Here is a 273321-nt window from a genome sequence, read left to right as displayed (position 1 = left end):
TTTGTAACGTGCTGTCCTAGCATTTGATCATTGCGCATTATAAAAAAGACAAACATTCGCTGAATAAATGTTAGCTAATACAAACATATTTATAGAAAACAGTTGACAATGAAAATTAAGTAGAAGTTAGTCCGACATATAACAAGGGGTTGTGTTAGCTACACTGTCCGTCATTTAACGAATCTTAAAAACATGGATGGATAATTCAAAATGCTTTCTGACAGAAAAATAACACAAGCGAGAACAAAGTTTAGGCTACTGTCCTCGCTTGAGAATTCAGTCACTGAGACGGCGGGAGTGGAAGGAAGGAGATCGAGCGGGATTTTGTGTTGCTGTTGATTTGCAGTCTTTTTTTATTGATAAGTCGTATGCATTTGTCAATCATCCCCTCTTGCTATTTGGGGAAATGAACCCAGCACTATGATTGGTCAAACTTTTTTCCTTTGCTTGATTAGAGTACTACGCGTGGACAGAGCCAGTTTTTTGCGTAGTTTAAAATGAAAAATCGTACCAGCGTACTTTGAGGTCAAAATGCGTACCCGCTATGCAAAATGCGTACATGTTTGCAGGTCTGTGGTTCAAACAAATAGGGCTGTGAAACTCAAGCTCCTCTTCTCTTATATCGAAATCCTCCGACATTTCTCTGTAAAATTTCTCGTTTTAGACTTCTAATTCATAGGTTCACAGATTCTGTTTTGTTTTGCTCTATTCTCTGTGCTTCCACATTCGTCAGTGCGTCATGTTTCAGGTCAGAGTTCGCTCTTTCGCTGTAAACCGATGCATACGGCCATCTGCCGGAAGCTAATTATTTTAGTTTTTAAAGTTTTAAATATGAATATTTTTCTTCTACAAATGCATCGCTTCATCTCAGAAGGCCTTTTTTAACCCCTCGGAGCTATGTGGTTATCTTTTATGATGGATGGATATGTTTTTTTTGGACTTCAAAATCCTCTATTCACTGCCATTACAAAGCTTAGAAGAGCCAGGAAATTATATATTATAACTGATTGTATTCGTCTGAAAGGAGATAGTCATTTAAACCTAGGATGGCTTGAGGGTGAGTAAATCATGGGGTAATTTTCATTTTTGGGTGAACTATCCCTTTAACTCAGTCTGCTTACAATCACATCATTCTCCATAAGGCACAGTTGATTGGTTCCTGCTGTATCAGTAGCCAATGAGCTCGATGCTCAACCTTCAAATACTTAGTCAGCATTTGCTGTAGCAGGGGCAGCACACTTTCAGAAACCCTCCACCTTCCCCAGCTCCACCTGTATAGATCTGCTATTGGTAATTCATGTGTGCTATATTGTACAGCAGCAGCATGTCTTACTTGCTCACAACAGTGTGTTGTAGGCCTATATGTATTGGCAGTTAGGCTGGGTGCCAGCCCGAACCCCGCCCACAACATTTTTTGGACGGGAAGTTCGGTCTGGACTCGATCCATTGTGGAGTAATTATGCTCGGCTCCCAGAAGGCCGAGCCAATCAAATTGCCAGGGCGGGCTTTAATCGATGATGGACAGGCTATCTGCGGTTACGTAACCACCCACGTCATCAAAGAGAGCTTGGGGAGTTTGATTGACAAGCGATCTAACCAATCAGAACGCCGCATCCGCCATTTTGTCCAACAAAGCAGTCAGGAGTTAGAAGATTTACATCGGTGTAGTTAAACTTGAAAAATTGTGCATATTGACGTCTTTCCGCGTTTGAAACAACATTCATTCTCATGTCCATTCATGTTTATTTGATGCTATAAATGGACTAGTAGGAAGAGATGATCGGTTCACGAGCCTCTTGAGCTGAGGCGCTACAGCAATCTGTCACGATCATGGTCACAACACATTAAAGAGCCACAAAACGGTTTTTATTGTTTGAATTTTTTTAATAACTACACGGTTTGAAAGCTGGGACTTTGTTTAATATCATAAGTAACCTGCTCTGTCTCGTCTGTCGATGTGTTGTCAGTTTCTTCTTTGCTCCGCGATGTATTTTCCACTCTGTGTGGTGTGATAGCGCCACGGCTTGTCGGACAAAGCAACAGTAACTAAGGGGGACGAGTCTTTGCAAAAGGTCAATTAGTTTACAACAATGATGGCTGTTGTTGAAGAACTGAGATTTGTAGATTCCGCCATCGCGTCCGTTATAGAAGATATCGACAGCGCATTAATTTTAAAAGAGGAACAGAGGACCGCGATCAAGGCATTTGTCGATGGGAAAGATGTCTTTGCCGTCCTTCCTACAGGATTCGGCAAAAGTTTGATTTATCAGCTGGCCCCGATGGTCGCTAAGAAGAGTTCTGTTGACAACTATGGGTCGCTCAACATACGTCACTTACTCTGTAGCTCTGATTGGTTGTAGGTCTATCCAATTGAGGTCTTTCCTGGATCGGTTGAAATACGCCCCCATAATCAAAGCCCAATGGAGCAGTATCAGACTCATATTCTGACTAGAATTGAGTATAACCACGTCAGGCTAATTGGCAGTAGCAAGTCCTGTACAGCAGCAGTGTAGCAGATCTTTTCTTCCATTGGTATCACATATCAACACTGTCATATCACTTACCATGCCAAACACTCTGAGAGTCATCATGACAGAAATTACGATATTTTTAATAAACCATGAGAGATTTCTGTCTCTCTATTGAAAATTTGTTCACCCAAAACATTCATAAAAAGATTGTAAAATAAATCCACATGAATCAAGCATTTTAATCCAGGTCTTTTGAAGAAACTGTATAGTCTTCCAAACAGAAGCTCATAAAAAAATATCATCATTCGTGTTCTGAAGATGAACAAGAGGATTTGGAACGACATGATGGTGAGTAAATGATGACAATTTTCATTTTAAGGTGTTGGTAGGCACTGTAACTGGCTGCTAGAGTGTTGTGACTGTTGCTATAATGTAACCAAAAGTCAAAAGTGCCCACTCACGTGTTTACCATGATATTCCGGTACCAAGATACAGTTGGGTCATATTGCTGTGTGGTTTCTAGGTTGCTCTAGGTGGTTGCTAGGGTGTTATGGCTAGTTTTGTAGGTGGTTGCTTAAAATAGTCCACCCCAAGTCTCTATGTTATAATGAAATCCAGAAAATATGAAAAGTATGAGGAATATTAATAAGCTTTACATCAAAGCACCACAAACTATTAATTTATTTATAGAAATAGAAAGTATTGATTGACACTTTTGCCATGAATTCCAATAACAAAATGTGACTCGTACAATCCCAGAGTGAACTCAATTTAGGATATTAAAGTGTTAGTTCACCCAAAAATTAAAAAATCATTTGCTCACCCTCATGTCATTCCTAAAACTGTATGACTTTCTTTCTTCTGCTGAACACAAAAGAAGATATTTTGAAAAAATGTCAAATGTTTTTCAAATGTTCAAATATAAAGTCAAAAGATTTTTAAAACAATATTTAAAACAAACTTCTTTATTGAAACTACCCCTTTAACCTTCAACGATTTGTCAGAGATATTCCAAATAAGGTTAAAATGTTTTCATACACCAGCCTCATTCAAGATCTATGATGTGTGTTCATAGCTGTGTCAAAGAGCAGTGAACTGAATAAAATAGTGCTTATCTGACTAATCTCCACAAATACGACAGCTATGGAGAGCAGCTCTCCTTGACACTGAATCAAACCCCAGAAATGTATGCAGCAATATAGGCAAATGTGCTGTTTTCCATAGGCAGCAGTCATTTGTAAATGCCAGTGCATCCATGGACTAATAAGGCGTGATATAATGCAGAGAGAGTGGATGTATTGTGGTGATGAATGTCCTCATGCCTGTTTGTGTCTGTATTCCTGTAATTAGCTGCCCTTGTCCAAGTGTCATTGCTATGAGGTCATTTAGGTACTCTTATAGCTGGTCTTGTTTAGTATAGCTATGCTGTTTTGTCTGTCAAAGTAAAATAAATCATATTTGTTTTCATTTTCATTTATTAACACTTAATTTACATTACGAAAGAATTAAAATGCTTCTATTACCATGTACCAAGTAAATGTTTAAAGGATTAGTTCACTTTCAAATAAAATTTTCCTGATATTTTACTCACCCCCATGTCATCCAAGATGTCCATGTCCTTCTTTCTTCAGTCGAAAAGAAATTAAGGTTTTTGATGAAAACATTCCAGGATTATTCTCCTTATAGTGGACTTCAATGGCCTCCAGGCAGTTGAAGGTCAAAATTACAGTTTCAGTGCAGCTTCAAAGGGCTTTAAACAATACCAGATGAGGAATAAGGGTCTTATCTAGCGAAACGATCGGTCATTTTCTTTATATAAACAAATGATTGCCTTCCAAGTGGTTTTGCCAAAACTGCACATTCGTATTCTTCAAAAAGCTTGCGCTGTATGTCCTACACCTTCCCTATTCTACTTACGGAAAAAATGGAACTGGCACTGCGTTCGTTCCGTAAGTTGAATAGTTTTCATCAAAAACCTTAATTACTTTCCAACTGAAGAAAGAAGAACATCTTGGATGATATGGGGGTGAGTAAATTATCAGGAAATTTTTATTTGAAAGTGAACTAATCCTTTAATATTTGATGTTTAAGAGACTGGTATGCAGAATAAAATTTTAGACTAGTGAATTTTTGCTGTGGGCAAAGCTACTCGACAACAAATTCTGATTTACAAGGAACAGATGATGGCTTTAATGGAGATTTTGAGCTCTTATCATCTGGCCATTGTGGCAACACCAGCTGCCCACCAGACAAGCTAAACACCAGCTTGGTCAAGATCGGAGAGCAGCTTAAACCAGCTAAAACCAACCAACAAGCTTAGCTATGCACTTCCCTTTTGAGGGAACACAACATTGCGTCAGTTGTTGACACTATTGGAACACCTCGAAACATAAGCCGTTGTCTGAAGCGTGTGTGAAATCACAGCAATGCTACGGCAGTCATATGACGCCACTGTTGCGCCAGGATGACTATAAAAAGGCACCTGCAATATACGTCATCAGTTTATTTATCTTCAGGAAGCCGCATGTCTGTGTACTGTGAATGAAAGGCTATTGTTTGTCATACGTTTCTCAGTGTGATTGATATATGTTATGGCATCAAAAAAAGAAGATGTGTGCTGTCATTTACCCATTGTTTTACTGGGAATGATTTGCACAATTTTCTGGCCATTTGTTTAGGAGTGAAGCTTGCTCGGTCAGCTCATGAGGGAACTGGCTGCCCTCACTGTGAAGCTCCACTTGTGCCTGGCTCTTTTTATAGGGGATGGAAGCCAGGCATCTGTGCCTTGTGGTTCAGGTCCCGTGGCTGCTGAGGCAGTGCAGCGGCTTCAATCATGGGGATTGCAGGTGGAGCTAGCAGAGGAATTAGAGAAAGGTATTAACTTTCTCTCAGGTTGGACTCAGAAGCCCTCTTTGCCACTGCCAAACAGTATACACTAGTTAAGAGGTTTTTTTGCAGCAGCAAGGGTTCAGTCTAGGGCCTTGGGTTCAGGATCCTTCAGTACCCGCGACCCCTTCTGTCTACTCCGAGGGGGAGTTGGTTGGGGATCAAAGCAGTGCACACATAGGAAGCCTAAGAGGGATCATAGAGAAATCATCACAGCTGTAGGTCTGAGGATCTGAAACCACAGTCTTCTCTGGCTCTAGAGAGTTATCCTGCTGAGGCCTCCAATCCCCAGAGCTCCACTCAGATAGCAGTATTGAGTTGTCAGGCTCTTTTGTGAGCCTCCTTGGTAAGCAGTCCTTAGCATAGAATATAGTTAAGCTTCCTCTCACTTTAGAAAGTCGTCTTGCAGAGTCTTCTTAGAGCTTGGTTGGTTCTGCTACGCCAGATCGTATGGCTCTCTGTGAGCCTCCTGGCGAAACCACCTTTAGGGAAGCATTGCTAGGTTTCCTCTCCATTTAGAGAATCATCATGACTGTCATGACATCTGAGGCCTCCACTTTTAGAACTCCATACAGATAGTTGACCTAAGTTGTTGGCTTTTTCTGAGCCTCCTTGGTTAATTTTCTTTGAGGGGGTTGCATTGCTAGGCGTCCTCTTGTTCTAAAGAATCATCCTTCTGAGGTCTCCACTCCCTAGTGTTCGACTAACACTTAATTGTATTAAGTTGCCAGGTTCTTTTTTGAGCCTCCTTGGTAAGCAGTCCTTAACACGGAACATAGTTAGGCCTCCTCTCGGTTAGAGAGTGATCCTGCTGTGGCCTCTGTTCTTAGAGTTCCATTCAAATACTATATCAGGTCATTGACTCTCTGCAAGCCTCCTTAATGATATTTTCTTTTTAGAGTGTTGCTAGGTCTCCTCTCATTTTGAGAGTGGTTTTCCTGAGACCTCCTCTCATCAGGCATATAGTCTCCCCTGAAGTGACAGGCAGAATATTCCTTATCCTTGGCCATATTCCCTTGAAGGTATTCAGAAGAATACCAGGCCCTGAGCTCTGCCGGTGGGGTATGTAGCCAGGGTTTCTGGCCCTAGGGAATAGAGTCACGACAGCCACTGGTGCATACCCTCCGGGACAATTGTGACTCCGGACCTGGCTCGATGGAGTCAATGCCACACTTCGGGTATGCCTGTCCACACCCCCTGCAGACAAAATAAGTTGTTGACGTGTATTACAGGTGCCTTTTTATACTCTGGTCGCACTGGTAGGCTTGAACCACTTTTCATCATAGGCTTGTTGCCAGTCAATGTTATTGTCGTGTTTAGACACATGCTTCAGGCACCAGTCACACTGGAGGTGTTCCCAATAAGCGTCCTATTATGCAGTGTCTAATTCCCAGGGAAACATTTTATGCAGTTTTTGAAAAGAAAATTGTTTAAAGGTCCCGTTTTTCGTGTTTTTTTGAAGCTTTGATTTTGTTTATAGTGAGCAATATAACATGTATTCATGTTTCGCATGTAAAAAAAACAGTATTTTTCACATAATTTACTTATCTGTATACCGCTGTTTCCACTGTCATAAAAACGGGCTGATGACTTCCTTGTTCTATGAAGTCCCTCCTTCAGAAATACGTAACGAGTTCTGATTGTGCCAGTGGTTCCTGTGTTGTGATTCGACAGCAGCTTAGCGCTCCTTGCCCGGAAAGGTCACGCCTCTTACCATAACGTGTGCTGCACACTATGGCTGCACATAGTTTTACATGTGGATTATTGTGGTGTTGTGCCGAATGAACACAAAAGACAATAATTCCCGAGAGACTGAACTCTTTAATCCCCACATGCAGCGACAGAAAATGTACCTTCGTTAGCACTCACTCAGAAGAGTACCTCATACGGAAAACAGCCATATACATAAACATAGTCCCCTCTTGTGGCCATTATGTGCACTGCAGTCCAACATTAACTATTGCAGTAAGGATACCACAATTATAATTTTCGGGAACCGAGTTAAACATAAATTGTAACCATTGATCTTTAAGTATAGCGTCCCTGGGAAGGCCAAACAAAGGTGATTGGACAGCGGGATGAAAATAACAGCGCTTCGACGACATGGCGACAAACACACTCTACAAACGCAACTCTTGTGTATTCCAAGAGTTAGTCAAAAAACTGTTTTAGTGACGTCATTAAAGAAGGAAGTAGAGGGATGTAGTCTTTAAAGTCTTGAGTTTTAAAATTTTACAGATTTTATTTATACTCTAACAACAACATTACACACTAACTATACTTTGAAACATCCATTGAATTAAGTTTATTTTCATACCTCATTGGCAAGTTGGCCAGTTTGAATATTTTCGGAATAATTTTACTTTACTGGAAAACAAAGCAGAAACTGATTAAAGGATGATAACTATAACATTTTAATAATAATTCTAATTCTGTGAGAATAGGGAAATCCACATTACAGCTTTTCAACATAAGATTTGAGTGTGAACAGGTCACAATCCTGAACCGACTCACACGTGCAAAAGATAAAGAAAACACAGAGGTTACCGAAGTCAAGTTTACACATTCATTTATAAGGTGATATGTCGGGGAAGCCAGAGAATTTGTGCATAGGCAATAAGGTGGATGCAGACAATGTTGAGGAGAAAGTTGTTCTCGTGTTTTCTCCAAGTTTTGCTTGTATAGAGCTGTCACCGTAATACTTATGAGTACTAATGACTACTGACTAACGTCGATGCTGTCTTCCATGTTCACTGTGACCAAAGAACTACCAGTATGTAAAATGTTTGGAGTGACTTCCATTAGTGCAGAATTGTGATGAATGTTGAACTAGAGTGACATAAAAGAATTCTGATATGACTGTTCAGACTGAGGTCACATTGCAAAACATCTGACCTGTTTCTAATTTGATACCACATATACAGTAGAAGTGGCCCAAATCAGAATTGAAATGTCGCATACAAAAAAAAAATTTTAATTTGAACCACTTTTTCCTGTAGTCTGAAACTAGCCAAAGCTTCATAACATTAAGGTTGATCCACTGTAGTCACATGAACTGTTTTAAATATGTCTTCAGTAGCTTTCTGGGCATTGAAAGTGTTAATTGTCTTGCTGGTAATGTAGGCCTCACTGAGCCATCAGATTTCATCAAAAATATCTTAATTTGTATTCCGAAGATGAACGAAGGTCTTACGGGTGTGGAACAACATGAGGGTGAGTAATTACTAATGACAGAATTTTCATTTTCGGGTGAACTAACCCTTTAAGAGACGCCTCAATGCATCATGTGAAAGGGCTTTAAGAGTTCTTGTATGCATTCATATGTGAGCGCTGTGGACAGCAAAACTCTTCTCTCCTGCTTTATCCACACACATCAGCGTCATAATCACCTCAGGTCAGCGCCTCTCCAACACAGGCCACATTAGCATCACAAAACACCAAACAGTCGCAGCACAGGAGGTGACATGATGTTGGGAGGGGGCAAATTGCACCAGGGCATATCTGTCAATGAAATGATGATGTTTGAGTGCTTCTTGACAGGCATGACATGGAGGAGGAAAGGATTAAAGGAGCTAGATGTTGATACACGTTCAATTGGCCATTTGAGGGATATATTTACCTATACAGTCAATGGGGTCCAAAATTTTCACAAAAATATCACAAAATCATTTTTGACTGTGGTATTCCTTTAATATTTCTAGGTTAAATCTAATTTTCACAACCAATGTTTTCCTTTTTTTAATCCATTAAATATTTTTTACATAGCTGGAGATCAGTACACAACAGCACAGCATATTCAATGGACTGTACGTCTATCACTCACATACTGTTATATTCAAATCAAATTAAATATGTTGTCTAAGGCCTATTGTTACGTTTTTGCCTTAGTCTGGGGTCAAGGACAAAGACAATGCATCTCTATAGAGATAATGTGCTTCCTCCCAGACATATCTCAGAATTATGACCACATATCTCCTGATAATAAAATTTGGCAGGCAATTTTAACAAGACATCTCAACTCAGGGAAATGCATATTTTGTGTTGTCTTGGTCAACAACACCAGTTGTTGCAGGCCATCAGCTGCATCCTACAATAAAACTCAACAAATTTTACCTGATATGACTTCTAGAGTTAAAAAAAAAACCTCAAAAAAATATGCATGTGAACCATCATGCTTGATCAATAAGAACTGAGACTCATATCAACATGCCCAGGAGGGACAGTCCAGGTTTTCAAGTGACAAAAGGTGCTTGTAGTTTTCAAGTTGTACCTGGCATTGACAGTAATATATGTGTGGATGATCCTGGCTGCAGGGGCTGATGGGACTCCTGCCTGTCTGAATAAATATCAAGCCTTGTCATTGCAGGCTCATATCATACGCAGCACACCTGATCTCCTCTACTTCACAGATGATATTTGCCTCTATATATGTTAATAAAGCATTTTAAAGTGCCCATGGCTACTGCTGACCCGGCATGTGTGCGACTAGTCAGTGTTTGAGAAATCCTTACATTTTTATAGTGGTTCAGACTAAACTAGTGTGACTGACTTTCATTTACACTTAGCTACCATTGGAATCTTGATTGACATCAAAATGTCCTTATTTTTATTTAAATACACGTTAAATACATGTTTCTAGTCTCATTGTAAATGATTGATCAATACATGTTTAAACTCTTGACATCATGTCAATACATTGTTTTGCATTGCTTTGCAATGAAAGAAAAAACATGGATGAGGCAGTTGCGACTTTACATCAAAAAAAATGTTGACAGTACAATTTTGTTTGTATGATTTTTTTATTATATATTTTTTTGTATTGTTATGATGAAACTTGCCAGAAAATTCTGTTCATTTAGCTTTTTGAGGTGACAGGTTTTCCAGACTACATTTCCCATGATTCTCTGAGGTAGCAGAGATAAATTACACAGTTACACAACTAATTTATTACTTTATTTTACTGCATTAAGCACCAAAACCGATTTCAACTGAATAATGACTGTTTACTATTATCTTATTTAGAGCAGCTTCACTGCAGAATTGAATTCTGTTTGAATTCTAAAGCTGCTTTGAAACAATCTGTTTTGTATAAAGCGCTATAAATAAAGATAGGGGAAAAAAATAAAAATTGTCTGTTTTTTTTGGTAAGTGAAAAAAAAAAAACAAAAAAAAACTGAAATGCATAATTCTTCAAACAATAAAACTAGTTAAATTTATCATGACCAAAAATGCTTAAAAAGATGAAACATAAGTAAGAGGACTTGAAGGAACCATTTTGTACAGTCTAAAATAATTTTTTTAAAAATAATTAAAAAAAAAGGTTTTGGCGAGTTAAGAAAGCTATTCTATGAATGATAATCTGATTTCACTGACAATCACAAATCACAGACTTGAGGTCAGGACTCTGTGCAGGCCAGTCAAGTTCCTATACACCAAACTCACTCATCCATGTCTTTATGGACCTTGCTTTGTGCACTGGTGCGCAGTCATGTTGGAAAAGGAAGGAGCCATCCCCAAACTGTTCCCACAAAGTTAGGAGCATGAAATTGTCCAAAATGTGTTGGTATGCTGAAGCATTAAGAGTTCCTTTCACTGGAACTAAGGGGCCAAGCCCAACCCCTGAAAAACAACCCCACACCACAATCCCCCAAACTTTACACTTGGCACAATTCAGTCAGGCAAGTACCGTTCTCCTGGAAACCGCCAAACCCAGACTCGCCCGTCGAATTGCCAGACAGAGAAGCGTGATTCGTCACTCCAGAGAACATGTCTCCACTAGAGTCCAGTGGCGGTGTGCTTTGCATTGCACTTAATTGGTGATGTAAGGCTTGGATGCAGCTGCTCGGCCACGGAAACACGTTCTATGAAGCTCTCTCGCACTGTTCTTGAGCTAATCTGAAGGCCACACGAAGTTTGGAGGTCTGTAGATATTGACTCTGCAGAATGTTGGCGACTTCTGCACACGGTGCGCCTCAGCATGTGCTGACCCCGCTTTGTGATTTTACGTGGCCTACAACTTCATGGCTGAGTTGCTCCCAATTGCTTCCACTTTGTTGTAATACCACTAACAGTTGACCATGGAATATTTAGTAGTAGTGAGGAAATTTCATGAATGGACTTATTGCACAGGTGACAACCAATCATGGTACCACACTTGAATTCAATGAGCTCCTGAGAGCGCCCCATTCTTTCACAAATGTTTGTAGAAGCAGTCTGCATGCCTAGTTGCTTGATTTTGTACACCTGTGGCCATGGAAGTGATTGAACACCTGAATTCAATGATTTGGAGGGGTGTCCCTAAACTTTTGGCAATATAGTGTACAACAAAGATTAAGCTCTGATCCTGTTACGCCCCTACTAGGGGTAAAGGATGCAACATGAAATGAGAGTGTGGAAACAGGGAATCTTTTGAGGGTTTTAATGACATAAACAAAAACAAACAAACAAAAAAATATCACAGCAATCAAACAAATAAATAAGTAACTTTTCTTTGAGAGTTGAAATGGACAAAATATAATAAAACAAAAAAATAAAATAAAATTCTCTGGGGGATAAGCATTCAATTCTCCATGATAACCCAGCTGCTTGTTGTCCTCTGAGAAAAGGAAGGCCTTGAACGTGTGGTTGGCTCTGACATCCCACGCTGCACTCTATTTTATCCCAGACTCTGAAGAAGAATACGAAAACCCAAACAACTAATGGTGCTGTGGAAGGAAACGTGACGGCACGGTGCACTAGAGCAGGACGGTGCTCACAGTGAATTACTGTACTGAACAGACTATACAGTGTACACTAATTAGTTCCTGTCTTTTGAGGTAAAGTGCAGGAAAGAATGTGAATGGGTTGTGAATGCTGGGCAAATTGCCCACTTTTGATTTTTGTATTGTCATCTGTCTGAATATAAATTGCTACAGCTCCACTGAATAATTAATAATTAGCAAACCAGGCTCATTGGAAAAACATTCCTGTGGTGTCATTTCACCCAAAATTATATTGCTTTGCGTCAAAGTGAAATGTACAGTGAGTATCACTAAAAGCGTGTTCAGTTTTTTATTATGTTCGTGTTGTAGCCTACATTTTGGGGAAGTTTGGAAATTCAATTTCTGGTGAGTAACACTAAAAGGTTAATACCCTATCAGTTTTGAAAACAACAATACTGGCTCATTGGAAATAAGCGAATTTGCCTAAAATTCTGCAAAAATAGAAAATACATATTTATATTTATACTGCACTTTTCAGGTGACATCCACAAGAGGTGCTATAAGTGATAGAATTTTTTTCTTATTGTAGATGTAAGGGATAATGTACGTACATCAAGCTGGTTACTTCAAAATAAACTCTGATCAGAATCTTGTATCATGGATGCTTGCCAGATAAGTAAATAATTATTGAAATATTGATGAGTTCAAATATATTATTAGCTCATTAAACACAAAGCTTCTGTGAATAAAAATAGTTCCTATAGCAAGAAGCTTTGAGCCTAGACCACAGGTCTCAAAAACTCTGCCCTGCAGAGTTTAGCTCCAACCAGCTCCAATGCACCTGCTTGAAAGTTTCTTGTATGCCTGAGACCTTGATTATCTGGTTCAGGTGTGTTTAATTGGGGTTGTAGCTAAACTTTTCAGGACAGAAGCCCTTCAGGACCAAGTTTGGAGACCTCTGGTTAATTGGAGACCTCTGGCTTTTCACAACATAAGTACAGGGACATGAAATATTGATTTGAGAAGAAAATCTTACCTGTTTATTATGTTGTAATACATTATATAACAATTACAATACAGTGAACAAACAATTGTTCTAGCAACAAGACAGACACTTCAACAATTTTACAGTAGGCCTACTATTAATACTGAATAATCCTCTAGTTTATTTTACAGTAAATACTGTTTATAACCAAGGCGCAAGATGGCAGCATCTGCGTTTGAATGAAATGCAAATGTTTTAATGCGCCTTAACTTAACTTAGAATGTTGCGAATGATCAACAAGAATCAAGCTTTTCAGAGAGCCATGTAATAAATGTTATTGTCACAACTGGTGGCCATAGAAAGTGCACAACGCAGAAATTACAACAAAAAAACTTTCTTTAATAAATCCAACAGGAACACTCAGGAGATAACAGGAATAGGAATACAGCACAACCACGTGTAAAAAAAAAAAACAAAAACAAAAAAAAAAACAATGACACGCAACAATACAAAGTTTAAATACACAGACAGAGTAATCAACAGAATAAAGAACAGGTGAGGAACTAATGAGTAACTAATGAGTAACTATAGAAACTAATAATAGAAACTAATAATTACCAGGAACACATGTAAAATGGGAACAGGGTTGGCAGACAAACCCAGGGGGATGACAGACTGAGACAGAGCCGATGAAGGTGGAGGGAGGAAGCGCAGCTGAAGACCGTGGTGCAGGCAGAGCGACGACTGACCAAGGCGAAGCTGAAGGGACAAGGGAGTCCGGTGGAGCCCTAAGGATGATGGGGCTCAGGTTAAGCCGAGGGAGGGAGGAGCCAAGGTGGAGCCGACGAGCCGAGTGACGGGTTCGGCGGCTGGAGGCGGAGCCATGGGATCCCCTTGCCAAAGCGAAGCTGGATATCAAAAGACATGAGGCAGATCCACACAACACAGGGGGAGCCGAGGGACCTGATGGGAAACAGCAAAGGTGGGGCTGAAGGACTAGCTGTCTTTGGTAGAGGAGGTGGGAGAGGGAGGCTGGGTGGGACCAGCAGAGACGCAGGAGACTTGGAGCTGGGCAGGACCAGTGGAGACACAGGAGACTTGGAGCTGGGCAGGACCAGTAGAAACCCAAGAGACTTGGAACTGGGTGGGACCAGCGGGCACAGGATACCATGGAGATTATCCTCTACCAAATCCTCATAACATTTTTCATGCAGAGGCCATATGCAGCTCATACTCAGCAGTGGGAGTGTGGGCGGGGCTCCACTCAATTGCTCTCTAACTCCACGAGCAATCCCACTGGGACGGATGATGTTGCTGGATCACGCACCTGGTGAGACTCTTCATTGGGCTTTGGCTCTGGGGCCATGGTATGCTCTGGCATAGGTATTATGGCAAGTTCGGGCTCCTAGTCCACGGTGGGCTCTGGCATAGTGTGGGAACTTGCAGGGTGTGGGAGGTGGCTGGCTGGGCTCTGGGTCCAGAGTAGGGCGTGTGATGTCCTCCTCAGTGGATTATCCTTTGTTTACCAACACCCACTCCACAAATGCGGTAAAAATTCCCCCAAACACCATCACTGTGCAGACGTGCCTTGGAACGTGCCTAAGGATGGTGTAGTAAAAGACGGAAAACAAGCAATCCGGGTAGTGGGTGAGGCATGCAGATCTAGGAAGTCCGTAATGTGGTCCTCAAGGTTACGCTGCTCCTACTCTAGGCAGAGCAGGTGGACTGCTAGTAAGTCCATTTTCTTTACTTTTTGTTTTGAGGTTCTGTGTTCTGTAGAAAGTGCATTGTGCAGTAATTATAACAAAAATCTTTAGTAAATCCAGCAGGAACAGGAATAATAATACAGCACAATCATGTAATTGTTCCAACATGGAACAATGAACAGAGGCAATTAAATAGACAGAGTAATCAACATAACTAAGAACAGGTGAGGAACTAATGAGTAACTATGGAAACTAATAATGACCAGGAACACAAGTAAAACAGGAACATGAAAAACAAAACCAAAACACAATGAAACGAAACAGACTTAAACATAACCCTGACAACCATGAGATCAAAATGGACAAATTGTGCAGTAGTTATTATTAATGATTTATCCAAGCAAAATCATTATTAAAATCACGTCATCAAAATAAGATCCCTTCTCTTCTATGGCCCTGTTTACATCTGGTATTAAGATTCATGCATTTTGGTCAATCAGATCACAAGTGGACAAGGGAGACACATTCCCGTTTAGACCTGGTGTTTTAATCCATCTCTTTTGTCCACTTTCAACCACTTCTGTCCCGACTTCTTCGAGGGAAGGGTCAATGGGCGGGTAAGGGCAGGTATATGTAAGGGTTTTTTTCAGACTTATCGATCTAATGGACAAAAAAAGCTTGCACAATTTACATATGAACATACAGAGATGGTGGAAAAACATATGAAGAGCAGCAGCTTTTGTTTCTGCTCTAACAGCCGCAAGACCAGCCGAACGCAGTGAGTGTGTGTTAGAAATCAGGAATGGTGAGAGAACATTGTGCTTGGTACATTTTTCGCCTTCAAATCAAACTTGTGTCTTCAGCCGACAAAGTTTAAATCCCATCTGGCTAGTGCGCTTTCCATAATATTTACTCATTAAGTCAGTAGGTGAAGAGTAGTGTTTGATCACATGAGCGTCTACACTATGAAAGCAATCCGGTCGAATGAGTTTTCAACTACCTCTGGAAGTGGTTGAAAGTGGACAAGCTCAAAATGTTTTAGACCCCGTTTACACCATATGTTTTTAGCACTGTCCACTTGTGATCCGATCGACCAAAACACATCTTAATACCAGATGTAAACAGGGCCTGTGATGATGCGTTAACTGGCATACGGGCGGGGCAACCTGTCATTCATATGGGATCCACCAATAGCAAACCACAACCACCCAATCAATTTCCCATGGACAAAATCAAGCCCCGCCCTACATTTTTTCTCATTTGAGTAGCCGTTTCCTTTGGATATATGTCACAACTTAAAGTGTCTGCTGGTAATATAGATATGTTAATTTATTTCACTTTACATTTGCAATCTTCTCTTAAGGCTATTCATCTCTTTATAGTGTTTTGATGGGAAGATAAAGCTATACATCATCCTCCTGTCATTTTTTGAAGCCAAATATTAATCAGTTTTCCTGGCATGAACTGTGTGACTCAAAATGGTCCAGCTATGATATTTTCTGTGACCTGCACCAGCTGGACCCATATACACATACAGCTATTTATTTTCAGGGACATATATGTCCATGTCAGAAGCAGACAGCACATGTTAATTCAACAAAGCATCAAAATTCATTAATGCTGTGAAGAAAAATCTTATCACCATGACACATTGGCATATAGTCATGTATATCAGCTCAGGAGATTGTAAATTAGCTGCAGTCTCACAGTCATTTAACCTTGAAGAGACTTTTAAGTGCTTCTGTATGCCTTGCACTCAGACTGCATATGTAATTTAATTTATAGTAAGCCAAAAATAAGTTTATTATAAATAAATAAATACAGTAAAATGAAACTATTGTTTAAGTGTCTCAATACTTGAATGAAAACTGTACATTTCAAATGACACATCTTATTAACATCCCCATCTCCAGTGATCTTCTGAGAACCACAATGAGGCAGTCTAACATCTCCCAGCTGGACCGCGCTGATCCCAGACCACCCCGGACGAACAAAACACGACTTATGCTGTGAACAATAGAATATGTATGTATCAAAACTAATAAATAGATACCAAGGCTCGGCCTGGCACGTCAGACACAATGGGGTGTATTAAAATAACTGGCTTGATGTCATTGTTCTCTGAGCAGTGTGGGGTTTATGTGTTTATGCCTGTATGAATGAGATGAGCTGGAGATCACAGAGCTGTCCTTGTCCCATACAGTGATGAGCCTTTCAGACACTCATTCAGCCTCACAGAATCTGCCCTGTATCGCCCACCCTCACCGAGATACAACCCTAATCTGATGGCAAAGAAACTTTCAAAAACATCCATCAAGAAAACCGAAAATACAGTAGAGTGACTCCCAAAAGCTGTTCGGAAACTAAAGTCATGCTTAACAAATAATGCTGCTGGAGTCTCAGAAACTTTTTGGAGATATTTTTGGTAGCTTCACTCCTACAAAGATGTGTGTGCACACGTAAGGCCAGTTCACACTAAGCACCATATCTGTGACGATACAATTTTTAAAAATCGTTTTTAACTCTAAAGCTGTTCATGCCAAGAACGGTAACTATAATGATGCTATATTCATAATGTCCACACCAATATACAACCAATATATGTTTTGTTAGGTTAAAATGTGGTTGTTTTTCACAGTAACCACAATGTATAAAATGGATAATATGTCAAGAACACGATCACACAACAGTTTTTGATTTTTTGAAAAATCGTATACATTAAAGGGTTAGTTCACCCAAAAATGAAAATTCTGTCATTAATTACTCACACTCATGCTGTTCCACACCCGTAAGACCTTCGCTGATCTTCAGAACACAAATTAAGATATTTTGGTTGAAATCCGATGACTCATATGAGGCCTCCATAGCCAGCAATGACATTTCCTCTCTCAAGATCCATTAATGTACTAAAACATATTTAAATCAGTTCATGTGAGTACAGTGGTTCAATATTAATATTATAAAGCCACGAGAATATTTTGGTGCACCAAAAATATTCTCGTCGCTTTATAATATTAATGTGAATTAGCCTTTATTTTTTAAGTTTATTTTGAGTATTAGTAATTTTTATTATTTTTTGTCTTTATATCTAGCTTTATTTTATTTTTATTTCCACTTTAGTTTTAGCAATTTTAGTACTTATTTTATTTCAGCTATAAAGTAACATTTCTGTTTTGGTTAAATGTAAAGTTTTTCATCTAATATTTAGATTTGGTTACACTTTATTTTAAGGTGTCATTGTTACAGTGTAATTATATATTTAAGTACTGAGTAATATTAATTAACAACATGTACTTTCTATAGAGTTAGGGTAGGATTAGGGTTTGGTTGAGGGTTATTTGCATGTAATTATGCATATTTACTATGGTAAGTACATATATAACATATGTAACAAGGACACTGTAAAATAAAGTGTTACCTTATATTTTATTTTATTTCAGACGAAAACAATTTGTAATCATTTTAGTTTCAGTTAACAGTAACAACACTGTTGCATGAATGGACAACCATATTAGTTTTCCCAAGTATTTTAGTATGAAATGGCTTTTTTCAATATTGTTAACTGGCACTGCTAATTTATATGCATTCTGTGAATAAAATAAGTATGTAGACCATCACTGTCCAGAACAGCCTGCCACTGTAATTTAACTTTACAGCACCATCTATTGGACAAATACATAATACCAAAAAAGATACTCTCAACGGTTGCTTTGGTGGTCGTCCAACAGTGTGGGGAATGTTTTACATTAGGCTCCTTATTTAAACATTACCTGCAATTAGGGACCAGCATCTCTAGAATGATTACAGCAACATGAACTGAGTGTATGTCATTGTTTCATTACACTTCTGCATGGCTGAGTGTAGATTTTATTACATGAAAACCAATGATAATGTGTTCAACATACAGTATGAGGCAAAATGACACTCCCTCTTTCAGGTTTCACTTCCTCATGAACAAAGGTTCAGCTTCAGCCTACATGAACAACAGAAACAGAAAACATGAAAATGTTCACTTCTAGAAATACAACAAAGCTAAAGATTTTGCAACAGCACTTTTAGCATTTGCTTATAATTGGAACTCTGCACAGGTGGGTCAATATTTGTTCTTCATATTTTCAGTGTGTTGTGCTGTAGATGATATACATCATGATATACTAGAGCGATGTCAGATTTTCATCCGTTACATCTTCTGTTACCTGCACAACATCAAAGTCTCGCCACATCTGTGAGCCATTTCCTTTAGAGGTTTATTTATAGTTGTATTTCCTGGGGAAGTGTGTCTTCTACCTTTCACTGCATGGGATACATCAGATGTTGTGTAATTTTGGGATAAACGTTAACATTTTTCTTTTGTTTTTCCCATCAGAAAGAACTGTTCTAGAAGCTTCCATTCATGTGTAATTGAAAAGTATTGTTTTCCTTTACTCAGTGTTGTTTGCTAGTGCTAATAAAATCTGAAGTAACTAACTTTCTACAGGAAACACTCAGTTCCACAATCAGCGTTGTTTTAATTTTTAGCCTTACAAAACAGCTTGGATGCTAAGATATTCCAGTGGGGTAAGTTGAGCCACCTCATTATCTAGAGAGGTATATATAAGTTTAGTTATGTAATCATTAAGGGTTCATCGTTTAGAGAAACAACTGACTGTGAATGAGAGGGTCATACAGTGAAATTAAAAGTATTTTTAATGCCAAAAATGTTTTGCATATCAAAGTAAATTTACCACATAACAGTTTAAGTGTGATTATGTAGATGGATGGATCATGCAAATAAATAAAAGAAATGCAATTACCGTGGCTTAAATTAGTATCTTCAGAGCCATATTACTTTGGAGAATCCACAGTTTAATGCCTTTTCAGTGCCTTTGAATGCAATGACTCATGATAATAATGATAATATGAAAATTTTTCATCATCCATAAACCTTGTTGAGATCAGAATGGATCGGCCTCATCTTTCTTATGTACCAAAATGTTATCTGTTATCTGACTCTATGCGAGTTGTGGTAATAACCTGTTAATTCTTCTGCAGAAAGCTAAATTAAAGCACATTGTTATGGAGGAAGAACTAGAACCACACGACACCAAGACAGAAACAGTTTTGTCACCTCCTGAGCATTCCTCACCACAGCAGGAGGCATTATACAATAATGGTCAGTTGTTTTGTAACTGAAATTATGAGAGCAGACTCTGATTCAGTAGTCTATGGTGGTGTGTGTTATGAAATGTGAACTGTGTGGTCACCGTGTTGATTTCATGTATCCTCACAGCTGAAGAGGCTGATCTGGTTTTTAGCGCCTCCTGTCTGACCACAGCGGAACTGCAGCAGCACTGGAGAGCCGTTAAGCAGGAGTTCAGAAGCGTTAAACTGCTGTTCGACATCCCCAACACCCGAATCATCGATCAAACAATGTCCAAATACGTGGTACATCAAAGATTGTAGTTAAATAACTATAAAAATGAAATCAAACGTTCTATTTTTGTTACTCCAACAGATTAATAATTCCATTATTCCATAATCTTTCATCAAAATGTAGTAGCTTGCCTGGCTCATTTTATGAAAATATTCACGTTTTGGAATAACATTAGACCAGCCTTCTGTCTGTGCCATCTTGACCTAGACTCTCTTTCATCTCTTTTGCTTTAATTCTCATGCACTGATTTGTTCGCTAAGCTGAACATCCACTCTTAACACCAGCACGAACTAGGTGCTAGTTCAGAGCTAGTGCTAGTGCCAGTTCGGAGTTGGTTCAACTGACGAGCCTTCTAAGTACCAGTTTGCCTTTCCACAGGCTAGAGAGCCAGCACAGAGCCAGGTCTTACATCACTGTATACGTCTCATATTTCACAGCAAAGCTAGCACCATAGCGCCAAACACAAATACACCAGGCTCGTTTGAGATGCATCGGCTTCTCGCAAAGCGATCGGCGCATGACATCAAAGCTCCGCGAGAACGATCCAAAAGCACAAGGAGTCGTATGCTCTACAAACGCTCCAGCGGATCCGCAGCACCCGCCGAATCAGTCCGCACTGATCCGATACATCTCGAAGAAGCCCTCTATCAACAATCGCGGATGTTTCACTACTGTTGATGCTCATGGCTTTGCGAACCTACATCGGCAGATTACGATCGAGCTGCTATTAGCTCGATTTGCTGCTATTTCAAAGATGGCGGTCACAAGTTTCTTGTTGGTCACGGTAACCCCGCCCCCAGCCCCTGACGCAAGCTGTTCTTGCTTCTATCCCAGCAATGTTTTGGTGCTACTTACGAACCACTTTTTCTGGTTCGGAGCTGGTGCTTTGTGTGTCGAAAGACAAAGAACTGATTTGAAACTAGGCTCTGGCTCCGAACCAGCACTCAAACTGCCTTGGTGGAAAAGGGGTATCAGAGTTCCCACTCTCACTGACGGCCTCAACGCCGATTCAACATGCTGAATCAGGCAAACTTGCTGCCGACATGAGCCTGACGAGAGGCAATGTGTTGTACATGTCGGTTTGGTGTGTCCTGGCCTTTAAACGACTTTCCTTTTTGTCTGACATCAGCAAGACCTCGCTTTTTTAAGATTTATTTATGGCGATTGTTGCCTTTAGAGTGGACAGGAAGCAAGGTGGGAGGGAAGGGGGGGCAGGATTGGGAAAGGTCCGCAAGGCGGGACTCAAACTTGGGTTGCCTGAAAAGCGCATCAGCGCTATATGTCGGTGCGCTGTTCACAAGACTATCGGCACTGACGTTTCCATTTTCCACTTTATATTCAAAGACTGTACTGCATTTTACATCAAAATTCATTTGTTTTGGAAAAAGGATGGTCACTGTGGAACCTTGTTTCCACCATAGAATTTAAAAAAAAGGTAGCATTTCTCTAACGATTCTAACTTTTTCTCACAATTGCCGAGTTTCTGAAGAAAAAAGTCAGATTTGTGAGATATAAACTCAAAATTGAACCTTCACCAGCAGTTTGATTGACAGGTGATCTAACCAGTCATAATCCCGAATCAGCAGTTTTTTACCGTCATTTGCATTACACGAGCCGCTTGAACTGAGGCGCTACAGTGATCTGTCACAACACATTAAAGAGCCACAAAATAGTATTTATTGTTAAATTTTCCTTAAAAATTACAAAATTTGAAATTTGAGATTTGTTTCATATCAAAAGTAACCTGCTCTGTCTTGTCTGTCGACACATTGTCAGTGTCCTCTTTGCTCTGCAATGTATTTTTCACTGCGTGAGAACATGGTGAGAGCAGCATGGCTTATCGGACATAGCAACAGTAACTAAAGGGTGTGGGTCTTTGCGAACAATCAATTGCGAGAAAAAAAAAAATGTCAGTATTGGGAGATAAAGAGTCGCAATTACTTTTTAAATTTTTATTCCATGGCGGAAACAAGCTTCCATAGTTCACTCACCACCCAACAAACACAGAAGATTCAGCTAATGTTAGTGTATGGTTCTTATTTGATTACTATGTTTGCGAACCAGAATAATAACCTTCCTTTATAAACATAAATTAATATCACAACTTTTTTTTTTTTTTTTTTTTCAAACCTAAAGGGCAGTGTTGTAGTCGAGACCAGCTCATTTGAGTCTTGAATCCAGGCCAAGATTAGAAGTGGGTCTGAATGATTCAGACACTGAAAATATGTTGTCTTTTGGGCTGAATGAAGCCTGGTTTCACTTCAGTGTCACGCAAATAGCCGCAGCTCTGGTCTAGAGACGTGATAGCACAGAGCAGATACATAGTCTGAAAAAAACAAAACAAAACAAAAAAAACGTATCCACAGTGTTACAGTAGTTAAGTCCAGACTCTGTCTCAAATTAAGGCCGTGTCCATGTCATGACCGTCCTAGACTATGAAATTATGGTCCTGGACTAAGACTCAAGTCTGGTTTCAAGTACTACAACACTGCCTTAGGATCAAAAACTGTACATGTCTTTACCAGACAGCAATGCTTCCTCCATATCTCCATATCTGTCTCCTCCATATTAGGTCTAAGTTTACAGCTTATTTCTGTCCTTCAGGTATACCAGATTGTGGTGATCCGCTCAGGCAGTTACGACTGCGAGCGTGTAGCTATTGAAAGACGCTACTCAGACTTCCTTCACCTTCATCAGGAGCTCCTGGTGGACTTCAATGAGGAAATGGAAGACATTGTGATGCCTAAGAAGAAAATGAGGGGCAACTTCTCAGAGGAGAACATCGCTGAGCGGCGCGTAGCCCTCAGAGACTATCTTACTCAGCTTTACTCCCTCCGGTGTGTCCGAAAATCACAAGCGTTCCAAGCGTTCTTCACTCATCAGGAACTAAAAGATGCATATAACCTCCTGCGTGGGGGACGCTTTTCTCGTGCTCTTGAAGGCCTCCAGAAGGCGTTAGTACTTCAGGAGAAACTGTCTTCTCATGACCCTATTTTGGTGATACCAACCTTGTGCGCCATATTGGTGTGCCAAAGGGATCTAGAAGACTTTGACGCAGCCTTTCAAACTGGCAGGAGAGCTCTGCCCACAGTGAGACGCTACGAGCTCCGGCAGTATCAAGGGCCCCTGCTGGAGGCTCTTGTTGATTTGGGCTACAGTCTTGAGTTGCCTGTGGCTCAGTTACAGGATGAGCTGACCAGAGTGCGAGACTCTCCACATGCACAGGTGTCACAGATGTCACTTAAAGAACTGGTGGTGCAGGAGTTTGTATAATCAGTAACAACTGTTATTTTGTTGTGTTTACAAACATGGTTTGAACAAATCTCCTAATCCAGAGTTGTTCGCAGTGATCAGACTAACAATTGTCACCTGGCAGACAATACAAGAGTGAAAATTCCATCAGACTTGCATTGTAGGATGGACTTTAGCCATATATAGAGACCAGAATTTCATAGAGGCTTGGGTGGGCTGTTTTAACTTGGACCAGAAAGCAACTGCCTTTAAACCACACAGAACACCCTAGCAACAACATAGCAACATGCCCCAAGCAAATGGCAGCACCAGAACATCATAGACATGAGGATAAACTGCATCCTACAATGTTTTGTTTTTTTGACTTAGGGGACTGTGCTGACTTATTTAAATGTATTTATGTTTCATGAACCCATATGGTCCCACTTTATATTAAGTTTCATTAACTACTATATACTAAAATTTAAATGAATCATTTGATACAATGCACTTATTGTGTACATACATGTTTTTACATTGTACTTGTATTTAATAAATACCTGCATATAATTACATATGTAATTAATTTCTGTAATTACATCTATAATTACACTACTGACCCTTTCCTTACACCTTAATTTCAATCCAGTGTTGTTATTGTTGACTGAAATTATTAAAGCTGAAATAAATCTGAATTAAATTAAAATATAAATATTAGAGTAAAATCTTTCTGAAAATTCTACATTTTGCCAATGCAACTAAATGAAATAAAATAAGTTTAATTTGAGGTATTAAAATGACTGGAAAACTAACTAAAACTGAAATAAAAATATCTCATTCAAAGTATTAATAAATACTATATAAATAACACTAAAATTTTTCAAGCAGTTTTTTGCAGCTGTCATATGGAAACTTTGAGCCACAATGGGATAATACTACAAAAAAAAAAAAAAAAATTATTTATATATATATATATATATAATTAATTTGTTTTTGTATTTGATATATTATATGATATAAGCTCACACCAAGTGAATCACTAGGCATATGATTCTCACTTTAGGAAAGAGAAGTGCTGGTGTACAAATCCCGGACGAGCCCCCTAATAATGATTTGTATGTCAATATAAAAGATGATTAAAAACTGGACTGATTACAGTACAGAGCACCTACAAAGTTGCTTTGAATGTACAGACTGGGACAGTTTTTTAAATGGTAGCCCTGATTTAAATGATCAAGTTTTAGTGGTTTCAAACTTAACTTTTGTGTTGATTCTATTATTCTGGCTGACGGTATTTCCTAACAATAAGCCATTGTTACTAAAGAGCTTAAAAATATTCTTAATATGAAAAAAAAGATATTTTTGTCAGGGACAAATGAGGAGAAAAAAAAGATCAATAAGAAGTAAAAAGAGCAATTAGATGTGCTAAATTGAACTACAGAAATAAAATACAAAGAAAGTTTATTCAGGGTAATATGAGGGCTGTTTAGCTTGGAATCAAAATATGCCAGACATAACTATAACAAAGAAAGGTCCAGTTGAAAAAAGAAATGCAGATTTTTTTTTGCTTAATGATCTAAACTTGTTCTTTACATGTTTTGAGAGGGATGAATTGAAACTGTGTCCTCAGAATATATTGAAACAGCTAAAAAACGTAGGGTATGTTAGCAATGCTCCAGGACCTGATAGTATTTGGGGAAGAACACTGAATCACTGTGTGGAGCAGCTCGCTGGGGTGTTTTATAAACTGTTTCAAGCATCATTGGATCAGGCTGTAGTCCCTAAGTTATGGAAAACTTCAATTGTAGCATACCAAAGAGAGAGAAATCCCATTCTTTGAATGATTTTAGGCCCATTGCTCTAACCTCGCTAGTGATGAAAACCTTGGAAAGGGAAGTCAAGTCTCAGATTATATCAGTAACGGATAAGAAATTAGATCCATTACAGTTTGCATATCTCACACTAAAAGAGGTGTGGATGATGCAAAACTATTTCTATTGGATGCTCTCCATCAGCACCTAGAAAGCAGGAATTATTTTGCCAAATTATTGTTTGTTGTTTTTTCATCAGAATTCAACACAATGAATCCTATCATCATGGCTAATAAACTTGTAAATGAATTTAATATTTGTCATGAACTTTTGTTATGAATCCTGGACTTTCTAACCTGTAGGGAGCAAAAGGTTAGGATGAATGGATTTTTATCAGAAACACTTTGTACATCGATTAGATCTCCACAGGGCTGTGTATTGTCATCAGTTCTATTTATCCTGTATATAAGTAGTTAATAATAATAAAAATAACTCATCTGTTTTAAAATCCACGAGCCGCCACTGCCACTTACCTTAACTGTTTCAGCTTTGGGAAGTAATGCAAACTTTAAACAAAAATACAGGTGTGCAAACAATATTTTTCATTGTGTGACAGCATCTGAATTTCAATTTAATCACTTACATAAATTCATACTGTCCCATAACAACAAATGTTATGCATGTGTGTCCGTCTTACTCATGTCAGTATGAAACTCCAGAAAGCAGATTCTTTTTGATATGATGCACAAGTGCATGTCACCGATCCCTTTACAGACGGGATATTTGCACCTCCCTTTCTTCTCCTTGACAGGCCAGTGGTCAGTTCTGTCCAAGCGCATCTCTTTAGACCCGCTGGGGCCATTTTCCTTCTCCTCCAGGCCATCGGTCACACTGTGATGGAGGTTTTCCTATAAAAAACAGAATACTGAGGCTTGGATACACCATATAATTACCACATGTATGTACCAAGGTACTCAGAGGTACTTTAAAGTGCACCATGGTATTACTGTATGTCAAAAATATGGTGGCATTATTGATAGTGATATAAACAAATAAAATAGCGGTGTGGTAATGAGGGGGAAAAAAAACAACATATCAGTATCAATATTTGAATATATTATGACAGCATTAAATACAATTATATTAATAAAAACTGAAATAATATAACTGAAACCTCCATCTATGGAAATCCCAAATAAGAAAATACATTGCAATTATGTTCTTGTACAGAGTTGTACATATGACAACATTTAACTACAACTGTGTTACACAAAGGCGATTTGTTTAACTTACCAAAAAATCCTCACTGTGATGAAATGTCCAAGAAAGTGCTTAGCCGTGCATTTTGAGAAGGAAAACCAGGTGTTGCCAACTTGCAGTTTAGTATCACTGGAAATAGAGCTCCTCAGACATGAATAATCGATACATTAATTACAATTATGTATTGTAAATAGTTTTAAACTAAACCATATTATTAAATGATTAAACTATTATTAAATTAAAAACATTATTATACTATTATATTCGTAATATAAATGATACAACTGCAATTATTGTCGATCGATCTGTGTTGTGCGACTAATCGAGCCTTGCACATTTGGCTACAGCGCTTGCGCAGACTTCATGGCATGCGGTCTAGTATTTATTTCAGCGTCTTGCGCTACATACAGTCATGCTGCCCATGTGACACATAATTGAAAGAAAAGCACTTTATATTCGTTCACATTAAATCGTGCAGTTTAGCTCTTGTGTGAAATGGCGAACGATGGAGCAGCGAAACTGTCTAAAAATCTCCTGCGAATGAAGGTAAGAAGCCCTGACCCTCACAGACACCAGAATCGGCTCTAACATCATTATGAGATTCAGAAAATGGAGTTATTCGGTGACGAGATTTTGTTTGAAACTGTAACAAAACATGTTCATGTTGTGGTTTTGTCTCGAGTCTCGTGCTGCAGTGAACTGAGAGTCTGATAACAGCTGTCTGTGTGTGTCTCTCTGTCTGTGTGTGTGTAGTTCATGCAGAGAGGGTTAGATGCAGACGCGAGGAAACAGCTGGACGAGGAGGAGAAGAGAATCATCAGTGATGATCACTGGTTCCTGGACCTGCCTGAGCTCAAGGCCAAAGAGTGAGAGAGACCTGACTGACATTTCACTCATATTCTGACCTCAGTATGAAGTATTTCGACTCTTAAGTCACATTTAATGTCTATAAACGTCATTGGGTGACATCATAAATGTCTATGGAAGCCCATTTCCAACACATAAGAAAAAAAAAACATGCTTTGGCAAGTTATAATTATGAGAGTAAAAGTCAAAATTATGAGATACTAAGTCTCAGTTATGAGTTAAAGGGTTAGTTCACCCAAAAATGAAAATAATTTCATTAATTACTCGCCCTCATGTCGTTCCACACCCGTAAGACCTTTGTTCATCATCAAATTAAGATATTTTTGTTTAAATCTGATGGCTCCGTGAAGCCTTCATAGCCTTCATAGTGTGGAACGGCATGAGGGTGAGTAATAAATTACAGAATTTTAATTTTTGGGTGAACTAACCCTTTAAAAACCTAAAATTGTGACAAAAGGTTATAATTATGTTAAAAGTCAAAATTATGACAAGGTACAAATTACGTGATAAAAAGCCATGATTATGACATAAGATGAATTGTGCCATTTATGGCTTATTTTTTGTCATAATTTTATGAAATTAGTATCTCATAATGACTTATGTTAAGAGTTATTACTTTTTAATGTCATAATTCTGATTTGCCAAAGCATGTTTTTTTTTCTTATGTGGTGGAAATGGGCTCAAGCCAAAATTAAGTTTGCAAAGTTGTTTTTTATTTTATTTTATTTTTTTATTTGAGACGTGTGTAGTGACCACCCGTCCTGCGTTTTGCTGAATTGGGAGCGCATTAATGTAAAGCGAGAGTGCATCAAATGCGCGAGCAGGAAGCTGGTGTCTCTAGAGTTTCAAAAACCTCCCCATGCAGGCTGGCAGTTGTGCGCAAAGATGCATTTTAGCCACCATTAACCAAACTTCACAAAGAGAAACATTTACAGTGGGTGTAGAAATACATTTTCAAACAGTTTTATTGCTGTGGTGTTTTTTTGCAGCATGGGATAGTGCATAGTGCATTGTATTTCAGAAGGCACTATCCTCCTTTTTATATCATATCTGAAAATCGCCAGTTATGAACTCCACATATCTTGCAAAAGTCATTTTAATACCCTCAGAGACCCTAAAGGGACCTTCCATCTCACTTCCTAATATTCCAGCCCAAATCATCACCCGCCAGCTCCTTGCTGACGTCGCAGTCTTGTTGGAACGTGGTGGCCATTCACCAACCATCCAGAAATCCATCCGTTTAGACCATCTATTGTAGTACAGCATTAGTCAGTGAATAAAACTATTTAAAAATGAGTCTTCATGTATTTCTACACCCACTGTAAATGTTTATCTTTGTGAGGTTTGGTTTGGAGTGGCTGAAATGCATCTTTATGCACAACTGCCAGCCTGCATGGAGAGCTTCTTGAGACTCCAGAGACACCAGCAGCTTCAAATACCTGTTTGCTGCTCAACACTGGCTTTTTTTTTTATAGCTGCCCTTTTTAATAAAATACATTTTTTTTGACAGCAACTTTCATCAATAAGCCTTTATCTGACCGAATTCTGCTGTGCTCGAAATCACTCACAAATCTTATGATAATTTGATAATCTCCATTCAGTTTCACACAATATTAGTTGTTTTCATGCCTTTTGCACAACATTGGGCCATTCATGCTTTTCATCTTCAGAAAGATCTTTCTTCCTCCCCATATTGCATGAGAACTGTGACTTGCTTAATCAGGGTTTCCGCGGGGTCTTAAAAAGTCTAAAATTCTGAACTTTAAATTTAAGGCCTTAAAAAGTCTTAAAAACGGCCAGATTTTCATCCGAGGTCTTAATTTTCATTTAGTCAGGTCTTAAATTTTTTTACCCATTTCCAGAAACGCTACCTGCTGAAAGTTATTACAAAGTAGCAAAAAAGTAGCGAGTCGTAGTTCTTTCTGGGGTATATTGGTGTTGGTATACGCGGTGATAAAACTACAAATCCCGTGATAAATGCAATACCTGCCCGCGAAATACGTCTGCGTCTCCTCAGAGTTTGTTAAAGTTCGGCTACGTGTGGAAAATGGGAAAGTGTAACGTTACTTTCAACGAGATATGGCTAGATCACAGCGATTTCTGCTGTTGGTTACAAGCGGTACCCAGCTCCAGGTACGAGGCTCACTGCAAACTTTGAAGAAGAAAAAAAAAAAAAAAAAGCAGTTAGAGTCTGGGTGTGATGCGGTGTAAAGGCGCTGGAGTCACACGCCAGAGCGGAGAAACACAAGCTAGCCGCAAAATCCCTTCAGCGGACTCAGCCTCACCACTGCCGTCGTCCTCCTCAATGCCTGGTCCCTCCGGTCTCCAGCGCAATATCATCACACCTCCGTCGAACAACCTTCGGGGTACTTTTTGAGCGACTGACACATCGAAAGCCGAGGTGATTTGTATACTACACACGGTGACTAAACAAACACCACACATTTAATAGCAACAGTGAGATTAGCGATCTCTTCCAAGTGATGTTCCCTGATTCAGTAATCGCGAAGCCGTTCTCTTGCGGGCCCAAAAAGATCGCTTATGGCGAGATTTGGATTGGGGGAATTTATAAAGAGGGAATTGATTCGTACTCCTACCGGGCCGTATGTCGTAACGTTCAATGAAAGCCAAAATCAGACCAACAGGACCATTGTTCTGGAACAATGAAATAGTTTACTCGAGGTACCTGGCTCACAGTTCATGGGACAGTGCGGGACACACACACACACACACACATCTAAAATGGATTATCTGGTGTAGGTGTGTGTGCTACATTGGTTGTTACATGGGTTGGAGTAGCCTGTTCAATCTTTATTAGGCTATTAATATGCTGTTTTGTAATGTAAATAAATAATGAGATGAAATCTATTCTATTTGAGGGCAAGTTTGTTTTAGCCTATTTTCATTTTGGGCCTAAGGTTTTGGGCATTTGGCACATTGATGTACGTAGAAGGTTACTAATGTGATTGCTTTATCTGTAAATTAAATTAATGCTTTTTCAATGACTGAATTCATTGAAATAAAATGATTTTTTCAGAATTTCTTTGATTTGAATATTTTTTGGTAATGCGTCGTGTAGGTCTTAAATTTCAGTCTTTATGGTCTTAAAATGTCTTAAAAAGGTCTTAAATTTGAGTTACTGAAACCTGCATAAACCCTGTTAATAATGTTGAACAACCTCTAAGTAGGGTTTCTACAGACCTGGCAAATTATTTTGTCTTAGATTGATACCAGTTATCTAAAAAGACATGGATAAATAAACATTTTCTTAGAAAAACTAAAATCTGAATGTTTGTTCTACTGAAATCTTACTGATGTCACTTGCATAATAATTTGAAACGCGGTGCATTTGATGTGTTAATGCCGGCTTTATTTATTAAACTCTGCTTCTGAAGTTAAATGAATCATATAATCAACATCTGTATCTGAATTAAGAATAACTTGGAGCTTTTATTTTGACAAGAAACCACATCATTGAGGAGAGAAGTTACATTCCCTGTGAGGACTTGGTTTATGGCAGAATGTCATTCAGAGGCTTCAATCCTGACGTTGAGGTAAATTTTTATAGAAGTGTGAGACCACAAGTTTTCTTCCATTATGAATTTTTCCTAAATTGATGATAAACAACTTATTTGATCATCGTATTTTTCATTGTATCATGTTGTGTGCAATTTTTTTTAATATACTTATGTTTAACCAATAAATGTCTCAAATTTGGTTATTTGATTAGCGACCTGGAATCTGAAATATTTATCCATTGTATGTAAAACATAATTTTATCTAAATAACATTGAATGTTGTTTGTTTACCACAAAACTGATTTCTTGTAGAAATTAATGTTACTAATGAACACACACAAAGAGGAGGAGGATGATGAAGATGAGGACGACACTGTGAGCAGAATGGAAACCGATATTACAGATGAAGAGATGGCTAGAAGGTGAGAGGAAAATGTGATGTCACACTACACGAATATTCAGTAATATTCAGGCCAGATTTTGTGAGCGAAAGACATTTATTTATTTATTTTCTTTCAGATATGAAAGCTTGGTTGGGAGCATGAGAAAAAAGTTTGCCACGAAACGAGATCGCGCCGCCATTGCTAAGAAAGAAGAGGACATTAACTGCAATGTTGTTGAGAATCAACCCAAAAGGGCTTTCATGAAGCCTCAGGATTGAGACATTTTGTAAAAGAAATGTTTTAATTCAATGGATTCAATTTTTTCTTTTTTCTTTTTAGATTTTTTTTTTTATTTTTTTTTTTTTTATTTTTATTTTTTTTTTTTATCTGTCAAGTGAGAACAAATGCATTGTTAAAAGATAATATTTTTTATGGAAAAGGTACTAGTGTATGGATTTGTAGAACATCCTAAGACATGATATATATAATATTTTTTCACAATTAAATGTACCATCCTAAAAAATTTTAAAAACCTGACCAGGATGTGATGACTAATTCTTTAAAAATGGTTGAGATCTTAGTGGTGCCTTTATAGTAGAATATAGCCCATGAAGGTGCAGTCACATTTGTGAAATTTTGGCAAACTTTCACAGGCAAAAAAGGTCTGTTTTCAATAGTATAACAATTGTAGTTATTTTCAAACCTAGCAGCTTTCTGTTGAGCAACATGGAGAATCCAAGTGACCAAATTGTACCCATTGTAAAATCTGTGTTGGAAAATTTTGCCCTCACATGATGACTTGGACACCTGTCTGAATGACTGGATTTTGCTTGGATTTTCATGATTTCTTGGATACCTACTGAAATGACTGGATTTCACTTGCAAAAATTTGTTACAACAATCTTTCGCACCTCCATGACCTCTGGTGCTGTTGTATTTGCTTGCCTAAATTGTTTACAAAAATGAGGTATGTAAATGTGAAGTGTATCACCAAACAGAATCACAATTCCAGAACTCTAAGTTCTGCTGGTTGGGTGTCACCAGTCATAAAGATTCGTGTGAGGATTCTGTCAGACAGTGAGGTGGGACAATGTCTATAGAGTAAGGGAAGAGCCCATGCTGCGGCCCCTGGGTAATAGAAGGGTTTTGGTCTCGGGGACAGTATTGCATGCTTTAAATCCTCCAGAAACAGCCCTGTGTCCGAGCTTGATGCTGAAGACATGTTGAAAAGCCGCTGCTGCATTGAGCAGATGTATTCTTCTCCGTAAGACGTCATCACTTCCTGAGACAAACTACTGAGGATGTCCTCCTGAGCACAATTCCACTGCTCTCTGCTGCCAAAAATATCTGAGTGTAGATGACAAAATTAGTTGTTAAAACTGCTTACAAAACCTGTCAATATAAGTGGGTCATATTTCACTCCAAAAAAATTCTCCAGGAATACAAAAGTAGCATTGAAGGTGAATAAATAATGATAGAAATAAAAGAACTATTCATTTAAAGGTGAATACAGTAGGTGCAATTGTGTTTTTGTAGAGTCCTCATGCGAGTGTACACCACTCACATAAGGACTCTACAAAAACCCAATTGCACCTACTTAAATGGAGGTTGTACTCATAATGGTTTTATATAAAAGTCTTTTAATTATGTATGGTGCCGGAGTAATGATATCAGAGTAAAGAGGGTAAGGGAACGTTCTGGGAATGTTAGAATAACGTTTTACAAATCAAAAACTAACATTCTTTTTATGAATTCCATTCTGTTAAGAAAACGCTATGGTTACTGACGTAACCCTGGTTCCTTGAGATAATGGGAACAAGCATTGCATCAGTTTCACTGATGCTTATGAGGAAAACTCCTGTTTTCTCAGAATCCTGAAGCCTGATTGGTTCATTGGGCTGATTGTGCATCTGCACCATGGTGTTTCAGCCTGCCAGAAAGGGTGGGGTGTCTGCCTATAAAAGGTGCTGGTCATATAATTAGAATATCATCAAAAAGATGATTTATTTCACTAATTCCATTCAAAAAGTGAAACTTGTATATTGTATTCATTCATTACACACAGACTGATATATTTCAAATGTTTATTTCTTTTCATTTTGATGATTATAACTGACAACTAAGGAAAATCACAAATTCAGTATCTCAGAAAATTAGAATATTACTTAACACCAATACAAAGAAAGGATTTTTAGAAATCTTGGCCAACTGAAAAGTATGAGTATGTGTAACGGGTACAGAAAGTTTCCTGTTAATTGTATATATTGTTTATTAGAATTCACCCAAAAATTGTTTGTATACATATACCTGATATATATAACTGCCTAATTGAAATGTGAGTGCTTTCCCCTTTAATTGTGATGACATCACGAGGCATGTCATTTCCTGTTCTGGCCCCTCCTCTTCCTCTTTGCATTGGTGATGCACTGGAGAGGTGAGGTTATTTTGGGCTCTTGTTAATCTTTTTTTAATCCTTATTTTAATTGTTGCTTTTATACTTATATTTTTGCTCCAATTTATGTATATATTCTTATTTTACTCATCTGTGTGGTTATTTTTGTCATTTTATTGTTTTTGAGTTAAATTTGTCTTGTATGTGGAAATGAAGCACATGGTGACAGGTGTACATCATATTCATTTTAGGAATCGAGGGTGACTCTCATTGTATTAAGAGGCTGTTTTTATTTGTTTATCAGGTATGTTTTCAGTTACATTTATTTTCTTGTTAAATGTGATTTATTTTAGCTCTTTGCATTGGTGATGCACTGGAGAGCTCTTTGCATTGGTGATGCACTGGAGAGGAATAAAAGATCAGCGAAACTGCGAATGCTGTCCTGTTCTTCCAACGCACAACACACAACGCAGAGAACAGACCAGTTACAATTGGTGCCGTGAATATTTCGGGTCATCAGATCAGCGCTTCGCAGATCGCCGTGGTTGCGTGACGGCTCGCGCTTCGTCGATCTTCTTCCTCATCGCCATCTCTCGTGGCAGCTCTGTGCTCGCGCATAAAGAGGGCGCGTGTGTAAGACGGACAGTGTGACATCGCGGAAAAAAACTGTATTGCATCTTAAAGCAACGGTCGAGTTTTATTGACTTTGTGATAAGCAGGACGCTTCAGTGACCTCCATACAACGTATCCTTTATCTGAACAGTATATAATAAATGACTGTTGATGCATTTTAAATAAGAAAAAGTGCAGAATAACTGATTTTGACTACGAAAATATTTTATTTTTGTCAAGAAAGGAGGTGTTTCATTTTTTTTTATTCCAGTGTCTAAATATTGATATGAAGTATACCTGAATCATTATCAATTGGTAAAAATTTTGATGTTTGTGGCATATTAATTTCTCAGTCACTTTTTCATGTTTTATCTGTTCCACTTTATAATTGAGAAATGTTTGAGGATACAAGCAAAGACGATTTCAGTCCTGTGAAGCGATCAAATGTCACTTTTCCGTTGGGCAGGGGTGGTGGACCTGAAATATTTCACAGTGAGAGGGTGTCTGAATTTACTCGTTGTTATGGGAGAGGGAGAGCATCAGCTAATGTGGGACTTGACCATGTACACACAGCTGATTCAGCGATTGGTGCTTCTGTAGGCCCAGCAGCTAGCTCCACCCCAATCACATACCCGAATGCTGAACGTGTCATTACTCCTGAGTCATTGGGGGGAATAATTTCTGATCTGGCTCAGAAAATAGGGGAAAGTATTTCAGCCAGCCTTAATATTGCGCACCAGCCCAGCCCAGTTCAGCCTAATGCACCTTGCCAGTCTCAGCACTCTAGTGAGTACATTGATACATCTAGCCTGAAGGTGATAGTACAGCAAGATGCACCTCCTCCGCCATTCTTCAGGGGCGATAAGAGTGATTCATTTACTGTGCACGAGTGGGAAGACATGATGTACAGTTATTTGAACAGAATGAAATGCAAAACGCGAACTGATGTCTCTGATCTTGTCATGAGCAGATTGGCCGGCAAAGCGAGAGATGTGGTTAAGGTGTCCTTGCGAAGCTGCCCTGAACTGAGTGCCAGTGAGCTCCCAAGTGCAGTGTTTGACATACTGAAACGCAACTTCAGTGAGTTGTCTTACTCTAACATGCCAATGGCTGACTTTTATAACACTGTCCCAAGAGCAGATGAAAGTCCCATGGATTACTGGATACGGCTTAACAAGGCTATAGATGTGGCTGATGAGTGTTTGCGCAGGCGTAATAAGAGTGTTGAGGATCCAGCTGCTGAAGCTGTCATGATGTTTATTTCACATTGCCCAGACCCGAGTCTTGCTATGTCTTTTCAGTTTAAGCCAGCTGAGAAGTGGAGCGCCGCTGAGGTCCAGGAGCGATTAGATGGTCATCAGAGGGATCTAAAGAGAGTCTCTTCGAGGATGCAGCACACAATGTCCCTGTCAGCTTGCAACCAGTGCACTGTTATGAGTTGCCCCAATTCAGTGTCCAGTTCTCCTCAACAGCCTGTTTCCATGCCAGCCCAGTCACAGCTTCCTGTAAGTCATCTTAATCCTAATGCTGTCCCTTTCTCTCCAGACACCAGCCTTCAGCACATGGTTGGCATGATGGATAGAGTCCTGTCATTGTGCACTGCCTCTTTAACTTCCAGTCAGGTTCATGCAGGCCAAGCTTCAGATTTCAAAACCAACTTAAGCTCTGCATGTAGGGTCTGTAGATCCAAGGAACACACTACATACTCGCATTGTAGACGTCAGAGGCTATGTCGTCACTGTCTCAGTCCTGGCCACTTTAAGAATGACTGTCCTAAAGCGGCAAGCCCAGCGACTCCCTCAGATACTGCTCAGTTAAACTGAAGAGCCCATGCGACGAGAGGGGTAGCATGGGCAATTTTACTGGGAACTCCCTCACAGATGAAGCAGATGTGCAAAACGTTTTTGTAAACAGCTGCAAGCTATTGCCAGAAGACAAAACTGTGTTATATGTGGGGTCTCAGAGAGTTGATGGGGCAAGTGAGTTGTTTTATGCTCCTGTGACAGTTTGTGACCGTTACACATTGAGGGGGTTACTGGATTCTGGTAGTATGTCCTGCACGCTTAGTGAAGAGGGTGAGTCCAAGCTGCAAGTTGATGGTCTTCTTTCACATCCTCAAGCACTTCCAAGTAATGTGGTCCTGGTTGGCTGTGGTGGCCTCACAATTCAGCCAAAGTGTACTTATGACTTGGAGATTGAAGTCTATGGATTTAAGTTTGTTGTTCCCACTCTTGTGGTGCCTGGACAAAGAGACGAGTTCATTATTGGAAGCAATGTGATCAAATGTGTTCTGCAGAAAATGAAATTGCATGACAAGTACTGGGAGCTAGTTTCCTGCAATAACAGTAATCCTGAGTGTGAGCAATTCCTTGAACTTCTGAGCTGCATCTCCCGATGGTCTGGCCCTCAGCAGCCTGATAAACTCGGTTCTGTGAAACTCTGCCAGGCAATCACTCTCCTTCCCAAATGTGAGTATCTTGTTTGGGGCAAATTGCCTGCTTGTGTTCCCATTTCCCCAGGAAGCACTGTAATTGTTGAGCCAACCACTGCACATTCAGCACCTAGAACATCCTTGTTGGACGAGTAGTAACACCAATGTGGGGTGATCGATGGGTGCCAATGAAGGTACTGAACCCTAACCCAATATCAGTGACACTTCGCCGTAACACTAAACTGGCTGATGTTTCTTCCTGTCTAGCTGTGGAAGATTTCACTGTCATGCAGGGTCTGAGCAGAACCTGCTGTGATGTTCCTGATTCAAAGCCCCTGCTAACTGACTCGTCCTTTAATCCTTCACAGTTGCTTAAGGATCATGGTCTGAGGGACATTGACATTGATGGATGTGAAGTCTCCGAGATGTGGAAGAGGAAATTGGTGGCTCTTCTTGCTTCCTACCATGATGTTTTCTCCAAGGATAAGCTGGATTGTGGAGAGGCAAAGGATTTTGTGCACAGGATCCATCTTTATGATGAGCGCCCATTCCGTCTGCCCTATCGTCGCATCCTCCAGCCCACTATCAAAAATTGAGAGAAGTGTTGTCAGAGATGGAGGAGAAAGGCATAATCAGAAAGTCTGTCAGTGAATATGCATCTCCCTTAGTGATGGTCTGGAAAAAAGACGGTAATCTGAGGATCTGCACCGATTTTCGTTGGCTAAATGCTAAAACCATGAAGGACGCCCACCCTCTGCCCCATCAAGCTGACTGTCTCGCAGCCTTGGGTGGTAATGCCCTTTTCAGCACCATGGACTTAACGTCGGGATTTTATAACATCCCACTCCACGTGTCTGACCGACGATACACTGCCTTCACAACACCAATGGGCTTGTACGAGTATAATCGTCTTCCTCAAGGCCTTTGCAACAGCCCTGCGTCTTTCATGCGCATGATGCTTAACATTTTTGGTGACCTTAACTTTTCCAGTCTTCTCTGTTATCTCGATGACTTATTGGTCTTTGCACCTTCTGAAGAGGAGGCATTGAAGCGTTTGGAGATTGTGTTTTTTCGATTGAGAGCTAGCAACCTGAAGCTAGCACCGAAAAAGTGTCACTTTCTGAGGAAATCTGTAAAGTTCCTGGGCCATGTGATAGATGGTTCTGGTGTTTCAGTTGATGAGGAGAAAGTTAAAGTCATCTCTGCTTTTCGGAAGGAGGACTTGATGAAGGAAAATGGGACCACACCGTCACAAAAAAAAATCAGATCGTTCCTTGGCATGGTCCTGTACTACCAATCCTTTATTCCAAGTTGCTCACGTATTGCCAGACCCTTATTCAACTTAACAGCTGGCCAGAAACGCTCAGTGAAAGCTGCTGGTAGTCACAAGAGAGCAGGCACTTTTCGGGAGTTGACACCCCAGGACTGGACCCCTGACTGTGATGTGGCATTTGAAGTGTTAAAAAGGGCCCTAGTTGACAGCGTTGTGCTGGCTCATCCTGATTTTGAGCGTCCTTTCCTTCTCTGTACTGACGCCTCGTTGGATGGCATAGGTGCAGTACTTTCTCAGATCCCTGCTGGCGAGGACAAGGCAAGACCAATAGCGTTTGCTAGCAAGGCTTTGAGTCGCAGCCAAACAAAATATCCTGCGCACAGATTGGAATTCTTGGCTCTGAAGTGGGCGGTGTGTGACAAGTTCAGTCACTGGCTTAAGGGTCATGAGTTCACCGTATGGACGGATAATAATCCGCTGACATACATAATGACCAAGCCGAAGTTAGATGCATGTGAGCAGCGCTGGGTTTCAAAACTTGCCCCGTACAACTTTAAGATCAAGTACGTCCCTGGGAGATTGAATGTTGTGGCGGATGCGCTCAGTCGTGACCCGTTCGTCAAGCCAGTGAGTCAGCGACTTTTGTCCGAACCTTATTCTGAACTGCTGAGACAAGTACAAAGTGTAGAGGATGGAAATGTGCAAGAGGTGTTCCGTCTTACCTGCCAACCGCAAACATTGGGATTTGGTGCACTTGATGTTGGGCTGGTTACATCAATGTCCACTGATGATGTGTCTTCCATTTTGTCCTCATGTGATGAATGGGAAACAGGAACTGAATGTAGAGCAACATCGTTGGTTGAACACCTCAACTCTTTAATTGGTGGGGACGAGGAAGTGTTCCATTCCCTTTCACTGACAGACGTGCAAAAACATCAGCACAAGGATCCAGTCATTGCTAGGGTGTTTTATTATGTCGGCAGGAAGCACAGACCATCAAGACGTGAACGTGCCAACGAAAACCAGTGCGCGCTTCGAATTCTGAAGCAGTGGGACAAACTTTCTGTGCTTAATGGAATCCTGTATAGAGTTATTAAAGACCCGCTCACCAAGCACAAGAAGTTCCAACTCATTTTACCTGAATCCTTGAAATCCGAAGCACTTTTGGGTATTCACGACCTGGCCGGTCATCAAGGGCAGTCTCGTACTCTGTCTTTAGCCCGTCAGAGGTTTTTCTGGCTTGATATGGAGCGTGATGTGCGGGATTACGTGAAGAAATGTCCCAGGTGTGTCCTCAGCAAAACTCTAGAGCCTGCAGCGAGAGCCACTTTGGAGAGTATTAAAACCACAGCCCCACTGGAGCTCGTATGCATCGATTTTTGGTCTGCTGAAGATAGAAACAACAAATCTGTGGATGTTTTAATTATCACCGATCACTTCACGAAGATGGCGCATGCATTTCCATGTCAGGACCAGACAGCGAAGAGAGTGGCTAAGAAACTCTGGGACAGCTTTTTCTGCGTCTATGGATTTCCCCAACGCATCCATTCTGACCAGGGGGCTACATTTGAGAGTGAGTTAATTGCCGAGCTTCTCGAGCTGGCTGGAGTTGACAAGTCGAGAACCACCCCTTACCACCCGATGGGGAATGGTGGTACTGAACGTTTCAACAGAACATTAGGTAATATGCTGAGGACACTTCCTCCAAGGCCTAAGCAGAAGTGGCCGCAGTTGGTACAGACCATGACATTTGTGTACAACTGCACAGCGCACGAGACAACAGGCTTTGCCCCTTTTTACCTAATGTTCGGTAGGGTACCAAGGTTGCCAGTTGACCTCATGTTCCAAAGTGTTCTGCAGGACAAGTCAATCTGTGACTATGACAAGTATGTCAAATCTCTTGTCAGCGACCTTCAGTCTGCCATGGCGTTAGCGCAGAAGAACGCTGTTGTAGAACAAAAACACCAGTCCAGCCAGTACAACAAAAGAGCTAAGGGCCTACCTCTAGCCATTGGTGACCAAGTGCTTGTGGCTAACAAGGGTTGTAGAGGAAAACGAAAACTTGCTGACAAATGGGAGCCAGTCATGTACACTGTTGTTGCCTCAAAGCCTGCCATACACGTCTATAAGATCCGTGACAGGGCTGGGAATGAGAAAATAGTGCATCGAAATCTCCTTCTTCAAGTGAACTTCCTCCCTCTGCCTGAAACAGAAATTGTTAGTTCCGGTCATGAGGATGCAGAAATGCTTTCCTGCAGTGCACCTTCACATATGTCTGATGCAGAATGCTGTGGTGGTCTAACCGATGAAACACATGGTGGTGAGACCTCCTACGTTGCTGAGCTTGAGTCTGCTGGGCATGACGATGATAGGCAGAATGAGGCTGAGGAACTCTCACATGCAGAATCCATGTCAAACATCTCCGATGTTGCTACTTGTGGGGATGACCGCACTTCTTCATGGGTGCATTCTCAATTGTCCAATCAAGAGGAGCCTAATGCACAAGTTGCTATGTCAGTGACTAATGACAATACTGTGGCTGGTGCTGGTGCTGATTCACCCCTAACGCATGTCTCTGCAAGTGAACCCTGTGGGCAAGATCCTGTAGCTGATTTAAATACAGGTGATCGTTATACCAGGTTTGGGAGAGTTATCAAACCAGTTCGTAGACTGATTGAGTCAATGGTTCAACTTGAAACGTTACTTGGTGTGGAGTCTTTCTCTCCTGTTATTCATGTTTAAATTGGTGTATTGTATTGCACAGTCTCTGATAATACTGTAATTTCCTGTATTTTCTCATGTATATCCTGTTTATTCAAATGGTCTGAGATTTTTCAAAGTGTAATGGGCACTTTGTGTATGCCTACAAAATGTGTAGAAGTTTGGCCAACTTGTTTCATATTTGTATCCCTCCTTGGGTGGCTTTCAATGCTGTGTCTTCACTGTTTTTAAAGTGTTGACCATGTAATTCTAGTGACCAGTGTGTTTGTTATACTGTTGGGAATTTTGTGTAAATTCTGGGGGGTGAATGTAACGGGTACAGAAAGTTTCCTGTTAATTGTATATATTGTTTATTAGAATTCACCCAAAAATTGTTTGTATACATATACCTGATATATATAACTGCCTAATTGAAATGTGAGTGCTTTCCCCTTTAATTGTGATGACATCACGAGGCATGTCATTTCCTGTTCTGGCCCCTCCTCTTCCTCTTTGCATTGGTGATGCACTGGAGAGGTGAGGTTATTTTGGGCTCTTGTTAATCTTTTTTTAATCCTTATTTTAATTGTTGCTTTTATACTTATATTTTTGCTCCAATTTATGTATATATTCTTATTTTACTCATCTGTGTGGTTATTTTTGTCATTTTATTGTTTTTGAGTTAAATTTGTCTTGTATGTGGAAATGAAGCACATGGTGACAGGTGTACATCATATTCATTTTAGGAATCGAGGGTGACTCTCATTGTATTAAGAGGCTGTTTTTATTTGTTTATCAGGTATGTTTTCAGTTACATTTATTTTCTTGTTAAATGTGATTTATTTTAGCTCTTTGCATTGGTGATGCACTGGAGAGCTCTTTGCATTGGTGATGCACTGGAGAGCTCTTTGCATTGGTGATGCACTGGAGAGGAATAAAAGATCAGCGAAACTGCGAATGCTGTCCTGTTCTTCCAACGCACAACACACAACGCAGAGAACAGACCAGTTACATATGTACAGCACTCAATACTTAGTTGGGGCTCCTTTTGCCTGAATTACTGCAGCAATGCGGCGTGGCATGGAGTCGATCAGTCTGTGGCACTGCTCAGGTGTTATGAGAGCCCAGGTTGCTCTGATAGTGGCCTTCAGCTCTTCTGCATTGTTGGGTCTGGCATATCGCATCTTCCTCTTCACAATACCCCATAGATTTTCTATGGGGTTAAGGTCAGGCGAGTTTGCTGGCCAATTAAGAACAGGGATACCATGGTCCTTAAACCAGGTACTGGAAGCTTTGGCACTCTGTACAGGTGCCAAGTCCTGTTGGAAAATGAAATCTGCATCTCCATAAAGTTGGTCAGCAGCAGGAAGCATGAAGTGCTCTAAAAATTCCTGGTATATGGCTGCGTTGACCTTGGACCTCAGAAAACACAGTGGACCAACACCAGCAGATGACATGGCACCCCAAACCATCACTGATTGTGGAAACTTTACACTGGACCTCAAGCAACGTGGATTGTGTGCCTCTCCTCTCTTCCTCCAGACTCTGGGACCCTGATTTCCAAAGGAAATGCAAAATTTACTTTCATCAGAGATCATAACTTTGGACCACATAGCAGCAGTCCAGTCCTTTTTGTCTTTAGACGCTTCTGACGCTGTCGGTTGTTCAAGAGTGGCTTGACACAAGGAATGCAAAAGCTGAAACCCATGTCTTGCATACGTCTGTGCGTAGTGGTTCTTGAAGCACTGACTCCAGCTGCAGTCCACTCTTTGTGAATCTCCCCCACATTTTTGAATGGGTTTTGTTTCACAATCCTCTCCAGGGTGTGGTTATCTCTATTGTTTGTACTCTTTTTTTTCTACCACATCTTTTCCTTCCCTTCGCCTCTCTATTAATGTGCTTGGACACAGAGCTCTGTGAACAGCCAGCCTCTTTTGCAATGACCTTTTGTGTCTTGCCCTCCTTGTGCAAGGTGTCAGTGGTCATCTTTTGGACAACTGTCAAGTCAGCAGTCTTCCCCATGATTGTGTAGCCTACTGAACTAGACTGAGAGACCATTTAAAGGCCTTTGCAGGTGTTTTGAGTTAATTAGCTGATTAGAGTGTGGCACCAGGTGTCTTTAATATTGAACCTTTTCATAATATTCTAATTTTCTGAATTTGTGATTTTCCGTAGTTGTCAGTTAAAATTATCAAAATTAAAAGAAATAAACATTTGAAATATATCAGTCTGTGTGTAATGAATGAATATAATATACAAGTTTCACTTTTTGAATGGAATTAGTAAAATAAATCAACTTTTTGATGATATTCTAGTTATATGACCAGCACCTGTACAGAAACACCATCAGTCAGAATCTTTTGACTGAGGAGCACTTAGCATGACTCGCTGGGCAGTGTTTTACTATCTTCTTTTAGACGAACACAAAAAATATAAAAATACCCTTAGTCCCCCAAGGTTTATAATGATTAAGAATGGCAGCCCAAATTTTGAAGATGAAAAAAAATAAAAATAAAATGCACCCATCCTTAAAAAAATTTATCCATAAGACTACAGGGGTTAATAAAGGCCTTCTGAAGGGAATCAATGCATTTGTGTAAGACAAATATCCTTATTTAAAACTTTATAAATTTATAAATTATATGTTACCTGTTTTAGTACTGTATTTTAGCTACCTTATTCTTGTTGATTTCTTAGTGGATTGGAAAAGAGAATATAGTGTAAAAGGAATTTAATAAAGTAGGTGGCAGTAATGCAACAAATTGGATGCTGTAAAACCTTGAAGAAGAAGAAGTAAGTTAGTTTGTTTAGTAGAGGGAAGCTTCATGGTTTGAACTTGTGCTACCTTCTTGCTCATCTAAAGTCTTTTGTTTAGAACTCTTTGAGTTTCTGCTCAACTGTTAAATAAGGTTACTGATGTTGGCTATTTGCTTTCTTTCTAGAAAGGAGTTTTTAATGTCACGTGTGCCTTATCATTGTGTTCCTTGTGAGAGCACTTAATGGTTATTAGAGACCTCGAATCCTAGTTTAACTCAAGCTGGTAGCGAGGCTACAGCACATGGTCTTAACTTACACGGTGCTGTGGACGACTCAACAAACCACGTTGACTGCAATTATTTCTCTCATTGTGGATTATAGTATTTCAAACATTGCATCGCACTCAAGTAACCTTGTGGATTTAAAGCTCATTTCATCTTCATCTCTTCAACTAATCAAAAGACTGGACATTCAAACACTAAGTTTATTTCATCTCATTGACTCATTTAAAAGAGACAAAGCTTGCTTTCCATTTTATTCATTGACTTTGTGGCACATGTACAGTGGGTACGGAAAGTATTCTGACCCTCTTAAATTCACTCTTTGTTATATTGTAGCCATTTGCTAAAATTATTTAAGTTCATTTTTTTCCTCATGAATGTACACACAGCACCCCATATTGACAGAAAAAAACAGAATTGTTGACATTTTTGCTGATATACTAAAAAAGAAAAATTGAAATATCACATGGTCCTAAGTATTCAGACCATTTGCTCAGTATTTAGTAGAAGCAACCTTTTGATCTAATACAGCCATGAGTCTTTTTGGGAAAGATGCAACAAGTTTTTCACACCTGGATTTGGGGATCCTCTGCCATTCCTCCTTGCAGATCCTCTCCAGTTCTGTCAGGTTGGATGGTAAACGTTGGTGGACAGCCATTTTTAGGTCTCTCCAGAGATGCTCAATTGGGTTTAAGTCAGGGCTCTTAAGTGAGCACTCTGGAGAAGGTTTTCATCCAGGATATGCCTGTACTTGGCCACATTCATCTTTCCCTTGATTGCAACCAGTCATCCTGTCCCTGCAGCTGAAAAACACCCCCACAGTATGATGCTGCCACCACCATGCTTTACTGTTGGGACTTTATTGGACAGGTGATGAGCAGTGCCTGGTTTTCTGGTTTTCTATCTTGGTCTCATCAGACCAGAGAATCTTATTTCTCACCATCTTGGGTCCTTCAGGTGGGCTTTAATGTGTCTTGCAGTGAGGAGAGGCTTCCGTCGGGCCACTCTGCCATAAAGCCCCGACTGGTGGAGGGCTGCAGTGATGGTTGACTTTCTACAACTTTCTCCCATCTCCTGACTGCATCTCTGGAGCTCAGCCACAGTGATCTTTGGGTTCTTCTTTATCTCCCTCACCAAGGCTCTTTTCCCCCGATAGCTCAGTTTGGCCGGACGGCCAGCTCTAGGAAGGGTTCTGGTCATCCCAAATGTCTACCATTTAAGGATTATGGAGGCCACTGTGATCTTAGGAACCTTAAGTACAGCAGAAATTTTTTTGTAACCTTGGCCAGATCTGTGCCTTGCCACAATTCTGTCGCTGAGCTCTTCAGGCAGTTCCTTTGACCTCATGATTCTCATTTGCTCTGACATGCACTGTGAGCTGTAAGGTCTTATATAGACAGGTGTGTGGCTTTCCTAATCAAGTCCAATCAGTATAATCAAACACAGCTGGACTCAAATGAAGGTGTAGAACCATCTCAAGGATGATCAGAAGAAATGGACAGCACCTGAGTTAAATATATGAGTGTCACAGCAAAGGGTCTGAATACTTAGGACCATGTGATATTTCAGTTTTTCTTTTTTAATAAATCTGCAAAAATTTCAACAATTCTGTGTTTTTCTGTCAAAATGGGGTGCTGTGTGTATATTAATGAGTAAAAAAATGAACTTAAATGATTTTAGCAAATGGCTGCAATATAACAGAGTGAAAAATTTAAGGGGGTCTGAATACTTTCCGTACCCACTGTATATAAGCACTTGTTGGGAAAATAAAATAGATTTATAAGATCATTTGTTTTGTGAAGTGGTTTTTATATCAGTAAATGTCAAAAATCAGTTGAACCCCTCAGAATAACATCTAAAAAAACAAAGGCGGTACAGAATGGAAGTTCCTCTGTGAGCTGACAACTTGCAAGTGCTTGATTCGAGAGCCCCTCGATCAGCTGTATAAAGAGAGTTTCAGACCGCAGTCGGAGCCTGCTACATAATACGTAAGTATATCTGCAATAGACCAAGCCCAAGAGGAGGCCATACCTCTAGTGGAGTGGGCCCTCAATCCTAAGGGGCACAAGTCGACAGACTTGTAAGCCAAACCGGCAGCCCTTTATTGTGGCCCCTAAAGCTGAGAAACAGTTGCTCTGATTGTCGAAACTGGCCAGAGTATTCATTCCCCTGGCGGCGGCCCACCACGTGAAAGCATGTCCACTCCTTCATTCAAGGAGCCTGGCACGTGAACCAACATCAATGAGCTGAGGTTCTTCTGTGCCCATAGGAGAAGACAACTTGCCAGTCTGTGAAGATGGCGAGACCTGATACCTTGGTTGTTTATGAAGGCAACCACCGTCTTGTTGTCAGAGCGGACCAGGACATGATGACCTCTTAGTTCTGTCCAGAACTCATTGAATTATCCCGTTCTGATAAAGGTGGGAAGACTTCCAAGGAACCAAGGCCTTGACACAGCGGTGGGTCACCCTGAGAGAGTGTTGGCCCATTTGCCACAAATGAGGTGGGACACGGCCGTTTAACCAATGCTGAAGTGGTCGCATATGGAGCAGGCCAAGTGGAACTACTGAGGAAGCTGCCACCATCAGGTTTATCCAGAGTCCACATGGGGCCGCACATCATCAGTCTCTTTAAGCGGCGGGGGGCGGAGTCATCACCAGAGTTTGCCCACTCACCACACTCAGAAGCTGCCAGAGACATCAAATTTAATTCGATGTTAGACCCGCCACTCACAGCAGATGAGGGGCACTGATCTTCACTGCTCAGGCTAGTGGCTCTGCTTCTTCCTTCACCTCAGCTCGAGAGGATAAGGAGATGTGGGAGTGGGCACACTGAAAAGTGTGATTCGATCACACCATGATGCGAGGCTTGGCTTCTCTCAGTGTGGGCAGCTGGAGTCTAGAAGAACCCCTATGACTAAGGATATTTTTAAATATATATCTGATTGTGTTCGTCTGAAAGAAGATAGTCATATACACCTAGAATGGCTTGTGGGTGAGTAAATCATGGGATAATTTTCATTTTTGTGTGAACTATCCCTTTAAGGGCTGTTCACACCATAGACAATAACTTTAACAGTAGCTATAACTATTGTTTTAATGTTCTAATTCTTCAAGAATAGTGAAGTCCACACCACTTATATAATGATAATGACACAGATTAACAATATGGTTGGAATTCATTTTAGGACAATTTTCTTCCATCTTATGAATGATAAAAACACTTGACAGCCAATCAGAATCCATTTGCCTCCAGCACATGCATTTAAACCAAAAGATGACATAAATATCACTTATAATAAACATAATGTGATTGATCATTGGTGTGGACTCTAATATCATTATGGTCTTTGTAATTATGGCTCCTGGTGTGAAGGGGCCTTAGTTCTCACTTGTTTTGAAAGCTCCAGGTTGAATGATGATGACTCTGACTCCCCAGCGTGAGAGTTCTTGTCTGATCGTTCCATTGTACATGATCATCGCTGCCTTAGATGCACCATAGCCTGCAAACCCAGGAAGTGGAACTTCTCCTGAAGGAAACCAATGTTGTGATTGTTTTCAAAGCTGTTGGAGCTAATTAGTAATTTAGACACCTTTAATTAGTTTATGCTATATGTTTTGTGAGAGACTGCTGAGTAACTTGAGTTAGTATTCCAAAAATAATTAAAGTTTACCTCCCAAACTGGATACGCTGATTATTCTTCCTTTTGATTGTCGTAACAGAGGCAGAAAGACTTGTGTTATCTCCACACTACCAATGAAATTCACATCTAGGCATTTTTTATACATTTTAATTGGCAGAATTTCTCCATCACACACGTATCCCAGCACTCCTGCATTGTTCACTAGTGCCCAGAGTCCTGCCCACAAGAAACAAGTAATGAAAAATAATGCACTTGTCTTTATACACTAAACTTTAAACAGTAACATTTCTTTGTAAATGTTAGTAAAACTTATTAGCACTATGCTAACGAGATGCGAGAGGTCACCAGGGAATTGCTATGTGGTCGCTAACTTGAGTGGTTTGAAGCATGTTGCAATGCGGATATTTTGGGTTTTAAAGCCTTGTGATCTACTATATGGTTTCTAAAGTGCTGGTTTGCTTTGCAGTCACTAAGTTGTGTTTGGTGTTATTGAGTGGTCACCAGTGTGTTGTGATTTCTAGGTTGTTGCTAAGTGGTTGCTAGGGTGTTCTGGATAGTTTTTAGAATGTAGCAAAGTGGTCATTTTGGGTAGTTGCAAGGATGTTGCTAAAAGGTTGCTTGGGTGTTCTAGGGGGTTGTTATGCCACCGCTAGGGTGTTCTTTGTGGTTGCTAAGCAGTCACTAAGGTGTTCTTGGTGTTTTTTAGGATTTTTGTGTAGTTGCTATCCAGTTTTTAAGAAGTCCTGGGTGGCTATGCAGTTAATATGATGTTCTAGGTGATTTTAGGTTGTTAAGTCGTTACTAGGTTGTTCTGGATGATTGCTAGGATGTTGCTAAGTGGTTGCATATGGTTTTTCTGTGTCTATGCTATGCTGTTGCTTGAGTGTTCTTAGGTTACTATAAAGATGATAAGTATGTGTTCTGGATAGATGCTATGTGGTTTCTAGGGTGTTCTTGATTGTTGCTAAGATGTTGCTGGTGGTTGCTAAGGTCTTCTGGTTGGCTACTATGGCATTGCTAAGCGGTTACTAGGGTGTTCTAGGAAGCTGCTACAGTATATGATAGCTAGAGTGTTCTGGACAGTTGGATATTGCTAGGATGATGCCAAGTAGTCAGTTTCCAAGTGAGTGTTCTGGCTGGGTGCTGTGGGATTGTTAGAATGTTCTAGATGCTAGCTAGGATATTGCTAAGTGGTTGCTGGGTGTTTTAGGTGGTTGCTGTGCTGCTGCTAAGGTGCTATTGTTTTTTTTTTGGATGTTCTAACTTCTGAGTGGTTGCTATGTAGTTTCTAAGGCAGGGCTGGGCAATCGAGATCCACTTTCCTGCAGAGTTTTGCTGCGTTCTGCCATAAAGAAAGCATAAAGCTCTGTATGCTTTCGAATCACTCTCGCAGTACTATGATGTCACACACCGATCGGTCTACACAGCACCTCTTCAAGTCGAACACACCTTAAATCTGCAGTGGTCAGGTGGTACAAGTCATAACTCTCAGAAAATTACCAGTTTACACGTTGTAATTAAATAAGTTCCACAAGCATGTGAAGGCTTTTTACAGTTCAGAATTTTTATGGTAATTGTGACATGGCGTGAATGCACTTTTTAGCTCCAACCCTGATCAAACTCTAGTAATCCTGAAGACTGTGATTAGCTTGTTAAGGTGTGTTTGATTACAGCTAGAGCTAATGTTGTGTTCCATTTACCTCAAAGGAGTTGGGAATGATGTTACACCTGAGTTGACCGCATCCCAGTACATGGAGTAGAAAACCAAGATGGATGCATCCAGGCAAACCTTTATTGTACTGAGAAGCCATAATGGATTCAGAAGTCAGGATTGTTGCATTTCCCCCAGTTTCCCAGCCAAAACTCCAACTTGAGGGAGTGTTCCAGTTAAAAGTTCTAACTGGGGACTAGGACTTTCCCACATCCAAAGACAAATGGAACGCACTATAAACTCAGCAGGAAATTGATCTTGAGGACCAGAGCTGCCCACCCCTGTTCAAGGGTATTCTGAATGGTTGCTATGTGGTGGCTGTGGTGTTCTAGGTCAGGGTTTTTCAACTCTGGCCCTCGAGGCACACTTTTCTGCAGAGTTTAGCTCCAACCCTGCTCCAATCAAACTCACCTGCCTGAAACATTCTAGTAATCCTGAAGACCTTGTTTAGATTGGTCAGATTCAAATGTGAAATACAAGTCCTGAAAAGTGAAGCTGAAGCATTTATATGGCTCCCTGGTGGCTGGCTGCAGTATAAGTCATAAACTCCACCCTCTCCATATAATCAAATGGGACACAAGCCAAACTAAGCAATCCAATTACACTTAAAACTTTTAACATTTGAATCCAAAGATCATTTCTGTCATTTTAGGTAGTTTTTTTTTTGATGCTATAAAAACGGGGTGTAATGTCATGATTGAGTCTGCGGGAGTGGGAGTGTGGGTGGGACCTTAATGGTGCATTCACACGGGGCATCAACGTTAACGCTTCTCATTTACTTTGAATCGGTGACGTAATGCATTGCCAAAATGAATTGTGGTTTGTTGCGTTGCTCATGGCAGAAGTTGAAATTTTTTCAAACGCCAATGCAAGCATCATGCCTTATGCAAATACCCTAGTGCAGACGCTAGCTAATTGCATTCATGCGAAACTGAAAAGTAATGTGATTGGCTGTTGTCACCATGACAGCAGCCAAGTGTTGACCCAGATGCCCCGTGTGAATGCAGCATGATACCACAGCTCCACTACTGTGTAGACTCAGCCTCTGAAAGACATAATCAGAAATGAAGGTTACTGGGGTATTTTGGCTTAATTGTTCTACAGTGGAAGTAAGCGGAGATGCACTGTCCATCTATTTTGCAGTCTATGGTGTGTTTGATTAGGGTTGGAGCTAAACTCTGCAGGAAAGTGGACTTTGAGGGCCCGAGTTGAGAACCCCTGTTCTAAGTGTCTGCTTACTGGCCCAAATCAAAAGATCTCAAGTGATCATGAGTATTAGTAATAAGGATGCTTGCTTTATAAAATACCACCAATAAGATCAGATGTCGACACCATGTTTAGCAGTTCTGTTCTTACCTGCTTTGCCTGTTTGGCTCTTGATATACTGATGTGCCTGTGTGATCTGGCTGCTGTTGGTGATGTCTAACTGTAGGACAGTGAGGTTTGGAGATGCAGCTTTCTTCAGCTTCAGAGCTCCAGGACTGAGTTCATCCAGAACCCCTGCAAACACCCTCATCCCAGCACTGTCCAAAAACCTGGCCAGATCATGACCAAAACCCGAATCACAACCTGTGCAACATACACAATCTCAATTCCTTACACAAACACACCACCATTCCAACATTTCATTGCATTTTGGGTAATAATGGTTAGCTGCCACAATCGTGCCGCAAATCATGTTTGTTTATCGTTTAGATCTATGTAAAGTGACATCACAAGAATGCAGCAGTGATTTATGATCTTATGGGAACCAGTGAGGTTAACCATACTGAGTTAAGTTAAGTTCAAAGTGCAAAGTTCACTAGGACAACAGAGAAAAACTGTTTCCTACTGGGTTAAATGTTCACATTTCATCCCAAATTTTAAAGGGATGAAAAGACATTGTCATGAAAAGACATATTTTCATGACATTTAAGAATATTTAGCCCTAAATTCTCAATACTGTATGGTAAAAATCACATTCTCATATTATAGTTTTATTTTATTTTTTTACTATATTACAGTATCATTTAAATGTATTTTACTGATGTAAATTTAAATGTGTAGGTGTTTTTCAAATTAAATTCAAAATAAACAGATATTCTTTTCAAATTACAGTAATGAAAATGAGCTACAGAATTACAGTGATGTTACATATACACACACACACACACACACATATATATATAAAAAACTGTCACAATGCAAAAAATCACAATGGTTCTAAAAACAGTCTTTCTTAGTGCAAGTTTTAGTTTCTTTTTTCTAACATTTGATTTGGAGGTGAAATATGACCTTGTTCTGGAAGGGTTTCATAAGAGATATCCCACTACACTATGCTGTGAATACATAATATATGCTGACCTTCAGAATATACACAAATGTACATAAACAGAATTTAAGAGCAAATAGGATGGTGTCTTACCTGTGATCAGTACCGCCTTGTCCAGGGTAGGCAACATGACCTCTTCTCTCCCTACATAGTAGATCACACTACACAGCACACTCACAAGCCCCACTTTAAGAACACTTGAATGGACCAAACAGCTCAACATCACTCCGGAAACCACAAGCAGCACCAACCACCTCACTGGCCGGCCTTGAGCAACACGCAGAAGCAGTTGCCCAACACATATTACCACGAGTAGATCGTATAGAAAGTCCAGGCAGCCTTCTACAATTTCCTCCATTTCTACACAACACACAGGAGTGAAGCAGCCAATGCTATCAGGAGATCTAGAAAGGCGCCTGTGAGATTATAACCTGTCTATTGTGCTCAGCTGGTTTGATGAGTGTGTGAATCTTGTAAATCTTCAGGTTTATGCTTTACTGCACATAGAAATCAATCACGCCCCTTAACCAGTGCATATGTTGTATATTTAGGCATGTCTAAACGTGCTGTAGAGTGGTGTCACTAGAGGTGAATTATAACATTGTATTACTGTATGTAACACTACACAGAAGTTCACAAAAAGTTCATCTTTCATCTCAAGAAACTTACATGGAAACAAACGGAAACTTTAAAATAAAATAATATGTGTGACAGAATTTAATATGTGCTTTTAACAACATAAACATAACTGAATGCATTTACTGATGAATTGCGAAACTGTACTTGGCTCAAAGGTCTTCTGGCCTGACATTTAAAGAAACATTTGGATCTAATTTCACAACCAGCTTTAGTATCCTGTTCATGTAATTCTAGATGAATTTTGTACAAATGCTTTTCTACATTTTCCAGGTGAGATTAACAGATTTTGGTACAAACTGATTTGGTAAAGCATTATGCTGTATGTTTCTTTGAAGTAACCTGAGACATTTATAGCTTGGCAACATTCCTGCGAAACAAAGATAACTCCATTCATGATCTTATTGATTGCTAGCATTATCGATCGCAAATTCCAGCAGTTTCCAAGTTTGATTGGTTGATAGGAACACCATTCAAGGACTGAAAAATTATGTCAAACCATCCTACTTGACAGCATATGCCAAGGTTTTATGTTAGAACACAAAAATTATCGAAAAACAACGTGGTCTCGTGAATTCTGACGCTTTTTGCCTAAAATGCTCAGTTGGCACCGCCTAGAGGATGGAACAAAACCTCGCCAGATCCGTGGCACGCCACAGACGCATGCAGTGTGAACAAGGCTTGAGCAGAGATTGTATATTATAGGGAGATAAGAGGGTCTATATCTCTTACCATTGAAAGCGTAACTGCTAACTTCACGTGCAGCACCTCTCAACGTATAATGGCAGTGACATCAGTCGCAACATTCTCTTAAAAAAAATACATTTTTATCAAACTAAAATCTACATTTAGTTCCCAATGAAAGTATTGTTTAGTGTAAAACATGCTGAAGATTAGCAAACAGGCCGTCAATTAATTCAATGATTAGCTATTTCCCCACAAAAGCTGTTTAATCAGCATAGTGAAGCCTCTCATCCATTGACATCCATTCAAACAAACAGCCTCTGGTCTCCTTCCCTGCGTACCACCAGAGGCGGAGCATTAGCATTAGCCGTTACACTTTTTTGGCTAAAGGTTGCAGGCTTGCCTTCCAGTGGCTTTGGCTTGAGCGCACCATTGGCAAGCTTGCACACACACCGCGGCAAAGGTTCAAAATAGTTCAACTTTTGCCACTGCGCTTTGTGGCAATTACCCACGCGGCCAATAGAAACGGGGCATCAAATGACTAGACGTATACAGGTGCTGGTCATATAATTAGAATATCATCAAAAAGTTGATTTATTTCACTAATTCCATTCAGAAAGTGAAATATATTATATTGATTCATTACAGACTGATATATTTCAAATGTTTATTTCTTTTAATTTTGATGATTATAACTGACAACTAAGGAAAATCCCAAATTCAGTATCTCAGAAAATTAGAATATTGTGAAAAGGTTCAATATTGAAGACACCTGGTGCCACACTCTAATCAGCTAATTAACTCAAAACACCTGCAAAGGCCTTTAAATGGTCTCTCAGTCTAGTTCAGTAGGCTACACAATCATGGGGAAGACTGCTGACTTGACAGTTGTCCAAAAGACAACCACTGACACCTTGCACAAGGAGGGCAAGACACAAAAGGTCATTGCAAAAGAGGCTGGCTGTTCACAGAGCTCTGTGTCCAAGCATATTAATAGAGAGGCGAAGGGAAGGAAAAGATGTGGTAGAAAAAAAAGAGTACAAACAATAGAGATAACCGCACCCTGGAGAGAATTGTGAAACAAAACACATTCAAAAATGTGGGGGAGATTCACAAAGAGTGGACTGCAGCTGGAGTCAGTGCTTCAAGAACCACTACGCACAGACATATGCAAGACATGGGTTTCAACTGTTGCATTCCTTGTGTCAAGCCACTCTTGAACAACAGACAGCATCAGAAGCGGCTAAATACAAAAAGGACTGGACTGCTGCTGAGTGGTCCAAAGTTATGTTCTCTGATGAAAGTAAATTTAGCATTTCCTTTGGAAATCAGGGTCCCAGAGACTGGAGGAAGAGAGGAGAGGCACACAATCCACGCTTGAGGTCCAGTGTAAAGTTTCCACAGTCAGTGATGGTTTGGGGTGCCATGTCATCTGCTGGTGTTGGTCCACTGTGTTTTCTGAGGTCCAAGGTCAACGCAGCCGTATACCAGGAAGTTTTAGAGCACTTCATGCTTCCTGCTGCTGACCAACTTTATGGAGATGCAGATTTCATTTTCCAACAGGACTTGGCACCTGTACAGAGTGCCAAAGCTTCCAGTACCTGGTTTAAGGACTATGGTATCCCTGTTCTTAATTGGCCAGCAAACTCGCCTGACCTTAACCCCATAGAAAATCTATGGGGTATTGTGAAGAGGAAGATGCGATATGCCAGACCCAACAATGCAGAAGAGCTGAAGGCCACTATCAGAGCTACCTGGGCTCTCATAACACCTGAGCAGTGCCACAGACTGATCGACTCCATGTCACGCCGCATTGCTGCAGTAATTCAGGCAAAAGGAGCCCCAACTAAGTATTGAGTGCTGTACATGCTCATACTTTTCATGTTCATACTATTCAGTTGGCCAAGATTTCTAAAAATCCTTTCTTTGTATTGGTCTTAAGTAATATTCTAATTTTCTGAGATACTGAATTTAAGATTTTCCGTAGTGTAAATCGTGTTGTATCTGAAGGGCTACGATGAACCCAGTGGCCAGCACAGTGTATTCCGCATCCTGTCTGAAAAGACCATTGCATGGAGTCACCGCATGCGTGAGCACTCTTCACAAACAAAGTGCATGAGCATTTGAAATTTAAAGCAGTCTTCTGTCAGTGAGTTTAATATTTTAAATATATAAGTCCACTGCATTCCAAACGACATAAATAATGACTTTGTAGGGCATTTGTAAGGAAAATACACAGGCCAGACTTCGCACTGCATGTGTAACTAACAAAGTAAGCGTCTCTCACAACGCATCCTATGCGAATATCATTCGCGTCAAACTTTCCAAACTTTTTGAAAGATTATTTTACAGAAAGTTTGAGTGGTGTATGTGAGGAATTGGAAGCAAGCAGAATACGGTGTTTCTAAAGCACACTCAGCATCATCACGCATCTGAATAAAAACTAAGCTCAGAATCGATCCAGAAACGTGGTGCATCGATGGATCGATTTTTTTCTCCCATCCCTAATAGGCACATAGTGTTTCTTTAACAAGGTGACATCGCCACCTACTGGCCTGACAGCAGAATACAGCATTTTTTGTCATTCTCTGCAGATCTGTGTAAACGGGGATCCTTTTGACAACATTGTCGTCTGTAAATGAAAAAAGCAGGAAAAAGGAAAAACTTTTGTGTTTTTAGTACACCATTGTTGTGTAAATGTACCCTAAAACACAGGTGCAATTTCTTGATCTGGAACATGTGCACCAGGTTCACGTAATGGACACTTAATTGGTTATCATGGAATACATTTTGCTGAACAAAAAGAATAAACCACCAGGGAAAGTGTCAAATAATACATTTATTGTGGTTCGTTGGTCCAAAGGAGAACATGAAATCCATTTAGTATGTGCAGTGCATACAGATACAGTCGTCTCATACTGGTCCACAGAAACATGAATACAGTCAAATCTTTCACAACACACAAGAATCTCATGGCTTATAGATAATGACAGACATAAAGTGCTCATCCTCCTTGTCTAGGCTTACCATCTGAACTATGCCAATTAATACATAATTCACTAATCTCATTGGATGAGGGGGCAGCAGAGGTGGGGTTAAAGCCGAGGAGTCAGGAAACATTTAAGAGCGGTTCTTCTTGAAGAAGCTGATGAGTCCATTGGTGGAGGAGTCATGGGAATGAACCTCTGCGTTGTCTTGCAGCTCAGGCTCGATCTTCTTGGCAAGTTGCTTGCCGAGCTCCACTCTGATGGGACAGATAAAATGTGTCATTCTCTATATATTTACAGATGCCTGGAACTCTCTGAAAGTCTTAATAATTCACAGCATAATGTAATAAATTGCTCCGCCTTTGAAATGACTTTCCAAGCCCACTTTTTTCTTTTTTGGCTCCTCTGATCTAATTGCTTCATTCTAGTAAAGAGCGGCACAAACCAATGGGTTTTTACCCCTGATAAATAAAGTCCCGTTCTACACATCCTCAACAGCGACATTTTGTCAAAGCCCTAATTGGCTAATTTGTGGTTATCTATCAATTTCTATTAAAGATGCAATATGTATGCTAGAGGCCTATTCAAAACAAAGGCGTAGCTTGATGAGTTTGAGCGCGGAATCTTGGGACATGTGGTCTCCACCTCAACGGCCGGTGGAAATAATGGGGATAGAAATCATCGGGAAGAAATCATATTCATGGATGCGATTATTAACATTACTGTAGTATGGAGCAGAGCAGGAGCAAGTGTTGTGGAGCTGAACGAGGATCTGGAGCGATTGATCAACACACGCCTCACGAGCAGCGGGACTTTTATTATGACAGAGTCACCGGCGCTGCTTCCGCTTTTCCAGTCAAGCTTATGAGGTAACACAGCTCTGTTTATCATATTAGATACATTTGAGAGTGTTGAAAATTATGTTATAACGTTACTCTGTGCGCTCGCTCAGCGGCTGCTTTGAGACACTGTTACACACTGCAGTAAGATAGATCGATTTTAGAATATATTAATAAGTGCTGGATGGCTTGTGTTGATAAATGGCATGCAATTAATTTTAAAACGCATTGTATGATGGAGAAAATGCTGTATTACTGTTACTAAAAATAAAGCTGCATCTGATATTGCTATGTTAGCTACTTGACAAAATAGTGTTTTTCTCTGAGGCATGGTACGTGTTGAGCTATATAACAATATTTAGTTTTCTGTCTATTAATATATCAAACCCGTTGTTCCCTTGTCTATTAACACATGTAATGTATTAAAGGGATAGTTCACCCAAAAATGAAAATTTGATGTTTATCTGCTTACCCCCAGAGCATCCAAGATGTAGGTGACTTTGTTTCTTCAGTAGAACACAAATGATGATTTTCAACTCCAACCGTTGCCGTCTGTCAGTCAAATAATGCTAGTGGATGGGAACTTCTACAATAACAGTAAATAAAACTTGCTTAGACAAATCCAAATTAAACCCTGCGGCTCGTGACGACACATTGATGTCTTAAGACACGAAACTGCATTCATCACTCGATTCGTTTGGTCTGATCGCGCTCTGACAGCGGCAGTGATGTCTTGTGCATATACTTCAATGAGAGCGAGACATCACTGCCGTTGTCAGAGCGTGATCAGACCAAACGAATCGAGTGATGAATGCCGTTGGACATAGTGGTGTATTAGAGGTAAAAAATGATATAAATACTGTTCGGTTTTTCGCACAAACCGATCGTTTCGTGTCTTAAGACATCAATGTGTCGTCACAAGCCGCAGGGTTTAATTTGGATTTGTCCAAGCAAGTTTTATTTACTCTTATAGTCCAAGTTCCCGCTGACTTGCATTATACCACTGACAAACGGCAGCGGTTGCAGTTAAAAATCCTCATTTGTGTTCTACTGAAGAAACAAAGTCACCTACATCTTGGATGCGCTGGGGGCAAGCAGATAAACATCAAATTTTCATTTTTGGGTGAACTATCCCTTTAAAGCGTCTTTTGTGTTTCCATGGTTTCTACAAAATAAAACCGGAAACTGGGGGTAACTCGGGTATGACGACATTGACAGGCGACTCTTCGCACGTCCCGGAGCCTTGGTTAAAATTGCAATTTTCTTACGATTTACAAATGGTTGCAAACATTTGGGATATTTTAAGTACTCAAGTGAACAAAATATATAACACTGGCCTAGTGGTTTTTGGATATTTTACTGCAAAAACATTACATATTGCACCTTACCTATTGCACCAAATTTAAGTTGCAAAATATTTTGAATTGGACTCACCCCCACTGATCATAGCTGTTGATATCCCACATCACACCTTGCACAAAGATCTTGTGTTCATACATGGCTGAAACACAAATACAGCATACCATGAGTACAGGGTCTACAAAACACGCACATCTACAAATAGTAGTAACATATTGGTGTAACATATTTGACTCACCAACAAGTGCACCAAGCATGAAGGGTGAAAGTTTTTTAAAGATGATAGAGTTGCTGGGCTTGTTTCCTTGGAAAACCTACAAAAACCAATGCGTCATTATACAAAAACAGATCGCATGTACTGGAGTAAAATTAAATTTTACTCTCCATTTCAGTCAGAATAAAATGCCACATACAACAAGGCTTCAAACAGTTAGGCTGCATTTGAGCATGCCTACTTCCCTACTATATAGTAGATGAAAAAATATATACGAAAAGAGTAGTATGCCCAATGTCAGTTTCGCAAAACAGTAGGCAGAAAAGTACTTCTACTTCCGGAAAGATTCTGGAGTGTGCATACAAAGGATACTTTTCCATCCCATAAGGCCACGGGAGAGGATTCGTAAATGAAGGGTAAGAGATGCAATTGACGTTATTGGTCACATGACAGTTAAAGGGTTAGTTCACCCAAAAATGAAAATCATCCCATGATTTACTCACCCTCAAGCTTCAGGGGGTTAATAAAGACCTTATGAAGCAAAGCGATGGGTTTTTGTAAGAAAAATATCCATATTTATAACTTTATAAACTATAAATCACTGACTTCCGGTAAGGGTCGTACAAAAGTCTGGTGGAAGAGTGACCTCTGACACAGGATGTAGGAGTATCGTAAGCTTAGATGCTTCTCACGGTTCAAATAGGGCTGTGCAACAAACTCAAGCTCTTCTCTTATATCGAAAGCCTCCAAAATTTCTCTTTAAAAATTGCCGTTTTACACTTCCAATTCGTGACCGGTGTTTTGTTTTGCCCTATCCTCTGCGCTTCTGCGTTCGTCATTACATCATACATTGGGTCAGAGGTCACTCTTCCGCTGGAACGAGACTTGCGCAAGGCCATTACCAGAGTCCAGTGATTATAGCTTATAAGATTATAAATATGGATATTTTTCTTACAAAAACCCATCGCTTTGCTTCAGAAGGCCTCCTGGAGTCGTATGGATTACTTTTATAATGGATAAATGCACTTTTTTGGGCTTCAAAATTTCAGGTACAATTAACTCCCATTATAAAGCATGGAAGAGCCAGGATATTTTTTTATCATAACTCTGATTGTGTTTGGCTGAAAGAAGAAAGTCATATACACCTAGGATTAGAGTTGTCAAAAGTACAGACTTCGGTACCAAGTCGGTACTGAAACTTTAAAATTGCTTTGAGCGCTGTTAAGCAGATTCGTAAACACCTCTTATTGGCCAGTGTGTTGACTCGCACTCATTAGATGTGTCTATGATTGCCTTCAATGATCAATGCTTCAAAAGCATGTTGTAAATAGTCATCAATGACGCTCTTCGCCAAGCACTTACTCAGATACACACGGGAGCACTTGAAAGCAGGCATCTATCGCAGACCAGTCCGCTAACTGACTTGCTTTCAAACGCTCCCGCTTTCAAATTCAAACATTACCGTGTGCTTTCAAACACTCCTGTGCACTGATCATTGAAGCCAATCACAGACATATCCGATGAGCCGGGAGCACAATGGCCAATCAGAGGTGTTTACGAATCTGCTCAACAGCGCTCAAAACGTCACATTTTTTTAAATTTCAGTACTGGCTTGAGGGTGAGTAAATTATGGAATAATTTTCATTTTTAGGTGAACTAACCCTTTAAGTAAGTACTTGTTCAAAAGATGTACCTATGATTTCTGATGCAGCCTGAGCGGACAGGACACTATGGAGTCACAACACTGTCAACTGTCTAAATAGTTATATTAGGTGTGTTTAAATAGGAAGAGTTCAAAAATGTGTACTGCTGGAATGCCTCCAGGAACATGGGTGGGAAAAGCAAATTAAAGCAGTCTTGGCAAGCATTGTTTGCTCAAACGAAATTTACTGTATGATCTTTGGACCATAACACATTGGTGGAAGCACATTTGTAACAGCATGTCCACTAACCACCAGGCCACAGCTCCAACACTCTAAACCAGAGGTCTTCAACCCTGCTCTCTAGTAGGTTGGAGATAAACTTTGCAGGACAGTAGGTCTCCAGGAGCGAGGTTGAAGACCTTTGCTCTAAACAGACTCTAGTTTAGATACCATCCAATGTGTTATATATGGACACATGGTTTTCAAGTAAAGAATCACTCACTTTATGGGGCAGGAGTTTCTCCAGTGCATCCCCAGACATCCCAGCACCCTGGAGCTCTTTCTTGGCCTCATCAGAGGTCTTTCCCCTCATCAGAGCCTCCGTCTGTGCCAGGAAGTTCGCCATCAGGATCTACCGTATTCATAAAATGAGACAGTGTAATGTAACACTTAGACAAACACTGGCTCAAATAACATGAAACAACATCTGGGGCATCAGATGCCAAAGAGAACCAGAAAACAAAGACTTGTTCAGAAACTCGTAGACCGTTGGCGCACCTTATGATGCAGATTATCTCTGATAGGATGTTGGCTCTGAGCAGGAATGAGGAAGTCAGCGGGAATCAAGCGAGTGCCTGCAAAGAGAAAGATCTATTATGATAAACGCATCACAAATGGGCATTAACATGTCAATTAAACAAGGAACTAGTCCACGGGGGAGGTTCAGGGTCACAGACCCTGGTGAATGAGCTGGTAGAAGGCATGCTGTCCATTGGTTCCTGGTTCTCCCCACACGATGGGTCCAGTGTGGTAATTCACACGACTGCCCGACTTGGTGATGTACTTCCCATTGGACTCCATGTCTCCCTGAAAGATCAATGAAAACTCAAAGTGTCCTACTATCAGAAACAATGACATTTATGATGTAATTTCTTGAAACGTCATCAGACCGACCTGTTGGAAGTACGCAGCGAAGCGGTGCATGTACTGGTCATAGGGCAGCAGAGCATGCGTTTCGGCCTGGAAGAAGTTGACGTACCAGACGCCGAGCAGGGCCAGCAAGACTGGAGCGTTCTTCTCCAGAGGGGCCGAGCGGAAGTGGTTATCCTAAAAGAAAAATAGCACAAAAAGATTACTCCCAGAAACACTTGAAGTGCCCCTATTATGCCACTACATTTCATGTAGTGTGTAATATAGCCGAGTAAAAGGTCTGCAAAGTTTGAAAGATCAAAGTGCAGATAAACAGAGTTTATTGTCTTTCAGAAGAAAGAAGCAAATCTGAACTGCCTGAAACGAGTCGTCAGTAATTCCAGTCTCACTTCCTGTTGAACCTACATAGGTTTATAACATATTTGCATAATGCCTGCCTATGATCTTCATTGGCTGCCCACAAACAACGTCTACCTTGCCCTGCCCTCAAATACTGTAGTTGGAGCTGAGACCGGAAGAGTTTGGTTCATGTTGTCGAGTCGAGAAGACGCCATTTACTGCGGCGCCAAAGCAAATCCATTTTGATGCACTTCCAAAATTACTATTCGTATCACTGTTTAAACAAGTGCCGGGGAAGATCCAGAGCTGAAATTCAGATATGGAAATGGGTGCTCGGGTTTTGACACGTGCTGTAAACAGTAGACCTATCACAATAGACTCAGCCATCTGACCAATCAGTGCAGAGACGGCTCTCAGAAGGGAGGGGTTTAGAGAGACCGAATCCTATTTCAAACCGTTTGAGACACTGTGGCCCTGTTTACACCTGTATATAAGATGTGTTTTGGTCGATCGGATCACAAGTGGACAAGAGAGACACATTCCCGTTTACACCTGGTGTTCTCTTTTATCCACTTTCAACCACTTCTGTCCTGATTTCTTTGAGGGGAGGGTCTATGGGTGGGTAAATGTATGGGCTTCTTCAGATCTTTTGATCTAAAAGGACAAAATAAACTCACGCAATTTACATATGAACACGACCAGAGATGACAAAAAAAAAAACCAAACAAACCAAGAGCATCAGCTTTCATTTCTGCTCTGACAAATGCAAGACCAGTGAATACTGTGAGTGTGTGTTAGAAATCAGAAGTGGTGAGAAAGCATTGTGCTTGGTACGTTTTTTGTCTTCAAACAAAACTTGGGTCTTTAGCCGACAAAGTTTAAATCCCGTCTGGTTAGCGCGCATCCCATAACGTTCACTCAATAGGTCAGTAGGCGGAGAGTGGACATCTTTAATGGCAGTTTGAACACATTATACCACATGAGCGTCTACACTACGAAAGCAATCCAGTCGAATGTGTTTTCAACTACTTCTGGAAGTGGTAAAAAGCGGACAAGCTCAAAACATATTAGACCCCGTTTACACCTGTATTTAGCATTGTCCACTTGTGATCGACCAAAATGCATCTTAATACCAGGTGTAAACAGGGCCTGTGAGAAAGGAAGTGATGCTGTAATGTATATTATTAGAAAACTAAAGTGATTTTTGACATTGGATGTAATCCTATTTTAGGAGACCTTCAAAACAAAACTAAGAACCTTTAGAATAGCACAACAGGGGCACTTTAACTCTCTGAGGCAGACAGTGTTTAGTGTGCAGTTATTCTCCTCTTGTATACTGCCAAACTATAACTGTACTTACCATCCAATGAGCACCAGCTAGAAGTTGCTCGAAATTGTCGAAACCTACAAGATGACAATAAATAAAGTTACTGGAACATTTACAGACAGAAAAACAATCTATAAGTGCAAGATGCTGCACTAGTGGTCTATCAAATTTGATTCAGGCAGAAGTTAGGCCAGAAACATACTCTACACAAGTACACAAACATGAATGTTTGACCAAAACATAACGTGCATAGCTATAAGTGTTTGTGTTCACATACTTGTTCACTGTTCACACAGCAGACGTACCTATGTGCAATGCAATGGACAAACCAATAGCCGACCACAGCGAGTAGCGCCCGCCGACCCACTAAAACATGAGCATTCAGCATCAGAATAACAGTTTGGGCTTTTGAGAAGCAATATGCCAATTAAAAGAGTATTTAAACATTACTAGCCACCATGCAATCAGTCATTACATATTCGTGCAGTAATATGCTTGTTAAGAATACTCACGTCCCAAAACTCAAACATGTTGTTGGTGTCGATACCAAAGTCCTTGACTTTCGGCTGGTGAGAAGACAGGAAATGTATGCAAGTTTCTTACAGATAAATCAAATTTACTTTTAACATTGACACAATGGTGACATAATGTACTTACTGCATTTGTGGAAAGAGCCACAAAATGTTTGGCCACAGCCGATGACTGAAAACATACAAACACAGAATTAGACCAATGGAAACTTTCCATTTAGGACAGTTACAGCAGCTTGTAAAGGTACTAACATCTTTAGCGGTCTTAAGGAACCATTCTCTGGCCGTCTCAGCATTAGTGATGGTCTCCTGGGTGGTGAACGTCTAAAGTACAAAAAATATTAAGAAATTAAGTACTTCAACTTGAACAATTTGTATTATAAATTCTGTTTAACATACACTACAGTGCTGTGCAAGACCGTATTCTTCACTGTTATCTCAGAATAGGGTATTCAGGTTGTCACCTTTGAAGCGATGATGAAGAGGGTGGTCTCAGCGTTAAGCTGGGCGAGGGTCTTGGCCATGTGTGTGCCATCAATATTAGAGACGAACCACACATTGGGTCCTCCTTTGGAGTACGGCTTCAGAGCTTCAGTCACCATCAGAGGACCCTGAAGAACCAATCAAAACAAACTTTATTCCACACTCTATACTGTTTATGATTACCAGATTTGACTCAATGAGGCCTGGCCTTTGGTTTAAAAGAGAGAATATCTAACAAACAGGTCTGCTATTTCAATCCAGAATCTCACAGTGGAAGAGGAAACACTTGATATAAGCGTAACTAACTATATACTATATATTACTATAATAGACAGTTTTATTAAGCTGCCCAACTAGGAGATAACCAAATCTCCATCATCAGTAAATTTACAACGTGTGGAAACATCCACTGGCTCTCAGGAAACTCACCAAGTCAGAACCTCCAATTCCGATGTTCACTACATCAGTGATGGCTTTACCACTGAAGCCTTTCCACTCGCCACTGCGCACTTTCTGCAAAATAATTCACACATGCGCAATGTCAATATTCAGGAATCTTCAGTCAGCTGTCTTTGAAAATAATGATTAACTAAATCAACTAAAAAAAAAAAAAAAAAACACACATATGGTGAACTCTAATTACCAAGTGCCCTTAGCCCATTTTTAAACTATAATTTCATTAAACATACTAGTATGGATACTGGTGTTTTCAATAATACTGGTATTCTTAAATGTTCTTTCTGATGTATTTTAATATTATTTATACCATGGACTGTCTGAAAGCTTGATTCTGATTGGCTAGAAAGTGTGTATTAAATTGGTTCCAGCCAATATTCTGTCAAGCGATTACAATTTTGAATCTAATTAATTACATGATGTGGCAATTAATTAATCTAATTAATTGCAATTTAATCACACATCAATTCTGGCTGTGAAATTACCCCGAAAATTAATTAGAAGTCATAATTGAGTAAAGCATCAAATAGACATTACAAAAAGTAGCTTCAGAAAGATATTTTATTCGATTCAATAACTTTTGTAGCATGAGGTTGGGTAAATGCTGACTCAATTTTAATTTTTGGGTGAACTATATCAAAAAAAAAAAAAAAAATTAGAATTATTATTATTTTTTTTTTTTCCCTCTCTCAAGACCCATAAAGGTACTAAAAACATATTTAAATCGGTTCATGCGAATACAGTGATTCAATATTAATATTATAAAGTGACGAGAATACTTTTGGTGCGCCAAAAAAAACAAAATAACGACTTATTTAGTGATGGCCGATTTCAAGACACTGCTTCAGGAAGCATCAGAGCATAATGAATCAGTGTGTCGAATCATGATTCAGATCGCGTGTCAAACAACCAACGGCTGAAATCACGTGACTCTGGCGCTCCGAACAGCAGATTCGATACACTGATTCATAATGCGCCGAATCTTCCTGAAGCAGTGTTTTGAAATCGGCCATCACTAAACAGGTCATTATTTTATTTTTTTTGGCGCTTTATAATATTAATATTGAACCACTGTGCTCACATGAACTGATTTAAATATGTTTTTAGTACATTAATGGATCTTGAGAGAGGAAATGTCATTGCTGGCTATGGAGGCCTCATGGAGCCATCGGATTTCAACTGAAATATCTTAATTTGTGTTCTGAAGATTAACGAAGGTCTTACGGGTGTGGAACGGCATGAGGGTAAGTAATAAATGACAGAATTTGTGAACAAACCCTTTAAGTTGTTAATTCATTTATTCAATTCATTCAAACGAAGAGTGAAGTAAATGTTTCTCTTCAGGCTTGTTGGACGTGACCGATACACAGACCGATGACATGTATGACATCAAAGTATTACGAGAGCGATTAGCGAGCAGACGGCTGTATTTTGATGACATACACCAAGTCCAACAAGTCTTTTATAAATGGTCTGCCAAATCATTGGCTTCACTCGGTTCGTTCAAAACGCGGATTCAGAAATGAAACACTGCTGTGTATTGTGCAGAGATGAACAGTTCTGCTTTGTCTTTATAGTTTCATTGACAAAACAGAGAACATTGTGTCTAAAATAACAATATCAACTTCTTATTTACTGAATTGTTGTATAAAATCAGTAGGCTATCGCATTTGCATTCATTATATTTGGGACAAAAACAGCATTTGTGTAATAATGCACTCATTATCCGTGTGATATATTTAGATTTTATGAGTTAAGCAATAAGAAACTCAAAAAGGAGAATTTTTGCCCCATATCAACCATTGAATTTTAGGGAATTACTGACTGCATTCTATAGGCTTCATTATGCAGGGAGTTGTTGCGCTGCATCATATTTGTCATCAATCAACTGTATGTAATGTCAGATGAACTACACAGGTCTGGGGCGGGGCAAGTGCGTTAAATGCATTAAAAATCTAATCAATGCAATAAATTGACAGTAGGTTGTTGTTACACGCATATTCACTCACATGGCAAAAGCCCTTCATCTGCTCCAGGACTCGGTTCACCTCCGGCATCACGTCTTTACCGTCCACCATGATGGGAGTGTTGGAACGGTTCCTCAGGGCGGTGTGGAGAACAGCACGACCCTACAAACCAACATACAAAGACCTCATTTTAACATAAAGAGAGTTAATAGCAACTATACTCCCTTTATTTGTTAACATCGGTTTCATTTGTAACCGTTTCTTGTCAGTTATGTCTTTCTGAGGTGCTAATTGATATATATCGGTCTCACTTTATATTAGGGTCAAATTCTCACTATTAACTACGACTTTTGCCTCAAACTTATTAATAGTTATTAAGGTAGCTGTTAAGTATAGTTATTGAGTAGGATTAAGGTATGTAGAATATGGTCATGCAGAATAAGGCATTAATATGTACTAATAAACAGCCGATATCCTAGTAGTAATATGCGTGCTAATTAGCAACTACTTATAAGTGAGAATCGGACCATAACTAAAGTGTTACCGATATCTAATTTACCATAAGCCAAAAAATACATGCTACAGTTTCAAAACAGCCAGTGAGATAAAGAGGAAACTGAGGGTTGTAACAACTTTCTGCTATGTGTCAATAGAAATTTAGAGAATATGATATTGACGTTTACACAATAGCAAATTATAGAAGTGTATCACAATAGGCATTGACATCTCAACCTAAACTGCTCAGTTTGTTCATTCACGGTGAAATGTTTTTACTGAGATATTATTACCTCAGTGAAGTTGATCTTCTCTCCTGCAAACATCTTCTCTCTGGCGGATTCAACGCCCACTGATCGTGCCTAATCATGATGAGACAGGAACAGAAATCAGTTAAAGTGACTCATGACTTGTGCAAACATACATACAAAGAGCTATAAAAACAGCAGTTGTGTATTTTGTCCTGCTGTGATTACTGTGAGAAATCTGCTGCATCATAGTGATTTCGTTTCCCAGTTGCTACTCTGACTTGCTGAAGACAGGAAGTACAGAATCAGGTTAAATATTTTCAAAAGCCCAAAGTATACTTCCATACTTACACCGTGTTTATTAGGGATGTACATTTACATTCCCCTTATCAATTGAGGTTTAAATTAACGATGGAAAAAATATCCTCTTTAGTGATCTGTAAAATCATAGTACACAACAGATAGACTTGTGTCATGTATCGTTGAAAAGGACAACAAGCAAGTATTTGTATTGAAATGTACACACATGATGCTTTTACACCATAGCAGATGACATAACTTTATTTTAGAGCAGGTGGCCTTGAACGAGCCCAAACACAACACAAGACAATGAAGATCTCAGAGTGACATTCCCAAAAACTATAGAATAACACAAGACGCGTCACTTGTATTGCTTTGGATGGGAGAAAGCTCTAAATAAGAGCCAATCACCGATTGGTAAAGTCACCATGTCACTGCAGCGGCCGTTAGACGATCCGGTTCCTATAGAAACAGTCAGAATCACTCTTCCTATAGAGAACCGCATTTAGGACTGCGCATGAAAACAAAATTTATGAGACAGTTGTCAGATTTCATTGTAAATTTAAAAAAATAAATTTAAAGGTACAGTATGTAGGATTTCTGTCCGCTAGAGGTCGCTAGAGGCCTATTCGAAACAAAGGCGTAGTTTGATGACGCCAAGTTTGACTGCGAAATCTTGGGACATGTGGTCTTCACCTCAACGGATGGTGGAATAGAATTGGGATAGGACTCGGGAAGAAATCATGTTCATGGATGTGATTATTAACATTACTGTAGTATGAAGCAGAGCAGGACCGAGTGTTGTGGAGCTGAACAAGGAGCTGGAGCGACACACGGCGTAAACAGTGGATCATTTATCATGCCACAGTCGCCGGTGCTGCTTCCGCTTTTCCGGTCATGAGTATGAGGTAACACAGCTCTGTTTATCATATTAGAAATAACTTCATTGACACGTCAATCCAGAAAGCAGGCATCTCAGGCTTTTCTGGTTGTGTAGAACATGCTAGTGTCATATGGCATCAGATCCAAGTCGCCAAAAAGGAGGGAACAGATCTTCACGTGGTGTTCCTGGATCTCGCGAATGCCTTTGGCTCAGTCCCTCACAACCTCCTGTGGACAGCCTTTGACTACTTTAGAGTCCCAGCAGCTCTCACAACCCTTGTCAAGGCCTACTTTCAGGACGTCCAACTCTGTGTGACAACAGCAGAGTACACAACAGCTTGGCAACACCTGGAAGTGGGAATCATGGCGGGCTGCACCATCTCCCCACTGGCCTTCACCCTGGCCATGGAGGTCATCATTCGGGCCTCTAGATGGACAGTTGGCGGACAGCGAATAAGATCTGGGCTGAGGCTGCCGCCGGTCAGAGCATACATGGATGACCTCACAACTCTCACCACGACCAAGGTTTGCACTGCACGATTATTAAGAAAGCTTCAGGAAAACATTGAACGGGCTCGCATGAAGATCAAGCCAAGCAAGTCCAGAAGCATCTCTATTATTAAGGGGAAGTTGTCGGACCACCGCTTCCACATCGGCGAGGAACCCATCCCAACTGTCTCAGAGAAGCCAGTGAAGAGCTTAGGTCGGTGGTATGATGCCTCCCTTAAAGACAAAGAGCAAGTAGAACAGCTTAGGAAGGAGGTAGCCAGTGGCTTGGAAAAGATCGACAGAACCCTGCTCCCTGGCAAGCTGAAGCTCTGGTGCATGCAGTATGGACTACTTCCACGTCTCCTGTGGCCACTAACCCTCTATGAAGTCCCGCTCTCGAAGGTGGAAAAGCTGGAGAGACTGGTCAGCACATACGTAAGGAAGTGGCTTGGCCTTCCCAGGTGCTTCAGCAGTATTGGACTTTACGGCAAAGGGATGCTACATCTGCCCATTTCCAGTCTGGTAGAGGAGTACAAGTGTGCCAAAGTCAGACTGGAGATGATGCTACTGGATTCGAACGATCCATTTGTAGCCCAAGCTACCCCCATCTTGGCCACTGGGAGGAAGTGGACCCCGTTGGCTGCAACTGAGCAGGCAAAGGCAGCACTCAGACATAAGGACATCGTGGGCCGAGTGCAGGAGGGGAGGACTGGTCTTGGACTTGGGGCCAGTACACCAGTGTGGAGCAAGGCCTCTCCACCTCAGAGACGTAAGATGGTGGTCCAGGAGGTACGTCGGGAGGAGGAAGCAAGAAGGTGCGCCCAAGCTGTGGCACAGGCAAAGCAAGGGCAGTGGATGACATGGGAAGGAGTGGAGAAGAGGAAGATCTCCTGGAAAGAGCTGTGGGAGATGGAGGCATTTAGGGCAAGCTTTACCATCAGGGCTGCCTACGATGTCCTACCTTCTCCTGCAAACCTAAGCCAATGGTATGCCGAAGACCCCACGTGCCCTCTATGCTCAAGTCCAGCAACACTGAAGCACATCTTAGTGGGATGCAAGACCAGCCTCAGCCAAGGCCGTTACACCTGGCGGCACAACCAGGTGTTAAAGTGTCTTACAGCAGTGTTGGAAAGTCGACGGAGAAGCGTGAATGCCCTGCCTCCCCCGTCACCCCAGTGGCAGCCAACACCATTTGTTCGGGAGGGTGAGGGCCAAGCCAACCTCACCACCATAAGATCAGACTCTGGTCAGCTGGGCAGAGCACGGGACTGGGAGCTGCTGGCAGACTTGAACAGGAAACTCTGCTTCCCAGCTGAAATCGCAGCCACCAACCTGCGACCAGACCTTGTTCTGTGGTCAGCCTCCCTCAAGCTTGTCTACATCATCGAGCTCACTGTGCCCTGGGAGGGTGCAGTGGAGGAGGCCTATGAACGGAAAAGGTTGAGGTACGCTGAACTTGCAACCGATGTGCAGCAACAAGGCTGGAACGTGAAGGTACGTCCAGTGGAAGTAGGCTGCAGAGGGTTTGTAGCCACCTCAACATCCAGGCTACTTAGGGAGATGGGAGTGCGAGGAAAGGCCCATCGGCAGGCAGTCAAAGACCTCTCTGTGGCTGCAGAGAAGGGAAGCCAGTGGCTATGGGTGAAGAGAAAAGACTCCGCTTGGGTCTTCAAATGAGTTGATGGAACCTAGGGAGTGAACCTGGGACGCTGGGATTCACTGCTGAACCCTCTGGAGGTGTCGTGGGCCTATCAGCGAAACACCAAGGAAGGAGGGCGCCCACTTGACAACCCAAAGGGTTCCATCACTCAACTGACCATCCCACGGAGTCTCATCGGAGCCTCAAGTACCCTCCTGATGACATACCAGACGACAGTGCCATCACTCAATGGACCATCCCATGGAGTCTCATCGGTGCCTCAAGTATGCATTAAGGGATATCAACATCAAGTCCTATACAACAGACCTTAGATACATTTGCGTGTGTTGAAAATGATGTTATAACGTTACTCTGTGCGTTCGCTCAGTGGCTGCTGTGAGACACTTGGTTAAAATAGCAATTTTGTCACGACTTACAAATAGTTGGAAACTATTGCAAGTACTCAAGTGAACAAAATATATAACACTGGCCTAGTGGTTTTTGGATATTTTACTGCAAAAATCTTACATATTGCACCTTTAATCGAAAGCTTGGCAAACATCTTTGGAGAATTTGATGTTTCTCCATTCAAAGAGATAGGAGCTACACTTGCATGCCTGAGAGGCGTTTCAAAGATGGCCGCCGAGTGAAATGACTTGTCTTGAAGGGACTTTGTCATTACACAGTGATTTTCAACATCATTTAAAAGTTCATTATCAAATGAAATATATTTTGAAAGGTTATGCATGTCGCTGTTAAAAAAAAAAAAAGTCACACTATGTCCCAGTGACACGGTTCACCTGATACACAGTCTATTTTCAGCAGCTTTTAGGACACATGCATTAAGCCAATTAACATCTGGAGATGGACATACATAAGGGGTTTAAAGATGCTTAGCTGGACTAAAGAGAGATTACAGTAACAGCTCCGATACTACACAGCTTTTTAATAGTAACACCCTCTACTATGACTTTGTGAAGTGAAAATGTAGCCGAATGTGATGAGAAAACTGTACCATGTCGAAGAGCATTGTCAGGACTTCTTCACTGATGAGATTCTTGGAGTAATCCAGCAGAATGTCTCCATCATCTGTTGTCAGCTCCAGACTGCGCAGAAGACGAGATCACACACACGGTTACGATATACAAACGCTATATTATTATTTGCTTAATTCTGCTTCATGCGCAGCATGGATAATCCAGAAACATCATTCAAGCCTGGTATACATGCAAGTGTCAGGATCTTAGTGATGTTTAGACTGGGAAAGTCAAATAAACAGATGAGGAGAGCTAAATGAGCCATTTGAGAAAATGTATTAGGCCTCAAACTGCAGCATGTCACATGACTCTGGAAATTTAATTACACAAAAATACCACCACAATTTATATCCCTGATCCATCGCTTACAAAAATGATATTATGGCAAACATAGTTTTGAGCAGTTATTTTCCATATGTGACCCTGGACCACAAAACCAGTCATATGTCACACTGGTATATTTGTAGAAATAGCCAACAATACATCGATTTTTCTTTTAAGCCAAAAATCAGTAGGATATTGATTAAAGATTATGTTCCATGAAGATATTGTGCATTTCCTACTGTAAATAGATCACAAAATGTATTTTTGTGAGTGGATATGCATTGCTAAGGCGATTTTCTCAATATTTTGATTTTTTTGCACCCTCAGATTCCAGATTTTCAAATAGTTATATCTCCGCCAAATATTGTCCAATCAAACAAACCATATGCATACATGAATGGAAAGATTCTTTTTTTTAAATTACTCTTATGACTGATTTTGTGGTCCAGGGTCACATATAAGCTTTCAAAATGTATTTTGTGTTATTTTTATTGCCTAATATTTATTTAAACAGACAAGTGCACGCCTAATATTAGACTCTTATGCTATAATTTGACCTTATTGCGTCAGCAAAGCGTGCCGCGCAAACTCGTGCTCCATCACCAGAACGGTCTTAGTTAATTAACTGTATTAATATCAGTAATAAATATATTCACTCGCCACACGTTGAGTACACAGTTCACCGCACTGATTCAGCCCTGCAGTGTGCGAGTGTGCAGAGAGGCACGTACTACATACTGCTATAGCGCCCTCTGCTGATCAACCCCTATAAAACACTCCACTCTGAGGATGAATGCATACCAATTAAACACTCCATACATCAGAATTTAATTCAGAACAGACCATAAATTCTTAAAACATAGAAATATAGTAGTGCAAACATGCAACATTTACAGAAGTATCGCAGTAGAGGATGTGATACAACTTTAAGAGGTTGCATAAGCAGTGAAATCACTTGAGAAATGCCTGATCACGTGCATTTAATGAAACGTAGTCATACCAGAAACTATTATTTTACTATTATATATGATTCCACATAAGAGCCGTGTGGTACAGCTGTAAATAACACATATGATCGATGAATGACCTTGTTATGTGTGTAGCTGCTAACATGGCTATGTTTATACTGATTTAAAGCAAAGGTGAATAGTTAAAAATGCTATTATTGTATTTTATGCGAGTAAATGAAGGATATAAAGCAGGTGCAACAGTGCTGAGGGCGGAAGCTAGAGCTCCAGACTATTGGCCTGATGTGGCAATAACCTTGCAACATCAACGTGGAAATCAAGGGTAACATGTAACGCGCGCTCTCGTGATGTATGCATTATACACTAATATATGCCCTGATATTACATCGCAGAACATTAAGATGCCATCTTACTAAAATAGTACATAGACTGTGTTGTATAAGAGATTTGTTCATTTAGGCCTTAATAATCAAGATGTAAGTGCTGCTAAGTGAAGCACGGCACATGTGATGCTGACACACGCCTGATGAGAGATGAAACATCAGTATGAATGTCTATCAGAGCTCGCGCACGCAGCGGAAGCGCGTTTGATGTGTTTCACCTGAACTTGTTGAATCTGTCAGGATCGTCCTCGAACATCTGCCTCATGTTGAGGTTTCCTGCGTTGGACTTGTACCATTGTTCCAGTTTGCAGTAGATCGGATCGCTGCTGAGCCCCATGATGAAAAGATCCCGCTGTTCTTCGGTCCAAAGGCTGTTAAAGTGAAACACAACCGTCCGAGCAGTCGTTCAGTGAGGAGAATCGTGAGGAGGAAGTACGATGACAAATCCTAACAGTCACGCCCATCGTGACTCTGACACGCCCATCATGACAACGGCGAATCCTGCGTAGCCCCGCCCACTGTTACACTGCACTGACTGCTGTGGTAAGATGGTTACGTAATGTGGACGGACAGTTTATATTCAATTAGACACTATTGACTATTTGGAAAACGTTTTGCATTGCTGTTTTAATATCGAGTAACTTATTTTATACGTGATTTGGCGAGCTATAACTTCATATGGAGGAACAAACCTGCAAGAAATTAAAAATAAATAAACAAATAAATAAATGGATAAATTACTTGATAAAACAAATATTACTCATTTTTAATGAAACTGAATCTTGAATTGATTTTGTATTACTTTTTCATGTATTATATTCTATATTTAATATGTATTTATTTGTTTTTAACTTCTGGTCCTCTGTATTAACCCATTTGTGCCCAAATTTTTCTGAATGGTTTCATGCATATAGTCCTGTTAATAGTGTCCTATGTGAACATGTTCTGCATTTATTTTTCCCAGGTTTTTGTTTTTTTTTCTTAAAAAACGTGTTTGAATGTGCGGCAACTATAGTTGCCGATGGGCAAATATGTTGTATGCACCCCTCAATGTAAAATTTGAATAGGAGGAGAACATTTATGCATCTAAATAACTGCTTCAGATCAACAGATCAATCAAAGTCGTTGAAACATTCAATGTGAACTCAAAAAAGTTATAATTTCTTGAATAAGAAAACACATCAAACAACAATCCATTAGTCTTAAAGTGGTGGAACATAGTGCCGAACAAAGTCCAGCCATTAAGTTGCTCTAACAGAGCATTGTGAATCAAAAATGTTAAATTCAAATCATTAGTTTGAAAAAAATACATCTATATGTGACCCTGGACCACAAAGCCAGTCAGAAGTCGCACGGGTATATTGGTAGCCATAGCCAACAATACATTGTATGGGTCAAAATTATTGTTTTTATTTTTCTTTTATGGCAAAAATCATTAGGATATAAAGTAAAGATCATGTTCTGTGAAGATATTTTGTAAATTTTCTACTGTAAATATATATAAAAATATTTTTGTGAATGGATATACATTGCTAAGGACGTCATTTGGACAATTTTAAGGCAATTATCTCAATATTTCAATTTTTTTGCACCTTCAGATTACAGATTTTCAAATAGTTGAGTCTCGGCCAAATGTCCTATCCTAACAAACCATACACCAATGGAGAGCTTATATATATATTCACCTTTCAGATGATGTATAAATCTTAATTTCAAAGAATTGACCCTTATGAATGGTTTTGTAGTCCAGGGTCACATATAACAAACAAACAAAAAATAAATTAATTAAAAAATTAATTAATTAACAAACAACAATATATAACAATATAAAATATTATGAAAGCAAAAAGCACTAAACAAGACCAATAACCTTGATTTATTAACCCATTAAACACAGTATACCCCATTTCCCCATTATATATGTACTTACAAGTCATTTGCCCACCGGCAACTATAGTTGCCGCTTGGACTTTTGACTAAGTATACAAAAAACTATAGATCTCTTGTAAGATTTGTTTTGTTTGGATGATTCCAGAGACCCTCATGATTACGTAGATATATATATATATATATATATGTCAACAAAAAATTTCTAATGTTTACATGAAAATGACTTTTCTTTGGGAGGGTTTGCCTTCACTATGCTTCCTGGAAGTAGGGGTAGGAAGTTGACAGCCTCATGTCACAGGAAAGAAGTGAATACCTTTTTTTGTTCTTGAAATCCTTTATTTAGATGTTTTCTTGCATGTCATTGAGAAATAAAACATGGCAAACATATAGAAAAAAACGTACAAAAGGAAAATGACAACCATACACTGCGGCAACTATAGTTGCCGGTGGGCTAAAATGGGTTAAACGCCACAAGGAAAATAAATAAAACAGGTGAAAAAAACCCAAAGTGAAATATTTTTAATGTATTTTGAAATTTAAAATGTCCAAACAATATATCAAAATCAAAAATCGGTAGGCAAGAGCAGGGACGAAAGTACCTTTTTTTTTTTTTTTTTTTTACAAAAATGTAAATTTTAAAAGATAATGTTTTAGACAGCAATATATTTTTGCTGTGATCAGTAACTCACAAGTGTGGTCTATCAATACCAGGTGGTATTTTGTACAAACGGCTTCAGTATAATTTCACTTTGAACATAAGTTGCACATTGTTACTTTCGACCCCGTCGTGTGGGACGTAAGTAACACAACAATACAAGCTAGATTTTTTTATTAACGCAGAGCTAAGTAACTTTTTTTACCTCCATAAATAGTTTTCTAAGTCCTTACGATGGTTAATTGACTTGTGGTGTATTTGAGGTGAGCACTAACCCCCTCTGACACGTCTACGCCAGAAAACAGCACTTGCAAGTTGAGCTGCGCCAACCCCAAACAATCTCGCCTCATGTTCACGTTCACGCGAGAGTGACAAAATCCTTTACAGTAATTCAAAAACAATGTATATATTATGACTTTATAAGACAATTTAGAAAATTATCCAACTCCATCAAGATTTCTTGTACTGTATTTGCAAAACTACTGCGCTGGTGAGCGTTGTCGTTGTAGTCCAGAGTGTGATTCACTGAAGGAACCTGTAGGGGTGCTTCGCAAATCTTTCGGAGTTCCGCTTTAAATATACCTGACTATGACCTTGTTAATAAGTAACTGAAAACATATTTTGTCCTTTATCTTTGCAAAAAAATAAAATAAATAATTACATTTTCATTTTAAATTAAGAATTTCAGTTTCATCAAATGTTTTAAAAGTAACCCGACAGTACAAACTTGAATTGTTTAGAATATTTTTTGGGGGGCAATGTCAATTTATTTTATAAAACATTTTTTCAACAGTTTGAACAATATGAAAATTAAATTAAATTAAATTAGCATAATATAAATTCTCAACATAATGTAACAGTAGGCCTAGTCATGTTTCCAATCCAGCTGTTTTTGTGCATAAATTAAAAATATATATAAAAACATCTGAATAGAAGCACTGCAAATTCATAGGTGGGGGTGGAAAAGCTAAGGTATGGCTAAAAACTAAATGTGACTATGGTAAATGTAAACAGATTGAGTGAATAAATGGAGACATCCATGGAGCAGCAGATGAGTTAATATCAAAACAAGTAAAAGAACTGCGAGTAGAGGAACGCTAGGAGAGTATGATATGGGAATTCATAGAGATTCAGCATCATTACAAATAACTGATCAATTTCTTTGATGACATCAGAGGAAAATAATCTACAAGAACATTTAATGCAAAGAAAATATGCTGTTTTCATGTTTTCTAAACTGACAAACTCTTATTCAACACATATCACTGACAAATATGACCTCTTACTGATGATTTATTCACATTTCTGTAGTTCCGTCCACTCCACAACATGCTTCAGCATCTGAAAGTGATCTTACCGATCTCTGTCGTTTGTGTTCAGGTCAATCTCTGTCACATTCAGGTAATATTAATGTATATTTACAGCGATGTACTGATCTGTTATTGTGTTTTAAGCTCCCTCTCCAAATGAAGTCCATTATTGGGAAAGCACTGAAGCTATGGTCCGATTGGCCGTCACTCTTCTGGTGGGCGTGGCTGCTTTTATTGTGTTGGCTTATGACAGTGGTTCCCAAACTTTTTAGCTTGGAGTACCCCCTGAAGGGATTACCATCCTTCTGCGTACCCCCTCTCTTCCACTTCGACTGCAGTCACACCTTTACCATTAAGCAACATTTGCCCACTAAATTGAATTTCCAGTGCATTTTTTTTTTAGCTTTATGAATAACTAAAATAAATAAAGTTTTAAATAAAAAATGTTCAATAGAGAAATATGCAATGATGGTAAAACTAAGTAAAACTTTTAAATATTAAACTAAAACCGCCAGTAGGTGGCAGCAAGTCACTGTTTTTATGAGTCATGAGTCATCGAGTCATTCAGTAACGAAGCATGTGGCTGTGAATGAATCATTGAATCATTTACTCACTATTTGTTCAAGCCGCAGAATTTGTGTGTTGTAGTTCTGCTGTGGTTTTCGTCAGAGCTATTGTTTCATTGCAAAATAGTAAATACTGACAGTACTGTGTTTAAAATGTAGGCTACGTTTTATTTTTTGATCTGTTGTATAATGTCACGTTTGCAGTCATGTGGATATTTGGGAACAATTGCATTCTTGCTCGTTTTCATCATTAAATACAAGAACTCACACAAGGTATGTTTTTGTATCGAAGAAAGTTTGAGTCTTAATCGATATCAATCCAATATCTGTGTCCATAATTGTTCTTCATGCGAGTAAGTGCTTAATCCCCACTTTTACAAAGGTGCACTGTGGAGAACGACAGTAATTTTTTGAATTGATGGGTGCATCTAATTATTTATGTATTTATTTAATTGTTTATCTTCCTGCACATTTATGATTTATACATTTATTGATTTTCATTTTTGATACTGAAGTTCTAAAGGTTGGCATGAAACTATAGCAATGTTTTCCATTAAAGGTACAATTTGTGATATTTTTTTCCGCTATAGGTCGCTAGAAGCCTATTCAAAACAAAGGCGTAGTTTGATGACGTAAAGTTTTAGAGTGGAAACTTGGGACATGTGGTCTCCATCTCAACGGACGGTGCAAAAGAATAGGGATTGGAGTCTGGAAGAACTCATGTTCGTGGATGCGATTATTAACGTTACTGGAGTATGAAGCAGATCAGGACAGAGTATTGTGGGAGCTGAACGAGGAGCTGGAGCGATTGATCAACACACGCCTCACGAGCAGCGGGATTTTTATTATGACACAGTCGCCGGCGCCGCTTCCGCTTTTCGGGTCATGAGTTTACGGGAGCTGTCCTTGTCGACAGAACCAGCGGCAGATGGTAAACAGTAATTATGTTCCATAAATAATTAACACAATCCACCATAAAACGTGCAAGAAGTAAATAAGGAACTGCTTGAAGCAAGCTTGTGGTTTGCTGGACGCTAGACACTACTTCCGCATTTGTCCACTGCACTGTTGTCATGTGGTTTCTACGTCAGTAAAGGCGGTAACAAAGGTAACTGCGTCATTGACCGGCGACTGCACTGCCCCGTCGCTGTGTCCGAAACCGCTCACTCGTTCACTCATTCACTATTCCCTATATAGTGTATGGCATTTGAGTGCACTATATCTGCATGGAGTGAACGAAATGAAGTAAGTGAATTCGGACACTGACGTATACACTGTGCGTCGGAGAGCTGGAGCTGTCGCAGAAACGGCTCGACGCGATAAAACAATTTTATCCTACATGTTACTTACATTATAAAATAATGTTAATAACAATAACAATCATAATGACTTTATTTTGTAATCATACATGCCTCCGTGCCAGCTTTGTAGTTTAATTGATTGTATAATTGGTTTGTCATGCTTAATATGGGTTCATAATCATTAAATACTATAAAATACTGTAAACAAAAAATAAACACATTAACAAGTGTACATTATTTCATGCATTTATTCTTTTTAATAAAGTTTTTTTAGTTTGTTATAAACTCTCACGCTCACAGATGAGGTGGTGTTTGAGCGCCCTCAGGCGACCGTTATGATTTGAATACGCTACTGATGATTAACGACAGTCCTCTCCGCATTGGATTTTGGGAAATAGTGCTTCAGCGAGTGTACATCGAATGTACACTCGAAATCAGAGAGAATTGTGGGTAAAAAGTAGTGAACGAATGTAGGGAATTAAGTCACTCACTTAGAATTCGGACACCACTACAAAATGGCCGACACCCGATATAGTGGACTATATAGTGGATAGGGAGCGGTTTCGGACACAGCTCGGGTCACTGTTTAGAATGGGAATTTTCTCATGATTTACAAGTAGTTGAAAACATTAGAGATATTGTTTGTAATCAGCTGGACAAAATATATAACACTAGCCTGGTGGTTTTTGGATATTTTACTGCAAAAATGTTACAAATTGTACCTTTAAGTGACAGTATTTTAAAACAGAGAACATTTTCTGGTTTATGTCACCACAGGATGGAACCAATCACAAAACAAAAGTTTGTGTAGTTGTAAGAATGCCAGCTTGTTTAACATTAAAACTAAAAATAATTTTTATTATATTCAAAACTATTTCATAAGTGCACAGAATTTTAAGACTGGCCATTGTGAAAAAGAAGTGCACTTAACTGTATTGAATGTGCTCTTGTAGTGTACTTCAAAGTAATATTAATGAAATAAAAGGCCATGTAACTGCAATTAAAGAGAGCTTGTTTCCATGACTATTTTTCTTAACACACTCAGGAATTCACACCAGGAAAGTCTGCTTGTTCACTTGCTTTGGTCCGGACCAAATACAATGTTCATTTTTCATTTTTTTTTTTTTTTTTGTTATGGTTCGCTTTCACACTGCCCTTTTTGCAAGTGAACCAAAATTTGTAAAGAAAACCACCTGTGTTCTAACTGTACCAGAGTTTGTTTGGAACGGGACCGAGACCACCTCTTCAACTGGGTCTCGGTAAGGTTGTTTGGTCCGCACTCGAGTGAGATTGCCGTATTCACACCTGCCCAAAAGATCCGCACCAAGGGGGGAAACGAACTTCAGTTCGATTCAATCGAACCAAACAAGACAGGTGTGAATACACCCTAAAGTGGACTTTGTAATGTCAAATTAAGAGTTTTATATCAGGTTATTAACTGGAACTAAAACCATAAAAAAAAAACACGTTTGTTGAAATAAAATATATATATATATATATATATATATATATATATATATATATATGGAAAAAAAAGACATGAGGAAAAATATATTTTGCTTTGCGTTCTTTCGCAAGTTTTGTGTTCTTTTGCAAAACTTCCATTTGCTTACAGCTTTAACGAAATTTAAAATGAAAGACAAAAATAAACATTCAAAATATTAAGTTATTCATCCCAATTATACTAAAATAACCATTTTAAAGTACATTTTAAAACATTGTTTTAATATTTTGTCATGCTTTAAAGCATAACTATTGTGATGTTACAAACACACTAAAGCACAAATGTCTCTATTATAATTTTATAGTGTCATTTGATATAGAGGTTACTATTTAAATGTACTAAATTGCAACTTCATTACAAATTTAACATGTAAACACATAACATACATGAAGTGACAAACTGTTTAGTCAGTATACTTTAAACATTTCAAATACAACAGAATTGTATGTTCAAGTTCAACTAACTGCATTTACCTCTAAACTACATTTTCAATTTGCAATAATGTCTGAAATCATTACATTCAGTTTGCACTTAACTATATTATTTCTGTAATAAGTACTCATTTTAAAAATATGCAAGAGTAACGTATGGAGTGTAAAGACAGCTCAACCCAAAGAAGTAAACAAATCACACAACAGATAGTAAACAGTTTATTCTTGCATCTAGTAAAAACCTCTTTACATGTAGTTATGAACAGATGCCATGCTGAGGTTCAAAAGGAAAGTGTGTCACCCTGAAGGAAGGATTTGTGTTGATCACAAGACATTTCCAGAACAGTATTTGCCTCACAAGCATTGCCTATATTGGTGGTTTGTGACAAGACCTGCATGCAGCAACTTCCTGTTTACACGCGAGTATTACTGTTCCAACATTGAACAAATGTACAACTGGAAGTTACACGAATGTAAAACTGTAATACATGGTCTCTAAAATGGGGGGGGGGTTATTAAATGAACCGACTAATAATACAAACTGGATCCTTTTACTGTAACGTTCCTAATTTCACTATATATTGTTCATATTGACCAATTAATTCCACACAGCTCCATTACTCCAGGTGCTTCAGCTGATTCACTCTAGTCAAATTCAAATGTGTATTTCTGGAAGAAAGCATCTGTTCTCTCAATTTAAGAGCTTGAAAAGTGCAAGAGGATATTTCATACAAACACCAAAACTCAAACTGTTTTGGGTCTTACAGACTTTAATATATAATCTGAAAACAAAGTTTATTTCATCATAAACTTGCCCAAATATCCCAACAGATTCAACAAACATTTAACAAGACGAAACATTTTTGCAGTGATGTCATGACCATACGCTACACAACCAGATCTGAAGTGAACGGATAATCAAAACTGCCCCGTTAAAAGATCAAACCTTCAACTTTAGTGACACAAACCCATCTAACATGAGCGATTCACTGCGAGGAAAAGAGGTCAGAGACCAAAAATAAAGTCGATTACAAAACTCAACAGTGACATCTTGAGTGATCTACAGGTGTGGATATGACATCACGATGTGCACGTCAGGTAAAGCTGCATGAGGTTACGTGTCACTATGACATCATGCTAGTGCAGTCAGTGATTATTAAACACAGCAGAGATTGGAAAAGCTAAACGGCGCCTGCATAATAATTCTACACAACATATCAGCTTCCGGTCACATTAAAGATAGTAAGCAGAAGAAACGACCCACTAGGAAGTAGCGCTAATTAATTAACTTCTCAAATATCTAAAAGAATCGTAACGACTCACTTCCCAGCGAGCTCTAGGCTCAGTGTAGATATGTCAGTTTTACGACGTGACGAATATACAATCTCGATGTTGAACGACAGCCACAGAACTGTTAGTGGTGAAAGCTCAAAAGTGACAAAACACATCGTCTAGTAACTGCAGTAAAGATTTTCGTAGATTCACAGAGTAGCATTGTTGTCTAAGTAAAGATGGACATTCACTCATCAGTGAACATCTGCTACAAAGTGCTACATGCTGCAAAGTGTACCTCATCAAATATAAATCCATATAAACATATCGCTGAGTCACTTTGCATTCGTTGACCATATCATGTCATTTTAGTTTAAATTGTGCCATTACATATTTGAAAAGTAATTTCCCTCAAACGCAGCATTTCCATGTTTTTTTTTTTTTTTTTTTTCTCCATTTTATCTAAAATGTCCTTTAGTGAACTATCAATACTGACACTCGCCTCAAAGCTTGAGGAATCTCTTTAAACTATAGACCTCTTCCAAGGGATGAAAACATCCAAAGAAATCCAAGTCAAATGTACCACGTTTCTATTTTTTTTTTTTTTTTTTTAAAAATCCCTACTTACTACAGGAATAGTGATTTTGGGGGTTGAAGAATGAAATTACATTAGAAAAATATGGTGATATAACTTCCAGGCGGTCTATTCTGATGCCAAATACACTGTAAGATACTTTATAGCAAATCAAGTCAAAAATAAAGCTCATTCAGTGATCAAAATCATCACAATGTTATAGATAATCCGTTAGCTGTAAGCAGCAGTATATCAAATTCAGGTTGAGAATGGAAGGTCAACAACAAAAAGTCCCTCAGAAACAATAATATTATTTGAATCCATCTGGAAATATTATTCTCAAATTAACAATTCGAAAGATTGCATGTGTTCCACTCCTCAGGAAGAAATAGAGTAGATGTTTCATTAATATCCAGGTTTCAAGCAGTCGAACCCCAGTGCTGGTGACAGATTTACAACACGTTGTGACCTGAAACGCAGTTCCCACACAGGTCAGGTCTTCTGAATCCATTTCCTGTGTTCACTATGCAGCAATTTTGTTATCCTTCTGGAGAAACAAATAGAGCAAAACAATGACTGGTTATTCATAATTGGTAAGAAAAAAAAAAGAAAAAAAAAAAAAAACACTACAAACAAACGGTCAAAATTTTCAACAAATTCGGTTTTAGGAAAAAGTTATTTTTAAAATTCATTTTTTTTTCTATATTTAAACACCTGATTCTAACGAAAAACATTAAATATCACAAATAAAAACAGAAAAAAAAAAAAAGAACAGGGTTGAACACTTAAGGGTCTAATCTGCAACCAAACATCGACTAAACAAAATCAAAGAACAAACTGATATGACGTCATTTCAAACAAAATCAGGCCAAAACGAAGTTCGTTTTGTGCTCTTTTTGGAAGTTCGAAACAGCTTGCCAAAATTAACTTTCAGGAAAAGTTGCAAAACACCTTCATACTACCATTTGTCTGTGACAATAACGTAATAGGTGTGTGCTGAGGCTCCGCCTTCATTCGCGTGGAACTCTTCTCTGACTCATTTCGTCTGTTGAGACGTTTACATATTCATCTAACCGTCACTCTCAGCAGTGTGAGTGGTGTCAGATGTTCGATTACAGTATATCGCTGGTCACGCATTTCGAACTTCGTTTTACTCCTAAACGAAGAACGAAAAAGAACTTTGAAGTATATCGGGGCCTTAATAGTACTTATATTTCCTAAAAGAATTTCTCTTTTAGTAAATATGGCAACAAAGTTGAATGGTTGTGCTTAATAAATACTATCAGGTAGGTTTGTGCAATTAATCGTAACCGATTTGTCAATTTCGGCTACCAATAATTATGAAAACAATATAATCGACATGAAACGATTGTGTCGCTGCCGCATTCTTCCCAGTGCACCATCCTTTCCTTCACAGTGGTGCGCTCTCGTTACTTCCTAAGACAAACTTAACATCCAAATCAGCCAAGTAAGTGAGTGTTGTAAAATTCAGTCTGCTGTTCCTAAACTGCGGGACGTGCTTGATATTAAACAATGCTATTAAAAAGCACATTAAGCCAAAAAAAGAGACATTGTTCACTGGACACTGAGTGGAACACACATAAGCAAAGTATACTATGGGCTACAGATACGTGCCTTAAAGGACAAACAGCCTACACACAAAAACGCTGTTTTGGCGAGTATCCTCGTAAACACAGTCAATTATGTCTTAAATGAATCTAAACAGCTGAGAAAGAAAACGCATGTGTAACAGTATATTGGATCTGTACAGCTCTTAAAGTGACAGCAGCCTAATAAATCTGCTGCAGTCATTAATGTTAATCAAACAACAAAACACAAAGAAAATCACTCACTGCTCTTGAATGAATAAACTAGTTAATAAGTTTATATTAGTCTATATTTAATGTATACAGCAGTGTTATTTTACATTTGATCACTTTATTCAATTTCTGTTGTAGGCTACTGCTAATCTAAATAAACTGTTAGTACATCTTCCTGAAAAACCTAAAGCACTGTTTATTTCATTTGTATTTTTGTTCTGTTGTATTTATTTGTCGGTTTTGTTTGCAATTCGTTTCCTGAAGCTGAGATCCAAAGTCCCATTTTGTGGGTTTAGGGGAACAGACATTTGATGCATTTAAAACTAGCTCCTGCTCTCTTATGTTTTTTAAAAAATGAGCCAACAATTTGTGCCCTAGTAGAAAGCACCATACATTTTAAAAGTACATTTATGTAAACTATTGATCCTTCTCACAAGAATAATTTTTGCCTCATTCATTACCCGGTATTCAAAATCTGAGAACTCTCGTCCTCCTTGACTTCCTCTGAATCCTCCTCTAAACCCACTTCCTCCAGGGTATGATCCAAACGACCCCCGACTGAATCCACGGCCCCGGCCCCCTCTGAAGCCCATGCCGCCGCGACCTCTGAAGCCTCCGCGACCCCGTCGTAACGGGATGCCAAACGTCTCTGCGTTCATCCGCCGCTCTTCTGCCCAGGTATTCCTCCTCTCTCTGATCAGCCGAAAAATGAGAACAAGATCAAAAACATTTTAAAAAGTGCTTGTAGCAAGTTTCTATACAAACTGAGGCTTTACTTCCTCTGCCATACAGTAGTTTTGGCTTCTGTTGTACTCACCGGGGGAAACCTGAACCTCCAGACCTCTCGGCCGCCTTCCTGTTTATAATCAGGTAAGATCATGATTGTTGCATCATGTAACAACATACATTTTACACATGGAGGCTAAAATTAAATCTGTGTGATCTGACCTTGTATCATCACAGGAAATGTTGTCAAAAAAGGACTTGGATTTATCATAGTAGCACTTTGGTCCGAGATGATCTTCCTCCTCAGCGTTTCCTTCACTGTTCTGAGTGTCGACCCCTGAATCACCCTTATCCTCGCCATTCAAAGCTTTATCGGGCTTCTCATCTGAACAAACATACACAATTATTACAGAGAACTATACCTGCATATCAATTAGACTACAGCATGAGAATAGCATTTGCTTTCCTTTTTGTAAAAAAAAGTGCTTAATTATACTGAATGTGCACTTGCAGTTAGGGCTGGGCGATATATCGCATGAGATTGTCACGTGCATTTCGTCAGTAAAGCCGGTTCCCTGATTACCGCTTAATCGCCATCACCTGCTTTCAAATGGAGCGGCATTTAATAGACAGAGCCGTAGTTCACTGACAAGCTACGCAATATCGCCTTCATTATCGAAGGCGATTCATCTGCGATATGAACGCGATATTTGTGCTTGTCACTGCTAAAAAAAAATTCCATCAATGATGGAAAATTTTCAGTTAACGCGACCTCTGAGATACAGTGACACTCCACGACTGCGGTGGCGCGGTTGTCATGCGTACCGTCACAGCCCTATTTAAATGTTAAAGAAAAGCAGGGTTTAAGGGCCAAGAAAAGCACTATAAATTTCAGCTAACTGCATTTAACTAATTTAAAACTATAATACACTTTCCTTGCAATTAACAATTGAAATTATGAAGTTACCAAATACTTATAGAAATAATATACTTTCAAAAAATGTAAGACTGATCTTGCACAATTTGGGGTGCGTTCACACTTGTCATGTTTGGTTCGATTAAAACGAACCCTGGTGCGATTGCTCGGTTAGTGCGGTTCATTTGAACATGTGAACGCTAACATCCAAATCCTGGTGCGCACCAAACAAGCGGACCGAGACCGCAGAAAAGATGGGTCTCGGTCCGCTTCCAAACTAACTCTGGTGCGGTTCGAATGATATATGAACGCAACACGGACCAAAGACATGTAACCGAACCAAAAACAGGAAGACGAGACCCTAAAATGGACAGAATCCTCACACATGTCGGTTTTTCTTGTCATGGTCGTGAATTTGCCCATCACAGACAGCAGACACGCGTCTCCACGCAGATGATCACCCAGCTGGCCAAAATACCATTACATGCAGGCTACGCACACACAACGAGCGGATTTACCTCAGCACACAGCACTGTTTTGGATGTTCGGTAAGTTCCGTCTCAAAATAGGCAATATGTCATAAAATCCAACCAATCATGTTGTGAATGTATCCCTGTGCCTGAAGGTTCGGTATCTTTTGGTTCGGTGATAAAATTGCCGATGTGTACGCTAATCGGACCAGGACTAAATGTTTTTTCTTCTTTGGTACGGACCAAATGAACCAAACGAACCGAACTACAAGTGTGAACGCACCCTTAATGTCTGTTTGTACCTTTCAGTTTGAGTTTGCTCTGAAACTCTTTGTCGATCTCTTCTTTGTTGAACTGAGCATTGGCACTCTCAAAGTCAAAGTCTTTATCAAACTTCATAGGTCCTTCTCTCCGTACAGGGAATCGACCTCTACCTCGATGACCTCCAGCACGACCGCGGCGAGCAGCAGGATTCCCACCAGCTGAGCAGAACACAAGCAAACACGGGGTTATTGCTCTAGAAAACACATAACTTTATTAATACATACTAATGTGGGCCATATATGAAGTAGAAAATCAAAGATTGCAAAAGGAGGAAACGTTCTAATAAGCATGCTTCGTGATGTTCAGTTGCTAGTAATATAAAGGAAAGTCTATTACCACCTCATAGAGGCCTGACAGACATTAGTTACATTTAGTCTTTGGTGTAGAGAAAAGGGCATTAGTTGTCTACTGAAGAGGAGGCAAATCAAGCAGATTAAAATAAAAGCATCACTGTAAATAAAAAATACAGTGTGAACATACAAGCATCATAAGGACACAAAGCTCTTTCCACACAACAGTGCAAACACATTTTCTACAGTGTCTGGGGGTGTAGAAACCCTTTAAACCAGCCGTTTTCCAGACACGTCTGCTTAAAGCATTTAAAGGTATAATACAATACAGCATTGAGTGAATCTCATGAAAACAAAGTAAATAAATAATAATGCACATTTTACTTCATGTTCTTTATGCATTTTCTCCTTAAGATTTTGGGGTGAAGCATGTTCTTCTCATCAGGTTGCATGAGATTCACGCTTTCACAAGTTCCTATTAATGAAAGGAGCTTGCAAAAAAGCCACTGTATGGACACGTGAAACAGACGGGCGAAGCTCTTATAAGAATCATGCGGTTTTAGCAACCAAAAGCACAACATAACTGCAGTGAGGGGCTTTCAGCAGATGTGTTATAACCTGCGAGCTGTTTAGTAGCGTCCCTGTTTCCTCCTTTGGACTGACTGGACTCTGGTACGCTTGGTTTCGGGACATCAGTACCTGGGAGAGTATAGCTCTTTAGGACTATGAGTCACATTAAGCTTTACCAAATCCTTGTTGCAGAACCAGTTTTAACACCAGTATTGCTTAAATGGTGTCAAATATCTCCATCTTTAATATTGTTCCTTTTCTCTGAAGCATTACTAAAAGACTTGTAACTCCTGAGAACTGTAAGCTATCCAGAATCCATCAAGTTTGTCCAGTAACTAACAGCCTGAGTCATAGGCTGTGTCTTAAAAACTAAACTACCTGCCTGGACAGCATTTTAAGTGCATGAAACTAACATTCTTATAAAGTTAAAACAACAACAGTTTGGCAAAACTGAGAAGACAAATTAAATTATCTTGGATGTTAAAACATGTTCTCCAAGAGTGAGACTCAAATACGTGTTTCACTATTGCTTTATAGCAGATGAAGTTTGGGAATACCCAAGTTGACATTTCCCACTTTTGACCTGAGTGTGTTACAGTCAAGTCACCAGTCACAAGTGGGCACAATGACTCATTTCATGTACTGTAGGGCAGTTCAAGAACCAATGATAGCAAATCCTTGGTTGGCCATTTGGAAAAGTGGTAACACTGAACTGCAACAGCCAAACTTTCACAGTTCTGTGGTATCTAGACTTATTCTCACCCCTCATCTGTTCTGTGAGGTCCACAGGCATCTGCGTATTGGTGGAGGCTGCACGAGTTGACACAGGGCTCTTGCGGCCCAATGTCGTGGGAGCAGTGGTGGTGACAGCAGGTGCTGATGGGGCAGTAGGCTCCACTGGGGGGCTTTTTCGGAGAGGGTCAAGAGCCGGACTGGTGTGACCTGCATTAGAGAAATGGCGAACGTTAAGAGACATAAGATAAATGGTAACAATCTCACTGTTCAAAAGGAAAAAAGTTAAAGGATTAGTTCACTTTAGAATTAATTTCCTGATAATTTACTCACTCCCATGTCAAGGATGTTCATGCCTTTCTTTCTTCAGTTGAAAAGAAATTAAGGTTTTTGAGGAAAACATCCCAGGATTTCAGCTGTACACAATCCCAGCTGAGGAACTTCACCCTAAAGCAATACTTCTGACTACATCACGCGTGACCTTTCCAATGTGATTACGCAATGTGTGGTGCAGAGCAGTGCAAGATGAGCATTTGTGGTTTAAGTATATACATTATTATTATTATTTTTTTTTTATAAAATGGTCGACCGTTTCACTAGATAAGACCCTTATTCCTTGGCCAGGATCATGTAGAGCCATTTGAAGCTGCACTGAAACTGTCATTTAGACCTTCAACCCGTTGTACCCCAGTGGAAAAAAAAAAAAAATTTCAGCTGAAGACAGACAAACATCTTGGATGACATTGGGGGGGTGAATAAATTATCAGTAAAAATTTAATTCTGTAGTGAACCAATACGTTAAGAACCGCAGCCACCCTGAAGTGAGGAAATCGGTGATAGTTAGAAGACAAAATCTGGTGAATTGTGTTAATGAAATAATTTGATTAAACAACAGATCACCACAATCCAGTCACACACACTCAACTATAAATATTAATTAAAGAAATCTTAAAATCAAAATTAACAGACACAGTGGCCATGTACACACAGAGTTCAGGAGCGACAACAGACAAAGTCAGGTAATGACAACCACACTTATATTAAATGTTGTAGTGTGCACAGAATCCAACTGAAGGACTAGCTGTTAATGCAGTTGAGTCAGTCACAAATGCTGATATTTGTAGTTCCTGTAGGTCAGAAGCCAAAGGCCATCAAATTATAGGTTAACGTCTCTACATGAACATGGTGGGAGTGGCTTCCTAGCACAAAGGTAGCTCTGATGGAGTGGCCACTCAAGCCAAGGAACATCACAGGGAACGCAAACACTGGAAGATTCTTAAGTGTCGTTTACACTGCGCACATCTGCGGTGCATTACGGCTGTAACAGGCTATCCAAGCCGATACGCGGCCACTCTAGTCAATGCTCGTGTTTACACCAGCCACGCTGCAGTGCGTTTTAGAAGCATCCCTGAAGCGGCTCGCCGCGCTACTTCGCTAAAGATAGGCGCCTCGCCTATTTTTGACAGACGCCGCGTCCAAAACGCACAGCTCAAATACAAAATAAAGTCAAAATAATCATCCTGTGTAAACTCCTGCTCATATTTCACATCACTAAGAGGCCAGAAACTGACGACAAGAGATTCGAAGTTGAAAAACTTGAAATTTTTTGTTCTTGAATCCCATCAAGACAGGCAAATCCTGTGGTCTCACGAATCAAGGCCGCTTCGCTTCTCAAATGCTTATGGTGTGAGCTGACACTGCGTAGAGGACGGAACAAAACCTTGCCGGAGCCGTAACGTCCCGCAGATACATGCAGTGTAAACAAGGCTTTAGACTTCTAGCAAAAGGGACAGTCCAGCCCAATGGTGGCCATCTTTGAACCCCGAGGTCCACTGTCATGAGGAGATTAAAATAAATAGTGTTTGATTAGGGTTAAAGTAATTCTGAAGACTTGTTAGGTTTGATTAGGGGTGGAGCTAAACACTGCAGGACAGTGTACCTCGAGAACCAGAGTTCCCCATCACTAATCCAGCTCAATGACACAAGACATAGCCTAAACTAGACTGAGAAACCTGGGAGGATGGAAAGTAGGAGCTTCAAGGATGCTGGGCAAGGTTGGTCCTCTCCAAGAGGAAGATAAAAAGTACTCTACAAGGTTAGAGCAGCTTTGAATCTTTTCCGTTGAGGGTGATCTGCAACACCCTCTTGTCCATGGGGAACTTGCACAGGTGGTGATTGTGAAAGGTCCTACGGTGTAAGCTCTTGGTCGAGGGACATCAATGACACATCCTGTCAGGCTGCAAGGCAGCAGCAACCCAGGGAAAGAATAGGTGGTGCAGTGATAAAGTACTATAAGTGCTCACAGGCATCTTTGAACAGGAAAGGACAAAGCCATGTCAGGGCATAGCCAGCATATGCAATTTCATAAAGGAATAAGCCAGACACTCATCCCAATTTTGCACCAAGGCCAAATGTGTTGCACTATTGCCAAGGGAGTAAACACAGAACTAGGTGGAAGGTTTCAGTACTCTTATCTGATCTTATCCACAACCCTGGAACCAGACATAGATATGTGGTCACCAGAGGGAAAGAAAATTGTTCTGATGGAGCTGGCAGAACCCTGGAAAAAGGGTAGACAGGAGGCATCAGAGAGGAAAGCATGTACAAGGAGCTGACTGCTGTGGTTGTTACCAATAGGTAGTTCCCCATCCAATCAATGTGGAGCCTAGCAAGGCGTTTGGGAAATCACCAGAAAGAAGTGAGCTATAAGCCAGAGGATGAGCAGTGAATTTCCCATTACAACTGACCCAATAGACTTGAGTGTAAAAAAGGGTCGAAACGCTCAAGGAATGTTAGGCTGGACAATCCAGCCAAAAGAGTCTGGAGAGCTACCAAGGAAAATCTGTGAAAGAGGAAAGATTTGCCTGGATCTATTGAGCTAGAACACACTGCAATGACAAGAGGGCACCAAGCAAGTTTAACAAGCCTGAATCTCTTGAGAAGGTGGGAATAAAGATTTATAGCTAGAATGTATGTCTCTGGTCAGCAAAGTTAGTTTGGTCAAGTAAATGGGTTAAAACGGAATTCATATTTCCTGTTTACATTATGTCAACTCCTGAATTCTGTACACACACATAATTCACTCCCCCATTTAAATGTGATTGTAATTCCCAATGTTTTGTAGTGTGTACGTGGCCCATAAGTTGCGGTAATCAAAACTTTTAGACCTCTTAATTTTTCCTCTACATGCAGGTGCCTTAAAACTGCCTCTGAGAGTGAGAAATGAAACTAACATACGAAACTTTCAAAAGACAAAGAGACACAGACACAAAAGACCACCAAAGTGTTAGGATCTTGCAGAGTTCTAAACACAAGGCTTTATTTTCACTGATCAATTGTAAGCAAAATTTTGATTTCATTTGACGTTAGATGAACCCAAATCATTTGGTTTATAAACCTTAAATAGTCTGTTTTGGTCCCCAGGGAACGGTTTACCTTCTGTGAATGCACACAGAGTGTCTCTGGTGAAAGCAGAGGCAATAGCACTGCTCTGAGACAGTGCTGCAGTCATGCCAGTGTCACTACCAAAAAATCCCAAAGTACTTCCTGTGAGGAAAGGAAGAGCAGGCACACACATCAGAGGTGCCACAGGATCATCAAATATGGACTCAAATATCCAGTTCTTCCACTTCTGCTTAGCACCTTGTTAGAAATTAATGGATGTCAAAGTATTTTGCAGTTTAGTTTGAACTGAAACTTTTCCAGTACAGAGCTGTGAAGGGACACTTACCGACTCCAACAGTCCCAAACTGAGGCGAGACCAGCGGGGCAGGATTGAAGGGGGTGTAAGCTGTGACTTGTGGACGGTTGAACAGTCCATAGGAATTCCCCGACTGGAAAGATGATGGTGGGGCAGTAGAAGATCCCATAGAGGACTAAAAAATAAAGCATAATGAGCTCAACTGCTTAAGAACTGCACTACGAACATTGACAAACTGAAAACCAACAACATTCAATATTTTAATTATATATTATTAAAGAAGACTCAAAGACTTCAATTCTTAGTACAGGTTCTCACTAGTTCTGGAAAATGAAAGCTGAGCTGCCTAACTAGACAGAATTTTTCAGTATCATAAGTTATTTTCGGATGGAATGGTTTTGCAGGGTTTGGTTAATTTGCGTCATACACGTGTAAATTGTGTTCCATGACTGTCTTGAACGATTTTGTTTTCCCCCCACACAACAACCTCAACAATATCACCTTCTCAGCAAACTCAGTCATCTTCTAAATATTTACTCTTCCTGACAAGAATGCTTTTAACTGTAGATGTTGTATTGTCAGGTTTCTCTTCTGTTTTGACTTCATGCTCTACCCATTGGCTCTGCAATGAGCTACCTCAAATACAATGAGCTACCTCAAATACAAACACCTGATTTATTAGATATTACAGAAATCTAGAGCTGCCCCCTAATAGTCAACCAAATGTTAGTCGGCGGGAAGAGGCCAAAGGCTGATTTATACTTCTGCGTTGGACCTGCACCATAGGCTACGCGTACTTCTGCGTCATTGTCCACGTCAACGTACAATTACAATCACAGGGAGAGGTTCTATCATACCAATCAAATCGCTTGTCCACGTAGAATTTACACATTGTTACATTTTTGGAGAGGTGCATGTCAGGCTATGCCATAGGCCAGGGATGGACAACTCCGGTCCTGGAGGGCCAGTGTCCAGCAGAGTTTAGCTCCAACCCTAATCAAACACACCTGAACCAGCTAATCAAGGTCTTTAGGATTAGTAGAAAGATATAGGCAAGTGAGTTTTTATCAGGGATGGAGATAAACTCTGCAGGACACTGGCCCTCCAGGACCGGAGTTGTCCATCCCTGCCATAGGCTATGCTACACACAGCCTACAACATAACTACTGTGTAGTTTTTTGATGCAGAACTATAAATAAGGCTTTAGTCAAAAAAATTGATTAGTCGCTAAAAAATAAAAAATGGACATGGCGAAGTCAAGCAGTCCATGAGGGACAGATCGTAACAGGGCGCTCCATGTGGTATGTCAGGTATAGTATGTCAGGAAGGAAATCCAAGCATTTGACTATCATTCATTTGCCTAACTATGGCTTATCATTTGAAACATGCAAGTAGTAGCCTAATGTTTGCTACTTTCCATGGCTGCTCGCTCTAATGTTAACTTGGATAAATGCGCGCTATTATTGGTGTATATCCAAGAGTTCATGTGGACTAATCCAGAGGAGCCGGTGAGATCACTTGCATTTTTTCCTGAAAACAGCGGTAAGAACTTAAAATATTTTATTGGTGTACATTCACAATAAAAACAAAACATTGCACTTTTGTAAAATAAAGAAAACAAACAGGACATGTTTTCTGCCATTTTGGTCTCTGTGAACTGGGGTCCGTTCTTTCTACATCGCTAACTCGGTTAGCTGGATTTGATTGGTGACGATTTGGCATGATCTTGGATTGTTCAGTTCTTCAACGCTCATCCTGGACTTGCTGCCATAGCAACAGGTTTGTAAGCTTAAACCTGCTCGTGAGCAGGCTTATTTCATGTAAAAAGGATTAGATTGCATCTTTTTAAGGCGAATTGATACTTAAAATCTGTCCCAGCCATTGCTTCTTTATTTCAAGAGTACTCTACTTATCCAGGGACAATCATTTAAAATAATAATTTGCAATTAATTTTAAAGTAATATTATAAATGTTGTGTAGTCTATAATACTATAGGCACAGCCAGTTGTACTCATTAGCCGCTTTTCCACTGTCGGGCCAGTGTGAGCCAGGGCTAACAGCGTGCCGGGCTGGGCCTATGGCCACAGACCTTAGGCACCGAGGCCAAAATCAAGTTGCGTTTCCACTGTCGGTCTGCTTGCTCCGCAGCGCTGATCTAAAAACCACCCTTAAACACACCTCCCTTGATCAAACATCGCACGACCATCACCTGACTACGATTAGCTCCGCCTTTCACCTCGACCGCGCCTCAAGCCCCAGCAGGCCCGCTTTGGACCAAGGTTTTCGGAGGGCCGAAAAACCCGTGCCTTTGGCACCGAGGAAGCACTGAAGAGGCGCGATCAAGCCCCGGAAGTGACAGTGGAAATGCGACCGGCCCTGGCACGCACTAGCACGCCCGCCTTTGGCCCGGCAGTGGAAACGTGGCTATTGAAAAATTTATTTGTGATGGAATAATTGCTTTTAAATTGTATTGAAGTCTTACACACATGCTTGTACATTTATTCTGAACCGTGCATTAATTTGAATGGTGATGCTATTATGGGAGTGGCTTGATGCAGCACAGGAGATGCAGATAACTAAAAAAAAAAGCAAAAAAAAGTGCACATTTCATTTATCTACATAACATTTATGTCGTTCTGTTGTTTTGTTCGCTTGGCTGTTTCATTATAAAGGTCCAGAAATTTGTCAAGTTTTTCCATCAGGTGTCGTTTCTAATTATATGATGTCATTACGTTGCTGTCTTTCCGCCAGTCAAATCGCTGCACTGCTGATCATGGTTTCGAGTATCGATACATCTGCCCTTTTCAAGGAACACGAGAACACGCAGTAATCTCAGACAACTTAATCCTGATATTTAAATCCAATTCACAAATTCATTTGAAGAACCAAATTAGCCAGAGATCAGTTATCACGATTACAAGATCTAGCATCTGTCAAATCATCTCAGATGTATTTAGCGAGGTATGAAGAACGGACCCCTGGAGAGTTTAACAAAAATGAACTGAAACTCAGCAAATAATTGTCTCACAGACATGAGAAATATGTCTATAGACATACTGAAATGTTTATTAAATGAACCAATCCAAATATCCAAAACAAATATTCCCTGTATGAAACCTCATTTTCTCTCTATCATTGCAGCCGACGCCGACTCAGAAAACACTAGTTTATTAATAATTAAAATGCTCAGACAGTCTCTTTTCTGTTTTCTGCTTTATGCTTGAGTGCTTAATTTATCTTTTAAAGGCTTAATATTATGGTTTAGTATTTCTCTGTAATGTAGAATATTAGTAATAAATATTACATAGAATATTCATTCTCAGCCCTGAAACTCAAACCATTTTCAGATGCCAACCCACCCCAGTATGTATTTAAGCAGTCAAAATAAATATAAACGTGCACTTAATCTACTATTAGCTTAAATTAATGATTACAATAGATTAGAAAAATCTTTAGTTGGGGGCAGCCCTTCAGAAAATGCCAGTCTTCCCAAAAGCATGAAGTAACAGTTTAATAATTGTAACAAATATTATATAGAAGAGTAGTTATCTCAAGTCCCAAAAATGCGGAGTTGGTAGTCAAGGCAAGGCCTAAAACCTTAAAACCTAAACCTAAACCTAAAATCTTTTTGCTACACCTGCCAATGGCCAAGTGACTTGAGAAAATTTACCAGCCATGTTTTTTTTTTTTTTTTTTTTTTTAATTGGCCAGGTGTCTTGTTCTCGGTTTATATGGTGGACAACACCACTACACGCCAACGCAGATTTTTACTCATATTTGGCACATGGTGAGTGTTAATTTTAGGCTCTGGATCTAAGAAATTCTTGGATGCAACTTCTATGAGTGTAGCTCAAGAGATTAATCGCACATTTGTGTTGTGTTTTATTTTCTTTACTGTTTCTCTTATCATTTAAATATATTTGAATACTTATTTTCCTCACTCTTGCATTGCTTGTTATTGTTTAATCGTATGTGGTTTCATGGGATATTTCTCTTCACAAGATTTTAGCCATTTTAAGGTTTTTAAAGTCACAGGGTCATGTTTTTAAGCTCATTTTTACAATGACTACAATTACATTTCACAACTGCCTCCCTCTTTGGCTGATAGAAGACAATTAATGACAGTTTTGGGTATCAGAAAAAAATCTGTAAAGGAGGATCCAGGATAGGATCCAGTAAAAAGGCTAGATCCAAATTCTTGGCTATCCTGAAATACTAGAAGGCTCTAACAGTAGGCAGCTCACTAGACTTTGGCCTACATGAGCCAAAAACACATTATTATAAAACTTTATTTGTTCATTTGTACAGAGCTTAACAACTAAGTGCATTCTTGGATATACCTGAACAATGGCGGGGTCCTGAGGCAGAGAGCATGTTGGTTTGGGAGGTTCACACACCGTCAGGTCCTTGATGTCACTTCCTCTGAATATAATGTACTCAAATGTCTCATCTCTGGGTGCGATGGGACGGTCCGTGGGTCGGTCCTCCGTGCCGAAGGAGCGCACTGCAACGAGCATCAAGAGAACCAAACAGGAGTTTCATCCAAGTAATTAGCAATAAATTAGTATTCTCTGAGATTTGACTATAATCTTCTTAAAATTAGAGAGCTTTTGCTCAGCAAGTAATCCGGTTGTTAAGTTTGACGTCACACATCAGAGCTCCCAAACAACAAAATGGTGCAAAGTGTGCTGTAGTACTATAAAAATCATGATCCTAACATTCATTTTCATATCAAAATCTCAGTTGACCAGAAAGTGATTCATCTTTTCTGATTAATATATTAATAACAGGGGAGTTTTAAAAGTTTAGCTTAAATGTGTGCTATATTACTAGCATAGAGATAGTATTATAACTTGAAGCATAGAAAAGACTGGTAATAAATTATCCAGAGAGCCCCAAATTAAATAGATTGTATCAATGTCAAGTATAAAGATTGGACATTTATAATTTAACAGTGTCCACAGTTTCAGCCAAAATACCATAGTGGCTATAATTAATACCTGAGGCAACTTTGTTCAGTTTACACGGTTTTACTACAGTAACTGTTGTATTTTGGCAGAAACCCTGGTTAACATGCTAAATTTGTGAGAGAATGCATCATTTAGGCAACCGTTAGATCTAACAGCTGGATAAAGGGGGGAATCCTACATTCAACACACCAACATGCTAAAAAAAACATCGCGAAAAGACAAATTTTATTTTTGGACATGACAGAAGCATTTACTATGCCTTTATAATGCCCAAAACTACAGCAATTCAATATGTTGCTCAAAACTGTAACACGCGCCTATAAAGCCCAAAACTGCCGCACGAGGCTGTACTGCTGCCTGTTTAGGGAGCTTAACGTTACTACATTTTGAGACGCGGCTTCGTTGATAAATACAACGCGTAGCCACGAAATACGAACACATAACACGACCATAAATAGCCTTTTGATGTTTAAAGAGTGTTTTGTGTTTTCCTCACCTTTGGCGAGCGCGACGGTGGAGTTTTCGGTGTCGATGGTGTAGAGAATGCCTTCATAACGAATCTCCGCCTTACTGATCAAACTGATCTTACTGCCGATATACGGCGTGCCGCCGCTCATCCTCACGCGATCACCTCAACTTGAACTAGAGAGTTTTGTTTAAAATGTATCTGCACTTCAACAGAGTAAATAAGCTACTGCGTGAATGTGTTTTCTAATATAATATGGCCGCCTGCATTTTCAGGCCATCAAGCGGAAATGACGTTGAAATGACGTTGAATCAGGGTTTCCCAACTTTTACATGTTGGGAATGTTTGGGAAGCCAGTTCTTTATGGTAATAGCGGCCATCCATAAATAAATTAAATTAAAATATTAAATATGTATATATATATACACTGTACGAGATATTTCTTTCTTTCAATCTTTTTTCTCCTCGGCCGCTAGAGGGCGCGCTGCACACCGAGCGCGGTCACATTGAAGTACTGCAGACTGCTTGATTCTTTCGCCGGGCACAGTGGCGTGTGCCTGTAATCCAAGCTGCTGGGAGGCTGAGGCTGGCGGACCGCTTGAGCTCAGGGGTTCTGGGCTGCTGTGGACTATGCCGATCGGGTGTCCGCACTAAGTTCGGTATCGATATGGTGCTCCTGGGGGAGCCCGGGACCACCAGGTCGTCTAAGGAGGGGTGAACCGGCCCAGGTCGGTGACGGAGCAGGTCAAAGCCCCCGTGCCGATCAGTAGTGGGATCGCGCCTGTGAATAGACACTGCAGTGCAGCCTGAGTAATACAGCGGGACTCAGTCTTTTTTTGTGTTTTATGAGACTCTCATTTTAAACGGGATTTAATTCATTTTTAATCTTTAAATGAACCTTTTTGACCGAACATTTAACTTTATTTGTTACATTAATTAATACAAAATTAAAAATATGTTCACGGATGCTTTTAGTTTACATATTTTTGACAAAATTTGGTTCATTTTAATTCCATTTTAGTAGGCAGAAAATAAGTGATGTTAGTGCCCCCTACTGTTTACGAGATTGGATTACAACTGAATTTTGTGCAACATGAGTCACTGAACCAATAGGGGTCGCTGTTCGCATTATTTTTATTGCATTATATTTTTATTTGCATTATTAAGTCACTTCATGACACGGATTTCCCCCCAGTATTAATCCATTCTCGGCAGCCCAGTTTTCTGCTAAATTATTTTGTTTGTTTTTAGGAAGAATGTAGCTGTATGATTGACCACGACAGATCACAATATCACCAGTCATCAACTTAACTGAACTGACACCAGCTCAAATATCAGTATCATTCATCCCTACTTACTCTACATTTTAACTTCTAGATCTGCACATTTTTATGAACAATGATCATGTCTTTGACTGTACCCCCAACAACACTTTTCATATTAAGAGAACAGTTTCAAATCTTTTTAACAGTTTATTTTGCAGACTTTGTGTTTAAGTATTCCCCTTTTTTCACAAATATCTTGCATGAGCAATATACAGCACTTTCTGAACTTAGAACAATAGTCATGGACAAAATGGATTATAAATTTGAAGTACATAGACAACTGAACAATTTAAGTTTTTATAAGAAATTAGCATGTGATCTAACAACAACAAAAAAACAAAATCCATGACGAGCCACAGCTACTCTTTGAAAATGCTGTATATAACGGTGATATCTAATTTCTATTTAATGAACATCCTCAAAAAGCTCTTTTGTATGTTCTTCACAAAAGCCTAAAAAGCCTTTTTTTTTTTTTTTTTTAGACCGATTGTTTTTGGTATGTAATCTTACAGATAGAATTTCCAGTTATGTAGACCATCATATAAAAGATCTTGTTCCCAATGTAAAATCATATCAAAGATATACCTGGTATACCTCAAAGATTTTTGACACAAATCAAGCATTAGAATAGTTTCTGAATAAAATAAAATTAATTGAATTGACTTCTTTTGTCTTAAAAGGAACTCCTTCATTGGTGACAGTAGCCTCGTGGGCAGCGCACCGACATAGCGCAGTTGAGCTCTGGGCGTCCTGAGTCTGAGTCTTGGCTTGTGGAGCCTGTCCCAATCCCGTCCCCCTTTCTTTCTCTCCAATTTCCCTTCCTGTCAACTTACTGTTCTGTCATAATAAAGGAAAAATAATAAAAAGGAACTTTTCTTCTTTAACGTTACCCCATATCTTCAAATCTCAGGTACTGCAAAAATGGTGTCTAGTTTTGCTTGCCTCTTTGTGGGTTTATTAGAAGAAAATATTTGATGAACCACAAAACAACATTTAATATCACACATTGTTCTGGGAAAAGATATACTGACAATTTTTTTTTTTACAGTTTTTGAACATGAACTTTGGAGGTTTTATTGGAGGTTTTAAAATGTGCTTTAACTTTAAACACATAATAAATTAATTTTCTGGATATACTCAAAAAATAATCTCACTTCATCTCTATACAAAACAAATAGACAGGAATACATTGTTAAATGGTCAAAGTTTTCTATTTTTTTTTTTAAAAAATAAGTCTCACAGGAATAAAATGCATTTGCGAGGATAGTGAGAAATATGAATTAAAAAAAAAACAAATGATATTTAAATTTTAAGAGACAAATTATAAGGAAATTTGTCTCTCATGCACAACAGAAGGTACAAGCTAGAACTTGTAAATATTGTCTACATTTTTAGTAAAGTTTTAGTTATGTGTTTTTTATTAAAATATTTTTATTTCTTTAAGTGTTAGTAATTTTAGTTCATCAACTTAAACTTATTTCAGCAAGTCTTTTCAACTTAATTTTCATTTAAGTTCATTAAAGTTTTATTTTATTTCAGCATTACTTCAATTACTGAAAACAAGTTGTAATAGTTTTAGTTTTAGTCAACAGTAACAACACTGCTGCTAATGACTGGAGCCTTCATGCCTCGTGTGTGTACATGATTTAAAACACTTTTCTAATGTTTTTTATTTTATTTTGTATTTTTAAATGAAGCTTACAAAAAAGTTTCTTAAATTTTGACAGTTCGATTTAATAGTGAGATAAAAATTCTGTTGAAATCAATTCTGTTCATTAATTTCACTTTTATATTACCCAGTGCGGTGTGTTTTGTGGTATATTGCACAGTTTGATAAAAACACTTAGTCATCTATTGGTTGGGCATATCAGGAGGAACGAGGAAGTTCATACAGGTTCAGCAGAAACATGAGCGTGAGTTGAGGAGTTTTCATTGCTCCTGCTTTAATTGTGGGCTGTGCCTTTAAGAGAAACATTTGTTCAGAATGATTCAGAGGTAAAATGTAGTATAACTGCATTCCATTTTATATAACAAGAGGAAGGTGACAAGAAAAATGATACTCACAAACCACAGAGAAATGGGAACCTATGTTTGTGTTTTCATAAGTAAGCAGAAATCCATAATGTGAGGTGAGTAATAAAATATGATTGCAGTTTTAATTTGAAACATTTATACATTTATGCAATTTAACGTACTTTAGCAACATACAGTTATACATATCATGGCTCTTTTAAAACTCAGACAGATGTGCAGATCTGCGTATGTTCAGAGTAATGATTATACTATATTATGCATTTTATTTAAATTTTTAAAACATATATTTGTATGCAATCAAAAGATACTTTAACACTGTTACTTGTGCACATTTCACATGAGCAACTGTTAAAGTTAAACGTTAAAATAAAAAATTAAAATAAGTTGTTTCAGAAAAGAAATACACTTATCTTTATATTAGTATCACTGAAATGCTACATCTCCTGTATAATGAAACAAATACATCTAAACAATGTCTCATTTTACAAACTCTTAGCCCACAACTCATATAATTGTGGGAATGAATCTGTGTCATGTGAAAACAACAATCAGTTCTCAAAGTCTCAATGTAGTTCGTTGTCACGCAAACAGCCTCTTTGTGAAAGAATTCTGTCACTGATAGTTTTTCTTTCAGTGGTGATTTACATCCATGCAGTCAGTCTGTGACGGTCTCACAAAATCTGTTGTTTCAGGTTTATCTAAATAATGCCTGTATACTAATCTAGACTAGTCATGACTAGTCATTCCAGCAGTAAAATGAATGAAGATGTCGGCCCTGCTGTTGAACTGGATATTTTAAGGTTTGAGCTGTTTCCTGATTATTCACTTGATTCAACACACCATGAATATAAAACATATCATAAAGTGCCAGCTCTGGATTTGTTTTTAAAGCTTGAACAAGCCAAATAAATCTGCTCCACCGGGACCAAGTCATGTGTCTCTGGGAAATGAGTCTTTGCCTTCTCAACACCGGTGAGCTCACAGACCCCGTCTCTGATAAACATGTGCCTCAAACAAGTAGAATATCATGAAATCTTGTTTCCATTAAAACTTTCCTTCATTTTAGGTTGATTCATCGTGAGGACTCTGACTTCTCTTTGCCCAGCGGTTTGTCAATGAAAAGTGAGGAGTCGAAGGATCTTAGAGTCAAGTTCAGCAGAGAACCAACCCGTACAGAACTGAAGTATGTTAGCAATGTGTTCTAATTATAATCATTCTAAAGGTAACAGCTTTTGATGCATTTATATATTTATATGAGTTTTCAGACCAGTGTATATGCACAGAAAATCTTGTTTTGCCTTGCTTCACAAGAAACCTGATGGCCTAACATACACACAGCTGACTATAAAAATACAAATTTTACAAAAATTATTTTATATTTAGAACGATTTTTTATTGTTATCTTTATAGTTATCGTTCTTAGTGGGAACGGGCTTTATAGGAGTAATTTCTGTTATAATTCACATGCCATCATGTCATCCCAAACCCGTGTGAATATTTTCTTCTGTAATAAACACCAAAGGAGACATTTTGGTCAAGGTAAATACAAAAAAGTAGACAGGAAGTTGGTGATTTTGTGTGAATTTGAATTTGATTTGTAACAATATGCACTTTATTTTAAAAGTCATGATGCTCCTGTAACGGAGCTGGATCCAAATGCAAAGCTTTTATTAAAAGTGAGCGTAGTCGCACAGGCAGAGTCAGACAGGACCAAACAGGAACAGCAAAGGACAGGCAGAATCATGGTCAAGATACAAGCAGTAGATCAGGGCTGGCAGATATCGTTCACAGAACAGCAGACAAGGCAAGGGTCAGGACAGGCAGCAACGGGTCGATAACGGTTAACAGGCAGGAACGGTAACAACAGACAGGATATAAATGCTCAGAAATATAAAACTAGGTAATGTGCTAAACTGTATGTGGCAACAGGTGATTGGTGTGGAGTGTGTGCATGTGACTGGCAGAGAGGATGATGGGAAATGTAATCCGGGAACTGTCATGATGATTATGACGGCTCCACACGAATTCATACACCAATTTAAAAAAAAAAAAAAAAAAAAAGTAAAAAATGAATTGACAGGAACCAAGGGATGTCAAGCTCCAAAAAAGCACCATAAAACTCACATAAATATCTTCAGAAGCCACAATAACCATGTGAGAGAACAACACAATTTCATGGTAGTTCATAACTATTTTATGTTCTGGTGAATTGATAATTCGTATGAATTTGTATAATCTCATTTACATTTTTGTATGATGTGCTTACACACAGGAATGTTCAGAGGTGGGGATAGGGGTGGACCTTCATGCTTACTTTTTTATAATAATCAATTAATACGAAATCACCACCATATAAAATAGTTATGTTTTCTCTTTTGAGATCAGGCTGGATTGGAAAATTATCAAAATTAAACTGTTTACTGAAAATATTTCTAATTTCAACTTCAAACTTAAAAAATTTGAGAACCAGTGGTGTTTGAAGTCATTAATTTGATCAGTTTGAAATGACATGACGTAGAGTTTTTTTTAGGTGAACTGTTTCTTTAAAAGCAAAATGTGTAATTTTTGTGCCACCAGTTGCAAAATAATTAGAAATTAAAGCTGCAAGCAGTGATGAAAGGGCCCTCGCACAAGGGCTCACTGCCACCTGGTGGCCTTAGGAAAACAGTGAACAGTGGGCGATAGTCATTTAAGCAGATAAATAGAGGAGAAATATGGCAAAGTCATTTTGATGCACCACAGTTCCTGCTGCCAGAAGGTGGCACTTTGACTATAACTGAATATTGCCATGCAGATGTCTTCAGGCCAGGACTATTATCACATGTGTAAAGTTTGGACACTGAGTTACAACAGCTGCCTCTTTAATGGTGAAACATCAGACTTTGTCAGGCCGCCACGGACAACCCGTTCAACAAAAACTCAAGATCAAGATCAAGCAATCGCTAAGGCCTTAAGATTAGACTGACCAAATATGATGTTGATCTAGTTAAATCTCTATGAGGACTTCATTAAACTACAATGTCTGTAAATGGCGAAAACTGCAATACATTTTGCAGAGAAAATTAAAAATATCTCACTTTCTGTGTACATATGTCTACCAAATTTCATACCTGTATGTGAAACATAGCATGAAGGGCGCTTAATTGAAATTTTGTAGGTGGCGCTATCGAGCCATTTTGCCACACCTAATTCTGAAACCCATATCAGACTGCAATTTTCGTTCCATTGACTTCCATTCAAACGCATGCGAATGCGTTAGACCGGAAACGCAAGCTCGTGCGAAAAATTTCGCTTTTCGCTGCGTTCCAAAGTTCAAGTTTGGTGAACTCTGACCTGCGAATTCGCATCACGTGAAGACGTGCGACCAGTTAGAAGATCGATTTGTCACGGCATGACCTCTTGGCTGAATTAAAAGAATTATATTTTTGCAGTAAAGTCGAGTAGGTTCTGTATTTTTACATTTTAAATGTATTGCTTTAAGTTATGTGTTGAATTCATGTTTATAAAAAAGACGCTGTAAACCGTGACGTCATATCACAACCGTTACAGCATCCGAAAAAATTTCGCACGTTCAAAGTCTAGTGTGACCGCGGCTTGACTCGTGTGCAAAGTTTCATGAGCCTGTTTAGGCCCTCAAAAATGCGATTCATTTCGGAGAAGAATAATTGACGGAGCAATTACAATAGGGTCCTCACACCATCATCTGTGCTCGGGCCCTAATAAGTTTCTCAAACACTTCCCCAGTCTTCCATTGGACGAAAAAATGAAAGAAAGGTTGAGAGAGCGGCTACTCAGATAACTATCAAAAACCTGAAACGTGTTTACGTGGAAATTAAAATCATCAGTTTTCAAAATGTCAAAATGTAAACAGACGTGCATATTGAAATGAATGCTGTTTAAGATGTTTACATGTAGAGCAAAATTTGGTATGGGCAACTTTGTGATGTACTGATCAGGACCCTTAACTGACCTTTTTTCTGGACCTGGATATATTAAGTTTTGGTCTGTTTTTTTAATTTGTTATATGTACTCATACATCCAACAGAAATATACAACAAAACATAACGTGTTAGCACTGAATTTCGTTTATTAATTTATTCATTCATTCATGTTTGTTTTTGGAGTATGAACAAGCCAAATGAACCCACTAAATCGAGTCAAGTGTCTCTCGGGAATCAGTCTTCCCCGTCATACTTTAAGAAGGAAATCCCTGAACACAGGTGAGATTATAGACCCTTATCTAATAAACATGTGAATGCCGCCTCAAACATGAATTATGTTCTAATAATAATTTCTTCACTCTAGGCTGATCGGTCGTGATCAGTCGATGGATTATCCTAAGAACTTCAGCAAAGAGCCACTACCCACAGAACTGAAGTATGTTAAAAATGTGTTAAACAATTTAGTGTGTTTGTCTGATTGAGAAGTACACAAATGTTTTTGATGCATTTAATAGTATATTTTTATTAGTGCTGTCAATAGATAAAAAAAAAAAAACTAATTAATTGCAGTTTTTTTCTGTAGTTAATTGTGATTATTTGCAATTAAAAACTTTGGATTTTTTTAATAATTTTTAATTTGTAATAATTTTACAGTTACTCTCCAAATTAATGTAGCAACAACTTAAAGACAGTATATTTTAAATATTTGTTTATTGGCATCTTTTTATGAATGAAGGCCAGTATCATTGATATTATTACTGCTACTGATGTCTCTGTAAAATATATATATATATGTTTACATTATAGACATTCAACATTACTGTAAAACTAAAAGCTGTCAATTTCAACATTTATTAGGCTTAAAAAAATAACTTTTAATTTAAGTGAACTTAAATGAAGGCATCTCATTTTCTCACAACTCTTTAAGTTCATTTAAGACGTTATTTAACTCATTTAGGACTGCTCTTAGGAGGATATGCGAGAAAACTGGCATTTTGGCATAATTGTGTGTGTTATTGTTTGCTCAGCTGGTAAAAATAAAACCATACACTGCGTTCCAAATTATTATGCAAGAGACAAATCAGTAAGATTTCTGTACAATAAACATTCAGATTTTAGTTTTTCTAAGAAAATGTTTGATCGTTTATTTATCCATGTCTTTTTAGATAACTGGTATCAATCTCAGATAAAATAATTTGCCATGGAAACCCTACTTAGAGGTTGTTCCACATTATTAAGCAAGTCACAGTTCTCATGCAATATGGGGAGGAAGAAAGATCTTTCTGAAGATGAAAAGCATGAAATGGCCCAATGTTGTGCAAAAGGCATGAAAACAACTAATATTGTGTGAAACTGAATGGAGATTATCAAATTATCATAAGATTTGTGAGTGATTTCGAGCACAGCAGAACTCGGTCAGATAAAGGCTTATTAATGAAAGTTCCTATCAAAAAAATGTATTATATTAAAAGGGCAGCTTTAAAAAAGCCAGTGTTGAGCAGCAAACAGGTATTTGAAGCTGCTGGTGTCTCTGGAGTCTCAAGAAGCTCTCCATGCAGGCTGGCAGTTGTGCATAAAGATGCATTTTAGCCACTCCAAACCATACCTCACAAAGAGAAACATTTACAGTGGGTGTTGAAATACATGAAGACTCATTTTTAAATAGTTTTATTCACTGACTAATGCTGCTAATGCAGCTTCAAATACCTGTTTGCTGCTCAACACTGGCTTTTTGTATATCTGCCCTTTTAATACAATCATTTTTTTTGACAGGAACTTTCATTAATAAGTCTTTATCTGACCGAGTTCTGCTGTGCTCGAAATCACTCACAAATCTTATGATAATTTGATAATCTCCATTCAGTTTCACACAATATTAGTTGTTTTCATGCCTTTTGCACAACATTGCACCATTTCATGCTTTTCATCATCAGGAAGATCTTTCTTCCTCCCCATATTGCATGAGAACTGTGACTTGCTTAATAATGTGGAACAACCTCTAAGTAGGGTTTCCATAAATCTGGCAAATTATTTTGTCTGAGATTGATGCCAGTTATCTAAAAAGACATGGATAAATGAACGAACAAACATTTTCTTAAAAAAAATTAAATCTGAATGTTTATTGTACAGAAATCTTACGGATATGTCACTTGCATAATAATTTGGAACGCAGTGTATGTACACGCATACAATGAGCGCACTTAGTCCAGCACACAGCAATGTTTTGGATGTTCGTTTAAGGGTTAGTTCACCCAAGAAATGAAAATAATGCCATTTATTTTCAACACCCGTAAGACCTTTGTTAAACTTCGGAACACAAATTAAGATATTTTAGTTGAAATCCGATGGCTCAGTGAGGCCTGCATTGACAGCAATGACATTTCCTCTCTCAAGATCCTTTAATGTACTAAAAACATATTTAAATCAGTTCATGTGAGTACAGTGGTTCTATCTTAATATTATAAAGCGATGAGAATTTTAATATTAATATTATGGAGTGCCAAAATAAGGACTTATATAGTGATGGCTGATTTCAAAACACTGCTTCATGAAGCTTCGGAGTGTTATGAATCTTTTGTATCGAATCATGATTTGGATCGCGTGTCAAACCACCAAACTGCTGAAATCACGTGATTTTGGTGCTCCGAACTGCTGATTTGTCACACTGATTCATAATGTTCTGAAGCTTCCTGAAGCAGTGTTTTGAAATCGCCCATCACTATATAGGTCGTTATTTAGTTTTTTTTTGGCGCACCAAAAATATTCTCGTGGCTTTATAATATTAATATTGAACTACTGTACTCACATGAACTGATTTAAATATGTTTTTAGTACATTAATGGATCTTGAGAGAGGAAATGTCATTGCTGGCTATGCAGGACTCACTGAGCCATCGGATTTCAGCTAAAATATCTTAATTTGTGTTCCGAAGATTAATGAAGGTCTTACGGGTGTGGAACGGCATGAGGATGAGTAATAGATGACATTATTTTCATTTTGGGTGAACTAACCCTTTAAGTTCTGTCAGAAAATATACGGCATAAAAGTCGACTAATTACGTTGTGAATGTATCCCTATGCCTTTATGTTCAGCATCTTTAGTTTCCGTGTTAAAAATGCCAGCGCTCCGTGGACCAGGACTAATGTATCATAAAATTAACCAATAGAACTGAACTACAAGTGTGAACAGACCCCAATACTCTTATGCTACATTACACTGTAAGTTTTCAGATGCCGTACATTAGTTTTGTGTGTAGAACAGACCCTTATTTAAGTTGTTTTTTACTGAAAAACCTTCACCACCAATCAACAGTGGTGTTGATTGGATTAATTTGAAATAATATACAGGTATACAGCAGATGATGCAAAATATTAGTTCTTTGGGTGTATTATTTCTTTAAAGGTTAACTGTGTCATTTGTTGTTGATTGTGAATAAAGCTCTTTTTCAATGGTATTGCAAACTGTAAATGTTTAGTTTCATTTACATGCCTGTTTTATCTTTCAGAATTCAGCAGAAGGAATCAAGGTCAAATGTTCTAAATGGTATTCATTTCAGCGCTTTCATGTGAATTTTTAAATCTAGATTTGTAAATCTTTAAATGATCTAGTCATTTTTCATTCTAACTGCATCTTATGTCAAACTTCACAGAGGATCTGACATGTCAGCTTAAGAGGGTGTTGAGGAACAGGTGTCAGTGTATATTGGAGGGGAATGAAGAGCACAGCAGCCCCTCTCTGCTTGATAACATCTATACGGAGCTCTACATCACTGATGTTGGAAGCAGTGAGCACAGCGGTGAACACGAAATCAGACAGATCGAGATGATATCTAAACATCCAGCCTCAGTAGATGCACCAATAACAGCTAATGATATCTTTAAAGCTTTTCCTGGATCTACTAAACAAATCCAAACTGTGCTAACCAAAGGAATCGCTGGCATTGGGAAAACAGTGTCCGTGCAAAAGTTCACACTGGACTGGGTTGAGGAGAGAGCCAACCAGGATGTCCAGCTGATATTTCCACTTTCCTTTCGTGAAATGCATGGATTTAAAGAAAGAAAAGTTAGTTTGGTACACATTCTTAAGCACTTCTTCTATTTAAAAATAGATGCAGAAGTGTTACGCTCAGAGAAATACAAAATAGTCTTCATCTTGGACGGACTTGATGAATGTCGGTTTCTTCTGGATTTTCAAAACAACAGGAGTTGCTCCAGTGTGACAGAATCAGTCTCAATCGGTGTCCTACTGACAAACCTCATCTGCAAGAACTTGCTTCCTTCTGCTTTAGTCTGGATAACTTCACGACCAGCTGCCGCGGGTCAAATACCATCTGACTTCATTGACAGGGTGACTGAGGTACGAGGTTTCAATGACTCCCAAAAAGAAGAGTACTTCACCAAAAAAATAAGCGATCCAGACTTGTACTCCAGGATAATCTCACACTTGAAGTCTTCAAAGATCCTTCACATCATGTGCCACATTCCAGTGTTCTGTTGGATATCAGCTACAGTCCTTGAAAAGATGTTTCGTGATTCTGAGGATAGTGAAATTCCCAGGACTCTGACGCAAATGTACACACACTTCCTAATTTTCCAGATCAAGCAAGGGAGTCACAAATACGATGGAATTTCCAAAGAAGGTTTGAAGTGGGATAACCAGACCACGTTGTTGCTTGGAAAGCTGGCATTTAAACAACTTGAAAAGGGTAATTTATTGTTCTATGAGGAAGATTTGAAGGAATGTGGCATTGACCTCAACGTTGCATCGGTGTATTCTGGAGTTTGCACCCAAATCTTCAAAGAAGAGGCGGGACTACATCAGGAGAGGGTTTTCAGCTTTGTACACGCAAGTATACAGGAGTTTTTGGCTGCGTTGTATGCTTTCCTTGTGTTTGTCAACAAAAAGCGAAATGTCCTCTGTCAGACGACAAACGCTAAAATCATAAGTACTTTAAAAAAACTATCAATGCATGAATTTCTGAAGTGTGCTGTGGATAGGGCTTTAGAAAGTGACAATGGACATTTGGACCTTTTCCTTCGCTTCTTGTTGGGACTGTCACTTGAGTCCAACCAGACTCTTCTTCAGGGATTGCAGACTGAGGTGCTGAGCGATGATGAAAGCAACATGAAAACACTTCAATACATCAAAGAAAAAATCAGGGACCACCCTTCAGCAGAGAAGGCAATAAGTCTTTTCCATTGCCTAAGTGAACTGAAAGATAATTCTCTGGTTGAGGAAGTGCAGGAGTTCATAAATTCACAGGGTTTTTGTGCTGGAAAGCTGTCTCCTTCACGCTTTTCTGCTTTGGCTTACATACTGCTGACATCTGATCAAGATCTAGATGTTTTTGACTTGGCAAAATTCATTCATCCGAGCATGAGCTCGAATGAGGGACTGTTGAGACTGCTGCCAATAATCAAAGCATCCAGATCAGTTCTGTAAGTATCTCGCTCTACTCAATTATGCAAACACAGATGTGTACGCTTAGCCAGCATATTCCAAGCATACAGTCCTGTTGTACATACTTAACATGCTTTCTTGAATTATTGTGTTGATAACCTCAGTATCAGGTTGCGATAAAATTACCTTCAAATGTGATTAAACTGGACATGGTATTATTCATATAGCTAATTATTTCAACAGTTTAACAAATGTAAATTAATTTACTCAGGAAGATTCCAAAAGAAAACTAGCACCCATTGCGGCAAAGCTGAGAATACAGTGCATGCTTGCGTTATTATGAGTTGCATTGGGAAAATAGCTTGTGAAAGTGAGCTCATGTAACTTGATACATTCACAAACTTGCAGAGCAAGTTTTAGGACTTATATGAGATAAACACTTAAGTGTTTCTTGTAATGTAATGTGAATCTTTTAATATGTCCTTTTTTCCCTTCAGATTGAGGTGTTGTAATGTGACAGAGAAAGGCTGTGTCGGACTGGCCTCTGTTCTTAGTTCAAGTTTCTCATGTCTGAGAGAGCTGGATTTGAGTTCTAACAATCTTCAGGATTCAGGAATAAGCAAGCTTGCTGCCGGACTGGGAAATCCTGAGTGTAAACTTGAGAGTCTGAGGTAGGAAATAGACTCTGAACTCAAACTCATGATATAGGATGTCGAAGAGATTTATGATGGCAAAAATTGCAAACTGCTTGCTAATTCCCAAATTACAAACTATAAGTCTCTGCATTTGAGTCTCAAAACCTGTTGATGTGCTGAGATATGAAAATAAAATGATCACAGATGGGTTGTCCCTCTGGAGAAACATAAAAAAAAAATCTCCATTTGCCCTCCATTTAATCACACTACTGTCTAGGAGAAACAACTAACATATTTAATTGTTTTTCTTTTCTATCTTGGGGTTGCAGACTTTTCAATTGTAGCATTGGTGAAGATGGCTGTGCCTCTTTGGCTTCGGCTTTGAGATCAAACCCATCTCACTTAATTGAACTTGATTTGACACACAACAATCCACATGATACAAGTGTGAAAATGCTTTCTGATGTTCTGACAGATACAAGCTGTAGACTGGAAACACTAAGGTATGTTCGAATATATAATATGTGGGCACTAATATATATAACAATTACTTCCAACTGGATACAATAGCAGTGGTAAAAGTGTTATTTAAAAAAACTGTCCAGGCTACATATGTAACCTGGTCCCCTGAGAGGAGGAATGTGGCATTGCATCATGGAATTGATGTGTCTGAAGCATGTGTTGATACACGCCAATTTTGATTGGCTACAACAGTCAGGTGACATCACAGGTGCGCCAACAGGCTATTGAAGGGGTGAATTGGAAATCATAGTTTTTTAATTCTGGTATTTAGGTTACAGGCAATATCTGTATTTGGTATCTGAGAGGTGACCAGTGTTAATTTTGACAGTAAATTTTGATTTAGTTTTAGTCATAGAATTTTGACTAAAATGCCATTTAGTTTTAGTCATATTTTAGTCATCAGAAATTGTTTTAGTTTTAGTCTAGTTTTAGTCGACTAAATATCAAAAGATTTTAGTCGACTAAATTCTAATTTAGTTAAATTGTAATGCATTAAGTAAGTATTTCTCTAACAGTACACAGATCCTATTCACTGATATAGGTACGTCTGATATTCCACAAACTGTTTCTGTTCACTTAAGACAACCAACTGTACTTTACTCGCCATAGCAAGTTTAGTTAAAAGTTTTAGTAATTTTTGGTGTTTATGTTTGTTTTTGCTTTTAAATGTCTATATAGTTTTATTATTATTATTGTTATTATTATTATTATTATTATTAGTTTAATACATGAGGTTAAGCTAAAGCTTGGAAACTAGATGAAAATAAATAAGTTTACATTTTTATATATCGGCTATATTTTTTATTTCAGTTAACGTTTATTTCAAGTAATGAAGATTTTTTATGGTTTTAGTTTTAGTTATCTATAATAACCCTTATACTTGTAAAATATATTGAATAATGTGTCAAATAATGTTCATAGTCTTTCCTTCCTGTGACAAGATACAGTAGTTTACTATGAATTAAATAGAAATTAAATTAAATACAATAAAATAACAAATACAAAATAACAATAATGACCAGGAAAAAAATAATAATTATATACCATACTGAAATACACCGTGACTCTTATTCTGAAATGTCTGCAGACTGCACTGTAGCAGGCTGCTCATGAGGGAAATAAAATACAACCATCTAAACCGTCTTACGGTAAGTATTCAGACCCCCTTAAATTTTCCACTCTTTGTTATATTGCAGCCATTTGCTAAAATCATTTAAGTTCATTTTTTTCCTCATTAATGTAAACACAGCACCCCATACTGACAGAAAAACACAGAATTGTTGACATTTTTGCAGATTTATTAAAAAAGAAAAACGGAAATATCACATACTAGTATCGGAAATACCACTGATACCAGAAAAAATTCTAGCATCGGTATCGGCGAGTAATTAAACTCATGTACCAATCCGATACCATTTTCTTAAACAATATCTAGTTGTGCCTGCTATCTTTGCTTAACGCAGCAAATCGGAAATCAATTCTTCTCAGAATGCAAACACAGGAAGTTGTGCTGTGTTGCCATAAGCAACCACTGTTTAGAGCAGCGAAGAAGTGAAAAACAGGGTTATTTATTAGAAATAAAACTAAATAAGATGCTAAACGAATTAATTTAAAGTGAATCTGAAGCATACCTTTCTCATTCGGCACTGTTTCCATTTTCGAGACGAATACTAAATTATTAGACTATTTATTATGTAAGCTTTGTACTTCACTCGTATTATCGACATCATGCTTCACATAACAGCACAGTCAGGCGGTGGTCACAGGACGGCAGATTGTATTACAGAATTGAATTGAGCAGTGTAAAGTTTTATATGTTTGGTTGATTGTATTTCATTTTAATATTTAACAGCTGAGCTGCGATATCAAGTAAGCAATGCAAGAATTTGTGTGCACGAGGCGCCGTCGCGACCACTAGAACGTTTTTTCCTAAACTGTACTTTGTAATTTATGGTTTATGCAGTGGTGTAGTCTACGTGATACGCAGGTATACGCCGTATACACACTAGGAATGTTCAAGGATTTCCGTATACCCACTTAAAAATCGAGAGGATACGTAACCATCCAATAAATCACAATACGAATTGTGGTTTGTTGTTTTTGACATGAAACAAAGTTTCATATTTCAAATTCTGCCCATTTTACACTGAAAAAAAAAAACAAGACAAATACCGCTTTGGCGCTCTTTGATGTGTCATGGCCGCTGTATCGCCTCATCAGTTCAAGAGAAGCGGCAGCATGAAGCGCACATGAACTGATTCTCTCCTCCGTTTTCATCCTCCTCCGTTTTCATACTAGTTACAGCGCGAAATAAACATGAACGAACTTCTAGAAGGTATGTTAAAAGATACAGAACAACTTAATAAAATCCATATCATGTCTTGTGTATTAGCGTAATCAGGTGAAAACTGCGGAAAGACGCTTGTAAACAATGTCACGTAACGTCAGATTTAGGCTAATGTTACCTCAGAAGAGATTTCAATATTCAGTGAATATACTCGTGACCAAAAAATTAACTCTAGAGAGGAGCATTTAGCTAAATATATGCCCCATATTACATATTAATTATATTTTTTAATGTCCTTTATTGATGTCCTATATAATGAATGTTTGAATAAATCCGTCAAGTTGACAGCCACCATTTAAATGTTTATATTTCAAAAAATAAATTTCAAAAAAATAATTTTAAAGTTAGTAGGCCTATTATAACTTTAATATTACAAAAATGTCCTTGTGTAGTTTAAGTTTGTATACAAATCAGTTAATTTTACCTTCAATATGAATGTAGTACCAACTATATATTTTACAGCATTAGTTGAGAGATTTTTTTTTTTTTTCTTGTGAAAATTTGCCATGAACTGTACCTGATATACAGTATATCCAAAATAACTGACACTAAATCGGCTGGAATATGGCTGGATTAAAATGAACCCAAAATATGTAACCCAGAATTTTGTAAAAATAGTTGCAACTTGAACTCTTAATTGTGCATTGAAACTTGCCAGCTGATAATGCTCCAGGGACCATATTCATAACATCTAAGGCTATCTTAACTGGCTGAGTTAGATGGTGATTGACATTAAACAGTAGAAAATCAGTCCAACGAAGCTTGGGCACACCAGATAACACGTCAGCAGCGTCACTGCGGAGTTGTGAACGCGGATTGACAACAGACCCGGAAGAGAAGACAATGCTAAATAAAGTCGTAGTTTTTGTTATTTTTGGACCAAAATGTATTTTCGATGCTTCAAGAAATTCTAACTAATCCACTGATGTCTCATGGACTACTTTGATGATGTTTTTATTACCTTTCTGGACATGGACAGTATATCGTACGAGCGATGGGAATTTCACAGTATACTCACTACAAAAAACTAGACTACACCACTGGGTTTATGGTCATAATTTTAAAGCCAGACATAATTCATACATTTACAAAAGACATTTAAATAACAAAAACAAGCAGAATGTCTGATTCCTTTCCTAGATCGCTGGAGTGCGCCACAATGAACCACTTTCGTTTTGTTAATATGTAGACCTAATTATATGGTGAAATATTTTGTGTAGCGTATAGGCCTAAATATTCCCTTTTAATGTGTTATGTTAGCCTATAGTTTTATTCTGAACCGCTGCATGTGCGTGATGTGGCGTTGTGTGAACTCATGTTCTACATATCCTGTAATTTTCGCTGGTTTCAAAATGCACAACAAGGTGCATATTAGCCTACTTGACATTAATTTTCACTTAAATGTAGGCCTAATGGTGACATATATCATCGGAAAAACTAATGCCAGGGCATTGCCGTTGTAACTTACCTAACCTATGATGACATGACAGCTGAGCCTGAGCACGTCAGCGCGGGCATATCTCACTTTAGAGCGTCAGCGCAGGCATTTCACTCACGTTGGATGCGTCAGCATCATATTTGCATAGGCTGTTTATTTGAATTCGTGATTGGTTGACTGCCAAAGCAAAATATTAAATAGAACGAAAAAATAACGTTATTAACCGGTTAATGGCCATTTCAAATGAGCGTTTCTGTTCAAAGCGATTAAATCTGATTCAGTTTCCGTTTCTGGTTACGTTCTGGTCAAAATTTCGTTCGTTTCCGGTTTTCATTTTCATTCCTTGAACCAGTTCAGAGCCCTGCACCCTGGTATCGGATCAGTACTCGGTATCGGTCGATACCCTGAGCTCAGGTATCGGTATCGGGAATGGAAAAGGGGTATCGGAAAATCTCTAATAGTGAGCAACAGCCACTGCAGTATTTGTTTGCACAACTTTTTTAAACGACTTGCTTTAAACAACTGTCGAACAGAACTTGAAAAAAGAAATGTCTGTATTGTGGTCAGTAGATGAGGTGGCAGCACAACTATAATGATCAGTATAATCCCACCCACTTTGAAGTGTTACTAACTGCAGTGGAAAAGCAAACCGAGCCAAGCCGAGCCATGCCGTGCCGAGTCATACCACGCAGTGAAAAAGTGCAATTTGTCAACTGACTGAACTTCAACTTTGACTCCTGGTCTACACTGAGCATATTGGTCTCTTTTTGTGATTTAACTCCACTATACTACAAAAGGGCACCTAGGGAAAACATCATCAGTTTCAGATTGTCTGAAGGAAGACGTGCAGGCATGCCTGAAGTATGGCAACACAACTCAGTGTCTCGTTCCCCTTCTCAGGGAACCAGGGTACATACTTAAACTAGACATTCCCTTTCAAAGAGGAACTTAACAATGCATCATGAAGTTGACACTATGGCAGGGTTGCCAGGTTTTCACAACAAAACCCACACAATTGCTACTCAAAACTAGCCCAAAACTACCCCAACTGTATTTCAGGGGGTCTCCTATTAAAAACCAGGGTTCCCTTGGTGAAATTTGCATTCCAGGGGATAAATATCTAAATATGGGAATGTTAATACCCACTGTGCTATACTGAACAAATGCCTTTACACTGTGCTGTGAAATCAGCTAAGCTGTTTCCAGATATTGCCATACAGCACACCTAGTGACCTAGATCTTCAGTGTCTGGTGTGTGAGGATCCGAACTCAATACCTCAAATCCTCATACATAACTGCCCCAGGGCAGCGCTAGTTATGGTGAACACAGTTTCGGTGCATCCACTCACAACTCCCAAGGGAAGGGGGGCAGAGCGAAGCACATGCCATCCCTAACGTCCAAACCTCAAGCAATAACTCTCAGGGGTAAGTTACCAAAGGGAGACAGAATAAGCCTTCCTTTTAGGCCTGGAAGAGGCCTCAGGAGAGAGCCATGCTTTCTCAACTGCTCGCTCAACCTAAGGAAAACTGCAAAGTTCTTCAGAGTGTGGTGAGAGACCACTAAGAAAGGAATGCCTTAGGCATCTTCCATACTCTCTTACTGTCTATCACTGGTCATCCAAAAAGGGGTGTGAAAACCCTGCCTGACAACATCTCACCTCCATTTGGAGAGAACCACACCCATGGCTATAAGAAGAACTTCTTTCTCCACCAAGTGGCCCTGAGGCTACTGGTCACCCAGTCCTATGGTTCTAATAATTAGATGTAGATTATACCTCTGCCTGGATACTGGTAGAGATGGCAGAAAATTGGTAGCAATGGCATCAATGTCCACCATTATGCTCTGTCCTCCCATTGCTCCTCATGATCTGGCAGGAAACCATATTAACAAAGAACCATTATTATGTCTACAACCTTGTGGCGGCATCCCAAAAAGGCCCAAAATCACTTTCACTGACTTTTACCTTGACTGTTACCTGCTGGTGGCATGACCTGCCTAATTTCACCTGAGCAGCTGAGTCTTCAGTTGTCTTGCCAGCAGCTATCACCCTGTTGTCCAAGACCGGTTGCCCACTGAAGCTAAGCAGACCTCCTGGGAAAACTAGGTAGCTGCTGGTAGAGGTGTTAGTGAGGCCAAGAGGGGGCACTCACCCTGTGGTCTGTGTGGGTCCTAAAGCCCCAGTATAGTGACACTATTCTGTCCATCATGGCCTCCTAATCATCCCCATATACTGATTGGCTTTATCACTCTCCTCTTGACCAATAAGCTGATGTGTTGTGGGCATTCTGGCACAATATAGCTGCCGTCGCATCATCCAGGTGGATGCTGAACATGGGAGGTGGTTGATGAGATTCCTCCCTTCCATATGTAAAGCGCTTTGAGTACCCAGAAAAGCAGATCATCATCCAATCACCTCAGGAATCACCAGATTGAACACAGCAGATAGGAGCACCTGTCTCATGACGAGAGAGAGAGAGAGAGAGAGAGAGAGAGAGAGAGAGAGAGACAGAGCAAACAAAACCACATCCAACACACACATGTACATAATTATAAAACACATTGGATACATCCTTGGATGTAACATTTCTCTATTGTAACATTTCTCTATTGCCTCTGTTGTTCTCCTCATTTGTAAGTCACTTTGGATAAAAGTGTCTGTTAAATGATTAAATGTAAAAGTAAATGTTGGTCCACACTATCAGTATCGACAGATGGGGGAGTGAGACATGAGCGTCGGCCATGCCCATTCTACTCTACTGTACAGCCCATTTGTACATGACTACACAGGTAAACAAAATGCAACCTCTGCATTTATTGGAGGGGCAGACAATTAGGAAAGTGAGACGCTACTGGTGGTTCTTTTCCATTCTGTGAACAGCCCATTCCCTTGATCACAAGGGAAGTACATAATAACTCCTCTATGTCCAATATGCAAATGTGATTCCATGGAAAGCATAGGCCTCCCCGGACTCCAAGTATGAGAAGAGCGACAGATGTGAGTGTGGGACACAAGTGACGTACTGTGCACCATCCTCACCTGTACTAGCCCATCCCAAAACTGAGGGAGCATATCGCTACCACCCCTGAACTGACTGTACTTGAGAATGGCGGCCAAAAAAGTGAGATAAGAATGCAATATTGTTCACTTTTCCTCTTAAGTTCAGCCTAAGTAAGTGAATATGGAGGGTACTTACACCACAGAGAAGGTGACAGATGAGGAAGCAGGACATGAGAAGCAGTACTGCCTGCTTTCCTCTTCTGTAACAACCTATAAATATGCTCTATATTCCCAGTATTAGAACAGTGATAGAAGAAGTGGGATGTGAGTGGCGGTATTGCCCACTTCCTTCATCCATATATTAATTGTGAATACAGAAGGAGCACATAGCTCCTACCAATGTACTCCCAATTGGGTATTGGGAGTAGAGGGTGATAGATAAGGGGTGAGCCGCAAGTGGCTGCATTGCCTGCTCTCCTCTTCTGTAATAACCCTTTCTATCTGTAACACAGTTCGTAAATGTGGGAAGAAGGAGGCGGGAACCGGCGAACATTCAACGTAACTTTTAATTCAAAATAAACATAGAACAAAACGAAAGTAATGCCGGCAGACCCTCGCGGACGTCTGCCGGCCACACAAACATAATAAAACACCCGACACACTGCCGCTCGGTCCTCAGCCTGCCAAGAGGCTCTTTCTCGCGGTGCCATGCGGTGGCACTGGACGCACGGTGGACGGCCCGATCCTCGACCGCCTCCTGGCGGCCGGCGATGGCTCCTCCGACTGAGGGCAGCCGGCAGCGAGTCCCCCGTCCCCTGCTCCTCCCCTTCATGGCGGACGGCAGCAGGCTCCGGCCCACGGCAGACGGCGGCGACTCCTCCGCTCCCTCCAGGTCCAGGACGGCAGCCACCCCACCTCGTCCCAGGAGCACGGCATCCGGGTCTCCGTCCCACCTTTCACAAGGCTCCAGCACCACCGCCTCGGGCAGCCTCTCGCGGTCTTCACTTCCGCGCTGCCCGAACTCCGCAGCACCGCGATCCCCCTCAGCAGCGAGGGCTCTCCGACAGCATGTCCCTCCTTCCTCCCGGGTTTCGGCACCAATGTAACACGGTTAGTAGTTGTGGGAAGAAGGAGGCGGGAACCGGCGAACGTTCAAACAAAGTTTAATGTAAAATAAACAAAGAACAAAACGAAAGTAATGCCGGCAGACCCTCGTGGACGTCTGCCGGCCACACAAACATAATAAACCATAAAATAAAGTCCAGGCCTGGTCCTCTCTCGTCCTCCACGGTCGTCGCTCCTCCTTTTATGCTCCCGGAGCTCCTCCGTGAGAGACTCAAGGCCGGAGCGCCTCCCAGGTGATGCTTGTTATCACTTGCGCCACCGGCCTCGCGCCGTTCCCTCACGGCTCTCGCCCGCCCTGGTCGCCACACTATCTATTTCGGAGGGAGCATATAGCTGTCATTTGCACATTTCTAAACCAAAGGTTGACAGAGGAAGAAGTGAGACACAAGTTGCGGGATTGCCCACTTCATCTGTAACAGCCTGTTATATGGCACAATCCCTTTTTCTGTCTGAATGCAGCATGTACTATGTGCATGGCCAGCCCCCTCAAGGGCTAAATGATTCTGCTCCACTCCTAGACAGATAATGCATAAATCATGTGTATCATCTGGAGGAATATATCTTGTACATGATGTGACATACCTCCTAAATCTAGTTGACATGCGTGATACTTTCCTTTCGATCACATGCTAGATTCCACACACACAACACACAAATGACTTCCTGAAGTAAAAGAACCTGATGACGTTTTCCTTAGGTTCTATAGCCTGCTGGCAGGTCTGTGATGTCACCTGACTGCAGTAGCCAGTCAATAGGGGCATATATCAAGAAAAAAGAACAGATGCCTAAGAGATTACCTTTATGCCTTTTTTGTTCTCAGTATCTTATGTCAAATAATTGATTACATTTGTAAACTGAATAATACATTTAGAATGTATTGTTCATAAACTTATTAACATCAACAAATTTATGTGATAATGTGTACTTTATAACTTATCATAGAAATGTATTTTGCCTTTGCATTTGGAATTTCAGTAACAATCCCTTATGAATTTCTATGGTATTGCCAGATTTTCAGTACTTTTAACCACATCAGGTCAAGTTGAAAAGTTTACAAATATAAACTGAGGGCTTTTTTTTAGGTTGATGGGCTGTGAATTGACAAGAAAAAGCTGTGCTGCTCTGGCCCAAGTGCTTCAGTCCTCCTCTACAAGCCTGAAACATTTAGATTTAAGTTTGAATGACCTTCAGGATTCAGGAGTGGAACTGCTCTGTGTTGGCCTAAAGAACCCTTCCTGCAAGCTCAAGAAATTGAGGTATTACAAGTAATCAAGACTAATCAAGTAGAGTAACACACAGCCCACATGGCAATAACATGATGCTGTTAGATGACAATCTGATTCTGAGGAAATAATGTCACATTCTGTGTATCAAATGACAGTAGTTCATGTTTGTTTGCCTTTACTATTTGCAGTCTATCTGACTGTAAAATTACAGCCAACGGATGTTCTGCATTGTCATCTGCTTTAAAGTCTAACCCATCACACCTGAGAGAGCTGGATCTCAGCATTAATAACCTCACAGACTCAGGAGTGACACGTCTGTTCCCTGTGTTTGAAGACCCACATGTTTGTCTAGAGAAATTATGGTAACAGGCCTCTAGATTCATGTGAACATTTCACAATTAACAAGTGAACATTTCACAATTAACAAGTGAAGCATGATGGACTTTTTCATTGTTTTTTGCTTCTCTCAGGCTGAATAATTGCAATCTCACACATGAAAGCTGTCAGGTGGTGGGTTATGTAGATACATCCAAACACTTGGGTCTGAGAGAGCTGAACCTCAGTGCTAATGACCTGCTTGACTCAGGTTTAAAGCAGCTTTCAGTGGGAGAATGTCATCTTCTATTAGGACTGCAGTCACTAAGGTAATAAAGATTTCTTTAACCCAATAATGAAAATTCTCGTATCATTTGCTCACCCTTTTTAATTGTCTGGGTCTATGTTACTTTAAGGGTGTGTTTACTTGGCATGCTTGGTTTGATTAAAATGAATCCTGGTGTGATTGCTCTGTAGTGTGGTTCATTTTAATGAGTGTGAGCGCTGCCATCTGAACCCTGGTGCTCACCAAACAAGCAGACAGACACCGCTGAAAAGATGGTTCTAGGTCTGCTTCCAAACAAACTCTTGTAAATGAACCAAAAACAGGACATGATGTCACAAGATGCAACCCTAAAGGGACAGAATGCTCAAGCATACCTGATTTTTCTCGACATAGTCGCGATGTTGCCCATTACAGTTCGGTACAGGCATCAGAACCGTATCTACTTGCAACACATCTTCATTTGTGAGTGTGACAGCTCTTCGCTAGTTCTCAGCTGGTCAAAATACCATCAAATAGCACACACCATTTATTTTTGGGATGTTTGTTAAGTTCCGTCTTGAAATATATGTCATAAAAGCCAACCAGTCAGGTTGTGAACGTATCCCTGTGCCTTTAGGTTCAGTGTCTTTAGGTTCTGTGTTAAAAATGAGAATGTGAAAAAATGCCAATGCCAAACAAACCAAGCAAATCGTAAAAAAAAAACAATAAAAACCAATTGTTTGGGGTTTCTCTGAGCCCTGCATTGATTGGGGAAAGGGAATGAGGTGAATATTTTCAAATTGAACCATGTGTTGAAAGGTGGATCTGTACATTACAAAGAACATTTGACTGTTTTTACTTGTTCAGAAAATGTGATTTAAAGTAATCTTTTTTATAATGGCTCAACCCTTTGCAGTGTAACATACTGTGGGCTTACAGCACAGGGATGTGCTGTTCTGGCATCAGCTCTCAGCTCTAAAAAATCACAGCTAAAATCACTGGATATCAGAGGAAATGAACTTTCAGATTCAGGAGTTAAACCGCTCTCAGATCTGCTGGAGGATCCACACTGTGAATTAGAAGAACTGGAGTAAGTGTTTAAAACAGCATACTTCTTGTGCTATGCCATGATAGTTTATACCTTATTTAAAAAATTTATGTTATTATTTAAATAATAAGACAGGATTGGATTAACGTATATATCTTTTGATTATGTGCCACATAAAAAAAAAAAACTAAATGAAAAGTTCCTGCCACATTTAACAGAAACAAAATCACAAAATTAGCAATAAAATTAGTGATTTTAAAAATACATAAATATACATGTATATTTATATATCTAAAAATATATAGTCTATATATACCAATACCCTCAAAAAGAAATTAAAAAACAAAACAAAAAAACAGCACAAAAAATTTTACCATTATGTATAAATACTTTACAACTGAAATAATATACACATTTTACATTGCAGTAATGAGATTGGCAATAAACAGTTACAAATGGCTCATTTTGTCTTTCCTCCTCACAGATTCATGGATGGAATAATTCCGATGACTACGAATGTCTCCCACAAACAGGATGTTCTACCTGTAAATCCAACAAAATCAACAAAACAAAAAACAAAAAACACATGCGTGTGCTTTTAAGAAAAGAAGTGACTGTGTTATTAGTTTATTTAATGTTTTCAGTGAGTTGAACAAGTTTGTTCCCAGCTGTTTCACATCAAACCAGTCAAACAGACCTGAAAGAGGGCTATATATTAGCTCTATATACACCGTTGTAAGTAAGGTGTCAGTGTCATTCATCATCTGAATTATTCAAACCAACAAAGAAAGGACATCATGGAAAATGCTACTAGAAAAAAATTGTATGGAACATCGGTATGGAAAATGCACCATGTGCGTGACATGGCATCACTGATACTGAATACATCACACATAGTTCTGTGCTTGAGCAGGAACAAAATGTCATTAGATGGTTGGAGTTTAGGATCAAAGGAAACTATGAGGACTAGCAGGTTTGATGGGTTAGCTGCATGTACAGATGTTTTAAGACGTGTTACGTGAATGTAGATCCACATCAGCTGCATCTTAAAGACTTTTCTTTCAAACAAACATATTTTTGCATTAATAATTATTGTAGTACAATTTTGTAGTACATATGTTGTATATAGTCAGTTTTATAGTAGAAATTATTGTAGTTGAAATGTAGAATTTATTTAGAATTTTTGTGACAGCTGCTAAATATGTTGACTTGGCACAGTGTGAATTTTAATTTAATGTTTACTGTAAAATACTACCTCTTCTGAGATCCTAAACGTCTGACTCTATAATTTATCCATATGTCCGTCCAGTAACGACCTAACAACCAGCCACAATACCCTAGCAATCGCCTAGCAAAGTTGTATGGACAAGGATAAACTTTTTTTGGTACTTTTTGCGGAAATAACTACTATAACTACTAATTAACTACTTAAATGGTTAGTTCACCCAAAAATGAAAACTATCCCTTAATTTACACACCTTCAAGCCATCCTAGATGTATGACTTTCTTCTTTCAACCAAACACAATCAGAGTTTTATTAAAAAAATATCCTGGCTCTTCCAATCCAAACTTTCTAATGGGAGTGAATAGTAACTGAGATTTTGAAGCCAAAAAAAGTGCATCCATCCATCATAAAAGTAATACATATGGCTCCACATGGTCGCTTTACTTCAGAAGTCCTTTATTAACCCACTGGAGACATATGGATTACTTTTATGAAGGATGGATGTGCTTTTTTGGGTGTCAAAATCTCAGTTACTATTCACTACCATTACAAAACATGATAGAGCCAGGATACTTTTTAATATAACTAACTCTGTTTGAATGAAAGAAGAAAGTCATATACACCTTGGATGATTGAGGGTGAGTAAATTAGGGATAATTTGAACGAACTCACCCTTAAAGTTAACATTAACTAAGAACATGAACAATACTTCTACAGCATTTATTACTCTTAGTTAATGTTAACTTCAACATTTACTAACAACACATCAGTTGTATTTGTTAACATTAGTTAATGCACTATGAACTAACATGAACAAACATTAAATGACTGTATTATTAACTAATATTAACAAAGATAAAAGGGTTAGTTCACCCAAAAATTATGTCATTAATTACTCACCCTCATGTTGTTCCAAACCCGTAAGACAAATACTCTGAGAGCCCTCTGGCCCCTCTATAGACAGCAATTTAATTACCACTTTCCAGGCCCAGAAAGGTAGCAAAGACATTGTTAAAATAGTCCATGTGACTACAGTGGTTCAACTTACGCTGTTTATGTTTTATAGACATTGCAGCACTTCCAGGTTCTACGTCAGAATGCCGGCTCATTATTGGCTGGCTCCTGCATCAGCATCACCCGCATGTGTTGTGCTGCTCATGTGAACAGTGTCGGCCCACCTGGAAGACCAGCACTGTGATAACAATGTAAACAGCGTAGAAGACTGACAGGGAAGAGAAAAGATTGTTGAATAAAGTCGTTATTTTTGTTTTTGTGCACAAAAAGTATTCTCGTCACTTAATAAAATTAAGATTGAACCATTGTAGTCACATGGACTATTTTAAAGATGTCTTCTGGCCTGGAATCTGGTAACTAAATTGCTGTATATGGAGGGGTCAGAGGGCTCTCGAATTTCATCAAAAATATCTTAATTTGTGTTCCGAAGATGAACGAAAGTCTTACAGTTTTGGAATGACATGAGGGTGAGTAATTAATGACAGAAATTTAATTTTGGGGTGAACCAACCCAAATACTGAACCAATAAATACTGGAACAAATGTATTGCTTATTATTAGTTCATGTTAGTCAATACATTAACTAATGTTAACAAATGAGACCTTATTGTAAAGTGTTACCTTTTTTCCCTGTGTTTTTTGCACATAGACGACAACATTGTCAAAACTATTCCTATTCTTACGGATCAACAAAAATCACAAATTAAAGGTGCTCTAGAATCTAAAATTGAATTTACCTTGGCATAGTTGAATAACAAGAGTTCAGTACATGGAAATGACATACAGTGAGTCTCAAACACCATTGTTTCCTCCTTCTTGTGGAAATCTCATTTGTTTAAAAGACCTTTGAAAAACAGACGAATTTCAACATAACACCAACTGTTAGGTAACAGTCGGGATCATTAATATGTACGCCCCCAATATTTGTATATGCCAGCTCATGTTCAAGGCATTAGACAAGGGCAGCCAGTATTAACGTCTGGATCTGTGCACAGCTGAATCATCAGACTATGTAAGCAAACAAGAACAATAGCGAAAAATGGCAGATGGAGCAATAATAACTGACATGATCCATGATTACATGATATTTTTAGTGATATTTGTAAATTGTCTTTCTAAATGTTTTGTAAGCATGTTGCTAATGTACTGTTAAATGTGGTTAAAGTTACCATTGTTTATTACTGTATTCACGGAGACAAGAGCCGTCACTATTTTCATTTTTAAACACATTTGCAGTCTGTATAATTCATAAACACAACTTCATTCTTTATAAATCTCTCCAACAGTGTGTAATGTTAGCTTTAGCCACGGAGCACCATCAAACTCATTCAGAATCAAATGTAAACATCCAAATAAATACTACACTCACATGATCCGACGCATGCATGCAGTATGCATGACGAACATCTTGTAAAGATCCATTCGTGGGTTATATTAGCTGTGTGAACTTTGTAAATGCACTGTATTATAATCGAGAGCTCGGGGGGGGCAGGGAGCACGCGATTTAAAGGGGCCGCAGCCTGAATCGGTGCATAGTTAATGATGCACCAAAATAGGCAGTTAAAAAAATTAATTTTAAATTTTTTTTTATTTTGAGCTGACACTTCACAGACACATTCAGGGGACACCTTAGACTTATATTACATCTTGTAAAAACTGGTTCTAGGGCACCTTTAATGTTTTTGTAGTTTACACAGAGACCATATCGGTATCCTTTTCAAAAACTTGCACTTTGAAACCCATTTTCAAATGTTGTCATGTAAATTAATGGCCAAAACGCATAAAAAGTTTTCCGTATTTAGTTGAAAATTGTGTTTATCAAGTTATCAAAGTTCGGCTTTACACGCATTCCTTTTAAAGTTTAATTAATAATTGTCATTGTGCCACATGTTGATTTATTGATATTAATGTCATCAAATAATAGTCATTGTAGAATGAAGCATTATCAGTAGGCTCTTTAGTTTACAAAATAATGAAACTAGCAATAATATTGCAAGTCTCTGTGTTAACAGTAGAGGGCAGTACAGGATCTGTAGGAGGCTTGCTGCATAAAATAAAAACATGCTTTCCAAGGAATATTTTATGATTATATTCTTTATTTGTCAAGATGTCAAACCTGCCTTTGTTTCTTCAAGCTGTAATGTTGCTCTCACATGTATAAAAATGCAAATGTTGACATTTGTCTAAATGAATTTAAGACTGTGAAAAGAATGTAACTCATTGGAGACAATACACAGAAAAAATACCCAGTATCATCAAGTGTTTCATATAAATGTTTATTTATTAAATAAGAAAGGCATCATTTCATTAGTCATTATAGTCATCACAGCATCTCTTTTCTCATATAACATGATAACATTGCAGAGTTTGGCAAATCATTCACTGCACACTTTTTGTTTTGAATATTGCATCGGCAACATTTGATTAAGTATTTTATCTATCCCATACAAAACAACTGTAGAATTAGTTTGCTTACTATAAAAGCCAGAAGAGTTTTGAGGCCTCATGGCCTACGTGACTATGATTACAAGGGCCAAATGTTTAACTTGGCCACTAAGCATATTTTGCAGGTAGTTTTCCACTAGACAACAGGTGGCTGTGAAATGAATAGGATCATTATTAAGGGTGTCACGTGAAGGCTTCTTGCCTCCGGGGAGTGTTGATTGTCTTTGATACTTTGATGTTTCACTTTGTCTATGAGAAAGGGTTGACCATCAGTAAATTAAAAGATGTAGACTAGTTGTCAGTCGACCACCCTTAAAGATAATTATTTCTTGCATAAGCAACACCTGCAGTTTAGTGATTGAGGTGGAAATGTTGGGAAGTACTTGGGAGACTCCAGAAAGAGAAAAGGAGGAGAGCACCTGTAAATGAGACTATGGGAAAAAACTGTAGGGGTGAATCTTACCAGAGAATTATGCTTCTTTGTTGTGATTTAACAGATCAGAAAAATTTATAAGAACTGCGCCTTGGCCAGAGAGATTCAGATGTGCAGCTGGCATCTCACTTTTTTGCTTGTTAATAAAGTTAAAACTCCTGGGACCTGGAAATTCGACTCTGAGAGTGACCAGAACTGAAAGGAGATTGAATTTGCCACAATATACTAAGTGCACAAAATTAAAAAGTGCTACAATTTATTTATTTGTGAGTGCATTTGATGCCAAACTACACTGGTTTAACAGCACCTGCATCTCATTCCCAAAACAAACCATTTTGAACCTCGAGTCATTCACATGGAGAGTGATTAAAAAAAAGAAGAAGAAATTGAAAAATACAACAATAGAATATAGTAAATTTGGCATAACACAAATAAATGGTCTATAAAGGCAAACTTCATTTCTAAAACAAACAATCTACAAACTATGTTTATTTCTTTTTAAAACATGCAGGCAATATTAAACAGTGATTTCATAATTAACAAAGGTAAACAATATATGTCCATATGATTCGGGGACTGCTATTATCCCATCTAAATTCATATGATTTTATGATCTAAATTCATGCTGTCCAGCCAGTGCTGTATACCAAAGAAAAATAATTATATCTAACACAAGCTCTAACCCTTTGAGGTGCGTAATGAGCAGGTAAACTGGTCCTAACTAAGCAACATTGGCACCTGTCACCACTTTGACAAATAAGAGTCGTCACACCTGAGATTAAACACACAATATCTGTTACTTGTAAACAATTCATTAGCCATGCAGTCAAAGATAGAATTCTTTTTAAAACCAAGAAATGGACAGGAAGTTCTTCTATTGTTCATCTCATGGTCAATGTACAAATAATCTACAGAAGTGGTTCAATTTGTAAAGTTGAGCATAAATGAGAAAGAGTGCCGTGACAGTGCCTGAATCCTAACTGTATGGGAAAACATTCCCATCCCATACATGGTTAAAATTTGATGTGTTTTCTGCATGATTTATATAGATAATACAGCATAGATGCAGCGTGAGTGGGTGTGAGTTTGAAGTTGACATACTGTCATGTTAAATAAATGAATTCAGAGCTCTGTGCCTGTGTTTGAGTTATTTTTTCCTGGGGTTGCTGGGGTAAAGGCTGGCTAGTGTATTTTCTTGCTGAAATATGAAGAATTTTGAGCAGAAGGAGCACATCTGAGCTCTTGATCTCGAGAGTCACTGTAAGTGCTGTCGGTAGCTTTTTATTTCCAAATTTGTCTTCAATCCATGTGACATTATGAAGAGAATTTTCTGATGCTATTTAACTGGGTCGTTTCTACAACTGTGATGTCATTTCCAGCTCATCAATTCTACATCCACTATAAAGCATCATAGAGTAAATACCATAGGCTAAGTTAGTTTATGTGACATTAGACAAGATTATATATTAGTAATGATTTTGTTAAAAGATGTTTAATAAGTTGTTAAAAACGGTTTGTTTGCAAGCCAACAGTGATGCTAATAGCCACTATAGCTGCTACTGTACTACAACTCTGTCTTCACTGGCTACGGTTTAACTTGGTGTTTAAAGGTGCTGTATGCAATTTCTCAAATTCATTGTTGAACACTGTTAATATCTGAAATCAACCCAAAACTCACACTCCAATCCTAACCACCCTACTCCAAGTTGGTCTCAAACCCCGGCCCGATCGGTGCTGGCATGCAAGGCGAATGCACTACCAATGACGCTAAACACTGCATTCTCTAGCGGTCATCAAATCCCAGTGTTACTTACATGATAAGGAATCAAAGCAGCCTCTGTTTTCAGGCCTTCCCACTTAGAAAAGCTAAGTTGGTTAGACGTTGGTTAGACCAATGCTGATTGGTTAGATGTTTCATTTCATTCATTCATTTATTTTATTTATATAGCACAACTAAACACAACAAGAGTTGACCACTGTGCTTTACAGAGTAATGGTCTAGAATACATTAAAATATATATATATATATAGCTGCAAGCAGCGATGACAGGCCAAAGCCTGGAGGCACCACACCCTGGTGGCTTCAGTGTAACTGTGCACAGCGGGCAATGGCCATTTAAAACAGTTAAACATAAAAGGACTATGTCAAATTCAGACCACATTTACTGCAGCAGCTGATGCTCCTATGATCACAAACCACAACAGTCACATCCATGAGATCATTTAAAATGAGGTGACTTTCATGTCATAGAATGTCATAAATCAATTTCAAATGAGTGCAGAATATCATCCTAGGCCCAATCCCAATTCTATTTTATACCCCTTTCCCTTACCCCTACGCCTACCCCTTCCCCTTGCCCCTTGAAACAGAGTGTCAAGGGGTAGGGCTGAAATATTCCCCTAAGAAATGGGACACCACTACTAGACCGTTACACGTCGCTCCTACGTCATAGATGCGCCGATGTTTATCACACACTTCTAAAGGCCAATTCACACGGCACCGACAACACTCGTCTGTTGGAGTTTGTTGGATCGGTGTGATACCCCTGTTGGCGTCTGTTGGAGTCGGTTGGATTCTGAACATGTTTAATCGGCGTTTGTCGGGTCGTGGAATGAGGCAAGTCCCCTGCAAAGACAGCTGTTTGATCGCGCCTCACGCACACACAACAAAGCAGTGGAAACCTGACATCGCAGCTTGTTCATTATAAAAAATAAAATACAGTTAAAAAAAAATAAAATATACAAAAGGTACAATAGTCCATAGTGTAATCCGTGCCATTCTGCAAGAGCAGCTGCTCCACTTCACTGAAAGAGAGAGGTAACGTTAACCACTATGAGAGCAACGCAGGTTTACCTTCAGTTTCGTTTTTAATAATTAGTTTTGGCTTGTTTAGCTACATGGTTGTATATGCTTATGGGTCTCGTTAATAAAAAGGGTCGCGCTAAAAAAATTGTTTGTTGGTGCGGTGTGAATTGGCCTTTTAAGATGCCAACGATAGCTGTACTGTACTGTTGCTTGGGCGACAGCTATTTTTTTTGCATTTGTCTTCAGTTCTTCGCATAAGACAAAGGAGACGAGCCTGCGTGTTTCCTCAGGAGTCCCTGGTTGATACAGAACATAAAATACTGATGAATAAGCATGCAAACTGAATGCACTTTTTGTTTATATCATGTCCTCTCTCAAGATCCATTTATCATACCCCTTCGTCTGAAGTGTGGTCCCGAAAAATCTTCGTTTGAAATGCTACCTGGCCCTTCCCCCTACCCCTTCCCCTCCAACCAAATGAGAATTGGGACACCCCTACCCCTTCACGTGAACACGCGAAACAAAGGGGAAGGGGAAAGGGGAAGGGGTAAGGGGTAGAATTGGGATTGGGCCCTAGTCTGTCATGTCTGTTTTTTTCTCTGACAACCTCTATAAAAATTCAAGAGCAAATTACATACTGTTATTTGTGCAAACTCCACTGTGCTCTGAGAAATCTAATCCAGCCTTAATGCGAATGTCTGTGATTGTTGATGTTGTATAATCCTAACACTTCTCTTCATGTGTTTTTTGACCTCCCTGAGCTGTTGTTTGTGCACACAGAGAGAGAGTCTGTCTATGTGTGTGAAAAATCCACATTCAGACCAAAATATCTGACTTCCTGTTGGTCGGAGCCAGGGCTTGACATTAACACCTGCCAACCCGCCAAATGCGGGTAGATTTCAGCTGTGGCGGGTAAGACAGCCACTCCCACCAGCCACTTTGGCGGGTTGAATATAATTTCAGCCTACAGCCAAATGAAAAATAACCAAGATCGTCGTATCACAAAATTACAATTCAGTCACAATTCTTTATCGATTAACTTGCGGTTAGTGAAGGCGGGATAGGCGGAATCGCGCTGAATGACACAACAGAAGCGCTCGCGTGCGCGCTCTCTCTGTCGCGCGCGATCAGTTCTCCTTGCGCCTGAATACACGCACACAGATGTCAAAATGCATCGTGTGGAGTATCTCGCGTGAATACAGTGGGCTATGGCTTACGGCTAAGTGGGTAAAAACTGGATATGTGTCAGTATATGACGTCCATGCATTCAGCAGCCCTCAAATAAATACCTGTCTGTCATTAATGTTAATCAAACATCAAACATTTTTAAATAAATGTTTACATGTATGCTAAATAAACATATGTATCTGAAAATATATATATATATTTTAAATTACTATTTGTAATTTGCTTCTTTGTTCTTTTTATATAGCCTAACAAAAATAACTATACATACCTGATATATACAATGTATAGTCTTGATTTGGGTGGTCAATCTGCATTTGTAAGTTTGAAAGGGTTTTAAATCTTGTAAATCAAGTAAAATGACTCAAAATCAAGTAATTTAAGCATGCCAGAGTCAACTTTAATAATATATAATGTAATTTCCCAACAGCAAAATTGTGGCCAGTGAAAATGCTGAGTGGCTAGTAACTTTGGAAAACCACTAGCCACATTGGCTGGTGAGCAAAAAAGTTAATGTCAAGCCCTGGTCGGAGCTAATGACTGTAAATTAGAAAGTTGCCCAGCTTAATGAGCGCAATAAGTGTACCGAGTTTGGTGACTGTAGTTTAAACTAACCCATCACTTTTGTCAAAAGATGGCGCTATAGAGGCCCTCCTCCCCACCTGTTTCTACGGATTTGCCCATGTCTACTGGTTGTTTTTGAGCATGTTAAGGGCCCAAAAATGCCCGAATAGTCGAAAAAAAAATTCCTAAGGAAAATAATAGGGCCCTCAGCCCTTTACAGGGCTTTGTAGGTGTGCGTGCATATTAAAGTATACGCTTTCACTGTGTGATTTAGTCAATTAAAATGCCTTTAGAATGCCCCTGAATTCAAGATAAGGGGCAATAATGACCCTGTATATATTTCAAATTTATATAATTTTTATATAGTTAACCAATATTACACAAAGAGCACCGTTTTCGTCCAAATATTAGCATGATTACAAATGTGATCTTATTCAGCGTACAGTATAATGAACAAGACCTTAATATCAAGTGACTTACATTTTAGACACCAACTCGTCTGTTTCGCTGTATTTCGCCAATGAAAATAGTTCCAAAGTCCACAGAATTGTTTTGCGTCTCTGAGCAACACTTCCTGAATTAATCAGCCGTTTGAATGAATCGGTTGAATCTCAATGACTCGCTCATTAACAGTGATTCGCTGCCATCTACTGGCGTGTTTAATTTCACATTTAAAGTGTCTTCTTTTTTTTTTAATAATTTTAAATAACAGTATTTATTATTTATTTTTATATTTTCAACATTAAAAACATTTTTATGCATCTGTAACTGCTCTTGACTGATTAACTTCGATAAAGTTTAATCTATTCTATAGTTATATAGTTATTCTATAGTTATATAAAAATCGCTATGAGCACTTTACTGACATAACTGTGACTTCACTCAGCACTTACATACTGTTGTTCTCATGTTGATTTAATTGATTCTTCTACTCTCATTTGTAAGTCGCTTTGGATAAAAGCGTCTGCTAAATGACTAAATGTAAATGTAAATGTAATATAGTTATACATTAGATTACAATTTCTGTACCTGAAAATCTCCTGTTTAAACCTACATGAAAAACTTGAAAAGCACCATTTATTTAATTTATATGTTTGTTCTGTCGTATTTATTTGTGCTATTACTTGTAATTTGATTATTTGTTACTATTTTATTATTTACTGTTTATTTGTCTAATAATATTTAAAATTTAAGTGAGTTAATCTAGTAGCTTTTGGTGTCATAACCCTATTACCGATGTTAAATGTAACAAAGACAAAGAAAAAAATAACTATGCTTATTTTATAGGCCCATTTTCTTGTCTTTTTCTTTTGTTAATTTTTTGTTGTGGGGCCAGTAAAAATTTTGACGCAGTGTTTCAAAACACTGCTTCATGAAGCATCGGAGCACAAATTAATCAGTGTATCAAATCTTCTGTTCGGAGCGCCAAAGTCACATGATTTCAGCCGTTGGCAGTTTGACACGCGATCTGAATCATGATTCGATACACTGATTCATTATGCTCCGAAGCTTCCTGAAGCAGTGTTTTGAAATCGGCCATCAATAAATAAGTAGTTTTTTGTTTTTTTTGGCGCACCAAAAATATTCTCGTCGCTTTATAATATTAATATTGAACCACTGTACTCACATGAACTGTTTTAAATATGTCTTTAGTACCTTTATGGATCTTGAGAGAGGAAGTGTCATTGCTCCCTATGCAGGCCTCACGGAGCCATCGGATTTCAACTAAAATATCTTAATTTGTGTTCTGAAGATGAACAAAGGCCTTACGGGTGTAGAACAACATGAGGGTAAGTAATAAATGACAGAATTTTCATTTTTGGTTGAACTAACCCCTTAAGTTGAATTATTAGATTCTAACATACCCCCTAAAAAGTTTGAAAACTCATTAAAGGAAGTCTTTGCTTGTTTTTGGAGGATGGTACACTACTGTTACAACTAGTGAATTTATCTGATGCAGTGAGAAAAGTTGTACTTCAAAAGTTGCGTATAAGTCCATATCCGACAGCAGAAACAGTTTTTAAAAACAGATGCCAGTCCTCCACCCCAGCTGGAATGATGGGGGGTATTTAAAAATATGACAGCATCTCACAGAAGTGAGTACACCCCTCACATTTTTGTAAATATTTTATTATATCTTTTCATGTGACGACACTGAAGAAATGACACTTTGCTACAATGTAAAGTAGTGAGTGTACAGCTTGTATAACAGTGTAAATTTGCTGTCCCCTCAAAATAACTCAACACACAGCCATTAATGTCTAAACCGCTGGCCAAAAAAGTGAGTACATCCCTAAGTCAAAAATGTACAAATTTGGCCTAATTAGCCATTTTCTCTCCCCGGTGTCATGTGACTCGTTAGTGTTACAAGGTCTCAGGTGTGAATGGGGAGCAGGTGTGTTAAATATGGTGTTATCACTCTCACTCTCTCATGGTCACTGGAAGTTCAACATGGCACCTCATGGCAAAGAACTCTCTGAGGATCTGAAAAAAAGAATTGTTGCTCTACATAAAGATGGCATAGGCTACAAGAAGATTGCCAAGACCCTGAAACTGAGCTGCAGCACAGTGGCCAAAAAGACAAGCAGACTAAAGGACATGGATTACTGGAACTATGTCCTGTGGTCTGATGAGACCAGGTGAGGAGTACAAAGACAAGTGTGTCTTGCCTACAGTAAAGCATGGTGGTGGGGGGGTCATGGTCTGGGGCTGCATGAGTGCTGCCAGCACTGGGGAGACACAGTTCATTGAATGAGCATGATCAACTCCCTTCGTAGACCGGGCTGCAGGGCACTATTCCAATATGATAACGACCCCAAACACACCTCCAAGATGACCACTGCCTTGCTAAAGAAGCTGAGGATAAAGGTGATGACATTAATGACATTAAGACATTAATGGCTGTGTGTTATTTTGAGGGGACAGCAAATTTCCATGGCTATACAAGCTGTACACTCACTACTTTACATTAAAAGATATAATAAAATATTTACAAAAATGTGTGGGGTGTACTCACTTCTGTGAGATGCTGTATAATCAATAGGGGTATGTTCCAAAAAAGGGCTAATATCCCCAGAGGAGAGCCAGGACTCCATCACAAATAAAAAAATCAATGTTGACAGAGATTATAAAGTCATTCAAAATAAACGTTGTGTTTACTGAAGCCATACTGAAGCAATTGATATGGAGTCACTGACCGGCTGTGATGCATGTTGAAATGCACGGCACAACGGACGAAGATGTGCTGCTCCACTACGCCGTATGTAAGGAAAGCACCGCCATATAGACTGCACTGATGAGTCCCCTGCCAGATGAACGAGTCATTGATAGGGCGTCTCCAGAGAACGCCTCGCGATGTGGAAGAGACGATCCATCTCACCCACACGACTGTCCTGGTAAGACTGTCTGGGCACTAAGCAAGTTTTAGCCTGACGGCTATACCACCCCATTTTCCTCTCCTACTACGGCGTTTCCTCACAGAGATTGCACACAGCACAGCGTAACCACACAGGTGGAGTCATCTGGTGGGGTGGAGGCGGAAAACTGGAGCTTGTGGCCAACATATCTTTGTTGTGAAAAGGCACCGTTTCATATTTGAAGTGGTTAAGATGGCAACTAGTAGCAAGTCGTCCGAGATGTAATGCAAACAGGTATACACTGCTGTGCTACACCAGAAAACACCACCACCATCTAGTGTGCTGAAAAAGAAATTGATTTGTTTATTCATCCAAAACGTTAAATTCTCGTATGCAATTTATTTAGGCCTATATAATCAGAATCAGAATCAGAAAGAGCTTTATTGCCAGGTATGTTGTTTACACATACTAGGAATTTGTTTTAGTGACAGAAGCTCCACAGTGCAACAGAGTAACAGCGACAAGACAAGACACATAATAAAAAGAATAAAATAATAATATACAAATTTACAAGATAGACAAAGTGCAAAAAAAGCAAAAAACTATATATATTATAGACAATTGTATGTACAGTTGTGTGTGCAAATTGAGATATAAATAAGTGTTTAAGTAAATAATGTGTAATAGTGTTGTGTGTTTGTCAAGTGTTCATGAGATGGATTGCTAAAGGGAAGAAAATGTTCCTGTGTCTGGTCGTTCTGGTGCTCAGGGCTCTGTAGCGTCGACCAGATGGCAACAGATCAAAGAGGGAGTGTGCTGGATGTGAGGGGTCCAGAGTGATCTTCTGTGCCCTTTTTCACACTCTGGTTAAGTACAGTTCTTGGAGAGTGGGGAGGGTTGTACCAATGATTCGCTCAGCAGACCGTACTACCCTCTGTAGTCTTCTGAGGTCAGATTTGGTAGCTGAGCTAAACCAGACGGTAATTGAAGTGCAAAGGATGGATTCGATGATGGCAGAGTAGAACTGTTTCAGCAGCTCCTGTGGTAGGTTGAACTTCCTCAGCTGGCGAAGGAAGTACAACCTCTGCTGGGCCTTTTTCACAATGGACTCAATGTGGTTGTCCCACTACAGGAACCTGAATGACTCCACTGCTGCCGTCATTGTTCATGATGGTGAGTGGGGGGAGAGCAGGGGGGTTTCTCCTGAAGTCCATGGTCATCTCCACTGTCTTGGCCGTCGGCTGTTTAGCGTTGCTTTGGTGTGGCAGGGCAACTTTGGACACAGACGCTGCTGATGTGAGCAAACCCCGCAGTCTGCTTTCGTCGCCACTAGTTCGTCGGCGTCGGCTTGGTGTGTTCTGGCCTTAAGACTGCACCAGACAGACAGCTGTTCAACCTCCAGTCTGTAAGCAGACTCGTCACCATCCTGGATGAGGCCGATCAGTGTGGTGTCATCGGCAAACTTCAGGAGCTTGACAGAGGGGTCTTTAGCGGTGCAGTCGTTGGTGTACAGGGAGAAGATCAGTGGGGAGAGAACACAGCCCTGAGGGGCGCCGGTGCTGATGGTAAGGGTGCTGGATGAGAATTTTCCCAGCCTCATTAGCTGCTGCCTGTCTGTCAGGAAGCTGGTGACCCACTGACAGACAGAGGTGGGCACGGAGAGCTGAGTTAGTTTGGGCTGGAGGAGTGATGGGATGATGGTGTTAAAAGCAGAGCTGAAGTCCACAAACAGGATCCTCACATAAGACCCTGGTCTGTCCAGATGCTGGAGAACATAATGCAGTCCCATATTGACTGCATCATCCACAGACCTGTTTGCTCGGTAAGCAAACTGCAGGGGGTCCAGTAAGGGTCCAGTGATGTCCTTCAGATAAGCCAGAACCAGTCTTTCAAATGACTTCATGGCCACAGATGTTAGAGCCACAGGTCTGTAGTCATTTAGTCCAGTAATTTTGGGTTTCTTTGGGACGGGGATGATGGTGGAGCATTTGAAACATGAGGGGACTTCGCACAGCTCCAGTGATCTGTTGAAGATCTGTTTGAAGATGGGGCCAGCTGGTCAGCCCAGGTTTTCAGACAGGCTGGTGAAACGCTGTCTGGGCCTGGTGCCTTTCTTCTCTTGTTCTTTCTGAAGACCTGGTGCACGTCATCTTCACTGAACTGAATTGCAGGTGTGGGGGAGAGGGGGTTGTTGGAGGTGTTAATGGTGTTTTTTCAAACTCATTCAGATTGTCTGCCAGTCGTTGATTCTCCACAGAGCTGGGGGATGGTGTCTTGTAGTTGGTGATGTCTTTCAGACCTTTCCACACTGAAGCAGTGTCATTAGAAGAACTGATTCCGAAGTTTATCAGAATAATTCCTCTTTGCCACTCTGATCTCCTTTTCCAGTATGTATTTGGCCTGTTTGTACAAGACTCTGTCCCCTTTTTACTTTTGTTTTTGTTTTGTTTAAAGTTTGTTGAACGGTCGCTGGTTCCCACCTCCTTCTCCCCTGAGACTTAAACTTTGATACCGAAACCAGGAAGGAAGGAGGAACACGCTGTCAAATAGCCCTTACCACTGAAATCCACATTGCCATGGACACAAGCCTGAAGTAACTTGCTGGGGAGATGGATAGTTGTGGAGGGGCGACTGCCATCCAAGAGGGTGTGGAGGAGTCGCCGCCATTTGCCTGAAGCTGGAGCCTGCTGCCATCTGCCATGTTGGGGAGGAGCAAGGAACGGGGATGTGCTGCCGGTTGCCCGAAGTCGGAGGATTTGTACTCAGCCTGACAGCTGTCGATTCACTAATTTTGCCCCCATGCTGCTGTAAAAACTGCTGCATATCTTTACATGGCGTGGGCCGCTCTAAGACCAGTTTGAATTCATTTGGTGTCTCATACCAGTCCAGCAGCTGTATAACTGGGGCCTTTGCTCAGAAGAACCATCATAGTGACCTCTTGTGGAAGGGATTTGCCAAATAGACCCTATAGGAGAGATAAAAGTTACACAAAAATAAGATCATTAGGGGACATGGTTTGACTTATATGAATTACTACAGCAGAATTATGTCCTGCATTTGGGTAAAAATGAAAAGAGGAGCAGCCTACTTACAAGATGGACATTTTTCATGTCTTCTGTCTTCGCCACATATTTGAGTGCCACCTGTTTTCCAAGAGAAGGGGGGAAAAGATTTTTTGTAAGAATGGGTTACAGTTAATTATCTGTGCAAAGGTCACATGATTCCAGTAATGAACCTTGAAGGACTTCTAATGCATCTAATTCCAAGAGAGTACAACATCATTTTGTTATCATGAAAAGAGAAAACCTTTCACAAATCTGACAAACGGGTCCCTTCATAGACATTTCCATATAATCCTCAACCCAGCATTCCACCAGTTTCATAGTGCTTTCTGATGTCCTCTGTTAAAAAAGAGGAGGAGGTACATAGTAAATTTACAGTATAAAACATTAAAAAATGCTGATTAAAGATTGCTTTAGAATAGACACATTATTGTGGTGTTATGGGGCCTCACGCAAACCAAAATACCTTTTCATTAGGATAAAAAAGACAATGTCTTGATGAAGACATTAATGTTAGGGTATGTGGTAGTAAACTGACCTGTCTTTCCCTTTAAACTTATATGGATGATTTAATCCTCATATTCCCATGAAATGTCTTCTGATAGTAAAGTGGCGTTGTTGTTCTCCTCAGTCCTTGATGGTACAGTTGGAGAAGTACTGCTATTATTGCTGATGCCCCCTTGCACTTGCCTGTGAATATCAACATCATGGACAGCGCTGAGGGAAGACACACAGCTGTGTAAGGCCCGCCCAATCGGCCCAATGGCGGTTTCCCACAGGACGGGGAAGGTTTCTTGCGCGTTCCGTCTTTTCAGCGTGGCAAAGTAGTTTAATTCCAAATAATCTCTTATCTGACTCCATGTTATTATGACCTCGAATTTAGTTTAGAATGTCAATTGATTATTGGTCATTTGTATAATAATTTAGCTTTACATTTGAATACTCTATTTAACTCTTTACTCTTATTGTTCTCGTTCATTCGGTTCTCAGTGTCGCACAGGGTCCTCGCACTGGCCATTCATTAATATGCGGGCCCACGATCACAAACTCGCCAGTCTTGGTCATTAGACAGAGGTAATTGACTATACTATTTAGAAGGCCGCTTTCATGCTTGCTCTGTCTAAAAATATTTGTGTAGTCCCCTTAGATCTGTATACACTTGAATTAAAGTAACACTAACTCTAGTCAGAGGTCATAACCACTATTTACAGGGAAGTCGACCAATATTACTTCTCTTATAATAGCTTTGGTTTGGTTATGCCATGGTTTCCCATGTACACTTAGCTAGAGTAACGTTACAATAAACAGAGGTAAGGCTCACCCTATTTAGGTTGGTCAATCAACATTTGTTGCCTAAATGGAAATTCCCTTTTTAGCCTTTACAGTCTTAAGTACACTTGAACTAATGCCAAGCGTTAGTCGGAGCTCTAAAATCACAGTTAGTGTGCCCTATGCTCCACTCAACTGGGCTTTAGTCCGTTACTAACCTGACGCAGATTTGCGGTAACAATGGATACATCGTAATCTACTGAAGTCAATAATTTCAGAGTAAGTCAGAATAAATCAAATGTGACAATTTATTAGTCAGGTAAATGTATCATGCCAATTACATAATCACTTCAAAGGTGATCAATACCAAACATCAAATGCTCAGAGAAAGAGTAAGATGCATACCTGACATTAGGAAAATACACACTGCTGGGTGTCCTAGACACCCAGCAATGAGGGCTCGTCTGAATACAGAAGCGCGCCGAGCCTTTTGCAACATTTCTTTAAATACTCAGACCAACCCCCAATGTGGGGCATGAACTTACAATCAGAATTTGCATTGACTAGGGTCACAGACCTCAGGGGTTCGCACCTTGTTGTGGAACAGAAGGTAATTTAGATGAAAGACCCTGGGATAGAGGCACACCCATGGTTGCAACCAAAGTATCTCTAAAACTCTTAAAACCTTTAATACCTTTGGTTTACTTTCATGTAGACAAGACCGTTGTACCAGTTGCGCTGAGACATTTCAAATGATACCAAACATGACTGTTAATTCGTTTGCATTGACAGAACATTATAATTTGTATATAATCTTTTTAAGATTATAAAGTGATGGGTGAGTGATGGGAAGAAGGTGTAAAGGGAAGGAAGTGGGGGAGAAGGAGCAAATGCGAAGGAAGGACAGGATGGAGAGAAGCCTTCCCGCAACTTCACGCTGTGGGGTGTGGAGACAAATGGCTGTATGCGTTTGTGCTGTCCATATCTCAGGAGATCAAAGTAACTGAGGATCTATTGATCTTACAGCTGTGCCAGCTGTACACTGAAGTGTTGCCAGTGTCACTGTTCTCTTCAGCTTTGAGAACGTCTTCGTTAACATCCTGTACAGGGCTGAGGGAAGACACAGGGCTGTTCTCTTCAGGTTTGTCCAGTGACGGAACAATGCTGTTGAAGTTGTGAGTGTTGTTGACTTCATTAACATCCTCCACAGCGATAAGGAAGGATGCACCACTGTACTTTGAAGTGTTTTAGGTGTTGCTCTCCTGTTCAACTTCATCAAAGCATCTCTGAGGTGGTTGGTTGCTCTAAGTTCTGCACAGACTCTGTGGGGTTCAATGGATTTCTTGGATTTCCTAGATAAAGCCCATCTAAAGAACCTCCTTCTCTTTTTCTTTTCTGCTGTCTCTGGGACAGGGCTTGGTGACATTCATGCAGAAGCATCTTGCTCTGCAATGCAACTGCGAGATGTGCACTGCCCCATTGCTCCAGATGTCTCTATGATGTTCTGTCAGAAACTTTTATCACAAGTCGACTAACCTTTTGTAGCACAGATCGAATGAAGAACAACAAATCAAGTGATATAACACAATGTGAGCAATTTTTTTCACCACATATGTACTATAATACTAGTCAGATCGAATAATATACTAAAAACCAACTGAACTACTCTACAACCCTGAGTGGAGTTCCATATATATAAGCAACTCGGGCTGTGACGTCACAAGTGCTGCCGCGTCGGCCGGTTGCCAAGGGATTTTTTTCAAAAGTTTTTGTCATGAGAATATACAGTGCAGGTACATGCAAACGATAACTGATGTTGTATAGGCATAAAATGTATATCTTTATGAATATCTTTATGAAATATATATTGGAGTTTCTGATAATGTTATTTGATGGTTTCGCTCCAAGTACCTGAAGAACTGAAGCACTTCATCATGGGAGCTGTCCGAACAAAAGGTGCGTGTGACGGGCAGGGCGGGCGAGAGCCGTGAGGGAACGGCGCAAGGCCGGTGACGCGAGTGATAATGAGCATCACCTGCGAGGCGCACCGGCCTCGAGTCTCTCATGGAGGAGCTCCGGAGGCATAAAAGGAGGAGCGACGTCAGTGAAGGACGAGAGAGGACCAGGCCTGGACTTTATTTTATGTTTTATTATGTTTGAGGGTCTGCCGGCATTACTTTCGTTTTGTTCTTTGTTTATTTTGGTATTAAAGTTTTGTTGAATGTTCACCGGTTCCCCCCTCCTTCTTCCCACATCTACTAACCGCGTTACACTAATGCCGAAACCCGGGAAGGAAGCTGGGTGGCCACTGCCATGCAATCTTCGTCCTCCCCATCGACATTTGCGGAAGTCCTCGCCTCCCTCGCGGTTCTGCATCAGGAGCAACATCAGGCCCTGGTGGACCTGCGCACCGACCAAGAACGCCGACCCTGTCCCCTTCCTTCCTACACTAAAGAACACTGTCTGTACTACACTGGTGCCGAAACCCGGGAGGAAGGAGGGACATGCTGTCGGAGAGCCCTCGCTGCTGAGGGGGATTGCAGTTCTGCAGAGTTCGGGCAGCGCGGAAGTGAAGACCGCGAGAGGCTGCCCGAGGCGGTGGTACTGGAGCCTAGTTAAAAAGGTGGGACGGAGACCCGGATGCCGTGCTCCTGGGACGAGGTGGGGTGCCTGCCGTCCAGGAGGGAGCGGAGGAGTCGCCGCCATCCGCCGTGGGCTGGAGCCTGCTGCCGTCCTCCATTAAGGGGAGGAGCAGGGGGCGGGGGACTCGCTGCCGGCTGCCCTCAGCCGGAGGAGCCATCGCCGGCCGCCAGGAGGCGGTCGAGGATCGGGCCGTCCGCGAGCGTCCAGTGCCACCACATGGCACCGCGAAGAAGAGCCTCTTGGCAGGCTGAGGACCAAGCGGCAGTGTGTCGGGGATCCGGACCAAGAATTTTTTTTTTCTCTTTCTCTCCCCTCTCTCATTCTGTCGCTTCCCTTGCTTCCGTCTCCTTTCTCTCGTCTCGTCTGTCCTTACCCCCAGGTGCTGCGGCCGCCGAGACAGGCCCCGGGGGGGGAGTAGAGCGCAGTCTGCCGGCATTACTTTCGTTTTGTTCTTTGTTTATTTTGGTATTAAAATTTTGTTGAATGTTCGCCAGTTCCCGCCTCCTTCTTCACACATCTACTAACCGCGTTACAGTGCGGAACCAAGAACTAAACAAACGTCCCTTTAAGACAAGTCATTTCACTTGGCGGCCATCTTTGAAACACTTCTCGGCCATGCAAGTAAAGCTCATATCTCTTTGAATGGGGAAACATCAGATTCTCTAAAGCTTTTTGCCAAGCTTTTGATTAAATTTCACATTTGAAATCACCAATGAAATCTGACACCAATTGTCTCATAAATTTTCTCTCTAAACGCTTAAATCATGACACAAAAAAGTGTATGTTCCAGGCTGGATAAGGTTAATGCGCATTCACAGTCCTAAACGTCTCTTGTGTCTCATTTCGGAGGTGCACGTCTGATTGTTTCTGTAGGAACCGGAGCTTCTAACGGCCACTGCAGTGACGCAATGACTGTACCAATTGGCGATTGGCTCTTATTTAGAAGGCGGGACTTATTCTGCCATAATTGCACATTGCACCAGAGATGTATATTATATTATAGAGGGTATGCATCGACGTCACTTTCCCACCGAAAACGTGCTCCCTAAGCTGGACTGAGTGGCAAAAGAACCTGCTGCATGACTGGATTTAATAGGGGAAACTGTGAAAACTCGAGTAAAACAAATGATTATATGAAAGGTTGGAACTGAAAGTGTTTCTTACAACTTGTCAAATATACCTTATCCATGGATACTGACATGCAGCCAGGAGTCGTGTTTCCTGACATTTATACGCGGCATTCACGCTGAAAACCAATGCTGCCACTTAGTCTTTTGCCACTCAGTGAGCGTGACTGCAGTCATAACGGTCGACGGTGACGTCACGTGCATACCCTCTATAGGGAGATGAGAGGGTCTGTATCTCTTACCACTGGAGAAAGCGTAACAGCTAACTTAATCACGTGTGGCACCTCTCAGCCTATTGTGTAATGGCAGTGCCCGCCATTCAAAAGTCCTTCCCTGCATACAGCCACAGCCGGAGCCTTAGCATTAGCGCTTTTTTGGCTAAAGGCTGCAGGCTTGCCTTCCAGTGGCTTTTACACAACATCTACTGTTCTATCTGTTAAACAGTAATATTGCACATTTGCTGTTGGTAATTCCATAAATGAGTCCTACCTGCAGTTGTTTAATGTAAAATCGTTTTATAGCCTATGTAATTGTGAATACTTGTAATATTTGCACAAAGGCCTGAAACACTGATCACTGAAACAGGTCAAGTTGTTTTCTTCTAAGCGATAACGATGGTTCTCCATTTGAAGTTACAATAGTTCCCAAAAACTATCTTCACATGAACGCGCCAGTATGAGCTTTAAGAGTCTCTATCTTACTTACTACAAAATAAACTCAAAGAAAGACAAAAAGCCATTTTGACAAATCAGTTGTCTAGTGCAAATATTAGTTAAATTCCTTTGCGCATGTGCAAACAAGTGATCACATAACCACGGTTGATTTCATTTTGCACCCAAGCCCATGCCGGAGATGTACGGCTCTGCATCATGCTAGCAAGCGAAGCGAATGACGACAATAAGGTGAATTTCGTGATGGAACAAATAGCGGCTGCACCTGCTCCCATGAAGATGAACACCTCTGGGCATATTTGCAAGAATTTTCTTATGCTGGAGTGAAAGAGTCTTCATACCGGATGAAATGCCTTTTATGCGTGCCTAAAGGCTTTCAAAAACTCACCGTCTAACCTCAAGAAACACATTGAGGTAAGTTAATATTACTGTTAATCCGGAGCGTTAGTGTCATTTAGTTTACATCACTACATTACAGTACATTACATCATGTTTGTGGTAGTGACAGGTTACAGAAGAGTGTTCACCATTATGCACATCTTCAAAGTACAGCTCTTTAAGTTTTGCTTTTAAATAATTATCAAATTCAGTGATTATTTTGGCTTTATCTATAATATTTTTTTACGTTATGAATCAATTTAATGAACTTTTCTAATATTAAACAATGATGGCATCACAAACTAGGGCTTAGGTGATGCATAACTTACAGTTATGCCCTGTCCTAAATGACGCACTTCATGTGGACTTTCGGTCTTGTGGACTTAAATTGCGCGTGCTCGCCGAGTCTACGAGTCTGTAGGCCGTCCCATTCAGCATTTTAACGCTCTGAAGTGTGCTCAGCAGCGCCCCCTTTGTACCTTTGAAGCGGTCTTCCGTGAAGCCCACATAGATGCAGGCTCCACGCACTTTAACTACCCAGGAATCCTTGCGAAATGCCAATCAGACAACGGATGGGAGGAGATTTCACTCAAGAGCAATTGATGACATGACTGAGAAGAAAATATTTAAGTGTAGGTATCGTTATGGTTTTTATGACCTAGGTGTACATTTTACCAGTTGTTACCTACAGTTTATACAAACATTATGGTCATTGACCAGTGGTTGATATCTCAAACATAATAATAGCGCATTGAATAATACGATCGCATTATGATTCATTAAATAAATAGAACCGAATGTCAGGGCTTTACTGAGTCATATGTAAACCTAGTATTTATATTTAAACCTGTAAGTTCATCTGAAAGTCATGCACATGTTTATTATGTGTTAAAATTGTAATCTTAGTTCAAATGGAACATTATGTATTATTACAACATACATTATTTAACGGAGTAGTCCACTTTTAAATAAACTTTTCCTGATAATTTACTCACCCCCATGTCATCCAAGATGTTCATGTGTTTCTTTCTTCAGTCGAAAAGAAATTAAAGTTTTTATGAAAATATTCCAGGATTATTCTCCTTATAGTAGACGTCAATGGGCACCAAACAGTTGAAGGTCAAAATTAGTTTCACTGCAGCTTCAAATTGTTCTACACGATCCCAGGTGAGAAATAAGGGTCTTATTTAGTGAAACCATGAAAAAAAAAAAATTAAATTATATAAGTTTTAACCATAAATGCTCATCTTGAACTAGCTCTTTTCTTCTACTCTGTTAGAATTCCAGCAGTGTAGACACTGCTAAGTGTATTACTGCCCTCCACAGGTCAAAATTTTGAACTAATTATATATGCAATATGCTAGTATATAACAATTAGTTCAAACTTTTACCTGTGGAGGGCAGTAATACACTTAGCAGTGTCTACACTGCTGGAATTCTAACAGAGTAGAAGAAAAGAGCTAGTTCAAGATGAGCATTTATGGTTAAATCTTATATAATTTTCAATTTTCTTTCAGAAAATGAGCAATGGTTTCACTAGATAAGACCCTTATTTCTCACCTGAGATCGTGTAGAACAATTTTGATTTTGAAATTGTGTTGTTGTATTACAGGTTTAATCCAGCTGAACTTGCATTCCTCACTGAATATGCTGCTGCTATGAGCCCAGTCGCCCAGGCAGCCAACATCTTGCAAGCAGAAGCAAATGCTCAGATGGGCTGGCTACTTCCTACAATCAACTTACTGACCATCAAGCTTGACCGAGCCAAGTTGCAATTAAAAAACTGCAGGCCTCTGGTGGGTGTTTTACAGGAGGAAATAAAGAATCGTTTTCACCACATGTTTGGAGACCCAGAGTTAATCGCAGCCGTGATTCTTCTTCCAAAATCTAAAACAGTTTGGACAAAGGATGAAGCTCACTATTTCAGGAATGGACTACATCAAGCAGCACATAGATGTCTCCTCTCTGCAGCAAGCCGATGTTAGATCCATTTCATCTGACGAGGATGACTTTTTCTCTGCTCTGCAGTCGTCTCAAGCAAAAGACAACTCAAAACAACTGGATGGATACTTGGCCTTTTAAGATCACATGGACTTGTTGAAATCCTTCCCAGCAGTGTGCAAGCACCTCTACCTGTTTCCACTGCCTGTGAAAGGTTATTTAGCATTGCAGGACAAGTCTTCAGACTGAATTCGCACAATTTTGAAAACCAAATTCTGTTGAAGATGAACAGCAAAAAGTATCAGTATTGGGCCCGATACCAAGCTCATGTAATTGTACTCGTAAAAATACCCCGATACCAAAGACCGATACCTTGCATGACGTAACTGACAGAATTGTCCATGCACAGAGACACCGGCAGCAGAAACAATGTCAGCCTCAGAGGTGTGGAAATACTTCAAAATTAATGTTGACAACATACACTTTCTTTCGATCCCAGTTTTCTCAGACAGCGCGTGATCAGTTCTCCTCGTGCCTGAATGGTCAAATGCACACATAGTTGTCAAAATGTCCATCATGTGGAGTATCTCATGTAAATACAGTCGGTTATGGCTTAAGTGGATGTAAACATTTGGGTGAAAACGGTGTCAGTGTGTGTTGACTTGTATGATATGAATAAATTGTCGTAGTCTGTCTTCATAAGCTGTGGCTTTATTGAACACACATCACATCTCCTACATAACATGGCAGCTACACATCCAACATCTACCGACCACCTCCAGGGGGCGGGACGGCTAGATAGAGACACCTCGTAACCACCTATACTTACAGCGATGTCACACATACTGATGTCCTACAGTATCCATGGATTCAGTTTTAAAGGGACCATAGCCTAATAAATATTTTAGGGATAGGCATTTTTCCAAAATATTGTATTCAAATATTTGGGCTTGTAAAAAACGAATATTCAAATATTCGTTTATTTAAATTACATTAAATGAGAAACACATTATTTTTTTTTTAATTAATCAAGATTTTGTAACCATTTCCGAACAAGCTCACGATTAGGCAATATACACAACAAGCTTAAATTATATCTTAAGGTTTTATTTTAGTTGAAAGCATTAAATATGTGCAAACAAAAAATTTAAAGAACAAAAGCATTTGGGTCATTCTACAGAAACGTCCACTTTTCTGTCCCTAGACTTTACAGAAATATTACACTTGAAAAACACTTTAGGATTAAATTTTTTTTTATATTTTAATATTAAACAATATGTTATTTGAACATTAATTATTAATATATTAAACCTTCTTGAGCCATCAATGTGGCAATATTTGTTTTTAATTAATTATAAAAATTCCAAGAGCCACAGAAGTGCTCGTCCCGACAGTCATGTACAGAGGGAAAGTGATTTTTTTTGAGCTAAGAAACAAGGTTTTCTGCCATATCAAATACAATAATGTATGCATAACTTTCAAATATATTGTGTAAATGACATAAAAAACCAAATGCGGCATAAATATTATAAAAGATTTAATGATGAATGTAGTGGTCCCCTGAAGTTGTGTCACTGGTGTTACCTTAAACAAAAATCTCTTATTTTGAATTAACAAATCACACTGATGACATCACTTGACTTCCTTCTTCCTATTTCCTGAAGACCAATAAAGAAAGGCCAATGGAAAGTCCACTATCTCTTTTCAGTTATCAGAAATTTTAATTAGAAAATCAACACCAGTGTAACACCAAGTAACACCAGTGACATTTTTCATGAAAAAAAAATAATAATTTAACTGGCGCTGTGTTCGTTCTGTAAGAGCTTGTTTTGCTGCTTGATATTGCAAACTGGTTTTTCTTACCATGTTATTTTAATGTCTTAATTATAAATACGCTGGTTTGAAGTGCAAGCACTGTACTGCACTTTGATATTCTTCTTGTTATTTCCCTACAGTGTGTATTAAATCTTAAGTCTCACACATTCAGAAAACACCTTCTTTCCACGTTGAAAAATAAGGTGGATAGCACCCACAGCCTCGATCCTCTTGAGACTCAACCTCCAAAACAAATACCTTCGGAAGTAACTTGACACTTCAAATAAAGATTGTATCAATTACATTGTTAAAGCAGTAGGTGGCGACAAGTGACTGTTAAAAAAATCATTGAATCATTCATTCAAGAGATTCGTTCACAAACGCTGCTTTATTCAGTAATGAAACAAGTGAAGTTTTTATGAGCGAGTCATTAAATCATTCATTCAAAAAGTTTTTTTTTTAAATTAATTAATTACATCTTTTGGTCAGTTTTTACAATTTTTTATTTTATTTACATGATTGTGTTCAACACATTTTTTTGCTGGAAAGAAAGGAAAGCTGTGAAAAGGTGGAAACAATGAAAATATGTAAGGTAGTACAGTACAGTTTTGCTCGCGTCCGCTCCAAAACGCACAAACATGGCGATATCACCCACTACCACAGTTATGAGACCCCTCCCACTGCTGCGCGGGTAAAGATGAATGAATCACCTGAGAGCACGGTGAAGCGTGATTAAAATACATAAAAGAGCATAAAAGAATGAATTGCTACATTACTTATAAATAAATTTGATATTATACATATTAGAGCATGTTCTGCTCTGGCACTTTTATTAGGTTTTACCGCAGATATGTTGTTTTTGACAAATTCGCTACGTTAAATGTGTAACGTTAGTTAAGTCATATCAGATACTACCAGGAAACAGTCAATTTTAAGACAATTTTATGTTAATGCTTATGTAACCATCTGTGAGTGAATATAAGCCGAGTCATTGCCGGAAGTGGCCCAGATCTCTATAGCCAGACTTGAGCCAGTTACTGTGAACAGGAATCGGCCCGGTGCTTTACAGCCATAACAAATATACATGTGCCAGAGCGAGCTGCAGGCCACAATCAGCCCGCACACAGCGATGCCGAGTCTGAGCCGCAGGCGCCACAGGGCAGCCGAGCTCGGGCCGATTACTACATGCTATCTGGGATAGATCACTTTTATTAAATCTCAAAGGTTTTAATTTTGCTACATATAAAAGTATTTCAAAGATTTTGAAATACCAAAGGGTCATTAGGTTTAACTGTCCAAAGGCCAATACAGCCATTTCATTTGTGATTAAAATATCTATATTTTTTATTCTGGCATGATTTTATAACCTCATGTATCAACATGCAAAATGTTATTAAAATTATGTGTAGAAGTCGTTGCTTTGTTATGAGAAAGAATGTCCGGAAAAATGAATTTCATTGATGTCATTCGGAGTAACCAAAATAAAGGGACCATTTTGGATCAAGTCATGCGGTCAATATCATGTGACAGGATGTGACATCATTCAGACACTTCCAAAGGACCACATGGTCGTGAAGTAAAGTAACTAACTCAGTTTTAACTATTTGAAAAATTCATGTTTTTACCTGTTTACGCATGTCCTGAAACACCAGGTCATTCGGTATAACTGCTATAAAACATGGAAAATGTTGTAATATTTTAAAAACTTGTACTAAATATAAAATATTTGATTGTCATTTTGATATCTAGCTAGCTAGCTGGATATTAGCCTGTTTTGTTTGAAAATATCTTCATTCGGTAAAACCAAAATTTTGGTTAAACCGAATGACTTTTTTGGTGACAAATTTTGTCCATCTTGTTAAAAATGACAAAAGCAGTGATAATTTATTATAAAAACCACATAATTTCTTTTTTATCACTTAATAAAACTTCAAAATTAATTATATTTCCATTGTTTGTTTTTTTTACACTTTTAAAAACTTTATTCGAATTAGTCTGACCAACTTGATAGAAAAAGGGTAATCAGTCTTACTTCTTACTTAAAATTAGACCAATCTATCAAATGCTATGAGTGCGTTATGTCTTTAATTTGTGCATTTAGCGCCACAAATGCAATTTGAGAACATATTTTATCAAAAACTTATGAACGTTTAATGTTTTTATTTTCTAATTTATTTTTTTAACCAGAACTGGTAAAATCTTTAACATTTTCCAGAAACGTACTACGTTTTTCACAACAGAAAATGCTCCCCTTTCACATTTGATGGTATGGAGCATCCGGACCCATGATTCACCGCGGCGCTTGTCTGAGAGTCACATGACCATGACATTAAAGCGGAAATGACAGTTAGCTCTTCACAGTCTCACGGCAGATAAAAGGTAGGGATCAAAACCTTTTCTCTGTGTTATTATCAACAGAAAACGTTCAAATTACACACAAACTTGCCAGTTTTTATAATAGTTCCTGACGGTTTATAGATATTGTGTCTTTTCTCCTTAAATGATGTGAAGCTAGTCAAACAGCGTCACTGTTACACATCATGCATTAAACTTAAAATTTTAAAAGGTCGTAAATCTTTATTAGCTACAGAAATGATCTTCGGTTGAGTCTTTCTGATGTCTAATTCGGAGACGAAAGTAAATGTGGTTATAATCAGTCGAGCTGCTCTATAAACCGCACCTTTAATAGTGACATGATCATGACTGTTTGTTTGTGTCAGATCATCAAAATCACTCACTGACCTATGAAGCTGTCACACCCGGAAACTCACACATTTTATTATGACACCGTTTTATAAATCATATATTCTGGCTTTAGTGTTGACCTGCGTAATTTCTTTTTTTTTTCTTTTTTCTTTTAAATGATGCTTTCGCAGTTTATGTAAAATCTTCCTGTTATAAACTGTATTGTGTGTGTGTGTGTGTGTTTGTTTGTGTGTGTTAGAGTGTGTGTGTGTGTGTGTGAGGTGCTTCAGATGATCACTGAGTTTTAATGCTAGATCTCAGTAGACACTCTCAGTAAACACACACATCTATGGTTTATTTTCCGCTGATTACTGTAGCTGAGTGATTGTGAATGATGATGATGATGATGATGATGAAGATGGTGATGTGTGTGTGTGCGCGCGTGTGTTTCAGGGCTGTGATGTGATATGATGTGATGATGGCAGCTGCCAGTGTGTCTCAGTTTGCCAACGTTCAGGCCACAGAGAAGTCACAGTTGACCTTGAAAGGTAAGAAGTCCAGCCTTATTTTGCTGCAGCCCCATCTAACATCAGCTCTGTGAACTGTGATTGATTGATCTGAATCTGATCATTTTGATGTCATTTATCAGCTCTTATGACGCATCAACTTGCAGCATCAGACCTTCGTGTGTTTTTGCACTTCTCGGCGTGTCCTCTAGAGGGTGATGTGTGCTGAATAATAACTTTATAACTCAGCACAACTAGACTGTTCATGTCAGGACATATTTACTCTCATTTCCTCTTTGACAGAATATTCTTCATGGGAATCAAAATCATAAATGTTTTTGCCACCTTGGAATCTTAGTAATTGCCACTTATTAATTGTTGATATAAATCTGTTATACTTAAAGGTGAAATATGTAAGATTTTTGCAGTAAAATATCCAAAAAAACACTAGTCCAGTGTTATATATTTTGTTCACTTGAGTACTTACAATATCCCAAATGTTTGCAACCATTTGTAAATCGTGAGAAAATTGCAATTTCCGGGCTCTGGGACGTGTGAGGAGTCGCCTGTCAATCGCGTCATACCCGCGTTACCCTCTGTTTCGGTTTTAATTTGTAGAAACCATGGAAACACCAAAGACACTTTAATATATACATGTTTTAATAGACAAGGGAACAACTGTTTTGATATATTTATAGGCAGAAAACTAATCATTGTTATATAGCTCAACACGTTTAGTCTTATTGTTTAAATCTAATTTTCTTGATTTTTTGCGAGTACCCTGCTTTACCATGCCTCAGAGAAAAACACTATTTTGTGAAGCAGCTAACATAGCATAATCAGATGCAGCTTTATTTTTAGTAACAGTAATACAGCATTTTCTCCATCACACAATACGTTTTAAAATTAATTGCATGCCATTTATCAACACAAGCCATTCAGCATTTAATATGATATTGTAAAATCGATCTTTCTTACTGCAGTGTGTAACAGTGTCTCACTGCATCCGCCGAGCGAACGCACAGAGTAACGTTATAACATCATTTTCAACACTCTCAAATGTATCTAATATGATAAACAGAGCTGCGTTACCTCATACTCATGACCGGAAAAGCGGAAACAGCGCCGACGACTGTGTCATAATAAAAGTCCCGCTGCTCGTGAGGCGTGTGTTGATCAATCGCTCCAGCTCCTCGTTCAGCTCCACAACACTCGCTCCTGCTCTGCTTCATACTACAGTAATGTTAAAGGGTTAGTTCACCCAAAAATGAAAATAATGTCATTTATTACTCACCCTCATGTTGTTCCATACTCTTTCATCTTCGGAACACAAATTAAGATTTTTTAGTTGAAATCCGATGGCTCAGTGAGGCCTACATAGGGAGCAGTGACATTTCCTCTCTCAAGATCCATTAATGTACTAAAAACATATTTAAATCAGTTCATGTGAGTACAGTGGTTCAATATTAATATTATAAAGCGACGAGAATATTTTTGGTGCACCAAAAAAAAACAAAATAATGACTTATATAGTGATGGCCAATTTCAAAACACTGCTTCAGGAAGCTTCGGAGCATTATGAATCAGTGTATCGAATCATGATTCGGAGCGCCAAAGTCACGTGATTTCAGCAGTTTGGCGGTTTGACACGTGATCAGAATCATGATTCCACACAAAAGATTCATACCGCTTCGAAGCTTCATGAAGCAGTGTTTTGAAATCGGCAATCACTAAATAAGTTCGTCGTTATATCGTTATTTTGTTTTTTTGGCGCACCAAAAATATTCTTGTCGCTTTATAATATTAATATTGAACCACCGTACTCACATGAACTGATTTAAATATGTTTTTAGTACATTAATGGATGAGGGGAAGGAAGGAAATTGAGAGAGGAAATGTCATTGCTGGCTATGCAGGCCTCACGGAGCCATCGGATTTCAACTAAAATATCTTAATTTGTGTTCCGAAGATGAATGAAGGTCTTATGGGTGTGGAATGGCATCAGGGTGAGTAATAAATGACATTATTTTAATTTTTGGGTGAACTAATCACATCCATGAACATGATTTCTTCCCGAGTCCTATCCTGATTCTTTTGCACCGTCTGTTGAGGAGAAGACCACATGTCCCAAGATTCCGCGCTCAAACTTGGCGTCATCAAACTACGCCTTTGTTTTGAATAGGCTTCTAGCGACCTCTAGCAGACAGAAAATATTACATATTGCACCTTTAAGCAGTAATATATCTTGTATGCTGGAACTTTTCATAAACATTCTCTTCTCTTGAGAAAATTATATAATAAAAGCAGTTTGTGATGAATGTATTATTGTGATGTTATCAGAAACTGCTGTACAATACATAGACACAGTTTGCTTGGTAATAATAACTTTGATAAAGTTTGAAAACAAGAGGCAGCACTATCAATCTGGTGCAGAAAAGAGGAAAAGGATGAAAGAAAGGAGCAAGATAAGGGTAGTCTAAGTGTTGAATTTTGACAAGATATGATGATGATTAGCCATTTATCGTATCCGACTCTTGGCGATCCAATGGGCCAGCTTTCGCCATACTTTCCTTTTTCAACTGTTCTATGCCTAAGCCAGTGTCCCTTTTGATGATGTTGAACCAAAGTGTTTTTTGACGGCCTCTTTTCCTTTTTCCACTAACCATTACATCACATGGCCAAAGTAGGTGAGCCGCAGTTTGGTCATTTTTCCCTCAAGTGACATCTCTGGTTTGATGCACTCCAGGACCTCTCTGTCTGTCCATGGTATCCTTAGGAGCCATAATTCAAAGGCGTCAATCCGTCTACAGTCAGTTTTTTTTTTTTTTTTTTTCATAGTCCAGCTTTCACATCCATATATTGATGTGGGAAATACAATTGCCTGGACTAACCATCATTTGGTTGTGAGATTGATGTGTTTGCTTCTCCAGATTTGGTGCATGCTTAGCATTGCATTTCGTTCTAATGAAATTCTGTGCAGTTGCCAGTTTGGTCAATCATAGAGCCTAAAAAGCAAAAGTCCTTAACGCATTCAATTTCCTCTCCATTGATGGTTACTTTAGTTACTCTGGATCTAGCTGTTGACATTTTGATGTTCCCATCTTTTCACCTTCCTTTTGAATTGTTATTATGAGACGTTTCAGACCATTCTCAGTTTCTGCTAATAATATAGCATAACGAAGATTGTTGATATATTTTTTGCCGGCAATCTTCAAGCCTATTTCAGACTCTTCCAGACCTGCTTCCCTCATGATCATTTCAGCATAAAGTTTGAAGAAAAAGGGGAAAGACAGCCTTGTATTACACCTCTTACAATATTGATCCATTCTGTATCGCCATACTGTGTTCGAACAACTGCTTCTTGATCTGTGTAAAGTTATCTTATTAACTGCATCAGATGAGCTGATACTCCCAGTTCTTGAAATATCTTTCGTAGCTTGTCATGTTCAACACAATCAAAAGCCTTGCTATAGTCAATACAATGCATATAGATGCTTTTCTGATATTCATTACATTTTTCAATGATCCACCACAAATTTGCTACGTGGTCTAATGTGCCACGACCTCGGCGAAACCCAGCCTGCAGGTCAGGTAGTTCTGTTTCAATGATTGGGAGTAGGCGTTGCGGGATGATTTTTAGAAGGATTTTACTTGTGTGAGGAATCAAAGCTATTGTACAGTAGTTGCAACTTTGGTATTTCTTTGGTATTAGTATAAAAACATTATTTTTTTTTTCCCCAATCTTTTGGCCACTTCATGGTTTACCAGATCTTTTGGGAAATCGTTTTGATGGCCACAGGTGGAATAAGCCTTAGCAATTCCACTTGGATGAAATCAAAAACAGGGGCCTTGTTGTTTGGTAATTGCTGCATCGCCCATACAATTTCTTCATTTAAAATAGCTGGTTCTATTTCCATTGGGTCATAGTTGGGTCGTTCCCTATTGCTGGTGCTTGCATAAAGCTCTCCGGTGTATTCTTGCCACCTGGCTCTAATTCCTTGCTGGTCAGTCAAAACTCTTCCGTTTTTATCTTTTATCATTACTTTGCATGCTGTAAATGGAGTTTGAAATTTCCTGACCTGTGCAAAGAGATCCCTGGTGTGCCCATTTTGGCAGTCCTCTTCTAGTTTCATGCAACTCTGCCGCCAGTATATCTCTTTGTCCTTCCTTGCTGCTCTTTGAAATTCTACATTTAACCTCCTAGTCTTATTTCTGTCAGCTTTAGCTTCTCTTCTTTGTCCAGCAATTCTGATCCTGACAATTTTTAAATGAAAATGCAAGTTCACAGTCTGACAGTAGGTGGTGTATAGTGACCAGCAGAAATATAGTGGTTACCCCTGTTCACAAAGAAGTGCAACTTTCTATATCTGAGAGAAGAAAGGTCAAGCAGCATGTAAATTGTTTTCAAATAGCCATTAAATATTTCTATTTCAGGGTTTTTCCTGGCTCAAAATGAGGCAGAGGTGGTAAAATCCTGATCACGGCAGAAAAAAAAACCACCCTTACAAGCACGTAATTTTAGGTATTTTAATATTAAGACAATAAGATTTGTATTTTGAGCACACTATCATATATACAGTGTTTCCCACAGGATTGTGTGTTTTCTGTGGTGGTTTTACCTCTCTCGCTATAGGATGGTGAATTTTGTACATTTTAAAGATAAATTCATTAATCTGGTGCACTTTGAGAGTTCATAATTAAAGGATCAGCTCTAACATCACCCAAATCTGCTGTTAAAAATAAATCATCCACCCGCCAACTTCCCAAACCTACGATAATGTCTTAATTATTAAATATGTTTAAATAATTTGTCATGAAAACAAGTTATGACAAGTCATGTTAACTAATGAACCTTATTGAACCTGAAGTCTATTATAATTTTTTAAAATAGTTTGTTTTATTGTATTGACATTGGTGGTTCACGCTACATAAAGTTATATTATTCAGTAGTTTATTATTTTTCTAGTTTCTTTAAAGATATTCTGAGTTCACATTACAATAAGGTGTCAGTGCAGGATGTGTACGTTGTGTACATTGGGGCATGGGAGTGGTGAAACCAGACACAGGACCCATTTTGAAAATCTGCTTAGGGCCTCCAAAAGCTAGGGCCAGCCCTGGATACATTACCTGGTCTGTTATTTCTGGTATGTTGTGCATATAATAACAGTGAATATGAGATGAATGGCTCTGTATTGATTTGGTTCACAGTAGTTTAGAACTGAAATGTCCTATTTCTCATTGAAATATTGCAAACCTTCTAATCTTCTCTTCACGGATGTTTGTTGTTTTTCTTTTCTGCTCATGTGACAGTGCTGTCTGCTAAGCCTCAGTCTCCTAAACTCCCCAGTCGTCAATCTCGTCTGAGTTCATTTGTGGAAGTGACCGCCGACGGCCTGACCAGTGAAACAAAGAAAACAGGCAAACGCACTGGACACCTTGAGCTGCAGTGGAATGAAGACCTCACCCTGTAAGGCATCACGTGACTGAGTTTATATATTGGTTTATTTTAAGTAGTAGCCTATATAATTTGTAAAAATGACAAATAATTACCTAAGACCACTGAATTGCTCTCTGTAATCAGGGAAGTAAATGAATCTGTTTTTCTGTGACGGTTGTCTTCTACCTTTTGGTTTATTTTTATTTACATCTCATAAACTCTTTTTTTTTTAAAACTTTTCCAGTTTTAGGGGACTGTGTTTAGCTATAACAAATGTCCATTTGAAAACTGATGTAAGGTGATGTATTTATATTTATTTATGTATTTATTTTCACAGGAACGTGACTCCTCAGAGTCGTTTGGATCTGAAGTTGTGGAGTTGTCACACTTTGAGGAAGGAACTTTTGGGCAGCGCCACCATTGACTTACTGGACACTCTACGAACACATGATGGCAAGAGTGAGTTTTGATAAAATCATGATGAATATATTCGTTATATAAGTTAATGTGGTAACAACAAAGACTTTTTTTGAAGTATTTATGAATGAAGGCCAGTATTACTGATAACAATACAGATGCCTTTATTAAATGTTTTTGTTTTTCTTCTGGGGATAAAATGAGAAATTATAGCCATTCAACAGTATAACAGTATAACTGAAAGCCTTAACTGCAATTTGTCAGATTATTTTTATGATCATTTATTGACAATTACAGAACATACAAAAACAACAAATTTTAATTAAAGTCAGGGCTCGATGTTAACGCTCTTCCGGGACAAATGGATTTTTTTGAAGGGGCAAGTAAAAGACCATTTTACTTGCCCAACCAGCCAGAGGAATCGAAATGAATTAGCACAGCATGTACAAAGAAACTCAAAAATTCAAAATGTGCCATATGATACAGTTAAGCAACATCACATGACCTAAAGTGCTGTTTTCCTGAATACCATCACGATTGAAAATGTGACACTGATTTCTTACGACAGTTCAATAAACCACAGCGCATCACATAGCAACACGACTATGTTTCAGTACTGAATAATTCAGAATTTTAAATGAATCAGTTAGGTCAAAGATTTAATGACCCATTCATAAACAACTGCCTCATTCTTGAATAAATCAGCCGTTTGAATGAATCGTTTGAATGAATGACTCAATGGGCCCTATTTTAACGATCTAAGCACATGGTCTATGCATGTCCAAATACACTTTTGCTAGTTTAACAACGGGAAAAATGGTCGGCCACCCGGCGCATGGTCTAAAAGGGTTGTCCCTATTCTCTTAATGAGTAATGGATGTGTTTTAAGCGTAACGTGCAATAAACCAATCAGAGTCTCATCTCCCATTCCTTTTAAAAGCCAGTTGCGCTCATGCCATGGCGGATTCGCTATTTACATGGTGGAATTTGCAAGGGGAAAACTGAATGCTTCTTTAGCGAGGAAACGGATCTGTGCATATTACTAACGTGCCTATTAAATACCAAAAAAAAAAATATTGCACCATTGACTTTAGATCAGATTTTTGCTTGTCAATGGCGCAGTTGTTTTCATTTGCCTCAAAAAAACAACACGGCAACAATGTGCCTGAACACACCTTGTTTTCAGACCAGCACACCCATGGACACACAAATGGGCAAGAGTGTATTTGCTATTTAAACAACGTGGACGCTGGACTTAAAAAATGAAAACTGCGTTGGGCTGAAACTAGCAAAAAACACTTGTGTTGCGCCTGGTGCTCCATTGCTCCCATTGTATGATGGGGACCAATGACTCACTCATTAAGATGGTCACTTGCTGCCACCTACTGGTGGTTTAGTTTCATGTCTAAAAGTATAATTCTTTCCAATAATTTTTATTTGTGTATTTAAAAAATATTTAAAACAAATTGATTGAAAGACTTTATTTTAAACATGTAAATATAATTCAATAAAATCTAGTAAACAAAGACAAAACAATAAAAAAAAAAATATATTACATTGTACAATCTCATAACATTATTTATGCAGTTGTAATTTTTTAGTGAAAATGATTTAATTTGATTGGTAACAGCCCTATAGTGTCTAAATTCAATCTGAATAATAATTGATCACATTTATACATTTAAAATGAATTAGATTTACAAAAAATTTTTTTTTTTTTACTCTGACAAGTGAACGACTGATTTACTTGCACGTGACGGCTTAATGTCGAGCCCTAATTTATTTGAGCTTAAAACAACATTCACATAAAGCCATTATAATATTATTTCTGTCTCTGTCAGCTCACTCTGTTTGAACGAAAGCTGTCAGTTCATTTTTCTCCTCTTTAAAGTTTTTTGCACAATAATTTTGACGATAAATAAAGTTTAAAGCCTTGCTTATGGAGGATGCAGGAGTGAGCGCAGCTGGGTACATGCAGACCGTCCTCTCTCACGCTTTGTGGAGCTGGTGAGCTGCGCAGAGTTGCTAGACAAAGAATGTGGGGAAAAGACATTAGCATTGACATTAATCAGGGTGGATGGCATATTGAATCTAACACAGATGAAAACAAGCCTGTGAGTGATGGACTTACAGTCTTTACAATGGCATGCATTGTATAAAGGTCTTAGATCACATGTTTCAAAACTAGCAACTTTCAGAACCGTTTTATGGAGTTTTTCTCTACTAAGATTTTTTTGGAAAGATGTTTCGTGTACTTCTGTCCCTCACAGACTCGTTTTTATTGCTATTGAAACATAGCGCTAACCTGACTAAGGGTAAAGAATTAAAAAATGTAACAGTTTAAAATATAAGGTGGGAATATCTCGGACCCCCAGTAATTAATACTCAAGAGATTTTGAATCGGTTTGTATGAATTCTTTTCAGCTCAGTTCACTGTTTTTCCTGAACATTTGAGGTTTGACTTTCAGCAGAGTCACTCCACAATGTTAGTCCTAGTTATTTTTGGTCAGGTTGGTAAAGTTGTTCTGAGTCAGCTGTGTGCTTTACATTGTTTGGAGAAATTCTTGAACTTTTGTCTTTCTGGCGGAAGACAGCTGGGTTTGCATGAAAAAACTACTACATGTAGATCCAAATCACAGTTCCTGTCAAACGTGCAAACGTTTTTTTATAAAAGAGGATATTCGTCAAAAATGCCCTTTATTATTGCACATAAAAACTTCATACAAGTTTAAGATGACCAGGGTAAATGATAACAGATTTGTAATTGTTCTTTTAACTTAAAAAGACTGTTTTTAAATGTTTTGTTTCTGTCAGCACGTGTTCTGCAGTGTCAGAAATAAATGACATGTGAGTCTAATGTGGGACAGAATGAAATCTCAATGAACAGCTGAGCACTCCCCTTTTAAACCAGTTTCACTTCTTCCCTGCTGCTTTAAAACTCAAAATATGAACTAGTGAGTGTTTTGCCAAAACAATGAATCGGTCAAATAAAATGTCATGAATGTAAATGAAATTTAGGTTTCATAAAATGGAAAAAACACATGTATCTACTAGTACTACAGCTCTCTCTCTCTCTCTTTTTGACTGGCAGTGGAGAATGTTCAGCTCAGTCTGGTTCTACAGACTGAGAACAAAGGCTCGGTTGTAGCAGGAGGTGAGCTCAACGTCTGTCTGGACGGCCTGGTTGTTGATCTAGGATCTCTGCCCAATGGCAACGCTGCCCCAGACAGTAAGTCCTGTTCACCGACACACATGCACACTTCATAGAAAACACTGGTAGAACACACAGAACACATGAACAAATGCACATTCATGAGTCTGCAAAGCCTTGGCGGTGACTCCACCTAAAGTAAATGCGGGAATAGAGGAGGTTGTGGTGAGAGGGGCTGGAATGGAAAGAGTCGAGTTTGACCAGAGGAGACCCGGCGGATGCTCACAAGAGAGCTTTTCTCCTCTGTGTACTCACAACTGACAAACGGAGCCCAGGAGGTCAGTGGGTCTATTGACCACTCACAAACCCAATCTGTTCAGACTCATACACACTCATTTTTGACCGGGAGTAAGTTGCTTTGGAAAGCACAAAGCAGTCATGTGTCAGTTAGATCGGTGCACGGGTACTAAATTCAATTGATTGTTTTACTGTAGAAAGACTGATATGGTGAGTTTACATTCACGTTTATGCATTTGCCTGACCAAAGAGACTTATGTTGCATTGAAAGTCAGGGTTGCCAGGTTTTCACAACAAAACCCGCCCGATTGCTACTCAAAACTAAACCAAAACTAGCGAAAAATGTGCATTCTAGGGGCTAAATGTCATGTTATTTGGGGTCGCTGCAACCAGTGGACATGAAAAACCACCCGCGGCAACAGTGTACCGGTAGCCCAATTCCACAGGAAAACTGTGGTTTTGGCAACACTGTTCTAGGTACACGGATATATTTGATGATAAGTTCTTGCTTTCCCTGGAATCAAACCTACTGGAAAGTGAGTTTAGTTACCATGAATGACCATTTCTAGTTTGTAAAAAGATTCTTATGACATACTCATAACTTCTCTGTGTACATGATATAGAGCTAGGGCTGGGCGATATGGCAAAAATGTAATCTCGATAATTTTTACCCATATTGATCGATAAAGATTCTGATAAATAAACTGTTAATGCTGCCAGCTTTAAAAGAGTATCCCATCTATGACTGAAGCCACAAAAATTTGAGGGTTTATTAATTACATTTTAAAGTTTTATAGTTTTAATAGTATTTTATAGTTTATTAACAAAAAACGATTACACATTTGGCCTTAAAAAATTAAGACAATTTACTAAATTTGCATGTGACTTTTAATTATAAACAAGCCCGAAATACACTGGGACTCTTATTTTGAAATGTCTACACAATTGTGGGCTGATCCTTCAGATTCTTACAACTATCTAAAACATTTTATATAAAGGCCATAAAGTAGACATTGTAATAATTCATTAACTTGAGTTCGCTTGGCATAAATCTGCGCTTTTCATTGATTGAGAGTCACTTTGAAGCAGTCTGAAGCGTTGTTGCGTGAGACTGTAGAACGTGCAACAGCGCCGCCTTGTGACATTGCAACATGCAGCGCTCTTTGTGAAATACTGCATCACACGTGGGAATGCCAGCGGGAGTAAACAGTTCTGACGCACACATAACGAGCAGGTACAAAACACGTAGGGCGAGGAGAGATTTTCCACTAGTTTAATCGATTGCGGATGGCTTCATTATCTTGGCCGGATACAAAAGTATTAGAGAGGATAAAAGTAATAAAAGCGTAAATGTGTCTCCAAGTAAAGTCTATGTGTGGGAATCACTGTGATGAATAGGTTTGTTTTTTTTCACCGTCCAACGACATATTTTACATATCGTTTTAATCTGCGCCTGGTCGCTTTTCAAATAACCAAACCACTTCCATATAACTGAATTCGTGCTATCTTTTTTGTCGACAATTTCATCATTGGATAATAACTCGAGGTTAGTTTCACTTTCGTTGCTGCTTCCACTCAGTTTTGTCGTCCTTGTGTCGAGTTTTCTTTGGCAAGTTCCGTAGGAAATTGACTTTTTTCTTTGACGTGAACATTAAAAGCTGCACGCTGATTGGCTGTTGCCGCATTTTTCTGCTGTGTGATTGGCTCTTAGATTAATCCATATTGAGTAAAAATGTCTAGAGCTTATCATCGTTATCGACATATATTTTATCGCAATTCGATATGATATCGTTTATCGGCACAGCCCTATATAGAGCACAATCAGTCAACATATAACAATTTAATGCAGTTCTTCCCACACATAGCCTTTACTTGGGTGGGCCGCCCAAGTATATTTGGAGACACATTTATGCTTTTATTATTTTTATCCTCGTACACTTCCGCCCAAGATAATGAAACCATCCGCGATCGAATAACTAGTGGAAAATCTCCCCTCGCCCTACGCGTTTCGTACCTGCTTGTTATATGTGTGTCGGAACTGTTTACTTCCGCTAACATTCCCACGTGCGCTGCAGAGATGCGGTGGATATTTCACAAAGAGCGCTGCATGTTGCAAGGCTCTACAGGCTCACGCAACAGCGCTTCAGACTGCTTCAAAGTGATTCTCAATCAACGGAAAGCGCAGATTTATGCCAAGCGATTGCTAATGAACTCCAGTTGATGGATTATGACAATGTCTACTTTATGGCCTTTATATAATATGTTTTAGACGATTGTAAGAATCTGAAAGATCAGCCTGCAATAGTACAGACATTTCAAAATAAGAGTCCCGGTGAATTTCGGGCTTGTTTATAATTAAAAGTCACAAGCTACGTTTTTTTCTTCTTCTTCTGGGCATTATTGTTATTTTGGTTACACAATAAATTGTATTTAATTTGATTTAATTCATAGTAAATTATTGTAGTCTCCCCCACAGGAAGAAAAGACTAAGAACATTATTTGACACTTATATTATTCATTATTTAAATTTTACTAGTAAAATCTGTGTCCCATTCACTGAGAGAGACACCATATGATATAGCAAGGAGAACATAGGAAATGGAGTACCATTTAAATGCTGTAATTTTACTTAATTTATGTAATAGTATGCTATGCAATTAAAATTAATTTCAATAAATAAAAATACTGTTAAAAATCACACATTTTTTTGTTTGTCACATGTAGTAGACCATTTTTGTGACGTGGGTAATAGGAGGATTTTTCACTCGGCTACCACCGCAAGTATATTTCAAACCTGTGGGAAGCACTGTAATGTTAATTTGAAGCCACAAGTAGAGAAATACAGAGAATGTGCATTAAATGTGTCTAGAGTTGTCTTTTAAACTGTGAGATTCAAACAAGACCACCAGATTTATTTTCAGATGCATTTTATATTTCACAGGACAGGTTGGTAGAAGATTATACCTTCAAAACATTCCCATAGCTAAACCCAAAACCTGCCAGTATTTATATATATATATATATGTGTATATAAAACTCTATATGTAAGCAAGCTACTCAAGGCTAGTGCTGTATGGTGAATAATGCTGCCTTCATGTGCTGTCGGAAATTTGATAATTCCCACTGCTGAAGTAATGGGAGGGTGTTCATGTGCAATTTTTCTGTCACAAACGGGGGTCAAATCAATGCTGGATTTACACAAAAAATTAACATGACGGCACATGCTAGTGGATGAGTTGAATCAACTCCACAGCAACTACATAAATTTATCCACTAACCATTCAGAAACGTCTAAAAGTTGTAACTTCTTCCTGAGTCTCTCCATCAGTGTCGACTCCGGTTTGAACAGTGTAAGGCTGAACACTGTTACTGACAATCCTCATTTTAGCTGCGTGAGATTCTCCAGCTTTGTTGTTGTTGAGCAACCGAAGCACGCCCAAATAGGGGCAAATTTGACAAGCTGTAATAAATGATCTTTGGGGTATTTTGAGCTGAAACTTCACAGACACATTCTGGAGACACCAGAAACTTCCCACCACAGAGATCTTGTGAAAAGGGGCAGTATAGGTCACCTTTCAATGATTTTAATGCATTCCACGAATTAAAATTGTTTAATGCACAGCTAGTTGTGTATTATCTAAAATATGAAATACAAAAATTATTATTATTATAATTTTTTTTTTTTTTGCTGTCATACAAGCTTACAGGCAATTTAAAAAAAAAAAATTCTTCCTCAAAATTGTGTGGAAATCGTTGATGCTTGTATGGTCGCGGCTCGCATTGTGTGAGAAGAATTATGAGCCGAGCAGAGGAGGGTACAAGCACCTCCTGATAATTTTTAAACATGTTTAAAAAATTCAGGGGGTTGGCCCAATTTTGACCAGTTAATAGGCTGTCTCCTATTGCCAAATCATACACAACCACATTGGCTAGATCTATGAATATTATTATAGCCCAGTGGCTGCAACCGCACAGAGTGCGCATACACTGACCACACACACACACACACACAAATACTCTCTCTAGTTGTTTTGTAGAAACTTTGTAGGAATTGCTTTGCTGTTCTCTGCTTTTCACCAAATCATTTGCACACTCTCACACAGTCTTTTTATTTTCTTTCTTTTTTATATCCAAAGCTATAGCAGCAACATTGAAAGCTCGATGAAGTCGCCGTGTTTGATGCAAAAGCTCATGTAATTTGTAACGTGCGCAATGGCTCATGACCGGCAGAATGTCCGAACTTGCACAGTGTACGCTCGTCTTTACTTAAACCACATTTTAGATTGTCTTACACACGTTTAGAGGTGTTGATTTAATTTTTCAGTGATTGCACAGCTAAAGTTGTTCCAACCAACTATTACAGCTCCATATCACTTGCCCAAATTATTTCAAATAAAGAACTACCACAGAAAAATGACCGAAAGTCACAAACACAATAGAATAAACAAAGCATGTTGTCTCTCTCTGGCTCTCTCTCCCACACATTCACTTGCACATAGACATTCACATGCACTGAAACTTCTTGTCAGCATTGCCCCATGACTTCATCAGTAAAATGTTTTTGCTACTGAAAAGCAAAATACATTTTTTTTAGTAGTGAGGTGGTAGTGTTGATATTTTTAAAGGAGACATTATTATAGGCATAGTAGTGCATTATTTTTTCAGTAATTTGATAGCCTGTCGTTATAGTCCATGCATAAACACACAGGTGCCCTCCACTAACATCAGTACCCTTGGTGAATATGAGAAAAACAGGCCGTGGAAAGTTCTTGGCTATTTGTCCTCTTGGGTTTTCATTCATAATATTCACAAGAATTTATACTTTAATTAAGAGTATTTGTGTTCTTTAGATTATTTTACTTTAACATAAAGTATTTTTCTCAAATAAAAGTTTTTTTTTTATATATATATAAATATTGGCACACCTGCCTTTACTTTGGGCAACCTGAGTTTCATTTGTGCATAAATACAAATAATCCAAGCAATTATTATATGTCTCAAGACATCCTCCTTATTGTGTGTGATGCCAATAAAGATTGTACACTTCCATCTGTAATTTATTTTAACTTCTTAAAGGGGACCTATATTGCCCCTTTCACAAGATTTAATATAAGTCTCTGGTGTCCCCAGAACGTGTCTGTGAAGTTCAGCTCAACATACCACACAGATCATTTATTATAGCTTGTCAAATTTGCCCCTATTTGGGTCCCCCATTTTTGTGTGTGTCCCTTTAAATGCAATTGAGCTGCTGCTCCCGCCCCCTTTCCAGAAAAGCAGCTCACGCTTCAGTCGCTCAACAACAACAAAGCTGGAGAATCTCACGCAGCCAAAATGAGGATCATCAGTAACGGTGTTCAGCCTTACACTGTTCAAACCGGAGTCGACACTGATGGAGAGACTCAGGAAGAAGTTACAACTTTTAGAATGAAACTGGACGTTTCTGAATGGTAACAACACTCTACTACAACAACAACAACTCAACATGTCCTCGCCCCCTTTGTTGTGTGTTCTCGGGCGCGGGGTTTATGTAAATTTTAGTGGAAATTTGCGTTTTCAACAATTTCACTAGCCATTTGTTGATTTGTGTCATTTCTGCACATTATTACTGTGTTCTCTGGTCTTTTCTATTGTGATGGAAGACTTTAGCAATTTGGCCTGTATGTAACATCATATTTTTACCCCATTGAAACAGGAAGTCATGGCTTGCCACTAAAGTGTTCCTTATCACACAAGTAACCTCAATGTACAAAAGGAATGGCAATGTGACCAGTTTCAAGTGCCAGTAATCATAGCACACTTTTTGGAGAAAATATATATATTTCTCCCTAATATTTCTCACTAAGACAATTTCTCAATAATTTATCATTTTTCTGTTTAGAGATCTTTTGCACATCAGCTTTTTTAACAGCACTCTGGTACAGATGAGTGAATGATAGCTGTACAGGTAAAAGATGGAAAGCCTCAGCCAAAGTGAACTGTGAACTATACTCGCAATTCTGAGAAAAAGCATTTTTTTCCTCAAAATTGGACTTTATAACTCTTGCAAGTTTATATCTTGCAATTCTGAGAAAAATAGTCAGAATTGTGATATAAAAAGTTGCAATTATTTCTTAAATTGTTTTATTCCATGGCAGAATTAAAGATTTCTCCTCTTAGCAGCAACTATCGCAGCATGTCAATGATGCAAACAGAGTTCATTTTGGCTGTACAGCAGCTCTAAAAGAAAACAGTGTCATTGTTCAGCTGGAGTCAGTTCAGTGTTGATTCAGTTCTGTTGGAAAGATCATCAATTATTAAATTAGTTATTTTCATCTATAAAGCGCCTCTGGAGGAAACAGTGATGCCATCATCAGCTCAGTTCAGTTCTCATCCATTAGTGTCATTGCAGTCAAATCAATAATCCTGATGAAGAATATTATCGAACAAACACAGTGTTATTATGATTCAGGCTGCATCACAAGTCAGAAATCAGATCGTGGATCAGTAGCATTCAAATATTTTATCCAGTTCCTGTCAGGTTAATGATGTTTTCTATGGCCTAACCCAACCCAAACGCCTAAACCTGCCCATCACAGAAACGTGTGCAAAAAATAGATTAAAATAAAAACATGGTTTGGCTGACTTATAAGCCTCTTTAACTAGTGAGGACCAGTTAAATGTCATAAATAGTCAGTTGTCGTAATATTTCACTATAGTAGTAAGAACATTTGCCGCTCACAAGTATAGCTAAACCTGTAAACACACACACACACACTTACACGCACTCTTCATAAAATGACAGTTTGGCTTAAATGTTCTTTTTGAGCCTTTTCACAACCAGAACAACAACCGGCTCTGTGATCTGATCTCTCATCCTTGTTTTAGCGGCTCGCAGTATACAGATCTGGAGTGTGTTCTTTCAGTGTGCAAGTTTGTGTTTGACCTTCAGCGGTGGATAAAGGTTGGAGTGTGTGTGGGTCTGTTAGGGTCCTCTGTTCACTCTGAAGTCGCTCTTGTTGGTTTAATGTTTTCCCTCATTTCCCCTGGCACACATACTATATAAACAGGTCTTTGTGTACAGTCCTGGGGAAAGCCAGAATGACACACACACACATACAGTAAACAGAAACTTGTGCTCAAACTTTCTAAGTTTCAAACATTCTTACAGTAACTTGTGATTTTGTGCTAAAAGCTTTAATGTCGCTCCATTTGAGTTTAACATTTGCAACTGCAAGGCTTCATTAACAGACACTTCCATGTGAAACTACTTAAAAACAGAAGGATAAAACACAAACGGGCCAATGACGTGACGGGTCTTTTTTTTTTTTTTTTTTTTTGTCCAGAGGCCTTAATAATAATAAGAAACAAAGATATGGCATGTATGTAAAGTAGTACAACTAGATCTCTTTTATTGAATCCAAAAGGTTTTAATTATATTTTGCTACATATAAAGGTATTTTAAAGATTTTGAAGTGTCAAAATGTCATTCAGTTTAACCATCCAAAGGCCAATACAGTCATTTTATTTGTGATTTAAAATATCATAAAATGTAATAAATGTATATATTTTTATTCTGGCATGATTTTATAACATCATATATCAACATAGTGCAAAATGGTATTAAAATTATGCTTAGAAGTCATTGCTTTGCTATGAGAAAGAATGTCCCTGAAAAATAAATGTAATTTGTCATTCGGAGTAACAAATATAAAGGGACCATTTTAGATCAAGTCATGCGGTCCGTATCAGCTAGCTAGATATTAGCATGTTAGCATTGCTTTAAAATATCATCATTCGGTATAACCAAAAATGTAATTCGGTAAAACCGAAATTTCAGTTGTATGTCAATATTAAATTAATGGGTATTCCTAAAATGAAATAGTCCCCTTTTATAGGATTCTACGAAGCCTGGGAAGTAACCTCGAGGAGAAAAAAAACAAACAAGATCCACAAATCCGTCTCCTCAGTTTACCGTACTCACAGATTCTTAAAGGGATAGTTCACCCAAAAATGAAAATGTGATGTTTACTGCTTACCCCCAGGGCTTCCAAGATGTACTGTAGGTGACTTTGTTTCTTCAGTAGAACACAAATGATGATTTTTAACTCCAACCGTTGCCGTCTGTTAGTCTTATAATGCATGTCAATGGGAATTCCATCAATAAGAGAAAAAAAAACATGCACAGACAAATCCAAATTAAACCCTGCGGCTCATGGCGACACATTAATGTCCTAAGACACGAAACGATCGGTTTGTGCGATGTCCAACTGCCAGCGCATACGGTGTGTGAGGTCTGAATGTATTCTGATGCCGGAAGTGATCGCTCACACTCATTGACATATACACGCGAGAGATCACTTCTGGCATCAGAGCGCATTTTCAGACCAACACACCAACCGGATGCGCATGGCAGTTGGACATGGTGGTGTATTAGAGGTAAAAAATTATATAACTACTGTTCGGTTTCTCGCACAAACCGATCGTTTCATGTCTTAGGACATCAATGTGTCGTCACGAGCCGCAGGGTTTAATTTGGATTTGTCTGTGCATGTTTTTTTTTACTCTTAGAGATGGAATTCCCATTGACACGCATTATAAGACTGACAGACGGCAACGGTTGGAGTTAAAAATCATCATTTGTGTTAAACTGAAGAAACAAAGTCACCTACGTCTTGGATGCCCTGGGGGTAAGCAGATAAACATCAAATTTTCATTTTTGGGTGAACTATCCCTTTAAATTGTTCCCTTGGTTTAACAACAAGTGCCCATGGATTAATAAACCATACCCACGAATTTCCAATTTGTGCGCTCAGATTTGTAAACCATACCTTCGGTTTTTCAACCCATACCCACAAATTCATAATCAGTGCACACGTTTTAGCAAACGGCACTCACGGATTTGTGGCCGTCCCTCATTTTAGAAATCTAGTCTTTCTACCGACACAAGAACAGAACAAGCTCCCAGTTCTGTTTATCTGCTAATGTGGCTCATCCAGATGTGTCAAGCCAGTTTAGACAAAGATAATGTCTTTGTTTCTTGTGTCTTGTGCCCATATTCAAATTGCACACATCTGAGAGCTGTCCAGGAGGAAAAGTTTTTCTGTGAATGACTTGAGAAACAGACTGAAGACATATTGTGTGACTTGGAGTAAAGCCCACGAATCATATGGATTGCTTCAATTCTACTATTATGGTCAGTTTTGGGGGGGTCATTTTTGGAAGAAATGAAGTCATACATTTGGAACAACAAATTACACACATGAAGGTGAACTGTCTCAAATGCTGCTGATTTTTACCCTTGTAACGTATGGCCTGTCATGGATTAGTGCTTTAATGACATAAACTCTAAGTAGGAATGACAAACGTTTCTGCATGATGTGAATCGGTTGTCCTAATGCACTGGTTTATGATGATTTTGTGTGTTTTTTTTCTGTGCAGAGGTAGTTCACTCGAGCAGGTCTAATATGCACAGAGCTCATAGTGAGGAGAGCCCCAGTACCAGCAGCCCCCGTGGACGGTCAGCACAAATATCTATTCATTTTCCCATTGTTTATGTCTGACTTTTTGTGTGTGTGTGTTTTATACTTCTGCTTCATGTCTTCTGCTTTTTTCTCTCATGTTTTAGTCAGAACATCCTTGTGTTTTTATGCATAACAAATTAAATGGGCTGAAGAATTACAAGAGTGTTAGGGGTTGGTGGTATGACCAAATTTTTTTCATGGCAACCCTAGTGAAATATAAATGTACTAAAATGTATTTTAAATCAATTTATTTTATGCTAAGTATACTACAAATACATATTATGTATTAATAAAAATACACTGTTATTGTACTTTTAATATACTAAATTGGTATACTTAAAGTCTGCTAAATTGCTCTTTAATTGTGCAGAAGTAGTGCTGAGGTCCAACTAAAGATATACTTTAGTATACTTGATTGTGCTAAAGCGGAACTATTGCAAGTATACTTTAGGTACAATATCTTGCAATATTATTCAAATATCATACAGTCCTCATCAATACTGACATTAAAACACATTTTAGGATTAATATTAAGAACTGTACATTGTGCACAAGTAGTACTCTAAATAAAGTTTAATTATAATTTTTGTATCCGTAAGTCTAAAGCAATATATCAGTAAATGTGTTAATAGATAAAGTGTATTTAGTATAACAAATGTATTTTAGATATTTTTTTATCATGGCAATGGTCTGTATATAGCAATATAGTTAATTTTGCTGGAAATTCTTCAATGGTTTACATATTAAATAACTACATATTTAAATGATCCAGTGAATTAAACAGTTGAACTTCATACAACTTGTTTATTTTCTCCTATTATTTGGAATTTGACAAATTAAATCCAGAAGATAAGATTATTAATAACAAATTAACGTTATTCAACAAAATACTCAAAATGGTTTACCATGCATTATAAAATAGTTCATTCCAATGGGGCGTTCACACCAGATGCGACTTGCGCAAATAAATCGCGCTATTCGCATGTAGTTGGACGCTTGAACATTTTGAGTTTACTCGCCTCATTCGCACGTGAAATTCACTTCACAACAGACACAAATTCGCGTCATGAGAGGGGCTCTCCCTCTCCTTTAAATATGTGTCCCTCAGACTCTTCCACTTCTTTCTGCACACTTCCTCTGAATAAACACATCAACTCGTCAGCGGGAAAGTAGTTGTAAAATACGTTTCATCCATTGTTGTTTCATATTTCTGCCTCCGCTCGCTACGTCGTAATCACGTCACTACTAGAGCAAGCTCCTGATTGGTTAACGCAGCGCGAATCATGCGTTATGCTCGTGAAACGCCCGAAACGCAAAATTTGTGCCGCGTCATTCACGCGAATCGCGTCATTCGCGCTGCAGGATGTCTATCGCATCCTTGCATTCACTTAAGATGTAAATCACTCGCGCTTAACGCTTAATTCGCGTCTGGTGTGAACGCACCATAAATCCATGTGTCCACCAAAGTGATTTTTTCCAATTGTTTTCAATGGGAGTTCGGCGTTTTTAAAACGGCAGTGTAAGGAGGCTCTGAGCGTCTATTGCTCACTGAGCGAACACATTTTTTTTACTCGAGTTGAAGAATTTTCAACTTTGGGTAAAACACAGAGCTGTCACTTTGTACACAGCCATCCAAGCACAGTGGCGGAGGGGCGGGACAAATACAACACCGACCAACCCCCACATCCTGCTCGTACAACGTCAAAAGACGACAACAACGAGCATAATAATGAAACAAGAGCTAGAGCAAATACTTTACATTGTATCAATTTTTATATACAAACAATACAGAAAAAAAAAAAAACTATATGTGAAACACTTCCGCGGATATTCTGTGTCATAACAAGCAAAGCGTCTCAACTGAAAAAAACGCTCTCTCAAGCGCCCATAGCTACTGTGGGTATTTTCAGCAGAGTGCCTGCTGTTTTCAGCTTGCTAAAAATGCTTCGGTGGAACCACAGTTGAAGCTGTCGTAAAACAGTGTTAATAAATAAAATAAATGGACCAATTAAGAAAAAAGGAGTGCATGTCAGTGACTTTGCTGCATGCAGTTGCTGTAAATGAAATTGATCACAATTATTTATGATTAAATTGTACTGGGAAAATGTTTTTGGTTTGGAGGACAAAATTTGGGGTGGTTTTTATACAAATGTAACATTTAGGTTGCAAATTACTTTGCTTCTAAAATGACAAAACATTTTACAACTAAAATTACAAAATTGTTAAATCTATCTAAACAGGAGCTGTATGTTCCAAACAAGCATGAATGTGTTCATTTTAGTGATAAACATTATCTAGTCAGTTTTTGGCCCAATTTGCTAACATCCTAAATAAAGGACTTTGCTTGGGCAGTCTAAAAAAAAGTCGTGCACTTTTTGTGGGCATGCAGCTGATTTACTAAAAATACTTGCCCCACGTACAAATAGGTTGGACACCCATAATTAAAATGATTCACTTTGTGTGTGGGATTACTGAAGCAGAAATACACATAACCAGCATACATGCATACAATGTGTGTCTTATATGAGTCTCTTATATATTTTCAGAAGTTTACGTCATTCATCTGGGGGTTCTTGTGGAGATTCTCCAGCTGACATCAGAGGAGCTGTTCTCACTAATGGTGAACTGAATGGACAACCTGCAGAATCCACATGCCGCCGCAACTCAAAGACTGCTATCAACAGCCTGAGCAGTGCTGGTTAGATATATATACACACACATACAAATTTACAAACATACAAACTCACTCAGGCTGCTGTGAAATATGATCATACACATTGTATCATAGTGTATCACAATCTAATAGGGCCGTGACGAGACGGTTAGCTCACGAGACGAGACACGAGAGTGAGTTCACAAGAACGAGACAAGATTTTTATACAGTATTTTTAAGAAACCCTCAATGACGAAATACATTACTAGAAAAGGTGTCTGCAGGTGCATTTGAAATGTTTTAACTAATCATCTTGTAATGAATGTCATTTCAGTTCTACTTTCTGAGAATGAATTATCAGTAAAAGACAAAAATACTATTTACAATACAGTAACAATACAGTATTTTTAGACCTTACTGTACATCATTTATGAGCTTCTACAATTTTTGACGTTTATGGGGTGTTCACACTAGACGCGACTTGTGTGAATAAATCGTGCTATTCGTGCGTAGTTGGACGCTTGAACATTTTGAGTTTACTCGCTTCATTCACGCGTGAAATTCACTTCACAACAGATGCAAATTCGCGTCATGAGAGGGGCTCTCCCTCTCCTTTAAATATGTGTCCCTCAGACTCTTCCACTTCTCTCTGCACACTTCCTCTGAATAAACACATCAACTCGTCAGCGGGAAAGTAGTTGTAAAATATGGCGAATAAGCTCAATTTGCTGGCTTTAGCAAGCTTGTAGTTTCAATATATATATATATATATATAGCTCAAATTGAGTAAGAACCGATTTTTACAACTTACCAGATTGTCTGACCTCCAAGATCCTTTTTATTCCTGTTTCTATAAAAGTACGAAAATGTATCATACAGCAACGATGATTTTGTCCTCGATTGTTGTTTCGGATTTCTGCCTCCGCTTGCTACATCGTAATCACGTCACCACTAGAGCAAGCTCCTGATTGGTTAACGCGTAATTTTCGCCAAAATTCAGATTTTTCAACTTGCGCGATTCGTGCGAATCATACGTTACGTGCATTAAACGCCCGAAACGCTCAATTCGCACCACGTCATTCACGTGAATTGCGTTGCAGGATGTCTATCTGCGTCTTTGCATTTACTTAACATGTAAATCACTTGCGCTTAACGCTTCATTCGCGTCTGGTGTGAACGCACTGTAAGGCTCTGTTGTGCAGCGAATCCTCCGCCATGGTCTTGTCGGTCATCTCGTCACTTACTCTCATCACGTGATCGGTGAACTCTGATTCCTGCTACACTACGTACGACTCTGCAGCTCGTGTTGGATGAGCTGGATGGAATTGAAGTGACCGTTACCCAACTGAATTAAATGTTTATGTTTATTTATATATATATATATATATATATATATATATATATATATATATATATATATATATATATATATATATAAACCATTTAATTCAGTTGTTGTTTGTATATATATATATATATAAACAACAGTATAACAACAGTGGAGGCATAATGTAAACGTAGCGGTTTCTTAATTTCACCCTCACATTCTGTCATGCTGATATCGCCAGATAGCTTTTCACCTCAAAGAGAAATCTTGTCACATTTCGGTTTCACAAGATCTCGTCACACCCCTAATAAATATATAGCAAAAACGTTTCGATTGAGGCTACTTAGGCTCTTGTAAACTCTCTTTGAGTGGTCTGATTTGGTAAGATGTTAATTAAAAATTTTTGTTGGTCTTTCCTAAGGTAAAGGTGAGACTCCTACCAATGGGATAGAGGGCGGTCATCTGTCACGTCCAGATCTGTCTTCACCATCACTGAGCTCAGACCCCCCTGCTGGGACGGACAGTTCTGCCCTGCCACCAGCCACAGACACCCCATCCACCACTGACCCGACCGGAGTAGCCACAGAGACTCAAGCCACTGATGCATTGCCCGCTGGGTACGTCAGAAAGCTTGGGTTGAATTTAAAATGAACACATGCCATGTCAGTTTTCTCAATGATATTTATCTCTTGCAGTTGGGAACAGCGAATTCTTCCTCATGGACGAGTCTATTATGTGGATCATAACACAAAGACCACCACATGGGAGAGACCCCTCCCACCAGGGTGTGTATCTGTCTTTCACGTGTTTTTACATGCTGACGGGTAATGTTTATGGAAGGAGTTTGTAGATGTCAATCTCTAACAATTTGCACATTAACATCTAAAATTACTTCACTACCCTAAAAGGTGAAGTATGTAAGATTAGGGGTGTGTGATATTGTATTGTCTATGATGGTGGGTCACAGAGGGTGTAGTCAATGAAACAACAACAACAAATGTAATTCTAAATGTTTTTGCGGATGCAAGACGTGCATGAAGACATGAATTCAATTCTCGTAGTTTAAGTAAAGAGCTAGCTCTTATTTCCTGGGATTTCGGCAGTGTGTCTGAGAAAAACGTGTTGTCCTGATTCAGGGCTGTCAGATGAGACGTGGTCAAGCTATATGTCGGTGTCATTATTCTAGCATTATTTTTGTAACTTGTTACGAAGTAAAAAGTCTCACCTCAGAAAAACAAACTTTCCTGTCCTGTCAAATTTCTCTTCAATCGCAAAGGCAAGTGTGGAGGTGCACGCTGTATATCAATTCACATTATAAAGAGCAAATTAAATTACAAAACTACCAATAAATTGCATAACTGGTACGTTGTGTGTAGATGGGAAGGATTTGCATCATCACTTTGTTCTGTTTTCTGTATTTTTAATGCCTATGGTGGCTCATACCAATATACCAACTTTGTTGTATTATGACAAACTAGTATGAAGGGAGGTAGGGAATAAACTGTGTAACATTTGTCAGTGATATTATTACAGTTTATGTGCTTAAGTAAAGTGTACCTGCGTGCAGTGTTGGGGGTAACGTCTTACAAGTAATGTGAGATATGTAATTAGATTACTTTATTCATGTGCCCCTAAACCACTATGAGTCATGTCATTTAATATTGAGTATCTGCCAATACAGAGTTTTGATCTGATACTTGTATTTTCCTAGGACATCCAGGACATTCCTACTTAACCATTTAGGGTTATCCCTGTTTTCTGGGACATGTTTTGACATGCCCTGATGTTTGTGCTTATTTCTGTTACTTATAACTTTTTCATGGCTAAAGTCTGATTACACTGTATTCAGTACAGACTCTGCTACATTAATATTTGAGCAGCACATATGTAAATGTTTGTAGTTTTGGTAAAATATTTATGTGTCTTAAAGGGTTAGTTCATAAATGAAAATTCTGTCATTTATTACTCACCCTCATGCCGTTCCATACCCATAAGACCTTCGTTAATCTTCAGAACACAAATTAAGATATTTTTGTTGAAATCGGATGTCTCAGTGAGGCCTCCATAGTCAGCAATGACATTTCCTCTCTCAAGATCCATTAATGTACTAAAAACATATTTAAATCAGTTCATGTGAGTACAGTGGTTCAATATTAATATTATAAAGCGACGAGAATATTTTTGGTGTGATCCGCATCATAATTCGACACAGAAGAATCATAACACACCAAAGCTTCATGAAGCAATGTTTTGAAATTGGCCATCACTAAATAAGTTTTTTTTTTTTTTTTTGGCACACCAAAAATAATCTTGTTGCTTTATAATATTAATATTGAACCAGTATAATATAAATACACTGTATATAATAATATATAATTAGTTTAATAGTTTGGTTAATAATACTATAAAAAGACCTTAAGATAAATGCATCTGGACTTACAACATTTTGAACCGCTCATATAAAATTGACCTATGATATCCTATGACATGAAATTCATCTAAATTCAAATGATCTCATGGATGTGGCTGTTGTGGTTCGCGGTCATAGTGGCACCAGCTTCTGCAGTAAATGTCGCATGCTAACGACCTTGATGTAATCATTTTATATTTACCCGCTTTAAATGCACATTGTCTGCCGTACAGTTTTCCAAAATTTGTCAGGTTGGCATGGCACTGGGGCTTGGGCCTGTCATCTCTGCTTTCAGCTATATTTATTTTTACTTTTCCCTTTGGTGAAGCTATTTGTGACCTTTGATGACAAATTCTGGAAAAGCATGTGAGGGACAAAGATGTGTTTGTAGCCCCTTGTGAGAGTTTCCACTAAAGCTGTGTAGTATCTTAGTATCTGTAGTATGTTTTTGTTCAGGCCCACATGAAATCTGTGATCTGTCACATATTTTGTGTCTAAGGAATATCTGTGGAATTCTGGGTTGGATATCGGGGAAAACTGGGTTTTATGTTATTAAAAAGTTTTTAAACACTGCTTTCTATTTGGTAGAGGTGGAGTGGGGTACAGTTCATGTGAACTCCAGTACAGTTGGCATGTCAGTATGAAAGCATAACTTGCAAAAAACTGCTATTGGTGATGTATAATTTACATACTTGCTCCCACACACACTTCGTATGGAATATAAAAGGTGTATAGTTATATAACTTGACAAAAGACATAAACTGTCACTATTACCTTGACAACCATGCTACTGACGGTGAACTCATTTTTGCACATATGAGTGATTCTGGTTTAAATGAAACATTGCTTACAAAAGTATTGCTTATGATCAAACCAATATGAGAACATATTTTTATTTGACTGATAAAGATGAGTCCATAAATTTGGATTATGCCATATGTCAGGTTTGTCCTGCTATCTGTTTGGCAAGTTCCTCACAAATTGAACAATATTCCATGAATCCTCAAGTGTCATCCTCTGTTTTTGCAGATGATTTATTTATGTAAATGTATAAATAAATATGTGTTTATATCACTTATTTATTTTAAATGAATGCCTATATTCATATCCTGTGTGTCATTTGCTCTGGAATGTCAAACAATCTCTGTGAAGCTCTATCAAGCGAGATCAGGATATATATGATGACAGATATCTGTGGAGGGAAATAAGACTAAACTTGCTTGGGTTTGAAATTTCTTGTCATTTGTTTTGCTTTTCTTCTTTGCTTGAAAAATATTTGTCTGGATTGAGCAACAATATCACAACCAAACATTTCCTGTAAATGAGTGTTAGACCTGCACATCCGAATGGAGGAAGTTTGGCCTAGATCAAATTTTTGCAGAAAAGCAGTTTGCCAAATTTCTAGCATCACAGTACTGTAAGGGGCTGTTCACACAGGAGTGCAGTGGAATGGAGGCTTTTGAGGCAAAAGTTTAACTTCTTAATCTAATGGCACAAGATGCTGAAAAAACATGGAGATGTGTGACAAAGTTCAATGGTGTTGTCTGGTACATATTAGCATTTGAAAAAAATTCCAGATGTGTCCTTCAAGAGCAACCCCTGAAAGTACAAACCAATAAAGCTATAACAGTGGTGTCAGTGGATCACAACATTGTGTGTAAAAGAAAACAGAAAACATCAGTTTGGCTTCAGCTTGTTAATCTGTGATCCGTGTCTGTATTGTAGCTGGGAGAAGCGTGTGGACCAGCGTGGAAGGTTTTACTATGTGGATCACAACACCAGAACCACAACATGGCAGCGGCCCACAGCAGAGTCCGTACGCAACTATGAGCAGTGGCAGTCTCAGCGCAGTCAGCTGCAGGGAGCCATGCAGCAGTTCAACCAGAGATACCTCTACCAGGTAAACACAGCACCTCACACAAGCGTATTCCTTTGACCTCATGAGCACATTTTGACCTCAGTGAGGTCTCCATAGACAGCAAGATAATTAACATTTTCAAATGCTCTTATTTACAGCAGTTCATGTGACTACAGGGGTTCAACCTTCGAGAATACTTTTTGTGCGGCAAAAAAACTAAATAACGACTTTATTCAACAATATCTAGTGATGGACGATTTCAAAACACTGCTTCATGAAGCTTTGAAGCTTTACAAATCTTTTGTTTTGAGTCAGTGGTACGGAGTGTGAATCAAACTGCCAAAGTCACGTGATTTCAGTAAACGAGGCTTCGTTATGTCATAAATGTTTCAAACTTTTTGGAATTTCAGTGATTCACTACTGGGGGGTGATGATCTTTTCTAGGTTTTAGCCTTGAAAATTGATAAAAGAAGGCATTTTATACATACATCTTATTAAATGATTTATAGATTTTACTTTCAATAAAACATTTGCAATGGGTTTGTAAAAGGTGTTTATTTGTTTTTAGAGCAAAACACTGTTCTGACCAGCATTCGAACCCAGTCGAGAACACTATCCACTCCCCTAGACACTTCCTTGTTTGGCACAAACAACATGTATGTTATAATTCGGCAACGGTTGTCTGAATCGTTGTTAATGTTATTTCAGATCAACATGTGAAAGTGACCAATAAGAAGTCACCGTAGAGAAGGGTTTCAGATTGTTTCGAAGCCTTGACACAATTTGGCTCAATGCTTCAACTATTTCAGTGTTTCACAAAGCCTCGCTCTGCCCATCACTAGTTCACAGAGATCATCGCCCCCCAGTGGTGAACCATTGAAATTTCTGAACGTTTTAAAACATTTATGACATAACGAAGCCTGAAATCACGTGACTTTGGCAGTTTGATACACTTACCGAACCATTAATTCGAAACAAAAAATTCGTAAAGCTTCGAAGTTTCATGAAGCAGTGTTTTGAAATCACCCATCACTAGATATAGTGATGGGTTGATTGAATAAAGTCGTTATTTTGTTTTTTTGGCACACAAAAAGTATTCTTATTGCTTCATAACACTAAGGTTAAACCACTGTAGTCACATGAACTGATTTAAATATGTCTATATATATATATATATACACCCACACACTACTGTTTAAAGGGATAGTTCACCCAAAAATGAAAATTTGACGTTTATCTGCCTACCCCCAGGGCATCCAAGATGTAGGTGACTTTGTTTCTTCAGTAGAACACAAATGATGATTTTTAACTGCAACCACTGCTGTCTGTGAGTCAAATAATGCGAACTTGGATCAATAAGAGTCGAAAAACCTTGCATAGACAAATCCATATTAAACCCTGCGGCTCGTGACGATACATTGATGTCCTAAGACACGAAAAGATCGGTTTGTCCGAGAAACCGAACAGTATTTATATCATTTTTTATCTCTAGAACACCACTATGTCCAACTGCGTTCAGCACTCGGTTAGTGAGGTCTGATCACGCTCTGACAACGGCAGTGATGTCTCGCGCATATACTTCAATGAGTGCTAGACATCACTGCCGTTGTCAGAGCGCGATCAGACCTCATCAAGCAAATGCTGAACGCAGTTGGACATAGTGGTGTTTTAGAGGTAAAAAATTATATAAATACTGTTCATTTTCTCGCACAAACCGATCTTTTCGTGTCTTAGGACATCAATGTGCCGTCACAAGCCGCAGGGTTTAATATGGATTTGTATATGCAAGGTTTTTCGACTCTTATTGATCCAAGTTCCCATTCACTCCAATTATTCGGCTGACAGACCGCAACGGTTGGAGTTAAAAATCATCATTTGTGTTCTACTGAAGAAACAGAGTCACCTACATCTTGGATGCACTGGGGGTAAGCAGATAAACATCAAATTTTCATTTTTGGGTGAACTATCCCTTTAAATGTTTGGGATCAGTAAGATTTTTAATTTGACTTCAAGTAAATGTTCTTTTAAACTTTCTAGTCAAAGAATCTTGAAAAAAAAAAAAAAATAAATAAATTTTTAATTTACGACTCCAAAGTTTTGAACGCTAGACAGCAGCTGCCAGATTGTGCAATATAATACTGAGTAATATTGATGTTTATCTGTTTAGTCATGCTTCTGCTGGGTTTAGGCTGCTCTGCTCAAAACTCTTTATAAAGACATAATGGCCATAAAAAAGACTAAATGACAATTGTAATTGATGTATAAATACATTTATGCCACCTCTGAGCAGCATTAAATACAGCCTGTGTAAAGAGACCTATATGCTACCTAAGATGTTCCTTTGTTTCTACTTTTGAAGTTTAAGTTTTGCAGTAAATGATCATGTTATGAAGTTTAGATGGTAGTTCACTGCATTTATTCATGAGGCCTTTGGTTTAGTTCTCACACAAGTGTCAAAAGTGACAGCTTATTCCAACATTACATGTCGTGGCCGTGTGCTGCTGCAGTGGAGTTTGAGAACACAGGACGCTGCCATTGACACAACACAGCCCGCTCTATTGCCCTTGGCTCACGTCACAGCGCACACTGCACACTGGGCTTTTTGTGTGCTAATTGCAGCTTATTAGGTTCTCTTGAGAAAATTGTGTCATTAAAAGGCACTTCCGGCCCTCAGCTCTCACTGTGTGTATATATAAATGAAAACGGTTGCTTGTGTGAATAGCACATATGGTACAAAGCTAATTTTACGCAGATGAAAATGAGACTGTGAGGGATAGACTACTGTCTTTACAATGGTACATACTGTATAAAGGGTTAAAGGTATAAAAGTTTTTTTTGTTTTTTTTTTTCAGCTGTAAACAACAAGATTATCTATTGAACACAGCGTACCTCTGTCCCTCACAGCCTCGTTTTCATTCCTGTCAAACATTAACTATGGCGCCACCCTGACCCGTGGCAGAATTAATTTGGTGGATGAACTGTTCCTTTAAGAGAAAGGAAAGTTTTTATTCTGTTGCCAGTTATATGGACATTGAGCCTTCTATATCTCAGTGAGTTATTCTGTTTTGTTTTCTGTCTATCTTCTTTTTTTATGTGTTTGCTCACTCTCTTTCTCCAAGCCTTCATTTTTCTCTCTCTCTCTCTCTCTCTCTCTGTTTCTTTGAGGGTTGGTTTGGATCTAATGGCAATGCAGAGGGAGTGAAGATGATGTCATGGCTTTTCTTTCATTTTTTTCCTACCTTTTTTAGTCATAGAGACTGCTGAGGGTGGGGCATACTGACACACAGTAGTTTTTAACATCCCCCTCATTTTTGACCATCTTTAGCCCAACTAAGGCATATAACTGGTAATGATTCATAAATGAATTTGTGGGCTATCAGATACGCCTCATCCACAAGCACAACTGATGAAATAACTTGCTTGAAAAAGGACAAAACAAGGGTAAAATGGCCATTGTGAGATGCCAGTTCACACTTTGCTTAGTCAGAGGTCTTGGCTGCAACCATAGGAACACCTCTTAAGTTTAAAATGAATGTAATGATACTGTAAAGGCCCATAGGAAAATGGCCTATAGGAAAACTCTTTGTAAGGGACCCCTTTCCTTATTAATTTACATAATCATCATGTATAAAGACCCATTTATACAGTAAAAATGGTTATAAATGTGTATAATATTATCTGGAAAAATGTAATATATTTATGTATAGCATTAACTATAACTTTATAAAATTAAGTCTTTAGAAAACAGGATATAGTATGTCTCTAAAATTAATTATATTTATTATATATATATATATTTTTAAATAATTATTATAATAATTTGGTTTTATTTACATTTTTCAATTTTCCAAATTTTTTCTTTTTTTTTTTTACATTTTTCTCTGAACTTTTTCACGGACCCTCTAACACCCCCTTAAAGGATTAGTTCACCCAAAAATGAAAATTCTGTCATTAATTACACACCCTCATGCCAAACTAGAAAGATTTTTGTCATCTTCGGAACCCAAGCGAAGATATTTTTGATGAAATCTGGGCAATTTTATGTCCCTCCATAGGCAGCTACGGAACTACCACTTTGACGCTTAAAGTTCATAAAGAGATCATAAAACGAATCCATATGAATCAAGCAGTTTAGTCCAGATTTTCTTTAGAGACACAATCGCTTTATATGATGAATATATTGAATTTAAGCTTTTATTCACATATAAACATTGATCAGCAAACATAAACAGAAGCTTAACTGAACCTGCTTGATTCACGAGAACAAACCTGCTGCGTAACACGAGAATGAACCTCATTGGTTCTTGCTGAAGCTCAAGCGTGCTGCGTAACACATGAGAATGAACCTCAATGGTTATTGCTGAAGCTCAAACGTGCTGCGTAACACGAGAATGAACCTCACTGGTTCTTGCTGAAGCTCAAACGCGCTGCGTAACATGAAAATGATTGTCATTGGTTCTTGGACATTCTCAATTGGTTCTCAATTCATATGGATTAGTTATATAATCTCTTTATGAATTTTTTTTGAAGAGTCAAAGTGGTAATTGCGTAGACTGTCAATGGAGGGCCACATAGCTCTCAGATTTCATTAAAAATTTCTTAAGTTGTTTTCTGAAGAAGTCTTACGGGTTTGGAACGACATGAAGGCGAGTAATTAATGACAGAATTTTCATTTTTCATTACCAGGGCCCCAGTTTGAAAACTCCTGTGTTATTGCATCCTGGCCTGCCCAACACAATAACATTGACTTAGCCAATGGTGTGAGTTTGAATTATCTGATTGATGGTGTAGAAAACCCAATTACATTCTGCATACTGCAGATGATTAAGCACTAAACTTAGTCGAGGCGAGTATAAAATGATACATCCTAGAATCTAATTTTTGTCAGCATTTAATTTGTATTATATTTTGTGTAGATAAAATTGATTATTGAAAAGTATAAATTCTCTTTCAAAAAGCACATAGTTTCATGACGTTGGGCAATAGGCATAGTGTTCAAATATTTAGATTTAGCCTGTGGTTTTAAAAGTCTGCTGTTCATTTAGCTTCTTAATGTTATCTGAAAAGCAAAGAAAGTTTTAAAATCTACTCTATACCTTTTTTATACCACGTTCAGGGTATAAATTCACAAACATGCCCACAGAGTGTGTTTGTCTGTTTTTCATTTATAATTATGCCTAAAGCACACACACTGGGTGGATGTTTTCAGTGCCAAACACACACACATGTGCGCACAGAGTAAACACGGCCGTGGTGGGTGAATAAAGGTGCTTTTGTCCGGCGGGGGGCTGGGCCTCTGGAGCGCTCATGAATGTTCACTTCAGTCCGCTCAGACATCGCGCCTCCCTGTGTACTTTCACAGCTCTGCTAGAAGAGGACGGAGGAATGGGTGGGGTCGGGATTGGGCGGATGGAGACAGGGTGGGGTTTTCAAGCAGCCAGTGAGATCATTGGAACACTGCATGCATATGTGTGTCAGTGTGTGTGTCTTTTTCTGCCCGTGGCAGGCATGTAGCACTTGGACGGTGCTGGCTAGGCACTTGAGCATCTCCGTCAGTCTCTGTTCTGAGATTAGGAGGCAAACTCTGTGATCTGTTGGGTTCAGCACCTTCTAGAAACATCTATTAGAATCACACGTTTTTTTTTGTTTTTTTTGTAGGTAGAAGCCCACCGGCAGCTGGAATCTGTATATTCCTGCTGTTATTTGGGTTGGTAGTTTATTTCAACAGGTTTCTGTGAGTTCTGGTGTGAGGGGAGGTGTTGCAAAAAGGTTAAAAAAGAGTGTCCTAACTACAGTCTGTTTCTCTCTCTCTCACAGCCGTCTGGAGGTCCCGTGGAGAATGACCCGCTCGGTGCTCTTCCTCCAGGCTGGGGTAAGTCATTATTCATGCTTTATCTTCAGGTGAGGTGTCTCTTATGAGATCAATGTGAGCTTTTTTTTAATCTTAACTTTAGTAGTAGAGACTAGAGAGAGGCCTATAATCATCTAGGCCTATGTTTTTTTTTTTGTTTTGTTTTTTTAACCAATATTCATATATATACTTTTGTAGTTCTGCGTCTACTGATAAATAGTAGAATTTGATGTATCACACAACACCATAACAAAAACAATGGCAGTTTTTGAGTGACGTAACTTATTTTATGTATTGCTTTTTATGTAACATTGCAGATTAACAGTTGGACATAGCCTAAAACAAAGACGAAAAGAAATTTGCAAACATTTTGCTCACAAAGCAGCTTTGTACATGCATGTAATAGGAAGCCTAGCTGCAAAATAATCCCAAATATGAAGCAGAGGCTGTTCTATCGTTAGTCCTATTATTACGTTTACTTACTGAATGAATAAATAAATGAATGAGCGTGAAGTATTGTTTGGAGTTGATTCTGTGCTAGATTCAAGTCTATAATCGTATCACTCGCCACTGTCCCTTTTCATAGTGTAGGAAACTGGTTGTCAGGAATACAGTTTAGTGCTAATGATGCAAAATATTTAGTGTTTCATTAGAGAGATGTGTTATTACAGTCTAAAGATAACCTGAGTATCATTCAAAATACATGTTTTTAATTATGTAATTAAAATCACATCCTCATATCCAGTGTTGGGGAAAGTTACTTTTACAAGTACCGTAATGCATTACAATATCGCGTTACTCCCTAAAAAGTAACTAATTGCGTTACTTAGTTACTTTTTTATGAAAAGTAATGCATTACATTACTTTTGTGTTACTTTTTTTTCAGCTTGGCTTGCTTGTTATATTTTTGGTAAATTGTTAAGGCCATTTCACACCAAAAGTGAAATTAGCCTCAGCCTGAAGGAAATGCAGATTCACTCGTGTACAGTAGAGGGCGCAGCTCAAACAAACCTTTCAGCAGTGCTGCCTTTCTGGATTACAGAAGAATAGGATACAGGAGAAGAAAGTTTATCACTCTTTATTTCTAAATCTAATCTAAAGTAATTTGGTTAATAAAGTGAGATTAAATACATAAAGTATATTTTTGTAATGTAGTTAATTATTACAGGTTTGCATAAATTCTGAGATTGCAGTTCACTGTTTTTATTAATTTTGAGGAATACTGAATGTTTTCATGCAAGTGAGATGAGTAAATGCATGTTCACATTAATCTAGAACTACAATACCCATCATGTTCACACAGCGCACGCAACACTTTATTTATCTCAACATGGGGACAGGACAGATGTCAGTCAATAAATGTGAAAAAGTAAAACTTATTTGAAAATGTAACTTGGATATTTTGATGTAAATTGAAAAAGTAATGTGTTACTTTACTAGTTACTTGGAAAAAGTAATCTGATTACATAACTCAAGTTACTTGTAATGCGTTACACCCAGCACTGTTCATATCTTATTTTATCTTACACTTAAAATTAAATAATCTGAATCCTTATCTGTTGTTGAGAAAACAAAACAAATATTTTCAATCTTATTTCTGTTAAAAACAGTGGTTTTCTTTTTCAGAAGTTTAGTGGAGTTCAGGAATAGAACTTCGTGAAATGAACTTGGAAATCTCCGTGATGAGGGGGTTAAACAGGGGGGAAAAAAGCAGAAAAAGAGAGTGTTGTGTGAGCAGTAATGTGAGGGCTACTGTGTGCTCCACAAACGACTGTTAATGAAAACAAGATGTCAGACGGAGAGTGAATGAGGGGGTGAGGGGTATGTTACTCTCACATGTCTTGTAGGGCAGAGTGCTGCGTCTTTTTTTTTGTGGAAAAGTAATTGGGCAGCAGATTTTCTCTTTTCTTTTTTTGCTCTTTACATTCTGTCCGTCTCTGTTCTGGTAAACCCAGTCGAAATACGAGAAGGTATGTTGGAGCATGTGCTAGTAAGATGCCCCACTGACTTGTGAGTTTTCAGCCAGCTCTGTCAGATTTGACACCGTCTTACCCATCAGTGTACGGCGAGATTGAAAGAAGATAACATTACATTTGTGTGTTTTTCAATATGAAAAGGAAAAGTTCACCCAATCCATCAGAAGCAGAACATTATTAATGGAAGAACAGCTTAAATTAAGTAAATAAAACTATAGGTATATAGTATTTAAAAAAACACAAATTGGTATGAGGGTGTGTAAATAAAGACAGGTTTCATTTTTAGGTGAACAGTTCTCAATATACCTTCTCTAAACAATTGGACTCTGTTGCTTCCTGTTTAACATACAGTGATGTAATAGTGTTAAGTAATGGACTTATTTTTTGTAATGCGTTACCATCTTGTACATAACACTTAGCTTTTTATCTTGGTTTCGGGCTATGACTAACTGGTCAGCTTAAAGGATTAGTTTACTTCAGAATTCAAATTTCCTGATAATTACTCACTCCCATGTCATCCAAGATGTTTATGTCTTTCTTTCTTCAGTGGAAAATAAATTAAGGTTTTTGAGGAAAAAAGTCCAGGATTTTTCTCCATATAGTGGACTCGGCTACCAACTGGTTGAAGGTCCAAATTGCAGTTTCAGTGCAGCTTCAAAGGGCTCTACATGATCCCAGATGAGAAACCATTAGTCATTTTCTAAAAAATAATAATAATTCTATACATTTAACCACTAATGCTAATCTTGCACTGCTCTGTGAAGCTCCACGCATTACATAATCACGTTGGAAAGGTTGTGCGTGACGTAGACGGAAGTACCCTGGTATGGCGAAAAACTCAATCTCATTTTCTCTTCTAGCTTCATCCAACATTGTTATTTTACCTTTTTTTGTAAAGGCCATTTGACTTAGTCTTTATAGACACTGGATCGTACTTCCGCCTACGTGAAGCATGACCTTTCCAACATGATGACGTAACGCGTGGCACATTACAGAGCAGTGCAAGATGAGTATTTATGGATAAAAAGTATATAGATCTGGGATCGCTAGAAGCTGCACTGAAACTGACATTTGGACCTTCAACCCGTTGAACCCCAGTGAAGTCCACTATATGGAAAAAAATCCTGGACTGTTTTCCTCTTAAACCTTAATTTCTTTTCAACTGAAGAAAGACTGACATAAACATCTTGGATGACATGGGGGTGAGTAAATTATCAGGAAATTTTAATTCTAATGTGAACTAATCCTTTAAAGTAAGTTTGCAACCATTCTGAATGCAAAACAGCTGTATGTAATGACATGTACGCTGAAAATGAATGTGCTCTCTTTTCCCTCAGAGAAACGCCAGGACAACGGAAGAGTGTACTATGTCAATCACAACACCCGAACTACGCAGTGGGAGGACCCTCGAACCCAAGGGTAATCATGTTCTCCTGTCACGTGACCTGTACAGTCCATAGCAAGTGATCTGTAGATTCCAGTGGAGTTTGTCAGAGTTCAGTCAGCAGGTGTTAAATAGGGTGAAGCCTCAGTTTACTAGTGTTGGGGAAGCGACTCTGAAACTGCTAAACTACAAGCAGGTCATAATTCAGTTAAGATGCCCTGTAGTTGGCAATGCAAGTTACTAATGATGGGTAGCTTAAAAGGTTAAAGCTACGTGCAACACACTTTGATCAAGGTGACTTAAAGGGATAGTTCACCCCAAAATGAAAATGATCCCATGATTTACTCACCCTCAAGCCATCCTTGGTGTATATGACTATCTTCTTTCAGACAAACACATTCTTAAAAAAATATCCTGGTTCTTCCAAGCTTTATAATGGGAGTGAATGGGGGTTTGTTTTTGAAACCCAAAAAAGTGCATCCATCCATCATAAAAGTAATCCATATAACTCCAGGGGGTTAATAAAGGCCTTCTGAAGCGAAGCGAAGGGTTTTTGAGAGAAAAAAGGGAGAGTGACCCCCCTGATTCGACGCATGACGTAGGATGTGGGAGTATCTTAGGCTTGGATGTCTCTCGCTGTTCAAACAAATAGGACTGTGCAACAAACTCAAGCTCCTCTTCTTATATCAAAATCCTCTGACATTTCTCTATAAAATTTCTTGTTTTGGACTTCTATCTCGTGACCGGTGTTTTGTTTTGCTCTGTCCTCTGAGCTTCCACGTACGTCATACAACGGGTCAGAGGTTACGCTTCCGTCGTAAGTCGACTTGTGTACAGATATTTGTCGGAAGCCAGTTATTATAGTTTATAAAGTAAAAACTCATCGCTTTGCTTCAGAAGGCCTTTATTAACCGTGTGGTTGACTTTTATGATGGATGAATGCACTTTTTTGGGCTTCAAAATCTTGAGCCCTCATTCACTCCCATTATAAAGCTTGGAAGAGTCAGGATATTTCTTAGTATAACTCAGATTGTGTTCGTCTGAAAGAAGATAGTCATACACACCTAGGAAGGCTTGAGAAGTGAGTAAACCATGGGATAATTTTCATTTTTGTGTGAACTATCCCTCTAAGTTGACATATATGACATCTCAAATATTGAATTTTAATTTTAACTGGCGCTAAATTTTTAATGTCACGCCATAAAAACAAAAATATATGAAGAGGTGTAATGCCACTTGTCAGAAAAGTGGACAAGAGTTGCTAAAATTGCCAGTTTTGATCTGATTTGCTTCAGTGTTGCTGATTTGTTAGCTCTAAGTCTCACCGCCCTTTGGAAACAAAGTCTTGTTTAAATTTCCGGGCTGTTAAAATGAGCGGTATATCCACAAGCATAAATCTGTTTTTAAGAACGTTTTCCATTTTCAGATTTGCCAACAACTAAATATTGCGTAACAAATGAACTGCGCTTAATTGCTTTACGTCAGTCTGACAGGCCTTTTCCTGTTTAAGCGGATGGCTCTTGGCCATGCAGTGCACTTTTTATGCCTGGCTCTGTAAACTACAGAGAAAGCTGCGTTACTTTTAAAGTCTAGTTGCTTCCTCACCCGCACTGGTTTGTTCTTATCAGTCTGTTGATAGAGACCCAGTGAATACCACACATTATCAAACCCATCCACTTAAGCTGCAAAACATTGTTTATTTGTTTGCTCATTTTTATTTTTGCATTTTGTTTATTTGTACATTGCGTTTTAGATTTGACAGAAAAACAGCATGTTACTTTACATTTGAGCCCCCCCAGTCTTATGTGTGTAGCGTCCAGCAGGGTGCGCTGCTCTCACTGCCCTCCTCCATTTGCAGGATGATCCAGGAGCCGCCCCTGCCGCCCGGCTGGGAGATGAAGTACACTGCAGAGGGGGTGCGATACTTTGTGGACCACAATTCTCGCACCACCACCTTTAAAGACCCCCGACCAGGCTTTGAGTCAGGGTAAACATCACACACGATATAGTTTAGATTGCTTGTTTTGATTGTATGTGAAGGGAAGGAGGTGTTCACTGCGACAGAGAGACAGACACACAGTAGATCAAGGACCTGACGGTGATACGGGTCCACAGCAGCTTCCCACCCACTTGTATGGGTTTTTCAGTATGTCTTGAGAGCAGATGGCCAATACATTGTAGGTCTATGACACATAATAAAGTTCAACATTTAAATATATCCTATATGTACACTACCGTTCAAAAGTGTAACATTTTGGTAACACTCTACAGTAAGGTTTCAACTACATAAGTTAAAATGAACTAACGATAAATAATACTTTATTTACTGTATTATTGATGATAAATAACACAGTATTTGTTCATTTCTACATTTGCTTATACATTTATTAAAATCAAAAATTGTATCTGTTAAAATTAATGCACAAACATGTTTTTTTTAACTAATGTTCACAAATGAGACCTTATAGTAAAGTGTTACCAATTTTTATTTATTTTTTTTTTTAAATATGTCTTCTGCTCATCAAGGCTGCATTTATTTAATAAAAATAAATTTTAAAAGAACTGTTATCTATTTGAACATATTTATGTTATTTATTCCTGTTTTTTATGTCACATGATCACTCGGTATGCTGATTTGGTGCTCAATTCTCAACTATTTGTGCTCATTTATTAATATTGGTTCTTATTATTATCAACGTTAACTGTTTTTGCTGCTTAATATTTCAGGATTTTTTGATGAATAGAAAGTTCAAAATAACAGCTTTTTAAAAAAAAAAAAAAAAAAATATTTTGTAACATTATAAACATCTTTGTCACTTTTGATCAATTTAATATCTCTTTGTACTTGACCTAAACTTTTAAATGGAAGAATATCACAAAATATTAATCAGCAAAATTGTTCGATAATAACCATACATGTTTTTTGAGCAGCAAATCAGTATATAAGAATGATTTCTAAAGGGTCATGTGACACTGAAGACTGGAGTAATGATGCTGAAAATTCAGCTTTGATCACAGGAATAAATTACATTTGAAAATATATTCATATAGAACACAAATTGCAATATTTATTATTTTTACTGTATTTTTGATTAATAAATGCCGCCTTTGTGAGCAGAAGAGACTTCTTACAAAAACATTAAAAGAATGTAATTATTGCACACTTTTGGTAGTGTAGTATATACACAGAATATTGTTATTTTTTCTTTCTTTGTTTCTCTCAGTATCTCCTTTGTTCCTTTCATACATATTTTTTGTTGTCTTAAACATCATATGTCTTAAATTCCTCTCTAAAGTCAAGTGAAATGCCTTTTGCTCACGGCTGTGCAGCACAAGACTCCCTAAATCTGCCTTGTGTAAATGACAGTCTTTTACCTGATCTGAATCCCACATTCTGTCTTGTATGATGCGTCACATTCACCTGTTTATGGACTGACTTTATTTTGCAGTTTGTAAAGTTCAGTTTATCCTGTTTTCCTTTCATTGCTCATGTCTGTTTAAGTGCGTCTGAAGCGCCGCACTCATGGAACAAATGACATCAGAATGTCCTCACAGTGCTTTGGCTTTATTTTCTGTCTTCCTGTTTAGTTCGAGGCAGGGTGGGTCTCCAGGCGCATACGACCGCAGCTTCAGGTGGAAATATCACCAGTTCCGCTTCTTGTGTCATGTGAGTTGTTCAAATCACCACAGGCCTCATGCTAGTGCAACATTTTTGTCATTTAGCATCAGCAAATTAATGTATGGGCTCCTGTTTTTTCTGGCCTCTTTACACAGTCCAACGCGCTGCCCAGTCATGTGAAGATCTCTGTATCTCGACAGACTCTGTTTGAGGACTCATTTCAACAGGTCAGTGAATGAGGATGTGGTGAGCAGGGCTGCTCAACTTCTGTAATAATCACCAGAAATGTCTACACTGGAGGCAGACGATTTTTTTGTCACAATTTTTGTTGCAGATTAATTGCAGTATAAACCTTGGATGACACATTTGTACTGTCATACTGCCCAGGGCTGTGTTTCTGCTCTCACGTAGATCGAACCATTGCCAGCTTTTGGGGTTACCACAATGATGATGACATGCCTGCAAAATGGCTTTAGTGATGCATGTTGTATAGAGGTTGTCCCAATATACATATATATTTTTTTATATCAAAGGCACAGAACAATTTTGTCCCTCCCTGTCCCAAAAAAATTACATTTATCTGTTAAATTCATTCCATTAAACCCTCTTACCAATTTTATTTTAAGGAAAATTATCAAACAGTATTTTTTTTCTTTAAAGTCCCCCTGTAGTCAATAATTTTATTTCTTAAAACTCATCTTTGATCACCAAAATGACACATTTAAACGTTTCTTTTCCTTGAAAAATATTTCTTCATGCCTTAAAATAGCTTCGATGTAACTCTACACCCTTGCCTCATTTAGTATACGCGCTTCTATGAATATGTAAACTAGCCCCGCCTCCACTCACTCTCACCGGCTCAGAGATTCATTCATTGACGATCACATGTTGGCGTGATTGGTTACAAGGTAGTTTGTGACGTCAGAAACACTAGCGATTTCAAACCAAGTTTTTGAGACTGTCTTTGTATCACTGCAGTTTTAAACAGAAAATACTCAGCAATGGTGTTGACTAATGAATTTGCACATGGTTTATCTTAAAGCACATTAAAAACACCACATAGACATATAAATAACATTAAAAACTTGATTTTCACCACAGGGAGATTTTAATTTATGACCAGTATTAGATCATCAATAACGACAAAGCAAATTGGACTCCAAATTATGGATATCTTCATTTAGTCTAAATGGCTCATTAAAAACAGATCATGATTCTCCCACAATTATGAACAGACAAGTAAACAAAAGTTCTGACAAAATGTTAATTGCTGCAGTCTGTTTAAAATGTTTAATTAATCTGAATGAATTATTTGATCATTAAAAATATAATCATTAAAAAAAATGGTTTGAGCGAATGATTCAATGACTCACTTATAAATGCTTGTTTCATTACTGGATGAATCAGAGTTTTGAATTTTATGTCACCTACTGGTGTAACGATGTAACTGATACAATCATTATTTGAAGCACCAAGTTACTTTCAAAAGATGATTTGCTATTTTAATTGCTAGTGTAGTGCAGTGTTTATATCTGAACTATACACTTTTATCTTAGTACTTCTGTGATCATTTGAATGATTGTAAGAAAGAAACAATGACAATGTGTGGTTTGGAAAACTGTTTGTGAATCTGTTTCATACCTATACATGACAACAGTTCTCTCTGGCTCAACGGCAATGCCAGCACATATTTGAATGTTCCGGTGTGATTTTGGCCAAGGTTTAATAAACACAGGAGAATCGTTGTCATGTAGGAATGAGATCATGTTGGTGTTTGAATCGAGATTAATTAATCGTGCAGCTCTACAGCTCATCATTTTAGTTTGATCTCCTGAGGTGGACAAGCATCATTTCCTTGAACAACACTTTCTTGAAAAATAACTTCAATTTTTTTTTTTCAAGCCCTATCGTGTCGATTGAGATTCTATTGAGAATGCCATCTTGTTTCCTGTCAGATCATGAATATGAAGCCGTATGACCTCCGTCGGAGGCTCTACATCATCATGAGAGGAGAGGAGGGACTGGATTACGGAGGAATAGCCAGGCAAGTTCATTGTGAGCACCTGTGTCATCTTGCTGTTCGTCATCCTCACGTTCAGTGTTTCTTGTTTCGGGGAGGCTGTGGTGTAACTTTGCTCGTTTGGTGTCTGGACCTCATAGTTGTCTTCCTGTGTCTGTGTCTGTCTTCCTGTGTCCTGTCAGTGGTTTTACCCTATGGTAGGTTACGTCATGCTGTTCTACCACAGGGTAGAACCACGGACGGGATGTCTGGAGGTGTCTGCATCGTCCTGTGGTGTGACAAAACCACCCCCACCCCCAATCATGGTCCCCTCTTTGCCCCTTTACCTTCTTTCCAAACACTCCCTGGGATCAAAGGTCAGGCCTTGGGTTCTGCTGAACTGGTTATGATTTGATGTGTGTGTTCGTGTTGCTGAATCTGTCTTCATCTTCATCACTTTATGTGGCACTGTACACACTGTCCATCTCAGGAAATTGTATTGCATTTGTTTTTCATTTTTAATAATTGTTTTGATTCCATTTTTGTTTTTTTGTTTTTTACAATTATTTGTATTCCATTTTATTTTTATTTAATTGTTTTGTTTCACAGAAAGGTATGGAAGCTTGCTTCCTCCATGAAACAAAAAAAAAAAAATGAAATTGCGACTTTTTATCTCAGAATTGCAAAATGAACACTCACAATTGTGAGTTACAAAGTCAGAATTGCGAAATATAAAGTCGGAATTGCAAGTTATAAAATCAGAATTGCGAGTTATAATGTCGGAATTGCGAGATATAAAGTCAGAATTGCGAGTTATAAAATCAGAATTGCGAGTTATAAAGTCGGAATTGCGAGTTATAAAGTCGGAATTGCGAGTTATAAAGTCGGAATTGCGAGTTATAAAGTCGGAATTGCGAGTTATAAAGTCGGAATTGCGAGTTATAAAGTCGGAATTGCGAGTTATAAAGTCGGAATTGCGAGTTATAAAGTCGGAATTGCGAGTTAAAAAAGTCAGAATTGTGTGATATAAAGTCAGAATTGCGAGTTATAAAGTCAGAATTGCGAATTATAAAGTCGGAATTGCGAATTATAAAGTCGGAATTGCGAGTTAAAAAAGTCAGAATTGCGAGATATAAAGTCAGAATTGCGAGATATAAAGTCGGAATTGCGAATTATAAAGTCGGAATTGCGAGTTATAAAGTCAGAATTGCGAGTTATAAAGTCGGAATTGCGAGTTATAAAGTCGGAATTGCGAGTTATAAAGTCGGAATTGCGAGTTATAAAGTCGGAATTGCGAGTTATAAAGTCGGAATTGCGAGTTATAAAGTCGGAATTGCGAGTTATAAAGTCGGAATTGCGAGTTATAAAGTCGGAATTGCGAGTTATAAAGTCGGAATTGCGAGTTATAAAGTCGGAATTGCGAGTTATAAAGTCGGAATTGCGAGTTATAAAGTCGGAATTGCGAGTTATAAAGTCGGAATTGCGAGTTATAAAGTCGGAATTGCGAGTTATAAAGTCGGAATTGCGAGTTATAAAGTCGGAATTGCGAGTTAAAGTCAGAATTGCGAGTTATAAAGTCAGAATTGCGAGTTATAAAGTCAGAATTGCGAGTTATAAAGTCAGAATTGCGAGTTATAAAGTCGGAATTGCGAGTTATAAAGTCGGAATTGCGAGTTATAAAGTCGGAATTGCGAGTTAAAAAAGTCAGAATTGCGAGATATAAAGTGGCAATTAACTTTTATTGTTTTATTTAGTGGCGGAAAAAAGCTTCCATAGAAAGGTCCCTTTTATTATGTGCAATTTGTTTTCTTTTGTTTGATTTGCCTCAAGTGGCTCAATGATTTCAAGTTTGTAGGCAAAAACAAATTGCCTACATATCACTTTATTTACAAAAGTAAATTTTTTAAAAAAGAAAAAGAAAAGAAAAAAGTTTTTGTATAGTGATTGTATAGTGAAATGCTTTGTGCAAGGCTTCTGTCAAGATTTAAACAATTAAATGTTCCCTTTACTGAGGACTTATGTTTAAATCGTTCCTAATTTAATATCTAAAAAAGTATTGAATTACAAATGTAAAAACCATTTCGATTTGTTAGTATCCAAAAAACATCCTCAAACTATCCTTATTCTTGCATAATTTGCCAACAGTTTGTCTCAGTGATGTGGGAATATTTAAGTAGCGTATGACTGGTTATAATACCAGCTAGAGTTGACAGTACAGAGTGTTGTTACTGACTCTATTTCTCTTTGTCTCTGTCTGTAGGGAGTGGTTTTTCTTGCTGTCTCACGAGGTGTTGAACCCCATGTACTGTCTGTTTGAGTATGCCGGTAAAAACAACTACTGTCTGCAGATAAACCCTGCGTCTTCCATCAACCCCGACCACCTCACTTACTTCCGCTTCATCGGACGCTTCATTGCCATGGTGAGAATGCCTTGAGACTCTAGCAGGCCCTGTTTACATCTGCTATTAACATTGTTTTGGTCAAGTGGACGAGGAAGACACATTCCCGTTATAATAATACATAATCTCGTTTCCACTATGAAAGCAATCTGGTCGAATTAGTTTTCAACTACCTCTGGAAACTCAAAACATTTACACCCCATTTACACCTATATTTAGCGTTGTTCACATCCGATCGACCCAAACTTACGCCTGTGTGTGTGTGAATCTCAGGGCATGAAAATGAAATGATCATATTCTGATATAGTGACTGGTGTTATATTGAGATCCAGAGAGAACACAAGCTGTTTCTCTCACTCCTCAGGAGCCCGTGCCGGCCTGGGTTTAACATTCTCAAACATGTATTAGAGATTTTCTACGCTGGCTTGAATTCTTTCTCAGCCCTTGTGTTTCTCCTATTTTGTGCTTGTTCTGAACAGACTGTGTGACTCTGGGCGTCTGTGTTGTTTTTGGAGATCATTCCCAGAGCTCTGTGCTGTTACATTAAACAGTTTGCTGTCCTTTACAACAAAATCGCATTTCTGTGTGTTTATGAAGTCTATATATATATATATATATATATATATATATATATATATATATAAATATATATATATATATATATAAAATAGAGAGAGAGAGAATAGAGAATTTAAGCAAAAGTAAACCTGCAAACATGTTAGATGATGTAATTCATTTTGCCACTGGAGTGTGCAGTGTTTCAATACAACATTCGTACACACGCAGTCCTAATAAACCAGGCACTTAATGTACAGTATAATATATAACTCAAAACTGCTCTATACACTTTAGGAAAGAACATTTAAATCCTTACAGTATTAATGTATTATCCCATATTATAAACAGTGTATCAATGGGTTTATCGGTAGTTTATAATGGTGCACAGATCATGAAATTTTGATGTACACACCAAATTATTGGAATTCATTAATATACACGTTTAAATATCAAATCTGAGGTTTACGCAGTATTTGTGAACCCAGAGGAGAGTTTTCAGGAAGTTCGTGCATAATTACTCTGGATTTAATTAAATGTTTGCAAAAGTTTCATGAATGAGGCCCACTGATTATATATTTTTTATCATTTTTAAAGTGTTAGTTCACCTAAAAATAAATTTCTGTCATTAACGGGGTTGGGAAATAACGGAATACATGTAACGGCGTTACGTAATCAGGATACAGTTACGTCAAAAAACGTAGTAATCAGATTACAGTTACATTTTGAAAAAGGGGGAAATACTATCAGGATTACAATCATTTCATTTAAAACTAAAAATAATTAATTATTGTTGCCATAACAACACAATTAAGCGCTGCTTGATTATACAGTAGTTCCTGGTTCTGTTGCCAGTGATGACTCACGCGAGCCACCCGCTGGTGCATGCGCAAATAACACCCATCTACGATCTCCTCAGACGCAGATTGAATCAAGTTGGAATGATGCTTCCCGCGGGGAAAAACGTTTCATTTAATGGAAATTCCGCTGCTATTTTGTTTTCAACGAACAAAATGCAAACAACATGGTTGTACAGTGCAAACTCTGCCTTCCAGCTACGAAAACACTTTCTTTATCAAAGGACTAAAAAATAATCTGTAATACCATACTGTAGCCACTAGATGTCTGTATAGCCCTATTCCATGTATATATTCAGGGCTTGTGTATTCCCCAGTTGTGGAAATGAGACATGATTGCTTAGTTTTAGTAGGTTTTAAAAGTAACCAAAATGCTAAACATTAAAATGAAAGCAGAACAAACATGAACAGATATGTTTGATCAGAGCTTGTTCAGTTTGGTTATGTCACTTTTATTTTTTTAAGCTCTAAATGGCAACAATAATAATATTGCAATAGATAATTTATCAGATTTGTAAAATATTTTTATTGTTGAGACCCATTCAAAACTATGGAACGTGTAACATTTAAAAACTTGCAGAAATTGAGAACAAATAATTAAAATAAAATTTAAAAATGCAATTTTTTAATTTCTCTTTCTTTCTTTATATATTTGACCTTGAAGTAATCCAAAAGTAATCAGAGTACATTACTTTCATATTGTAGTACTTGGATTACATTACTGAATACTTTTTTATGAAGTAATTTGTAACCGTAACGAAATGCATTTTTAAAGTTACCCTCCAAGCCTGTTTATTTATCACTCACCCTCATGTCGTTCCACACCCGTAAGACCTTTGTTCATCTTCAGAACACAAATTAAGTTTTTTTTTATTTATTTATTTTTTTTTATGAAATCCGAGAGGTTTCTGACCTCCCTCCTTGCGCACAAAAAGTATTCTCGTCACTTCATAACATTAAGGTTGAACCAATGTAGTCACATGGATTATTTTAACAATGTATTTACAACCTTTCTGGACCTTAATATTGGTAATGACATTCCTGTCTATATGGAGGTCAGAAACCTCTCAGATTTCATCAAAAATATCTCCATTTGTGTTCAAAAGATGAACGAAGGTCTTACGGGTTTGGAACGACATGAGGATGAGTAATTAATGACAGAAATTTCATTTTTGGGTGTACTAACCCTTTAAGATCCGACGATGCAATCGCAGATATTTATTTTTCACAAATACATCACAGTTAAATTCCCGACAAGTTTAGCATCACACAATCTAGATATGTTCACAAGCAAGAGACATACGTCCAGTACTAGCTTCAAAGTTGTTATTCACAAATCATTATTATTTATGATTCTTTAACTTTTTTAATTTTGTAAGAAATACAAACTACTAATAATATTGTAAGACAATGTTAAGGTTAAACCGTTGAAGGTTAAACCATTATTGCAGCTACAGTATTTCTGTTATCGTGACAAACCGGTTTCTGGTGACCTTTTAAAATGGTTTTGTCACACATGAGCACTAAGATGAGTAACAGCTTTGAATGACCAGTGTTTATGTCTGCTGCACTAATATTACATTATCAGATTTGCATTCGCATCATTGTTTGATATTGAATTGGATTTATATCCATTTGCAGTTTTTTTCCCTCTCTTTTTCTCTTTACAATGATGCAGCAGAATTGCCCTATAACTCTTGAAAATGGACACGATACATCTCAAACACATTTAATAGGACATGAATGTTTATAATGGCCATTAATTCACCCTCCAGACATGATGTCATACTGTATGACTCCTTTTGTAAAGTTACAGTGTGTCTAAAAAACTTATCCAATAAACAAAAGAAAAAAAAAAAAAAATGTTCCTGAATTTAAATCTGGTTGGAAGAATTTGACAAATCAGCTGTTAATGATCTGTGACCGCATACCTAGTTGTTGCAAAACGTTTGTTCCTGGAATTAATTTTTATATGTAGAAAAATTCCATGTGGTCTCAGTCAATGTGAGCTCATAAATGCTGCATTCATAATAATGAAAATATTTATCAAAATCCATTTTGACCCAGTAGACACTTATTACTACACGTTATTATTATTTAAAGCATATATAATAATCATAAACAAAACCTTCCCCTCTCACAATGACTTGTATGCAATAAGCTTGTCCAGTAGAATGTAGCAAAATGTCATACAATTGGTGGAAAAAGTTGCAATTTCCGTTTCATGCTGACTTCAACTACCTGTTTCGTTTTTATGACCTTCGACCTGTGATTGGCTCTCTGCAGGCACTGTATCATGGAAAGTTCATCGACACTGGCTTCACTCTACCCTTCTACAAGCGCATGCTTAACAAGAAACCCACCCTGAAAGACCTGGAGTCCATCGACCCTGAGTTTTACAACTCCATCATGTGGGTCAAGTGAGTATCAAGACATTCATTGATTTAATAAGCTAATAATTCGGTCACAAACTGTGCATCACATGACGTTCATGCTGGTGTACATTCACAGAGAGAATGATTTGGAAGAGTGCGGCGTGGAGCTGTACTTCGCTCAGGACATGGAGATTTTGGGGAAGGTGACGACACACCAGCTGAAGAACGATGGAGAAAATGAACTTGTCACTCAGGACAACAAGGAGGAGTATATTGGGTACAGCTGCCCTGTTCATCTTCTTTTTGGCCCATTCACAGTGCTCCGATAGATGGCAACAGACACATTTTTAGGGTTGTGTTGGATCAGTGTGTTACCCCTGTTGGCATCTGACAGAGCTTGTTTTCGCTGACTGAACATGCTGAATCGCCACTTGTAATTGGTGATTGTCGGCGTCTGTCGGTGCAGTGTGAATTGGTCTTGAGAGTATTACTGGCCACTTAACAGACACCTTTCATCCATTGAGGTGTTTTGTACACTAATAACAGGAAATGTCCTTAGAGATAGTTATAGGATTAGTTCACTTTCAAATGAAATTTACCCCAATCTTTACTCGCCCTCAAGTCATCCTAGGTGTATATGACTTTCTTCTTACTGATGAACACAATCAGAGATATATTAATAAATATCCTGACACATCCGAGCTTTATAATGGCAGTGAGCGATACCAAGGAGTATGAGCTGTAGAACATGCATCATCCACATCCATCCATCATAAACGTGTGGTCCACATGGCTCCGGGGGGTTATTAGGCCTTCTGAAGCAAAGCATCAGTTACACTTTTTCTGTAAGTTGACTAAAAAAGGCGTTGGGAGCAGCATAAGCTTTTTGAACTGCGAGAGTTTTAATGGTGGAAGCTAAATATTTAACTTCATAACTTGTTAAATATGGATAAAACACTTAGCTTCCACTAGTAAAACTCTCACAGTTCAAAAAGCTTATGCTACGTCCGACGCCTTCCCTATTAAACTTACGGAAAAAGTGTAATTGACGCGATGCCAGTTCCGTTTTTTTGGTAATTCGAATACGGAAAGCATCGGATAAGCTTTTTCAACTTACGGAAAAAGTGTAACTGACGTGACACCAGTTCCGTTTTTTTTTTGTAATTTGAATACGGAAGTTGTCAGAAGGCATCGGACGTAGTGTAAGATTTTTGAACTGCGAGAGTTTTGCACTTTCTTCGTACGTTGAATACGGAAGGCGGTCTGGCGGAAGCTAGATATTTTACTTCATAACTAGTTAAATATGGATTTTTTTTTTTTTTTTAACACAAAGTTTTTCTGAAGCAAAGCGATGAGTTTATTAACCCCCCCCGAGCTGTGTGGAGTACGTTTATAGGCAGGAACACACCAAGCCGATGGTTTTCTCAGCGTGTTCCGCACCGTCGGCTGAAGTTGGCCTCGTCTGCTTTTTTTCGGCGATTCGAAATGTTGAATCGGCGTCGGAGCTCGTCGGTCCATCGGGCCATCTGATCGTTCTGATTGGCTGTTCAGATACTGCCACCTGCTGGTACGGAAAGGCATTTAATCTCACGCAGGTGCAGAATTGATGTGCTACTTGGCCGTCGGCTGTCAAGCGTCAGTTTGGTGTGTCAGGGCAACTTTGGACACAGACGCTGCCGACATGAGCCAACCCTACAGTCTGCTTTTGTCGCCACTAGTTCATTGGCTTCGGCTTAGTGTGTTCTGGCCTTATGATGGATGGATGTGGATTGATGCACTTTCTTCAGTTCATACTCGTTGATCCCGCTAACTGCCATTATAAAGCTTGGATGCATCAGGATATGTATTAATATATCTCCGATTATGTTTATCTGAAAGAAGAAAGTCATATACATATAGGATGGCTTGAGGGTGAGTAAAGCTTCGGGTAATTTTCATTTGAAAGTAAACTAATCCTTTATTTTTATTTTATTTTATTTATTTATTTATTTTTTTGATGTTAGAATACTTATCCAATCCCATTTTTTTTATTCAACTCCAGTTGAATACTGAATGACTGTTAGAGAAACCTGTTTGAATTCTTTGCAACTTTTGCAATTCTCTTCTTTGGCTGGTGATGCCAGTTCCACACTTTATTTTTTTAACCATTTAAGGGGACCTATTATGCCCCTTTTTACAAGATGTAAAATAAGTCTCTGATGTCCCCAGAGTGTGTATGTGAAGTTTCAGCTCAAAATACCCCACAGATCATTTATTATAGCATGTTAAAATTGCAACTTTTTGGGGGGTGAGCAAAAACATGCACCATTTTTGTTTGCGTCCCTTTAAATTCAAAAGAGCTGCTGCTCCCAGCCCCCTTTCAAGTAGAGGTTGGAGTTTAAAGAGATCATGCTCTGGCATACTGGTTTAGGATAGATTGCCAGAACAGCAGCAGCAACAACAAAATAGGACAATCTCACGCACTGAAAATGTCAGAAGCTGTCAGCAGCAGTGTTCAGCTTTATATGTTCGAAGTGAAGTTGTTGAAAAGACCCTCATTTGTTAAGCAGTCCTCTGCAGAATGATTGGTGAAAACGTCTGCTTTATATTTATGGAAATTATTATGATAATAAAAAATCATGGATTTTACAATTATAGGCTGGTTGTTCTCACACACGTCGGTGTTCAAACACCTTATAAAAGTGATTTTTGCATAATGGGTCCCTTTTAAGCTACAATCACCCTCATCTATTCACATTTTTCTTCTTATACTCCTTTTCTTTTTTAAAATGACAGTTCCTATAACAGTGATTTTAAACTCATTGCATGTTTTTTTTTTTTTTTGCAGTCTGCTTACTGACTGGCGGTTCACACGTGGGGTGGAGGAACAAACAAAAGCCTTCCTGGATGGTTTCAATGAGGTTGTGCCTCTGGAGTGGTTGCGTTATTTTGATGAGAAAGAGTTGGAGGTGGGTGGTGTTGGGGTTTTTTTTTTTTAGCAAGGACTTGACATTTATAACAGTCCAATAAAACCCTCATCTATACAAAGACACAAACGTTAGTGGTATCACTGAGAAAACAGATGTAAATAACCGGGTGATTGTGATTGTTTGTTCTCCAGCTGATGTTGTGCGGGATGCAGGAAATCGATCTGAATGACTGGCAGAAGAACACCATCTATCGGCATTACACCAAAAACAGCAAGCAAATTCACTGGTTCTGGCAGGTAATTTACACATCCAGTCTAATGCAGTCACAGCTGCTCCTGCTTCTTCTCTTTTTACTAGATATATTTCATTGTGTGTCACAGGTTGTAAAGGAAATGGACAATGAAAAGAGAATTCGCCTTCTGCAGTTCGTCACAGGAACTTGTCGACTGCCGGTTGGAGGTTTTGCAGAACTGATAGGTACAGCTTAATATCGCAGTGTACAGTGTAACAGTGTCTGGACAGTTGCATTATGATAACACTATTTAACATAATAAGAATCTTTTTTTTTTTTTTTATAATGTTAAATATTACTATTATTCGGAGCACCGGTTGTATTCGTCTGCAAGATGAACACATTAATTGAATCATTTTGTCCTGTAGACAGTTTTCATACAATATGAAATTACTGCATGCTATGAAAATCTCAGATATTGAGCATTTCATGCTTGTTTCTTTGACTTTATTGTATTGATTACTTATTTATTTTCAACTTTTTGTTTGATAAGCTTAACAGTATTGATGAAACAAACTGAAAAGCTTGAAAAAATTTTGAATTTTTAGATTTATTGGTGGCACTGTCCATGAATAGGGTACAAAATATGGCCTTGACCTCTTAAAAATGATTGTGTTTAAGAGGCATTACAAGGAGGTGCTTAACCTGAAAATGTTGATCATTAACCTCAAGAGGTTTAACCAAGTATCATGAGCTAATACTGCCTTCACGTGATATCGGAAATGTCTTATTTCCCACTTCTGAAATCGTGATTAAGAGCCAGATTAAGTTCTTTGTTTGGTGGAAAGAACAGGAATCATGGAGAACACCATATTTATTCTTGCCTATTTATTGGGAAAATCTTACTAAAGCCAAAATTATATTTAGCATCCCATTCTTTGACATACATATAAACATTCACCTTGCTAGCTTGCTGACAATTCTGAAATTTCAGGCAAATACAGGCTATTTTATATGATTCAAATGATTATTAGAAAAAACATTTGTTTGATCATTTTTTAATCTTTTAACCAAGCAGCTTTGAGCTCTTTACATGTGACCTAAAGTTTTTGCACATTGTACATATTCAAAAAGATGACAGATAATTAATTTTCAGTAGAGAAAAAATTGCTTTTACACCATAAGGATGTCCATTATGAGTCAGTCAGTCTTTTGAGCATCCTCAGTTTTACAGGGGTCCAAGGATCAATAAGCTGAAACTCTATTGTAATTGTTAAAATTTCCAAGGATCAGCATTCTCCCCTAAAAGTGATCGGGCAGACCAAACCGTAAGTTGTAGAAACTTGAAACTTTCAGGGTTGGTACTAGTCACACCGCCAACAACATCACCAAGGCTCGCTCCGATCAGTCTCTGGAGTCTGATTGTCAGTAATTATCAAAAAAAAGATGAAATTTCAATTCATGGTCTCTAAGGGCCACCAAAACGTTAAACGTTAAACTAAAATGGCTAAAATTCGTGAATGGAATGAGATATTTTCACCAAAATTGGAACAGGTGTGTATGGGCTCAATCTTTGGTCTTGTGAAAAAAAACGTGGCGACTGGCCACTTGGTGGCGCTATAACAGGGAAAAAAACATGAAAATGGCTATAACTACTTAACCATTAGTCCGATTGACTTGAAAATTGGCATGCAGTGTCTTTGTCCGAGGTGCCACGATTGTCTTTAAAGACAGTGCTGTATCTCAAAAAGCATGGCCGCCATTGGCCAATGAAGTTTGAGCACCTATAAAACAATGTTAACGGAGGCCAATCGCAACGAAACTCACTGGGCCTGTTTGACTCATGGCTCTAGAGGCCTGTGAGAAATTTTGACATTTTTCACTTGCGTAAAGGATTGTCCATCGAATCGTTCATTAAATATTGGAGAGATTATTAACTTTCATGAAGTAGTCCTAGGTTTTTGGCTCAACATCAATAACTGTTTATAAGCATTAAAACATATATTTCCTGTGGTAAATTGCCTGTATTGGCTGTAAATGTTCGAGATGTTTACAGGCTTGCTAATTAAAACATATAATCGTTTTTACGCTGGTGCTTAAAGGGCTTCAAGTGCTTGAACCCCAATAATTGCTGCTCGCGGCTCTATTATTCTGATTAAATGTGCACTTTAATGACAAGACAAGGCAATGTAGCTGTTGTGGAAAAAAACTAGTGAAGAATAGCAGCCACGGCATCAATCGTTCCCCCTCCGCCATGTTTAAAGTTTATGGCCCGTCAAATTTTGGAACTGGGGTATCAAAATGATCCCTGAGCTTCCCAGTGGTAAATACGATTTGAGAGGGTGTTTATGTCCAATTTCTATCTAGGAAACTCATATTTACAACATTTCGGATAGCATGTGAAGGCAGCATAAATACAGTATGGTTTGCAGTAAATTATATAATTAGTAAATAAGTCTTTCCACCATGCAGCATTGAGCTCTTTACATGTGACCTGAAGTCTGTCCATATTGTACATATTCACTGTTTAGAAGTGTAAATATTTCTAATGGTTTATCATTTTATGCTCTCGTTGTTTAGGAAGTAACGGGCCACAGAAATTTTGCATAGACAAAGTGGGGAAAGAAACATGGCTGCCGAGAAGTCACACTTGGTGAGACTCAAATGTTCAACCTAAATCTGAAAAATAATAGAACCGTTTTTATACAACTGTTTTGTGACGTATTTGTCCTTACATTTTCAGCTTTAATCGTCTGGATCTGCCACCCTATAAGAACATGGAGCAGCTCCGAGAAAAACTTCTGTTCGCCATCGAGGAAACTGAGGGATTCGGACAAGAGTGACGAGCCTCATTAAATCTCAGCATGGAAAGGACTGGAGCAAGAAAATTATTAACCAGTTTCTTGTGACTAGGCCATTAATACCACTAATGTGGACAGACTGTTGAAGAGACTGGCAGCAGATTTACACTTCAATTACTAGTTAACCTAAAAATGAAAGCTCACCCTCACACTGTTCCAAACTGATGTACTGTTATAGAATAATTATGAGGAATGGTCACTTTGAACTGAAAAAGAGCTGTGGAACGATTCTTCAAAATTTCACCTTTTGTGTTCCACAGAACAAATAACAGCATGCTGGTTTGGAAAGACATGAGAATGAGCAAAACAACAGTTTTGGGTTTAACTATTCCTTCAAACAGCAGAGCAGAAACACTGATGGACCAGCAGCAGATAAATTGATTGTTTGAATGTCATTTGGCCACTTCTGGGAATCATAGCTTCACATTTTTATGCAGAGAAAGCAATGCAAAATATGACACAGTTCACTGCATTATTTCATTAACAAGATTTTTAAATGAATTCCCTGATTTGTCTAAATCAAAACGTGATCAATCCTGATTTTCCAGCGCAAGATGAAATCCTCAACCGCTCTCCTTATAATGCAGCATTCAACACAGAAATATTACTACTTATAATAAAATAAACAGCAGCAAATGTCATGGACCGCATAGCTGGAGCTTGTGTGTCATATCCGTGTATATGGACTAGAGGACCACTGAGATGGAAAATAATTGTTTTAAAGAGTTTGACCAGACGTGACTTCATTATTTTGTGACATGCCATGCTACAGTGTATATAGTTGAAATAAAATCCAGTTATGGACTCTGAAAATGTGGATTGTGGATTGTGAAGTGACACATTAGGTAGAGAAACCAAACTCTTCCAGGTCTACCTCTTAAGGTTTTTTGTTTTTCAGCAGGACAACCAGTAGTTAAAGTTGATTTTGACCATTAATGATGTTTTATGAGGAGTTATAGGGTTCTTTACCTAAGTGAAATTTAAATAAGTTAAAAATCATATATCCAATCTGAAAAAAATGTATGAATGCCAAAGAATTGCTGTCCCCAATCCTGCTGGCCATCTCAACAAGTATTTTAAAGGTACAGTAAGCAATTTTTGAGAAACACTGTTGATATTTGAAATCAACCCAAACAAACACACCCCTCCCTTCATTGCTCCGCCCCCAAAATAACAAACACAATGCAAGAGTGGATGTCTCTCTATCATACCCCGTGTCAAGCCCACCCCGAGAGTCCCACCTTACATGTTAAAGGTGATAGAGAGGATTTTTTTCGTAAGAACAACCCCCCTCCTTCACCCCCTCCCATTTCAAAGGAACGCCTCCCAAAACTTGTGCACGAGTATTGGAAAACGAGTGTGTACCACCGACATTCGCTGTGTCGTGTTTTTTGGATTCATTATGTCAGACTCACCGCAGGTAACAGTTGTTACTCCTGTCTCCTGACAAAAACATTGCATGCGGCGCCTGTGGAGTGTGGAAAGTTACTGGAGCGCGCAGCCGCGCACGTCTCTCACAAGGAACATCATGGCAGTGATTGACAAGCCAGAGGGCCAATCGTTTACGCAATGATCGTGTAAACGATTGGCTGATGTTTTTAAGGCCCTACCTCGTTCACATATGATGTATATTAATATTATTCCTTTCAGTGCACCTAATAAAGTCTTTTATCAGTTAGTAAAGACAGTTTCAAGTAATATTGCAAAAATGCATAAAACAAAACATCCTCTTTAGCACCTTTAAATCTGAAACAATTATTAATGAATCAACATGAAATTGAATGTTTATGAAAGAAAGAGAAAACATTCAGTAATCACAAAGGTTGTCATGAAAATTAATGCTAAAAAGTGTGGTAAGTCTGATATAACCAGTGTTGGGGAAAGTTACTTTTAAAAGTGATGTATTACAATATTGCGTTACTCCCTAAAAAAGTAACTGCATTAATTTTATGGCATTACATTTCTTTTGCATTACTTTTTCCTCATCTGGGTTGGGCTGTTTGTTTTTATAACAACAGCAAAAAAATTATTTTTTTTTTTTTCTATTTTTGGCAAATGTAAAGGCCCGTTCACACCAAAAGTGAAATGAATAAGCCTCTGAAGGCTGAAGGAAATGTAAATTTACGCCTGTACGGTAGAGCTCAAACAAGCCTTTCAGCTGTGCTGCCATTCTGAAATACAGAAGATTAGGACGCAGGAGAAGTTAATGAGAAAATATATGCTCATGTTTACACACAGTGCACACAGCACCAGGTGTGCTGTGGTATCTGGCACCAAGATGTTAGCAGCAGATCCTTTAAGTCCTGTAAGTTGTGAGGTGGAGCCTCCATGGATCAGACTTGTTTGTTCAGCACATCCCAGAAATGCTCGATTGGATTGAGATCTGGGGGATTCGGAGGCCAAGTCAACACCTCAAACTCATTGTTGTGCTCCTCAAACCATTCCTGAACCATTTTTGCTTTGTGTCAGGAGCATTATCCTGCTGAAAGAGGCCACAGCCACCAGGAAATACTGTTTCCATGAAAGGTTGTATGGTCTGCAACAATGCTTAGGTAGGTGGTACGTGTCAAAGAAACATCCACATGGATGGCAGGACCCAAGGTTTCCCAGCAGAACATTGCCCAAAGCATCACACTGCCTGGGCTTGCCTTCTTCCCATAGTGCATCCTTGTACCATGTGTTCCCCAGGTAAGTGATGCACACGCACCCGGCCATTCACGAGATGTAAAAGAAAACATGATTCATCAGACCAGGCCACCTTCTTCCATTGCTCCGTGGTCCAGTTTTAAAGTGTTCACATGTCCACTGTTGGCTCTTTCGGTGGTGGACAGGGGTCAGCATGGGCACCCTGACTGGTCTGCAGTTATGCAGCTCCATACACAACAAACTGTGATGCACTGTGTATTCTGAGACCTTTCTATCAGAACCAGCTTTAACTTCTTGAGCAATTTGAGCTACAGTAGCTCATCTGTTGGATCAGACCACACGTGCATCAATGAGTCTCGGACGCCCACGACCCTGTCACCGGTTCACCACTGTTCCTTCCTTGGACCACTTTTGATAGATACTGACCACTGCAGACCAGTAACACCCCACAAGAGCTGCAGTTTTGGAGATACTCTGACCCAGCAATCTGATTACATAACTCGCGTTACTTGTAATGAGTTACCCCAACACCGGATATAAGGACCAGTATTGTATCGTTGAGCTGTATGACGGCTTCAGACATCTGTTCATGCCCACAGCATCATCAGTCAGTGCTGGTTATTTGTGTAGGATAAATGCATCAAATTTTAACTGTAAAGAACAGTCAGTGTATAGTAAAATAATAAATAAAGAACTGTCCCTTCTGAAAAAACAGCATATGCTGGTTAAGGTAGGTTTTGGAGCTGGTATGCTGGTCCTGGACCAGCTTAGGACCAGCACTTGACCAGCATAAACCAGCTCAAACCAGCATACCAGCTTCAAAACCTCCCTTAACCAGCATGCTGTTTTTTTCAGCAGGGGCCCACTTAATAAAATAAATTAAGTTAGCTGACTGATATGTAACAACTTTATTTTCCATATATATTTACTTTACAAACCTATAGTGAGCCTGTGGATATTTTAAAATTAATATGACATTATAAGCACAGAAATATTTTCAAATTGGCATTTTCAGCTAAATTTTGAGAACCTTAAAAGTGTTTGCCATTCAAAAGTGACATATATAACTCTAGTAATAACAAAAATTACCAGCAGCATATCTTTGTGCATTTTTGAGAGAAATATGTTTATGGATTTCACACTCCAGGTGAAATTTATAGTAAATACTATAGTGTTTTTGAACTATAGGCTACTATAGTAAAATTGTAGTACTGTATATAATATAGTATAACACTTTGTTAATGAATGCTACAGCATACTGTAGTATTAACTATAGTGAACTGATAAACTGTAATAAATACTGTTGTATACTTTAGTTTTTACTAAACTGTAGTGTAGTGTACCCTGTAGTTGTAGAAAACTTTGGGTAAAGAATTAATAATTATAAATTAGTTTATATTACTATAGTTGTTATGGTACCACAGCATTACCACAACAAATTAATTCAAGTACTTGGTTCATAAACACTATAGTAATATCACCTGTGACGTGTTTTTTCCCCTTTCACTCCAGTCATGAATAGTAGCTTAATAAACTAATTTTATTTAAAATAATACTGAAAAACGTTTTGCTTTCAAGACAAGCTGTCGTCTTGTAATGAAGCGCCCTCTATCGAGCTTATATATATGAAGACTCTTATTTTGAAATCTTTCATGTTTTCTTCTTCTGCTGTGGCTCAAGACTTCTGCGAAAGACACGAGAAACGAACACATTTATGACCTCCTGCATTAACATTTGCCTCCGCATGAGTGTTAACCAGGCATTTAAGTGTGAGTACATCAATACTGCCTTAATAGTATGTTTGTAAAAGCACATCTTCATACCTCTCCACTGTCCATGTGTAACATCAGATCATGTGGAGTCCTGATGAAATAGCCAGTATCTGTTATAATCACTTCAATAAACTTCCTAAAAGAGGGAAGCCAGAGGCGGGCAGAGAGTGGACTCTACTGGCTGCTGTAATTCTCCTGACTGACAGTTCAGACCAGAAGACAGGTTAGCAATACTGCTCATCTCAGAAACATGGTGATATGAAACTTCAGAATGCCTTTTTAACCATTTGATCTCAGTTCACAAGCAGGTTGTGTCTTTGGGGACGGGCACCAAATGCATCGGCCAGTCTGCTATGAGTATGAAGGGTAAATGTCTTTGGTTTAAACCCTTGATCAAATGTAAACCTGCTTTGCAGTCTCATATATGTTGCATTGTGTTGATTTGCAGGTGATGTTCTGAATGACAGTCATGCAGAGGTTATTGCTCGAAGGGGGTGTGTCAGGTGATTTCTTTGCATTGTGATGTATTCGCAAACAAAACCTCCACTGCTTCTTACATCCTGCCTCATAATCCTTCAATTACACATGCACACACTGTACATTTGCATTTACTTCTATGTTTGCACATGGATTTGATATTCGTCAAGCGGATGTTATGTCCTGTAGCTGTTCTAGATGCTGAAGTGCATGTGTGTTCTTGTAGGTCAGTGGTCACCAACCTTTTTAAGCCCATGATCCCTGACCTCGACCTTTTTGAAAGACAAGATCTACTTGATAGAAAAAGACAGCCCAGATTATATTTAGTATTTTTTTCGTGGCCTATTTAGATTCTGATTTATTTTTTATTTTTTTTCCTACAAGCAAATTGGCCGATTCTGATACTGGTTGCAAATATTTATTATTAAAATTATTATAATAAACAAAAATACATAGCCATTTCAAATTAGAGGGAACCACTGTTTTTTAATCACAATCCAAACAAAGAAACTACGCACGCTGCATGAGCAGTTATTTTTTTTATTTGAATTAGATTTAATTTCAAGATTTAAAGCAAAAACAGAACGGTCTGACTTTATCTTTGTGAAATTATAAATGCTACACACACAAAAAGCATGAAACAAAAACAGCAGGCTGAATGAGACGCATGCTGCGTCCCAATTCGCCTACTTATACTACGTCCTAAAAGTATGTACTGTTTTTGTAAAGAAAAAGTACATACTTTTGAGTGTGTAGCAGAAGAGTATGCAAGCTTTGGGACATACTACCTCGTCATAATTGCGTCATTAACGGACGTTCTGTCGCTTAGTTACGCAACCTGTAACTGTTTAAACTACAGTCAATCATCTTGTCACAGTTAAAATCCTCCACATTTATTTAAATTTTATTTCCTACCGTTTCGGAGACAAATGTAGTCGCACGTTGATCTGCCAGTCATGGGTCTTTCATGCAATAACTCTCCTCGTCTTTGCATAATGATGCATTTAAAAATTAATGAACAAACGCATCGTTATAAAAGTTCACAATGCTGTTGCAAATGAAATATAATTTGGATAACATTTAATAAACATATTTTCGTCAGGTTAGATACTGATTATTAATCATTCAAGCCCCTTTATCTTTACCGCTCTGCTTAACCGGCGGACTCGCACATCCGTCATGTTTGTAGTTTTTTAACACTTTTTACTCGTATTTGTAGTTCTAATCGAATCCTCGTCCACAGCGCAATGTGTTATGGGCAATATTACCGGTTAGAAGTGTGCACGGATCTGCACTTCGAATTCTAACCGGAAAAAGTAGACCATCCGGGTATCTTTGGAATACTCATTTCAACATACTACGATTTGGGACATACTAATTCTTTTTTCGAATACTATTTAGGACGGATAGTATGCGAATTGGGACGCAGCAGCAGATTCACTCTCTGACAGTGATACAGCGTTTCCTTGGTTACCGCTGTAAACAAAGCTGAAATGCGCTAATAATTAGCTACTTTATTCGGAGGTAAGAGGAAAATAAAATGCCATTGCCATCGAAATCTTCCTGAAGACTGATCTCCTTTTAGAGATGCATTCATATAAGCCCTCACCCCCAATTCAGTATTTATATTTTCTTCCTATATTTAGAGCAGAGATTCCCAAACTTCAGAGTGGTAAGGCCCCCCCAAAAACAGCAAAAGCTCCACGACCCCCTCCACGATATATATAATTTGTATATTAGATATATTTCATAAAGTCTCTTTGCACAAAATTATCAACATTTATTAACCAGTTTGTAAGAATTTCTTTTTCAGTTTGTAAGAAACTACCATAAAATGTAATATTTTTATATTCCTGTGAAAGATGACGTAAACATTCTTTACAAATATATTTAAAGAGTTAATTTGCAAAAACAGATAACTTAAAGATAACAAAATTAAAAGTATGTATAAAAAAAATATATATATATATTTTTTTTAAGTTTTAGCAAAAGCAGATAACTCCAACAGTCGTTTTTTGGCAAAAGCAACTCCACATTTCATGTTTCAGAGTTAAACAAAACCAAGTAATTTCAAACGCACTCAAACACACGTGCACACAAACACGCTAACATCGGCACACATACACACACGCACCCACGCACTTCTGCATACATGCGCGCGCACACATACACAAACGCAAAAGGACAAACAAGGGTTCAGCATGTAAAAGTCGTGTAAGGTGTACAAGGACTTGCAGGAGTCGAAATTATAAATCCTCGATCACTTTTAGTCAGCTTTGACTAAAATACCGGCTTTTTGACAAAACGGATTTTGAGTTCAGAACGTGCTATAGTCTATGTGGAGAATAATGCACACGCACAGCAGTCAGTTATTTATTTATTTATTTATTTATTTTAAAATGGCGTTTATCGGTTTTTGCAAATGAACTTTTCAGGTTCATACAGGATACATGTACTCCTCGCTGTAGCTACTTACTAGTTTTACATTTACTTGAAGTGCAGTTAGGTCTGTTATTGGGTTATTGTCATCCTCTGCTCCACCGTGGCATTATTGAATTGACCAACTGTGAATTCCTGCTAAGCAACTGACGTCAGTTTGAAAATAAGTAATGTATCTCACCTCGCTATAATGTGAAAAAATAATGTTTTTATATGTTTTATGTTTGTGTAATAAGGAGGGAAGAAATCACATTTCAGAACAATTAGAATATTTTAATTTTTTTAATTATTTTAATATCTTGATTTAGCCTATCCACGGCCCCCCTACAATACCGCACCGCGGCCCACAGTTTGGGAAGCACTGATTTAGAGCATCGTGAACAGTGAGCTGCTCTGCTACAGAATTTTCTCCTTTTTGCGTTTGTCTTCAGCATTTCTGGCCTCTTTTTAACGGCCTTTTACAGACTCAGACATTGTGTGGGCTATATGCCTTTGTCTGTCCCAGTAGCTCCCGAAAATAACATACAAAAATACAGTACAAAGACTGGAGAAATGTAATGTATTTTTGTACTCATATTTCTGTTATTTTCGCGAGTTACTGGAGCATTGATAAAAATCGACCGCGATCGACGGGGTGGCGACCACTGTTGTAGGTGAACGTGATTTCACCAAGTACAATATGTTAACATCTTTGTTGATCCTGGAACAACATTCCAATCAGATTTGAGGGACAAGTTTACCATTATGTCCATTATGTCAAGTTTTGGTCCCACTGTTGAGGCTAAATGGGTTTTCATGGAATTACTGTTCAAATGAATCTGTGCATTTTCTATCCTTTTCTCTTGATTTTTCTCCTCAGGTATCTGACGGAGCAGCTGTACAGGGCTGTGAGTGGCCAGAGCTCTGACGTCTTCTGTCCAGGGACTGAAAAGGGAAAATGGACAGTTAAACCGGGAGTTTCTTTCCTTTTCTTCACCAGTCAAACACCCTGTGAGTCCAACTTCATGTTTTACATGCAAATCTTTGTTGAGTTAAAAAGGTTCTCTGCTGTAGACTACCAGTCAAATATTTGTATACTCCTCCTCATTTGTTACTATTATTACTATATGAAGATATTTTGAAGAAAGTTTGTAACTAGGCTGCTTTGGGGCACCATTGACTTCAACAGTAGAAAAAAAGTATATTATGGAAGTCAATGGTGCCCCAAAACAGTTTTTTGTACAGGTTTGGAACAGCCTGAGGGTGAGTAAATGATGACAGAATTTTCATTTTTGGGTGAACTATCCCTTTAATGGTCAGGTGTGATCAGGTATATACACTATATGCACAAAAGTATTGGGACACCTGACCATTATACCAATTGACCCTTCGCAAAGACCCGCCCCCTCTTAGTTACTGTTGCTTTGTTCGACAAGCCATGGCGCTGTCACGCCACACACCGTGAAAAATACATTACGGTGCAAAGAGGACACTGACAACAATTCGACAAACAAGACAGAGCAGGTTACTTATGATATTAAACAAAGTCCCAGCTTTCAAATTGTGTAATTTTTTTAAGAAATTTGAACAATAAAAACCGTTTTGTGGCTCTTTAATGTGTCGTGACAGATTTCTGTAGTGGCTCGTGAACCGATCATCTCTTCCTACTAGTTAATTTATAGCATCAAATAAACATGAATGAACATGAGAATGAATGTTGTTTCAAACGCGGGAAGACGTCAGTACACACCATTTTTGAAGTTCAAGTCCACCGAGGTTAATCTTCTAACTCCTGACTGGTTTGTCGGACAAAATGGCGGATTCGGCGTTATGACTGGTTAGATCGCTTGTCAATCAAACTCCCAACAAAGGGACAATTGGTCCCCCCCTTTGCATATCTTTAGGAATTTTTGCGCATTCATCCAGTAGAGCATTTGTGAGGTCAGGCACTGATGTTAGACGAGAAAGCCTGGCTCACAATCTCCATTCCAGTGCATCCCAATGATGTTTTAATGGGCTCTGTGTGGGCCAGTCAGGTTCTTCCACACCAAACTCATCCAACCATGTCTTTATGGAGCTTGCTTTGTGCACTGGGACACAGTCATGCTGGAATAGAAACTGATGCCATAAATTTGAAAGTATAGCATTGTCCAAATGTATTGGTATGCTGAAGCTTTAAAGGGTTAGTTCACCCAAAAATGAAAATTTCTGTCATTAATTACTCACCCTCATGTCGTTCTACACCCGTAAGACCTTCGTTCATCATCATTGACAGCAAGATAATTTTCAATGTCACTTTCAATGCCCAGAAAGCTGCTGAAGACATTTTTAAAACAGTTCAAGAGACTACAGTGGTTCAACCTTAATATTATGAAGCGACGAGAATATTTTTTGTGCGCCAAAAAAACTAAACAACGAATTTATTCAACAATATCTAGAGATGGGCGATTGCAAAACACTGTTTATGAAGCTTCGAAGCTTTACGAATCTTTTGTTTTGAATCAGTGGTTCAGAGCGTCTATCAGACTGCCAAAGTCACGCCCCCCAGTGGTGAACCATTGAAATTTTGAAACATTATGACGTAATGAAGCCTCGTTTACTGAAATCGCGTGACTTTGGCAGTTTGATACACGCTACGAACCACTGATTCAGGAAAAGTTCGCTCCAGCTGCAAAACACCTTCGTACTACCATTGGTTCTTGAGGATAACGTAATAGGAGGTGTGCGTTGAGGCTCCGCCTTCTTTCACGTGGAACACTTCTGACTCATTTCATCTGTTGAGTCCGTCGAGGTAAGATCTCTGCGGTTGAATACATGAACACACTGCATAGCCGCTTTATAGTACAAAATGAAGTTGTGCTTCTGATAAAATGAGGCACTAATACTGTTTTTCATGTTTGATACTGTAAAGCTGCTTGATTTTAAGCAATCTAGTGCTATAAAAAAAAAACGTAACGTGACTGGAGTGCTAATTTTCAGAGCTCGTGCTAACATACCAATGTCGTTATGATCAGACGCTTTTCTTAAAAATGCTTGCTGTTTTCTCATTTTTGTTGTTTATTTTATCACTGAGAAGAATGTGTGCAGCACATATTTACATATTCATCTAACCGTCGCTCTCAGCAGTGTGGGCGGTGTCAGATGTTCGATTACACTAAATTGCTGGGCGCGCTTTTCGAACTTCATTTTCCTCCTAAACGAAGAACGAAAAAGAACTTTGTTTTAAGTATATCGGGACCTTTAAGATTTCCCTTCACTGGAAGTAACCCAACCCCTGAGAAACATCCCTCCTCTACCGAACTTTACAGCTGGCAACAGTGCAGCCAAACCCAGACTCGTCCATCAGACTGCCAAACAGAGAAGTGTGATTCGTCATTCATCCAAACACGTTTCCACTGCTCCAGAGTCCAGTGCATTGTACTAGGTGAGGCTTTCACACAGCTGCTCGGCCATGGAAACCCACTCCGTGAAGCTCCCGCCGCACAGTTTCTATGCTGATATTATGGATCTCTTCAGCACTCAGTGACCGTTTCGCTCTGTGCTGCTGTTCCTAAACGCTTCCACTTTCCAATAATACTTCTTACAGTTGACCGTGGAATATCTAGCAGGGATGAAATTTCTTGAACTGAAAAGTGGCATCCTATCACAGCACCACGCTTAAATGAACTCGGCTCTTTTGAACGACCCATAGTTTTCACAAATGTTTTATAAAATTTTATATAAACCTGTGACAATGGGTCTGATTGAAACTACTAAACTGTGTCCTCAGGTGGTGATGCCTCCATATTCCCTATGACTGGCAGTGAAGCGCAGCCCTGTGAGCCAGTAAAGGCAGTCCAGAAGGACGAATCAGAGAGACGAGGCCTGAAGCGACAGGCTGAGAGTGAATTAGAGGAGACCAGACCGGGTCCTGGAATCAAGACAAGTGACGACAACCATTCATCATGCAGAAAATCAGGGGATTCCAATCAGGATGAGGTTATAATAGAAAACAAAGAGTGTAATCAATTAAACGAGGTCTCGCACTTTCAACCGGATGTAAAGAAAGTCTGCCCACCTGACCTCCATCGCACTGGGGCAAAGTGTGTCCCTGACGGCCCAGCCGACCCTCTCAAGCCTGGATTACTCTATCACAGTGTTGGGGTGTTGCGGGTGAAGCCGGGCCGTGGAGAGCGCACACTTTCTCTCTCCTGCAGTGATAAACTTGCCCGCTGGGGCATTCTGGGTATCCAGGGTGCACTGCTGTCTCATTATCTGCAAGGGCCGATCTGCTTCAGCGCTGTGGTGGTTGGAAAGGGTTCTTACAGCCATCAGGCAATGGAGAGAGCGCTGAAAACACGGTGAGTGTTCAAATACCACACTAACATACCATTACTATTCCTGCAGCACAGGGACTGTTAAGCCCCGGGTATACTTCGGCCGTCCGCGTTCGCGTTTTCGTCATGCAGACGGCTTGTGCAGGCCAAATTTCGAGACTGCCCATGCACAAGCAGTATAGAAGAGTCCACTAGGTGGCAATATGCACAGCATTGAGCAGAGTGTTCAGCCGCCAAAGAAGAGACCGTTTTAAAAACAACATGCTTGAAAAGAGAAAAACACAACAATGGACAGTGAAGTTGACCAGCGTTTAGGGCGGCAAATTCATGGAGGGGGATAAGTAAAATATGGGAAAGGATGCACTTCTTTTCTTCTCCGATCATGCCCAGTGAATGTCACGTTGATGACACGACTCAGTGCTGCTCTCCGATGTCAGCTAGAGCATAGAAAAAAGCTGTACTGCGCATGTGACGAACGCGGTCATCCGCACGCATCCGTTGTGTAGTATACTCTGAAAGTCACGAGGACGTGACCGTGTGCGTGACGCGTCCGGGCGAGGAAAGTGAAGTATACCCGGGGATTTAGTATTTTTACAGTGGATTCACTCAATCTCAAATGGTCCAGTAGAGTTTGCTTGACCATTTTTAATTTCCTATTTTTTTGTGTGTGTCTGTGATTACCCCTACGTATTGAAATTGCAAAACCACCTTTTTTTTTTTTTTTACTTTGTACCGTGTACTTTGCATGACCGTACACACACACACACCTACACACACACACATATAGATGTGGTTAGGCTCATATTATTCAAATACACTCTGCTCAAATATGTAATAGCCATGAGTGTGTGTTTAGTTGAGTCTCAGCCTACTAGACATACAGGATACAGATCATCTATAAAAGCTGAACCATAGATCAGGTTTCTTTGTGTTTTTTGGAATGCCGTTGTGCTTAAACTGGGATTTTGTCTTAGTTCAGGTGTTGTGGAAAGGACTCCGTGTTTTTCCAGATTTTGTTATTTCTCCATTTTTCTTTTTATGCTGATTTTCAACCAGTGTTCACTTTTATTAGGAGTTACACCCAAAAAGCCAGAAATTACCTTATAAACCTTCCATTTCATAGTGAAGTTTTCCACATGCTAGAGCTCTTGGATTGGAACTGGGTTTCTTGTGTTTTTCTTGCAGCCCGACACAAAATTCAGAATTCTGAAGAACAAAACTGTTGTTCTTAGATGTTGCAAAAAAAAAAAAAAAAAAAAAATTAAATAATAATAATATATATATATATATATATGTATGTATGTTTTATTGTTTGAAAAAAAAAAAACATTCTTAATATTTAAAAAATATATATTTATTCAATTTTTAGACATTTTCAGTATACTACTGTAATGAAGTAAACTGCTTTTGTCATATAGTTTTGTTATTGGTTTTGTCAGAATTCTTAAACAACAATGTTTTTAAAGCATCAGTGTTTAAAGGATTAGTTCACTCCTAAATAAAAATTTTCCTGATAATTTACTCACCCCCATGTCATCCAAGATGTTTATGTCTTTCTTTCTTCGGTTGAAAAGAAATTAAGTTTTTGATGAAAACATTCCAGGATTATTCTCCATATAGTGGACTTCAATGGCCTCTAGGGCTGGGCGATATATCGAATGCTTTTGTCACGCGCATTTCGTCAGTAAGGCCGGTTCCCTGATTACCGCTAAATCGCCATCACCTGCTTTCAAATGAAGCGGCATTTAATAGACAGAGCCGTAGTTCACTGATAAGACACGCAATATCGCGTTCATATCGCAGATGAATCGCCTTCGATAATGAACACGATATTGCGTAGCTTGTCAGTGATCTACGGCTCGGTCTATTAAATGCCGCTTCATTTGAAAGCAGGTGATGGCGATTTAGCGGTAATCAGGGAACCGGCTTTACTGACGAAATGCGCGTGACAAAAGCATTCGATATATCGCCCAGCCCTAATGGCCTCCAGACGGTTGAATGCTTCCGCCTTCCATATTCTTCAAAAAGCTTGCGCTGTATGTCCTATGCCTTCCCTATTCAACTTACGGAAAAAACGAAACTGGCACCACATTCGTTCCGTAAGTGAACATCTTGGATGCTTGCATCTTTTATTTGAAAGTGAACTAATCCTTTAACACTTTTCGGGAGAATCAGTTTACAAATAATTTACTAGATATCTCTGCATATTAAGTCAGAAGAAAGTATTTTAACATACAGATCTTTAATCAAACACTGTATGCACATTAAAACACAAAAATGAATATATATATATATATATATATATATATATATATATATATATATATATATATATATATATATATATATATATAATTAATTATATATATATATATATATATATATATATATATATATATATAATTAATTAATAATAATTTAATAAATAAAACATTAAAGTTTATACAGTTATATAGTCTACAAAAATTTAATTTTTTAATGCATTTTATTTTATTAAAATAATTTGAACAAATTACAGGTAAAGAGGAATGACGTAAAAAGCAGCCATACAACTGACAACTTATGTTTAAGTCAACATGAAATTAAAATGGACGATTCTTATTGTTTTTTGGGTTTTTTTACAGAATGTTGCGGTGTTTATTATAAATGATTTATCCATGTAAATAATTTTTTTTTTCATTCATGTGCACTCATAATCTATAATGAAGAACATTTAAAGGGATAGTTCGCCAAAAATGAAAATTAACCCATGATTTACTCACCTTCAAGCCATCCTAGGTGTATATGACTATCTTCTTTCAGACAAACAACAACTGGAGATATATTTAAAAATATCCTGGTTCTTCCAAGCTTTATAATAGGGGTGAACGGGGGCCGTGTTTTGAAGCCCAAGAAAGTGCATCCATCCATTATAAATATAATGGATGGATGCTCCACGGGTTAATAAAGGCCTTCTGAAATGAAGCGATGGGTTTTTGTAAGAAATATGTCCATATTTAAAACTTTATAAAGTAAAATAACTAGCAGATGGCCGTACGCAACGATTTGCGCTGGAAGACCTGAACTGAACTTTGACCTGACGCATGACGTAATGACGAACACGGAAGCGCAGAGGACAGAGCAAAACAACTCACCAGTCATGAATTAGAAGTCTAAAACGAGAAATTTTAAAGAGAAATGTCGGAAGATTTCAATACAAGAGAAGAGAAGCTTGAGTTTGTTGCTTTTAAACCGCGAGAGGCAGCTTACGATACGCCTACATCCCACATCATACATCACGTCAGGGGTTACTCTTGTGGCGCAAGTAAGACTTTTTCTAACAAAAACGCATTCACTTCAGAAGGCCTTTATTAACCCCCTGGAGGCTAAATATCCTCCACAACTGACTGCAAACTGAGATTCACATCTGCCTCCGTTTAGTTGGCAACGCCCAACTTCCTATGATCCAATCAATTCCCGAAAGACCAAATCAAGGACCAGATTTGTTTCTCATTCTAGAGGCCTTTTCACTCAGATATACAGGGAACAACAGTGAAGAAAAGACTATTGCAACTTTAAATTAATTCTGATTTTTAAATGAATAAATCTGGCTCTTCATCTCTTATAGATGTTCTCATGTGAGGGGTTTGCCATCAGGATTCTCCGTACGTGCTCCAGAGCTTCTGCAGGCCAGTCTGGAATTTACCCACAACCACACACACACTGAGTCCAAACACACACACTCACAGGGCAGGATATCTCCCTGCGGGGCAGGTGAGAAGGTGTAACCCTTCACAAATTTTTGCAATTAATTGAGCTTTGTGTTTTTTGTATCCTGAGTGGCATGTTAAGCAAACAGAGCCAGTGAAACTCTCTACACTGAACACATTGTTTCACAATGTGAGATTTTCAAACATTATTTATTATTAAGTGTACAAAATCCCAAAGCAGATTTTACAACGTCAGTGACATCCTGTCTGCATCGGACACTTCAGCTGACGTGTTTCCCCTGCGTCCGGTCTGGATTATAATGGATCTTCTGTGCTTTTGACGCAGGTTGACGTTCGGTGTAGTTTCAGCTGCTGCTGTTTCCTTCAGATATGTCATATATCATTCTTATCATTCTCAGGCTATGATAAGCTAAACCGTTTATTAGTAACTGATAAATGTTGGCCTTGCTCAGTGTATATAATAAATTCTTTAATTAGGGGAACTTTTTTGTCCCCTATAATGATTAAAAAAGTGAAATAATTATCACCAAACCGGTTACTGCAGTGATGACATTTTTTGTAGGCCAGCCCATAAGTTAGCTGATTCCCATTAACTTATTGCAGAAAATAATCTCTGAGATCAACAAAACAAACCAACTACATCGCACGTCCTGATATTGCTGATTTATATGCGTTCCTGGGTCAACATATTTTGTTGATCCTGGAACAACATTCCAGTCTGAAAATTTAGACTTAACCCTATTCCTACCCCTAAACCTAACCCCACCCATAGGTTATCCCAAAAATCAGAGTGAAATGATATATGAATAACACTGATGTAGAAGCACCAATTCATGATTTTAATCCTAAACTTGACATAATCTGTAAACTTGTCCCTCAAATCTGATTTGTTGATTTGAATGTTGTTCCAGGATCAACAAAAATGTTGACCCAGGAACATGTTGAACTCAGCAATATCAGGTTATGCAAATACACCATAGTCCCATGTCTTCAATGTCACCACTATCAAGTTTCCAACAACGTTTTCAGTCTTTGTTTAAAAAAGCATTTTCTCTGAACGTTTGGGTTAGAATAGAATAGAGCACGATTGTAAACAAAACATAGCTGTGAAAGTGGACTAGTGACTAGATTACCATGCAACGCCCAACTTCCCACGATCCAATCAATTCCCAAAGGACCAAATCAAGTCCCGTCCCACATTTTTTCTCATTCCAGAGGCCGTTTCACTCAGATATACGGAGAACAACAGGGAAGAAAAAACTGTATAAGAATATTTCAGAAATAAGACTATTAATGCCTATAAAACATTTTATTCGGCAAAAACACATTGAAAAAACAAAAAAACAATTGACTTGAGATGATGGAAATGGAAGTGCTAAAATGCTGGGGTTTGTTTCTGGGGTTTGTCCTACAAAAATAGATCTTACTGCCACTGTAGATAATTTGTTTTAGTTAGCAAAAAAAGGAAAAAAATAATTTATGAGAAATAATTACCATCACACAGAACATCAAAAATCAAATTCAGCAGAATAATCATTTTCAGTCAAAAGTGCCCACACACAGTAGTGAATTGACCCTTTTTGATCTGTTATTATTTAAATTAACTATCAGTTTAATTAATTTTCTTTGCAGATACTGTACAGTTAGGCCTAGATTAGTTGTTCGCCCTCCGGCTGCAAGTATGAATTGAAAACACAGTATCCAGCACTCATAGTGATGACAATAAATACTGAATAAATATTACTCCTCTGTATAGAAAATTTACATAAAAATATGAGAATCCATCAATATTTCTCCAGATGTGCATGCTTTTAAGCTAAAAGCCTATATGAAATGCCATAGATGTAACATAACTGTTCAGACACTTTGCATCACAGAAATGCATTATATTTTAAAGAATATAATAGAATACCATTATTTTAAATTGTAATAATATTTCACAGTATTGCTGTTTTTTCTGTATGTTTGATATACATCATGATGAGCTTGAGACATGATCACATAGGGTTTTTTCACAGCCTACCTGACTGAAAGGCCTCATTAAAATGCAGGTCATTAAAGGTCATTATGCAAATCTTTTGTCTTCTCAGGTGTGAAATACCTCATTATTCATGATGATTCACGCCTCCACGCATACTGTGTTTTGTGACAAAAAGTGTCTTCCAAAAATTAAATCAATATATTGTTATATATAAACGAGTAGGCAGGATAATTTTTACATCATTTTGAAGCAAAAACTCTAGTCTACAACCTCCAATACCCAGAAGTCTTGTGAACACAGATTTAATACAATGTTTTTGGCTGAAGTTTTTTGTTTTTTCAATAACCACGTATAAACGTTATTCCTTCAAAAACACAAACATGTACATACATGTTCCTCGCATATTATTGTAGCCTAGTTTGTGCTGAATACAGTGTAATGACACTTTTTCCATTAATATGTTTATGAACAACTAAAAAAAGCACAAATGTCAGGGCATGTCAGAACTTCTTCAGGGCCCCGAAAATCATCAGACCGCAGAGGGTTAATGTTCTGGTGCAGGAGTCGGCAATGTTTTTGTCATGAAGTCATTAAAGGATTAGTTCACTTTAAAATGAAAATTAGTCCTAGCTTTACTCACCCTCAAGCCATCCTAGGTGTTTATACATTTCTTTCTGATGAACACAATCTGGGTTATATTAAGTTGGATTATGTTCATCAGAAAGAAATGTATAAACACATAGGATGGCTTGAGGGTGAGTAAATCTTTCATTTTAAAGTGAACTAATCCTTTAATCACAAGCGTGTGCATGGCAAAAAGGACATCATTGTGGTGTGATTCTGGCTGAGCAGGTATCTTACCAGCACCCAGTTTGCTCTTGTCTAAATTAATTTACAAAATTAGGCTCACTAGCAGAAACAAGCCCTTTTAATGAAAATAAAGGTGCATGATTAATAAAAATGTTCATGAAATTAAATGAAAATGTTTTTTAATGGTTTGTCAGAGCTGCACGCTTTCATTGACTTGCGCAGTTTTTTTCTCACACACATAATAATTTTTTATTAGTTTTTTTATTAGGATTAGTTCACTCCAGAATTCAAATTTCCTGATAATTTACTCACCCCCATGTCATCCAAGATGTTTGTCTTTCTTTTTTCAGTCAAAAAGAAATTACGGTTTTTGAGGAAAACATTCCAGGATTTTTCTCCATATAGTGGACTACCAACTACCAACGGGTTGAAGGTCCAAATGTCAGTTTCAGTGCAGCTTCAAAGTGTTCTACATTATCCCAGACGAGGAATAAGGGGCTTACCTAGAGAAGCGATCTGCCATTTTCTACAAAAAAAATGCATTATGACTTCAGCATTATGTAGTCACATTGGAATGGTCCATGTGACATTGGCAGAAGTACCGAAAAACTCTTGTCTGACATCATTGTTTTACCCTTTTTTTTAAAAGGCCATTTGACGTGGTCTTCTCTTTGTAGACACTGGATTGCTACATCCACCTACATAACGACATTACACTTTCTAACGTGATTACGTAATGTGTGAAGTCGTGGACACTAGTGCAAAATGGCCGTTTGTGGTTAAAAAGTGTATACATTTTTATTATTTTTTAGAAAATGACAAATCGTTTCTCTAGATAAGACACTTATTCCTCCTCTTGAGATTGTGTTATATGTTTTAACCAGTTCAAGCTTATATGTTTAAATTATTTCAAACTTTGACCTGTGGAGGGCAGTAATACACTTAGCAGTGTCTACACTGCCGGAATTCTAATAAAGAAGAAGCAGCGAGCTAGTTCAAGATGAACATTTATGGTTAAAACGTATATCATTTTTAGTTTTTTTAGTTTTTTTTTTTTTAGAAAATTCCTCATCTGGGATCGCTGTGAACTGTAATTTTGACCTTCAACCATTTGGGCTCCAGTGAAGTCCACTATATGGAGAATAATCCTGGAAAGTTTTCATCAAAAACCTTAATTTCTTTTCAACTGAAGAAAGAAAGACATAAACATCTTGCATGACAATTTTAATTCTGGAGTGAACTAATTATTTAATAAATCAAGCTGTGTTACTATGAGGAATGATAACCTCAAAGTCTAGATCTGTATGCAGGCACGATATACTTTATCTAAATTAAATACATACACCTCTCTCTGGCTTTTGCCAACCCCTGATCTGGAGTTTTCTCCTGCATTCCTGACTTAACAGAAATATGAATGTTCTTGCAGCCATCAGCTGGTCTGCAGTGTCCCAGCAGCCTCTAGATGTCACTGCTAATGGCTATAAACAGGGAGTGACGAAAAAAGCTTTGGGCACACTGCAAGCAAGGTAATCTCATGACAAAGAATAATTTACATTCTAAGAATAACAAATTCACGACTCACACAGATGTGTGGTTTGTATTCATAATAAAGCCTTGTTAATGCTACTTTATGAGTTGGCAGTATCATCACAAAACTTTCAGTCACCACAATAATCAGCTCTGAGCTCAGGCTTATTTTCTTTCATATTTCTCCACGTGTAGATCTTTAATCAGTAAAGTGGAGCTCTTTCATTCGTTTCTGAAACTGGTGGCAGCAACTGAAGACTCTCATCTTCCAGAGACAATCCGGTGAGTTTTTTAAAACAGGAGAGACCTGGAATAGTTTTACTCTCATGTCAAATCACCTTTTTTATATAGAGTTTCACATACTGTTTTAAAGCAGCTTTACAGGATGAACAGGAAAAGAATGATTCATTGATGCAAACAGAGTTCAAATAAGACAATAGTGTCATTGTTCAATATAAAACCGAATCAACATTGAACTGACTTGAGTTATGAAACTATTGTCTTCTGTAGAGCTGCTTTACAGCTGAAATTGAATTTTTCATATTTGATGAATTGTACAATTGTCTAAAGTTGCTTTGAAACCATCTATAATTATATAAAGTGCTATATAAAGAAATGTGACTTGACTTCCTCAATTTTGTAGTGTTGTCTACGAAAAGCTTTCGAACAAGAAAATACAGTTCAATGAACACAAACGAACCAACATGGTGTCACACTGTGAGGTGAAGCCCAAAGTATACTACACTTTTTAAGTGTACGTGAGGGTCAGCGTACAGTCCGCGTGATGCGTATTTCATCATCAGAAGAGTACGCGTGCAAATTTAATTTTTTTGCAGTAATTAGTTTATCCACAAAGTGGCAACCTTGCCCTGGGGGTGTCGATTCACAAGGTAGTTGAAGAAAAACTGCATAAGCAGAACAGACCAATAGAGTACCTCAGAGATGACGTGTTTTTTTAGGCCAACCCGGAAGTTAGCGGCACACGGGTTCCCTCGATCGAAAGCCTATTCATTTTTCCCATAGACTTTTGGAAAATCGCAAAAAATAAGCTCTGTGTTTAACAAAGGGTTATGACACTTACACGTTTTGTCTATCAAGATAATCTTTAACACAGCATTTATACATTTTGAAGCCTAAATAAAGTTGTCAGATACAAAAGGCTAACAGTAGGCTATAAACGGACAACAGCACACCATAGTCGCGGATCAACGTCACCACCACCAAGCTTCCTCAAACTGTATTTAAAAACATGCTCGCTGATTATGATCTGCGCTGTGTGTGAATACTTATCCACTTTTTCATGAGCAATACTGTCCAAATGTCCTGTTTGTCATGATGACGTCTAAAGTCCTCGCCAAAGGAAGTAGTCACTTTTAGCAACTTGTTAGCAACCGCGTTTTTTAGACACAATAAAGGTTAAAAAAATCACAAGCGGGTTATAACTGGTGTGTTTTATGCCATAGATCAAAACGTGAAAATATTTACAGGCTTTGTTAACCACAGACCGTGTTTCAGGCGATTTAGCAAAAAAAACCATTCAGAAAACCCATAGATTTAGGACAATGGAACTGGAAGTCCTAAAATGCTAACTCGCTTCCGGGGTTTGCATACAAAAACACGTCATCCCTGAGGTACTCCATGTCATGAGAAATCCCGTGATTTTTTTTTTATATTTTTTTTTCCGAAACAGTTTAGCGGAAATCCTCGCCCTGCAATCAATTTCATTGGCTGAGGTTACAGTGATGGGTAGGTTTAGGGATCAGGGTTGGGTGTAGGCAATCGTTACTGTGATTTATAAAGCCAATGAAATGTTTAGAATCGGCTCCAGGGCGGGATATCCGCTGAACTGGTTTGGGGGGAACAATCACGCTGAGAAATCAAGTCCACCCCCCAGAAATTGGGTCTCCTTTAGGACCCAGGCGGTAATGCCTGATCAAAAGTTATCATGTTGTCTTTACTAATTATAACCTATTTAACTATTGCATCAAGTGCAAAAACAACATGCTTGAAATATAAAATGAATGCCTATATGTATTGCATAATAAAACAAACTGGAAACACAACAATGCTTAAATTTTTTTTATAAGGATAAGGATTGTTGCAACATACAGTGTTCTGTAAAAGTAATTTAATATTAATTTTAAACAATAATAGCAATGTGGTATATAATACTATAATAAATTTGTAATCAATTGTCATGCTAAGTACACACAAACATTAATTTGAAATATGTAATTGGGAACTAAATTGGAAGCAAAAAACATACCTAATATAATATAAGCTAGGAAGCAGGCTAATAGGATAGGCCTAGATTATGCTATGCTAGTACATAAACTTACTAAAAACAGTAAGAACGAGAAATGCTTGATTTCACAACCTATAGCTTCAGTTATATACTAGTATAATAATGTAATTTCAAAGATAGTAATGGTCATTACAACGCATTTTAAGCAATATAAATCATAACGAGATTTTGCAGGAATTATAATCAGGTGCTAAAAATACTACCCAAAAGTCTGTTGAACCCATGGGATCACTCGGGGTCCCAAAGGAGACCCGATTCCTGGGGGGGGACAAGATTTCTCACCACACCGGAACACATGCGAGCTACAGCGACAATGGACGAGAGATTGTGTGAAGAGCTTAGAAAGTACCCTCATTTGTACAAGATATTTACATGGGTTGTAACTTGTGGCGAGACAAAACGAAGCATACTAAAAAAATGAAGCATGAAATTGACTTTCCCCAACCTGACATTTATAGAAAACACATATATCCTAGGTGTGTTTTTTATTGTCCCTATGCTTAGCCTACAGTTATTACTAAAATATGAGATTTTAGATTGGATGAATCACAAACTTGAAACCAACATAGAAACTGCTATAGAGAAAACAAGCATGTGTGTAATAAGACTCTTGACTCATGGGTATATTTCCCATGTAAAAACTAGCCCGAGCCTCTCAATAAATCAATACTGACATAAATCTTGGTGATCAGATTCATTACTCTTTTTGGTTTTAGAATACTGAATCGTGGTGTAAAATTACATATTTTTTGTTCATTTGTGTTATATATCTAATAACAGGTGTGTTTTATTCTTGTAAAGCAGCATGATTATTGAACAGTAGATCTTTGTTAGTTGTTGACCTGAGGGAACAGTGTTCTTCTGTTCGGGGTTCTCGTATCTTTGAAGTGATCCTGCCCAGCGTCCAGCTCTCGTTACACCGCTGACAGACTCGCACAAGAGCAAAGAACAATAATCCATCCACAGAAATCCCAGGACACACAGATCTATATGCACTCCATGCGCAAATAAATTTGTGCACTTTCACCATCTTGTTAACAAAATGATTCAGATTTTACTTTGAGACTGACTTGCAGCATTGATAGACCCCCAAGCAGAAATGCTTCTACCTCAAGTTTGTATGTTGTTGTGCTCCGAAACGTGTCAAAGTGAAATTCATGTCACAGTACAAGTATATTTTTGCAGTAGGTGGCATTAAATGGTTAGTTCACCGAAAAATGAAAATTCCGTCATTAATTACTCACCCTCGTGTCGAGATCTTTTTTATGAAATACGAGAGGTTTCTGTCCATAGAGATCTAACACAACTACCAATTTTAAGGTCCAGAAAGGTAGTAAAGTCATCATTAAAGTACTCCCATGTGACTCAAGTGGTTTAACCTCAGTTTTATGAAGCAATACAAGTGCTTTATTTGCGCAAAAAAACATACAAACATACCACTAGTTTGCATTTTAAAACTTTAAAAACTTTTACCACTTTTTTTTTTTTTTTTTTTTACAAAATAATACTATCCAAAGCATTCACATGTCAGCTCTCGTGTGAACACAAAACCCATGTGTTGTGATCCTCTCATGCAGAACAGTATTTTTGTAAATAAAGTGGTAAAAAATATATATATATTTTTAATGTCTTTATTACCTTTCTGGACCTTAAATGTTAAGTTATTTAAAAAAAAATGGCTTTGAATGAATTCAATGACTCGATAATAAATAGGCTACCTGTTTCATTACCGGATGAATCAGTGTTTTTGAACGAATCCTTTGAATTAATGATTCAGTGACTTGTCACTTGTCACCAACTAGTGGCATAAGATGTAATTGATACAACGGTTATTTGAAGCGCCAAGTTAGTTTCAAAAGGTGGTTTGCTCTATTTCGATCGCCATCATAGACATCAGTGTTTATATCCACTTTAAACTTTTATCTCAGTACTTTTATGATCATTTGAATATTTGTAACACAAAAATAACTACTGTGTGGTTCAAAACTGCTCTCTCTGGCTCACCAACAGATTTTGTATTATGTAAATGTAGAGTTGAAAATGCAATCTTGTTTATTGAAATGTTATTCAATCACATCTGTTATTGTCCTGATATTCAGGGAAAAAAAACAGCTCAAGTGTATAATATGAATTAAACAGAGACAAAAACTCATACAGGGTTTTTTCTGCTTCCTCATCTTGAAATTTGTGGTAAATTTTAATAGGCTACACAAACTCTCAAGGCATGTTATTGTGTGACATCAATTATCAATTTTCCTAGCGACATGTCTAGTTAGACAATGCTGTTAATCACTGTTTTTGACTTATTTTGGTTGTATTTAGTGTCAAAGTTTAAAGCTGTCATTCATATACCAGTGTTTTTTAAAACAGAGTTGGCCATTTGTGTTTGTTTGCAAACTTGTGTAAAGTTTGTTTCTAGCCTTAGATTGTGTGTTTGAAACAGAAATGTGATGCCATGCATGCCTGTCCTCAAAGTCACGTTGATCTCTGACATCTCATGCGCGCTCCCTACAGTGCGCAGGTGTTGTTTGTGTATCTGTTGTGTCTGATCGATGTGTTTGTTTCTTCTCTTTGCTTGCTGAAGTGGAAAAGATTTGAGGACATACTGGGACTACAAGCAGGCTGCAGAGATGTATCAGCAGGCCTGGACACAGCTGCGACTGCAGGCCTTCCCGCTATGGCCCCGCAGCCCACGAGAACTGCTGCTGTTTCATTAGCGGACGGGACATGTTACCATACCAGTGTCCAGAATGAATCACATGAAAAGAAGCTGGATCTTGTACTTTAGGTTTCAGCACTCTTCACTTTTATATTTGCAATAAAATTGATTGTATTTCTCTTCTGTTTTTTGTAAATACTACATGCAACAGAAACTGTAAAAGTGAGTTCACCCTAAATTAAAGATTCTGACATCATTACTTACCCGGATTGTCATTACAAACCTGTATGACTTTGTATCTTATATGCTTTCTTCATTTCTATCAACATTTACAAGATGTTTAGCAGGCTCACACTGTTCTTTTCCATATATCAAAAACATGTCGTGATCAGGGGCTATAAACCAAAACAGCTCTCAAATCTCATTAATATCATTGATGCCAAACACCATGTTTTGTGACCAACCAAGTTTGAATGTGCTGCGACAGAGGGGAAGATTTTAAAAGGATAGTTCACCCAAAAATGAAAATTATCCCATTATTTACTCACCCCCATGTGTATATGACTCTTTTAGTCAAACACAATCAGAGTTATATGTGACCCGTGCAGTCAAAATGAGTCGGAATGCACACAAGTACAATTCAAGCTACAGGCAACACAAGTGAAAAGATTTTAGTCGAAATTGAGGTTTTCACAAAAATGAGTTAATTAACCCCTCGTCTAGTAATCCAAATGCTGCAAATAGCAATTAAACATCTAAAAGCAACTTTATTTGTACGTTTTCTGAGAGGTGTACCTTTCATTTGTCCATGAAAAATGCCGTTTTTCGTGCTCGCTTCTGGACGTCTGGCGCTTCCTATCAGCACAAGTTTTGTATTGTTGTAAAATCCAACTTTGTGAATATTCATAGCGAATTCTCGATGGCATGAGTCTGAACCAATGAAATGTGATTTTCAAACTCATGCTGATGTAAACAAAATGATCTTGCTAACTGAAAGATCTAAAGAGCGCGCACTTTAGGCGCGCAATCCCGAGATACTCTTGATAAGTGTTCACGAAAACATTATCTGTTATATCTTAAGTGAATGTTTGGTTTACTGTTGTGTAACATATTAGATAGATAATATATCTTAATATATAGGCTGTCTGTTTCTGTATGGCTTAATATAACGTAAATGATGTATCTTACTGATATGTAGAAAACCCATGAAATTTTTTTTAATTTAAAATCCACATAGTTTTATTTGGACAACTGTGCACAGAGCGATCTACGTCGATGATGTCAAATTGCACTCTGTGAGCTACTGACGCTGCCCTGTTGCTATTTTTACTGCAACACAGAAAAGTCATTTCACTTGTCGGCCATCTTTGAAATACCTCTCGGGCATCCAAGTGCAGCCTCTGTTTTTGAATGGAGAAAACATCAAGTTCTCCAAAGCTGTTTGTCAAGCTTTCGATTCAATTTCATATTTGAAATCACCAATGAAATCTGACAACTGTCTAATAAATTTTGTTTCTAAACGCTCAAATCATGACAAAAAAGTATTTTTCAGGCTGACCTAATGCGCAAACGCAGTCCTAAATACGCGTCTCTTGTGCCTCATTTTGGAGGCGCGCGTCTGACTGTTTCTATAGAAACCGGAGCTTCTAACGGCTTCTGCAGTGACTTTACCAATCGGCGAGCGGCTCTTATTTAGAAGCCGGGACTTATTCCACCATTTTGCACGTTGCACTTTCTCCCATTCATAGTAATACGAGTGAAGCATCTTGTGTTATTCTATAGTCTGATAATATACAGTGCCACATTTGGTTGTAATTTTCAGTCGATATGCAACAAGCGATGCAAGTCTTCACTGCTTTATTAGCCATAAGTGGAGAAAAGAATGGGAACTGTGAAGAATGTCGATGAATAAAACTTACTAAAGAGCCGCATCTTTCTTCTCTCCACTTTATTGAAAAAGACAGAGACATGTCTGAGGATTTCGATATAAGAGGAGTTTGTTGCACAGCCCTATTTGTTTTAAGCATAGACTGTAAAAAAATATGGATGATGCACCTTCAATCTCTATCATTGTAGTAAGTGAAGCCGCCAGTGTGCCAAAATGGCGCTGACATCTTGATTCTGGAGTCTGTGCGGTAGTGAGCACGAAGTGGAGCCGCTATATCAAGGTCCCACCCAAACTCAGAACAACTCATTTTGGTGTGAAATAAACAGTTATGGAAATGTAGAAATTATAGCTCCAATCACCTCGCGACGATCCAGAAAAAAGTCTGTCGGCGCCTCAGTGACTTCTTCACTCAGAGAAGTTGTCAACCTCAGCTGTCAATCATGACGTCTACCCCTGTTTTTATAGCACCAAATAACAAATTAAAAACAAATTTATTTAAAGAATGAACACTTGAACTAACTCCAGGGTGAAAAAAAAAAAAAAAAAATGACAGAAACTGTCTTTGGGAAAAAAAAGTGTAAATTGATTGTTTAGTTTGTCTTGCGTCCCATTTCATACTGCTTCCAGCTTGGTTCGAAGCACGAGAGGTGTCTAAGCTTACGATCATGGTCGCCAGGTTTTCACAACAAAAACCGCCCAACTGCTCCTCAAAACTAGCCCAATGGCATTTCAGGGAGGTCACACGGTAAAAATCGCATTCCGGGGGGTAGAATTCTCATTTTTGGTGGGGCTCCCCTGGTAAAATTCACATTCCAGGAACTAAATATCACGTTATTTGGGACGATTCAACCCGCGGACATGAAAAACAACCTGCGGCAACCGTGTAAAAGTAGCCCAATTCCACGGGAAAACCACGGACTTGGCAACACTGCTTACGATACTCCTACATCTTACGTCATTCGCCTTGACTCGACTCATGAATGGCCGTTACCAGAAGCTAATGATTATAGTCTATAAAGTTATAAATATGGATATTTTCTTACAAAAACGCTTCACTTCAGAAGGACTTTATTAACCTAATTATTTTTTGGGCTTCTATTCACTCCCATTATAAAGCTTGGAAGAGCCAGAATATGTTTTAAATGTAACTCAGATTGTGTTTGACTGAAAGAAGATCATATACACCTAGGATGGCTTGAGGGTGAGTAAAATATGGGATATTTTTCATTATCCCATTTAAGTGAAAAACTATTGTATCGTATGACACTTTCATAGTACTTATTTGTAGATTGAAAGCCCCTGGACATGAAGTGCATTAGTGGTATAAGAAAGAGTAGCTTGTACATTCTGCAAATATGGGTTTAGAATAACAACAGGTGAGTTTTCATTATCGGGTGAACTTTACTGAAGTTTAAAGTGCATTCATTTTTTATAGGTTCCTAGTTTTATTACTAGAAGGAAGGTTCAAACAAAAATGGAACTTCTGTCAGTTACTTATTCCAAACCTGTATGACTGACTGACTTCTGTGGAACCAAACAGAAGATATTTCATTTCTTTTTTTTTAATACAATATCTATATATTTTCTCTATACTATAAAAGTTAATTGGGTCCAATGTTGCTTGGACTCCATTGCCTTTAAAAATATATTCCACAGAAAAAAAGTCATGAGGGTAAGTAAATGATTGAATTTTAGAAAGCGGTCCCTTTAAGATAGTGGTAGGCATTTGTCAATAAATCATCTTTACGATTTTTATTTTTTTTTTTTGATTTTGGTTTTTATTGGTTAGGTCATCCAGCTACCTTACCGTTCAATTATCTTAAATACATAATTTACAGGGGGAAATACAGATAAATTAAAACATTAAAAGTTACTATATATTCTCAGTGTCAAGATTAAGCGTCTGTAATAATACTGCAACACCATTCACCAAAAGAAGAAAAATCACTAATGGAGTCAATCTCTTTCAGAGCACAATATGACAGGTGACAATAGAGGTACAAACACATCTGCTATGGGATTATTTCACAGATGAGTCGATCCTGTTTCCAACCACAGAACAATCGAGCTAGTCCAAAAGAAATGGGAGTGAAGTGTTGCACAGCCGGGGGTGATGCAGGGGATCTTAATATCCAAATGTGTTCTCTCCACTGTAGGCCACGTACAAAAAGCCGTCCTCGTCTTTTTCTTTTTCGTAGAGCTGCCCCATAGTCAGACTGAAACCAGAATGTAGATCATGTTTTGACATACTTTTATCCAAACAAATGAATGTATTAAATTTAAGAAAACATAACTATGATTATGAGAATCATTATTACTATAGTCTGTTACTATAGTCTTGAAGTTTCTCTTTTCATATTTCATGATTTAAAGGGTTAAAGAGCATAACACTGGCTCCACTGAGTTCTAGTGTTTAGTTACATTTAGATTTTTGTATTTCATTAGAGGCCAAGCATCGAAGGTGTGTAGGCAACTATTGTAACCGTTCTTCTTCTTTTTCTTCCTCTCGGGGAGTCTATGGCAGCCTACAGCACCATTTGCGGGAAATTTGGCACACTTATAGATAAGTCTCAACATTAACCACAGCACATTTGGAAACTCTAGCTCAATCCCTCTAGCTCCACCACCTGTCCAAATTTTCACTCATGTTTATGCTAATAACTTTTGAACTTTTGGGCTAGGAAGGAAGTTGTCATTTTCCTTCATGAAAATGTTCCCGCCATTTTGAATTTGGCTAAAAACCTACTTTTTTGATCTCCTCCTTGGAGTTGCTCTGATTTTCACAGAAATTGAACCAGATCATCTTCAGACAATGGCGACAAAAAGTTGTGGAATTCAAGTTGATTTGTCAAACCGTTTCCGAACCATGCGAACGAATTTCACGTAACGTTTGCAAAAATAGACGCAAGGCTGTATCTCCTCAACACTTTGTCGTATTTAGACAAAACTGACATGACATGCTGCATTTCGGCGCAGCCCCACCTACTGGTCCGGAATATACAAAAAACTTCTGAAAGGTTTGTCTTAAAAGTGATCTTGTTAGATTCGAGGTGTCATACCAAGTCGAATGATATCCAATATTCCCATATCAGCCATTTTAGGCGTGACCATTTTTAATTTTGCAGTTAAATGCTGTATTTTACGAATGCATGAATGCATCATTACTAGGGATGCACCGATACCATTTTTTTAAGGACCGAGTACGAGTACTGATACTTTTTTCTGGTACTCACCGATGCCAATACCGATGCCTATACGTTTATTAATTTCTCTCTCTCTTTCTCTTTTTTTTTTTTTTTTGGTGATGTTGCAGTTTTCCAAGCACAACACAGTGAGACTAATGAATGTAGGACAGCTTCTTTATTATTACTCCAATGAAAAAAGTAATAATTTTTAATTGCTTGTCACAAACTTAAAGAAAAAAAAAATTTCACAGTGTCCAATAACCTTCAAAGGGCATAATTACCAATATATATAATTGTTGTTATATAAAAAGAAATTTACAAACAATACAACAAATACTTTAAAGATACAAATTAAATAATCTTGTTTTTCAGTAGGTACAGTAGGTTTATTTACCATGTATACATTTATTTACTGTGACAAATATAGGCTACGGTCCCTTTAAGACCGAATTTATGGATACTGACATATCCTGTTTTCACCCAAATGTTTACGTCGACTTAAGCCATAACCGACTGTATTTACGTGAGATATTCCACATGATGGACTTTTTAACAACTGTGTTTGCATTTGACCATTCAGGCGCGAGGAGAACTGATCACACGCAAGAAAGAGAGAGTGCTTCTGGTCTGTGTCATTCAGCATGATTCTGCCTATCCCGCCTTCACTAATCAATAATGAATTGACTGAAAGCATGCAGTTTGCAATGTGTGTGTTTTCATCATTATTTTTAAGTATTTCCACTCCTCTGAGGCTGACATTGTTTCTGCTGCTGCCGCCGGTGTCTCTGTGCACTGAGAATTCTGTCAGTTACGTCACGTGAGGTATCGGTCTTTGGTATCGGGGGTATTTTTACGAGTACAAGTACACAAGCTTGGTATCGGGCCAATACCGATAGTGGTATCGGTGCATCCCTATAAATATTTACATGCTTATATAACTTTGGATGGGGCTGACTTATTTTCACAGCAGTCATCTCCTTAGATTGCTGAATCCTTGCCGAGTCCAACGATACCAAACATGCTAGGTTTCGCCTAGGGCTGCACGATTTGGAGAAAAATCGAATTGCGATTTTTTTTTGGTTAAAATTGCGATTTGCGATTTAAAATTTGATTTTATAAAACAAATGAAAAAAAAAAAAAATATATATAAACAATACCAGGCTTGTTTTGCTTGTTTGTAGGGCTGCACAATTTGGCCCAAAAATGTTTTGACTAATTTTGACTAACTATTTTTATTATTATTATTATTATCATTATTGCTAAATAAAAATTCTAAACCAAATAAGAAATATTACTGTTGTAATAACTTTCATTATTAAAGTATTTAGCATTAGTATTTAATTATAAATATAACTATAATAATTAGAAAATAAAATTAAAACTTGTATGACAAAATGTGAGATTACCTGTTAACATGCAAGCAGTATGTCTATAAATCATTAAAAAGGTCTAAGGATTTATTATCAAATATTATATTATTATGATAAAAATCTGTCTCAATTTCTTTATTTTTGTCAGGAGGTATGCAAAAATCAAAAATGGAGTCCATGTATTTAATATGAACTACGTGCCTCTTTTGCATCCACTGTACACTGTACACTTCTGTACTCTGGAGAAAAACATATTGATTATATGTTCCCCTCAAAGTTCTTTAGAGAGAGGAATTATTTTTCCTATTTTTACCCTGAATAGGATTGAGTGAGCTTTACTTCCAGTACTCGGCACTAAACATGTCTGTTTCATACTGGACGCCGGAGGGCGCCCTTGAGCAGATACTCCAAATAATCCAAATATACGCAATATAACAAACGCTGTTCCAGGAAATCCCCTAGGGGCATCATGATATCGTTGTGACTGAATAAAAAGAAGGTAGAATAAATATAAATATGAATTGGTATGAATAAAATAAACAGACAACTACAACAATACATGATTTATATGTTTTCTTCAAGCCTTCTCGGGTATTTCCGTGATAATGTATATTTATAATCCAATGCTAATCAAAATGCTATTTCAAACACTCAACTGACATTATGAAGTGAGTTTGGAGTAAAAACACATTAAATGTTGTCTTTTATTAGAAAAGAAGTTCATAAAGGCTTCTCATGTTTGGAAAGTTTGTATGTTTAACGTGTGTTGCTTTTTCTAATGCAGTGCTCTCAGATGAAGCGTCATTTACTGCTGATCACAGAGCAGCTCTTCACTAACATGCTGTGTACATATTTATATAATTAAAAATCGCAGCCTTTGCTTTGTCAAAATCGCACTAAAGCCAAATCGCAATTTCGATTCGATTACGATTAATCGTGCAGCCCTAGTTTCGCCTTATGGTTAGTGCAACATTGTGATTTAGCGTATAAACAACATTCGCGAATATCTTAGAAACCGTTAGTCTGTTTGAGACGAAACAACCGCAGGAAAATGTCAAAATTTTGAAAGTGGCAAAAAAAAAGGAATCAAAGTTTTTTTTATGTGTTCATACATATAAATGTTTCCTAAACGAAATTAGATATTTTCACCAAATGTGACATGCTTGTTTATGGAGGCACTCTGAGGACACACAAAAACGCGGTGGGACTGCACCACTTGGTGGCAGTATAATTGAACAAAACATGGCTCCAACAACAGTGCCGTTGGTCTGATTGATTTCAAAATTGACAAGCAGTGTCTTTGTCTCAGTTGCTATCGCAGTCCATTATGACATTGTTGGTCTGCTGCCAGCTTCCTTGTTTGTTTCTGCTGCGCTTGGCCTCTTAATTGCTGCTTGCAACTATATTTTTTAAGTATGTTTATTTTTTTCTGTTGCATGTCATGACAAATTTATGTGCACTTAATGAAAGAAATGCAATCGGCTATTTTGTGAAAATCACTTTAAATCAAAAATATATTTGACACAAAGAGTGATAGGTAAGGAAAATTACAAAAGGAGGAGGCCCCAATGTCAATGAATACCTCTGAACAGATTATAAAAGAAAATAATTCATTGCTCAATCAACTCTTATTTTTCCCTTCCGCAGCCTGTTTTGTCAAAGTTCAGTGAGCTGTAACCTCCAAGCTAAAGAATATCAGGTGAGTGTATTTGAGATGGCAGGTGGGGGAGGTAAATAGAGATTACTCAGGATTTAACTAGAGGGTGTTGGGTGTGACCTGCAGCGTCACTGAAAGATATTTCACTTGGCCTCCTTCCATTTCATATGAAATCCGATGCCATATCTTTAGTTACATGACACAATCACAGCCGTATACAGTTTCATTAGTTTGAATGTTGCATGTTCAGAATGTACTTCAAGCACTAGACACTAGATTCCTACAGCTGTAATTGCCCAGCAGGAGCGTCATTGTCCTCTTTACTTCCTGGAATGTTTGCCATGATATGTGTGGGTGCAAATGTTGTGCCTATAAAAAGTTTTCACCCCCTTTTCAGATTGTAAATGGTGATTATTATTATTATTCAGTAAAAACATCTCAATGAAATTTCCATATAGCTTTATATAGATATAATGAAAAGTCAGTTTTTTTTCATGTGGAAATATTTTTCACCTAGCTTGTTGTCCTTCCACTTTAAGTTTACTGTCACCATAAATTTTGTAATACATAAATAAAGAAATCTGAGACGAGTTGAAATTATTTTCAGTGGTAATAGACATCATGCCCAAATGCTGTTAATCGCATCACAGATGTCTTGCATCAGGTTTTCTCTGTATTTTACAGTGTCTCCCCCACAAGCCTTCAAGGGCCAACATAATGCCATCATGGTGTGTTTCTGATGGTGTGTATACACCAGACATGGCTAAAAAGGTGCGATTTTGGTCTTGTCAGATAATAGAACCTTCTAGCTGGCTTCAATCTTTTCCCACATATTTTCTGGGAAACTATTACTGGATGTCATATGATTTTTGGCAACAGTGGCTACTCTTTGCCAAGCTCTGACTAGTTGAAGCTTGTAACTCTTTCTCTTGCTGGCCTCTTGAACGGTCACTCAGTTTTTGAGGACAACCTGCCTTTACTGCTTTTCCATTTCTTAATTATTGATATGAGTGTATTTTAAAGGATATTCAGTGGTTTGGAAATCTTGTGGCGTTGCTTAGAGTTCTTTTTTCAGTTGTACATGTTAGATCTGCCATTATCAACCTTATTTTTAGCATAAGATTGAGCACAGACATTTTTAACTTTAAAGTGAGAGGCTTCCTGTGTCATCCTCTTCCTGTTCATGCAACCTTTAAAACCAACTGCTTGTACCAGTGATGATTTAAGTGGGTTATATTAATACATTTGATAAATAAAATCTAAAACTATTCATTTAGATCACTTTCAAATCATTTTCTGATGATTGGTGGCTGAAAGTCCAGTTATTCAATGCTGTGAAATCACAAACCATGTGCATGTCCAGGGGGTGAAAACTTTTTATAGAAACAGTAATTAATCATTGTAATAAATACAGCATGATTTTACCTGGACTGAGGGACAGTTTTGTCGACAAAGAGGAATATGGCTTTTTCAGAAGGCAGTTGGATCCGCTTTCTGATGATCCACATGAACTGAGCCACTGTGATGTCAGATGGGACCAGATACTTCCGCTTGTCAATGTCCACAATCTGTGAACCAGATACTTTCTCTACAATAACCTGATCAACACAAGAAAGAGCAGTTACATTTAATTACACATTTAGAATATGCATTTATAATGCCCTGAGGCAATGATGTGATGTGAAGTTGCTTTACTGGTATGACTTCCACACACAGAATCAACAATAAATATAGCTGCAAGCAGCAATTACGGGGCCAAGCAAAAAGCGACACAACAAGCCAGCCAATATGGCTGGGAGCATTAGACCAGCTGCAACAGTGAGCAATTAAAGACCTATTAAGATCCTTTTAGGCAAAAGAGCTGAAAAATGATATATACAGTCAATAGTAAAGATTTACTGGTTTATCACTTTTGACCAATAGGTGGTGCTGTGACCAAATTAATGTGGTATGGTCAGAGTGAGGTGACAATGATGCTCGCTAAGGATATGACTCCCGTGAAAATAAGTCAATTAGATCAAAAGTTATAAGCATATGAAAAAAAAAAAAAAACACTAGGTGGCGCTGGTTCGAAACTTCTCAGGCACCTTCAGGGCCTTGTGCCGATGACCCATACCGAGTTTTGTAAGGATACGCTAATGCGTTCATAAAATATAGCATTTTTGCACAAAATTCAAAACGGCTGATATGGGAAAATTGGATATCATTCGACTTGGCATGATGCCCCGAATCTGACAAGACCAAATTTATGATTTTTGGACAATGGACAAGCTACATGCAAAAATAGCCATTTTTTGTATCTCCGGACTAGTAGGTGGCGCTTCGCCGAAACTCAGCATGTAGGCTCTGGTCTTGCTTGGGATGATATATACGAAGTTTGATCTGAATATGATAAAGCATTGCAGAGATACAGCCATGAGTCCAAATTTGGTGCTCTACGTTAAATTGATTTGTGTGTTATTTGATAATGGTTGAGTTTATCAGAAAGCTTTAGATAACTTTTTGCCAGAATGGACTGAAGATGATCTGATTTGATTTTTCATGAAATTCAAATTAAGTGTCTAGGATGAGTTTGAAAAAGCAGGTTTTTCACAAAATTCAACATTGTGGACAAACCACAAGTTGAAACCTAGCATGTTTGGTATCGTTGGACTCAGCAGGGATTCAGGAGTCTAAGGACATTGACTCTTTTAAAAATAAGTCGACCACACTCAAAATGATAAGCATTTGAATATTTGATTTTACCACTAGATGGCGCTAGTGTGAAACTTCTCAGGCTTCTTCAGGGCATCGTGCTGATGACCCATACCGAGTTTTGTGACAATATACTAATGCATTCCTAAAATACAGCACAAAATTTTAGCACAAAATTCAAAATGGCCGACATGGGAATATTGGATATTATTAGACTCGGCATGATGCCCTGAATCTAACGAGACCATATTTATGATTTTTGGACAAACCTGTCAGAAGTTAAACACTGCAGGTTGCCTCAGGTCATGCTTGTGATGACATGTACCCAGTTTGGTCTGAATACGATAAATGTTGTGCAGATATAGCCTCAAGTCTGATTTTACGAGCTTTTCATAAAATTAATTTGTGAAGTTTTTGAGAACGGATGGATCTATCAAAAAGCTTTTGATAACTTTTTGTAAGCATGGTCTGAAGATTTTTGTGAAAATCTGAGTAACGCCCTAGGAGGAGTTCGAAAAAGTAGGTTTTTCGGAAAATTCAAAATGGCGGGAAAATTTTCATGATGGAAAATGTCGTCATAGGGTGCAAAGTTATTAGTTATTAGCATAGATGTGAGTGAAAATTTGGACAGCTGGTGGCGCTAGAGGGATTGAGTTTGAGACTCCAAATTTGCTATGGACACAGTTGAGACTGGCCTCTATCAGTGTGCCAAATTTCAAAACTTTCCCGCATACGGTTCTATGGGCTGCCATAGACTTCCAGAGCGGAAGAATAATAATAAGAAAACTAACGATTACAAGAGATGCCTACGCACCTTCAGTTAAACAGTTGATTTTTACCGTTTTCAAATCCATTCAGCCGATCTCCGGGTCTAGCGGTACCACTTTTAGCATAGCTTAGCATAGTTCATTGAATCTGATTAGACCGTTAGCATCTCGCTCAAAAATGACCAAAGAGTTTCAATAGTTTTCCTTTTTAAAACTTGACACTTCTGTAGTTCCATTGTGTACTAAGACCAACGGAAAATGAAAAGTTGTGATTTTCTAGGCTGATATGGCTAGGAACTATATTCTCATTATGGCGTAGTAATCAAGGAACTGCTGTCGTACCATGTGTGGTATATCATAGCTGCGGAATATCATTGCGCCTACTGCACCCATGGTACGGCAACAAAGTTCCTTGATTATTACACCTGAATGAGAATATAGTTCCTGTAGGGTGTTGAGTTACAGTCAAGCTATTTTAAGGCATGAAGAATTTTGTTCGCAGGAAAAATACTTGAAATATGTCTTTTTGGAGATCAAAGTTGAGTTTTAAGTGATAAAATTATTGACAACAGGGGGACATTAATTTCATTTCAACATTCAGTGTTCGTTCACTGTTTTCTAAAACTGTATTTTCATCCATTTTGTTTTTCCGTTTTTTAGCTCCGTCCAGTGTCTTTCATAATCATATATACTTAACTACTACAAGCATCACTAAATTAATTGTTGAACCCAACTTTTACATATCTTATGGTTTCTTATCTTAAAATGTAACTGCATTAACTAACATTAACCAATAAAAAAGTCATGTATACTGTATTAAAAAAAAAATCTTTAAATTGTAAGAATACTGGCAGCAGGACAAACGTGTTGGCAGAGCAAATAACTCACTAATTTCAGGTTATGTCTGTAGTTCAAAGACTCACATTTTTTGGGATTGTGCTTAATATGGCTTAATTACTTCATTCATCTTTATTTCCAGTGTAAGATCCTTTGATGTTTAAAGGGTTAGTTCACCCAAAAATGAAAATAATGTCAGGTATTACTCACTCATGCCATTCCACACCCGTAAGACCTTCGTTCATCTTCAGAACACAAATTAAGATATTTTAGTTGAAATCCGATGGCTCAGTGAGGCCTCCAGTGGGAGCAATGACATTTCCTCTCTCAAGATCCATAAAGGTACTAAAAACATTTAAATCAGTTCATGTGAGTTCAGTGGTTCAATATTAATATTATAAAGCGATGAAAATATTTTTGGTGCGCCAAAAAAACAAAATAATGACTTGCGTGTCATTTTACAAAATACAAAATAATGTGTTAAACCGCCAAACTGCTGAAATCACGTGACACTGGCGCTCCGAACCGCTTATTCGACACAAAAGATTCATAATGCTCTGATGCTTCCTGAAGCAGTGTTTTGAAATCGGCCATCACTAAATCGTTATTTTGTTTTATTGGCGCACCAAAAATATTCTCGTCACTTTATAATAATAATATTGAACCACTGTACTCACATGAACTGATTTAAATACGTTTTTAGTACATTAATGGATCTCGAGAGAGGAAATGTCATTGCTGACTATGGAGGCCTCACGGAGCCATCAGATTTCATCAAATATATCTTAATTTGTGTTCTGAAGATGAACGAAGGTCTTACGGGTATGGAATGACATGAGGGTGAGTAATAAATGACATTATTTTCATTTTTTGGTGAACTAACCCTTTAATGCTTGTTGAAAAACAGCTTTCAGTGCATTAGCACCATGAAACACTCTGATATGTGTATCTATCATTGCAAGACAAAGACAAAGAAAATCAAAATTTTGTTTGTGCTGTATGTTCACATTTGGTGTGGAAAAGCTGTCATTGTCTAGATTTGAAAGCGTGTGTGCTGTTGCCTAGATTTTCCCCAATTATGCAATAATGCAAATCAGTGATACGCTTTGTTACTATCACACATCATTGTAAATGATAAAACAAAGAAGGCTATTGTTGAACTTTTCATATGTATACTCACAGGAACTCTGTCTGGGTATTTGTTGCGGATTTTGGCTGACTCCACACACCTGTGCTCTAAATGACAGATGCAAAAGAAAAGACATCCATCAGTCTACATGCAAGCTCAACATTCAGTGCTCTTTGCATCATTAATATTCATTAGTGTTATGAACTGCACTCACTTGAATTCTCATTGGTCACCACACTCATCTGAATCATTATATATATATATATATATATATATATATATATATATATATATATATATATATATATATATATATATATATATATTATATACACACATACATATATACACATACATACATATATACACATACACACATATATGCACATACATACTGTATATATATTTACACACTGACAATTACCAAAGCATGTGACTGAGATATATGTGAATATATTTGCATGTCATGTATGGTTGATAAACAAGTGACATGCTAAATGAAAGTAAAAGCAACAACACCAGAGACAGACTGTCAGACTACGGTGTAATCTCGGTTTATTATCGTTATTAAATCGTTATGATGAGCAGACAACAGGCCTAACATAAGCAAATGAATAAATTGGGTCTTCTTAGATCAAAATAGCAGGTTGACGTAATAAAAACATCGGTTTGACAAACAGATCAATAATTACACGTATCTGACAGGCCGTTGTTGATAATAACATGCCATTTTCGATGAATTACCCAGAGAATGGTCCTCTTTAAACATCCATTTCATTTTTGCAGAGGTATTGCTCGAAGAGCGATCTGTTAGTGAAAATATCTGATGATTTAAAGTCAATCAAATGTTAAAACTAAAAACGTCAACAACAGCAGCAGACATTCGTCTTCAGACGAGCCGTAATGACGTCACCGCGGTAGCGTACAGTCCGGTCCGTCAGGGGAGGTTACGTCAAAGCTCGGCCGTACCATTCCGTCGATTCGGGGGGTTTCCTACACTAATTCGCATGTATTTGCAGCAAATACGCCTCTATGACTGCAGAAACCACATGATTGAACTCATAGTTTTTGTTTTTAACATAAATCAGATAATTATCGAATGATTATTATGCGCGTGCTTCGCGCACGGCTGAGTTTCTGGCTGTTGCTATGGTGAACTGACGACGCTGAGCCACCGGAACAATCAGTGCGCGTGTTGTTCTTGCTGGACTGAGCTTTATTAAGTTTTTTGTTGTCAAAAGTGTAATCCTATTAAGCCTAAAAGCTTTTGTTGATCTTTGTTAGTACATATATTTTTCAACGCATGCACAGTTCAAATGATATACATGTGTTTAAATGGTGTTTTGAATTGCTGGATGGAAGTTTATATTTACTGCGATATTAATAACAATGGCTTTTTATGACGTGTACGCCCATCCAGCTTTAATAAGATACAGAACAAGTGTTTGCACGAGAGCAACGCTGTTTGTCTGTGTGGTTTTATGCCTCACTTATATTTCACCTCTTCTGGTGGCTTATAGAAGTCAAGGTAAGCTGCATTTTATTCCAAACAAATTATTTCCAAAATCCCCAAAATGGGATAAAATAAAGCGGCTCTGGTTGTTGCTGTGAACAGGGTTCTGGCTGAAGAGGAGCACATATGAGGAGCAGCCAGTCATCCAGTTCCAGTATGACATCATTCTGATTGGAGCAACAGACACAGCAGGGAAATATGTAGCATGGAGCACTTTTCCCAACTTTAATCGACTGATCGGAGATAATTTACGCATCCCATCTGTCTCTGTGAGTATGAAACTGTTGAAATATAAACTTCTTATGTGTTTAATTTAGCTACCATAGCTGAATTGCAATAGTGGAATCTGGAAGTATATTATAGCCAGTGTTTGGGGTAACGCATTACAAGTAACGCGAGTTACATAATCAGATTACTTTAAGTAAAGTAACGCATTACTTTTAAAGAGGGGGGGGGGGTAAAGGCAAAATGGACAAGATATAGTACCTTCTATGCACTTAGATCGCTTCTTTATAGCAGAAATAAACTGCTGCAGAAAAAGTTAGCTGTCATGAAAAATGTCATTTGTAATTACTCATCACAAATGTAGTGGAGTAAAAAGTACATTTACTTGCTCAAAAATGTAGAAAGTAAAAGTTGCCAATATCTTTGATACTCAGTACAAATACAAACTAGCCAAAATGATACTTAAGTACAGTAACAAATTAGATTTACTCAAATACTTTACACCTCTGCTAAACATGGCCAAAGTTTCAAAACACAAGTTGAACGTATGACGGAGTATTTCTGTGCCAAATGACTACTTCCGGTTTCGGGGATTTTTTTTTCTAGTATGGCCCTTTATCACGTAATAAAGGGCAGAATTCCTTGTATAGGCACTTCTCCCTGATAAGCGTGTGCACACACATCACCCAGAGCAAGAGCAAGAGCACGCCCATCAACGCGTATCGTTCGGGATACGGAAGCTGAGAATTTTTTCGACAATGGCTGTGTCCCAATTCAGGGGCTGCACCCTTTGAAGGCTGCATACATCATCGAGGCAGTCTCATTTAAGAAAAATAACCATTAGATTGCAACGTAAGAAAGAAATTACATTATTTTACACCTCACAATGAATATCAGTCAATTTTATTATGGTTACGTTTTTTAAATATGACATCCTTGATGACGTATGCAGCCTTTAAATGCGATCTTCGAAGGACACAGCCTCCGAAATGAGACGCAGCTACTGTCACCAAAGGAGTGTGTTTTTGGTTGTGAGGGAAAGATTACCTTTTTCAGCTTCCCAAAGAACCCAGCATTAAAGGAACATTGGATGAAGTTTGTTTTTCCGGGGCAGCAACGGAGTTTTGCGTTTATGTTTGTTTGTTCCCAGGATTTCGGTGATGAATACTTTGTAAACAAGTCCCAGTTCAGTGCTGGATTTGCAGATCGGTGATGAGTAAAGCTGCATAAGATGTCTGTGTTTTGTTGGCAATCGGCGCGGAAGTGCATAAAATGTAAACAACATGAACGTTTTTGTTCCCTTTGTATTTATAATGACAACAGACATCAGAAGCTGCACGCGCTCGTGACTCTTCAGCTCCGTCCTCAAGGATCTCTGCTTTTTCCAGAAAGACTCAGTTTAGCGTATCTATCTTTTATAAATATGACAAAACTAAAGACTTTTCAGAGATATGAAGGATGCATTGTTACTCTATATGTACTCAACATTAACATGAGATTGGCAGAAACTGTGTGTGATACCCCCCCCCCCCCCCCTTAAATTTACAACAAAATATTGTTACTTTTTCAAACAAATGCCAGCATATGCCAGCTCATGTTCAAAGCATTAGACAAGGGCAGAACGTCTGGATCTGCACAGCTGAATCAACAGACTAGGTAAGCAAGCAAGGATAATAGCAAAAAATGGCAGATGGAGCAATAATAACTGACATGATTCATGATAACATGATATTTTTAGTGATTTTTGTAAACTGTCTTTCTAAATGTTTCGTTAGCATGTTGCTAATGTACTGTTAAATGTGGTTAAAGTTACCATCGTTTCTTATTGTATTCACGGAGAAAAGAGACGTCGTTATTTTCATTATTAAACACTTGCAGTCTGTATAATGCATAAACACAACTTCATTCTTTATAAATCTCTCCAACAGTGTAGCATTAGCCGTTAGCCATGGATCACAGCCTCAAATTCATTCAGAATCAAATGTAAACATCCAAATAAATACAATACTCACATAATCCGACGCATGCATGCAGTATGCATGACGAACACTTTGTAAAGATCCATTTTGAGAGTTATAGTAGCAGTGTAAACTTTGTTTATGCTGTTTAAGGCAAGCATGAGCTCCGTGGGCGGCGAGCGTGAGCATTTAAAGGGGCTGCAACATGAATCGGCTCGTTTCTAATTATGCCCCAAAATAGGCAGTTAAAAAAAATGAATAAAAAAAATCTAGGGGGTATTTTGAGCTGAAACTTCACAGACACATTCAGGAGACACCTTAGACTTATATTACATCTTGTAAAAAAAAGTTTGATGGCACCTTTAAGCATTTGTCCTTCGTGTCAGTAGTCACTGGTATGTCATAAATAGAACGAGGCATCAGGGCTGCATTCAGCCCCGACAAAACGTTTTTTAAACAGAAATGGTGCGTTGAACACGCTGTTCTGATGACGCAAGAGTTGCAATTATAGCAGCTGACGAGGCCATTCTTTGTGTTCTTTTTTGAAGAATTGATATGCTATATTTTTTACTATAAAACCCTTACGACAAACATGTCTTCTAATATCTTCAATTGTTGTATATACCAAGCTGCAGCGGACACATTTGGAAATGACTTTACTTGAACCCATTGTGCGAGCTGTCTCTTATACCGTGTGGTTATATACAGTGCTCAGCGTAAATGAGTACACCCCTTTTGAAAAGTAATATTTTAAACAATATCTCAATGAACACAAAAACAATTTCCTAAATATTGACAAGACTAAGTTTTATATAACATCTGTTCAACTTATAACAAGAAAGTAAGGTTAATAATATAACTTAGAGAACAACATTTTCAGTTTTACTCAAATTAGGGTGATGCAAAAGTGAGTACACCCAACTGAAGGTCTCTGGAGCAAAGCTAAATTTTAGACTACAAATGTCTAATTTACCAAGAATTCAACACAGGTGAGTCTAATTATTCATTACACAGGTGTCCAGCAGACAGTTGACTATAAAAGAGTGTTAAAACCCCTACCCATTTCATGCTGTCAGCAATGGCACCACATGGAAGAGAAATGTCACAAGACCTGAGAAAGAAAATAATTTCTTTACACCAGAAAGGTGAAGGCTACAAGAAGATCAGCAAAGCTTTACTTATCAATCAGAATACTGTAGCAAAAGTGGTTCGAAAATTTAAAAATGATGGAACTGCAACCATCTCACAGAGACGTCCAGGTCGTCCACAGAAGTTAACACCTCGACAGAAGCGTCTTCTGATGAGAAGGGTTGAAGAAAATCTTCACTGCAGTTATCTAAAGAAGTAGAAAGCCAAACTGGGGTGACTATTTCCTGTGACACAATATGGCATACACTGCAGAGGAATGGCATGCATGGGTGCCGTCCACAAAAGAAGCCTCTCCTAAAGCCCAGGCACAAAAAAGCCCACCTAGATTTTTCCAGGGCCCATGCTGACAAAGATGAAGATTACTGGGACTCTATACTCTGGAGTGATGAGACCAAGATAAATGTTTTTGGAACTGATGGCTTCAAAACTGTATGGCATCACAAAGGTGAAAGGGTGAAAGTGATTCAGTGGGTCCTGATCTGAATCCAATCGAACACCTATGGGGAATTCTGAAGAGACAAGTTGAGTCTTTAAAAGAGGTCATTCTTGAAGAATGGAGAAAGATAGATGTTGCAAAATGTCGCCAACTTGTTCATTCCATGCCTAGAAGACGTCATAAAAAGTCATGGAAGCCATAAAAAGTACTAGATGTATTAGTTTTTGTTGTGGGGTGTACTCATTTTTGCATCACCCTAATTTGAGTAAAACTGAAAAATGTATTGAGTAAAACTGAAAAATCTAAGTTATATTAATTTCACTTCTTCTTTTATTGTCATTGTAAAAAAAAAACATAACGAAATTATAATAGAAATTATTAACCTTACTTTCATGTTATAAGTTAAACAGATGTTATATTAAACTTGCTCTTGTCAACATTTTTAGGGGCAGAGCACCGATGGTGTGAGGACTTTATTTTAATTGCTCAGTCAATTATTCTTGTTCTCTGAAATGAATCACATTTTTGAGGGCCTAAACACGCTCAAACTCATGAAACTTTGCACACTCGTCAGAAGTGGTGAAAATTTACATCTGATATGGGTTTCAGAATTAGGTGTGGCAAAATGGCTTGATAGTGCCACCTACAAAATTTCAATTAAGCGTCTTTCGTGCTACATTTCACGTACAGGTATGAAATTTGGTAAACACATGTAACAGCCCAATACCTACAAAAAAGTCCCTGGGTGCAAAATCTGAAAACCCAATGGGAAGTCAGATATTTTGAGTTTTCTCTGCAAAATTTTTGCAGTTCTTGCCATTTCCAGATGTTATACTTGAACAAACTTCTCCTAGAGCTTTAATCAGATCAACATATTTGGTCAGTCTAATCTAAAGGCCTTTGCAATGTTAAATTTCGAAGAGTTTTCGCCGAAGGTTGTGTCTCTGGCAGCTTGACAAAGTTCAATGTTTTGCAATGAAACAGAAGTTGTTATAACATGGGCATACAATGTCCGATCTGCCCCAAACTTCACATGTTTTATTAGAGTCCTGGCCTGAAGACAGCTACATGCCAATATTCAGTTACAGTCATAGTACCACCAGTGGGCAGTAGGAAATGACATGTTTTACACTGTGATTAACTCCTCATAGACATTTAATCAGATCAACATCATATGTTGTCAGTCTAATCTTAAGGCCATAGCAATGTTAAATTGCGAAGATCTTGAGTTTATGCTAAAGGGTGTGTCTGTGGCGGCCTGCCAAAGTCTGATGTTTCGCCATGAAAGAGGAAGCTGTTGTAACTCAGACATACAGTGTTCGATCTGCCCCAAACTTCATAAGTGTGATAAGAGTCCTGGCCTATACGACCATTATATACCAATATTCAGTTAATCATAGTGCCACCTGCTGGCAACAGGAAATGGCATGCTTTGCACTGTAATTCACTCCTAGAAACACATTTCAATATGCCACAAAGTAACAAACAAACAAAAACACGTTAAATCATGCAAAATAGGAAGTCGTTGTAACACCAACATACAATGTCCAATCAGCCCCAAACTTCACATGTTTGATAATAGTCCTGGCCTAAAGACGTCTACATGGCAATATTCAGTTACAGTCAAAACGCCACCTGTTGTCAGCAGGAAGTGTGGCACGTCGAAATGACTTTGCCATATTTCTCCTGTATTTACTCACTTACATGCATGTTACCCACTATTCACTGTTTTCCTAAGGCTACCGGGTGGCGGTGGCCCCGGATGTGAGGGCCCTTTCATCGCTGCTTGCAGCTTTAATGGAAATTGTTTTTGTGTTCATTGAGATATTGTTTAAAAGGTTACTTTTCAAAGGGGGTATGCTCATTTACACAGAGCACTGTACATGTTGCTGCTGACATTTTTGACACACCTACCAAACAAGAGAAAGAGTATCTCATACCCCGTTGCACATTGTTTCAAGAAAACATGTTGTTCAACCTGTCGCAAACCTGTTCAACCTGTCAAAAACCATAGCAAAACGTTTGACCTTGAATGTGCCCCGCGCTGCATCCAGTGTAGACATCACTGATTGTATTGGGTTCTGTTGTCTTTTGTCACATCGCATCGTGCCACTCCTGTCCGCTGTGGACACGGTGTAAGTGCAGCAGTGTTGCCAACTAATTTTCAGTGGAAGTTGCTAAAGGCGGGTTGATTTGTTGCTAAAAGTTGTCATTGCGTGATGACGTCATTGCGTAACCATGAAATATGAAATATTTGAAATATGTTAATTTAGATTTGTTCATAAAAAAAAAACATTTTATTTACAATATAAATATCTTTATGATCAGATATTTTTATTTTTAAATACAATATTGAATTATTGAACAGTTTCACATTTGAAATGGAATATATGTAAATATCTGTTATGTGAAATAGCTTATTCAGGACAGTACTAAATAAAAATAACATGAATTGTTTATGATTCCTCTTATTTTTTTAAAAATTATTAAAATGTAACTGTAATGAAATACAGTTACTCAGTTATTTTAAATACGTAACTAAGTTACATGTATTTCGTTACCCCCCCCCCCATGTGTGTGAACAACATGATGATTATTGTAGTTCTAGACTAAATGTGAGCATTTATGAATAAAAACAGTAAAAATGCAATCTCAGAATATTTCACAAATCTGCAATAATTAAATGTATTATACACTTTATGTATTTAATCTCAATTTATTAACCAGTGTCTTTGCTGCTGACCTTTGATGATCAAATTTAACCATAATAATAAGCAAAAATTACTTTAGATAAACATCACATTTGCGATCAGCCTGAAGCTGAACACATTACTTTCCATAAAAAGTAACTAAGTAACGCAATTGACCCTTCGCAAAGACCCGCCCCCCTTAGTTACTGTTGCTTTGTCTGACAAGCCATGGCGCTGTCATGCCACACAGAGTGAAAAATACATCGCAAAGCAAAGAGGACACTGACAACACGTCGACAGACAAGATAGAACAGGTTACTTATGATATTAAACAAAGTCCCAGCTTTCATATTGTAATTTTTTTTAAGAAATTTGCACAATAAAAACCGTTTTGTGGCTCTTTAACGTGTCGTGACAGATCGCTGTAGCGCCTCAGCTCAAGCGGCTTGAAAACCGATCATCTCTTCCTACTAGTTAATTTATAGCATCAAATAAACATGAATGAACATCAGAGGGAATGTTGTTTCAAACGCGGAAAGATGTCAGTACACACCATTTTTCAAGTTTAAGTCCACCAAGGTTAATCTTCTAACTGGACTGCTTTGTCGGACAAAATGGTGGAATCAGCGTTATGATTGGTTAGATTGCTTGTCAATCAAACTCCCGGCGAAGGGTCAATTAGTTACTTTTTTAGGGAGTAACGCATTATTTGAATGCATTACTTGTAAAGTAACTTTCCCCAACACTGATTATAGCTATTGAAAGCTGCACTGGTTTGTTCGTTATTCAGGCCCAGGAGGAGGACAGGAACCAGGATGGGAAATCTGACCTCCTCACGCTTCAGATCAACATCCCACTCAAACCAGAAGAGCAGATGTTCAGCATTCAACTTCTCCTTACCTTCTCATACCAGCTGTTTGTGTGTATTCAGTGCATTCCTACATACCACAACTAAAATGCTTCAGAAAGTTTTATTGGCATGACAAAAAATACATTTAGTATTGCCAAAGCATTAAAACAGAAAATGGTAACATTTAGTAAGTAGCCTATGTAGAGAAAATAATATTAAAACTACATTAAAAAGACAATATTGTATATACACATGCTTAATATAGCAATAAATTATAATGATAACAAAAAAAGATCATAATACAGAAGTCAGAATTGGAATTGGAACATTATATACATGTGTAGGTCTGTGGGGGTTTGCATACTCTGAGGAAATGCAGCTCAGTTTCCATCTGATTCATCCGTCTGTGTTTATCTGTCCATCTGTCTAGCGAATGTCTACTGTTGTGATGCAGACACTTGCCTTTGTGCAGCATTCCTCACCTGTTCCAGGTTCTCAGCTGTCCATCTGTGGAGACCTGAAGCTAAACCAGCGAACACCTCTTCCTCACCGAGGTTTACATAGTACCTACAATGTGAGTATATCTGAACATGCCTGAGTCAAAAGCTGCTGCATCAATGAATGACCTATTTTAATATATTTAGTAGTAATGTGGCGGTTCACCCATTGCAGGAAACATAGCTTTGATACTGAACCGGTTTGACTTGCAGTGCCACAATCTTATCAAAAATGTGTCAGCAGGAAGATCCTAAATTAAAACATTAGCAATGGAAATATTTTGGAATGTAGTTGCATAGATTTTCCTTACAGTCCTAAATTATAAATAAATGAGCAAACCACAATTTACATTAAAATGACGGCTTTTATGTTAGTGGGCCTAGCTGTCAGAATATGGTTGATGTGTAAAGTGTGTGTCATTAATTTGCAGAGATGACATATTCATTTTGAATTGCCTCTCCTAGGTATCAGTGATTGATGGATCCAGTCCGTTTGCAAGTACATATGACCTGGCCAACATCATTAGACTTTACCAGCAGAGAAACTGTAAGAACCTGCTCTCAGAATATTTATGTGTTACATAATCATTTCAGTTTTAATCACCTAATGAGATATGTGTGTGTGTGTGTGTGTGTTCTTATCAATTTCAAATGTCAACACATCTGTAAGCATGCATTGTGTTGTTCTTGGTAATGCAGGCATTCATGTGCTGCTAGGCTGCATTTTTTTTTAGCTGAAATGTCACTTCTTTCCCAGTAGTCTCTCTATCTTTAAACAGTCCATTTCTCACACACAGTGACAACTCATCTGTCTGGTGTCATTCCCGTGTGGACAGTCGGCAGAGCTGCAAATGCTCCATTCCAGATCAGTGCACAGATCAACTATCCAGTAGAGACTATGACATATCCTTCACATGCTCTGTGTGTTTATATAAATGTTTATACAGTATCTCACAAAAGGGAGTACACCCCTCACATTTCAGCAATCGTTTTGTTATATGCTCTCAAGGGACAATACTATAGAAATGAAAATTGGATATACTATGGAGTAGTCAATGAGCAGCTTGTATAGCAGTAAAGATTTACTGTTCTCTGAAAATAACTCAACATACAGCCATTATTATCTAAATAAGTGGCAACAAAAGTGAGTACACTCTAGGTGAACATGTCAAGCACCATTGTTATGTGTGAGCACCATTGTTATTTAGCACTGCCTTAATCTTCCTGGGCATGGAATTCACCAGAGCTGCACAGGTTTTTGCTGGGATCCTCTTCCACCCCTCCATATTGACATCACGGAGCTGCTGGATGTTAGACACAGCATTTCTCCACCTTCCGCATGAGGATGCCCCACAGGTGCTCAATAGGGTTCAGGTCTGGAGACATACTTGGCCACTGCATCACCTTCACCTTCAGCTTCCTCAGCAAGGCAGTTGTCATCTTGGCGGTGTGTTTGGGGTCATTATCATGCCGTTCAGGAGGGCATCATGTTCTGCTTCAGAATGTCACAGTACATGTTGGAATCCATGTTTCCCTCAATGAAGCAGAGCTCCCCAGTACCAGCAGCACTCATGCAGCCCCAGACCATTATGCTCCCACCACCATGCAAGACACAATCTTCTTGGTACTCCTCACCAGGGCGACACAACACATGCTGGACACCATCTGAGCCATCTTAGTCTCATCAGACCACAGGAAATGGTTCCAGTAATTCATGCTTTTGGACAGGTTGTCTTCAGCAAACTGTTTGTGGGCTTTCTTGTGAGCCAGCTTCAGAAGAGGCTTCCTTCTGGGACGACGGCCATGCAAACTGACTTGCTGCAGTGTGCAACGTATGGGCTGAGCACTGACAAGCTGACCTAATGCTTATTAAACTTCTAAAGCAATGCTGGCAGCACTCATGCATCTGTTTTTTGAAGCCAGCTTCTGCAGCTGACACACAGCACAAGATCTCAACTTCTTTGTTTCAACTTCTTTGGCCTGTTCCGAGTGGAACCCGTCTTGGAAAACCTCTCTCTATGACCCTGGCCACTGTACTGTAACTCAGTTTCAGGGTGTTACCGATCTTCTTATAGCCTAGGCCATCTTTGTGGAGAGCAACAATTCTAATTCTCAAATCCTCAGAGAGGTCTTTGCCATGAGGTTCCATGTTGAACATCCAGTGATCAGTATGAGAGAATTGTACTCAAAGCACCAAATTTTAACTGCTTTAACACAAGATCCACACATTTGTATGGTCCTATCAAGCAGACAAAAACATGAAAATGATGAATAGGACATGTGGCTTTGCATGGTTAAATGTCATACAACTGTTATCACTTAGGGTGTGCTCACATTTGTTGCCAGCTATTTTGACAATAATGGCTGTATGTTGAGTTATTTTCAGAGGACAGTAAATCTATTCTGCTATACTAGCAGCACATTGACTACTCTAAAATATATCCAAGTTTCATTTCTATAGTATTGTCACCTGAGAATATATACTAAAATAGTTGCTGAAATGTGAGGGGTGTACTCCCTTTTGTGAGAGACTGTATAAGTTTATATATAATGTATATGTATGATATTCTGAACACACACTGAATATTCAGAATCTCTTTCTGAATATTCTGCACAAATTCCAAAAATGCATGTCTTTGTTTTAGCGGTTTAAAGGGTTAGTTCACCAAAAAATGAAAATTAACTAATTACTCACCCTCATGCTGTTCCACATCCATAAGTTTTTCGTTCATCTTCGGAACACAAAGTAAGATATTTTAATTAAATCTGAGAGCTTTCTGTCCCTCCATAGACAGCCTATGCAAGTTTGAGCACATTTGAGCTTCCGCAAGAACCAGTGAGGTTCATTTTCGTGTGTTACGCAGCACGTTTGAGCTTCTGTAAGAACCAGTGAGGTTAATTATCGTGTTACGCAGCACGTTTGAGCTTCTGTAAGAACCAGTGAGGTTCATTATTGTTTTACGCAGCACGTTTGAGCTTAAACAAGAACCAGTGAGGTTCATTATCATGTGTTACGCAGCACGTTTGAGCTTCTGTAAGAACCATTGAGGTTCATTATCATGTGTTACGCAGCACGTTTGAGCTTAAACAAGAACCAGTGAGGTTCATTATCATGTGTTACGCAGCACGTTTGAGCTTAAACAAGAACCAGTGAGGTTCATTATCATGTGTTACGCAGCACGTTTGAGCTTCTGTAAGAACCATTGAGGTTCATTATCGTGTGTTACGCAGCACGTTTGAGCTTCTGTAAGAACCATTGAGGTTAATTATCGTGTTACGCAGCACGTTTGAGCTTCTGTAAGAATCAGTGAGGTTCATTATTGTTTTACGCAGAACGTTTGAGCTTCTGTAAGAACGATTGAGGTTAATTATCGTGTTACGCAGCACGTTTGAGCTTCTGTAAGAATCAGTGAGGTTCATTATTGTTTTACGCAGCACGTTTGAGCTTCTGTAAGAATCAGTGAGGTTCATTATTGTTTTAAGCAGCACGTTTGAGCTTCTGTAAGAACCAGTGAGGTTCATTATTGTTTTACACAGCACGTTTGAGTTTAAGCAAGAACCAGTGAGGTTCATTATCGTGTTACGCAGCACGTTTGAGCTTCTGTAAGAACCAGTGAGGTTCATTATCGTGTTACGCAGCATGTTTGAGCTTCTGTAAGAACCATTGAGGTTCATTATTGTATGTTACGCAGCACGTTTGAGCTTCAGCAAGAACCATTGAGGTTCATTATCGTGTTACGCAGCACGTTTGAGCTTCTGGTAGAACCAACGAGGTTCATTATCGTGTTACGCAGCACGTTTGAGCTTCTGGAAGAACCAAGGAGGTTCATTATCGTGTTACGCAGCACGTTTGAGCTTCAGCAAGAACCAGTGAGGGTTATTATCATGTGTTACGCAGCACGTTTGAGCTTCAGCAAGAACCAGTGAGGTTCATTATCGTGTTACGCAGCACGTTTGAGCTTCAGCAAGAACCAGTGAGGTTCATTATCGTGTTACGCAGCAGGTTTGAGCTTCAGCAAGAACCAGTGAGGTTCATTATCGTGTTACGCAGCATGTTTGAGCTTCAGCAAGAACCAGTGAGGTTCATTATCGTGTTACGCAGCACGTTTGAGCTTCTGTAAGAACCAATGAGGTTCATTATCGTGTTACGCAGCATGTTTGAGCTTCAGCAAGAACCAGTGAGGTTCATTATCGTGTTACGCAGCACGTTTGAGCTTCTGTAAGAACCAATGAGGTTCATTATCGTGTTACGCAGCACGTTTGAGCTTCAGCAAGAACCAGTGAGGTTCATTATCGTGTTACGCAGCACGTTTGAGCTTCTGTAAGAACCAATGAGGTTCATTATCGTGTGTTACGCAGCATGTTTGATCTTCTGTAAGAACCAATGAGGTTCATTATCGTGTGTTACGCAGCACGTTTGATCTTCTGTAAGAACCAGTGAGGTTCATTATCGTGTGTTACACAGCACGTTTGAGCTTCAGCAAGAACCAGTGAGGTTCATTATCTTGTTACGCAGCACGTTTGAGCTTCAGCAAGAACCAGTGAGGTTCATTATCGTGTTACGCAGCACGTTTGAGCTTCAGCAAGAACCAGTGAGGTTCATTATCTTGTTACGCAGCACGTTTGAGCTTCAGCAAGAACCAGTGAGGTTCATTATCGTGTTACGCAGCACGTTTGAGCTTCTGTAAGAACCAATGAGGTTCATTATCGTGTGTTAAGCAGCATGTTTGATCTTCTGTAAGAACCAATGAGGTTCATTATCGTGTGTTACGCAGCATGTTTGATCTTCTGTAAGAACCAATGAGGTTCATTATCGTGTGTTACGCAGCATGTTTGATCTTCTGTAAGAACCAATGAGGTTCATTATCGTGTGTTACGCAGCATGTTTGATCTTCTGTAAGAACCAATGAGGTTCATTATCGTGTGTTACGCAGCATGTTTTATCTTCTGTAAGAACCAATGAGGTTCATTATCGTGTGTTACGCAGCACGTTTGAGCTTTAGCAAGAACCATTGAGGTTCATTATCGTGTGTTACGCAGCACGTTTGAGCTTCTGTAAGAACCATTGAGGTTCATTATCGTGTTACGCAGCACATTTGAGCTTCAGCAAGAACCATTGAGGTTCATTATCATGTGTTACGCAGCACGTTTGAGCTTCAGCAAGAACCAATGAGGTTCATTATCGTGTGTTACGCAGCACGTTTGAGCTTCTGTAAGAACCAGTGAGGTTCATTATCGTGTTACGCAGCACATTTGAGCTTCAGCAAGAACCATTGAGGTTCATTATCATGTGTTACGCAGCACATTTGAGCTTCAGCAAGAACCATTGAGGTTCATTATCATGTGTTACGCAGCACGTTTGAGCTTCTGTAAGAACCATTGAGGTTCATTATCATGTGTTACACAGCACATTTGAGCTTCTGTAAGAACCATTGAGGTTCATTATCATGTGTTACGCAGCACGTTTGAGCTTCTGTAAGAACCATTGAGGTTCGTTATCATGTGTTACGCAGCACGTTTGAGCTTCTGTAAGAACCATTGAGGTTCATTATCATGTGTTACGCAGCACGTTTGAGCTTCTGTAAGAACCATTGAGGTTCGTTATCATGTGTTACGCAGCACGTTTGAGCTTCTGTAAGAACCATTGAGGTTCATTATCATGTGTTACGCAGCACGTTTGAGCTTCTGTAAGAACCATTGAGGTTCATTATCATGTGTTACGCAGCACGTTTGAGCTTCTGTAAGAACCATTGAGGTTCATTATCATGTGTTACACAGCACATTTGAGCTTCTGTAAGAACCATTGAGGTTCATTATCATGTGTTACGCAGCACGTTTGAGCTTCTGTAAGAACCATTGAGGTTCGTTATCTTGTGTTACGCAGCATGTTTGTGCTTCAGCAAGAACCAGTGAGGTTCATTATCGTGTTACGCAGCACGTTTGAGCTTCTGTAAGAACCAGTGAGGTTCATTATCATGTGTTACGCAGCATGTTTGTGCTTCAGCAAGAACCAGTGAGGTTCATTATCGTGTTACGCAGCACGTTTGATCTTCTGTTAGAACCAATGAGGTTCATTATCGTGTGTTACGCAGCACATTTGAGCTTCAGCAAGAACCATTGAGGTTCATTATCATGTGTTACGCAGCACGTTTGAGCTTCTGTAAGAACCATTGAGGTTCATTATCATGTGTTACGCAGCACATTTGAGCTTCAGCAAGAACCATTGAGGTTCATTATCATGTGTTACGCAGCACGTTTGAGCTTCTGTAAGAACCAGTGAGGTTCATTATCATGTGTTACGCAGCACGTTTGAGCTTCTGTAAGAACCAGTGAGGGTTATTATCATGTGTTACGCAGCATGTTTGTGCTTCAGCAAGAACCAGTGAGGGTTATTATCATGTGTTACGCAGCATGTTTGTGCTTCAGCAAGAACCAGTGAGGTTCATTATCATGTGTTACGCAGCACGTTTGAGCTTCTGTAAGAACCAGTGAGGTTCATTATCATGTGTTACGCGCATTTTTGTGCTTCAGCAAGAACCAGTGAGGTTCATTATCATGTGTTACGCAGCACGTTTGAGCTTCAGCAAGAACCAGTGAGGTTCATTATCATGTGTTACGCAGCACGTTTGAGCTTCAGCAAGAACCAGTGAGGTTCATTATCATGTGTTACGCAGCACGTTTGAGCTTCAGCAAGAACCATTGAGGTTCATTATCATGTGTTACGCAGCACGTTTGAGCTTCTGTAAGAACCATTAATGTTCATTATCGTGTGTTACGCAGCATGTTTGTGCTTCAGCAAGAACCATTGAGGTTCATTATCATGTGTTACGCAGCACGTTTGAGCTTCAGCAAGAACCAGTGAGGTTCATTATCATGTGTTACGCAGCACGTTTGAGCTTCAGCAAGAACCATTGAGGTTCATTATCATGTGTTACGCAGCACGTTTGAGCTTCAGCAAGAACCATTGAGGTTCATTATCATGTGTTACGCAGCACGTTTGAGCTTCAGCAAGAACCATTGAGGTTCATTATCATGTGTTACGCAGCACGTTTGAGCTTCAGCAAGAACCATTGAGGTTCATTATCATGTGTTACGCAGCACGTTTGAGCTTCACAAGAACCATTGAGGTTCATTATCATGTGTTACGCAGCACGTTTGAGCTTCTGTAAGAACCATTAATGTTCATTATCGTGTGTTACGCAGCATGTTTGTGCTTCAGCAAGAACCATTGAGGTTTATTATCATGTGTTACGCAGCACGTTTGAGCTTCAGCAAGAACCAGTGAGGGTTATTATCGTGTTACGCAACACGTTTGAGTTTCAGCAAGAGATTTGTTCTCAAGCAGGTTCGGTTGAGCTTCTGTTCGCTGATCAATGTTTATACAAATGTTTGAACGAAAGTCATACAGGTTTGGAGCAACATAAAGGTAAATGATGACAGAATTTGCATTAAACTCATTTTAGTACAACTGTCATTATAGTTAATTTAGTATAAATAATTATTTTTTAAAAGTCTTGTGTTAAAAAACAAATTTAGTCCATTTCGTCGTTGATGTTGGTAACCAAGTATCATATGAAACAATAAAAATATGCAAATACAGTATGTTTTACAACAATGGGATAGTTCACCCAAAAATTAAATTTCATTTTGGTTGTGGGTTTTTCCCTTGGCTGAAGTTGGGTGGCAGATTGTTCTTGTAGAAATCGAGTTCCGAGGGGGAGAATACATACATTCACATACATACATTTCTACACTTTCACACACTTACATTCTCCTTTCACATACAAGGGCTGGGTAAACTAGGACAGAACACAGGTTGGGCTAATTTTACCCAGCATAAATGGTTGATTTTTTTTCTTTTTTTTTTTCTCTATGATGTAGCTTATTTAGTACTTACAGATTAAATGATCTAAACCAGTCTTTCCCAACTTTGAGAAAAAGTAGCTTTTATTGTTATAATTGTGATTTCATAATATTTAGATATGAATCCAACTGAAAAAACTTGTGAAAATATGTCTTTCAGTCAGTCAAATAGCACATAGCAAATAGTGGAGCTTTGCAGCCATTTACTAGTAAAAGTGATCCTTTTTTTACTTTTAAAACCATTTTCCAAAAGATGAGCAAAAATCTTACACTAAAACATGTCAAATTATCCATGTTATCCCCATGAGTGAAATTTAGAAATGTGGGTCTTTTATAAAGTGAATTTTACATAAAAAGCTGTTTTTTGTATGAAAACAATGTGGAGTAAAAACATTAATAAACAGAGTAAAATTACATTTGTTTTTTAAAAAAAACAATTATTTTGTTACAAAATTACATTTTGTTGCCTGGGGTCTGTGGAGACCCCGAAAACCCTGAGGTACTTCCCAAACGAAGACCGCACAAGGGTTAATACAGCTTATTTTATTCAGTTTTTTTTTACCATGCCTAAAAATATATTTAACAAACATTTTAGAAGTAAAAATTATACATTTAGGTCTAAAAGTTATTCATGTGTAATCAAAACTCCCGTAACGATACTGATTCTCCTGACGGAGATGGGATTGCGTTCGGCGGCGGAACTCATTTCAGACCGCCGTCCTCCGTCTCACTCGTAGCCGAAAGATGCTTTGGCTGCTTCAATAACCTGCCCATAAACAACCAGTGCACAGTTCTGAGAACATATTTCTATATCCAAAGTATTTATATTCAGTATCATTTGGAATAAATTGTTAATTTTACGCGAGGCATCAAGTGTTTCCTTCATCCGAAAGACGGATGCAACACTCGTTAACTGACATTGCATCCCTGTAGTTTGCTTTGCATTAAATAAAATTATTTACAGCACAGCAACGATTTTATAGATGAAATAAAACATACACAAACCTGTATTTCATTGACAAAATGCATCAAGTCGGCGGTGAGAAGCTGAACGTCATGTGATGATCACGCCAGACCTGCCTTCCGTTTCCACTATACTCTCTCTCACACACATACATTCTTCTCTTACGTACACATATTTTCTTCAGACATGCATGAGTGAGAGTAGAATATACGTAGAATGTATGTGTGAGAGTGCCAGAATGAATTTTGGCTTGATTGGCTCTTCATAGAAATTTGGATGTAATACATTGTCATTGTCATGTGACCTATGGCATCCGTTGCCATTCACAATTCCTCTCCCATGGCCTCATGGGATGGTAAAGTCTCCATCGAATGCACACTTCAGAATCTCGCCGGAAGCAGGTCATCCGGGTACTTTTCACTTTCTGTTTTATAAATACAATGTGTTCGGACATACTACTCTGTTGTCAAGTATTTGATTTTGGAATCAGCGATGCACATTTTTTGGTGAATTATCCCTTTGTTGTTAAACATACTCTATTCAAGGATATATACAGTACAGGTGTAACACAGGGAGAGCAAGGAGGGCAAGCAGTGACAAACACGAAGCAGGATCCAAGGAACATGAAAGACGGGAAGATAAGCAAACAAGAATACAAGAAACACCTGAGAATCTCACATAGAGAGAGCCAAAAGAACTACAAAGCAGGAACGGGAAACTCACACTAACCAAGCCCAAACACGAAACAAGTGACACATGACAACAGGATATTGAATACTCTTTTCAAGGATATATTTCATATTTTTATTGTTTCATGTTTGGTTACTAACATCAACCATCTGGTCTATAACAAAATGCTAATACCAAGTCTGATTTTTCTCATAGATAACATTATTTTGATACAAAACACATGATAGGAAATTGTTCCATTATGCTTTTAACTCTGTGGCCTCAACCTCGTCTCTCACGAGGACACATGAAGTCACTTCCTGACTTCTGTGCATTCCTAGACTCAAGCTTCATTTTTACAAATCCGAGTTTCATTTCCTTGACTGTTTTTTCTACCTATCGACCAGGCTTTTGGGAAACGATTAAGTTTGCCTGGATTCAGTATGTCAGTGTCCTTCTCATCTTTCTTTGGGTTTTCCAGCACATTCAAACATTCATCTTTCAAAACCAGGTGTTACCGACCACCACAGTACCGCCATTTAAACAGCACAGCTCCTGATATTTTTATTTTGCAATTATCAGGACCTTCATTTATTGTTTTGTGAAGACCAGTTTTTCTATAAATAGTTGTCTTTGTTCAGCTCAAGAACATTCATACAGAATTTCTAGCAGGATACTTGTGCAATCTCTTGTTTTTCTGGTTTTAAAGTACTTCAAGTTCAGCCGCATACTGTGCGAGATATTTTTTTGACTTGTGGTTGCAATGTGAATAAATGGTAGAAGAAATATTAAAGTCCAAACCTTACACAGAGCCTGTTAAGATTGTATAAAATGGCCTCAAAGACCTCATGCTGTTTGATTTGATATGAAAATCCATGTGTTCATTTTCTACATTATTAATTGTTCTCAGAACATGATTGGCTCACACATACAATTGCAACATATTTCCTAATGTTTATTTAGTACTTGTGAAGAGGAGGAAATTTCATAATGTTAGCATGGTGTAATAACTTTCAATATGATGCTTTCAAACTACTGTTGAATAAAACACAACATAATGTGCTTGTTTTTTGTAGGCTCTTGTCTTTGTCTGTTTGTTCCACAGATACACATTGACAAAAATAAATAAATAAATAAAACACTTTATAATGTATGTCTTTACACAATATTCTCTATCCCAGCTGTTGTATGTCCACCAGTAAGATCAAACAGGAAGTTTGGCACAATGGACAGGATGCAGATGTAATGTTTTCCTGTTTTATTCATCCTTTTTGTGACAATGTGCCACATGTTGCTCTTTTTAAATATGGGGATTTATATCTTACATACATTTAGTTGGTGTATATTCTTATATCTTTTAGAAAAAACTTATCAGATACAGCAGCTAGGTTAGTTAGCAGTGTGTGTCTTTAGGAGTCTACAAAACTAGTTTATATAAATACACACACTTGCAACTTAAGCTTTTATTCCTAACACAATGACATAGAAGACAAGGTGTCTATTAAGTTGATGTCATTTTAGTATTCCTAACAGTTCATCTTACACATGATGAGGGCAGATAGCTCCGCCCACCTCCTGTCAATCACCCTTAAAGGCCACGTCTCAGCTTTTTTTCCCCACATCCAGAGAGTTTATGACAGAAACTTTTTAACACTGAATACGGATACATTACTAAACAGGAGGTAAGGTATAATATTATGCTTTACTAATATACGCGTCTACTGTAGACATACAGTATTATAATAATATATTTTAGTTAAAGTATTTAAAGGATAACTCTTCAAATGATGTGTTTGGAGGGAGTGTTACTGTTTCTTGAATAGATGTTTGTGAACATGGCAGCCGAGTTTCCTCTATGTCATTTGAAGTCACATGTGTCTTAATATAACGTTTTCATTCTCAAGCAGGCGACGTTTACCGCATTTAGACGTAACAATAATGTTATTTCAATAATTATGGTGTAGAAACACTTAATGGCACGACAAATTAATCGTTACAAAAGTTTGTGGTGGTTTGTTTGTGTCTAGTGTGCCAAAACGTTAGTTCCATCTTTAAGCATTTTGGGAGAAGAGACGCGTTCGGCTTGTTTGGCATCACAGCGCGCGCTCCGAGGCAAACGCGTTTCAGGAGTCATGATGGTGTCCAGTATTGAGTAATGCTGTCCATCTTGTCAGCTCGTTTGGAGTCTCACTCTCACACAAAAAATGTCGAAAATGTCGTTTTCAACTTTTTTAGTTACCAAATGGGTCAGTGTAAAGGAGCACATAGAAGAAACAAAATAAATCTTACCATATTATTAATTTATCACACCTCATTTCCCATCTGTTTTCCCTGTCAGGTGTATAACTCTCTTAAAGCGACAGTTCACCCAATAATAAAAATCCTATCACCATGGTGCTCCAAAACCGTAAAATGTATTTGCCTTATTTTCAAAGTCTTCTGAAGCCAAACAAACGTTTGTGTGAGAGACAGCCCAAAATAGTTAAAGAAATAGTAGAACAGTTATAGTGTCTTCTTGAATGTTCAAATGGAGAGCTGAGGCAGAGGCAATTTCGGTGTATAATTTCAATTTTGGTCTAACTTCCTCACACAGAGCCATTGTATTTCATCAGAAGATTCGTAAAATAGCATGACAATTGTATTGTTAGCTTTTATGGAGGTGTTAGAGTTTGGTTTTGAAAGAGGGTGAGTCCCTGCTGAAAAATCCAGCTAAAACCAGACTAAGCTGGTTGGCTGGTCTTAGCTGGTCTCCCAGCCTGGCTTAGCTGGTGTTCAGCTGGTTTAAACTGGTCTCCCAGTCAACCAAAACACCTCTAAAACCAGCTATGACCAGGCTGGGATTTTTCTGCAGGGGTAAATGTTTAGGTGAACTATTCCTTTAAAATAAATGTCTAAAAGTAACGTGTATCTGGAACACACCGGGAGTTTTGTTTTCAGAGGGAAGATTCCCGCTATCTATCAGTGTCTGGTCATATCTGTATTGGTTTCATGTGGGTAAAGCAATCAATGAATGAGTTAAACAGATGTCATTGTTAGCTCAACAGGGAAGAGTTTTCGGTGTTTGTATAGTAGAGGAGTGTTTATGAAAGCTTTTGTTTTAAATTTCTCTTCTGGAGTTCCTCTACACTTTTTGCCAGCTTTTAACACAATGATTTAAATTGTTTTCTCTTTTTTGAATATGATTGAATGCAATATCGGAAATATTTTTTATAGCTTTCTTTGTCTGTTTTGTTGTTGCTGTTGTTAAAAGTAAACAAAATCTCACAGATTTAGTTTAATTTTAACCTAGATACAGATTTAGTTTAATTTTAACCTAGATGGATTCATTAGACAATATAGCCCATTGAATCTTATTTTAATGACCAGTGTTCACTTTATGTCCTCATTTGTAGACTCACTGCCATCTGCTGGTTAGTGTTAGTAGGAGAACTGTGCAGAGAATTTTCACAAAAAAGGTTAATCCTAGCTGAATCGTTTCGCTGAGGTAGAATTTAGGTGTGTGACAGAGAAGCTAACTGTTAACTTGCTAGTGGGCTGTTTTTATCTCTTAGGGCCAGTTGTTCAAAAGTAATCTGATCAGATTTTGGCTGTCAGATAGGATCAGATCTTGATTATGGGTTGTTCAAAAAAGGACAAAAGGATTCTGAAATCAGATTAGATCACAAAATCAAATTTTGGATTTGATCTGGATAAAATTATCATTATGTAGTGTTTAAAACTTTTTTTGTAAGATTGGGATTGCTATGGTCCAAAAAAATTGGATTATACTGGTTCCATCAGAAGGATGGATTCCAGGAACAAAAATGTAATGTAATAAAACTTTTATCATGTAAAATGGACACACACATTAAAAAAAAACAAACAAACATATATATATATATATATAATTTTTTTTTTTTTTTTGCTCTTGATTAGTTTAACTGTTAAAGTAATAAATTAGAAGTTGACATTAGGCTATTTAGCATTTCGGTAACCTACTGTAAAGTTAAAAAGATTTTGGTGCCATAAAATAATCCTCAAACAGCAGTAAATATTTTATTTGATTCAAAATAGTGTTGTGGGTTTTTTTATCACTGTTTGGAAACTACATTATCACAATCATAAGAGATGAACCAGTCAAAGGTTCTGTGCGAGTGAACGCAAAGTTTCTCAGGTGAAACATTCTATCTTTCTATCACCATGTCCCTTTAGGGGCTCCGTAGAGCATTAGTCATCCAGCTTTGAAAAAGTGTGCATCTGGATCAGGATGATCCAATCCAATTTTGCTTTGAAAATCCAGCACAAAAGTAAGATGATCAACTGATCCTGGATAGGAAAACATGGGATTTCCAAATCCAAATCATTCTGATCCAAATTAAACTTTTTGAACAACTGAGTTTTCTGAGTACAGACAGATCTGCGAAAAATGACTAAAAATGCTGTATTCTTTTCCACAGATTTGCATTTTTGTTGTTTACACAGAAACCGTTTTCAAAAACTTGCACTTTTGAAACCCATTTTCAGGCACCTAAAACGCTGTTGTTGTGTAAATGAACAGCCAAAACTTATTAAAAGTTTTTAGTTGAAAACTGTGTAGTGTAAATGGCCCCTAATTCTGATTAAACTTTTTGAACAACTGGGCCTTTGTATTAAAGGCCCAGTTGGGATTAGGGCCAAGCAATAAAAACAAAAAAAAACCAAAAACATCTCGAGATTAAAGTTGTTAAATTTTGAGAAAAAAAACTTGTTAAATATCGAGAAAAAAGTTTAGATAAAATGTTGAGAATAAACTCATTAAATTATGAGAAAAAAGTTTAGATAAAATGTTGAGAATAAAGTCATTAAATTACGAGAACAAATTCGTAATTTAACGCAGTTTTTATTTATGTGCTGTTTATTGTTTATGATTGCATTATTTTTCATATGCATCTTGCATATGAGATTGCTCATTTATGCATCTCCCTCGTCTGTGTTTTCGTTTGGGAGATTCTGTACTGAATGAGAAGATGTGTAATAGTGCCCAGAGTGTGTAACAGTGAAAACATGGAAACCAGATAATTCCGTATTCAGCAGGGAAGCGTTTTCTTATAAATAACGGAAAAATCCTTGTTTAGCAGGGAAAGAGTCACTCACCCTTATGTCGTTCCAGACCCATAAGACCTTCGTTTATCTTCAGAACACAAATTAAGATATTTTTGATGAAATCCAAGAACTCTATGTCCTTTGATAGACTGCAACATAATTAACAGTTTCAAGGTCCAGAAAGGTAGTAAAGACATCGTTAAAATAGTCCATATGACTCCAGTGGTTCAACCTTAATGTTATAAAGTGACCAGAATACCTTTTGTGCGCAAAAACAAAAAAATAATGACTTATGACTTTATGCAACAATTTCTTCTCTTCCATGTCAGTCTCCTATGCTGTTTACATTGTAAACACAATACAGCGCTTCCAGGTTCTACATCAGATGCTGGCTCAGTTTTGGCCACCGCTGTTCATGTGAGCAGCAGGACGCATGCATTTGATGCTGATACAGGAGCTGGCCAATAAGAGAAGCAATTGTTGAATAAATTTTTTTATATATATATATATATATATATATATATATATATATATATATATATATATATATATATATATATATATATATATATATATATATAAATATATAAATATTTATTATTATTATTATTTTATTTTTATTTTTCTCGCTTCATAACATTAAGGTTAAACCACTGCAGTCACGTGGACTATTTTAATGTCTTTTAGTACCTTTCTGGACCTTGAATGTGGCAATTACGTGGCAGTCAATCAAAGGACCGAAAGCTCTCAGGTTTTAGGGTGAGTAATTAATGACAGAAATTTCATTTTTTGGGTGAACTAACCCTAAGGTTTTAAGGAATAGATAAATTGAAATGCCAGTCATGAATGATCCATTGAAGTGTCGCTGTGCTTTCTTTCGTAGGTGAATAAAGTTCACAGTATGCTGCGGTGGAGAGCGCCAAAGCCTACTGTTTTGAGCCTTTTGCTAATTCCGGCTGTGGCAGGGGTGCTTCTGTATGGCTGGTACAGCCGTCAACCCGTTCAAAACATCTCTCTGTCTGAGGGCAAGGTGCACGTGTTGCTGCTATCATCTTGGAGATCTGGCTCATCCTTCCTGGGCCAGGTGTTTAACCAGCATCCCGATGTCTTTTATTTGATGGAGCCAGCCTGGCACGTGTGGATGTCTATACAGAAAACCGGCGCACGTAGCTTGCGAATGGCAGTGCGTGATATGATTCGCAGCGTCTTCCAGTGCGACTTGTCAGTGATGGACTCCTACATCCCCCAACCACAAAACGTCTCCCGCATCTTCATGTGGAGCCACAGTCGCGCGCTCTGCTCTCCGCCCGCGTGTTTACTCACATCTCGCGATGAGATTAGCAATGAACCAGAATGCAAAAAGCACTGTGACACAAGGGGTTTGATGCTCGCGCAGGCAGCGTGTAAGACTTATAGCCACGTAGTGTTAAAAGAGGTTCGCTTCTTCGAGTTGGAGTCCCTTTACCCTCTACTGAGGGACCAGTCGCTGGATCTGCGCATCATCCATCTTGTCCGTGATCCGCGAGCGGTACTTCGTTCCAGGGAGCAGTCGGTCAAAGCCTTGCTGAAAGACAACGCCGTAGTACTTGAACAGGCTGATATTCCGGAGAAGGATAGATCCTACCGTGTCTTACAGGAGATTTGCCGCAGTCATGTGCGCATTTATGAGACTGCCATGCTGAAGCCACCCGATTTCCTACGGGGGCGCTACAAAATGGTACGTTACGAGGATCTAGTGCGCAACACGCTGGCAGAGATTGAAGCCATGTATGAGTTTGTGGGTCTGGAGCTGACTGAATCTTTACAGGAGTGGATCTACCGCATCACTCACGGCAAGGGCAAGGGAACTAAGAAGGAGGCCTTCAAAATCACTTCGCGTAATGCAGAGGACGTCTCCTTGGCTTGGCGAACCACTTTACCGTTTGAAAAAGTCCAGCGCATCCAGGACGTGTGCAAAGGAGCCATGTCTCTGCTTGGCTATCAGATGGTGGATAGTGAGAAAGAGCAAAAGATGCTGGATTTAGACCTCATGAAACCACGGGAACGCTATCAGTTTAGCTGGCTACCTTCTAAAAGCACTACCGCTAAAGTATAGAGTTGCCCCAGTAATCAAATGCCTAAAGACTGAAGAATCGTGGGGAGTTTGTTCAACAGTTTTGTTCTCCTTCGCGTCAAGTAAAATCAACTTGGAACAATCAATTTCGTTGGAAACGTTGGAAAACGTTTGTGGACGCCGCAGTGTTCTAGTGACCAGCTTCTCTGTTAAACAAGACTAGAAGCGCTTTCTTAACACAACTTTTACCACTGGATGCTGTTTTTGAAGAAATTATGGTCCAATAATTAACTTCAAAATGTATTTATTGACAAGAAAACTATTATGATGATGGTGTTGTTGTTTTTGTTTAAAAAGAAACTGCATTTCAAAATGGCGTAGTAGATGTGGGTTGAAGGCATCTATGATAGGACAAACGTCAAAACGTTCAGCTATCTGCAGACTTTACTGCATTAAGCTGAGTATCAATGTCCTTGTGAATAAAGCAGTTAATATTTGATTGTATGTATAGATTTATGGTAGTGTTATGCTTTTTTAAGAGTTTTGTTGATTGTAGACTACGTCGTGTCTATGTTCTCACTGGATTTACACTTTAATCAGACTTGGACCCCAAAAAACAAAATGCAACTCTTAAAAATGTGATGTTTTTGAAGTCGAATCCTTGCTACAAGTTGCTGAAAAGCACTTTACTTAATGGCTTTTAACTAAACAAACAGAAAAAGACACACATCCAACAATATATATGGGTGAAAGAACCAGAAATAAAAATGTAGCATAAAAAAAGGACCTGAAACGGCCCTAGAAAGTCCCCACAGAGCAGTGCTGCCAATTTGGCGATTTTGTCAGTAGATTTAGCAACTACCCCACCCCACCCCCTTTGAGACTTTTTTTTTCAAAAGCCTAGCAATAAATCTAGCAACTTATTGGACAAACTTGGACACTGATCTATATTTATATTAATATATGTAACGGAGGCCAGCTAGTAGTCGCTGTGCAAGTAAACCTCACTCCTCTGATCTCAAGAGATGCTCTAGCGACAGATGCTGGAGGTTGCAGTCTTTAGCCTCCTCGTTACAGCGTCCAACTCCCATGCTGGAGACCCATGTTTGAGGCCCGTGCAGAGCGGGGCGAGTAAGACCTGGGTAGAGGGGTTTCATTGGTGCCGTGACCCAGATGGGAGTGAGGTTTGGGGGGTGAGTGTAACGGAGGCCAGCAGTATTTGCTGTGCAAGTAAACCTCTCTCCTCTGATCTCAAGAGATGCTCTAGCGACAGATGCTGGAGGTTGCAGTCTTTAGCTTCCTCGTTACAGCGTCCAACTCCCATGCTGGAGACCCATGTTTGAGGCCCGTGCAGAGCGGGGCGAGTAGGACCTGGGTAGAGGGGTTACATAAAGATCTGTGTATGCGCCAGTATGACACCATCTAGCAACATTTAGCGATCAGTTTTTTTAGCTACTTTCAACTGAAATCAATTGGCAGCAATGCCACAAAGCTCCTATATACAGGATTTTTCAAAGCGTAGACATAAAATACATTTTAGTATACGCCATAAAGTCGCATGACTCGAGAACAAAAGATGTTTTGAGCTCTTAAAAATCTTGAATATATTATCTAACAAATTCAGAAAAGTGATAAAACTTTTTTCACCACATACTTGAAAAGAATAGCCTTGATATACTGGAAAATGTATAATTGCCCCCAAACCCCCCAGAAATAATTTAACAAAACTACTGTGCCATATGTGCTGCTCAGCCATCACTAACCATCGAGAAAAAAGTGTTGATGAAGTGTTATACAGACACAAAGGGTTTTTTGTGTGATTATTTTATTACATGTTTGTTTGTGATAAAGCAGTATGTGATAAAGTCTGGGACCTGGACCTGGATGTCAGACACACTTTTACATTTTACAGTACTACGGTACTGCTTTGTTTGTCATTTACATAAAGGGCTTTTATTATTCTATGTGCTTGTGCTCTAGAATTTCTCTGTACACTTACTGAACCTTATTTGATCAAATGTAAGCTTTTTTTTTTTTTTTTTTAATTATCATTGATTGAGGTGTTGCCGTTTCATGAGATTGTTTGATTACAATGGGAGCTGGTATTTTATTGAAGTTTGAATCACATTGATTTATATTCAACATGTCAAGCCATGACTTTGATTAGTTGAAGTGTAAATAAAGGTAAAGATCAAGAGTCTCTTCACATAACAAAATAGATTTTATTACTTGATGTGCTCAGGAGGGAAGTCTGACAATGTATCCATCGAAATCCATGTTGTTGTTAATATATAGATACAGACTTTAGGAAATAAGAAAAATGAATCATGGTACTCATTTAGAATGTCAGTATTTATGCTTGGTGTTAATAAGTCATCTCTAGATTTATGATTACTGCTGGTGTTGTGGTTGTTTGCACATGTTCAATGTATAAACATTATACCTGGTTTGTTTGAATCTGTCTAATTGATCAATGTTGCATGTTTGGTGAAATTAGGTAAAACTGTGAATGTTTTTCTCCACTTTTTACCTTACACACTTTCTTTGACAACTGATCATTAAAAAAAACCCTGCTGTAGTAATGTGCATATGTTGGAAGATAATAAACTACCTACATTATCACACACTTGAAAGGAGTATCAGAAAGTGAGGACCCGAAACCCACACCCTAACCCCCTCACAGAAAACTGAATTTTTACAATTTATAAAAAACAAAACATTATTTGCTTAATTTTTGTGTCTTTTCTTTTTGTTGTTTTTGTTGTTGTGTTTTTAACCCCTTAAGTGTCACCCCCATTTTTGAGAATAGACATGAAAATGCACTCTCCAAACTAAAATGATTATAATTCAAGAATGCGTTGGAGTACAGACCTAAGTTTTAAAGAAGACACCCAGCAGATTATTGCTGAAGTTTAAGTTTAAATTTACTGTAAATCAAATGCACTGTACTAAACATTTTTTATTTTATATAAAATGTATATTTTATCAAATATATTTGACTCTAAAATTGCTATCAAATGAAAGCATATGTCTAACTAAGTTGTGTTCCAAATTTGAAGTTGATGTTACAAAAATTGAAGTTCCTATGAGATTTTGTTTAGACACTGTACCAAAAATAGCCACCGGGTGTCATCGATATGCTATTGAATTTTTATGCATTCTCCTGTTACAAATTGAAACATTTCTGACCAAATGTCACTTCTATCACAAAACATTTGGCAAATATGGAACCATGAAGGTGATGATACACAGGGCAACTTTTTGAGCAATGTTGCTGCCGCCAACAGGCAACCTGGTGAGACAGAGGGTAATTAGGGCAACGTGGCAGAAACCAATCAGAGTGGAGCAAATTTACAAAAGGTTTTTAGTCATGAGGGAGATCTGTAATGCCATCAATTTACTTTAAACTACAAGTTTTAATTAGAAAAGTGTTACAGTGTTATCATTATTATATCTGACCCAACACCGCCCTTCTGAGGTGACTACGGAAGAGGATTAGGACCAAGCAATAATAAAAAAATAAAACCATCTCGAGATTAAAGTTGTTAAATTTCAAGAAAAAACTCGTAAAATTTCGAGAAAAAAGTAAAAAAAAAAAATGTTGAGAATAAACTCATTAAATTATGAGAAAAAACTTGTTAAATTTCAAGAAAAATGTTGAGATAAGATGTTGAGAATAAACTCATTAAATTATGAGAATAAAGTCACTAAATTACAAGAAAAAAGTCATTAAATTATGAGAACAAATTCGTAATTTAACGAATTTGTTCTTGTAATTTAACGACTTTTTTTCTCATAATTTAATGACTTTATTCTCAATGCCAACCCAATAAATACTTTATTATAAACACTTGTTAGACACTTTATTTCAACTTTTCAAATATTTTCTTTGTTTTTATTAACTATAAATACCTTTCCGATCTGATTTGTGATAGGAAAAGGGAGAAGAGCGAGTTTGGCAAAAGGCGGATTTGAACCCGCGTCGATCGGGTCAAGCACTTTTACATGATTCATCAATAACTTTCATTCTAAATATTATTCTAAATTACGAAAAACCGTAGGAACAACTGAAACCACTTGTACGCAAAAATCACATACTCTTGGTGGCTTTATAAACATGTTAAGATTTTAAACATATAGATCACTATAGACCAGCTCTCAGATTTCATCAAAAAGATCTTTATTTGCAATGAGACAATTTTCATTTTTGGGTGATCTATCCCTTT

General features: G+C 38.5%; 12 protein-coding genes across 19 annotated transcripts; 8 read left to right on the top strand and 4 right to left on the bottom strand.

Annotated features, from left to right (window-relative positions):
• The first annotated feature begins 18704 nt into the window (after nucleotides 1-18704).
• snx20 (sorting nexin 20) lies at nucleotides 18705-23951 on the top strand. Of its 3 annotated transcripts, XM_067379814.1 has the most exons (5): nucleotides 18705-18837; nucleotides 19227-19306; nucleotides 19781-19901; nucleotides 20019-20173; nucleotides 22767-23951. In XM_067379814.1, exons 2-5 carry the CDS (start codon nucleotides 19286-19288, stop codon nucleotides 23433-23435), a joined length of 966 nt encoding a protein of 321 aa, XP_067235915.1. In that variant the 5' UTR covers nucleotides 18705-18837; nucleotides 19227-19285; the 3' UTR covers nucleotides 23436-23951. The 3 variants fall into 3 exon arrangements, with proteins under 3 accessions (XP_067235915.1, XP_067235916.1, XP_067235913.1); XM_067379815.1 differs by lacking the exon at nucleotides 19227-19306 and having other exon boundaries at nucleotides 18713-18837; XM_067379812.1 differs by having other exon boundaries at nucleotides 18716-19306.
• A 2863-nt stretch (nucleotides 23952-26814) lies between these two features.
• mphosph6 (M-phase phosphoprotein 6) lies at nucleotides 26815-32162 on the top strand. The gene is made up of 5 exons (XM_067379507.1): nucleotides 26815-27010; nucleotides 27218-27330; nucleotides 30795-30885; nucleotides 31162-31271; nucleotides 31369-32162. Exons 1-5 carry the CDS (start codon nucleotides 26960-26962, stop codon nucleotides 31508-31510), a joined length of 507 nt encoding a protein of 168 aa, XP_067235608.1. The 5' UTR covers nucleotides 26815-26959; the 3' UTR covers nucleotides 31511-32162.
• Nucleotides 32163-32225: 63 nt separating this feature from the next.
• On the bottom strand, nucleotides 32226-51775 carry hsd17b2 (hydroxysteroid (17-beta) dehydrogenase 2). Of its 2 annotated transcripts, none has more exons than XM_067379505.1 (5): nucleotides 51437-51775; nucleotides 50389-50601; nucleotides 47352-47537; nucleotides 47070-47207; nucleotides 32226-32579 (listed from the first exon to the last, which is right to left on the bottom strand). In XM_067379505.1, the coding sequence occupies exons 1-5, from the start codon at nucleotides 51699-51701 to the stop codon at nucleotides 32233-32235; spliced, it is 1149 nt and encodes a 382-aa protein (XP_067235606.1). In that variant the 5' UTR covers nucleotides 51702-51775; the 3' UTR covers nucleotides 32226-32232. The 2 variants fall into 2 exon arrangements, with proteins under 2 accessions (XP_067235606.1, XP_067235607.1); XM_067379506.1 differs by having other exon boundaries at nucleotides 47352-47381.
• A 3712-nt stretch (nucleotides 51776-55487) lies between these two features.
• On the bottom strand, nucleotides 55488-73152 carry gpia (glucose-6-phosphate isomerase a). The gene is made up of 18 exons (XM_067379280.1): nucleotides 72940-73152; nucleotides 71025-71115; nucleotides 66745-66813; nucleotides 65999-66118; nucleotides 63963-64046; nucleotides 63515-63661; nucleotides 63303-63374; nucleotides 63178-63222; nucleotides 63033-63086; nucleotides 62826-62886; nucleotides 62554-62597; nucleotides 60879-61031; nucleotides 60662-60791; nucleotides 60483-60559; nucleotides 60208-60336; nucleotides 58087-58162; nucleotides 57924-57990; nucleotides 55488-55907 (listed from the first exon to the last, which is right to left on the bottom strand). Exons 1-18 carry the CDS (start codon nucleotides 73056-73058, stop codon nucleotides 55784-55786), a joined length of 1662 nt encoding a protein of 553 aa, XP_067235381.1. The 5' UTR covers nucleotides 73059-73152; the 3' UTR covers nucleotides 55488-55783.
• Nucleotides 73153-80568: 7416 nt separating this feature from the next.
• On the bottom strand, nucleotides 80569-97506 carry lsm14aa (LSM14A mRNA processing body assembly factor a). Of its 3 annotated transcripts, XM_067379135.1 has the most exons (11): nucleotides 97239-97506; nucleotides 96113-96276; nucleotides 91803-91947; nucleotides 91508-91618; nucleotides 88103-88282; nucleotides 87389-87469; nucleotides 86459-86638; nucleotides 84993-85155; nucleotides 84862-84900; nucleotides 84506-84737; nucleotides 80569-82771 (listed from the first exon to the last, which is right to left on the bottom strand). In XM_067379135.1, the coding sequence occupies exons 1-11, from the start codon at nucleotides 97357-97359 to the stop codon at nucleotides 82748-82750; spliced, it is 1440 nt and encodes a 479-aa protein (XP_067235236.1). In that variant the 5' UTR covers nucleotides 97360-97506; the 3' UTR covers nucleotides 80569-82747. The 3 variants fall into 3 exon arrangements, with proteins under 3 accessions (XP_067235236.1, XP_067235234.1, XP_067235235.1); XM_067379133.1 differs by lacking the exon at nucleotides 87389-87469 and having other exon boundaries at nucleotides 97239-97505; XM_067379134.1 differs by lacking the exons at nucleotides 87389-87469; nucleotides 91508-91618 and having other exon boundaries at nucleotides 80570-82771; nucleotides 97239-97504.
• Nucleotides 97507-100548: 3042 nt separating this feature from the next.
• Nucleotides 100549-117938, top strand: LOC137014819 (protein NLRC3-like). Its single transcript, XM_067379333.1, has 12 exons — nucleotides 100549-100662; nucleotides 101260-101367; nucleotides 101459-101539; nucleotides 101634-101750; nucleotides 104692-104787; nucleotides 104873-104944; nucleotides 108014-108051; nucleotides 108158-109946; nucleotides 110406-110579; nucleotides 110873-111046; nucleotides 112153-112213; nucleotides 117810-117938. The coding sequence occupies exons 2-12, from the start codon at nucleotides 101300-101302 to the stop codon at nucleotides 117936-117938; spliced, it is 2799 nt and encodes a 932-aa protein (XP_067235434.1). The 5' UTR covers nucleotides 100549-100662; nucleotides 101260-101299.
• Nucleotides 117939-118030: 92 nt separating this feature from the next.
• On the top strand, nucleotides 118031-123377 carry LOC137014817 (ribonuclease inhibitor-like). Its single transcript, XM_067379332.1, has 6 exons — nucleotides 118031-118089; nucleotides 120057-120230; nucleotides 120389-120562; nucleotides 120671-120844; nucleotides 121697-121870; nucleotides 122313-123377. Exons 1-6 carry the CDS (start codon nucleotides 118031-118033, stop codon nucleotides 122428-122430), a joined length of 873 nt encoding a protein of 290 aa, XP_067235433.1. The 3' UTR covers nucleotides 122431-123377.
• Nucleotides 123378-150062: 26685 nt separating this feature from the next.
• Nucleotides 150063-205843, top strand: wwp2 (WW domain containing E3 ubiquitin protein ligase 2). 2 transcript variants are annotated; one of them, XM_067380673.1, is made up of 24 exons: nucleotides 150063-150140; nucleotides 150900-150994; nucleotides 156263-156419; nucleotides 156727-156848; nucleotides 159898-160035; nucleotides 169672-169750; nucleotides 172301-172452; nucleotides 174156-174351; nucleotides 174430-174519; nucleotides 177870-178044; nucleotides 183820-183874; nucleotides 187167-187248; nucleotides 189072-189200; nucleotides 190802-190880; nucleotides 190988-191059; nucleotides 192788-192876; nucleotides 195092-195251; nucleotides 198929-199062; nucleotides 199154-199294; nucleotides 201845-201965; nucleotides 202118-202222; nucleotides 202307-202403; nucleotides 204739-204811; nucleotides 204902-205843. In XM_067380673.1, the coding sequence occupies exons 2-24, from the start codon at nucleotides 150922-150924 to the stop codon at nucleotides 204999-205001; spliced, it is 2619 nt and encodes an 872-aa protein (XP_067236774.1). In that variant the 5' UTR covers nucleotides 150063-150140; nucleotides 150900-150921; the 3' UTR covers nucleotides 205002-205843. The 2 variants fall into 2 exon arrangements, with proteins under 2 accessions (XP_067236774.1, XP_067236775.1); XM_067380674.1 differs by lacking the exon at nucleotides 189072-189200.
• A 3376-nt stretch (nucleotides 205844-209219) lies between these two features.
• Nucleotides 209220-229874, top strand: adat1 (adenosine deaminase tRNA specific 1). Its single transcript, XM_067379591.1, has 10 exons — nucleotides 209220-209434; nucleotides 209516-209660; nucleotides 209735-209803; nucleotides 209886-209940; nucleotides 213213-213343; nucleotides 216102-216672; nucleotides 220256-220401; nucleotides 224576-224675; nucleotides 224872-224958; nucleotides 229566-229874. Exons 2-10 carry the CDS (start codon nucleotides 209519-209521, stop codon nucleotides 229696-229698), a joined length of 1434 nt encoding a protein of 477 aa, XP_067235692.1. The 5' UTR covers nucleotides 209220-209434; nucleotides 209516-209518; the 3' UTR covers nucleotides 229699-229874.
• A 3398-nt stretch (nucleotides 229875-233272) lies between these two features.
• On the bottom strand, nucleotides 233273-244053 carry gabarapl2 (GABA(A) receptor-associated protein like 2). Its single transcript, XM_067380544.1, has 4 exons — nucleotides 243912-244053; nucleotides 243219-243274; nucleotides 239166-239338; nucleotides 233273-233744 (listed from the first exon to the last, which is right to left on the bottom strand). Exons 1-4 carry the CDS (start codon nucleotides 243943-243945, stop codon nucleotides 233654-233656), a joined length of 354 nt encoding a protein of 117 aa, XP_067236645.1. The 5' UTR covers nucleotides 243946-244053; the 3' UTR covers nucleotides 233273-233653.
• Nucleotides 244054-244224: 171 nt separating this feature from the next.
• tmem231 (transmembrane protein 231) lies at nucleotides 244225-262540 on the top strand. Its single transcript, XM_067380543.1, has 7 exons — nucleotides 244225-244695; nucleotides 244783-244949; nucleotides 251929-252057; nucleotides 252419-252562; nucleotides 252951-253032; nucleotides 253283-253388; nucleotides 262378-262540. Exons 1-7 carry the CDS (start codon nucleotides 244557-244559, stop codon nucleotides 262538-262540), a joined length of 930 nt encoding a protein of 309 aa, XP_067236644.1. The 5' UTR covers nucleotides 244225-244556.
• Nucleotides 262541-263564: 1024 nt separating this feature from the next.
• Nucleotides 263565-272005, top strand: chst6 (carbohydrate sulfotransferase 6). 2 transcript variants are annotated; one of them, XM_067380541.1, is made up of 3 exons: nucleotides 263607-263663; nucleotides 267730-267801; nucleotides 267926-272005. In XM_067380541.1, the coding sequence occupies exons 2-3, from the start codon at nucleotides 267748-267750 to the stop codon at nucleotides 269135-269137; spliced, it is 1266 nt and encodes a 421-aa protein (XP_067236642.1). In that variant the 5' UTR covers nucleotides 263607-263663; nucleotides 267730-267747; the 3' UTR covers nucleotides 269138-272005. The 2 variants fall into 2 exon arrangements, with proteins under 2 accessions (XP_067236643.1, XP_067236642.1); XM_067380542.1 differs by lacking the exon at nucleotides 267730-267801 and having other exon boundaries at nucleotides 263565-263663.
• The last annotated feature ends 1316 nt before the right edge of the window (nucleotides 272006-273321 follow it).

The sequence above is a fragment of the Chanodichthys erythropterus genome, chromosome 24, assembly GCF_024489055.1.
Source record: "Chanodichthys erythropterus isolate Z2021 chromosome 24, ASM2448905v1, whole genome shotgun sequence".
NCBI lineage: Eukaryota > Metazoa > Chordata > Actinopteri > Cypriniformes > Xenocyprididae > Chanodichthys > Chanodichthys erythropterus.
The sequence above is the reverse complement of the archived record's forward strand: the minus strand, read 5'-3'. Positions and strand labels throughout refer to the sequence as shown.

Excerpts from the sequence above, each read along its gene's own strand:
- snx20 (XM_067379814.1), top strand. The coding sequence starts at position 19,286 with ATGCTAAGATATTCCAGTGGG. Across the intron at positions 19,902-20,018 it reads GGAGGCATTATACAATAATG|CTGAAGAGGCTGATCTGGTT; the intron begins GTCAGTTGTTTT and ends GTATCCTCACAG. Across the intron at positions 20,174-22,766 it reads AAACAATGTCCAAATACGTG|GTATACCAGATTGTGGTGAT; the intron begins GTACATCAAAGA and ends TCTGTCCTTCAG.
- mphosph6 (XM_067379507.1), top strand. The coding sequence starts at position 26,960 with ATGGCGAACGATGGAGCAGCGAAACTGTCTAAAAATCTCCTGCGAATG. Across the intron at positions 27,011-27,217 it reads AAAATCTCCTGCGAATGAAG|TTCATGCAGAGAGGGTTAGA; the intron begins GTAAGAAGCCCT and ends GTGTGTGTGTAG. Across the intron at positions 30,886-31,161 it reads GCTTCAATCCTGACGTTGAG|AAATTAATGTTACTAATGAA; the intron begins GTAAATTTTTAT and ends GATTTCTTGTAG.
- hsd17b2 (XM_067379505.1), bottom strand. The coding sequence starts at position 51,701 with ATGGAGGAAATTGTAGAAGGCTGCCTGGACTTTCTATACGATCTACTC. Across the intron at positions 50,602-51,436 it reads CAAGGCGGTACTGATCACAG|GTTGTGATTCGGGTTTTGGT; the intron begins GTAAGACACCAT and ends TATGTTGCACAG. Across the intron at positions 47,538-50,388 it reads GAGCCAAACAGGCAAAGCAG|GACTCTGGGCACTAGTGAAC; the intron begins GTAAGAACAGAA and ends TCTTGTGGGCAG.
- gpia (XM_067379280.1), bottom strand. The coding sequence starts at position 73,058 with ATGGGGCTCAGCAGCGATCCGATCTACTGCAAACTGGAACAATGGTAC. Across the intron at positions 66,814-71,024 it reads TGACAATGCTCTTCGACATG|GCACGATCAGTGGGCGTTGA; the intron begins GTACAGTTTTCT and ends CATCATGATTAG. Across the intron at positions 66,119-66,744 it reads AGAAGATCAACTTCACTGAG|GGTCGTGCTGTTCTCCACAC; the intron begins GTAATAATATCT and ends GTTGGTTTGTAG.
- lsm14aa (XM_067379135.1), bottom strand. The coding sequence starts at position 97,359 with ATGAGCGGCGGCACGCCGTATATCGGCAGTAAGATCAGTTTGATCAGT. Across the intron at positions 86,639-87,388 it reads CGCTACTAAACAGCTCGCAG|CTGGTGGGAATCCTGCTGCT; the intron begins GTTATAACACAT and ends TGTTCTGCTCAG. Across the intron at positions 82,772-84,505 it reads TCTCAGATTTTGAATACCGG|AAGGATAACAAAATTGCTGC; the intron begins GTAATGAATGAG and ends TTGTTTCTCCAG.
- LOC137014819 (XM_067379333.1), top strand. The coding sequence starts at position 101,300 with ATGACTAGTCATTCCAGCAGTAAAATGAATGAAGATGTCGGCCCTGCT. Across the intron at positions 104,788-104,872 it reads AAGGAAATCCCTGAACACAG|GCTGATCGGTCGTGATCAGT; the intron begins GTGAGATTATAG and ends TCTTCACTCTAG. Across the intron at positions 104,945-108,013 it reads CCACTACCCACAGAACTGAA|AATTCAGCAGAAGGAATCAA; the intron begins GTATGTTAAAAA and ends TTTATCTTTCAG.
- LOC137014817 (XM_067379332.1), top strand. The coding sequence starts at position 118,031 with ATGGAGGGTACTTACACCACAGAGAAGGTGACAGATGAGGAAGCAGGA. Across the intron at positions 120,231-120,388 it reads TGCAAGCTCAAGAAATTGAG|TCTATCTGACTGTAAAATTA; the intron begins GTATTACAAGTA and ends TACTATTTGCAG. Across the intron at positions 120,845-121,696 it reads TTAGGACTGCAGTCACTAAG|TGTAACATACTGTGGGCTTA; the intron begins GTAATAAAGATT and ends AACCCTTTGCAG.
- wwp2 (XM_067380673.1), top strand. The coding sequence starts at position 150,922 with ATGATGGCAGCTGCCAGTGTGTCTCAGTTTGCCAACGTTCAGGCCACA. Across the intron at positions 174,520-177,869 it reads GAGAGACCCCTCCCACCAGG|CTGGGAGAAGCGTGTGGACC; the intron begins GTGTGTATCTGT and ends TCTGTATTGTAG. Across the intron at positions 199,063-199,153 it reads AACTCCATCATGTGGGTCAA|AGAGAATGATTTGGAAGAGT; the intron begins GTGAGTATCAAG and ends GTACATTCACAG.
- adat1 (XM_067379591.1), top strand. The coding sequence starts at position 209,519 with ATGTGGAGTCCTGATGAAATAGCCAGTATCTGTTATAATCACTTCAAT. Across the intron at positions 209,804-209,885 it reads GTCTGCTATGAGTATGAAGG|GTGATGTTCTGAATGACAGT; the intron begins GTAAATGTCTTT and ends GTTGATTTGCAG. Across the intron at positions 209,941-213,212 it reads GCTCGAAGGGGGTGTGTCAG|GTATCTGACGGAGCAGCTGT; the intron begins GTGATTTCTTTG and ends TTTTCTCCTCAG.
- gabarapl2 (XM_067380544.1), bottom strand. The coding sequence starts at position 243,945 with ATGAAATGGATGTTTAAAGAGGACCATTCTCTGG. Across the intron at positions 243,275-243,911 it reads TAAAGAGGACCATTCTCTGG|AGCACAGGTGTGTGGAGTCA; the intron begins GTAATTCATCGA and ends TCTGTCATTTAG. Across the intron at positions 239,339-243,218 it reads AATACCCAGACAGAGTTCCT|GTTATTGTAGAGAAAGTATC; the intron begins GTGAGTATACAT and ends TGTGTTGATCAG.
- tmem231 (XM_067380543.1), top strand. The coding sequence starts at position 244,557 with ATGGCTTTTTATGACGTGTACGCCCATCCAGCTTTAATAAGATACAGA. Across the intron at positions 244,696-244,782 it reads GGTGGCTTATAGAAGTCAAG|GGTTCTGGCTGAAGAGGAGC; the intron begins GTAAGCTGCATT and ends TGCTGTGAACAG. Across the intron at positions 252,563-252,950 it reads GTTTACATAGTACCTACAAT|GTATCAGTGATTGATGGATC; the intron begins GTGAGTATATCT and ends TGCCTCTCCTAG.
- chst6 (XM_067380541.1), top strand. The coding sequence starts at position 267,748 with ATGTGGCAATTACGTGGCAGTCAATCAAAGGACCGAAAGCTCTCAGGT. Across the intron at positions 267,802-267,925 it reads GAAAGCTCTCAGGTTTTAGG|GTGAATAAAGTTCACAGTAT; the intron begins GTGAGTAATTAA and ends TTTCTTTCGTAG.